The 259,308-nt window shown below is 46.7% G+C and overlaps 4 protein-coding genes across 4 annotated transcripts; 3 read left to right on the top strand and 1 right to left on the bottom strand.

Annotated features, from left to right (window-relative positions):
- Positions 1 to 17,394: 17,394 nt before the first annotated feature.
- On the top strand, positions 17,395 to 19,135 carry LOC142601239 (cygnin). The gene is made up of 2 exons (XM_075750030.1): positions 17,395 to 17,452; positions 18,718 to 19,135. The coding sequence occupies exons 1-2, from the start codon at positions 17,395 to 17,397 to the stop codon at positions 18,849 to 18,851; spliced, it is 192 nt and encodes a 63-aa protein (XP_075606145.1). The 3' UTR covers positions 18,852 to 19,135.
- Positions 19,136 to 27,628: 8,493 nt separating this feature from the next.
- On the bottom strand, positions 27,629 to 28,312 carry LOC142601238 (small basic protein 1-like). Its single transcript, XM_075750029.1, has 2 exons — positions 28,255 to 28,312; positions 27,629 to 27,759 (listed from the first exon to the last, which is right to left on the bottom strand). Exons 1-2 carry the CDS (start codon positions 28,310 to 28,312, stop codon positions 27,629 to 27,631), a joined length of 189 nt encoding a protein of 62 aa, XP_075606144.1.
- Positions 28,313 to 32,541: 4,229 nt separating this feature from the next.
- Positions 32,542 to 33,846, top strand: LOC142601237 (cygnin-like). The gene is made up of 2 exons (XM_075750028.1): positions 32,542 to 32,599; positions 33,713 to 33,846. The coding sequence occupies exons 1-2, from the start codon at positions 32,542 to 32,544 to the stop codon at positions 33,844 to 33,846; spliced, it is 192 nt and encodes a 63-aa protein (XP_075606143.1).
- Positions 33,847 to 67,212: 33,366 nt separating this feature from the next.
- XKR6 (XK related 6) lies at positions 67,213 to 258,935 on the top strand. Its single transcript, XM_075750372.1, has 3 exons — positions 67,213 to 68,006; positions 235,401 to 235,597; positions 255,775 to 258,935. Exons 1-3 carry the CDS (start codon positions 67,267 to 67,269, stop codon positions 256,737 to 256,739), a joined length of 1,902 nt encoding a protein of 633 aa, XP_075606487.1. The 5' UTR covers positions 67,213 to 67,266; the 3' UTR covers positions 256,740 to 258,935.
- Positions 258,936 to 259,308: the final 373 nt, after the last annotated feature.

Genomic DNA, 259,308 nt, shown 5'->3' with positions numbered 1-259,308 from the left:
GAGATCCTGGCATAGGATGGTTCACTAGCAGTTGGGTTTCACCAAAGCCAGTAAGTTAGGAAGATTAAAAACCAAATTCAAGGTAGGTAATGCTGAAATCCAGCATTTACCCTGAGAGTGTTTGTGAACCTGAGAAGGGCTGTCTACAAACCCCTGTGCTTCCAAGCAAAACCAAACTTCTAAGCAGTGGTAAGAAGATGGAAGACTCTTCACACTGACAGCGAACACCAGACATCTCCCAAAGAAGGGGTCTGCTCGCTGCGTTGGCCATGGCTGCTCCCCAAAAGGGGACGCTGGACCAGGCAGGTGGATGCGGGCTCTGATGCAGAACCACAGGTCTCGCTCACCTGGAGAAACTCCAGTTCCTTAGCCTCCATCTTCTTTATCTCTGAAGAAGAACAAAGCATGAAAATCAGGTCATCGGACGTTTCTAGGACATTTTCTTGGAGGAGATGAATAGCTGTTTGGTACCATTCTGCACCATGATTACTTTGGTGGTGCAAGTTCAAGGTTGTTCAGTCCCTGCATTATGGAAACAGCCTGGAACTATCTGTGCAGATGCAAACAGGCAGCTTTTGATGACAGCCTGTTCTAGGCAATTGCACACGAGAAGGATTGCATAGGTGTTTAGATACAGTGACCTGAATTTTTTATACTCACCTCTGGTGGTGAGTTCATTCTGAGTTTGTCCAGGCTGTTACTTGTATGTCTTATTAATGCTGGCAGCTTAGGTGATTTCAATATCTGAGAATGATTTGAAAGTCTAATTAATGGCATTGTCTTCTCATAGATATATGCAAAGGTATTAAGGAAGATTAATTCTTCCCTTACAGCAGTTTTCACCGATCCACATCATCAACTCTTCCAAAAAAGAGGCAGGGGTGTCTCCTAGGTCTGGAGTCCCATGTGTAACTTAAAATAAAACCACGTCTACACTGCTGCTTTCAGTCCAGTGCTGAGATGGCCTGGACACAGCACAGGACTAATCCTCTCTGCATGTTACTGGGCAGACTGGGAGGTCTGTGGTATGAATCCAGAGCTAAAGACAAACTCCCACCTTCGGGGCATGAGCAGGACCGTTAAAGTGCTGTTCAGCTGTGCCGTTTATCCTGGCTGAAGAAGAAAAGCTGCTTCACTGTCCCTCACCATGCAAAGTGGTGCTGGACATCCCTCTGCCGTTGCATAGGGAGGGCTGGTGCTTTGGGGGTATCTTCAGCTTCAGGAGAGGAGCCTGGGGTCTCCATCCATCTCCCTTGCAATCAACTTACGGGTATTAACCATCCTGGGCCTCCTAGGAGACACTGCCTGGGTTCTTACATGTTCACCCCCTCCACCACCGTGGCCCCCAAAATCCCCATCCTCATGAAGCACCACCAGACCCCACAGACTGAGGGACAACTGCTTTCTCTGTGGGGTGGCCTCCATCTCGCTGACGGTGCTGACGTATTAAGAACATCCTCAATAGAATCACAGAATGGTTTGGGTGGGAAGGGACCTTAAAGATCATCTAGTCCAACCCCCCTGCCATGGGCAGGGACATCTTCAACTAGGTCAGGTTGCTCAGAGCCCCGTCCATCCTGACCTTGAATGTTTCCAGGGATGGGGCATACTCAGCTGAAGAGGGGCTGCAAAGGAAAGCAAAGGCTTCAGCCCCACGGGCAGCAGGGAAACAGCACTGTCACCCCAGTGAAGGAGGGAAAAGGAAAATTTGGGCAGTGGCTGCACACCCCGGGACTAATTATAAACCCAGCGCTTCCCCCGCGTTAGTCCTGATGACTCTGCAATCCCCAGGCGATGCGTGGAAGTGGATCGTCTCTCTCCCAGCTCAGAGGAAAAAAAAACTTTAAATATAGTCCCCAAATTGAGGGCATGTCAGGTATTACACTGACAAAAAGGAGCAAGAGGTGCTTTAGAAATGCACGTAAGAAGAGGAGCGACTGGCACTCAGACGCGTTTCACTGCCTGCCTTTTTCTGACTTCTTGCCATGTGCTTTAGGGAAAATGAACTGTCATGTGGCAAAGCTGAAAGACTCGTACTCAAAAAAAAATTTGGCTCAAATCTCATCTCTTCTAGAGGAACTTCTGAATATTGCACTGAGAGTCATCCTGCTCTTTTGGACTCATTTCTCCTCCTGTAAAATAAGGATCAGTAACGTTTGGAGCAGGCTCCTTGCCTTCCTGTATTTCGACACTGCCTGGTGCAATACAGCCCTGCTACCGGTCAGTAAACATTACTGCAATCTTCTGAAGAACGGAAGATGTAAAGGACATCATGCAGAGTACAACACATCTCTTGCACAATAAAAACCCCACCAGCCTGACAACTTTTTCTGTTGGTCCTGCACAAATTATTCTGTCTTACGTTCCCAAACCCACAGCTGCTTCTCCCCACTCAAGGAGAAATAACCCAGAGAGAACTTGTACAGGTATTTGTGAGGATGCATTTGGTTCATAATAACAGATAATGGGTTAATCAGGGCTCACCAGCTGCCGTGCACCATAACCTCTTACTTGTTCTGATAAAGTCTACTAAGAAACAGCATCCCTATCAAGCAGGAGTAGCATGCACGTCTAGAAGGTGTCCAAGGAGAAGGAAATGCAGCTAAATCAAGACTGTTTGCCCAATGTCCAGAGATTCCTCCTGCCAGACCCCTAAATGACAGGCCATCTACTTCCCACCACCCCATAACGTGTCTCGAAGAGGTTCGCCAAGAGGCTTGTCTGGCCTCGGCAGGAGAAGGGGCTCTTCCCACATCTTCCTTTCCCGGCTGGGGAGCAGGATCAGGAACCGTCCGGGTCTCTGGCCGCTCATCCCACAGCTCCCTGAAGGACCCCGGGGCACGGGGCAGACCTGGGGGAGCAGAGGTTCCTCTCCCTGGTTGCATGTAGTTGGTCTGGATTCACCAGTGAGACCACATCTCCCGGATCAGAGGCAATTATCATGATTTTAGGCTTTTCAGCGAGCGAGCTCTCCTCCATTACGTGTGCTGGTACCAGCAGGGTTTCGCCTGTGAAATCCAAGAAGTAATTGGCTGCAGAATAGCAGAGAAACACCCTCCATATGCTGCAGTCCCATGACCTCTTGCCTCTTGGATGAGCACTAGTATTTTTTAGGGCTATTTGCCTGTTTTCATTCCTGAAACAGACTGTGATCTTATTATCCAAACACCCAGCCGCTTTACCCTCCGATGTTTTCCTGGGAATGGGAGTGAAGGAGCAGCAAGCGCAAGGTAAAGGATGTTTGTGGCTGAAAATCATCTGTGCTTGCAGTGACCACATCCGCAGTGGTAAATCCAAAGCGGCCATGCCACATACAAGATATTAAGGTCTCCTGGCTTCCCAAAAAGGGATCCACAGCATTAGTCCCTGGGTGTTCGTCCCTCTCCTAACTCTTGAGCTCTGCCTAGGAGCCAGTTTGCCCAGACCAAAAGTGTTCCAGGGGCTGTGCTAAATTTTATGTCTTAGCCTGGTCCTGGCACTGCTTCATTTGCTGGTGTGGATGTAGCCAGGGGGTCTGGAAAAGAAAGAGGTGGACAGCAAACCCCTCCCATAAAGAAGCAGATAAATTATTCTATTTATACAAAATCTGCTACAATAGAGAGAAACGGCTGAAGCTGATTTATATGTTGTTTTCCACTTAACATCCATCAGTATGTCAGAGCACACAGCACTTCCTAAGAGCTGCCACGCACAATTCTTCACTAAACCCTGTCTGAAATACATGTTTTCCCAATAACCGGGTCCATCCTCTTGACAGCTGGGAGGAGGGAGCCTGCAGGTGTGGGAGAGCTTCCCAGTAAGGTCTCCTGAAACCACAGCAACGTCAGACTGGGGATTTGGCAACCGGAGAGTGAGTGGGCAAGTCTGAAGTCAGACCGCAGGAGGAAGGAGGCTGGCAGGATGCGATAGAGCAGACATATGTACTCGACAAGTGTTCCTCGGGTCTAAATTTCCATAATAAATTATTTTTAGCAGATTTTTTTTTTTTTTTTTTTTTTTTTACAGGGAATAGCTAGTTTCTTCTGAAGCTTTTCCATTTTGTCATAAAGAATCACAGGACACTGCATAGTGTCCTGAAATTTAACATTTTTTTGCAAGGCTTTTTGTCTTTTCCATCTCAAGTTTAGTTTTGGGTTTGTTTGTTTGTTTTAGTTTTTGTTTTTTGTTGTTGGGGGTTTTTTTTAGTTTTCGTTTGTCAACCTGGGAAATGTCTGGGCAATGAAAAGGGAACTCTGGGTTTGTTTTCTCCTCACTTTGGGAAAATCCCTTCTGGTTGTGGAATTAGCCAGGCACCCACCAAGGACAAACCTGCAGGTCTTTGCGCTCTCAGAGTATCTTTAGGGCTGGCCATCCGAAACACACAGACAGCTTGATGCCAAAGCTGTAAGCAATTATTCTGAGTGAATGAGAACAATTGCTCGGGTACAAATTGTCTCCAAAACTTTCTCCAGCACTAATTACTACCTGTGTGGGAAAGGTAGGATGTCTGATTTCATCTGCATTTGGCTTTTTTTTAGAAATCATTGGGGGGGAAACCCCAACCTTTTTCATAGACTGAAAAAATATTGAATTCTGGAGAAAATATCAGCTTAGGCCACTGCGTGGGGGTCTGATAAATATTTCATGTGTTGATGTGCCATGACCTGATTTTTTTTGGATGTTTTTGAGAGTTCAGCTCTGGGAATGATTTAACATTTGGAGGGCCCCAAGAACTCTTGGTGTGGAGGGAGAAAAAAAAAGAAAGAGAATTTGGTGTCAGAGAAGAGAAACCCCTGTGGTTAATAAAGGTTTTCCATTAGACAGCAGCATGAAAAAAGGGGCATTAGTGAAATGATCTTGACCTGCACATGGTTGTAAGTGGAAAGATAATTAAACAGGCATTTATACAGTGACTGCAGTTTGTAATAGACACAGCTATGGTTTCTCTGGAGCCCCCAAGAAAGCACTATGTCATTCAAGTGAACAGGGCTCTCCTTCCACCGGTTTCTGAAAGGGCAAATGAGGATAATGTGAGGTGATAAACCGAGCTGTTTATGAACTGTTTTTTTATTATTACTATTTGAAACCTGTGATGCTTTGAAAACATAGTTCTGAGTACTCTTCCATAGGTTATGGGTTGGGCTCTCTGTGTCCTAGGAGGTGCGTACTTTTGGGTAATTCTTTTGGGAATGGCCTGAAGCTGCAGGAGGGAAGATTGAGATGGGATGGGAGGCAGAAATCCTTCCCTGTGAGGGTGGTGAGGCCCTGGCACAGGGTGCCCAGAGAAGCTGTGGCTGCCCCTGGCTCCCTGGCAGTGCTCAAGGCCAGGTTGGATGGGGCTTTGGGCAACCTGGGCTAGTGGAGGGTGTCCCTGCCCATGGCAGGGGGGTTGGAACTGGATGGACTTTGAGGTCCCTTCCAACCCAAACCATTCTATGATTCTATGAACTCCAGGATGCCCTTTTGATGCTCAAACTCACCAGCATGGAAGTCTGACTCAGAGTTTTGCTTGCATAAGCAGGGGGACTTGAGGAGCTACCTGTTTCATAGACCCATTATGAGCCTCCCCAAAGAGAGAGGACAGAGACAGCAAAGCCAGCTGATATCTAATTCAGAAAGAACAGTGAACAACCTGTTTTGGAAAACAGGATAGGAGCAGCAGCCAACCACCTTCTTCCTCTGTGGACCCTTCTTGGCCACCAAGTCAGCCTGAGGCAACATCTCTATGCATCAGCCATACTTCCCACAGCTGCATTTTCCTACAAATATCCATAGATTTGTGCACATTGGGTTACAGTAGGCACACATTTCACTGTGTGTCTACAGGTCCCATGAACCTCACAACCAGGGAAAATAGTTTTAAATGTCAGTAGCTGGAACAGCACGCCGGTGTTGTCAGTTCAGCAGTGACTGCTTAGGTTGTGCTGAGTATTTCAGATCAGATATGAATAGGCTGAATTAGGGTTTGCTAGGCTGAGTGTCTAGAGTAGCTTCGGGCTATGTCTGAAGCATTGCTTGTCAGGGAAAAAAGGATGCTCAGCGTGGGAGTAAATGTTCTCTCTGTTGGATGTTCAGAAGTGAAAATCTTTTCCTTCAGAATCCAATTAATGGTTCCAGTTAATAAAGAACAAATGGCCAGAGTACCCATGCTTATATGTGACAAAAAGATTAGAGATAGGGTAGCCCAGTAGGGTCAGACATGGTCCCACTAGCTGAAATGCCTTTTATTCCACTCCCTGTTGTAGAGAGTGGGATAAAATTAGAGCAATGACTTGTCGTTTCAGAAATCAAAAAGGACACAGAGAAAGAGAGCACTGGAAAAAACTCAAGCTGTGCTATAACTTGCCAGCAGTGCTGAAGCAGAGTAAAATGCTCTTTAGCCCTAAGATCAGAGACAAAGTGGAGCTGCTGTTGTGGCACAATGGCTTTGCGGAGAGCATCGGCACAGCTGACAGATGAATATCTTGCTGTGGTGTTCAGGAAGAAATAGGACCAGAAAACTGAAAATAACTGGGAATGGCCTCACTGGTGGTCAGTCCCACAGAAGGGAAGATGCTGCTTCAACACCATCCTTCCCCAAATTCAGAAAAGAGGCACATAAAACCGGGGTGAGATAACAAGAACTTCTCAGGAGTCTTTTCAGTCTGTGACTCCACTGTAAAATTTGAGAACAGCAAACACAGTATTACAGTTCAGAGCAAGATGGAAAAAAAAAAAAAATCATCCAGGTGAGTTTGATCTGATCTCAGTATTATGCAAGGCTTTGAGAACAAACAGGCGAGCAAGAATACAAATGAAAGTGCATCATGGGTTCTCTGCTGAATAGATTTCAACAGGCCGACCTGATGAAGTAGGGTTTCTTAGTAAAGAGAAGGCATCAGATCTCATCAAATGCACTTTAGTGAAGAGCATTAGTAAAATGTTCACGAAAAACTACTTTAGGTGAAGTGGAGGGGATTAATAAAGGCACTGTAAATTGGCTGAAGTATAACCTTGAAAGGGAAAGTGTCAGGCAGGAGGGAGGTTACTGAGAAATTTTCTCAAGGGTCATTCTTAGAACAAAAACACAAGTGTGAAAAAATAATGTGCTGGACCCAAAGCTAGTGTGTGCCATTGATACAGGAAAAGATTAAGGAAACACATAGAAAGAACTGGGTATTCATAATGACGGGAGTTACAGAAATGAGAGTCACAGTGTAAAAAATCATGAGATTCATAGTACAAAGTTGTTCTAGGTGTGAAATTGTTTCTCATGTGCCAGAACACTAAAACCAAGATTCTACTCTTGCAAATACCTTGTCACAGGTAAAAAGAAGAGCTGTGTTAGTCTGAGCATAGCAGAGCTCTGGGCCAATAATTTGATGTAGCTATGGAGAAGGCAAATGGAACGGAGATGTCAAACTCTGGATAGAAACAGCAGAACTCATGCCTTTACTGATATCTTTCTTGTACTGAGAAGCCCAAAACTGGACACAGGACCCCAGATGCAGTTCTGTACGTGCCAAGCAGAGGGAAATAATCACTTCCCTTGACCTGCTGTCCATGGTTTTGCTGATACAGTTCAGTACAATTGGCCTTCACTGCTGCAAGGCTACCCTGCTGACTCACATTGAACTGAATGTTTGTGGTTGGTGATGCTACTGGAAGGAACATGTTTTGGGAAAAGGATGTTGATTTCATGTAGTGAAATGGAGGAAATGTCACCTTGAGGGAAGATAAGGAGGCGAAGCAGTGTGGCTTATCAAAGCTTTGCGTTGGGGAGTGATTCAGTCCAGGGTACAAGTATCTTCACAGGGAGAATGTACCACAAAATAAATACAGCTGTTTAACTGAACAGAGGAAGGCATAACCTCCTGATGCTGCTTCTTTTTTTAAACAGATTAAACTTAAAAAGAAAGCTTAGTTCTTAAGAGTGAGCGTAATAAATAAAAGAAGTGGTGGTGTCTTCATTTCCTGGAGATCTTCAACTCGTGACTGGATACTCTTCGCCAGAGAAAATTTTCAGCAAGAATGCAGCTCCATGGCTTATGAAGGCCAGAAGATCTGATTGTATTTAGTCCTTCTTTCTTTAATACTTAGAGATGTTGTGATCCTGAGCTACCCTAGGGTGCGCCCACACTCTAATTTAAACGGTCCTGTACTCCTAAATGGTTGGCACAGTCCCGGGAGCTGATGTGTCCCAGCACAACTAGGTTCACAAAATCCCAAGTGCAAGTTCAGGAGTTACCACGGACCAAGGACCATGCCCAATAGGCATTTTGGATAGAACCACACTGTTCTGGTAGCTGATAGAGTTTAGTATCATGGCAATGGCCAAACCAGGCCTGCTGGTCTATGGCCCAGGAGACCTAGGAGACCTAATGGTCCATGGACCAGGAGACCTAATGCTGTTTAGTTCATAGCAAATGAAAATGTTTGAGCAGTTCAGCAAAAAAGCAGACAGCAGGATGAACCAAGGCTGCAAACATCCTTGTCTCCACAGCTGAGCTGTTATCCTTTTGACATCTCCTTGCCACACAGCATAAGGTTCAGCTGATTAGACATACCAAGGGCTTGGCTTCAAATTTTCAACTGCAAAGAACCAGAGGAGAGGAGTCAAGAGAACCCAGTTCCCTTTGCTGCCTCACTACCTGGGCCATTCACCCTCTTGTCTTTCCCACTTCTGGATTGAATGAACCAAGACCAGTGGGAAAGGGAGGTCCTCTGGGCACCACGAGCCACAGAAACAAATCACATCTTGTTGGAAGAACTAGTTGAGGACTTTTATCTGCTTGTGTGAAAATTTACAATGGAAGGGTTTCATGGATAACTCATAGGTGTACAAACTTATAGGTATTCCAGGATACCCTGGGAAGGCGATAAGATACGACAGGATAGGACAAGGCAGTTTTCTTACTGCCCTCCTTCCTCCTTGAAAATGTGCCTGACATAATTTAATACAGGTGAAAAACAAGGGATCTAGTTTAAAACCAGCAAGGACCATCATTATTTATTTTGCTCGATAATTTATCTCTAGTTTTAAAGAGCTGTTGAGGTACTCACCTTCTACAACTGCATCCATTGCATCTACCTTTCCTGGAGTACTTTGTTAGCAGCATCATATGAGTCTAATTAATCTGGCAATTACTATTGCTGCACAGTAGAAATCCTCCATACCTAATACTCTGAAGTAGGCTACACCAAGTTTATGTTCACTGCTAAGCATTTTGGGAAAGATTTACAAAACCTGGTAATTGCAAGGTAACAAACAAGGGAAAATAAGCCCAGATTTATATCATGATGATAGACTATACATTTCTTATTACCACCCTTGAAAATATTCAATTTACTGGTACAGAGGCAGCCTGTGTAAACAATACAAGGATCACAGAGGTCACTACGCTTACCAGGAAAAAGCTGGAAAGAAATAAGCCCCGTGAAAGTATCTGTGCAAGGTGACAGATTTGCCTGGAGAAAAATGGTTCTAGAATTTCTGAGGGAAAAAAAATTCATTAGATTGAGGCTAGATCATATCCAATTCAAAAATACAGTGAAAAATATGTTTTGTAAAGAAACATAAAAGATCATTCCCCTCCTCTGCTGGCTTTTCCCCAGCTCTGCTGTTTCTCCTGTGGTGCAGAGTGCTTCAGCATCTCCCAGCAGTGGTTTCTTTCGTGTATCTGTAGACTCCTCCAGACTCATCCTTTCTGGTCTTTGTGCCTTAACTCAAAGGAGGAAATTACAGCTGTTGGTTTTGCATCCAGAAAAGATGAATCCACACAAACACTGCAGCACTGCGTGCTGAGCCGACATTAGCAATGAGTGGTGGTTGTTTGAATTCAAATGTGAATAGCTTGAATGAGGGATTCCCTGTTGAACATTTATAGGAACATACACATTCAATATCCATAAAATAAATTCTGCATCTGGAAAAAAACCCAGTTACCTGTCAAGAAAAAAAAGAAGCTGCTTGGCATAAAAGTAATGATTGCTCTTCCTTCAAAATTCCAGTAAATAGAATTATTCATTTTAAAAGCTTATGAATGGTCAGTTGCAGAAATGAGCAGAGTTATTTCCCTGTAGTGGTCATGGGAAACAAGAAAAAGATAGAGTGAAGAGCAAAGGGGAAAAGCAAAGAATGAAGGAAGGGGCTAGGAGGGTATGAACATGTAGTGGCAAATAGCTGGGGCGAGGCATAAAAAAGAGAGAAGGCATGGAGAAATCTAGAAAGGGGGTAAACAAGTGACAGATGAGAAACTGGGAAGACTTTTTCTCCAGTTTATTCTTCAACAATCTGAGCATACAAAATTTAAGGCCATTGGAGACTTTATTCAAAATTGTCCCACCACAGGTTACCCAGACAAGAAGACTCTGAAGGTGATAATTCCTAATTTTGACCTTTCAGCTCTCTCTCTGTCCTCTCTAGCTTCCTAGCTGCTGTGTTACCTGGGTGGGCATGGAGAAAAACAAGAGAAAAGCAAAACAGTGTAGAAAATGCTCATGCCTGGAGACGAGGGAAGATCCTGGTGTGCCAGGAGCAAAGAACAATACTAATCAAAAACAAAGATAGAGACACTGGTGCTTAGAGATAGACTCCTGCCACGAGCAGCACGGCAGGAGGAGAAACTTGAGCAAACCCATCTCCAAAGAGGCGTTGTTTGCTTGCCGGCGTGTGCAATGTCACCCCGACCCGCTGGTGCCACTCACAAAGGCACCTGGCAGCCAGGTCCATGCTCCAGTGGGCTTCTCCTCACCACTCGCTGGCCACTTTCACCAACCCGGACACGCGGGGGCAATTCTCCCTCCCCCAGATCCGGCTGCACACGCGGAGCCGCCGGGCACAGCTCTGCTTGACCCAGCGCCAGCCGGGGCTGCCGACAGCGGAGCGGCTCCCCAGAGGAGCAGGAATTAAGTCTGGGTGCCGTTCTGATAAGCTCTGGACACTGTCTGCAAGGCACGGACACAATGGACAATACTGGGGCATCAGATCCCTCATGGGGAATAGTTTTCAGGGTGCATCCATCCCTGAGCAGTGCACCGGCTGTGGGGTTCCTCAAGGGTCTCCCCCAAACGTGCACACTCTACAACACTTTCATCACCTTCATTTGGCTGGGTATTTTGTCTCAATTTTGGGTTTCGGTTTTTTTTCAGTATTGATCATGACCTAAAGGAAATGAAGGAAAAAATGTTTTATGAACAGGAGTTAATAAATTTCCAGTTACCATGGTGATGGTAGAAGGACATCAGAGAAAGCTGTTCTGAGTCCTGAACTATCCAGGGTCTTCATTAACAAATTGCATAATGGAACAGAGATTGTGCTTACTGAATTTGCAAATAGCAGGCTGAAAGCGACTGCAGTATGTTGGAGGACATGGGAGACTGACATTTTTTTTCGAAAGATGGGAACAATTGGTGGAGAAGGTGGAATAAGTAATATCTGGCAATGCAGCGATTCTGCAGGAGAGGTGTGGGGCTGCAGTGGGCAACAAGGTACACATGATGGTACAATGTCATCCTGTTATGGAAAAGGCAGAAATCATTCTTTCTAAAAAAACCCCAACAGGGTTATCACTTGTCAGGTGCTTAAACTGATCCATTTATTACTCCAAACTGTTAGACTTTCAGGTAGTGTGCTGTTTACTGCTTGGACCACCATACTTCAACATGAAGTGGAATAGTTGGAGAGAGCCTAGAGCTGAGATTGTTAAGGGACCACTATAACAAAATCTGGAATAACTGAGATCATGATGATGGGAAAAAAAAATGTGGGAGCCATGATGCCTCACAAATCTGGCAAAAAGAGTACATAGGAAGGGAATAATATGTTCCCCATCACTAGGGTGGTCCAGATGCAACTGCAGTGATGACAGTTCAGTGTTGCGTATGGGACAGTGTTTCTAGTGGGATGAAGAACAGTGTCCTGAGGGAGGGGAAATGATGTGAGGGAGGCCAGTTATTGGTAGTATTCCCAAAGAGGCTTGACACCCTTCTGAGAGGGATGATTTAGGGTTGTAAGGAGCTCTGCCTTGGGGATATGGAGCAGTGACTCTAAGGACAGAGTGCTATGATCTCGTTAACATCATGGAGATGTGGTGGGATGGCTTCTATGACTGGAGTGTGAATGGAAGGATACAGGGTCTTTAGGAACGACAGGCAGGGGAGATGAGGAGGGGGTGTCACCTCTATGTCAGTGACCAGCTGGAGTGCATGGAGCTCCTCCTGGGGATAGATGAGGAGCTAATGGGTCAGGTTTACAAGGAGGGCAGGAACTGGTGACACTATAGTGGGGGTCTGCTACAGGCCACCTGACCAGGGAGACGGAGCAGATAAAGCCCTCTATAGACAGAGAAGAGTAACCTCACTTTCACAAGTCCTGGTCTGCTCATGGGGGACTTCAGCCACCCCAATATCTGTGGCAGGGACAACACAGCAGGCCATAAGCAATCCAGGAGGTCCATGGAATGTGTTGATGATAACTTCCTTCTCCAAGTGATAGAGGAGCTAAGGAGGAGAGGTGCCATGCTGGACCTTGTTCTCACCAACAAGGAGGGGCTGGTGGGGAATGTGAAGCTCAAGGGCAGCCTTGGCTGCAGTGACCATGAAATGGTGGAGCTGAAGATCCTCAGGGCAGTGAGGAGGGTGCACAGCAAGCTCACTCTCCTAGACTTCAGGAGAGAAAACTTTGGCCTCCTCAGGGATCTGCTTGGTGGAGTACCATGGGACAAAGCCCTGGAGGGAAGAGGGGCCCAAGACAGCTGGCTAATACTCAAGGATTATCTCCTCCAAGCTCAGGAGCAATGCATCCCAACAAAGAGAAAGTCAGGCAGTAACGCCCGGAGGCCTGCATGGACGAACAAGAAGCTCCTGGGCAAAGTCAAACACAAGAAGGAAGCTGAGACAGAGTGAAAGCAAGGGCAGGTAGCCTGGGAGGAATACAGAGAAATTGTCCGAGCAGCCAGGGATCAGGTTAGGAAAGCTAAAGTCGTGATAGAATTAAATCTGGCCAGGGATGTCAAGGGCAACAAGAAAAGTTTTTATAGCTACGTTGGTGATAAAAGGAAGACCAGGGAAAATGTGGGTCCCCTCTGGAAGGAAACAGGAGACCTGGTTATCCAGGATATGGAGAAGGCTGAGGTGCTCAATGACTTTTTTTGTCTCTGTCTTCACCGGAAAGTGCTCTAGTCACACCAACAAAGTCACAGAAGGCAAAGGCAGGGACTGGGAGGATGAAGAATCACCCACTGTAGGAGAAGATGAGGTTCAAGACCATCTAAGGCAACTGAAGGTGCACAAGTCCATGGGACCTGATGAGGTGCATCCGTGAGTCCTGAGGGAACTGGCGGAAGAAGTTGCTAAGCCACTATCCACCATATTTGAGAAGTCCTGGCAGTCTGGCGAAGTTCCCGCCGACTGGAAGAGGGGGAACATAACCCCCATTTTTAAAAAGGGAGAAAAGGAAGACCCAGGGAACTACAGGGCGGTTAGTCTCACCTCCATGCCTGGCAAGATCATGGAGCAGACCCTCCTGGAGACTATGCTCAGGCACATGGAAAACAAGGAGGTCATTGGTGACAGCCAACATGGCTTCACAAGGGGAAAATCATGCCTGACAAACTTGGTGGCCTTCTGTGATGGGGTTACAGTGTTGGTGGGTAAGGGAAGAGCAACTGACAGCATCCACCTCGACTTGTGCAAGGCATCTGACACTGTCCCGCACGACATCCTTGTCTCTAAATTGCAGAGAAGTGGATTTGACAGATGAACCACTCGATGGACAAGGAATTGTCTGGATGGTCGCACTCAAAGAGTTGTGGTCAACGGCTCAATGTCCAAGTGGAGAACAGTGACAAGTGGCGTTCCTCAGGGGCTGGTACTGGGACCTGCACTGTTCAACGTCTTTGTTGGTGACATGAACAGTTGGACTGAGTGCACCCTCAGCAAGTTTGCCAAAACAGCAAGCTCTGTGGTGTGGTTGACATGCTGGAGGGAAGGGATGCCATCCAGAGGGACCTGGACAGGCTGGAGAGGTGGGCCCGTGCAAACTGCATGAAGTTCAACAAGGCCAAGGGCAAGGTCCTGCACATGGGTCAGGGCAATCCCAAGCAGAACTACAGGCTGGGAGGGGAATGGATTGAGAGCAGCCCTGAGAAGAACTTGAGGGTGTTGGGGGACAAGAAGCTCACCATGAGCTGGCAATGTGCGCTGGCAGCCCAGAAAGCCACCCGTGTCCTGGGCTGTGTGTCCAGCAGCGTGAGCAGCAGGTCAAGGGACGGGATTCTGCCCCTCTGCTCCGCTGTGCTGAGACGCCACCTGGAGTACTGCGTCCAGCTCTGGGGTTCGCAGGACAAGAAGGACATGGAGCTGTTGGAGCCAGGCCAGAGGAGGCCACGAAGCTGATCCGAGGGCTGGAGCACCTCTGCTATGAGGACAGGCTGAGAGACTTGGGCTTGTTCAGCCTGGAGAAGAGAAGGCTCCAGGGAGACGTTAGAGCCCCTTCCAGTCCCTGAATGGGCTACAGGAAAGCTGGAGAGGGACTGTTTATCAGGGAGTGTAGTGACAGGACAAGGGGTAATGGGTTTAAACTGAAGGAGAGTCGATTTAGGTTAGATGTTAGAAAGAAATTCTTCCCTGTGAGAGTGCTGAGGCCCTGGCACAGGTTGCCCAGAGAAGCTGTGGCTGCCCCTGGCTCCCTGGCAGTGTTCAAGGCCAGGTTGGATGGGGCTTTGGGCAACCTGGGCTAGTGGAGGGTGTCCCTGCCCATGGCAGGGGGTTGGAACTGGACAATCTTTGAGGTCCCTTCCAACCCAAACCATTCTGTGATTCTGTGATTCTATGACATCTACGGTTTCATGCATTTTGTGTAGCAATATACAATAAATCATCATGGTTACATCTTTGTTGGTAAACTGAACAGTACCAAGGCCCACTCTGTGATCCTGAGGCCAGTGGGCATACCCTGGCCACATCCATAGTATTAAACTCTCTTCCACTCAAAGCAGGATGACCACATCCCAGTCATGTTGGAAATCATACTTGTCCCACGGAGACACATGAAGTGCGGTGGGAAATGTATTTGCAAAAGTGCCAAGTAGCCTTGGAAGAAAGCATGGCCAGGGCTATGCTAAAAATTTACCAGTGGGACAGCCAGCTTGCTGCATCAGGCTTCAGCACAGTTTGTTTACTAGTATGTCAGCCATAGAAGAGTAAACCATATTATAGAATCATAGACTCATAGAATCATTTAGATTGGAAAAGACCTTTAAGATCATTGAGTCCAACCATAAACCTACCACTGCCAAGGCCACCACTAATCCATGTCCCTAAGCACCACATCTATGCATCTTTTAAATACCTATAGGGATGGTGACTCCACCACTTCCCTGGGCAGCCTGTTCCAGTGATTGACAACCCTTTGGGGGAAGACATTTTCCCTAATATCCAATCTAAACCTCCCCTGGCACAACTTGAGGCCATTTCCTCTTGTCCTATCACTTGTTACTTGGGAGAAGAGACTGACCCCCACCTGGCTACAACCTCCTTTCAGGGAGTTGTAGAGAGTGATAAGGTCTCCCCTCAGCCTCCTGTTCTCCAGCCTAAACAACCCCAGTTCCCTCAGCCCCTCCTCATCAGACTTGTTCTCTAGACCCTTCACCAGCTTCGTTGCTTCCTGCATAGCAGGGACCCAACTAGCCGAGTGTCTCCAGTCTCACAGTGGTGAATAGCTGATGCTTAGAAGAGTGGAAGAACATGGCAAACATACAGTAGCATGTTTGGAAACCCATCCAATTCCAGCAGTCTGAGGTTTGGGGGTTGTTGAGTTGGATATGGATCCATATCATTGTGCTGAATGCCCCTCAATGCATTTTACGGATTTCATGGAAGTATAGAATAATGCAGGGTGGAAGGGAGCTCTGGAGGTCATCTGGTCCAGCCAGCTGCTCAGAGCAGAGCAAACTTCAAACTTAGATTGACTGCCCTACTTGCTTTCTGAACACCTTTACAATTTCTTCCTCCACAATATCTATGGCAATGAGTTGCACCATCCCATTGTGTGCAGTGTGAAAGAAGAATTTCTTTGTGCAGTGCATTATACTTTTGACGTCATCTCCTACTTCTCTGGTTATGAGAAAAGAAAAACCATAGTTCTCTCTTTGTTAGGACACTTAAAGTGTTGACACTGCTGTCACATATCCTCACATACTCATCTCCTCCTATAGTGGAAGAGTCCCAGTATAATTACTATCTGACTGTCTGAAAACAAGTCCCCAGCTTTCACCATCCTTGTTACCATTCTTTGTACCTCTTCTTGTTCTACTCTATGTGTACAGAGACAGGGACACCAGCAGCGTGCACAGTATGCAGCATGAAATACCCTCAAAATTGTTACAGGGACACACTGATTTTTGTCAGTGCCCATTCTAGCAAATCCTAACACTGAGTTTTCCTTTCTGACTGCCTCCAAACACTGAGGTGACTTTTTTTCTGGCGTGCTCTTTAGGAGCACCTCTTTCCTGGAAGGTGAAATTAAGTTTGTCATCACTGAGTCTCGTTTGCCATCTGTTTATGCTGCCACTCAGTGCTGGGATCCTTCTGCCTTGCAGACTCCTTGCAGTCAGCTTTCATTTCACTGCTCTGAGTAACCTTCTGTTGGCATCAGAGCTCCCCTGGCAGCAGGGATCAGTTTGAGAACCCAGAGCTGTCTTTGGGGGGAAGACGTGATGATCGAAGGGTCTGCAAGTGGTCAGCTCATCCAGGCTCCTGGGAAATGTCTGTTAGCTCCAGCACCCCTGCCCGTCAGGGTGAGAGGGGACAAGAGAACAGGCTACACTGAACATGGTGTTTGCTAAATTGATCAGAGGGATTTTGCAGTCGTGGTTCCAAAGAGGGTGATACATGGACATTGGGTCCTTCCTGAGGCGAGCCTGCTCACACCAGGGTCCCTCTCAGTTTGTCCAGCCCCTCATGGTGACATCTCTAGACAATGCAGGGAGAGCTATCGGTGCATCCTGGCCATGGCTCAACCCTATTGCATGCAGCTGCATCATTGCCAAACATTGAGAAAGACCTGAAGCCCTTTGATATTGATCTTGTTCCCTATGAGGTCCCTCTGCCCCAGCAGATCTGTTCTATCTACTCACCGTTCGCTCCTGTCACACTCAATGGTTTTCATTTGCATTGGGTATTGATACTAGATCTGGGGAGAGCAGAGCTTTGCCAACATACCCAGGTGCAGGGTGGAGGGGCCGGCAGTTGTGCTGTGCGATGAACCATGAGAGGTCCCGTGAGCAACAGGACCTCCCCCAGAACCCTCCTCTCTGCTCAGAAACGCACTATAAATATGAGGATCCCCAGCCTTGCCACTCAGCAGCGTCCAGCTCAGGCTCTCTCCAACCATCCTCTCTCCAGCCTTGCTGAGATCCCAGCTCATCTTCAGCCATGAGGTTCCTCTACCTTGTCTTCGCTGTCTTCCTGCTGGTCTCCTTGGCTGTCCCAGGTAAGAGGGTGAATTGTATTGGAAGGTGAGCTGGACAACATGGGAGAACCAGAGTGATGAGGGTCAGAGTGGGCCATGCTTGATAGGTAGCTTGAGCAAACATGGTCTTTATTGGCTTTAAAAGCTGTGATTTTGTTGCCCAGATATATGTGTCTGGTCCTTCGGGTATGCAGATGGGTGCTGGTCTTCTGCAAATGCACAGATGACTTGGTTGCCCCAGGTTGTCTTAAATGGTACTCTACGTTCATGTGCAGACAAATGAGTCTTTAAAGAAAAAATTACTTTAAAGTACTATAAGAGGCACATTGAAGATGGTTTAGACATTTTTGACACCTTCTAGGTCAAGGTGAGCTGGGCCCTGGTGTAATCATTTTAGCCATGGAGTACCAAGTGAGTGCTGGATGTCTCTTACAGACATCAGCCTCCTGGGTGTTTCCTTTGCTCAGATGATGCCACCTTTTGTGTCAAACCAGTTCTGGGTATATCTTCAGGGTCCAGTTCCCTCACCTGTTTAATGTGCAGTGCTTACAGATATCCCTCCAGTTCTGGTTGTCGCCTCCCTCTTCAATAAATGAAAGGGAGATTTGGGGCTCAAAAGAATTCCCAGTCCAATATCCATTCACTCTGCACATCATTTCCCAGATATTTTAGGCCAACAGTCTCCCACCCTGGTGCTTAGTATTTGGCACTTGAATCTCTTTGAACACATGCAGGTCAGATTTCTGGTTACCACAGGAACTGACACCTGTGAAACCCTCCATATTTTTTTGGAACACCAACTCAATTATTCGAAACTAGTTTGGTGTTGCTTTTGCTGTTTTGCTCTGAGAACACTGATCCTGTCCCTTAAACAGAGGCGCAGGACGTCTGTGCAGTCTTGCACAGATGAGCGTCTTTATGAGCTTGCACAGAAAAGCATCTTTGTGAACTTTGCTTTTGGGTTGTCTCTCCTAAAGGGGATGAATGTGCTCTCCTCAAAGTGCACCTGTGGCATCAGCTGGCCCTGTAGTCACCAGCCAGGGGGGAGAAGGATGCACAAGAAGTTTCTCAGGCTTGTGCTCTTCAAGGTCCCTTCCTGCTTTGGGGCTGGGCTTGGGCAGGAGTGGTGGACACGTGGGAGACTGGAGCAGGACGTCCCCAGGAGCAGGGTCTCGTCCTCCTGACCGCTGCCACACGTAGACCTGGGGGTGATGGGAGGGCATGGCAATGGGGCACAGAGGCTCCTCTCCTGACCCAGCCGCTCTCCCCCTGTCTCCCCCTTGCAGGCTACGGGCAGATAAGGAAGCACTGCCCCAAGGTGGGGTACTGCTCCAGCAAGTGCACCAAGGCGGACGTGTGGTCCTTCTCCTCCGACTGCAAGTACTACTGCTGCATCCCGCCCGGCTGGAAGGGGAAATAGGAGCTGAAGCACCTGGGGAAGAGGAGGCACCGTGGTGGCTTTGGGAGCAGCTTCTCAGCTGTCTATCCCAATTGTCATCTCCTCCTATCAATAATTAAAAAGAGAAAAAATTTTAAAAAAAGTCACCCTCCTCCTCTAAATAATTAAAAAGAGAAAAATAAAAAAAATTGTCATCCCCTCCTCTAACTAATTAAAAAGAGAAAAAAAAAGGAGATGTAACTCTGGTGTGTGTGGTGTGGTTACTTGTGTTCACATGATCCCACATAAAGCATTAAAACAGGTTCTCCAAGCCCAGCCCAAAAGGCCCATTAGCAGCACATCTCTTTTTTGCACAAAATTTGTAACAAAAATGCTAAATATATGGAGTTCTCCTCTCTGTTTCCAACAGTAAATTCAGTCAATGGTGGATGAAAAAGGTCTAGTTGGAATAACACACTCCTGGATATCCCTTTCCCCACTGAGCCTCATAGCAAAATCCATGGGTCTTATGTGTAGGAGGGAGCCTGGTCCAGCCCTGGGGCTCAAAAAATCTGTATCCATCTGAGATCCTGGCAAGACTGTTGTTACCATGATTGGGTAACGAGCAGGAATGGATGGGTGCAGTATTTCACACCCCCTTCAGCATCTTCGAAAGACCTCTAGAAGGATCTTTGGGAGAACATTGTTCCTGCCCTCTAGTTCCCAAAGGCTTCTCTGCTCAGACCACCTACAAGAGCATCTGTTGGAGTCCTTCACAGGTGCCTGCTGTGGGCATACAGCAGCCCTAGCAGGGTCTGTAAAGGGGCAGCAGCCTTTTCTGCTACAATGATGATGTCCATCCTCATCTGTCTTGGCCTGTGGAGTCAACATAGGTACCTTCCATATAGAAAACTGTGTCATTGTCTTTTTAATGATGTCCTGTTTCATGTTGCTGTGTCATAGCTGTGGTTTTTTGAGTGCTGGTAATGATCAGGTCTACTGAAATCTTGTAGCATCTGAAAGGCTTCCTTGGATTGTGGGGAGAAAGTGCCACAGGGTTGGAGAATCCCAAGAATCGTAAGGCAACACAATGAAACAAAGCAGGGGTTGGTGAAATTGAAAAATGTAGATAGAGGGACCTAAAAGGGAGCACTGAGAGACCACCCAGTAACAACCAGCAGTTGCTGAAGGCATTCAAGGAGCTACCTGCAACCATGATAAACCCACATTGGCCTGTGGCAAGCATCCACCTCCTTCTCTTCCAGTAAACACACAGCCAGCCTGAATAAAGCCTATACCATTTCTGATCACCTCTGTGGACCTTGGATGGGGAATGGATAAATAGAAAGGTGAAGAGAAACGTGTAACCAAAATCTCTGCAGCAGATTAGAAAAGGGGCTGCAAGCCACGTGTTTTGTTCCCCCACTCAGTCGTTCCTGGAAGAGGAACAATTTGGGGAACCTAGCACATCTCTGACAGCATCAGCTCTGACCTCACAGTGAGATTTGGTGTTGTCAAAATACCTTCTCACCAACTCTGGAGAAACTGTAGTTCTCTATGTTGTAAAATTAGGCCACTGTTAATAATCTCCTAGGGCGTTCTCTGTGCCACTGATGCAGGACTTGATTTGGTGTATGTGAGCCCAAGTGTTTTACAAGTGTTGAATCACTCATGTGTCTTGGTACCCTGAAGTCATTGCGGAAATTCTCACTATTTCAGCGGAGGATCCTTCTTCAGTCATCATCTGTAATTTCCCTTCTAATACATTTTCTTTGACCAGTGAATTTAGTAAGAAAAGCAAAAAAAAAAAAAAAAAGTTAAGGGCCTTAAGGCTTGGGGTTCACAGGGGTCCAGACAAATGTGGAAAAGAAACTTTATTTTTCAGTGAGAAAGCAGACATACCCTATTATTTGTAGACTACAATAGAACATGTGCAGGAGTGAAATAACAATCATGAATTGCCGTTGGTTTTAATCTAAAACCACATCACTTTAATGCAGTTATTTATTCACCTCTCTCATGTGAAGGTTTCCTGGTGCCCCACACTTTGAAAGGACAGGTATTGGGGGAAAAAAACCCTCTTTGTCTTTTGTATCTGGCAGCTAGAGTAACTTGAGAAATTATGGTAAGTACCAATTAAAACAGCACCATAAATTGCAGCTCCAAAAGAAAGGGTGCTTTTCTGAGCCCTGCTTCTGGGAAGCTGCAGGGTGAGAATAGATTGGATCCTGGGTGTTAGATTTATTTTTTTTTCCCCCCACTGATTTCCTCTATATCTTATTTTCAGTGAAATATGATGACTTCTGCAGAAACATTTTAAAGGAAACAAGCTACACACAACAGCAAAAAACCTCACTTTCCACACAAATCTGGAGTTACCATATTGTCTGCTGCTATACATTTTAAAGATCTGTCTTTTCTCGTAGTGACAGTCAGTACATCTGCCCTGGAAGAAGGAGGAATGCCAGGCATAATGAAAACGTCTGGTCCAATGATTCGTGTTAATATGCCCATCTGCTTCTCTGTCTCTCGTACCTACGTATAATCGCAGACTGCAATCGGGGCAGAGTCTGCACTGGCTTTTTTTGCATCGGGACGTGGACCTTTCTAGTTGAGTGCAGTTTGTATAAACAGCAAAGCAATGGCCCGTCAGAGCTTTTTCTAGTTGATGCTTCCACGATAAGAGGGAGGCTGAAGGCTCACCAGATCGTGGATTTCACTCTCCAAATGGCACATACGAGTCTCGGTGCCTCTAACTCTTCCCTCTTCTTGCACGGGGATATTAGCTGTCATTAAAAGGAGGCAAACGCTTTCTCCCTGAAATGGGAAAAATAAAAAAGCAAAGAAAGGGTGTCAAAATTTCTGGCTAAAATTCCCAAGATTTATCAAGCAATACAGTGTAATGATGCTGTTGCCTGTTCTCTCTTCCTCCCCTGATTACTTGCATTCCCGGTCTCTACTGGGCAATGAAATAACCAACATAGAGCCATTAATTTGACGTATAAAATTAGTTTGATTTTTCCTATGTGCATCACTCTACATCAATCTGCACTGAATTTCATCAGCCAGTTTACGAGCCAGCCACTCAAACCAGCGAGGTCCTTCCGCAGCCATCACCTTTATTACCCTGAACAACGCAGTCACAGTAGCAAATTTTGCCATTTTTCCATTCAACCCCTGTTCCAGATCTTTTTATGATCAAATTTACCACTGTAGCCCCAACAGTGACTCCCCCGCAGAGCTCCCCACGACCTCCCTCTCCTGCAACTAGAGCCCTGTCGTGCTGGTCCCTGCCTCCCACATCCCAACCTCTCGAGTCCTCAAGCCTGTTACCTCCTTCAGGGAGCTCTGGCAGGTTCTTAGGACAGGATTTTCCTCTCTTTTTTTTCTCTGTTATTACATTTATAGCTGGTACAATCCTGGCTTACAATCCTGTTATTTTTTTGCGCTTTTTTTTCATAACACTAGCATCTCCCCATTTTCTCACAGTAAACCTTTGTTAAGCACACGCTGCAGTCAGGAGGGCAGCTATTTTATCCTTGAATTCCTTTAGGAATTTTTGGGGAAAAAGATCTAGGTGCTGGTGATTTGTTGCTGCTTATTTCCTCTCTTTCACCTCCTTTATATTTAAGACAAGTCCTTTGATGAGTCCCCACAAAGGAAAGTTCAGCATGAAGATCTCCCTTCTTTCTTGCAAGGTGAACACAGCTGCAAATATTTAATTTGGCTCCCATGGAGTGGCCTTAGCTTTTATTAGCTTTACTGCTCTGACCATCTCCTGCCCTACGCTCTCTTTCATCAGGCTTCCTGTTCCTGATGTGTTTGGAAAAAAACCCACTTATTTTAAGAGGTTTCTTTGCCTTTTGCAAGTTCTTCCTGCAATTCTCTGCTGAGTTGCCATATTGTGTTTTACACTTTGTCAGGCACAGTTTATTATCTTTTCTGTTTTCTGTGTTTGGACACAATTTCAGCTGCTTCTTTCTAACAACTTCCCTCATCCCACTGTTCTGCTATGACCTTTTCCTTTTGCTCTTTCTCAGGGCTTTTTTTAATAGGTGTCATACATTTTGTCTGAGTCTCCAATATAGTGGCCTTAAACAGTTCCCACGGTGCTTGCAAAGAATCTATTTGCAAGGATTTAACTCTCTTAGCTGTCCCTTTTGTCTTCTTTTTAACAATTTCCCCGTTTTTATGTAGCTCCCTTATTGAAATTAAGCACAAAAGTAGTGGCCTTTTCATCCCTTGTTGCTCCTGAAAAGATGTGGAGTGTAAGTACCGTATGATCTGTGCTGCAGAGTAGCTCTCCTGGGGTAAAACTTTGAACCAAGCTCAGTACGTTAGTCAGAACCGAGTGCTGTTTCTCTGTTATTTAGCATGCCAAAGGCAGTGCTGAGAAATCACTTGTTATGTCTTTGTCTCCTACTGCTAGGTCAGTGAGCCTGTAGCTGGTGTTTTCTCCCTGTAAATATATGAAAACCCTGCAATCCAGTAATTTATCAGGACTGGCTTCATAAGGTATAAATATTCAACTACTTCTCCAATAAAAGGTGTTTTCCAGGACATAAATCTGCTTCTTGGCATAGCTAGACTTTATAACATGAACAGATTGAAATTAGAAAGAGGTTATATTTTTAGCAGTAGTGGTGACTGACCACACTAGGGAAGGTATGTTTTCTCTTTTTTTTTTTCGGTTGTCTGTTCACACTTGGATACCTTTGTCCAAGAAATACCCAAGTCAACCAGAAGAGATTGAATTAAATACAGGTTTAAGCAGTATTATCGTGTGTGTGCTATACGGGAGGTCTGATTATACATTTTAAGGGGGTTTTCAAACTTCAACCATTGTGGTCCTGCAATTACGCTGCACTCACAGTTTCAATTTGGATTGCCCTGTCTTTAACCTGTGCACACTTCTGGTCAACTAATCCCCTCCAAGATGAGATCTGGGCATAATTTCTGAGATCCTCTGTACCAGAGCTCTACTCTGGAAAGATGGGACTGTACCTTCCAACCCTATCTGGCACCTTCACACCCAAAGCACCATCGAACGTGCAACAGGTAACACACTTTCAGTGTGGTGCTGTAAAATGAGTGATGCTGGGGGTTACTGTTTTAGACTCTGTGCTTTTGCTCAGTCTTCTTCTGAAAGCCTGGGACTGCCACAAGCAGCTTCCATGTATGCAATATCATTTGATTGCATGTCTTTTTTGGATCCTCAGCTTAGGATCATAGACTCATAGAATCATTTAGTTTGGAAAGAACCTTTAAGATCATCGAGTCCAACCATTAACCTAGCACTGCCAAGTCCAACCACTAAACCATGTCCCCAAGCACCACATCTCCACGTCTTTTAAATCCCTCCAGGGATGGTGACTCCACCACTTCCCTGGGCAGCCTGTCCCAGTGATTGACAACCCTTTGGGGGAAGACATTTTCCCTAATATCCGAGAAGAATGTTTAGCCCTGGAAAGCACCTCTTGTTGGTGTAATAACTCAATATTTTTCTCTCATAATGCCAGTCTGTTATCACTGATTTCTCAGACACCAGAGCACAATCCCTGCCATTTTCGCTTTTTTTCTTTTGAACATGTCATCACCAGTACCTCTCCCCTCCCTGCTTTCAGCATGTGTGTAAGTAACGCTGGTTGAAGTGCTATCTGCAAGCTTATCATTCCTATCTGGTCCCTTACCCTGCAGAAAAACACACCTTGTGTAGCTGGAATAACAGCCTTTGTGATCAAAAAGTCTTCTTCCAGAATTAGCTTACTCTTGACCATCTTTACAAGAGATGGGTCAAATTTTTGTTCCTGTCAGCTCCTCTCTTGCCTCCAAAGGCAGCCAGGGAGAATCTCTTGGGCGCCGTTCACAGAGGGGCCTTTTGCTTTCCTTTGGTGAAGACAACTCAGACAAAATAGCATGTCCTTACAATGGAGACAACGCTTTTGCAGGCAAAACATTCGTCATAAACAGCCAGTGTCCCTTGCTTCCTGCTCCTCACTTGTTTCTTCTGAAGATGAATCCATGGCATCTGCAGGGTGCTCTACCATTGCAAGAGGAGATGAATGGTCCAGCGAGGTTTTGGACATACATTTCCTGGCTGTCAGGACAGGGCAAACACAGCTTCCTTTCCCTTCGAGTGCCTTTCACTATGGAAGTGTTAGGTGGCTGCACCGCTCTTCTGAAAGAGGTGAAAAAGCAGAAACCACATTTAACATAAGCACAAAGTGCATGTGTGTGAAACGCCAACTGTGTAACAGAGCTGCATCCCTCCTGCCTTCCCTGCTTTGCCATCAGCGGAGAGAAGAGCCAGTTGCAGTGAATGAACACCCGAATTGCAACTTCTGTGGCTGGGAAACACAGGGTTAGCATTCAGGGGACAGGACAGGCAATTTTCTTCTGCCTTTTTTTTTTAGAAGAAAACCACATGCCATGTCTTTGAGAGCTTCTCTACTGCAGGGAGCGCTGGGTTCCTCTTGGGGATCCCAGGTCCAACCTTCTGCCGATAAAAGAGGTGGGATCTGAAGATGAAGGAAGCATGTCTCCCTCCTTCCATTACATCCATGTCAAATTCCAGGCTGAAATCCCCAAAACAGGACCCATGCCTTCCCTCCTGTTGTTTAGTGCAGTTGGAGGGTCCCTCTGCTCCCCAAGAGGCTGCAACGAGGTGCCCCAGGAGGTTATACAGCTGCAGGTGATAAGGGCAGTAACGGGGGGGGGGGGGGAACAGTCATTCTCCTACAACAGAAATTAGAAGTAAACTAATGGTGTCGGAAACTTTCCTTAGCTGCAGAAAAAATTTTGAAAGCCGGAGATGCAGCAAAGCGAGAGATACCACTTCAAAAACCCATTTTGCAGTTCATTCACTTTCAAGTGGCCTTTCTTTTCACTCCCCTCACACCATTCTTATTTTTTTCTTGGAGAAAATTGTAAAAGAAACAGCAAAGGGGTTTGGTTGGGGTTTGGGTTTTTTTACTGTTCAATGTTTCTTCTTGCAATTTTTATTATTTTGTCAAACTTTCAACCCTGTGTGTCTGTGAAGTCTTCTCACCAGGACATGGTTGGTTTAGGTGAATTTTTCCTCTTTCATACCCTGTTGTCTGGAGTCAGGTGAAGCTTGACAAATTACCGCTTCGAAAACAACAATCTGTGGCTCTTGGTGGGTCATCCTGTATCAAGCATGACATTTACCTGCTGCCTATCCCTGCCTGATCCGAGCCTCTGTAGACTAGACATTAACCCCCTCTACACTCAGTATACACCTAGTTTGGAAAGAGACTCATTCCTCTGATCAAGAAGAATATCATAAGAAATCCCACAGCTTTATCAGGATTCCTGTATCCCTGGTCAGTCTTTAAACTGATAAGGTTCATGAAATTAACAGATTTCACATTTATCCTATGTCCAAAGGATAAAATAAAGGATCATAAAGCTGCTCACTAGGGTTTTTTCTGTTTGCCCCCGAAATTGCCTGGTACTCAGTCATTTGGACCACGGTGGTTTGTAGGGAGCCCCTTGGAGCAGCTTACACTGCACATACAGACACGAAGGGTGGATTCACCTCTCCGGTCGGCAGCAGAGATACGTCTGCAGGCACCGTGTGTTCAGACTTCTCTGGCAGTTGGGAGGAGTTTTGGAAAAATGCAGAAATTAGCCTTAGGAAGAAATTACTCTCCTCCCAACTCCATGTACTTCTTGTAGTGCCAAGATCTCTGCTGACCACAGAGGATGCTGTGGAAGAGAGGACACACAGACCTTCCCCTTGCAGAAATCAAGCAATGTCTGTGTAAGGGAGAGGTCTACATCTCCTCTCTTCTCTTGCAGCATCCTTCAGTCTCACAAATATCTGTGCAGTAGCCTTTTTCTGGGTTTGAAAGGCCCCATGGATAGAAACTTATTCTTTTTCTTAGAGGATTTCAGAGAAAGAGGATTGTTTTCTGTCCCATGAGCCAGTCAAGGAGTCGATCCTTTTTGACACAGGCATTTCACCCTCCAATATTGCTCCTGAGCCTTGTCTGGCTGCCCTTTGCCAGGATGCTCTGAGACCCCCAACACCAGATCACTCCCTGTCCCCCTGCAGAAAGCCTGGGGTGAATGATTTATCATGGAGGGGGCAGGGAAGGGGACACTGAAGAATCCACCTTGTCTTTTCTTTCATTAACGGTGACCCCCCCGCAAGGGAATAATCTGGTCATAGGCTACATTGAGAAGCCACCTGCTTTGTGCTGAAGTATCCAGGACAGCCATGGGACCACGAAACCTGAGTGGCTGCACTGGGATGAGGATGCTCTAGAGGCACCCTGGCAGTGGGATTTTTGGGGGCATAAGGGGAAGGTGGTGGCTGTTTGCCTCCGGTCTCTGCCCCCGTCAATGGGAGTGAGGTCCCCAGTGTAGGGGCTGAATGGCACTAATGGGGCACTGGGGGCTGTTGTGTCCCTTAAAACTAAACCGGGATTCAACTTGTGGAGGAGGGAGACACAATATTGGGCAATCAGCCTTTGCCACCACCCTGCTTGGAAGCAATGGGAAAATCCCAAAGCCTCTTCTCTTCTAGTGTGTCACTTTGGTGTCACGGGTCTGGGGCTGTCAGAAGTGTTTGAGGCTGTCGGAGGTGTGTTATGATCACAGCCCAGGGAGGTCTGGCTGCAGAACCTCTCCTGGCACTGCCCTCCCGGGAGCTGAATGAACCACACAGCACACAGAAATCATATCTGCCCATCTTTACTTCAAACAGTGAACACCATCTCTGTCACCCCATGAATACAGCGCTGGGAGCCTCACTGCGAGTGCTGCTCTTCCTCCACGGCTGGACTCTTTCACAATCATTTTCCCTTTTTGGGTGGGGGGATGCAGCAGTACATCTTCCCGCAGGACTGGCTGAAAGTCCACTCGTCCCTTTTGGCACACAGGTGGGAACAGTACCCACCACAAGTGCCCTTAGGCTGCCCGTACCCTGCGATGGGAGGGAGAAAGAGGCAGGTTATAAGAGAAAATGTCAGACACCATAGGAGAGCAGGGCCCGAAAAGTTATCTCCTTGCTAGCTCCAGCGTGGTATTGATGCATAGAGCACCTTTGCGTTTAAACCCACCTCGGATGGGACCCATGCTTTCTGTCCCCATTGAGCTGGAGGAACGCTGGACTTTTAAAGACCATCTCTCCACATTTGTCAGTACTGCACCTTGCTGGCAAGATCCCTTTGCATGAGCATGAGGGAGCGGCATTTGCAGTGCAGCATTCATATCATCCCGGATCAGTTGTGTGAACTAGGTTGGGTAAATCATCAGCCAGAGCCAGCTGCGGGTAGCTTATCTCCACTGCCAAAGCTGGGTGAGATGAACCACCTCCCTCCACCCCAAGGCACAAAGGCTGGGGAAGGGAAAGGCACCTGTACTCCCAGTCTCTGGGATCAGCCCTGCTTTCTGCCCCCTCCATGTGTTGCTGTCTTACCTGGGGTGGCCAAGGAGAAAAGCAGGAGCACAGCAAAGACTGCACAGAGCACCCTCATGCCTGGAGGTCAGCGGAAATCTCAGCACACCGGGAGCAAAGTAGGTCTGAGATGGCCACAGTGGAGGACTGTGGAGGTCCTGGGTTTTATAGAGGGACTCCTGCCACGAGCAGCACGGCAGGAGGAGAAACTTGAGCAAACCCATCTCCAAAGAGGCATTGTTTGCTTGCCGGCGTGTGCAATGTCACCCCGACCCGCTGGTGCCACTCACAAAGGCACCTGGCAGCCAGGTCCATGCTCCAGTGGGCTTCTCCTCACCACTCGCTGGCCACTTTCACCAACCCGGACACGCGGGGGCAATTCTCCCTCCCCCAGATCCGGCTGCACACGCGGAGCCGCCGGGCACGGCTCTGCTTGACCCAGCGCCAGCCGGGGCTGCCGACAGCGGAGCGGCTCCCCAGAGGAGCAGGAATTAAGTCTGGGTGCCGTTCTGATAAGCTCTGGACACTGTCTGCAAGGCACGGACACAATGGACAATACTGGGGCATCAGATCCCTCATGGGGAATAGTTTTCAGGGTGCATCCATCCCTGAGCAGTGCACCGGCTGTGAGGTTCCTCAAGGGTCTCCCCCAAACGTGCACACTCTACAACATTTTCATAGAACCACAGAATCACAGAATGGTTTGGGTTGGAAGAGACCTTTAAAGCTCATCTAGTCCAAACCCCAGCAATGAGCAGGGACAACTTCAGCTACATCAGGCTGCTCAGAGCCCCATCCAACCTGACCTTGAATGTTTCCAGGGATGGGGCATCCACCACCTCTCTGGGCAACCTGTGCCAGTGTTTCACCACCATCATTGTAAAAAAATGTCCTCCTTACATCTACTCTGAATCTCCCCTCCTTTGGTCTAAAACCATTACCCCTTGTCCTATCACTACAGGCCCTACTAATAAGTCTGTCCTCATCTTTCTTATAAGCCTTTTTTAAGTACTGAAAAGCTGCAATAAGGTCTCGCTGCAGCCTTCTCTCTCTCTCTCCAGGCTGAACCAGCCCAACTCTCTCAGCCTGAGGTCTCCAGAGCAGAGGTGCTCCAGCCCTCGCAGCATCTCCGTGGCCTCCTCTGGCCTGGCTCCAACAGCTCCATGTCCTTCTTGTGCTGGGGACCCCCGAGCTGGACGCAGCACTGCAGGGGGGTCTCAGCAGAGCGGAGCAGAGGGGCAGGATCCCCTCCCTCGACCTGCTGCTCACGCTGCTGGACACACAGCCCAGGACACGGGTGGCTTTCTGGGCTGCCAGCACACATTGCCGGCTCATGGTGAGCTTCTCGTCCCCCAACAGCCCAAGTCCTTCTCCTCAGGGCTGCTCTTCATCCATTCCCCTCCCAGCCTGGAGCTGTGCTTGGGATTGCCCTGACCCATGTGCAGGACCTTGCACTTGGCCTGATTTTCATCACATTCATTTGGCCTGAGATTTATTTGGGTATTTTGCCTGAAATCTTTCAAAAAGGACTATGATACTGATTAAAAAGGATGTAGGCGAATATGTAAGTGAAGCTAAGGTAATGAATTGCCACACCACATCTGATCAGAAATCTGTTGTGAGTCCAGGGCTTTCCTGCCTAATAGTTTTCATGGCTGTCTAGAGAGTGGGCTTACTAAATTCACAAATAATAGTTGAAATGGACTTCAAAGCATTAGAGGACAGGATTAGCATTCCAGTGAATCTTCTCATGCTGAAAAGATAATGAAAAAAATATAATTAAGTAATAGGGAAAGCTACCTTGTCTATACAGACAAGAATAATTAGCTGGAGAATACAGAACAAGGAGTTTCTGGCTGTATGGCAGTTCTGCAGGGACAATTTGGATTGCAGTAGATCATAGGTAGGCACCAATGAGCAATGTCATGGTGTTGGGAAGCCAGCACCAATTGTCCTACAAGTATAAACAAAAGCTAAGTTTGTAAAACACAGCACGTACCCACTGTACTGCACACCCCTTGGAAAGTGCATCCATCCAGTTACGTACACTGTGCTTCAGGAAAGCAGTGAAAGGGCTGAAGGGAGCTTAGAAAATGACAGGAGGTCAAGAAGATATGACCTGCAAGAAAAGACTGAAGCAAGTGGGATAGTGGATAATGACGATCAGGAAAGAGAAGACATGGAAAATGTGACAGTCCTCAAATCCAGAAAAGGTAATACACTGGAAAAGTATGGTCTGGTCTTGGTGGCCAGGATGAGAAGTCAGTGGCTCCAGGCGCAGCAAGAGGTCCTCACCTGAGATATAGGAAAGCGTTTGTAACAACAGGGCTGTACAGCAGAAAGGATTGAATAGGGGGAGTGTCGAAACACCACCGCTGAAGGTCTTAAAGGAAAAATGGGCAAAGTTCTGAGAATGACAGTTAGAAACAGTGGTGCTGACGTGATGAGGTGTGCCATCCCCTCACCCTTTTACTCAGTTTCTGTACTCAAATAAGATCACAGAGAGGAACGTAAGGCTGAGCTGAGTCAGAGACGAGAGCCTGATTCGGGCAGAAGCAAGTTCCTGGGAAGGAGTCCAAGAACATGTGTTTTCACTCAGTAAAACTCCCCACCCTCCAGCAACAGGAAGTTTAGTGACTTCCTCAAGAAGGTTCTATATCAATTTTTTTCATTTTTACCTGCTTTATTAATTTATAAATTGCTTTTTCAATACATTTGTCCTTTCAACATATTTTGACTTCTTGAACTTCTTGAACAAGTTCCACCTTTCAGCTATGCTCATTGTGAAAGAGGACTTTTTTGGTTACTTTTTTGATAAATGCATGACTTACCATTGCATCCCACTTATTTCTTGGGTTATGAAAATTGAATAACCATCGTTCTGTCTTCCTTCGGCCTCCAAAATTTTTACAGCTGTGTGATACACCTCCAATAATTGTTTCTTCCCTCAGCTGATGAGTGCCAGTATACTTAATTTTATGAAAATGAGTCCCTGGTTCTGCACACCTTTCTTTTAACCTCTTTTTGCCCTACTGTAGGCCATCAGGGATGGGGAGATAAGCAGTGCACACACCACAGTGTGCTACCCCACAGACCCCACAGGGAAGCAATGTTTTCTTTTATCTTAGTAACTTTCTTAAATTTTCTTAATGTACAATTTTCCAGTTTTTGGTCCTTATCTGCTGTTTTCAGAGCACTCTCTTCAAGGACTCCCAAACCTCCTTCCTAACCAGCTTTAGGTAATTCAGACCCATCATTTGTACACAGATGATATATTTTTTTCAAATTCATAACCTTAAACTAACTGACACTGATTCAGCATTTGACATTTTGCTACCCTGCTATTCAGTGTTGTAAGATCTGTCTGCTGCCCTTTGCAGGGTTAGGTTTGATGGTATTCAGTGATTTTGCAGCAGCAGCAGCTTCTGTCCCTTCACCAGTCACCTCTTTTTTTCTGGCTGTTTATAAAGCTATTAAACAGCCCTGTGAACCGGGGTTGGAAAAGCTCCTTTGCAGAGCTCTGCTCGTGTTTGAAACCCCAGGTATGTCTGGAGGGTTTGTGAGGAAGAGGTGATGATCAAAGTGTCTGCAAGTGGTTGGCTCATCCAGGTTCCTGGGAGCTCTCAGCCCCAGTGCTCCTGCCCATCCATCAGAGGGTGGGAGAGGACAACAAAAGAGACTACATTGAACATGATGTTCGCTATATTTATCAGATTTTGCAGACATGGTTCCCTTCACAAGTGGAGATGGGGTCCTTTCCAAGCCAACAGCCCCACATGATGATTAATCTGGACGATGGAGGGAGATTTATCAGTGTGTTGTGGCCACAATTGAGCCCTACTGCATGCAGTTGCATCTCTGCCAGAGGTTGGGAAAGGCCTGTAACCGTGTGATACTGATCTTGTTCTCCCCTCATCATTATACCTGCAGATCTCCACCAGGTCCCTCTGACCCACCACCCCAGTCCTAACAACTCTGCTATTGACGGCCCCTATTCATTTGTGCTCTCATCAAAGCCAGTGTGCTGATATCGTATCTGATATTGGGTAACCACATCTGGGGGAAGGAGGTTGCTGCTGGCACACTTGGGTGCACATGGGAAGTTCTGGTGCTCGTGCCACAGCTGCACATCAAGCAATAGACAGCATGACTTGGATGAATTCCCGTGTCTCCCCAGCATCCCCTGCTCTGCAGGGAAACACTCTATAAAAACCAGCAGCCGCAGCATCCCTGTACACCACCTCCTCCCTTCGAGCTCTCTCCAGCTCTCCTCTTCAGCCTTGCTGAGATCCCAGCTCAACTCCAGCCATGAGGTTCCTCTACCTTGTCTTTGCTGTCTTCCTGCTGTTCTCCCTGGCCACCCCAGGTAAGACAGAGAGAGATGAACTGATACTAGCTGAATCTACTTGGAATTCTTTTAAAGTAACATTAGCTCTTGAAAAGAAAGTTTTTACCATCCGAGGTGACTGCTATAACCTGGCCAGGTATCTCCCTGGCTTTTTTTCAAGGGACAATGAAATAAGGATTACCTCGGGGAGATTTGTGTAGGAATAACTGAGGTGAAAGCTCCAGTATCCAGTTTGGGAGCGAGCCCAGGCCAGACAATTGCCGAACAAGAGTCTGGATGTGGTTACCTCTCTTGGGGACTCCGAGAGTTTCATAGTACCAGAGGTGACTCTTCTGTGCAACTCAATTTCGCTGTCAAGGCTCAGTCATGGGTACATTTGGTTTAGTGATATGACGTAGCTATTGCTGCTAATGCCTGTTTCTGAGACTCTAAGGCTTTCTGGTCCCTCTACAGGAGTCAAAAGGGGATTCTGGGTCAAGATCTCCCAAACAGGCATTAGAAACCCCCTTCAATTCTCACTCACCTGGGCCAAGTCTTCCACTTGGCACACTTTTAACCACCATGGTGAATATTTAGTTCAAGCCTGCTGTGGGGCCAGTTTCAAGACATTTGCAGCATCCTTTCAGCCATTTCTAAGAGGGTGATTTGTAAAAACATGATAGAAGTACAGAGGCCTGAGTGGACAGCTAAGTTTTTGAAATAAGCTTGATGTGGCTTTTGTTGTTTTGCTCTCAGGACACATCTTTATGAGCTTGCACAGATGAGCATCTTTGTGAACTTTGCTTTTGGGCTGTCTCTCCTAAAGGGGATGAATGTGCTCTCCTTGGGAGCACCTCTTTCTCAAAGTGCACCTGTGGCATCAGCTGGCCCTGTAGTCACCAGCCAGGGGGGAGAAGGATGCACAAGAAGTTTCTCAGGCTTGTGCTCTTCAAGGTCCCTTCCTGCTTTGGGGCTGGGCTTGGGCAGGAGTGGTGGACACGTGGGAGACTGGAGCAGGACGTCCCCAGGAGCAGGGTCTCGTCCTCCTGACCGCTGCCACACGTAGACCTGGGGGTGATGGGAGGGCATGGCAATGGGGCACAGAGGCTCCTCTCCTGACCCAGCCGCTCTCCCCCTGTCTCCCCCTTGCAGGCTACGGGCAGATAAGGAAGCACTGCCCCAAGGTGGGGTACTGCTCCAGCAAGTGCACCAAGGCGGACGTGTGGTCCTTCTCCTCCGACTGCAAGTACTACTGCTGCATCCCGCCCGGCTGGAAGGGGAAATAGGAGCTGAAGCACCTGGGGAAGAGGAGGCACCGTGGTGGCTTTGGGAGCAGCTTCTCAGCTGTCTATCCCAATTGTCGTCTCCTCCTATCAATAATTAAAAAGAGAAAAAATTTTAAAAAAAGTCACCCTCCTCCTCTAAATAATTAAAAAGAGAAAAATAAAAAAAATTGTCATCCCCTCCTCTAACTAATTAAAAAGAGAAAAAAAAAGGAGATGTAACTCTGGTGTGTGTGGTGTGATTACTCGTGTCCCCATGATCCCACATAAAACATTAAAACAGGTTCTCCAAGCCCAGCCCAAAGGCTCATCAGCACCAAAAAAAGCCTGAACATCCACTGACAACAAGCTGCAAAGCAACCAGTGGTCTTATGGGGTAGGGGTTTGGGAAGAAGGTATCATTTTCCCTGTCACCTTCTCTATGGCCCTGAACACACCCTTCTGGAGACAAGAGAGAATCTTTCAGTTCCTTACTGCCTTTTCAGGCTACAGGTTACCTGCAGATGTCTTAAAAAATGTGAGTAGCTGAGCAATGTCTCTTCTAAGCATGACAGCCCTCTTTCCATGAAAATTTCAGCAAATCCCCAGAGGTGGGCAACAGAGAAGCCCATAGGTCCTCACAGACCTCATGCAATGGATTTTATGTCCTCTTTATGCCAAAGTCCCAAGACTGCTCAGTCAGTGCATCTCTCTCATCTGCAGGTCAATACTGTACTTAGGGTTTGGTTTCTGCTCTCCCTGGCTCAAACCGGGTGTGATGGAGCAGACAAACATATGGAGAAGAGCCATGAAGGTGATCAAAGGTGTGTGGAAGCTCTGTAGCAGGAGCAGTCATGTACCTCTGCATAGACAAACTGTTTAGAGGCTCTCACCATTGGAGTAGCAGTTTCCTACTTTCACACCAGTCTAGGAGAAACAACGCAGTTTTGAGGCTTCTCAGTAAGAAAACTAATTCTTTCTACCACACAGCTTTAGGTGTGAAGGTACAGGTATAGCATGGGTATGTAGACATAAGCAGAGAATAAGAGTCTGTGGTGGGTTGACCTTGGCTGGACTCCAGGTGCCCCCCAAAGCCACTCTGTCACTCCCCTCCTCAACCGGGCAGGGGGAGAAAATATGATGACAGGCTTGTGGGTCAAGATAAGGACAGGGAGATCACTCACCAAGTATCGTCATGGGCAAAACAGACTGTCTTGGGGAAATCAGTTTGATTTATTACTAATCAAAGTCAGGGTAGGATAGTGAGAAGGGAAATAAAATCTTAAAATACCTCCCTCCCTCCTGCTTCCTTCTTCCTGGGCTTATCTCCACTCCCAAATTCTCTCCCTCCTCCACCCAGCAGCACAGGGGGACGGGAAATGGGGGTTGTGGTCAGTTCATCACACGGTGTCTCTGCCGCTCCTTCCTCCTCAGGGGAGGACTCCTCACACTCCTCCCCTGCTCCAGCCTGGGGTCCCTCCCACAGCAGACAGGGGAGGGACCATTCCCTTCATGACCTTCTCCAACGTGAGTCCTTCCCACGGGCTGCAGTTCTTCACCAACTGCTCCAGCGTGGGTCCCTCCTATGGGGTGCAGACCTTCAGGAGCAAACTGCTCCAGCGTGGGTCCCCCACGGGGTCACAAGTCCTGCCAGCAAACCTGCTCTGGCGTGGGCTCCTCTCTCCACGGGGCCACAGGTCCTGCCAGGAGCTTGCTCCAGCACAGGCTTCCCACGGGGTCGCAGCTTCCTTCAGATCTGAGTGATCCTTGTCCTTCTAGAGAGAGGACAGCTAGAGGAGTGCACTGGGAAAATTTGGGGCAGTTTAATCCTTCTGTGCTATCCTCTTCTTCTGCTTGTCCCCTGCTTTCTTACCTTGCAATGCAATGGACACACTCAGTACAGAAAGAGAGAACAACTGCAAATCCGCAGGGACTGTGATCTGCTCAGCATCTTAGAGCTGTGCTGTCCAAGTTGGGTGTGAAGGATGGAGTGGAAGGGACCCCCTTGTTCCCAGTCACTTCATGTCTTTGTCCACCTGGCACTCTCTGGGTGAGATTAAAATGGAGATTAGGAAGAGCTAAACTGAAGCATTTACATAGAAGGATCTACAAACATGCTAGTGGTTGATTGAGTTACGTAAATAAAGATGTCTAGTGCCATCTGAGGCACCAATGAGTGCCTGGGACATCTCTGTGTGGCTGGCAGGTATAACATGGGAGCTACAGGAGACCATTACTCTCTTAGGGACACAGCTGGAGACCAAGTGGGACATCTCAAATATGCATCTAGATGTCTAAGTCAATGGGAATAGTCAGTCCAGTCAATAATGTTGAGAAAGTCAGAGCAGGTTCAACTCACCCTAAATAAAAACCTCCAGGCCAGTAAGCTGAGTGACTCTCCCAGCTCCGTGGATTATATTGAGTAGATCTCCATTGACTATCAAAGGAGTGTAGACATCCAGAACAAAAGGAGACACCCACATGAGAAATCAATATATAGGTGTATTCATCTCTGAATTGATCTCACTCAGAGTGGATAGACTTGGAGCGAGTGCTTCTGCAATTTTTGCTCTCCAGGGCAGATAGCCCCAGCCTGCTCTCAGGCAGTTCTGGAGGAAATAGTATAATGCAGTGCCAATCTTGTTCAGTCTCAAACATTCACTCATTGCCAAGGAACACAACCTACAGTGTCTCTGCTTGGGTTCGGTCTCTGCTTGGACTGGATGTACTTCTCCACAAAGGAGAAGGAAATAAGGGAAGAAACACATCAATCACAATCTGATATAAATATAAATGCTAGGACTTCTTCCCATCTTGTGGTGAAGGATACTTCAGGTGGTCAATAGAGGCATAAGCTACTTGACACTCTGCTTTGGTAATCTCTGTACTTAGCATTTTGCTATATTCTATTCATTTATGTTTACAAAGTCCAACACTCAGAGACTAGAAATGAGTTGCTATTTATGCTATCTGCAGAAAGTGGCTTTCAAATCTCTTGGACATGGTTAATGTAGGAGAGTAGGAGAAACTTGGGAAATTTCAGGAGGTCTCAAAAGGTGTTGTCTGTGTTCAGGCAACTGAATTGAGCCCCAGTGATTAGCTTAGACTGGTGACCTCACCTTCAGACAGCCAGAGGGTCTTTTTTGCAGGAAAGTCATTTCAACTTTATGACAACTTGCATGTCCACTGCTACAGCACTTTGGATTCTTGTAGAGAGTCTAGGTCTTGACACAAAGCTGGGAATGCATACAATGGCATTGGCCAGTGTAGTACCAGTCCTCTTAGGTCTCTGTTTTGCAAGGGAAGAAGAAGGGGTCTCAGACTTGTTGCTGTAACACTGCCCACCACAACCATTCCTACAAACCAACACCAAGCCCCCTGACCGGGGACTGATAGTCCCAATTGACTGTGCTAAAAACTTTGGCAGCCAGATTGAGAGGATGTCAGCTCCCAAGGGAGACATGACTGTACAGGCCACATGAGATGCCTTCAAACAGCCAGTGATGAACGGGCACAGAGTGGACGTCTCATTGTCAGATGGCCACTGGGTTGGAGTGACATAATATCCCGCTAAGCAGCAAACAATGTGTCCTTGAACAACAACGAAGTCACGTTCCTCCTTAACACTGTCCTGTCTGTCAAGAAATGTCTATAAATACCAGGATCTCCAGCCTTATTCGTAGCAACTGATTCAAGTTCCCTCTGCAAGGCTGCATCCCAGACCTGCTGTGATCCTGGTGGATATTCAGTCATGAGGATCATCTATGTTGTGTTTGCTGTTTTTCTAATGGCCTTGATGGCCACCCCAGGTAAGGCAGAAAATTATGTGAGAGATAATAGTGAACCATAAAGGAATTAAGGTTAAAAAAAGACTTTTCCAGGAAAGTAGGTGTGGGTGGTAAGTCTTGTATAGAGATTTTGGTTGGGTTTGGCTCACGAGACTTTTGGAGTGGAGTTCAGCTCCAGAATCACACCGTCCTAGATGTAGACAACCACCATCTGGAGGTCTCCATGTGAACTGGGTCCCGTCACGGTCATTGGACACTAGTCGATAAAGCCAGAGCAGTTCAGCTCATCTGAAGCTAAATAACCAGGATATGACTATACTGATAAATTCAGCAGTGCCAGGACTGAGGTCTCAGCTTGACGTTTGAACTAAGTTTCCACACCATTTAATTGCCAGCACTGGCTCAGTTTTGCTCTTGGTCACATAACATGGTCTCAAACCATTCCTGAGACAGGGGCTGACAGTGGCCAGGGTCCATGCCCAAGTATCAGTGTGGATGTGGACACTTTATTTTAAGGAGAGAGTTTATTGTGTGGTGCTGGGATTTCTGTGTTGTTGACCATGATGAATTAGCCAATGCAGATGTCGGGTTCTTTCTTTCTTTCCTTTCTTTCTTTCTTTCTTTAGGCAAAAGTCAGTCAAAAAAGAGCTGCAGTGGGTATTGTTCCAGGACATGTGCTAAAGGAGAGAAGGAGGAGCGTACTGAAGACTGCAGGAGGATGCACTGCTGCCTGACACACAGGAAAAAGAAGTAAAGCAGAGACTTGCAGTGCTGAGAGGAGGAAGGAAACAATGATGTTTGCATTAGTTTCTTCTGGTTTGATGGAAATGGCATTTGCTCCTCATTAAAAAAGACCAGTTCTCACCCTGAAGTTTGCTGTCTGGTTCATTGTCTTCCAAAAGGTCATTTGCAGAGGATCAGGAAAGATCTGGTAAATATTGCCAAATAAGTCCATGTTTATAGAGATGACAAGGTCAAATGCAGATACTGCACTTTCTCATACCAGCCTCATTACAACAGGAGTCACAAGTGAGTTTCTTACTAGTCTGTTCATGTGAAGTTGCACCTTTGTGTGGTTCAAATCCTGCAGTGATGTGCAGGAGCAGAGGTGGTGGGGTGGTATCAGAGAAAAATCCACTGTATGCCCCGTCACTGTCCTCCAGAGACCCCACACTTGGACTGAGATGATCTATCATCAATGACCATCAGCAAGGCTTTGCATGTTCATTACATCCACCACCAAACATGTCCACATGGATAGCTCTGAGTTGTGTCCTCTAATCTTGGACTCATGCACTGCTCGATTTGTGGTACCAGCCAGCAGATCCCAGCAGGTCCCACAAAACCATGGAGCCTTATTCTCTGAGAAGTTAGCCAGCACCAGCTGAAAGCTATGATCACCAAGTTGTGCAGCACACTGCAAACACTGTCTTTGCCTTGTAGGATCAGAGACCCCTACACAGGTTTTCATTATCTCTTCTTCTGGTCTGGACAATCTGAACCAGCAGCCCAGACATAATCCTATGAAGGTGATGGTTTCTGTTCCCAAAGCCCTTTCAGACTTCTTCAGAAGATGTCTTCAACATGTGAGTAACTTTACAGGTATCTGGGATGACCTAGCTCCAACCCTCACCTCCCTGCACTGCCAATGCATTAAGAACCAATACTCTAAAGCATTTGTGTCCCATGATGTTGATGTTTCCTCCCATTCTTCCGCCACTGCTTGTCTGTAGCCTACTTGCTCAAAACAAGAGCAGCAAATTCTTGCTAAAGTCTTCGGTTTGGACTGTAATAGGTCCTTGATCCTGGAGTCAATATTTCATGAGCAAAGCTCTCACTGACTTAAATGTTGCAAGATCAGGACAGGAATGAGAAGGCGAATACATTGCTTTGTGAGCAGCTCTGTGCTGTGCTGCAAAGGCACTTTGTAAACACAGCTCCTGAGTAGCTGGAGAATTAAGCAGGAGAAGAAAGACACAATCTGTCACATCTCAGAGATAACAGATTGGACCTAGATAGGGCTAGTGCAGCCTAAAAATTGTGCTGCAGCTTCTGAATCTGCAAATTGCCACCGGTAATTACATGTTGTCCCCAAATGGACTTTGTTTTTTTCCTTCAGCAGTCTTGTGTCATTAGCCCCTCTTTTCTCCAAAACATGGTAACTCTCTCAACGAGTTTGCACGATGGGGTAAGTAGCCCATAGCATCCATGCTGAGTCACGAGGAGACTCTTCCTAAGGAGCGAGCACAGGGAACTTGCCCTCCAACTGCTCATTCTTGGCCAAGGCAGCATCTGTTAGCATCACTGGGTCCACATGAAGGAGAAAAATCTGGTGAATGTGAAAGCGATCCATAACCCGCTGGTGAGAGCAGAGCTGCAGCCACAGATAGCAGCGAAGATCCCAATGCTGTGTAGTGCAGAGCTTAGAAAATAAAAGGAATAGTCAGGGGAATACATCCTAAACCCCAGAAGTTGTCCATTTGGAAAATAACAACCCTGAGGCACTTCCTGACACTCATTTATATCTCACCCTGCTGAAGAAATCCAACAGGAATGTCCAGGGAATGCAACAGCTCGAACCTGCCTCCCGCAAGGCACATCCGTGGTTGTTTCTGCACAACCTGGGCATCCTCTGCAGAGTTTTTCAGCTTCTCCCTCCCACATCAAAGCAGCAGGGCTTCCTCCCACATTCCCCATGAATTATCCACCCTCACTGCTGTGGGACTGTGCTGGATGAAGTCCTCCTCACAACCTCTTGCCTTCCCCTTTTTGTCCTGTGCTTTTATTTAAACAAGAATTTAAAATGCCCAGACATGAAAGGAAAACATTTTGCCTGATCTCAAAGGACTCATTTCTTCTTTCTTTTTTTTGGACAAACCGAAAAGGCAAAAACTTCATTTCTTTTTAGATCAAAGTCAATTTTCTTTCAGTTCTTGGGTTTTGCTAGTGAACCAGAAAATCTGTAGCGTGCCATGTTCTGGTTTGGAGACCAGGTGCACCACCGCTGCAGTGGGAAGCAGAGCACACAAGGGAGATGAGAAGGAAATATCCAGGCTGCTGCTTTGCTCACCATTTTCTTGGAAGACAAAGTGTAAAGCAATGCAAATCAGCTTCATGCATTGCTGACCCTAGCTCCCCTTCGTCACCGTGATTTTCTCTCCTTTGCTAGTAAAGGCTCCAGGAGGGGCACTTAGAAATGCCTGCTGCGAGGTGCCGTGGATGCTGAGACTTCACCTGAGTTCAAAGGGAGATTGGGTGGGTTTCCTGGAAAGGAATTCACTGTGGCTCAGGGTATTGCCTTCTGCAGATGTGTGAGGTCAATTTTTCCCTTCACTCCCATCAATGTCCTCAGCTGTGGACTCTGGTGTCACCTCCTATAAGGCACAGGTGAGTTATCTTAAGTGCAGGGGAAAAGGGCTCCCACATCTCTCTTCGAGGGGAAGTAAGTTATGGTTTTACTCAGTTTTAATGCACAGCAAAGGGAAAGAATTTAAAAGCTCAAAATATGTGAGAAAAACACTTCAGCCGAACCCAAATCTTTTCCCTTCTGCAGCTGTCCTCCATCAATACAAATTTCACCTTGTGGGATATATATTTCAAGAAATTATTTTCTTTCTATGGAAAAATATCCATGGAAAAATATCAGTAATACTGCCATCACCTTGCCATTTCGCTCGTGCCCTCATTTCTTCCCCGTCTGCATTCCTGGGGCTGTAGCGAGACACTTCAGGAGGGGCAGGAAGATCTGCTTAGAGCACTGGAAGTGGGAGCGATGCCTGCTGCTTGTGTATTGCCCAGCTTGCTGGTTCCTGCTTCCAACATGCCTTGAGGAAACACAAAATACGCTGCAGATAATGACAATTTCATCTTTCAGTGAGGTTGGAATCGACAGGGCTCAACAGAGCCTGTTACAGGTCTAACTTGGATGCAGGTATTAGTGATGCATTTTCCTCCTTGTCTGAGATGTGCCCATTCACTCTGCTGTTTGGAAATACCTAAGGATGCTCATAAAGGCAATTTCCAGCCCACCCAGCGTTGCTGCAAAGCACCCTGGCAGGATTCCCCACATGTCCTGACCACCACACAGGCCGAGTCCTGCAGCCAGCCACAGTCAGTCCTTATTTCTAGGGTTTTCATTATTATCGTTGCTGCAGTTATTGCTTTTATCACTGTGGGAGCTCCTTGAAATGGTCCCCATCCCTGTGCCCTCGTTACACTGGGTGCTGGACAATCAGGGAGCAGAAGACAGCAGAAGTCACAAAGAGCTGAAGATTTACAATCTTCATCACCAAAGCCAGCTCAGCAGAAAGCCAATGATTTTATTTCCAAAAGTTATCCTTACCTCCAAAAGTTTAAGCCCACCACAGCTGCCTGTCTGCAGGAGAGAAAGGCTCCCTGGTTGCTCAGCAGAGACATCTCCTGTCTGGCAGGGGGGCTGCAAGGACAGGGGAGGACAACAGCAGAGCTGCCCACCAGTGAGGGGCAGGGATGGCGGAGGGGTGGGGGATTGCTCACACACCAGACATAGTCTGGACATGGCCAGGTAGCGCCAGTTGGCCTCAGGGCTAGAAAACAAACCCTGGTGATATCCATAAAGTAGAATTTTCCACTTTACATGGATGGAAATGTGTTTGAGTTAGTGCTTAGACACTGTTTGATTCAGGGTTCAATGCACCGCCTTGCTTTGCTAACGGCTATACCTCTGAAGAAGAGCCGAAGGGCTGATCAAAAGCATGTTTTGCTAAAGAGTATCCTTGAAGAAAAACTGATAAAAAGAAAACATCCTGCCCCAGAAGGTGCCCAGAGCTGGGTGATTGCCAGAGAGGCCCCAAGTCAACAAAAATCGTTGGGAACTGGGGAAGGAAAAGGTGGCTGGGGGGGTTTGTGACTGACCACCCACCCAATTAAAGGGGTATGCAAATTACCCCCCCACACACCCTCAAGGAGCATGCGTGCTAATTTAAATATGCTTGACCAGTAGTAGAAGATGTGGTAATTGCTAACCAATTAGCATAAATTTAGGCGGGTTTTTCTAATCCTGTAACAAGATCAATATGTTGTAGATTCTGTGCATAGGATGCTAGTGTGGTGGAATTACCACCTCACAGCCATCTCTGCGCAGACATTAAATAAATAAAATACCTCTGCTCTGTGTGTGTATCGGCGTGTTGCACACCGGGTAAAGGATCCCACTTTTGGGACAACACTGGAACTGATTAATTGACTGGAAGAGCCATCTCCAGTGTGTCCAAGGCCACAGGAGCAGAGCCAGGAATATGCTGCATGACTTATTTCTCTTGGATTGGTGAACTCAAAGAGACAGAGGTGGGGGAAATGGAGCTGAGGATGTTGTTTTGTATTTGGGTCTGTCTGTAGATTTCCATAGGTTGCAAATATAATGTGGAGGAAAGGGTGACCTGATAAAAGGGATGCTTGGCAATAAAGGATTTTATGTTTGTGTTCCCAGTCTTCTACTTCCAAAGACAAAGCCTGGAGAACAGAGATGCAGTGGATGGGGACATGTGAGAGACCTTGTTTCCAGTCCTGAGGAGCTCCTGCAATGGAAACTGAGGCAGAAGAAAGCTCTGGAAAGGGAGGTGGGGATTTGGTGAGTGGACACACTGGTATTTTGTGACTGGTAGCATGGTGTGCTCTGCCACACAATGAAGGCACCAGGTGGTAGAGCTCATCCTACCATCTTATTGTGTCGTTCTGTGGGGAAGAACAATTTGGGAACAGAGAACACAGAGAGCTGAGAATGCAAGTCAGTGTATTCCTGGCTCCTACAGCCTCTTCCTCCTTGGGTTCCCAATCCAACCTTCCCCTCCCAGAGGACCTGCTCCAGGCACCATGGATGGTGAGGAAACGCTACAGGAGCAACCCAAGCTTCTGGGTCTGCCAGTATAAAGGCAACTTGGCTCTTGTACAACCAAGAGGAAATCGAAATCCCTCTTCCAGGATGAGGTAGGCATGAGCACTTTTCCAAGCACTAGCAAAATACCAAAAGCACGGCTATAGACATGGCTTTTAACAGCTCTCTGCAGCTTTCCAGCTCGTCTCCCATGGGCCGTGCTGGCTGCAGTGTCAGTTGCCAAGGTGAGACACGTTATCTCCTGGTGAGCATCCAGCCAGCTGGGGAGGAAGAAGATTTGGGGAAGGCTGCCATCTTTTGGATGACTGCAAAATAACGGCACCTGCTTAGGAAATGCTGCTCGCAAATTTGAGAGATGTCAGCTCAAGCCTTTTTCTCGGAGGACGCGTTGCAGCCATGAACGACTGAAGTTATTCCTGCTCTGCTCTTGCCTCCCACAGACGGATCCAGATCTTTATTTAGGGCAAACTAGGATCAGATCTGGAAATGATCTAGCAGCTTTTCTGCTGGCCCTTCATGCCCTTCAGCAGTGGCTGCATCTGCAAGGACGGAGGTGCACATCTGGAGAGCAATATTCAAGCTACCTTCCACCTGGCTGGCTCAGGTCCTGCAAGCAACACAGAGGATGCAGGTGGAAGAGGTGCAACTTGGCTTGGTACATTAGTTTTGGGGCTCTCTCTGCCTGTCCCTGCTGCTGTTAGGTGATTTTAGGGTCTCCTTTTTACCTTTCCACAGCAACTTTTTTGGCATTTGCAATTGCTACATCTGCCCTCTCAACCCCTGAGGTGTAAGGTCCAACACTGGCAATCTCAGTCCTACACTCCTCTGATAACCCGTCCTATGGGTCCCCTCCACCGTTCTCTCTCACAGGCCCAGCTGCTCCATGGTCTTAAATGTGTCGGAGCACCTGCCTGCGTGGTGGCCCACTTTCCTGCAGATTAAATGTTCGTCTAATGGCCATAAGCTGCTTAAATATGTCTTGGGCAAAGCCCCTTTGTGAGCTCCCTGAGAATAAATGGTTCCCTGCTGGGACCACTGCTATGGCCCCCCCGCAAAGCATTTCTTACGGCTGCGTCATCTGTTTTCTTTCCCTTTTGGGTATCCAGTCTGCTCAGCTCCTTTCCACGGGCATGAAGGAGTGAAGAATTTGCCCCATCATGGACAAAGGGAGATGGCCTGCTTCACAGAATCATAGAATCATAGAATGGTTTGGGTTGGAAGGGACCTTAAAGCCCATCTAGTTCCAACCCCCCTGCCATGGGCAGGGACACCCTCCACTAGACCACGTTGCCCAAAGCCTCATCCAACCTGGTCTTAAACACTTCCACTTTGACACGGCCAAAGAAATTCTGCAAGCCTGCATCCCATTTCCACCCTGTCCCATCTCTCTGGGATATCCCATTGCAAGCCTCTTCCCCCAGGATTCCGTGCGGTCTTTTTCTAGCAAGCCAAAACTACAATGTTTAACATCTGTCAATGCATGAGTGTACAGCACTATCTAATCAGCCTGACAAAACTCGAATCAAATCAGAGTCAAAATATCCATTGCTTCCAAGATTTTCCACCCCAAGCCTGGCAGCTCTACATCTCCATTGCTCGGCCTCCCCTGTCATCTCTGGCCAAGTTGAAACTTTTAGCCTAGCCCCCAAAAGCTTCAAATGCAAATAAAGTGAGAGTGCCCCAAAGGTAGTTAGTTAAAGCAGCGTGTTTGACAGTTCATGGCATGGGAGGATGATCAAGCTGACCGATGCTGGGAATATCTGGCCCAGGTAGTCATAGCTGGGACTTTCTTCTAAGGGAACTTTTCATCTTGATGACTTTAACCTGTTACCCAAATTTTGCCTCCAGAGGATGCATGATATAGAACACTGCCCCTCTGCTGCATCCCTGCTTTGTTATCTCATATTGAAAGCAAATACTGCCTCTAAAATCTAAACAATAATACATCTTACCATGCTCTAAATATCCAGCAAATAATAACAGAAAAGGCCCAATACAGAACTGAAAGCACTAGAAACAAAGCAGGGAATTCCAGCAACACTCTGTGCCCTAAAATCAAGGGGATTCATGCAGGGCTTATGCTATTAGAGGGGGACAATGGGACGTGTGCATCATGCGATGCTAAGCAAGGGCTCCTAAGCCGTTTCTCCTTGAGGATTAGAGAAGAAAAGCGTGTGGGGGAGGTGGCTGGAATGGAGGAACGGGGAACGGCTTAGCATTGCCAGGTTTTAGAGTATCAGGGGGGTTGGTGGCTGTGATCCCCTTCCGGAGAGAGTGGTCTGGTAGGAGGGAAGGACTCATGGGCTGCATGGGAAGATGAAAAAGAGGTAAGGTGATGCTGTTGCCCAGAAATAGGGAAGGGAAGTAGTATGGCCAGCAAGGGCAGGGAGGGATGCAGGCAGGAGGGGTTCCAGATGCAGAACATCACCAGAGACCAGAAAAGGGAAGATTGCATTAACCAAGGTGATGTGATGGCTTTATAAGTATCTCAGGACTTGGCACAGGGAAAGGTTGAGTAGGTGCTGGACCCTATGTCTTGAAGAGGGGAAAAAATGGAGGGAGGAATGGTCAGGGAATGAAGTCAATTCATCCAATGCCTGTATGACCAAGAGGATTTAAAGGTGGTCCTGGGGGGCTGGTCTCATCTGGTGTTTTGCTGGAAGGGAAGAGTTGGGTGCTCAGAGTCATAGTGGTGGGTAATTGCCTAGAAAAGACAAAAAAAACAAAAAAAAAAAGATATGAAGTGCATCCAAAGTTGCTCAGAAAGGCAGATGTACCCTGGGTAAGAAAGGGTCTGCTCTCACCAGCTCCAAGGCTCAGCCTGATAGAAGACATGGCCCAGCACAGACATGTTGAGTCTTCCCTGAGGACCTCTCTGTGGTGGGAGTCCCAGGCCCACTTGGACAGACCTGTTCACAGCTGTATTGCAGGCATTACTGGTGTCTGGTCATGTCTCCAGCATGCTTTTGTCACACATCACATGCCTTGGGGCATCTTCCAGCCCAATACACAGCCAAACATCCTTCTATCATCCTTGGAAAGGCTCTTACAGCATTTGCATTGAGCTTGACTTGGACAACCTGCCACTGGGTTCACCAGTCAGACCTCCATGTTCTCTTATACCCTTGGAGGGGGGAGTCAGGTCTCCAGTCCCTATCCTGGAGATGGATCTACCTTTGGAGGCATTTGTTGACTACAGAGGGAGTGCAGGATGATGAGATCCAAGGGAGGTTCTCCCATACTTATGGGCCCTGCTGTGCAAGCCACCTTGGGGGAACAATGGCCTGAGCTACACCAATATCTCATGGCAAGGGGTGGTGAACAGGGATAAAGGGCTAAACCTCAGGGCTACTTGCTTTCCTCTCTGCTCCTCCTGGACCAGAACAATCTCTATTTGGTCCATTTGTCCCAGGTTTCTTCTTGCCCACAGGCATAGTTGCCTCTTCAGAGGTGACCCAGCTGGGAAGATAGACAGGACCAAGCAGGCTGTAGGGCAGCAACCCCAGGAGCAGTATGGTGGTATCAAGGATGTGTGCTGTCTGTCTCATGGCCTGCGCTCTTGTGCAGCTCATTGCTAGGTGGATCTGGGTCACTTGGCTCTCCAAGTGTCCTGGGCTCTTGCACAAAGTGCAGAGGTAGGGACCAGACATGTGGATGCTGTGGCTGTGCCAGTACACAGAGACCTCTCCAGAAAGGCTGAGGTGAGCAATGACCCCAGTCGTAGCCATGTATACAGGGCAAGAGCACCTCACCAGACTCTCTTCAGATATTTAGAAATCTCTTCAGAGAGTTATAATTTAAAAATGCTTTCATGCATGCACCAAAGCCAAGACCGAGTGGGCAGTTGGGCTGTATCTATGTCAGTCAAAAAAACCAGGGCCGAGCCAGCTCTCTAGTCCTGAGACCCTTTGGCACAGTCTGGCCACATCTATACTATTAAACTCTCTCAGTCTTCAAAACAGGGTAGTGCCTCCAGATGGTCTATTGGGAATGGTCCCTGACCTATGCTAACTCCTGAGCTTCCCAGGGTTGTCTGGGTCAGCGCTTGTTCACCTGGGCTGAAACTGCCAATTTAGCAGTATGGGTGACTGTCCGTGCCCCAAATTGTTTAATTTCCAGTTGTAGATGTAGCCCCAAGGAGTTTACCTTCATTTACAGTAGAGTAGGACAGTGGCCTTTTTGATCAGGCCAGGAGCAAACCAGAAGGACCATATAGCAAAGACCTTCACCAACAGTGTCAGCTCAAAAAAATATGAGGCAAAATTGTAACTCATGCGAAGAAAAGAAGCCGCCTTTTCACTGTAAAAGTGAAAACGCTGCAACCGAGTAATTACTCCAACCCTGGCTATCCAGTCAGAAAGCATCAGGCATTTCTGAGCAGCGCTGAATGAAGGACCGACGGGGCTGGCTGGCATTTCATTCCAGCTTCCTTTCACTTGAGCAATCCGCTCTTGAGACTCTTGCTTTAGTCACTTTTACGGCTCCTTGCACTCAAGGCTGCAGTAGCATGTGCTTGAAGAGATGCTAAACGTTTTTTGTGGCATTGTTTTGCTTAAAACTAACATTTTTTTCCTTCTCCCTGAATAGCTGTTCCTCCTGTTGCTTGTGATACCTGGTATACTTTCATTGTGAAATGTGATCTCTGGCCAAATTATTCTTTGAATCACTGAGTTTCTTTTTGTATATAAATTCCCCCCAAAAGTTTAACTGGGCCTACTCATTATCTGAAAGGAGGTTGTAGCCAGGTGGGTGTTGGTCTCTTCTCCCAAGTAACAAGTGATAGGACAAGAGGAAATGGCCTCAAGTTGTGCCAGGGGAGGTTTAGGTTGGATATTAGGAAAAATTTCTTTACCCAAAGGGTTGTCAGGCACTGGAACAGGCTGCCCAGGGAAGTGGTGGAGCCACCATCCCTGGAGGTATTTAAAAGATGCGTAGATGTGGTGCTTGGGGACATGGATTAGTGGTGGCCTTGGCAGTGCTACGTTAACACTTGGACTCCATGATCTCAAAGGTCTTTTCCAACCTAAATGATTCTATGAGTCTATCTTCCCTCTTCTTCTGGGTCTTTGGTGGTGTCAACCCTTGAAATGATCTTCCTTCTTGCATTTGTATAATATCCATGCTCTTTTCACAGAAATACCTGAGAACTTTACCCAGAGAAGCCAAAGGATATTTTGGGCATTTCACACGTGATATTCACCTTTGCTCCAGGGTGTTGGAAAAGCTTGAAGAGCAGCGCAAGTATATTCTTGTTTGAGGAAAGAAAATGGTCAAAAAACAAGAAATGTTTTGTAAAGACAAAAGAAGAGTTTCAGGATATTAAAAATAAAAAAAGCAAACAACAGGTCTAAAACTCTTTTTCCATTTTACCCTGCCACCTATAATATAAGTCCTGGATGTCACTCGTTGAAGGTAAAGTTCAATGGAGGTGCAGCAAATCAGAGATCCCACTGCTGTATATAGCCAATTTATGGACTTCACTGCCAAAGAAGGTCACTGAGTCAACTGCTGTGACTGGATAATTGCATGACCATGAACATTTGTAGCTCTGCATGCAAAGAGCCTGTAATAAAGGTAATCAAATCTCATGCTTCAGCGCATAAGTGGATCTTCTGCGGAGCCAGGAAAGAGGTTTTCCACACGCACACCCAGAACTGTGCAGTTAGTTTGGTGTGTTATGGAGGTAACCTCTGAAGCCTCGGGTTTTGGCCATCGCTGGAGGCAGGAAGCAGGATTTGATGAGCCAGTGGTCTAACCAGGTATGGCAATGCCTATGCAAGAGCTGGGGAGATTGCGAAAGGGGAAGTGTGCGATTAATGTGCTACAGTGAGCCATTTTGCTGCCACATTTGGAAATATATGCGGTTCAGGAGATAGCCTCAATAGCAAACCGTAGTCTGAAACATCGAGAAAGGACCAGAGGGCATTTATGCAGTGGAGTCTGAAATATCCTCGGAGACTGCAGGTGGCACTTTGCCCAGTCCAAGAACGAGGACCGATGAAGAAGCCCTCAGTCCTGAATGAGCACTAAAACACTGAACCTCCCTCCTATGACAAGCTGTTTGTATTCATGTTAATGAAAAGACCAGCCACAGTGTTAACACTACCGTAAACCAGAGAAGAAACATAACACCCCTGTGGGTATCATGCTGGGGGTCAAAGATTGGGGTCTGAATTCATTTATATGGATAAATCTTGGAAATCACAATCTGTGCAGGCCTACCCCAACTAAAATTTCCACCATATGCAAGAGAAAAAAGGCAATATGACAATAAGACAACTCTTTGACATCGCAACGTGAACAAGGCACTGCAGAGCTGGGATGTTTGGAGGTAAGAAGACAGTATGGACAAGCAGCATCTTGGAGAAAATGGCATCATCCAGTAGTGTGAACACTGGCCAGACACAAATGCCTGCTGTGGCTGGTACAGGGGATGAGGAATTAGTGCTCTTCAAACCTAAATGTCTGAGTGGCTGCACCTTTGATTACAAGGACTCAAGCTCTGCATCAGGAGGCTGTGAAAGCCTGTGACTTCTGCGGGTCAGCACAGACTGGAGCAGAAATGGATGTTTCCCAGCAAGGAGAGAGCTGTGAAATATTCTATTGAAAACTAGTGCCAGGAAACTGTTCCCATCTGATACACCGTAATTTTGCACAGTAGTGAAGGTTTTCACACATGGCAATAAAGAGTGATTTTGGAAGGCAAATAGCTGAAAGAGCAGTTGCACCTGAAAATGAAGGTATCACCTCTGGTCATGATTGCAGCTCCCTGACGTAGCAAGCCAACACGAGCCAGGCACAGGATTTCCCACTGGGGTACGAGTCGCCAGACTGTTACACTGCCTTCACACTGTCAAATGCACTCGGCTTTGCAATTTGCTGAGCACTGGGTTAAAGTACACACGGCTGTAAAGAAAGCAAGCTTTGCTGCAGCACTGGCAGTCAGCTGTGATGTTCACCAATCATTTCTGTTCATAGAGCCCATACAGCCTACTCAGTCCAGCATCCTTCACCAGTGCAAGTGTTTTGTTGACACATCCAAGCTCTTCTGAAGAAAAAAAGATAGGTTCTGGAAAATGGTTGGGAAGCCACAGATTATTCAATAATGTTTTCTGAATGTTGAACAACAAATTGAACTTGATCAAAGAGGCATTAGATGGATCCATCTTGTCCCACTGAAGGGGAGATATGGACATTGTCAAGCCTCAAAACTCTCCCACTGATGTTTTCTTACTTTCAACTGGTCTACTGACCAGTTTGAACTGATCAACTGTACCTGTTGCTGTGAAAAAGCTGCAAGCACCTACACCAAGGTCTCTGCTTATTTAAAGCCTTGCCACAGCAGAGCTCTGCACTCTTCTACTCTTTAGGAGGTCATTCCTCAGCAGATGCCAGTAATGGGCTGGATGGGAGAACGCTCATCCCTATTTCCAGCGGTGATACACCCAAGGGAGTGTGTGGCAGAGTCTCCACACTCAGCTGTTGAGACCCAAGCTCTGGTTCATGTGCTTTGGATGGAAAGTCAGAGACAAACACAGCCCCATCTGTCAGGAAGAATCCAAAGAGGGGATGCACTGAGGCCAACGCACAGCCTGGCTGGGTGAACATCAGGGATGGAAAATATATGTGTCCCAGGGCTGAAAGCACTGAGATCTCTCCTAAAGTTGAGTGTATACATGGCTTTGACTCTCAGTGAGGCCCAACTACCAAGTCACCCTTTACCATAACCTCTATTAACCAATTCAAGATAGACTTGAAGGCTTAGGAGGAACCTGCAAGGTCCTTCCACCCACATTTGCTCCTGCAAAGACAGTGTTAGCTTGCGTCTCCTGCAACAAATGGGACATCTTCTTGCACTGCATTTCTCTGTATCTAGATGGTTGTCCTTTGCAGTGGAAAAGGCAGGGTCCTGATGCAGCAAAGCGTTATGCCCAAAATTAATCTGAAGCCTGTCTGTGCTCCTTGAAGTGGTTCTGAAAGCTAGTGCTTAAATATTCTGCCACACAGGCATGTCTTAGGCACGTGCTTAAATAAGAATAATGATTTAAATGCTTTGTTTAATTAAGACCTGATAAAAGAGCTGTTGACAAAGAGGTGGAAACAGTGGTGTGCATTTATGTACTGAAAGCATACGTGAGCAATGCGATGGTGTTGCATTCCCTGTGAGAAACCTGAGGCAAAGAACAGGGGTGGTGTGTGTGCTACTGTGTCATGGCACTACCATGGCTCCTGAAAATAAGATTTTGCTGTCTTGCATCCTGCCGGCCCAGCCCAGCTGCCATCTTGCCCCGAATCCTCCTGGCAGCCCTGAGCTGCAGCACACCGTGCAGAGAGCAACTTGCTCGCGCAAGTGGAACCGGTGGCTTCTCTCTTGAATGTTAATTAATTAATAGCCAGCACAACAGACACGCTGCATCTCCACAGCACCTTGCAAAGCAGTTAAGCGGTGGTTACTTGAAAGCACAATGAATGCCATTGCTCATGAAGAACGTGTTTTCTCTACTGTAGAGATTTCTGGGTGGGATTTTCTGACCTGTCTTATGCAGGATCAGCAGAACTACTCTTAGTGTTCAGGTCTATGAATTAAGTCTCTCTTTATGTCTCAGAGGAACAGGAATTCTTTCCTCTCCTCCAGGTGAAATACCAGAGGAGCTGAGGAGTGACTAGTCAAGGCTAAACAATCTCCACTGTAGCTAGAAAGGCAATTAAGAACTTTTTGGGTCAAGGTAGGTCTCATCCAACAGCCCAGTTTTGCAGTCCTTACCTGGACTGTTGCCCTATTGGATTCACTGCAAGTACAGTGATCTGTAAGATTTAGATCAGGAGTTATTGTTTGCTGCTGTTTCAGCTTCTTCTTCTTTTTTTTTTTTTTTTTTTTTTCTTTTTTCATTCTGCCCTAAAAATGCCAGAGCTTGTTATCCTCTCAGAGATCCAACCTGAGCATTTGTGCTGCAGAATCCCCCGTGCCCCTTTGTATCAGCCTAACTATCAGACGACTGAGTTCCTCACACTTCTCTTTGAGGAGTCCTTGCTATCCTCCAGCTTTGCTTGACCTCCCCGGGTTTCCCTCTGCATTGACCATCACCTGAGCAGAGCAGGAGGTAGGTTTCTCTGGTACTGACTGGATTTCCCATGGGAGATGCTGCAAGGAGCACTTCGTGACACTCACCCAAAGACCAAGCACACCAGTCATGGCTCTCAGGCTCCAGCAACCCAAGGGACAAGACTCAAAGTGTCACCAAATCAAAGCATTCAGAGTTATTGGGGGACAGCTCTATCTCTGGACATGGCTTTGCTCACTCTGCCTAGTCTGGGTTCCTCTTGCCTAACTTCAGCCCTCTAGGAGTTGGATTTCTCATGCAGTGCTCTGCGTTCTCTCCACAGTCAGCAGAAAGACGACAGGCATCTCCAGAGCATGGTTCGTCCTGTCCCAAAGTGCATGCCTAAAACAAGGAGAGGAATTGCCTTCTAGATGTGCTGGCACCCTCTCCAGGTCCTGTGGAGAAACTTTGAAGGACCAGCTTGAACAAGATATCCAACTTTTAGATGCTAAAACAAGGTGAGACAAATTTCCAAGCCTGGCTTAGTATTTAGGAACCTTATAGGGAAGAACAATTGATACAAGAGCCTGTATGCTTCTTCCATTGCTTTATTAAGCAATCTTCAAGTTTATTTATCTCTTCCTTCCAGTCTCTTTAAATGCCACTGAAGTTGCTGTCATCGTAAATCAGAGTCACCAGAACTACCTTTCGAGGCAAAACTTCTAACCCAGAAGAAAAGACATCACTGTGAAGCAAACATCAATAGATTATACATTGCAGAGACAGTAGCATGGGGTCTACTCCAACCTCATCTCACAGTGGGCCAAACTGATGGACTTGTGGCATGCATCCTCCCAGGGAGCTGTCTGCCCTGAGAGCACGACAACAGCTGGACTGGTTCAAAACAAGGATTCACCCACTATTTTCTCCCAAGTGTTGGCCACTATAGCAGGATTCTATAAGAAAAGTAAGAACAAGGCAAGCACACATGATACATACCTCTACTAATTTCCCACTTTCTGATCATTTTCAGCTCAGAAGATTCCTTGAATCTGTTGATATTTGCCTGCAATGGGCTTTTCTTCCTAGTTTTCGTTCTGGCTGAGACAGTGAACAGTTGGTCCCTATTCACGGTTCTGAAGTCCTTCAGGATTTTGCAGTCTCTACTGCACAAAGCTCTGGGACAGTCCATGCAGAACATGTCAGGAGTCTCACTGGAGAGGTTCGTCACTGTCCAGCCTCGGTGGCTGGGTGTCCCAGAGGTTCTCACGCACCAGCAGTTTTACATGCAGTGACTTGTTTCCAAGCACTGGCATGACCGGTGATCAACTGGTGGTCCCCAGTGATGGCTGATCAGCTGACAAATGAAGCTTTTCTCTGAAAGAAATGTGCATCAGCCCCGAGGTGAATCTGCAGGCTGTGTTGACTTTGAGTCCCAAGTGAGCCCAAGCTGGACAGTGAGACTTGGGGATGGTGATTTATAAAAGAGATTGAAGCAGTTAAGCAGAAAAGAGCAAAAGGAATAAAGGCTTTGTTTATGTCTTTCTGGTTTCTTGAGGAAACCAGGCTTGGGAGATTGCATCCTCAGAGTGCCCATCTCTGGTTTTCCATGTCCTTATTGTTCCTACCCCCTCCAATAACTCTTTCATCCCTTGACCAGTTCCTACGAGATCCCAAGGAGAGGAGAGACGTCCTGTTCATGTCTTCTCCCAGTCAAGGCTGCAGATGACAGGTGGAGCTCCAAAGAAAGGGTCCCCACTGGTTCCTCTGCAGGGCTATGACACAGTGAGGCCAACTCTGTGCACGAGCATGCCTCCTGCGTTGTCCCTCTGCCACGGCGCTCATTTATTCCTAAACCAGTGTTTTCCAATGGAAGGGTAATCCTGGGGAAAACAGACTCCTATGTTATAAGAGTCACTGGTTATGTGGTCTTCAATTAAAAAACTAAAGATTTCCACACCAGAATGTAACACATTATGATGTAGGACTATTTTACTCTTATAATGAATTTCTCCCTTTTCCTCACACACAACTGTTTCACAATTCTTAAACCCACTCCTTGTTCAAAGATGGTTGATTTCATTTTGTTTGGATTTCTTTGCAATCAGTAATTTTGTTAGATTTAAAACAAAACAAAACAAAAAAAACAACAACCAGCATCATTGATATACATATGTACATTTTAATTATCATCATATAGTATTGTTCTGCTCATGGGTTTGATGCAACTAAATTTATTACATTCCCAAGTATTTGCCATGTGTTGATTAACTACCATACCTAACCACTCGGGGAAGAGGACATTGGAACAGGTTGGAGAAAGGACACATTCATACATGAAAATGCTATCTGAAAATTAGCTTCAATGGCTGTTCAGGTATTTGAGCAAAACCCCTCACTCTATAAATTCCAGAGCTGAACACGATGAAATTGAAAATCTCTTTCAGCATCAAAGAAACATTACTATAAATCCTACCATGAACTCAAAAGTAGCAATACCTCATGTCTGTGTAGCATGCATCCTCGGAGGGCTTTCTAGACGTTAACTCATGTATATCACGAACAACCCATGAAATAACTTTGTTGGCCCTTGCTGGGACTCTCTAGGTTTGGTCTTTTCTGCTTTACTATGGAATCAGAGTAGGGGTTTTATTATTATTATTATTATTATTTCCTAAGACCAACAGAAGATGCTTCTCTCAAGGGCATGAAACAAAATCCACTTTACTTCTTGCAGCAGAATTTCACTCACCACTGGTACTTCAGAGAGAGGTCTATAAACACAGCAACTAACTCTGCTTGGCAAGGGTAAATTTCCCCCACCAGTGCATTACCGCTGTGTGAGGGTAGCCTGACAAATCCATTGACATGACATAAGGAAAGATTTAGGAGTGGTTTGGGAGCATAATAAATGAATCCCCCATTGAGTCGACTATACGTTCCTTGGATCTATCAAGCAATCAAAATAAGCCCTTTGGATTACTTGAGACAAATGCCTGTCTGCACAACAAATCACCGCAGATTGCTTATGACAGCCAAATGAGACGTCCTTTCAGAACATCACCCAGCAACTCTCACACAGCTCTGGACCACATTATAAAGCAGGAGTTAAGAAATTTTAAAACCACATCACCTCTTTTGGGTCTTCTTTCATAGGATAAGGACAAGCGACTTCAAATGTGCGTGGGAAAGCCTGCTCTTACAGGGCAGTTTGGCCAAATGTTTGCTGCAAGGCATTAGAGCTTTTCCATTGTCTTTGACATTTCAGGTTACTAAAGGATTATATCTACAGACTGTGGTAATCCCTGAATATTTAGAAAATACATGCACGGCTCTCCAAACATCAGACATCTGCCCCATGGTGCTGCACATCTGCCATTCCTGTGGATTTTTGAACAATTTCCTTTGATGAGCAGGTTTATTTCAATGGAAATCTACAAATGAGAAAAGCTCCCATTCCCTCCATGGCTGTGTCGAGTCTGCAGTTTTATAGCTTAACATTTTTATCCAAGACAAAATACGCAGTCAGTCTCTTTGGACATCACAAAAACATGCATAAAAGCACAAAGATAAATAAGTTGAACACACACACACATGCACACACTCTGAAATCTACTTTGCTAAAAAATCTGGCTCTGAAACAAGTATCTATTTTTTTAAATTAACATTTTTTAGAGACACTAACTGCATCTTGAGTGCAGAGAACACATTATTTTGTAGGCGTTTTCAGTAGCACAATACCAACCCCTATTTTTAACTATTGACTAATTACCAGTAGATCTTAATTACATGGTGTGTGGAGGCACTAATAAGTTTACAAATCTGCCAACAACACTAAACACATATGTCTTTTCAAGCATTAGCCTCTCTCTTTTTTAAAAAACCCTTTCTCTTCTTTTCCCCTCCAATTTGGCAGCAGAAGATACTGGGAAAGGCTGTAATTGAGGCTGATTAGAAGGAGAGCATCTAAACACCCATCCTTGCAGAGAAAAGAATGGCTCAAAGCACAAGGAGAAATCAAAAGAGAAGCCAGCAGAGCCTGGACAACTTATATTTTCAGCAGGGTGAGAGAAGGGTTGCCTTTGGAGTAGTTTACTTTTGTTTGCTGTGCAAGCTTCGTGGAGCCGTGTGCAGGCTTTATTTATTAGCTCTGTTTAGGCAATAGTGGCACAATATGTCCCATATTTTAGGACAGGACAGAAGATCTGTATGAAGGGGAGCAGTGCAGGAGGAGCTGCTGGTTCTGCCCATGCTGCCCATCCATGGCAGCCCCTGGGAGCCTCCCAGACCTGGTGCACACAACAGCTCTACTGCAAACCCAACAGTGCCAGGATCTTCCTCTGGCCCCAGATGGCCTGCTGTGGTCATGTCCACAAAATCAGACAGTCCAGAAACTCAAAAAACCCCAAAACTTGCAAAAAAGACCCTCAACCTCCAAAATAAGGTAACTATTTGCTATACCAAGATGGATATAAACCCTGAGAAGAAGCATGGTGTTATTTTATGCAGTTACTTTTGAGCTTCTTATGCACAAAGCTTTTGGCCCTTCCAAAAGTGAGTAACTTTCTAGTTCTGTTTTGCTGGGTTATGGCACAATGCAGCCAAATCCATCCCAGGGTAGTTTTCTGGCAGTGTTTTCCCATCTTGTTTGAGGATCTCGACAAAGTTTTTGCACTTTAGACTCCCCACAGATGTTTTACACAGCGGCTGGACCCTCAGGTCTGCCAAAATACCTTTCAGACCCAGGTTTCACAGAGATGCCCACTCGTGCTGAGTGGGGCTGAGTGAAGCTGTGAGCAGTGGGGATGCTCCTCTTGTGCAGAGCAGGTCTGCGAGGGAGGGGAAGGGGGCTGTGGGACCTGCAGCACTCCTGTTAAATCCACACTGGCTTTGTCTTTTTTGGGGAGGTTTGCTCAATCTGTGAGAGGATTCACGGGGATCTAGGAGGCCAAGAGGTCATTGCAGTTAGCTGATCCTCTGGAAGTCACAGAATTTCACAATCCCCTTCAAAACTTGGTCTACCTCCAGCTGAAGCCAGGTGGATGGTCATGCACATGATTAAAGAAATGTGCATTTGATAATTGGAGATATATCCCTTCTAATATACCTAATAATCACACCACTTTTTATCATGCAGAATTCCAAGTTCTTCACAAACTTTCATCCTTTTGAAAACCCTCATGTTGGTGACCACACTGTCGCATACAAACCTCTGCTCCCTGAAGACACCCATTTGCTATTCTGGCTAAAGACTGCAGAGTCTAGCACCAGTCAGGATTTAAGATCTTGAAAGTCGTTTTCCATGGCAGATCAGGGATTTATTTTTAATCAAATGTAAGATAAAAAACTCCCTTTTGTGTTCCTAAGAGTGAATGCTCCCATGTTCTGCAGAAGGCACCCATGCACTTGTACACGGTCCTTCCATTTCAAATCACAAAGGGGATCGCTGTGGTCCGCGTTAGCATATGAAGGTGCTCTTCAAGGAAAAGAGCACTAGGAGGAGATGCATTTTTGGCATCAGGCACAGAGGATATCCCAGAGCCATCGAAAAAGCCTTCAAGTAAGTGTTTCCAAAGAGACACCTCAAGTACTGATGAGTACTTACTGTGCTGAACTGCACATCTGGAAGTGTAATGGCAAAGGTTTCCATGAGCGCTTCCCAGCAGCTGAGTGTCCAACAAAAGGACCATCACTCTGAACCCACCCTCACCACAAGTCGCTGCACACCCAACAGTGCTTATTACAAGAGGTGATCACTTGTGGGAGGTTTCATGTTGCTTTAGAAGCCATACAGAGGCTGGTAATAATATCAGAGAGCTATCTAAAGAAGGAATTTATAGAGGAGTTGCTGTATGGGATGACTTTTAGTATAAATAATTTCAATAATTTAACGGGAACAAAAATTAATCTTCCATTTTCAAGTGCAAGTATAACCAAAGAGTGAGGAACGTGCATATTCTTGGGAAAAATGCTGGGGACACTTTCAGTCTGAGTCCGCACTACTGTTGATCTTCTGAAGTGTTTGCCATGGAATCACTAGATAAACTTGAGTTTTATGACTACATAAAAGAGAGCAGGTGTCGCCTTTCCATATCCATATTTCTAAATGCAGAAGGGTATTTCTGTCTGGGATGATTCAATGTTTATTTTTACAAGGTGGAGGAGAGGAGATTATTGTCATTTGCATTGATGAAGGAGGTAGTTGTCACCTTCCCATTTTTCCATATTGAATCTTTGTTAGCAAATAACATATCTTGAGTAAAATGAGAGTAGGAGATAATTTAAATGGGTTCCACATGTAGCCTTGGCAATGAAATTACAAAACTGAATCAACATGAAAGCAGAATCATTTTTCTCAACAATTTAGGTAATTATGGACAAGGCAAGCATTAGTTTTTGCTGCAAAGAAACTGAACCAGTTACTCTGGTATCTTAGGGCAAAACTTCAGTTCCTTAATTAACAGATTCAGAAATATTGTGTGCGCTGGCAGATGGAAGAAATGATAAGAGCACTTGCCAAAGCTGGATACGCTGGTGATGTGCACATATCAGAAGGCACACTGTGTGCCTGAACCAAGACTTCAGAATAGCAATACTTAATTTTTAGATGTTGCCTGAAATAGCCACATGATCTTTTTTGCCATACAGATGAGACCTTAAGCGTCCATTTCAAGATGGGCAAATCTCATCCGTCCCCTGAGATATTAAATGACCTGTGCAAAGCCAAATTAATTAAAAGCATTTAAAAATAGAGGAAGGGAAATGGTGATGCTTTTAATACGGTGAGAGAATAAAAGGAAGTAAGAAATGAAGTGTTTCTCTTATCCTACAAAAGAGATCGTTGCTCAGTTATAGAATAAACAGTATTTATGCCTCATCTCCTTACGTCACTTAATGCCAAGTGGCAAAGCCAGAGGAACAGTTCTCTTCAAAACAGGTAAAAAGTCCATGTTGCTGCCTGAAGCTAGAACCTTCTCCTGCCAAGAGCTGATGAGTCAGGAGAGGACAGGGGCATGGGGTAGGAAGATCCCTGGAGAAGCAAGCATGTTACTTCTGCTGCTGTTGAGAAGAAGCACTAAGGGAGAACAGATCTTGTCCAACATCAGGAACAGGCACATGTGGGTGTGCACTTGGAGTCCTAACCTTGCACCTACCAAGACAAATGGCAGAGTACTCTGGGCTAGATGAAGTGTCTCAATGTCTACTGCCACCTGAGATGCCCCAAGGTGGCTGGGACAATCTGCTCCAGGACTGATGCAGGAGGTACGGGAGACCCAAGCCCTTTTGGAGCATCACCTGGAGGCCAGGTGAGATTCCCTGGGGCCATTCAAATGCCACTAGATGTCTGCATGTAGGCAACTGAACAGAGCCACTGGTGAGCTCCTTCTTAACTATGATAGGAATTTGGACACCTAACTCACACACGGATGCAGATGCCCAGATGTCTCAGTTTAGAGCTGAATCCATCTCCCACTGACTTAAATAGGGGCTCTACCAGATCAAGGCATTTTATTCAAGACCCAGGTTGTAGAAATGGTGGTTGTAATGGAGCCAAGGCAGAGGGCAAATGATTTTTTTAAGTGCAAAAGGACATGTAAATGAGAACTTCCACATGGTTCCTTGTGAGAAGGGCTGCAAAGATGTAACCAACATAAATAATAGGAATAACATAGGAATGGAAATTCTGTCCTTGGGAGGAAAAAGGAGAGAAAACCAAGGAGATCTGGGATGGACAGAGCTTTAGGAAAATGGTCCATGGAGGATGTCAGAAGACCAGTGGGGAATCGGGGGAAGACGATTTCTCTGCAGTACCTTGACTAGAGGAAGGACCGCCAAGAGAGGAAGTAGAGACACTAAGGTAAAGTAGTCCACATCATTAGAAACAGGCAATGCTTGGGCTGATATTTCAGCTAAAGGGAAATGGAAGAAGCTACAGGCACCAGAGCAGCTACCAGCAGCAGCCTTTTCCTTGTGGTGTTCCAAAGGGAAACCCGGACAGTTTGGGATTAATGCAACATTGTGTCTTTATTTGGTTTGATAGAAAAGGTCATGCATTTAATTAACAACTCTGTAGTGACAACATTAATTACAGGAAAACAATTTATTCTGTTACATGCATGGGTTTGGATGAGGTTTACCTCATTATCAGGTATTAAACTGAGCATCGGGGAGGGGTGTGGAAAGGGGGGTCATGTGGAAGGGAATATACTTCACCTTAGTTAAGGTGTGAATTCCAGCTCCACTTCCTCCCATGGTCCATGGCTATAAATTGGCTTTCCTGATAACCTAGAAGAACAGAAAAGCTATATGCTACGTGGAGTTCGTATTGGCACAGTGGCCAACGTTCACATGCACCCAGTTCAGAAGGAGAAGCATCACCTGAAAACTTTATTTTTCACTGATCTCCGAAGAGCAGTGCAGCATGCTGACAATAGCAGCCAGCTACTCTATGAGATACGTCCCTGCCCTTCATAGCCAATTAAATCATTGGAGCCCCATGGGGGGAAGTAGGAAATGCTGTGTAGTTGCTTTTCCTAAATCCCAGCTTGGAAAAGCACCAAGCAAGTCCACCAAACTGGAGGTCTTAGCTGTTAATGCTTTTCCAAGGAGAGAAACATTCAGTTCCCTGCACCGCTCACCACCTTTTTCAGCTGATGAAGTCATGTTGCTTCTTCCTGCCGGGTAACCGGTACCTTAAAGAGCACAATCGAGGGGATTAACTTAACTCGGTTTAAAAGGAAAGCTCCAAGTACTGCCAGGCTTTGCAAAGGAAAGGCAGGCAGGTCGGAAAGCTTCTTGCAGTCACCCTCTTCTGCACAGGCCAGTCCTCAGGTGGCCCTACGATCACACATCTGATGTCACTGGTCCAGCTGATTGCATCTAAAAGGTGTCCCACAAAGGCATGTTTCTGAAAGCAGAGAGACAGGTTCTTTTTGATGTGCAGTAATAAATGAAAACAGTTGCAGCTCTCAGGAGATTAAAGGAAGCCTGAGGAGAGCTGAATAAACCATGTCACCGCGAGTAAGATCTAGATAATAGGAACTATGAAGTTTTGCTAATGCACGCTTCCCAAGACCATACTAATTCTTAAATTTGTCAGGAGATGTAAAGGGATTTAAATGTAGTATTACTGCCTAATAGAGAAAAGTTTGGGTTTCGTGTAATTACATATTTAGTAGAGAATTGTTATCCAGCTTTTATCATGTAACATCTGAGGACCTGAACATGTTTTAGGGAATGTTAATCAAGCTTCACAACCTCTCTACGTTATATCAGTGACTCCAGTTTGCCAAAAACACAGCCAGAAAGAGGAGGGTTTTTTTAAGGAGTAGCCTTTTGTTTAAGATGCCCTCTTCTATGAGAGCCCCATCCTGCCAAAACTTCAGCGTGTGAAACCAGGGTGGCTCGCAGGGATATTTACTCTGGACGCGGACCTGGCTCTGCTTGGACTACTGGAACCTAAACATATTCTTTAATTTTAATGTATTTCCTGGAAAGTGTAAGCCATTCAAAACTACTCAGCTGCATATGAAATTACAGAGTTGTAAGAAACTGGGATTGGAAGTCAAGGACCTGGTCCGGCTGAGAGAACACACAGTTGTTTCAGGGTATCAGGAAGGACTGACTGACACATGAATATTGATAATCACCGATAACACTCATCAGTCGATTGCATTGCTAAACTGAAAGTTCAAAACCCAAGCCCTCAAATAAAAAAGAACTGCTAGAACATTTCTCAGGGTCTCTTAGATGCAGTTCTTAGGATGACTGAGCTGGCTTTTCAACCCATAACATTTGGCACCTTCTGCACCTTTCCTAGAGAGCAAATGTCACAAAGTGCTGTCACAGGGAGATAAATAACAGCAGAAGCAGCATCATGTTAATCCTCCCCAATATATACACGTAGCATTCAAAAAGTCTAATAGAAAGTACAGAAGTTAATCAACAGAAGGACTAAGTGTGTCTCCTAAGTCAAGCTCACACAGTAACTATGAAGTTTACCAACTTGTCCAACTTTCAATACTGCGGAGACTTTAACGCCGTGGCAAAGGAAGCTGGCGTTTTTTCTGCCTCATGCATGAATAACAAAGCTACCTGCTATATTCCAGCGGTGGATGCTTTATTGTTAGTGATGATGCATGAGGCAGAAATAATGCAGTTTGATTTTTAGAGACAATACCAAGTTGAGCTTGAGAGGCTGTCAGCCCACTCGTTTGACTTGGGAACTGAGCAAACAACATGGAAGTAATTGATGGAAACTAATGACACAATAAGATGTCATTTTTCTGACCTACTTTGCTTAAAGTAAATCCCCATTAATTGTAATTATCTGTGCTGGTAGCAGAGTATTCCACATACACCGAACATTCAGCTGGATCCATCCCCCAGTTATTTAAATGAGGTAGTTCCAGATTTACTCGACTCTGATTCTGGCTTACATACCTCTCTATATATAGTGTTTGTTCCCCTGATCTGAATAAATGCCTGGAAGATGGAAGACCACACAGCTCAATTAGTGTATTGATCAGGATGAAAAAAGCCTTTAACCAACCAGCACGAGAAGGTTATGATCCCATGCCTTGGTTTGCTGGGTGCTGCTGGAGTACCAAACACGCCTTCCCTTCCTGGTATCTCGCTGGTGCTTCTGAAGAACAGAAAAGACATGAAATGCAAGGCATAGACAGATCAGCTCCAAGTGCTGCAAGGGAAAACCCCTTGCTAAACATGTTTTATAAATACTTGCAGATATAAGGGTCACCCAGAGTTTACCCGGACCTCCGGTCACAAGTGCCTCCAACGTGATGGAAGTATGAGTTGCTGCTTAGCACAGAGAAAAGCTTTCTCCTCTCAAACATATGATGGGTGTGATTGACACTCACAACTTCCAAAAAAACCCTTAAAAATACGTAGTGTTGGCTAATAAAAGAAACGGGCTCTGACTAATGACCCTTCTAGCTCTCTGTAAGGCTCAGTTCTACAACAAAGCAGGACTCCAGCTCTTCTTCATTGAAGGGGCAAAGCATCTTTCCCAAGTCCTCAGCTGAAGCGACCACGCAGCGATGGCTGTGGGTACCAGGGAAATGAGGGGTTTGTGGGGTGCTTTGAACACAGCCACTCTGCTGTGTGACGAGTGAGTGAGCAGGAGCTGGAGAACATCATGGGATAATCAGGAATTAAGATGTAAGCGGTGGAGATATCACTTCTGGCCACCCACGGAGTCATGTATCCGTGACTCATCGCCTGATGCAGGAAGGAACGTAGCATACCACGCATCAAAATGGACAAGATCTTTCCAAAGGGAGATGATCTGGGCTGGAAAACCTTTCAGGGGCTTTCATCCCAACTGCTTATTGTTTCACATTGGTATGCAATTTCCTTTATAACATTATGAAGCTATGTGTTAAAACTAGTTACTTGTTCTTTTTTAGTCTCTGCTACTCCTACTGGAAGGATCTTCCAATTCTAGACTAAATATATTCATGGCCAGTTCCTACTCATTTACTCTTCTGCTGCTGCCCTTCAGTGTCACGCTTTTCTCTGCTTGAATTTACTTTCCAGGATGTATTTATAGGCAGAAAACACATTCCCTCCCCATTCTCATTTTGCTAAACTAAACAAAGCCAAATTCTTTCAGTCCACAGTAGAAAGAGAGATTATCCTGACCTCTGATCAATGCCTGGCTCTTCCCTGCACGTATTCCAGCCTGAATTCATCCTTCTTGGTCACGGGTGGTCACAACTGCACCGAGAAATTCAGAGGCAGTCTCAACAGTATGTTGTATCATGTCATATATTGCCCAAGCAACTGTTTTTCTCATTTAGTGTGCCAACGCTAAAATCCTTAACTACTGTCTTCTCCCACCCGTATGTCTCATCGCACAAGTTTGGGTTGTTTTTGTATCAAAACAGATGACTCTTCTGCCCCTTATTGGTTCATGAAATGCAATGTGCACCCACACTTCTATGTAAATAATAAGACCAAATAGTTTTATTACTTCTGTGCTGGTTTGTTTTTTGTTTTCCTTTCAAATCATATGTAGCAAATTGGCTACATCACAGAAAAGTTTAAAGGAATGAGGAATGCTTCCATTTATATCTCATCGTACTGCAAAACAAAAGTTTAAGCTTTATACGGGCACCTCTCACTTGAGAATATGAGTCCTGGAGTCCTTATTTCACAGCTCTGTGAGAATTAACACATATTTACTGCTTAGACTTTAAAGTGTCAAACAGGAGAGTGATTTTATATTACATATATATTATTATATATGCCTTATGCATGTGCACTCATTTTGGTCAAGTTGAGGGCTGGCGTTCATCTCATTTCTTTCCATATTCATATTTCTTGCCAGCTTCACGCCACAGCTTAAGTCAGCAGAAAATAAGGGACTATTCGCAACATTTGAATTCAGCATGGTGGGGACCTGCGGGATCATGTCCTCTCCGATCCCGTTATTTCTATCATACCAGTTTTCTCCTTTTGAAGAACTTTGTGCCGGAGTTTCACGCACTACAAATGACTTTTAGATTTGGCCACATACAGGCGTGCATCAGAGTGCCTTCATCTGGACAATGCACAAAGCTTTGCTTTCTGTTTCTTTTCTTCCGTTTCTCTGCTATAGGAGGATCCAACTGTTTGGAAACCAGGGGCATCTTTCAGACTTTGCAAAACTTTTGAACTTCTTCAACATCACTTGGAAAAGCCAAATACAAGCTTTCCAGACAGCTGATTTAATATATGCAAGTCCTCCCATTCTTCTCAAGACTAAATTAATTTCTCCTCCCTGGAAAAAGCATTTTATCTGCACTTATGCACCATTCCACCTGCTTGGGGTTTGGTTTGGGTTTTTTTTCCCCTGTTGAAATTTAGTTGCTGGAAAGCAGCAATTTTAGCAGCCAGTTCTGGAACCCTGAATCTATCAGCCCTGATGTTTTGCCACAATTAAAGAAAAGAAAAGAAAAGAAAAGAAAAGAAAAGAAAAGAAAAGAAAAGAAAAGAAAAGAAAAGAAAAGAGAAAAGGACAGAATTCAAAGTCCTAGAGAAAGAGGCAGAAGCAAGAGCCCATGGAGTAAAAGAGCTGGAGAGGGGAGCATCTGGAAGGAGCACACTTATCGAATGGGGAAAAAAAACAACAGAGAAGAGGGGAGATAGTAACCTACAGAGGACAGCACAAGACAGCACAGAAAAGATGGATACGATGAATGAACAAACGTGAACGGGTAGAAAGGGAACTGGGGATGAGGAAAGAGCTTGAATTTAGCTTCCCCAGCCTGTCAGTGGGTCCTTCGGTGAAACACCTGCCTGGGGTGCAGCTCAGCCCCAGGCAGATCCCAAAATCGGAGCTGGGAGCTGTTTCCTCAGCTTGCCAGAGGTTTGTGTCCTCCAGCAAGGAGCTGGGCCCATGGAGAGGAGCTGGCTGGTTTGCCTGACCCCGTAAGAACAGGGTGGGTGGAGCAGGGTCCCCCAAAGCAGGAGAGGAGGGAAAAGCACAGCAGAGGACCCGAGTGTTTAGGAGAGGGACAGGAGGACACTGCGGTGGGGAATTTGAGGGAGGGCCATGTGAGGTCAGGGTGCTGAGGTGTGCTGGGATACTGCTTCTGTGCAATGGGGAACCTATGGGATGGGGGTGGGACAGGAACCCCCCTTCCCCAGCACAGCCGCAGGAAGGGAAAAGGTGAAGAGAAACCCAGAGGAGGGCTTGGACCTGGCAGGTATCAGGGAGCTGCTGGAGGTGGGAAGGAGAGAGGCAGTCTGGCTGAGGGTGGGCTGAGGACAACCTGGGTGGCAGTGGTGGTCCTGGGATTTGAGGGTGAGCAGGTGACTGGGAGATTGCGCTGCAGGACCGGGATCTGAGGGCCAAGATACCGGGCTAAGGAGCTGATTTGGGAGTGGGATGGGGTCAGCACAAGGGTCCCCAGCTGAGGATGGCCTGGGGGATGCTGGTGTCAGTGCTCGGGGGTTGCGGGAAGAGGCACGGTGGATTCTGTCACGCTAACGCAGAGGGGACCTGGAGAAGAGCAGTGGGTGCTGGTGCAATGGGGATGCGCCAGAGGGCAGCGCTGGGTGCCGGGGGAACGTGGGAACTGGTGCAGCGGAGATGGGGCAGCGGGCAGCAGTGGGTGCTGGGGCAATGGGAACCTGGGGAACTGGTGCAATAGGAACGGGGCAGCGGGCAGCAGTGGGTGCTGGTGCAATGGGTGCTGGTGCAATGAGAACGGGGCAGAGGGCAGCAGTGGGTGCTGGTGCAGTGGGTGCTGGTGCAATGAGAACGGGGCAGCGGGCAGCAGCGGGTGCCGGTGCAATGGGTGCTGTTGCAATGGGAACGGGGCAGCGGGCAGCAGTGGGTGCCGGTGCAAAGGGAGCAGGGCAGCATGCGGCGCTGGGTGCCGGTGCAATGGGAACTGGTGCAACGGCAGCAGGGCGGAGGGCAGCGCCGGGTGCCGCCGCGCAGGGGTGCCGGCAGAGAGCAGCACCGAGGGCGGGGGCAGCGGGTGACGGGGGCCGCTCCGTTGCGGCGGCCCGGCCCGGCCCGGCCCGTGCGGTCCGCCCGCCGCGCTGCCCCGCTCGGTCGCTAGGCGGCCCGGCCCGTCCTGCGCGGGCGCGGAAGCGCCGCCCCCGGAAGCGGCGGGCGGGCAGGCGGGCGGGCGGCGGGTGGGGGGGTGCCGGGAGCGGGGACGGGGGGGGCAGAGCGAGCGAGCGCGCCCGGCGAAGGGGCCGGAGACGCGGCGGCGGCGGCAGCAAGATGGCGGCCAAGTCGGATGGCGGCGGCGGCGGCGTGGGCTTCGCCCAGCTGCACAACCTGGACGAGGCGGCGGCGGCGGCGGCGGCGGCGGCGGGCGTCTGCGGCGCCGGTGCCGGCGGCGTCGGGGCAGCGGCGGCCGAGGGCGCGGAGGAGCCGGGCGGCAGCAGCTCCTTGCACATCTGCCACTGCTGCAACACGTCGTCGTGCTACTGGGGCTGCCGGAGCGCCTGCCTGCGGAGCCTCTTCGGGCGGGCGGCCGCCGCCGCCGCCGCCGAGCCGCTGGCCCCGCGCCCCGCCGCCGAGGGGCCGCCGCGGGCGCCGGAGGGCGTCGAGGTGGCAGAGCGGCCGTGGCTGGACTGCCTGTGGATCGTGCTGGCGCTGCTGGTGCTGCTGGGGGACGTGGGCACGGACCTGTGGCTGGCGCTGCACCACTACGGCCGGCGGGACTACGTCTGGTGCGGCCTGACGCTGGCCTTCGTGCTGCTGCCCTCGGTGCTGGTGCAGATCCTCAGCTTCCGCTGGTTCGTGCAGGACTACACGGGCGGCGGGCTGGGCGCCGTGCAGGGCCTCAGCAGCCGCGGGCCGCCCATGATGGGGGCCGTCGGCCGCCGGGGGGGACCCGCCGGCGGGGTAGGAGGAGCCGGCGGCACCGTCACCCCCGGGGCGCAGCGCCTCTGCAGGATCTCCGTCTGGGTCTGGCAGACCGTCATCCACCTGCTGCAGATGGGGCAGGTCTGGAGGTAAGGGGGCGGCCGGGTCCCCCGGGTCGCGGGGGGGAGCAGGGGTGGCCCGACATGGCGGTGGGTCGGCGCGCCCTGGGCGCGGGTCGTTGTCCCCTGGCTGGCGTGGGGCTGACGGGCGTCACTGCCCCATGGTCTGAGGTGGGTCGGTGTCCCCTGGTTGAGGTGGGGTGGACGTGGGTCACTGTCACCTCATGGTGTGAGGCGGACGGGGGTCAGTGTCCCCTGGCCAAGGTGGTGCAGATGGGAGTCGCTGTCACCTCATGGTCTGAGGTGGTTCAGTGTCCCCTGGCTGAGGTGGGACAGATGGGCATCACTGTCACCTTGTGGTCTGAGGTGGGTTGCTGTCCCCTGGCTGAGGTGCGGTAGACGTGGGTCCGTGTCACCTCATGGTTTGAGGTGGGTCACTGTCCTCTGGCTGAGGTGGAGTAGATGGGCATTGCTGTCACCTCATGGTCCAAGGTGGATGTGGGTCTGTGTCACCAAATGGTTTGAGGTGGGTTGCTGTCCCCTGGCTGAGGTGGTGCGGATGGGGGCCGCTGTCACCTCGTGGTCTGTGATGGGCATGGGTCAGTGTCACCTCGTGGTCTGAGGTGGTCGTGGTCAGTACAGTGTCCTCCACATGGAGAAGAAGGGGAGATTTGAGGTTACTCCCACTTTGGGAGAGGAGAGACCCAAAGGGAGGAGAGATTCCCACAAAAAGAGCTTGGGGGGCTGAGGTGGGTGACATGGGGGTTGCTGTTACCCCACGGTCTGAGGTGGATGTGGGTCAGTGCTCCCCCAGGTAGAGGAGGTATGAGGGCCACCCTTGTGCTGAGGGAATGTCCAATGGGAAGAGAAATTCCCCAAAAATGTGTCTGTGGGGCTAAGGTGGGAGGAGTGGCGTTCATTGGTCCAAGCAGGATGTGGGTCGGTGCCCTCCATGTTGAGATTTGGGCTGACACCAGCTTCACTGAGGAGAGCCCCGAAGGGAGGAGAGATGCCCCCCAAATGAGTGTGTGGGGCTGGGGAGAGAGGAATAGGGGCTGCTGTCACCTCATGGCATGGGGGCGACATGGGCTGCTGCCTCCCACAGGCATGGTGGGTAGAAGGGGTTCTCGCTCCATGGGGCTGTAGATGGTGCCTCAAGGGATGGGTGGGCTCTTGCTGCCCCACAGACAGGAGGCAGGATGGGGAGGGGGGACAGAGCTGCTCATCCCAACACGAGCTGGTGGGGGGGGAGGACACCCCACAGGTGACAGTGTGGAGGCAGGCCCAGAGTTGGGGGTGACCCCCGTGTCAGCAGTGCTGCAGAGTGAGGTCCTGTGGCCCTGGGGAGGGCTTTGACAACCACTCCCCTTCTGGAGCTGGGGCGGGGAGCAAGGGAAAGGCCCCACCGAAAATGGAGGGCTGCTCCAGAGAGGGTGGCAGACAGCAGACCCATGGCTACCGAGCGCTGGGATGTGCTGTTTCCAGAGGTCTGGTGTCCTCCTGACGTGGATCGAACCCCCCGTAGATCACGAGGGAGTGGGGGTCACATCTGTCCCCGAGAGCCTCTCCCCAGCCAGCGGAGGGGGAGCCCCCCAGCTCGCTGAGCCCCCTGCGCTTAAGGAGCCGGTTGTGGGAGTGGAAAAACGCAGCGTGATGCCTGGGCTGTGGCTTTGGCGAAAGAAGAAACCTTCCCCTCGGGGGAGTGGGGACGGCGTTGGGGTTGCTGGTGTGAGACTGAAGGTCAGGGACAGGGGCTGTTCCCCTCCTGGGGTAGAGGAGACGCTGGCCAGAGGAAGGGTCCGTGAAGTGACCCTGGGCTCAGTGGGAATAAAAAAAGCATCCTCTAGAGTGAGCTGGAAATTGCATTATCCTCCCCAAAAAGAGATGTGGGAGGAGGCAGGGAGGGATTCTCCAGGATGAAAGCCTGTAGATGCAAACAGAACCACAGAGATGTCGGTCTTACCGAAAGGGGTGTTGTAAGGACAACTGCAAAGACCCGGCTGTGGCCCAGCGTCCTCTGAGATGGGACGCGGGTTAATAAGATGGAAAGGGTGCGAGATGTGGGTGATGGAGGGTGGAGGGAAGTCTCCGCGTTGTGTCACGGGGTGGTGGATGCACCCCTCCACCCCACGGATGGGTTAGGCTGTAGGGAAGAGGCTGCAGATGGGGGTTGGTTGGTTGGGTTTTCTAGCTTTTAAAATAATCTTTAGGGAGAAGACGCTGATTTTTTTTTAAGGGGGAGAAGATGGCACATCATGGTGAAGAAGTGGGAAGCCGTGGAGGGGCTTGCTGGAAGGGTTAATATCCCTGCATGGGTATTTCCCAGATGAGTTAATGGGGCGAAAATAGCCCCACTGGTGGATTTTAGGAATTTTTTGCTGGGGTACGGATGGAAAAAAAGATGAAGGGGAAGGCAGAAAGTGGTGATTGATGGGGAGGTCCTTTTTTCCCCCTACATCTGGGTAGCTGAAGGGGTTAACTCTGCTGCCTAATGAAACCAGTGAAGAAGTGGCTGGAGTTAAGATGGAGACAGCATGGTTGAGCCTGGGGGAGGGGTGCGTGGGTGGAGGCAGGGGAGGGCCTTGACACCTCTTCTGAGGACACCGCACTCTCCAGATAAAATGAATATACACATCAAAGATATTTTTTTTTAAAAAAATTTTTAATTTTTTTTTTTTTAAAGGAGCTGAGGGGGTGGAGGGGAGGGGATCTGTGTGGGAAGGGTGTGTGAAATGTATACCTAGGAAATAAGCCCATGAAATTGTGCTACGCAACAGCAAATACATATTTCTTCTGCATCTTCAATGTCATTTGTGTAACGTTGAAAGCACATTTGTTCTCAACTTCTACTTGAGGGCTTATCCTGGGGTTTTTTGGGGGATTTTTTTGCAGCTGAAATTTGGGCTGGGGTATGGCGGGAGGGGGATGTCTGTGCGTGATGCATGCGAGGATGATGAATTGGTACACGACCCTTTCTCCTGCTTTCCCTAGTACTCCCGAGTGCTGATCCCATCAGCAAAAGCAGTTCTCGATGCAGATGCTCCTCTGGCAAGTTGGATTTTTTCCCCTCTTGGAGCCAGGCAAAAGAAATGATTGTGTATTAGCCATGGTGAAAGCCGGCGTTTGCAGAAACACCCCATGCCATGGCACGCTTGAGTGAACAAGGTGGGGAGGGGGACACTGAAGTGATGCCAACAGAGACAGGGGCTGCATGTGGAGGGGTGATTTTATTTTTTTTTTTGGTTACATGAAGAAGCAAGGCTCAAGTTGCTCAGACTTTGTTAATGCAGAGAAAAATGTTGGATTCTGAGGTTGTGCAGGGCTGGGACTGCCAAAAGGGACTGAAAAGGAGCTCTGCAGCCTGGATCACGTTAGGTGAAATAGGGGAGTTTTCTCTCCTGTTGATTGCTAATCCCACTAGCACACGGCTCCTGCTTTTTAAGGCACGCTGAACAGCGTGGTCGGCGTGGAGCTGACTCCCAATATCTGACCAGAGCAAGAATTAACTTCATGGGATCTGTGGGCTAACCTCCACGAGGGTGTCTTTCTGCATTCCCACTGTAGCTGTTGCAAACGCCATTAAAATTAATCTTCAATGCGGTGATGGGACTAATACTGGAAAGCGCTGTTTTAGCAGTGTTTGCCTGCAGCTAAATCGCTTTGTGCTAGGAAGAAGTTTATATGTGGGGACGGAGGGGGAAGACCTAGGACGATGTAAGTTCGGTGCATAATGCACGGAGCCTGGTTTCCTGCATGATCACAGATACGCGCTGCGACTGCATGTAGCGTAAGCGGGGTTGTACATTATCTAGAGGCTGTCGTGGCTGTTGCTCGGCAGCTGGAAGCGAAGTCGTAGAGCATAGAGGGGGCAGGTTGGAGTTGTACAGAAATCCTCGTCCTGAATATATTAGGTAATCTGGGTTTTGATTTGGGGGATAACACAATTCCTGTAGGGATTTCTCTTCCTGAATGTTAGGAAGACTTGCCAATAAGATGATGAATAAATAACATTTTAGGGCAGAAATACAAATGTACATCGGGTTCCTATTTTAGCAAGATTGTCTCTTTGTTTTGTCAGGATTGTGGGAGCAGTAGTTTGTTGGTTTTGAGCAGTCTGGGTGGGGGCTTTGTCTTCTCTTCTTGTCCTCTGTTGTCCTATTCAGCGAGTGAATCATGACCAGGCAGGAGTGCTGGGGGGGGGGGGGGCAGCAGTGCAAGTGCTGAGCGGGGACTTAGTGATATTCCCCTTTTTTTTTGTGGCTGTCTTTTGCTCAGCTGAGAACCGAAGGCTGTATTAATACTGCCTGCCTTCAGTGGCTGCTCAAAAGAAAGTATACATATACATTGTAAAAACGTGTGTGTGTGTACATATATATGTATATATAGATTTTTGATTGTTACTTGAAGTAGTATGATCTCAAATGGCATTCCCACCAATAAAGTTCAGGTCCTGGGTTTTTTACCTTTGTAAATCTACAATTTTCACCTTTCATCTCAGATCTCCTAGATTATCTTGAGGACTGGAACAATTCAGCCAGACTATCCAGAAGGTAAAGGCTGCCAGTTGAGGCACGTTACACTCGCTATTGAGCTGCTGCACTGCAAGCTGCAGAAGGGTTTTTCATTGAGGAGGGATGTTGCAGTGCTGTGGTTTTGCTGGAAATAGGCTGAAGGCAGGTCAGCCGTCAGAGCTTGCCAGGGCTGTCGCTTTCGCTGAAGTCATTCAGCTGTGTAAATTCAGGAGAAATAGTTTTGACTTGAAGTTTTCGTATCTTGGATAGTTGCACAAGTGGTATTAATGACAAGAGTATAGCTTCTATGTCTGATGTACCTTTCTTTAACCTCTGTTATAAATGGGTTAGTGGGTCATGACTGCTGTCCTGGAGTACGCGGTTTAGAGTATAAAGTATGATCTTTCGTACTGCAAAGTGCTATTAAAGAAAATGTTATTGGATTCCATTGGATTAACAGTATGTGGAGTTTGAGCTAAAATGAATGCTGATCAGCTGGAAGTCACTCTGTGTCTGTTAAACTGCCAGTAACGGTAAGTTTCGTGACTTGAATATAATGTTTGTGGGTTTTGTTTTCAAAACTGATTTGAATATATATATAGAAGAAAAACATTCTGTAAAAAACCAACTAAACAAACCAGAACAACCCTTGTCACAGTTTTGACATTAAAAACACCTTGTGTATTTGTGTGATTAAAAGAAAAATTCCTAAAATTCAGGAGAAGACTTGACATCTTGTTTATTAGTGGAAAGACCAAATCTATGAGTTGTTCATCTTTCGGCATGCCCGGAGGTGGAAGGATGAATCAATGGGTTTAAATGGAGTATCTGGTATTTAATGACTACAAGATGAGTGGGTTTAGGCTCTACTAAAATACTTTGTTCTGGGACGAAGTGTGAGTTAGATACATGCTACTTAGGATAGTTTAGAAATGCAGGAGCTACAACTCTTAAGATATGTGCCCGAGTCCCTTGGAGTGAGAGACATCTACTTGTCAAATGACAGATGAACGAGAAGCTGCTGACCCAATACTGCCCCGTTGTCTTGGTTTGGGATGTTCAGCTCTGTAGAGCCATTCTGTAAATTTACTGCCTTCCCTGGCACACTCAAATATTTTTTTCAGCTTTTTCTGGTTAGCTTGTCTGGCAGCTAAGTTTTTCCCTTTAGCCAAGTTTTAACAGCTTGTTTTATAGTATGGAGTTTTGTCAGCTTTTGACAAGTTGGCAGAGGGAAGACATTCTGGGATAGATGATAAATATGTTCTCCCTACAAAATCAGGTCTGGGGTATAACTTTTTTTTTTTTTCCCAGCGAGGTGGTTCTCCCTTCCAAAAACCTTAACCCGCTCTGCCCTCATTTCTAAGAATTTTCTATAGGATGTCTCTAAGTGCTGGACTGCAGGTGTAGAAGTCCAAAGACATTGAATCTGAAGTGCAAGGCAGGTAGGTTGTGTTTGTGTGAAAATAATAATTGTCATAATAGTCATGAAAAAAGGCTTTATCACTTGAGTAGGGTCTCCATTGGTTGCGGGGTGGTGGCGAAGCTCCGTGTCTTGTTGAGTGCTACCCACTAGAGGGGGTCAAACCACAGATCTTGAAGCAGATCTGCTGTGCCAGCCTTGGGAGGGCAGAGTTTTCTCCAAACCTTCTCTTGGGAGAAATAACGTGCTGCCCTGACCTGGTGGGAACTCGCCTTCCCATGCGATTCAGTGTTTCGGCAGCGAGAGCATGGCTTGAGTAGGTGGATGAGTGGGATTTGGAGGAGAAACTGGAGTTTTGGTTTGCTCTTGGATGTGGGGACGCTCTTGAGGAAGAGCCACGTGGGCATGAGGTGCCTGGTGAGTGAGTTCGTCCTGCGGTGACACAGCTTGTCACCTCTCCACCATGGTATTTGGGGATGAGGAAAGGGAAGCAGAAATGCTTTGGTGACCTGACTTTGTTCTTACTGGAACCAGCATAAAGTTTCCATGGCTTTCAAGGTGAGGACGTGGTGCTAGGTATTTTCGAGAGACCATCTCCAGGAGCCTGAAAACTATCAGGGAAGAGGGCTGGTTTGAACTTGGATTGCAGGCTGCTCTCCTAAATGCTGCTACCTGCGTAGTCTTTGACCAGAACGTCCCTTTTCAGTTGCTCAGGCTTCACGCTGAGCTCTAGGAAAGACAGGCGTGCCTTTTTTTTCCAGGTGCCCTATGGCTTTATCTCTAATGCCGGTGGCAACCTGAAATTGTTCTTCCTGGTGGAGGGGATGCAGGGTGCCAAGGGAAGGGGAAAAAATGGCTCACCGTTTTTGTGTGTTAAAATTGTAAGCTCTCTTTTTTTTCCACCTTTCTAGACACTTCCATTTTGCTTTTAGCTGCATTGAGCTAGCTTTATTCCTTGCAGTGGTTCTCCTCTCAGTACAAATGTAGGTTATTCAGGGAGCATTTCCTTTAATGAAAAGGATGGAGGTAGAACTGATGGTGATAAAGCATCTCTTTGGAGAAGAGCTGCTTTCACTGTCTTGAGACTGCAAGGAACAGAAATTGGACGTTAAACGTGTAATTTTCCTTGGGGAATGAAGGTAAGCCTATGGAGAAGTCTGGATCCCTCACAGAACTTCTCCCTGTGCTTTCATTTTGCTTTATTTTCCTTGAATCCTGACTTGATTTTTAGCACCTCACTATCATGAAAATCAGTGGTAGTGTAAGCCAATGCTTTTACACCTGAAAGCTTTTAGGCAGGTGGAACTATGAATCAGATTATTGCTTTGCTATAGCTAGAGATAAATTGTAATTAAAGGTACAAGCAAAGAACACGTGCCATATATTGTTACTTCATTGACCCACCTTCCTCTGATGTGCTGGGACACGCTTGCTGCGACTACTTTAGGGCACTGAGATGCTTTCCAAACCACATCCCAAGAAAATGGGGAAAAGTCTTTCCTGGGGAGAAGGATCTTTAGAAAATCCTCAAACTTAGCAGCAGTCTGGCGGTGGGAGGAATAGCGCACGTTTCTAACCCCGTCGAGCAGAACAGCATGACCTTTGCAGGCAGATCAACAGGCACATCCCGTGCCCTTGGGGACTGGCAGCGTTAAGGATGCTCCAAAAATCTCTTGGGTTGTGGGACTGAGCATTTGGCCGTGTCCCAGGGTGGCTGGTAGCAACCCACTGTAGCTCCCTGTAACTGGATTTTTATTTTTATATTTTTTGCAACTCCCCCCACTCTGGGAATTTGTGGTGGTGGGCAATACGAATCTTCCAGTTTCAGGCTATGTTTGGTTATATGTAACTGCTGTAGCATAGGAGCCACATTTACGTTGCTCAGGAGTTCTCAGGAGTTGCTATTTTTCTGCCCTTGGGCAAATCTGACCCATGGACTGAGTACTCCATTTAAAGTACGCACATGCTTGGATGGCTAAGCTATATGTCTGTGTCTGCTTTCGTTATTTCAGTATAAATGGGTGTGTTATTCCTTCCATCAGTGTCTCGAAGCCCTAGCTGAACCAGCAGCCCCGTTAGAGCGAAATTGGATCTTGGCCAAGAGACAAAAAATGGAGCAAAAGGCAATCTTAAATGTGTCCCCAAAACTATAATGGGACCTGAAGACTGTGCTTCTCCTCACGTCTTCTTTCTTCTGAAATCTGTGAGAGCTCAGGTTTACCTATGAAATATTCACAGTCTGTCCTTAAGTGACTTTGGCTGCACAGATGATCTTTTGCAGAATTGGCAGCTTTGCTGAAACCTGTATTCAACCCAGAGCCTTTATTGCAAGGACCTCTTCCTCTGCTCTGCTCTGCTCTGCCTGCGCGGTTGCACATTATGATGATTTGGTTTACCTGCTGCAGAGGCTGTTGAGGATTTTTGCATCCCAAATAAATATCTGTGTATTGTATCCCCTTTTGCAGAGGATGGGCTGAGGGAATAGGCATGTTCTCGCTTGTCCCAAAACCCCATTGGAAATACAACTAAATAAATGCTGCCTTAGTGTTCTGCCGTAGATGGTCTGTGAATGGGGACTAAGAAAAACAAGCCTGTTGTGAACAGGCTTAAATTAACACTGCGGAGGTCTGCACTTGTGCTGGAAAAGCTCAGTAGGCAGTTGAGCTATATCACCCTTTCCACCTTTGCAGGTCATCTTGATGCAGGAAAAATTTGCTGTAAAACCCCTGCCAATTTGGCAGAACTCTTATTAAAAACTCTTCAGGAGCCACAATGCAAAAGGCTCTGGCACCTGGAGCTGCCTTTATCACCTTTATAATTAAACCTGTGGAAAAAGCAAATCAAATCTAAGTGACAGAGAAGCATGGCCAGCTGCCGGATCCTCCCTCAGTTTGCCAGTCTCACTCGATGGGGCAGTGGGGCAGGGGCGATGGGCCGTGCTTCTGCTTGCACGATGGGCACTGGACTTCGTAGCTCTCTACAAAAATAAAGGAGTGATAGGCTCCTGGGTGGCTCAGGCTTGTCTGCTGAAGCAGAGGGGCTACAAGCATCCCTGTGAGTTTGCAGAGAGTTCCAGTGTCTGGGAAAATCATCATTTCCCTGGTTTATATTGTGAAAGAACAACAGTTTAACTCTTTGTGCTTGGTTCCCCCACGCAGGCAGTCCTGGATGATAGGACTGGCAGTAATGTATTGCCTGGTGTACCAAACACAGAAGACAGCAGTAAAGCACCAGGAGTGGTTTTGAGTTTGGGATTGGAATTCATCCCAGTTATGTCTAAGCAAGGGAAAAAAGAGCAACGGAGGCCGATGTTGTTGAAGTAAAAATTGTGAAGAGTGGTATAAGCAGAAGGCATTTAAATAATGTAAACAGTCTGGCATGGGAGGAAGGATGGGAGGCATTCCAGAAACAAAGGGAAAATAGTTTTAAAACATGGCTAAAAATATACCAACTCTTGAATTCCAGAGATTATCTCAATTAGTGCTTTTTCAATATATCTTTACAACAGAATTGTAGGAGTTCACAAAAGATAATAGAGGCTATGAGATACGGAGAAGTGATATTAATTTGTTTAATTAAAAGGATGAAGGGCTCCCTAAAATAAGATTCACTTATCTTCCGTTGCAGGGAGGAACGAGGTTATATTCAGAAAACCATGGCTTATAGCGTTCTAGTGTGGAGAAAGCGTGGCGAGAGCCAGGGCTGGGAATAAGAGCCCCCTTCTTCAGCCTCGGCAGTTGCTTGCTCAGTGACTTTCAATAGCAAATCCCTTCCCATGGGATTAATATGCTATTAGAGCAAAGTGGTATGATTTCACATTTCCAAGAGGATTTTGTTTGATGTTCAGGGAACAGAAATTGGGCATTTTCCTCAAAAAAAAAAAAAAAAAATTTAAAACATCAGAGCTTTCAGGTGCAGGCAAACATATTTTTAACTGGGAGTCTGTATGTGTGGAGCTGTGCATATATGTGCTTGATGTTCTCTTTGGCTTTGGAAGCGTGCTAGCATGTGTCAGAATTTATGTCCAGCCTCAGATCTGTGTATATGTCCTTTGGCGTGGGGGAGAAGCGTGCATTTATATCCAGCCATATTTTAAGAAATGGAGGAGGAGGCAGTAGGGGCCAGGGAGGAGAGAAGACCCTTATGCAAATCTAAATTAAATTAACCCCCCCTGGATGTATATTAAAATGTTAAGTAGCACTAAGCTCTGTATCCCAGCTCAGCAATATTTCGAGGCACTTTATTGCTTTAATGGAGGGATAAAATAGAACCTGCAATTATAGTAATTTTTTCTAATTGAATATTTTGCTTTATTCTTTCACTTTCAAAGCATGACTGTAAGTACTAGCCTTCATAAAGCTCTGGAAATATTTATACGTTCCCTTTCTGGCAACGGGTGTAAATACGCTTTTTCTTGGGCAGACCGTTTCAGTCCCTCGTGGCTGGGGAGCAGAACAGCTCTGGAAAGCGGTGGGCAATAAATATTTCTCTGCTGGTTTTCACCATGTTGCCATTATCCCTGGGAAATACCGGTTTCCCATCTGGTGGAGAGGGGAATGCAGTGTTACGGATTAAATGCTTTCTGTCACTGTACGTGGGCTTGATGTGATTTGGTCAGGTGTCTTTTTAATTAATTTATTGTTCACACAGGGCTAGTGCTCGACAGCTGCATCCGGTCTTTTATCCCCAGGCCATGTTCTGTGCGGGCAGATGAGATCCTAGATTTCTGCCACCTAGGCTGAATTTGGGGAGGAGAAGAAAAAGCACTTTCTAGATCTTGCTTGAGCAAGACATAAATGTCAGGTAAAAGCAAAAGCTGAAGGGCAAAGTCCTCACCCAAAACCGTTTGAGACTGGTAGGGCAGCGATGCTGACAATAGGGACAAGGAATTAAACTTGAATCGCTGAAGGTATAATTGGGTGCTGATTGAGGTTTTTGAGGTAGCCATTTTTGGTGACACAAAATGCCAGCTTTTCAAACATAAGTTCCTACCTTCAGCTCAAGCCTCAAGCAGGCAGAAAAATGCAAATGAATTAACATAATAATTGCATTGTGCATTCTCTGTGCTGAATCTCTGGTTTAAAGAGGGAGATTTTCTGATACTTCCTCCACGCATACACCCGTGATGGGATGCTATCAGTTTTACGCTGTTGCAATAGCTGTCTTCTCGTCTAAAGGGGACTTTTGATCCAATAAACTGCTTATCTCGTGTAGTTGTCCTTTCATCTAGCGTGGGTGGTGTGTGATGGCTGATTGAAGGTGCAGTATTGTGGTTCATTTATGAATATTAATTAGGAATGGAAATAATTTGGAACAGTGTGCACCGACGACTCTGGAAGCGCTGACTGCAGAAATGCATCTGTTCCTCCCTCGTGGGAGACTTACAGCTACGAGTCCAGGGAAGATGCGAACTCACGTTGGGGTGTGAAGTCACCATATAGAGGCTGTCACGCTGACACGTTGACTTGGTGATACAGCGAGAGGTTGCTGTAATGCTTTGTTTCCCAGCGTTTGTTACAATTGGGCTGGGGAAGAAATGGTTTCTTTGGGGAAAGCTGCAGCAGCGCCTTGCCAAGTCATGTGCATCAGACCCAGAGCTGGAGGTTCAGGCTTTTGCATTGGCACCTGGCTGTGTCGAAAGGCAGCGATAGACCTTCGTGCCCTTGTTTTTGTGAAGGACATGCTTTTCTCCTGAACACTTAATCTTACCTTAGTCCTTCCTACCCGTCAGTCCAGTTCTGTTGTCACACGTTGACGTAAATGCATCATACCACCGATGTCAGGAAAAGTGCCAGCCCTAAATCTGGTGCAGCCTGCTTTTGGACGATACGGGAGCCCCTCCATGGGTCCATCTCATTGCTTTCCTCTGTTTCAAGTTGCTCCCTTGAATAAAAGACCTACAAAATCCTACCACGTGCACTCATCAAGTGTAGAGCCTTCCTCATCTTGCCTGCTGGGATGAGGCTTTGGGCAACGTGGTGTAGTGGAGGCTGTCCCTGCCCATGGCAGGGGGTTGGAACTAGATGATCTTTAAGGTCCCTTCCAACCCAAACCATTCTGTGATTCTAGGAACTCACCCTCAATGGCCACGTCTCTGCTTGTGAGCTGAGTAATGGCAGGATTTGTCCTCTGTCCCTGAGATGGGCTGGCGTAGCGTGGCCGTTTCTATCGTGTTAAGCTGTCTTGGCTTTCAGGAGGGGGTGGCTGCCTCCAGGTTGCCAGCTGGGAATGGTTTATGGGCCGTGCCAACTGCAGAGCAGTGCTGAGGAGCTGCTGGGGTGAGGGCTGGTAGGTCCCGGCCAAAATTGTGCCAGGGACGGTCCTGTAGCAATTGAGCTGTGGAGGCTGCAGTGTCCTAAGGTACAAGAAGGAGCCCAGAAAGATGCAGTGCTTTTGGAAGGAAAATATTCCCCTTAGTTAGGGTTAATTTTTTTTTTTTAAATGACAATATGTGTTTTTTCTCCCAGCTGATGAAGGTGTATCCAACCTATCAGAGTCTCTTGCAAAATCCACTTCTAGGTTTCGGATGCGGCCACACGGTTTACCCATTTGGGTCTAAATTTATTTTATGGCCCATGTGTGTGCTCCAGTAGTGGAGCCCAGATCTCTTCATTGCATTAGATTGTAAATCTCACCTTTGGGAGATTTATATTCAGTGGGTCATTTTAGAATTAATGCCTCAGGGTGAAATCCAGGTGGAGAAAAGAGAATTGCCTAGGCATGTCCATCTAGCTGAGACCCAAATGCTCGTGTCCTTGCGATCCCCTCCAGCACAGATGCTGATGGGGGAGGATGTGGTTCGTGACTCTTGCAGCTTTTGTCAGCATGCTTTGCTCTGCAGTGAGGACCCGGTGGGGTTAAGCCGGGACCATCCTGGGAGCACAGGACAGGCGGCGAGCCAGAAACGTGCACTTCTGGGGTCACTTGTCTTCACCCAAAACCAGCTGAACCTCATCTGTGCATCAAATGTTTCTTTTTAAGCAAGCTGAGTAATTAGCTGATTTACTTTAAAACTCCTCAGAGCCCTTAAAAACAGTGGTTTAAAAATGGGTTGATTATTACACTTTCTTCAAAGCGGGCTATTAGGAAGAGCCGTCTCCTGCAGGCATGTTCCTCTTGCAGCCCACAGGCACTCCAGGGGTGCCACGATGTGTCACACGCGCTCAGTGTCACAAATCACTCTCGTGTGCATGCCACTTGCTTTGAGCAGGGCACGATGGCTGTCAGAGGGCAATCATCTTGATCTGCGGGTTCAGTTTGGCGTTTGCTTCGTTCCCTGTGTGGCTGGGTTAGGTCTTTGAACCAGCACACGCTTTGCTTTCCAGTTGTGCGCTTTAGATCTGGGATAATAAAACATCAAAGTAAACTATACTGTTGTGGATACAGAAAAAATCAGGACACTCAGTAGGACTTCAGGGAGTAATAAATTTGTTCTATATTTAATCTCATATTTATCGCAGTGTCAGTATGAGACCACTTCATTTTACTACTTTAACTGTATCTAAGAATAACTGAATACTTGAAATATTGAGAAAGTGGCTAATACCTGGTGGTAGCTGATGGGATCCAGCTTTAATAGTTATTGATTGATTTCAGAAAGCTCCCAGTAATATCACATCTTAGCTACTGTATGTTGGGAATTAAAATTCTATCAGTTATTTAAGATTAGAAGTAATTGTAGATTTTCAACTTAATCATCCTTCACTAGAGGAATACAGCTAGGACTTCAGGTGTTATTTACAATTTTGCAAAAAAATTGTGGTTGATCTGCTACAGTTTTATTGTGTGAAAACCTTGGCATCTCCAAGTTCAAATGTTCTCAAGCATTTCCTCAGCTGCTCTAAAATTGGTGTGGCTTCCCTGATCGGGATGCAAACACCAGTTTGAAATTTGCTTGTCGGACAATAAACATAAGAGACAAATGAACCCTGTAGGGATGGTCTTGTTGCTTGGTCCTTTCTGATAGTGCCCTGTATCTCAAAATGTGGAGGAGAGTCTGCAGAGATGGACTGAAAAGACCCACATATTCTCATAAGACAATAAAGATTGACCCTGAGTAAGGGGAATTTTCCTTCCAAAAATTCAGGACAGCAAAAAGTGAGATTTAAATGCTGCTTTTTAGTACTAAAACTCTGGCTGGGTAACCTAGCATTTACCTGAATAATCCCTCCACCGGTATGCTTCAAAATGCCACCTTAATTGATGCTTATTACCGTTTGTGCAGAGCCTGTTTTCAGTCTTTGTTTTACTGCTCTGGAGTTTAATAATTCCATTTATAAAAATGTGGGTTTTTTTCTGGTATGGTTTGTTGCACAATTAGAGCTTCGTTAAAGGCTCTCATTATTTTTCCTTGTTGTGATCAAGCTCTGCTTGGAATGAATCACTGAATTTTCTGTTTGAACACACGGGTCTCACTGTAATTCCCTGCTGCTCCTTTAACCAGGAACCAACTCTTTGTGGTTCCTGGGAAGTGACCAATTTTTTAGCAGTGAGGGCAAATTATTTCTGAACCTTATAGTTTTCTTGTTGGTATTTAACTGTGTCCTCTGAGCAAAAGAAGCTACTACAATTATCTGGAGCTGCGTAACTGCAGCATGGAGTTTGAATGCAGGGTTTAGGTTTAATTTCCGATGGCTTTGCTGACTTCTTTGCATGGGACTGGATTATTTTCCCCTTTCTTTCAGGGGATTAGGGGATTTGTAAACCAGCACTCCTAACAAAGGTGTCTAAAAAGCTGGGAAGGTCACATCCCTTCCGTTTGCTTTCAATGAATTGCTTTTACGGTCCTGAAAGCGCATTTTCGGGACAATGGAGAGGAAAGGCGAAATCATACTTTTGTTTTGGGGAGGAGCTGCTGAAGTATTTCACATAGGAATTGATGAACGAGGATGTACCAACTGAAAATTCGTTAGTTAGGGCCATTTCCCACACTGAGAATTGGGCTCACTTGAAAAGAAAGCTGCTTACGCCTCCTGACTGCTCGAGGCGCTGGACCGGGATGGGACCAGCATTTCTGGTTGGGATCCGGTGCTGGGTTCTTGTGCGCTGCTATGAAGTTACTGCTCGTAAAGGACCGCAGCCCTCTAACAGCATACTTACTCTTCCCTAATAAAGAATTAAAATTCATGTGTTTAGACTGGATATTTTGCCTAGCATCGACCCTTACGGTCACCGAAAGTGTTCTTGCCTTGGTAATGCTTTCCACTGAGTATAGTATTAATTGGTTGTGTGAATTAACTGAAGACTAAACTTCATTAGGCTGCCATTATCGTTGCATTTGTATGCTCCCCTGTCCTAAATCCTCAGTGAAAACATCTGTTAGTGACTCAAAATAGAAGTCTGAGTTCTTAGGAGCAATTTCACTGTCATAAAAACGCAGATTTTTACTGATGAGTCTTAAAGAACAGACACCTTTAAAGAAACTTATTTTTCTTCCAATCCCTTTTCCAAGAGGAGACCTTTCAGTAGGATGCTTCATCTGCATTAACTGTAAGTGTGCGTTCGTGTTTGGGCAGCCAGCACAGTTCTACGATATCGAGCTCCGAGATGAGCAATGCCCTCCTCCCTGGTATTGCTCATCATCTGTTTTCTGCTGTTTACCCATTTTCCTTCTGTGGGAGCGAGTTCACCTTTTGGCTTGGAAGGGATCATTGTTTTCTTCAGTAGTACTGCTAAGGTAGGTCAAAGTGTTAATTTGGACTCTTACCTGTTCCCAAACTTGGGCTTTCTGTGTAATCAATGGATTGAATTGCTGTGGTAATTTTTTTTTTTTTAAACCGAGTGTCTCCAGGGTTGGTCTACTTGCAGTATTTATGGAACTGAGTGTCAGAAGCCACCCAACAGCAACATATATATTTTTTCTTTAAAATTTCAGTATTTTCTTCGTTCTATGCAGGCTTTGTTGGGTCACCTAAGAAGTTTTCTAGGGGAGCTTCTAGCTGGCCCAGGCTGACTTTGCCTGATCTTTGAGCATCATCTGCGGGGGTGACATCCAGCCATTGACCCTCATGAAATTTCAAGGTTTTTGAGCTTGGGGGCCTTCTCCTTATTTGCCTCAAATGTAGAAGCAGTGCCTGGCAGCTGCCCATATCCCTGTAGCCCATTTTAGCCCAGCCAGCTCCTCCAGCAGACAGCCAGGCGTAATGGGTGAGAACTAGTGATAATCGAAGGAAGAGAAAACTATCAGTGGATTTCTCAGCCAAAGAGTCTTCAAACTCTCGAACAGAGGCTTCAACACCAGCAGGCTGTGATGTAGCCTTGCCAGCCTGACTTTTCCACCCTAGCTAGTCCCAGCTTGGGTCTTCAGCAGGCAGCTTTCCTGCTCAGGGGTCTTAGTATTAACCCAAAATTGGAGGAGTGTAACTCTACAGGTGATAAGTTTTGAAAAGTGTCAGAAGCTGAGCAGCTGATAGTGATTTAAGGTAAAGAGGCATTCATTGCAGGAGTCATTTAGGGTCATCTTCCTACCAATAATGAAGAACCAGCTGAGAAGAGAAGGTTCATAATAGAAATGCAACTTGAAAGCCTGACAAATTAAGGCTGGTTTTACTGAAAGTGCTGTTACGCACTATATTAGATTTCAGAAAAGCACATTCGTAGGAGCAGGGAATGACCATGAAAATTTACCATCCCAAACATAAAATTTGCCCATGCGTCCTTTGCTCGATGATTCTAATGATAATGCTGAAATGACTTTATTTGCCCATTAAAGGATATACATTACTCTTCCTAATCATATGAGTAGAATTATAAAAAGAAATTTCTGCTTTAAATTAGGCTGTTTACCCAGCTCTGTGGAGTAGCTATTATTTTCCTCTAGACACTGTTTCCCACTCTGCATTTCTCCGCAGCTACACAGACCACAGTAATGGGGCTGATGTGCAGACGTGAAGAGTTAGCTACATCTAAAACCTTGGGATTCAGTCAGCAAAGACAGCTTTTGTCAGTTTATGTTCTCATGCTTTTTTTTTTCCTCCCCGCAGGAGTTCTGTTATCTGATAAGATTGTATCGCCTTGGGTCAAGCCAGCCGGATTATCTAAACAAGGCTGTTTGCTACCCTGTCCTTCCTGACTTGGCCCTGGGTTTTCTTGCTCCGCGTTGGCTTTGATGGGGGACTTTCCTGGGGTATCTTGCAGTCGTTCGATCGTGTCTTTGGTGAATTAATGAAATAACTCTGTGTCCTGAATGGGTCAGGGCCCTGGGTGACAGGTATAACTAGCTGTTGTGTAGAGCTCCCTGTGATCTGTGATGACTGCCTGAGTTAAAGGAAGAAACCACAAAGAAGCATCAATGGTTGGTGTTTTTAATGGAGTTCTGATTTGAACAGAAAATACCTTTTTTTTTTTTTTCTTTTTTGAACCCTACCAGTTATGAAAACAGTTCACAATGCTTGAAAGAGCTTTTCTGGGAGTATAGGAAAGTGCAACTGAAGCATTTGTATCTTCAGAGATTTCAGGCCAAAATGCCGTGCAGCTCATTATCGTACTTCTGATGGCAAACAGAAAAGAGCACAGGTGGCCTAGGAAAAGGCGTTGGATCTGGGCAGGCGCGTCATCATTTTCCTCCAGGTTATTGTGCTGTCATCTAGCATTTGTGGCTTAGAAAGTTCCCGAGCAGGAGGCAGTGTGTGTTTAATAACCCGTGATGAATACTTTAGTACTTTGAGGGCTTTTGAAGTTTGGCAAAATTCTTTTCCGTGCTGTTCAGAAAATTTTTCTTCACTTGGCATCTCCTTGCTGTTTCGAGTAGGGAGATTCCCACGTAAGGGCGTGAATTCTGAGGGTTTGAAACTGTTTTCCTGCAAAAATCAAGAATGGGATGTTTACAACTGGGCCTTTTTTCATGCAAATTCATGTGTGCAGTGGGGATCTCATTCAATCACTTGAGCTTTAGACATATTAAGTTATACTGGAAGAGCTGAAACCAGCGGGCTGAGTTTCTACCCCTCGCAGAGGCAGAAAATACCCATGCAAGTACCTTTTCATAGACCAACTGTGGAGACTCTTATATTTTAAGTGGGGCAAGGTATTGAATGCTGCAAAGTCAGTTTTCCAGCTTCTCTGTGGTGTAGATGTGGAGGGGCTAGTTCTTCCCTGGTGACGTATCAACAGAGAAATGTTAGTTGAGAATTTGTCATATACTGAGAAGACTTGAAGATCCTTGTGGTTTCTAGGGCTTTTACGTGCAATATCTTCTGGCTAGAGTTAGTGCCAGGACTACAGTCAGATGAGAAGCTGGGTTGAATAGCACAGTGAAGAAGATTTTGAAAACTTGTCTTTGTTCTTGATATTTTTATTAGGTGATTATGTTTTGTGTGTATTGGATTTTAGGAATATGTATAGAGAAAGTGCTCTTTCACTGTTGGAGTTTTTAGCATGAATGCATTACTTACTTTGCAGTCAAAGTGTGTTTTGGTGTGAAGGATTTCACAGGTGAGATTGCCTTAAAAAATACCTGTGCTCTCTACGACTGCTGCAAAGAGAGCTGAGCACCTTTCAGGAGGTGGGAAACCCAGCTCTGTAAAAAGGGCACGGTCCTTGTAAAACCCCCTCAGGATCAGATACCATCTCCCACCTGGGATGCACATGCTAATGAACAGGATACCTGGGGTGATTTTACACAGAGATGCCTTGGCGTGAAACCAGGAATAACTTCAGCAGCAAAGATGTGTTCTCAGCCGAGTCATTAAGCTGTGGTTTCTCTCGGTTTTTTTCTTTTTTCTTTTTTTTTTTTTTTTTTCCTTTTGGAGTACTTGCCGCAGGGTCTAGCGAGAATTGGGTCCCCACTGATTTTGCTGCAGCAGGTTATGATCCCAGCTGCAAGATGTACGACTTGATTTGAAGAAGAATCCTGGAAGCAACGAGAAGAGAGTGTGAGCATTGCAAGAAGATACGTTGACTAAATACTTTCTGGGAGGCTACCAAGTGGTGTAGCAACTAATCTCAAAGGTGATAGCTGTTTTAAAAAGCAAAGCTTGTTTCTGATTTCAGCTTCTGGATAACGTGGTTTGACTCATGCCTTAGAGCTATCAGTGCAGGAGAGGGTCAGGAAGAAGGTGAAGGGCTGGTGGGTGAACTGAGGAATATCATTGCTTCAACAAGTGGCAGTGTGAAACCTTGTGTGGTGTTCTTCTGAATTCGTAAGAGCAGGAAACAAAGTGAAAAAGTAGTTAAATTCAGTATCTTGAGAGAATTCTGTGATCCTGCCTTACAGGAAGGAAAATTCCAAGTAGCTCCAGCCTGTTCATATCGCACAGTTAATAGTACTTTCCCATTAAAATAACTTATTTTCTGAAAACAGAAATGAATCTGTAGGGCTCTTTGCTGAGGTTTACTCGGTGCATAAACTTTCGATGTCTCTTTCCCGCCCTTATTCTTTGTTTTTATCATATTTTACATTTCCAAGCGACATCCTCTTGCATTTCCCATGGGGCACTGACAATGTTACTGCTGCTTTCGAGGTTCGCTTGCAGTGAGCGCAAGTGGGCAGATGCCTGTGCTTCATATCTCGTCTGAAACATGAAGTCATCAACTGCATGATCCCTTCCCGGCCCTTAAGAGACCACAGTTGTCCCCTGGTACCCCAGCCCACCACTGGTAATTCACCCACTCTGTCTGAGCACTAAGCAGGTCTGGATCCCACAGAGACCCTTCATCTCCAGCAGGATTGCAGGTCACAGACCTTGTGTTCTCCGGGATGTGAGCAGAGTGTAATATTGATTATAATGCTTACTGTAGTTATTTATTACATTCATTAGTGGGGAAGAGATGAGAGACAATCTTACTGTATTAAGTTGTCCCAGAGACACCTAGATAGTAAATAATAAATAAACAATCAATGATGGAGTAGAACTGGTGGAAAGCTGGGACAGTCAATGTAAGGATCTACCAGCCAGCCTTTTTAAATTAATAATGTGCAGATTCAGTGTGGTTATTACTTTCTGTGGCTGGTAATGCTGTATTAAGGGACCTAAGTGACTGGAGACGTATCTAGACTGAGCTAATTGAGGTCCATCTTGAGATGGCCATCTTCCTCTCTATTGCACAGCACTGTGACTTTGGATGCGTGTCTCCACAGGATTTCACCCAGAGATAAAAAACCTCAAAACTGCTATTTTTCTGTAAACATACGCTGCTTCTAACGAAGCAAAGATAGAGCTAAAATGGTTAATGTCCCTGAAGTGGTGATTTGTGGAAAAAGGGAGGTAAAAACCAGAGCAGAGCAAGGGTATTTCCTTGTGCTGCTCATTTAATTTCCTTCTAGTTTACCACCAAATAGACCTTTTGTTATCGCAAGAGAGAGATGAATGTCTGTGTGCGGGCATGGGATTGTAGCATTTTCTAACTTTACTGGTTATCATGGACATTTACCCAACATTCAGTTTTTACTGGAGGCTTTTGAACCCAGAACCAGCCCAGAGCCCAGTACTGCAGCTATGGTGCCCTATTTCATAAGAAAAATAAAATTTACCATTTGGCCAAAGGGGCCTCAGAAAGAGGTCAGTGACAGAAGTGGCAGGAGGACTAGTTGAAGGTAGCTGAATTGAGAGCATGGAAGAGTGGCCAAACTTTATTGGCTGCTTTTAGTTGTATTAACTATTGAAAAAAACCCAACCAAACCTACATTTATGCTTTCCTTTAAGCAGCTGTGACTTGTAAATTAAGCCATTCAGCTCTTTGTTCACAGTGTGCAAACCACTGGAGATGTATTTAAAGCAATAAACCGTGTAGTTGCACTTGTATTTTTGTTTTAATTCCTGTTTGTGTAAGGCTGTTAATTTACACAGGGCTTTACAAACACAGATAAGACGTGCTTTCCCTGCCCAGGTAACTCATTTTTAGAGGCTCAGGCTTTCCAAATTAGTTCTTTGTCCAGGTATTAGGGCATCCCCTCGTTTCCTTGTGTACCCTCTGCCTGGCATCTGTGAGCGGTCCTTGAGCCAGAGCCTGGTTTTTGTGTACGGACATTGCTTCACCCAGGGGGTCTCTGATTCCCGGCTGGGCGCTGGGCTCTGTTTTGATGCTGGCAATAATTTTGGGGGTGGTGAGTACTGCACCCAGGAGGTGAGCTGCCAGCTAACAGTGGCTGTAGGAGCAAGCCCAGGCTTATGTTGCTACCAAACTCCATATGTGTGTGTATAAATAATACTCCTGTTGTGACAAACACTACTTAGGACATCACGCATCTGATAATGACAGTTCTCGGCATTTCTTGTTCTTGTAAATCTGTTCTACTCCTCAACTCCGGAAGAATCCTCTTTACGTTGGAGGTACGGTGAGTTAGGCACATTGTAGTGCAGGTTACGTCTCCTGCACAACGTCGTGCTCTGATGCGGAGTGTGCTTGTTCTCATGAGTTTTTTCTCTTTCTCGTGGTGTCAAGCACTTCAGACAGGCTGAAAAGCTGAGTGTTTCCTGCAGGAGCATGTTGTATTCTCCTGGTGCCAAATGGGTCAAAACCCCTGATGTGGTTGTGGCAAACTGCAGAGCTGGCAGAAGAAGGAATAAATCAGAAACCCTATGAACGTTATGGGGAGATGATCGTTAACCAGCATTCATGTGTAAAAAGCAGCGTCTAGACATTCAAACACTGCTAATAGCCTTTGATTAACCATTTTTGTTTTGTTCTTGCTCAGTGTGTTAATCACTGTGATTAAAATGCTTAGCCACCATGGAGCTAGACGTTGTATAAATTAGTAAGTAAGCAAATCCAAACAGATGGGGCAGGGAAAATTAGTGTCTTTGGCAGGGCCAGCATTAGACAAGGCAGGGCCAAGGAAGATTTAGAGGGAGACCCTAAATAATCTAAGAAAAGCAAATTTGCCTGTCCAGTGGACCTGCCAGACCTCCCCACCCTCCTGCTCCTATAAAGCTTCGCCTCCTCAAGCCTTTTTTCTCTGCCTCTCAAGCCCACTGCTGTCCTCACCTGGTCCCCCAGGTCCCAGGATGAGCTGGGTTTCTGCCCAGGATGCTACAAACAGGTCTGGAAACCGCTCTTCCCTTTGCCCTAGAGAAGTTACTAACATGCCAGCTTCTCCGTGGTGTGGATGCTGTTCCCCATGCTGCAAAGCCATACAGACAGAGGACCTGGGAAGAAGAGTCAGCCACTCAGGCTGTTCTGGCTCAAGACCAGTCCAGCTTTCTAGTTATTTGGGTTTTTTTCTTTTTCCTAGCAATAGCAAAGGAGTACTACTGATGTTCAACCCCTCCATCACCAAATGTGTGTGGATACCATCCTTCACTGGGAGGACTGGCTAATTTAAGCTGTTGGGCTTAGAGCTAAGTCCATGTCTGATTCAGTTTTTCAAGGAAGAAGCAGAGCTGGAACGGGTGGGAGAGGCACCTTGCACTACTTGAAAGATCAGGAGCCTTGATAGGTGTTGAAATGCATCAAAATCAGAACCCAGTCATGTCATCTCTACAGAGAAATCACAGTTAAAATAGGTAAGAGCGGCGGTTTCTCTGTGGTAGGTTTAGACAAAGACAGAATTACCTGAAGCAGGGAGCGTCCATGGAAGTGATAGTGAGACCACGCTAATAGCCCTTTCTGTTCTTCCTTCTCCTTAATCTGGTTTTCTGTGTAACTCATTTTCTGGTAGAGCTGTGAAAAAAAAATTAAATGGGTAGTTTTGGTGACAGCAGGTTTTTGCCTATTATGTGCTAGGATCTGTAGCTAGGATTTCCAATTTCCCTTCTAATCAAAAGGCTTCCTAAACCTTTCAGAAGTGCTCTCCTGGGATGACTGCACTCACAGAAACACAAGTGCTTTGTTACTGCTGGCGTCCATCTCTACAAAGGTAGCTGAAACACGGCGCAGCCACCAACCCAGTCCTGCTCTTGTCGGTGCTGCTGGGAGTGAGCATCACAGGGCTGGGTGTACCCAGTACATGGCTCTTTTTTTTTTTTTCCAGTTGCTTCAGCCCAGCCTTGTGTAACATGACAGTCCTAGGATATCATGGTGTGAAAAGTTGGAAATTCTTGCAGTTTGCCCACTTAAAAGAAATGGTGAATTTAATCTGAACTGGTGCAGAATCAGCGCAGTGTGCCTCTGTGGTCCTTTTCAGGTTAAGGTGAATTTTGTTCTTGGTTTTTTTGCTCCGCCCAAGGGGATTTTACTGATAAAATCAGCAGTCAGGTGTCAGCACCTCCGTGGGGTTCAGGATGAGCCAGTCCAGCTCAGACCCTTTAGTGGCAGGAGGTGAAATCCTACCCCCACTGGAGTCCATGGAAGCGCTGGTGGTAACTGGAATTTGTCCCATAGGGTCGGGTCATGAGAAGTCACAGGAGGCCGCCTCTGTTGGTCGGTGCTTGGGTTAAGTTGGAGAGTTTCTCCATCCACCTAAGTGCTGACAGCAGCTTCTGTTTTGGTGAAAGCGTGCTGCAGAGATGTGTTGCTGATGGTTGCATGGGCTGGGCAGTCAGCAGCGGATAGATTCAAAAAAGCCTTGTGACAGACAGCAACAAGAGCTCCAACTGAACAGATTTCCAGGCAGAAATCACATGCTTGATGAACTCTTGAGGGTACGTTCCTGGCTCCTGGTACTCTTCTCTGACCCGGGGCAATACTATATCTCATTTAAAAGTCACTCCTCCTCTGCTTACTTGCTTGCTTGTTTGGGTTTTTTTATTTCACTGTCCCCTTGCTATAGTGTTTTCCCTCCTGTCCTTAAATGAACCATCCATCTTTTTCTTAATCTTTCTGATTTCTTTCTTATCTTGACTAATCACAGCAATTTTCAAGCCTCATAAAAAACTTTGTTGCTTGTGTCTCCTTCCATACGCTGGCCCTCCTTCCTTGCTTTCGTCTCTTGATTTTTTTCCAAGGGGCATGTGCCTATATACAGGAATGCATAGATATAGCAAAATAGAAACATGTTTCTTTTCTACCCGAAATATATAAGATCTAAGACTCAGCACTGTGTATGTACCTTAAAAAGGTGGGCTTATTCAGAGCTCTTCTCAGGCGATTGAGACGTGAGAATATAGCTGAGTGTGTTAAGCTGCACAGTGACCACAATTCCAAGTGCATTGCAAATATTTTATTTGCAGCGTGTTAAGGTTTTCAGAAACTGCCGTATTGTTATTGCCAGGAAAATGCTGACATATATTTTATGTAACACATCAGATGTGATACAGACTCACTTTGCAGAACTGAGTAGCATTGCTACGGCCAATTGTTCAACACAGCATTTTGCTACGTTTTCTGACATGCTTAATAAAGATATTTTCATGATTCTAGATTCAGTCTGAATGCCATTAACTGCTGGCGTTCTGAGAAAGCAGAAACACAGCTCATGATGCCAGACTCTGCAGGTTTTGCTCAGCAGCCATTAGGTATGACTTCAGAGCATCTAAACCCTGGAAATAAAAAGCACCTGCGCTGGTTGGTGTAACCTGCTGCTTTCTGTCGATCGCTGTTCTGCAAATTGAGTTCGCCCATCAATTAGGGTAAGACAGAACTGGGGGGGTGTTTTCTTGGGGATGGGGATAGAGATGGTTGAATATTCTGGCACACAGAAGACCTGGCAGCGAATATAAGGAAAGCGTCTGCTGTCAGCCTTTGTTAGGGTCCCCGTGGTATCCATGTGTTGCCTTGGCAGAGTCCGGAGCCCGTAGACTTGCGTACCTTGAAGCCAGAACATGAAATCGTTATGTCAGTAGAATGAGAGCTGGGTCTCGTTGTAATTGGTTTAGCCTGGATTTAGTATTTTTTCACTTAGAATCTCCTGCAGTGGATACGTGGGGTGGGAGGAAAGCGGGAAACCTGCAGTACTGTTTTGGAATTGTACCTGGTTTTGCGTGTGGTTTTGATGTGCCCAGAGAAAATAGTCTGCTCGTTGTGTTTCAGAGGATGGTGTTGACTGACGTAGGATTACTTGGGGCGTCTCTGTCCGTGCTGCATGTGAACTTTGGTTGCTCTAAGGAGGGTACCGCATCGCTGAACATCCCTGTGGAGAGGGAATCAGGCTCGTATCACATGCCTTCCCAAAGAGGGTATACCTGCTTCTCAGGCACAACCAGTTTTCTCCAACTTTTATGTTTTTGTTATTAGTGCGTAAAGCAGAGGAATTTTCACCAGAAAGAAACAGAAATGTGCAGGTCTAATTTTGCCACCGTGAAGACTGCAGGAGAGGAAAGAAGACTATGCTGTCATGATACAGATGTCCTCTTTGACCATGCGAGCTTTTCAGGAAGCTGGCGGTGCAAGAGAAGGGTGGAAGCCAGCAAGAGTGTTAAGGAGGGGGTGGGATCTTCAATGCTTCTTTCACAAATCCCAGGGTTGCCCCAGTTTGGTGCAGAAGCTAAAGCAGAGAGTGGCAGAGAGTTGGGTTGCTGTTTTGCATAGATCTGCACAGCTTTTGAGTTGCTTAAAATAAACACTTTGAAGATATCATGTTCCCAAGGAGGTAAATGGTAAAGCATGCACAAGTTGAAACTCTGGGAAAGGATACACCGCAGAGCTGAGACCACGATGTGGGGCACTGGGGGAGCTGGACTGGAAAGTCCAGAAAGTGTCTGTAATGATGAGTGTGGCAGAGAGGCCAGAAGAAGAATGTGTAGTGGTCAAGTGAATTAAAAAGATGTATAAAGGGGAATAGGATAGGATAGACTAGACTAGACTGTTTCGGTTGGAAGGGACCTACAATGATCGTCTAGTCCAACAGCATGACCGATTCAGGGCTGACCAAAAGTTAAAGCATATTATTAAGGGCATTGTCCAAATGTCTCTTAAACACTGACAGGCTTGGGGCATCAACCACCTCTCTAGGAAGCCTGTTCCAGTGTTTGACCACCCTCTCAGTAAAGAAATGCTTCCTAATGTCCAGTCTAAACCTCCCTTGGCACAGCTTTGAACCATTTCTGTGCATCCTGTCCCTGGATCCCAGAGCAACGAGGTTGCCCCTCGGCATCCTTTTCTCCAAACTAGACAACCCCGAAGTCCTTAGCTGCTCCACACAGGACATTCCTTCCAGCCCTTTCACCAGCTTTGTTGCCCTCCTCTGGATGCATTCAAGGACCTTCACATCCTTCTTAAATGATGGGGCCCAGAACTGCCCACAGTAGTCCAGGTGAGGCTGCACCAGTGCTGAATACAGCAGGACAATCTCCTCTCTTGACCGTCCGGTTATGCTGTGTTTGCCATACCCCAGGATGCGATTTGCCCTCTTGGCTGCCAGGACACGGTGCTGACTCACACTGAGCCTGCTGTTGACCAGTATAAAGTTAGCTGTAGCGTGAAATGAACCCAGCACGCTGGTGAGAGCTGGTAGGAGCTTTGTCACTGCTGTGATAGTGTCACCCAGCTGTCATCAAAGCTTTAGTACACCCATATTTTCTTCCAGTACAAGGAGAGAAGTATGGCTAGTCCTTGCCAATTTTATTTAGTTTTCTTCAAATGTCTGCAGAACAGAGTGACTAATATTTAGAAGAAATAGTGGTTGCATTTATGTTGCTTCTTAAAAAATAGGAGAAAACCTGATTAGCATTTTCCATAGCAATCTTTAGCTTTTCTTGATGTGCTACTACATTTTTTTTTTCCAAGGAAAATGCATCTGAATCGTGAAAAAGCACAGCATAAAGTGTTTGATCTTTAGTCTTTATTGAAATTAATTGATGCTTATTGTGATAATCGACAGGTGTGCAGAAGACACAGAGGCAGTCCCTGTAGTAACTTTTGAATTTGACCAATTTCAGCCAAATTTTTCAGCGTAGATTTTGAAGATACCAAATTGTTGCAAAGTCCATGAAAGCAGAGGGAAGACAAAAACCTGTTACGGTCCCCACGGAGTAAAAGCTGCCACGTGTTGTGTCAGAGAGTCCATGAGTGAGTGAGTTCACCAGGAGATACCAATCCATGATGCACTGGGCTTCATTACCCCCTCTGCTCATAGATCTGGCCATCTCAGAGGAGTGTTATGTCAGGGGTTTTGTGAGCAGCTTTTGCACGTCACAGTAAATAGACCTAGAAAAAAGGCGCTTGTTCACTGTTTTGAAAATCTCTAGTCTCTTTCCATACTAACTTTTAGTTTAGGCTTTGGGCAACCTGATCTAGTGGAAGGTGTCCCTGCCCATGGCAGGGGGGTTGGAACTAGATGGTCTTTGAGGTCCCTTCCAACCCAAACCATTCTGTGATTCTATGATTGCTCTTTTACAAGTCAGTCTTTGGCAGAAGTGATGCCGCAGTCTGAGTCCAGGCCTCTGGTTTTCCTCCTGCAGCTGCTGCCAATCCCTGCTCAGACGTGCAGCATCCAAAGCATCGCAGAGCACGGCACTATGGCAGGGTGTGTGATAGATCTCGATGTGCTTTGTAGATATATGCGAGCTCCGTATGTTGGCCTGGTTACTGAGATTTTGTTCGATTGTGTTGGTTTAACTCCGTGGGAGGTTATTTGAGAAGGAAATGAAAGGCTCAATGAACAGTGAATGTTTGAAGAGGTGTTAAGAGGAAATACCAGACATATAAGCTTTAGGTTCTTTGTTTTAAAATTTTTTGCTGTCTCTTCAGCCAGCCTGGTTTTGAGCAGCACAGAAGTGAGCCTGCAAGCACAGAGGAATGTATAACTCCTGTAGGAGTAAGAGAGTCCCTGTTCAAGGGAAGAGGGGTTGTACGGAGAGGACCTGGGAGCCAAAAGAGCTAAGGATATAAGGAGAGTAGATATAACGAAAAAATGTTTTACAATGGTGGTGGTGAAATACTGGCGTAGGTTGCCCAGAGAGGTGGTGGATGCCCCATCCGTTGAAATATTCAAGGTCAGGTTGGATGGGACTTTGAGCAACCTGATCTAGTTGAAGATGTCGTGGCCCATGGCAAGGGGGTTGGACCAGATGAACTTTACAGGTCCCTTCCAACCCAAACCATTCTATGATTCTATGAAAAGTTTTATCTGCCTCAGTTGCTGGCAGAGGATGATAAGGCCTTATGCCAGACTTGTTTGTTAGCGGGACAGGATTTTATAACAAGCAGCCTTGCTCTCACCACTGGGAGAAATAGTTCTATAAAAGTAGTTTTGTCACAGAGAAATGTTTCTGGAGGTCAGACTTCAGTCTGACTGGCAGGATGGGTCACAGCCCGGGCTGTCGTGTCCCTGACCCGTGCTCGAGACGGGAGAGCCGCAGGATTTCCCTGCAGGGTGGTAGGGACAGCGAGGTGTGAAAGGGGGTGCTCAGAGGGGCTCTAGGTCACTGTCCTGGCAACAAGCTCTTCTGCACATGGAAGTAATCAGGAAGGCTGATTCTCTTAGGTGAAAATACAAGTGTTTTTGTCCTTTCAGAAACTGTTTTTGAGAATTACAACCTATACGCTTAATTACTGGGAAATCTGAACTATTTTGAATCTATTTTCCTAGAAAGGAGTATCTGTATGGAAAAAAACCTGATTGTATAAATGGATGAGTCTGAAGTACTACAGAAAAAGAGGGCAAAATTGGGTGTTCTAAAATCAAAACTTTCCTAACCGTTACAAGTGATCATGTCAATTATATCAGAAGCCTAGTAGCAGTGAGGTAATGAGAGGGAGATTTGATTGCTGAAGCAAATGTAATTTCCACAGCATTAAGATCTGGCCAAAACTGCACTCTGAGGCAGTGGATTGCATTCTTATTAGACGACTGTGGTTTTCCCCATTTTGCTATAGACACACACAGACTTATTACTATTTAGGCCAAGTAGTCAGGGGTACAGTATCTCACCTACTGCTCACTGACGTGTAATTTCTGTCCAAGTTACAACAAAATGTCTGCTTCCGAAACCCGTAATAATTATGGCTGCTGATTTTTTGCGTACTTGGGATCGATATACTGGAAATAGGGTGAGCCTGGAGAGCTCTGCTTTGCTTTAAAGGATTTGAGAACTTGATCTATGCTTGGGAGGAAAGCACCGTGTCCAAGTAGTCTGCTGTCCCCGCGGACTGAACTTTAGTGCCAAAGGAGTTTCTTTCCCAATATTCTTAATTTTTCCTTCTTTCTGAAAAACCTACTAGCAAACCTAAGGCCTCTAGGTCCAGGATTGAAAGGCTATTTGTCTTTGCATTTAGGTTACATCACTGGTGATTCTTTACTATTGGCTGAGCATGAGTGCAGTTCTGTGAGCAGCAGTGGGGGAAGTGCTGGCATGCACAGGCAAGAAGAGCTCTTCCATGTTTTTACAGTTGTTTCAAGCAAAGCTTCCAGTGCTGCCGGGTGAAAGGTAGCAACAGTGTGGCAGCGTCTGGAAGTGGAAGTCTCTGTTGAAGGAGATGTCAAGACTAAGTGTTGACTTCTTTCTCCAGAATTTATGCAGTTGGATTATCAGTCACTTTTCAAAAATGTGACTTATTAATTTTCTTAATTATTCCTTTGATTTATTTATCTTTCCCAAAGTTTTTTCGCGTGATTAGTGAAAGATGGTGGCATATGCCTATCTTCTGTTCTGAACAAGATGCTGTAATGCTCTTAAACCTAGCATCCATCTTTATCCATCGTAGTTACCTGCACATCATTCTCCACTTCTTGAGCATTCTCTGTTTAACATTTCTGTCTGAGTGTATGTGAATTTGTACTGTTAATATTATAGCTGAAGTATACTGTGAGATCAGGTGATTTATAAAAAGGAGGATAAAAATCTCATTTCTTGAAAATAAATCTGGTGAAACCACATCTAACCTTTAAAGTGAGCAAGAGTACTTCTGGAGAGATGTATTCTGTGAAATTACACTGTTAAGAGACAGAGGGTACTCTCTGTCTTGGCTCTAGGGCATTAAAACTCAGCCCCTGATCTTGATACCGTCTAAGAGATGATCTGATGGGTCAAGAGCTGCCACGTAATTTCAAGCCCACGGTGTGTGCAGTGACAGCCTTGCGCTGGATTTAATGTAGGTTTGGTTTGCCAGGGACTGAACTGGTGCACTTCGATGGAGCCTGAGGGTGGGCATCAGGCCAGCATCTAGGGACGATCCCTGAAGTGGTGACATATGACTTATAAACCAAGAAAACCAGCTAGGCCATCTCAAAAGGAGAAAATCTACCCTGGTTCAGCTCTTTCCATGCTGTTAATGCTGCAGACGGTCTCCAGAGTGATTTTGGCAGAGTGAGGTTTGGCATCGTTGCAGCATCACCTGGTTGTACCCTTCCTTGATTAAACGTTGGCACGGCCCATCTGTGCTAGCTGCTGACTTAGATCCTGCCCCCAAAGGTCCTAATCCAGGACAAGCGGCAGTGAATGAGGCTGTAGTACAATGGCGCTGCTTTGTCAGCAGCAGCAAATTTGGGTGAAGTTTAGCCACAGAAGCTTTTCCAAGACAGAGCAAGTGGAAAATGCAAAACCTTGCATTGCTGGAGAAAGGATGTTCTTGCTTGGCTCACTGAGGAGCATTGCTTGAGAAAGGATATTGTTCTGCTCACCAAGGAGTATATGAAGTAGTTGCAGAGGAGAAGTCTTTATGTGATTTCATGGATCTAAATGGGTTAAAAAGGCTTTATGCCTTTGCTGTTAGCACGAGAGCAAGTCAGTAACGAATTCCTCCAGCTCCTTTTCCAGGCTGCAGGGCAGTTTCTAGTAATCCTCCTGCACAGAGGAAAGTGGAAGAGGTGGCTTGATGGACTGTTGCTTTGCCATCTCCTGAAGAGTTTTGGTCCCTTACAAAGGCAGGACATCAGCCAAGGTGGACCACCAGTCTGATATACTTCAATTTGAGTGTGTTGCCTGCAATTAATGTATTATGCCACTTGTTGAAGAGAGGTATAAAAAGGGATTGACCTGGCACCCTAATTAGGGTTAGGATTAGAGCCATTTGGGACTTAGAGTTCTCCAAGAGGAAGCAATGCAGGTTCTCTCAATCATTTTCTTCCTCCTTTAGTTCCGTTAAAGTCTTGAAGGTGAATATTGATGGTTTATGAGCAACTTAATGTTGAAATAGAAATAAAAAAGTCTTTGATACTGAAAAACTTCAGAGTTTAGGGATAGGTTTTATTCTTAGCATTTATTTATCTGACATGGATTAATGCACAAGAAAATGCAACAGCTACATTGAAAAGTCTGCCCTTACCACCTCGTCCCCCGTATCATTTAGGTGAAGTGTTGGGGTTAACAATAATAGGAGGAGGTTATAAGACCAAGCATTGAAAAACATTGTTTGGGATGGGGTCAGGAAAGAGTGTTGCAGGAACTTAAGTAAATGGCTTTATGAAGAAAAGGAATGACTAGTAGAGCTTTCTAGTCTCTTGTTTTGGTGGATTTTTTGGTATTCCGCTAAAGTTCACAGCTCAACCCGGCTCTCCAGCTGGCTGTCCAGTTTCTGCTTTTACTCTTTCAATTAGTCAGGGGGGGCATTCAGAGCTGCATTTCTGCCGAGGAGAGAAAACCAGAGCAAGGCAGCACTGTGATAGTAAGAATATGAATGTGCTCATTGAAAGCTTCATCTAATGTTTATAAAACATCGGGGATCACAGAAATGTTGTAACTTCAGGTTAGTGATTTTTTATTTTTTTTAAAAATACAGTTAATGCACTTTGAGGCTGCTGAAACAGTGAAGCAAACATTTGTAGGTTTGTAGGAAATCTGTGTCACGCTTCTAAAGTTTATAGCTGTGGGTAGGAGGAGAAGTGTCATCTTATCTCCAGGAACTAAAACATCCTGATTGTATCACATAGAATCAACCTCCAAAATTCATTGCTGCACAGAGAAACCCAGTCAAATAAAATTGCCCAGTTTTGAAGAAGGACTTTGAAGCTTTGTGACCACTGGCATTTGTGTCAAGCCAGGGTTATTTACAGGCTGCTGTGAAGGGGCTTAACTAATCACTAGCAGCGTTCACCAGTTTTTCATCTCTTGGAGAGAAAAACTATCAATTCCTTGAGTTTTGAGTGGGGTCGAAGAGGTTTTTCACTTTGAGGCATCATGTTATGGCCTCTGCCAGAGGCACAACAGGGCAGCATGGTTCATTTTGTTTTCAATATGTAAAAAAGCAGTACGCAGGAATCTGAACCAGAGCTGGCTGCAAGGGTGGAGGTTAGAAACATTGTCCAGGCACGTTTGTGTTAGGAAAGGTAGAGCTCATCTAGAGTTGAAGCTTGCAAGAGGATGTCAAGGGCAGCGAGATTTATTTAAAAGATGTGTAGATGTGTCATTTAGGGACGTGGTTTAGTGGTGGACTTGGTAGTGTTAGGTTTACAGTTGGACTCAATCTTAAAGGTCTTTTGCAACCTAAATGATTCTATGATTCTATGATCATCTACTCTGGTGTTGTGCCTGTTGCTGAGTGGGGCACATGGTTTAACACCAGTGGGCACAGACAAGGCTGAGATCCTCAGAGCCTTCTCTGCTTTGGTCTTCACCAGCAAGGTCCCCCAGGCTCTGTGATTAGTGAAGGGGTTGAGATGCAGAGGAACATCATCAGCAGGTAAGGATTGAGTCAAGGATTACTTGCAAGTCATAGAATCATAGAATGGTTTGGGTTGGAAGGGACCTCAAAGATTGTCCAGTTCCAACCCGCCTGCCACGGGCAGGGACACCCTCCACTAGACCACGTTGCCCAAAGCCTCATCCAACCTGGTCTTAAATACTTCCAGGGAGCCAGGGGCAGCCACAGCTTCTCTGGGCAACCTGTGCCAGGGCCTCAGCACCCTCACAGGGAAGAATTTCTTTCTAACATCTAATCTAAATCGACCCTCCTTCAGCTTAAACCCATGACCCCTTGTCCTGTCACTACACTCCCTGATAAACAGTCCCTCACCATCTTCCCTGTAGGCCCCTTCAGACACTGTAAAGCTGCAATTAGATCTCCCCGGAGCTTCCTTTTCTCCAGGCTGAACAAGCCCAACTCTCTCAGCCTGTCCTCATAGGAGAGGTGCTCCAGCCCTCTGATCAAGTTCGTGGCCCTCCATTGGACTCTCTCCAACAGCTCCATGTCTCCCCTGTACTGGGCACCCCAGAGCTGGACTCAGCACTCCAGGTGGGGTCTCACAAGAGAGAAGCAGAGGGGCAGGATCCCCTCCCTCGACCTGCTGGTCACGCCTCTTTTGATGCAGCCCCGGACATGGTTGGCTTTCTGGGCTGCAAGCGCACATTGCCGGCTCATGTTGGGCTTCTCATCAATCAATACCTCCAAGTCCTTCTCCTCAGGGATGCTTTCAATCCATTCCCCTACCAGCCTATAGTTGTGCTTGGGATTGCCCCGACCCATGTACAGGACCTTGCCCTTGGCCTTGTTGAACTTGATGTGGTTCACACAGTCCCACCTCTCCAGCCTGTCAGGGTCCCTCTGGATGGCATCCCTTCCCTCCAGCATGTCGACCACACCATACAGCTTGGTGTCATCGGCAAACTTGCTGAGGGTGCACTCGATCCAGCTGTCCATGTCGCCGACAAAGATGTTGAACAGTGCTGGTCCCAGTACCAGCCCCTGAGGAACGGCACTCATCACAGATCTCCACTTGGACATTGAACCGTTGACCACAACTCTTTCAGTGCGACCATCCAGCCAATTCCTTATCCACCGAGTGGTCCATCCATCAAATCCATGTCTCTCCAATTTAGAGACAAGAATGTTGTGCAGGATAGTGTCAGATACCTTGCACAAGTCCAGGTGGATGCTGTCAGTTGCTCTTCCCTTACCCACCAACACTGTAACCCCATCATAGAAGGCCACCAAGTTTGTCAGGCACGATTTGCCCTTAGTGAAGTGATGTTGGCTGTCACAAATCACCTCCTTGTTCTCCATGTGCCTGAGCATAGTCTCCAGGAGGGTCTGCTCCATAATTTTGCCAGGCACGGAGGTGAGACTGACCGGCCTGTAGTTCCCTGGGTCTTCCTCTTTTCCCTTCTTAAAAATGGGGGTTATGTTTCCCCTTTTCCAGTCAGTGGGAACTTTGCTGGACTGCCAGGACTTCTCAAATATGATTGAGAGTGGCCTTGCCACTTCATCCGCCAGTTCCCTCAGGACCAGCGGATGCATCTCATCAGGTCCCATGGACTTGTGCACCTTCAGGTTCCTTAGATATTCTCAAACCTGATCTTCTCCTACAGTGGGTGGTTCTTCATCCTCCCAGTCTCTGCCTTCTGTGACCTGGGCAGTGTGGCTCAAGCATTTACCAGTGAAGACTGAGGCAAAGAAGTCACTGAGTACCTCAGCCTTCTCCCTATCCTGGGTAACCAGGTCTCCTGTTTCCTTCCAGAGGGGACCCACATTTTCCCTCGTCCTCCTTTTATCACTAGCATACCTGTAGAAACTTTTCTTGTTGCCCTTGACATCCCTGGCCAGATTTAATTCTATCAGGACTTTAGCTGATCCCTGGCTGCTCGGACAGTTTCTCTGTATTCCTCCCAGGCTACCTGCCCTTGCTTCCACCCTCTGTAGGCTTCCTTTTTTTGTTTGACTTTGCCCAGGAGCTCCTTGTTCATCCATGGGGGCCTCTTGGTATTTTTGCTTGACTTCCTCTTGGTTGGGATGCATCGCTCCTGAGCTTGGAGGAGGTGATGCTTGAATACTAGCCAGCTGTCTTGGGCCCCTCTTCCCTCCAGGGCTTTGTCCCATGATACTTCACCAAGCAGATCCCTGAGGAGGCCAAAGTTTTCTCTCCTGAAGTCTAGGAGAGTGAGCTTGCTGTGCACCCTCCTCACTGCCCTCAGGATCAAGTCTGTAAGACCTGATGGGCTCCATCTGTGGGTGCTGAGAGAGGTGGATGAGGTTAAAGCAAGGCCACTCTCTGTTATCTCTGAAAATTCATGGAGAATGGGGGAGGCCCTCACTATTCAGGAGAAAGGCGAATATTGCACCCGTCTTCCTAAGATCACAACAATGACCCAAGGAGCTACAGGCCAGTCAGCTCCACTTCGGTCCCTGGGAAGATCATGGAGTGAGTGCTCTTGGAACAAATTTCTGGGCATTTGCAGGAGAAGAAAGAGTTTGGGAACAGTCAGCATGGATTTACCAAGGGTAAATCATGTCTGACCAACCTGATTGTCTTGTAGTTTAAAATGATTGGATTTGTGGGTGAGGGGAGAACAGTGGATGCCATTTACCTCGACTGTAGCTTTCAGCACTGTCTGCCACAGTATCCCCATATTCAGTCTGGGATGTTACAGTGAGGATGAGTGGACAACTAAATGGCAAGAAATTGGTTGGATGGTCTGGCTCAGAGGGTCATACTCTACCTGGAGGACAGTGTACAAGTGGAGCACCACAGTGTCTGTCTTGGGACCTGTCCTGTTACCCTCTGTAAACTCTCTGTAAACCTGATGGAATATACTCATCAGGTTTGGAGATGGCACAAATTATGTACGCTGGAGGGCAAGGCTGCTGTGCGGAGGGTCCTGGGCAGGCTGGGAGTATGGGCCAAGAGGAAGCTCATGATATTTGGAAAGGGCAATGCACAGCCCTGCACTTCGGATGGAGAACCTTTCGCAACAGTACAGGCTGGGGACAAGCTGGCTGAGGGGCATCTTGGTGAGAAGGACTTGGGGGTTGTGCCCTTGGACGCTGGCAGCAAGGGAAGCCACCAGCATCCTGGGCTCTTTAAGCAGGAGCACAACCAGTAGAGAGAGGGAAGTGACTTGACCCCCTTTGCTTGGCATACATGAAATCCTGTGTCCAGTTTTGTCCCCCACAATATGCAAAGAACTTCAAAAACCTGGAATGAGTTCATCAGCAGGCCACCAGCATGGTTTTCTTTTGAGACAAAAAGCATTTAGCTGTAATGCATGTGTATTTTCTGTAAGATCTTAGATGCTATGATAAAAAATGAGCTAGATAAGCTGTCTCTGTTAGTCTGTTGTTGTGAGTGGTGCATGTGGAGGTTGCAAAGCCAAACTAAGAATAAGAGCTAAGCAAGTAGACAACTAACTGTTCCCAGAATTATCGGAGGTTTTTTTCACTGTTGAGTTAAGGCTGAGAACAAGAAGCATGTGTTCTCCCTGAGCATAGCTGGGTCTGTTGGCAAAACTGTTACAAAACATCTAACAAAACTAAGAAGTGGGTTGAACTTCCCAGGTTTTACATTAGTAGGAGAGGCAGTCAAGATTTTTTTTTCCCCACCAGTAGCAGATTGCATTGAATCCGAATTAGGTGCCTACCATCTGCTTTCACACAGGCTTTGAAAACATGGGCCAACCCTCCACGGCATGGGTGAGGAAGACGGTGGAGAATGTTTACAACTCTATTTACGGGATTTGGGATTAATGTACTGTTTTCTTATTTTGAGTCAGAGTAAAATTTAATTAGGCTTTGACTGAAATGTTGAGTGCCGCTCACGTTCAGCACCACAGTGTAATTTAAAAGATGAGCTTCTAACATCTTTCTCTACCAAAATATTTTGATCCCACCCAATTGAGTTTGATAGTATAATCCTGGAACATGTATTTTGATGTTTTTCTGCTCTCAGTCCGCTATAACAGACTCAGATGCTATATTCTGGAGTCTCAGTGGTGAACTAGAATCCCTCAAAGTTTTTGGAGGAAAAGGAGAATAAGGTTTTACAGATCGTAGGATTGGGTCTAACGTATGGATAACTGTGATTTCTGGAGTAGGATGTCCTGACCCAGACAGAGGGGAGACATCCCAGAGTCAATTAATCACAAGGTGACTTGAACTTGCCACGCTGCTGTCGGGGCATGTCGTATTTGACGTGCACAGGTACGTCTTCTACTTTTAGTCTTATGTGTTTAGAAAAAAAAATCCACAAAATTGAAACACGGATGTTAGCACTGCAGTTAAGGTCAGCCAGGTGCTGGAGTGAGCACTGGTGGGATGACATCAGGGCAAGGTGCTTGTGTCAGGCTTCTCATCCTGCCCTGGTCTCCTGCATCCCCATCAGTCTGTCGTTGTAAGGTCACCTCTTGTTCAGGGCTTTTGAGGAGGACACGTTGCTACAAGGGATGAATTGTCAAGTGGTGACCCTGGTCAGTGCAAGCGACTGGAGGTATCACTCAATCTGCAGTGTCCCTTGTAAAGCCAAAGGAACAACGTGCCTGAAATCTAGTGGTGCGACCTGCGATGAATAAAGATAGACCGGTAAGGAGCAGGGTTCCTCACACATGATGCGAGGCCTGGTTATTTCACTTACCTTGGCCGATTTAGCTGATTTCACACGGAAGGGCTTGGCTTGAGCTTTTCTCGGCTGCGTGGGTAAATTGGAGAGCGTCACGGCAGCAAGTGGGCCGGGAGGGAGATTTTTGTGTCAGTGAAGGTACAGACACAGTAAAAGCAGGTTTTGGATGGTTCATTTATTGGGCATTTCCTTGCTTAGTTTTTACAGTGCCTCGCGTGACGCTGCAGTTCCCAGATGCTGTTCAAAGGAGAAGTGAACAACTCCATCGCACGTGGAAAGCAGCGCTTGCACAAAGCACAAGACAACGAAACATCTGGCCTCTGTGTTTCCTTTAATTCTTAACTTGAAATCTTCAGCTGGATCGTTGTTTACATTCCAGCTCATTTACACCGCTGTTAGAGGAGGTGTGGGTATAATTTATTCTCACATTTACACTGCCAGAGTGGTTTAAAGTGGTAAATGAGAATCAGACCTTCGGTTTTCTGGTGGTTTCTTTTTGTTCTAATGAAGGATGCACAGCTGGATGCAGTAGCCTTTAACCAAACCCTGGAGCATCTCTTTATTACTCTAATTCACAGTAGTGCCTGGGAGACCTGTTGCGAATAAGTGAATGGAGGATAAGAAAAGAAAGGCTCATTACGTCTCAGAGCTGCTTTGTTCTTTTACTTTGATAATTATAGTTTTGATTTAATTATTTAGGCTATTTTGTTACGTGTTATGTCATCCTGATTTTGTGTGCTGTTATCAGTGGGACAGCTCGGGCAGAGAGGAGGGGTTCCTGCTCAAACCGCTTGCTAGGAAGTGCGTTCAGATTTACTCGTGTGACCTTTCGACACAGGAGTGGGTTGATAAATCTTTGCTGACAAGCGAAGAGGCGTTACCGCTTGTAATTTGCAAATGCGAAACAGCGGCAATTAGGGAAGACCAACTTTGTAGCACTGGCTCTAGGAATTTATTTAAGGGAAGATGGACTTGGTGTGAGGTGTTGACAAAAAACGTTTTGGTTTTGCCAGGTTCCTGAAAAGCTCTTTTTAATAAATTGCTCATCTGTGGAGGCCTGTAAGAAATACCATGGATTGCCTTTTATCAGCCTATAATGTGCTTCCATTGCTCCAGAGAAGTATGTGATAGTGATACTGAGTTGGTCCCTGGACAAAGCCAAGGAGACATTGCTAATGGCTCCAGCATTACAGCTGCAGCAAGTCTGCGTTAAAATGGAGCTTACATTTCCTCGTTAGTACAAATATCTCTCTATCCTTATCACCAAAGTGCTGCCGCTTGTTTCTCACATGCCGAATTACTTTTCTGTAATGATACAAGTAATTTAGCTCAGTAATACTGGAGTCAAAACCAACTCCTTTTTGAAATGTTATAATTTATTGCTTCTTGAGGCTCTTAACATTGAAATGGTTTTCTAGTCTTGAAACTCTAAGACATCTAAGTATTACTCTGCATTTACTAAGAAGCAAAATCTACTTGGCGTTGATGGCATTGAGATAATAAAGATGGGATCCTGAATGGCTGTTTTGCAAACATTTTCTGAGAGCAGCACTGAAAAGTCACCAGGTTTTAAAATGTTGTAACCCTGCTGTATTTCTTTCAGTTTTCTTAGGAATTTGGGTTTTCAAACTCTCAACTCTGTATTCGTCGAATGCTGTGTAACATGCATCAGTGCTTGAGAAAAAAGAGTAGACAATGATTTCTTGGTTTAATCTTCCATTTGAAAAAAAAATAAAAATAATGGTAACACTAGAGTTCTTAAATTGTTCATCTGAGCCTAGCTAAGGATAGTGGTTTATCAGATTATAAATGTGCTTTCATTACCTGGAGGTATATAATATGTTGGTCTGTGAAATATACACTTGGGCAATGAGAAAATGAAGGTCACGGAACTATTGCTGGATCCCTGCCAGCAAGTGTATTAAAATTAAATAAATCCTTGATGCATTGTCGATGGCACACGTACAGATACTCTCTGCTTCAGAGCAGAACGAATGCAGCGTCTGCTTTGCATACCCGCTTCCCACTGACACTTTGCAGCCCTGTTGCAGATATGCATCATTACCTTAGGCTGGTCGAACATTTTCTATCTGAGTGCGCCGTCTTCGAAGAATTTTAACAATTGCATCCAGTTCCTGTGACACCTGCTGGTGTTTTTACAGGTGAGGATCTGCCAGGATCTCCAGAGGATCTCCAGAGCTAAGCTGTGAGCAAGGGTGCGTGTCTCAGCTCCTGGAGTCTCTCTGGGTCGGGCTTGCAGCTGGTTAAGGCGACTGCAGCTGATTTAGAGGTGGCATTGTGCCCTAGAATTAGCGGACACGTCCTCTTCTTCCCAGATGACAGAGGGTCGAAGCAGGCTTGTAACAGCTCCCGCTGTCCTTCCACGAAAACAACTGGAGACCCCCTATCTTGCTCAATTCGCTGTGTGCTAGCAAACCCTGTGCTTTGCCATCCTGTGACATGCCAACTCTCAGGTTTACCAATGCACACCTGTATTTTTTTTTAATATTTTAGTTTCTACAGCTAAGTGAAGCTGAACTGGAGTTTGCCTCCAAGGCGACTTGGTTCCCCTTCTCCTTCCAGTGTACTACTTAACGGGCTTTAAAAACTGCTGACAGTTGTTTTAAGAGCTGATTTTCAGGTCGGGCCTTTTGTAACACTGCAGCAGGAGGAAGATATTGTTAGAAACCAAAGGAACAGAAGCATTGCTGTTGCTTGAGGCAGGAGGAAAGGGTGCTTCGCTGCTGGAGAATAATACTTGCACTTTAAAGTGCTTCCCCTGCCCCTCCTGCTAAGGCACTCAAGAGTTTGCTTGGGCAGTGCTCCAGCTGTCAGGCTGAGATGTATTATCGGTAGCGCCGCAGCAAAACAGGAGGAGGCTTGAAACAAGGGCTGGGGTACAGAAGTGACTTGTTTAAATGGTCACTGAGAAACCAAAGATGCTGGGGGAGAAAATGAATTGCAGAGCTTTTGCCAGGGACTTGGGGAAAATTGAAGGGGGGACTGTAGAGGACAGTATTCCTGTGTGCAATGTGCTGCAGCGGTGACTTTTTTTTCCTTTTCTCAAGGTGTAAAAGCAGGTGGTGTGTAAGCGCTGATTACTTAGGTGAGTGCCTTTCAAACACTCCCCTAATTTGCAAATACTAAAATAGTGCTAAGTCTGTTAAATGTATGATGTTGCTTAGAGTCTTTATGTTGCAGCACATTGGAAAAGCAGTAGGTTCTCTTGTTCGTATGTACGCTGAAAAGCATGAAAAGTGGAGGGCAGTTATGTGCTCAGAGTTGCTCCAAGCAGTGAACAAAAATACTTTACAGTCCAGAAGAAGTAGCAATTAATGGTGTGCGTTGATGGAAAAAGAGGGCAAATGCTCTTGCTTTGTGGTCTGAAGCCCTGTCCTCACGAGGTCACGTCAGGCAAAAGCTGCTGGCGGATATAAGCACCTCAGGTGCAGCTTTTTAGAAGAGGATGCAGTGAAAAATAAGAAAGAAGTATGCTTAACCTGTCTCTCTGCCTGACAAGCAGTGGAGGAACGCAGCAGGACCAGAGCCCTCGCTGTGTGAGGACTGAGGCAGGCTTTGGTTTTGATCTTGGCAACCGCAGAAATGTGAAACAGCATCTGGCTGGCGGCTTCAGCACTTGCAGGTCAAACCCAGCGTGCTTGAGTGCAGAGCTTGCTCCTTATCCTACACCGTGCAGGCTCTGTGCATATGTTGTGATGGGGTCTTTCATGGCACCATGGACAAAACTTGGTTGAATATTCTGAGACCCTGGACTATTTTCATCCCTTGGCATCATAACATTTCAACAAGCAACGATTTTCTCTTTTTTTCCTGTGGAAATGGAGAGTCAAAATCTGTGGTGAATATATTAACATATATTGAATTATAGAGCAGATATTTAGCATTTTTCCTGAAGGATCCTAAAATGCTTTACAAACACTTTCATGTATCACTACACAAATGCAGCCACTTTTGCTTCATGCTTAGATTTAATTCACGATGGAGGGGAAGAATTTGCCCAGTGAGATCAGGTAAGCCAGTGTATGTCCCCAAATCGATTGCTATGGACAGGTCTTCGTTAGCTCAGGGTACGCCCTACCACCCTCTAGGGAGAGCTGACAGTAAAAGATCCAGATCAGTGGGTGTACAAAGGAGCATGCGGAGCCATTACTGCTACATCCTTCTGCAGAAAGAGGTGGATGCTCCATTGTACCACGAGCTTTCTTTAAAGGAGGACAGATAATGAGCAGAGAATTTTGTTGCATAAACCCAGGAGATGGCTACAACTGCACCCAATCCCCCTCTGTCCCATCCTCCCCAAAAGAAGGTATCTCAAAATTGCGGCTGACCTTATACTGCTGGTGACAGAGGATTGTCTCAGGCTGAGGGGTGATACTTCGTGTGGTTTACTGTGTCCATGGTCCAGCTACGTCATCATCGGGATTCGGAGGTGCAAGACCAGGACTATGACTCTTTTTGAACCAGCTGGATGCCCCACCGTGCCATTACTATGAATTTGCATCCTCCTTTTGTCCTGAAATGAAAAACCCTCCAAATATTCAGGGTGAAAACCGATAAAATATTCATCTATTCTTAAACTCATTAAGGCAGTGTAATTGAATGTAGGCGCTTCCTCCACTCTAACAGTGCTGTCTCACTCCTGAGCCAAGATTCATTTCCACGGGCAAGAGGATGCTCTGCGCTCTCTCCTTGCGGATAACGGATGTGTGAAGAGTCCCTGTAGCTCATCTCTCTTGGAAAGCAACAAACTGTCACAGCACCTACCTTGCTTCAACTCTTCCCAGGGATGGTTTTGCTCGCTGATGCTCCTTTCCCTCCAGTCCTGAGCAGGGATTGCTAATCAAGGCCATAATCAGCCTCTTGCAGGTCTTTTGTTTCCCAAATTGGTGTTCTGTGGTTTCCTCTTCCTGTGATTTTTTTTTTTTCCCCCTGCTTCTAACAAAGCTGCATCCATTTGAAGGCTCCTGCTCTATCTTCCCTTTTCTTTAAGATGTATTTGTGCATATTTTTCCCTTTTGTAATTGAAACAATCTTCAGCCCCTGCTAGGATCAGGATCTCCCTGGGTGCTTTCAAATGCACAGTGAGACAGATTTTGTCCTAAAGAGACCTGACTTGTAATTTGCACTCAGTGGAAGGCCTTCAAATGCAAAAGCTGCTTACAGTGCCTGTATTAGATGTTAAATAGCAGGCGTACCAGGCTGGAAATGGTGAAACACCATTTTTAGAGGCCGGGGGCAGCTGGAATTGCTCTCTGAGTTTACAGCCATCAGTGTCTTGAAAGCCTGCGGTGTGCGGTGCACATACAACTGTGCTGGGCATTGGCACCAGGCCCCCAACAAACTGAACACTTAAAAATAAGCTTATCATTGAAAAAGCCGTAAGTTGTTGCCACCACCAGCTCCTCTCACGTATTTGGTAGCAGAATGAACTCCTGGCTGCAGTGAAAGGTGGGTGAGCCTTAAAGATAACCTGGGACAGAGGGGCAGAAGGACAAGTTTGTGGTACCACAGTAGGTTTGAGATAACTCTGAAGTTTGCTGATGAATAATACCAGTTGCCTTCAGCCCACATGCTACAGGTGTGCTAATTACAGAGGTGTCAAGGAAGGAGGACGTGGAGGAGGATGCCAGCACCTTTGCCTCTGGAGGAGCCATCAGGCAAACAATTCATTAATTTTTAGTGTGTGTGTCAAATTTCACTTATTTTGCAGGCTGCTGTATTTAATGAAAGCTGCCATTGAGCAATTCCAGTTTTATTCACAGCTCCCAAATTTTGTAAACACTGTCACTATCAAATGCAGAGTTACTGGAAAGGTTTTCTATTCATGTCATCATGTAGGAGTTTATTAACATTTAAGGATTTGGGTTCATCTCATTTGTTTTAATCTTGTGCAAGTGTTAGACTTGCACACAGCGGGCCAGATCCTGATGGGATGGTGCTGATTTATCAGCTGAGGCTGTGGCATGTGAGAGGAGAAATATTGCTTAAATGTCGTGTCATGGTGACTTTCAAGAGGGTCTAGTGTTCATGGCCCTTACCGAGCTTTTTTGGGACAGTTTGGGTGCTTTCATGTCACCAGTTCATTTAAGGCATTAAATAGCATTGTAATTATTAACATCCAGTTACAACACCTTAAGGAAGTGTTGCCTTGAGGCTGAAATTTGTTTGTTGGAGACAGATGGGTGAAATGCTGAAGATAATCAGAGGTCAACTGGTTAAGCCTGTTTTTTTGAGTAGCCTTGTTGGGGTTAGAGGGTGCTTTCTTAAAGCATATTTACTGTATAATCTGTGGAGATGAGCGTAAAAGAGCCTTTGAAGGAATTAGTGAAATTCAGTTGAGATTACATTCAGGCAATAAAGAGCTGCTGAAGAACCCAACCCTGCCTGAACACGTAAGGGATCCTCTTCTGCTCTCCCAGCCATGTTGACCCTAACAACGTATTTAAAAACTGCTTTTCCACCTGCCAGATTGAGCTGCGACTTCACCACGGCCTGACAAAGTGGAGTTCTCATGAAATTTGCTCCTGTTTTTGGAAGTGGGGGAGTTAAGTAATCTACCAACTCCGTGCCTGGGGCGAAGGATGGGATTTCAGTTCGGTCCTGCATGGGCCGAACAAAACTGTCAGGCACATCTTGATTTTTTAAGCGTGCCGATAGCTGGGGCTGCTTCAGCACATGATGAAGTGTTTTGCTGGCATCTTCGGTCCTCAGTGGGGCAAAGGAGGTGAATTCTGCTGTCGAGATTTAAAGACAAACTATTGTATTTTTCACGAAAAGGCTTAAGTAGTAACACAGGAGGAAATTTCGGGTGCTTGGAGGATGTTGTCCTGGCTGTCAGAGCAGCTGCTGCATGGGATGGTTGTGCTGCGTGGTACCATCTCTTCATCTCAGGCACCAACAGATCACTTTTGCTCCAGAAGAGTGATACAAAAAGGCTGACACTCCTCATTTTTTGAAGGAGAAATCCATGTGTCACAGTCTTGTGTGAACAAATGTGGTGTCTGGGCCGGATGGACAAAGTTAGCTGGGCAGTGATGAGTTTGCTCACCATAAGAATCTGCATCAAAATGGGAAATGATAGGAGCTGGAGAAATCAGGCTTGACAAATAGCTATTTATCAGTAGTGCTCGCGCAGCTAATGCTGGGATCGCGATCCTCTTGATGTGCAGTTGACGTGGAGTGCAGCATCCCAGCAGGGCAGCACTCACAGTCTGTCTGTCTAGGAAATCTACGGCATCTGTCACAAAACTACAGAGGTACTGATTTGCTCCTTACCTCTGCTGGATGTCAGCAAATGGGAAATGAATAGGGGCTTGGTGGAGTAGCTTGTGCTCTGTCTGGCTGCATAGAGGAAAATCTTCCTTTAGGAAACAGTTTCGGAGTCAGATATTTAGGTATCAGCACAGGCTTAGGAGGAGTATCTTCAGCAGCTGCTGGAGCTCGTTAGATGCAGTGGCCTCTGGGGCTGTCTCTGCTCTGTAAGGTGATGTGGGTGAGGGCCTTTGCTGTCATGCTCACCCTTTTTCATTCTTCACCCCCTGAACACCCATAAAACTTAGTGCCCTAGGGTGCTGGGAGAGTGGTTTTAACTTAAAGGTAAACTGTTCTGATCCTAGTTGGGGTGGCCGTATGGATCTATCCAAGGGGATGAATCATCTCCTGATGAAAGGAGGGTGATTACATTGCTGTAGATCGGTAGGAATAATTTAACTTTGCTTTCCTTTGAAACTCTAAAAGTGATGCTGCCAGAGGCACTCAGAAGTGGTAGACGCAGGGAGAGGTGTCCGAAGCAGATAGATCTGCAGACCAGCCGTCCAAAGGCTCAGGTTGAAGCTGCACAATCATCCTCATCTCTGGCTCTACAGCAAATCTGACAGTCCTGGTGTGTTTTCTTTTCCCACCATAAAAATGGAGCCATCTCCACATATGACAGTGGTGTTGTGGTCATTGATTTATTAACATTTACATTTATTTTACCTTCTAAGTGCATTACCACAGCTAAGCACTAATACAAAGCTTGAGGCATTTTTTAAACATAAGCAGAAGTAGAGGCTTGCTGCTTATCCAGAGGAACTCTGAACAGTCTGCAGTCATCGTTTCTACACTTTGTGCACAGCTCAGGGATCCCAGGCTGCTTCTGACCCTCCTTGTTTTCCCCTGCTGCTAGATTTAATTTCTCTGCCTCCTCCGTCCAGAGCAGCCGGCCACTGGAGTGGTGGGTAACCCAGCTCACACACCGAGTTAACAAGAAATCAGAGATGTTGGCAAGATTTGACTAGATTTTAGCCCTATATAATGCGAGTTCTCCAACATCAGCGCGTTGCCCTGTTGCAGGAGGTGTGTGTTGCTGTTGGCCTTTACTGCTTGGCTCACTGCAGCGGCACAAACCAGATTGGGGGTGATGAGTTGGCGGCATTCACAGACAAGTTTGCGGAGGAGCCCTGTTTTAACAGGGCATCCAGAAATAGGTGTATTTCCGTGGAAGTTCTTGGGACAGATTTCCTTATTCCGAATCCTCGTAATATGAGTGACCAAAACCACCCAAGTGCTATTTTATTATTAGTGTTTGTTATCCTGAAATTCCTTGCTGGAGTGCTGGCTTGACCTTGGCAGCAAGGTGATGCCTGTGAACTGGAGAAAAATTTTGCTAAGAATCGAGGGGTTCAGCAACCAGCAATATCTGAAAGGCCCTTTTTCTCCTCTCAGGTTGCTTTTGTGTATCCAAATAACCTGATTTGAGACATGGATGTGATTTAGAAGATGCTAATATGCTGGAGGTCCTTTGCATTCCTATGCCTCTATTTCCCCACACCTTTCCACAAATGGCTTTCTCACACACTTGACCACCAGTCAGCACAAGGTAGTCCTGCTGCTGGATCACCCTCCAGAAGATGCTGTAATGCCAACAGTAACACTGAGCAGCTAATTTTGTCCTTTGTAAATTTAATTAAGACTTTCAAAGGGCTCTCCCTTGACCTCGCAAGTTTAGGGGAAGCTCTGTAGATGAATCTGTTTGCCTATTTTCCCTGACATGAATTTGTTTCTAACCCAGGTTTATCAGCAGTCTTTTCCAGATACTCATTAAAAGCACCAGTGCCTTAGTGTGTAATATTCTGGTTAAGTCCAGCTGTATTAACGTCTTACCGATTTCTCATGCAACATTTTTGCTACCCAGAAGAAAACAGGAGAATGGCCTCCCTCTAATGTGAGTATTCATACTGTGAGAAGAAAGAACAGTACGGATTACACTTCAAATCTTACTTTTGAAGTACCAATCTGGGTTGATGGAATTGGTCTGTTACTGCTCCCCAGGGCATACTATAAACTTGTAATGGAGGCACTGGACATAAATAAATGCTTTAAGCAGTTTAGCTCCAAGTCTGGATCTTCACCTTTCCCCCTTTCCCTCTTCAGTCTCCATTCCTCCCTCCTGCCTGGCACTGTAATGATTTGAAGGGGTTTGTATCTATTTTCACGTGGCTGCCTTGGAGATCTTTTCGGCCAGCTTCCCTCTGGACTATCTACGAACGTTAAAAGATGTTTGAAATTTCTCAACCTCAACGGTGCTTGAAATTGAGCCATGTTCTGTTGTGTCAACAGAGAGCTTCAAGTGGTGATTGTAGAGGCCAGAATAAAGGTTTCCAGCTCTGGTGCTGCCCACAAAACTGCCTTATTAAGTGATTTTCCCCTGCCTGGTAGCTTAGACGTGTTGCTCTGGTTGCTTATTTGTCCATCTTCCTTCCTCTATTTTATTTGGGTTCTATAATCAATGAACGGGTTGAAATGATCTTTTCAGGACCTGCTGCAAGACTTGTTCCTGCTTGTTTTCCTTTGCATGCTTGGATCTACTCAACAGTGATTTGGGGAAGAATCGGGGGCTTCATGGGTTATTGGAAATCTGTAGTATCACTTGGAGCCTGAAGAATTTCACAGTGCCCTAGTTGGCAGTGCTTTTCTTCCCTAGAGCAGACTGTTTCAGAGGCAGCTGAAGCTGCCACCTCTTCTTCACCCTTGTGTTACTCCTGACATACATGGAAGAAGAATGGTGAAGCGTAATTTGACTTATTTCAGACTCATACAGTATCTGTCCTGAGTAATTCTGCTGACCAATAGGCTGGTTGCTGTCTGGGTTATGAGGACAGTCAAATTTACGCTCTTTATTTTGGAAACAATGCCGTTCAGTGGGTGCTATACAGTATCTGAAATCCTGGCTCAGGATTTCTTTCCTGCAGCCACTTTGATATTTTGCAGTAAATATCTGGGAACAGGACACTATCATCTGGTGTCAGAAGGCATCCTTTACGTGAAAGATGAGGAATGAGTTTCTTTTTCACTTTAGAAAATGTATTGTGCGTTTTGTGAGTGGGGAGATCTGCTGAAGCTGCATCAGATGCTAAAGAAATCCCATTTCTGCTGGTCCCACCTCACAGTGAAACCGGCAGATCACCCTCTGTGTTTGAGTTCAAAATAAGCAAAATATTTGAAGGGCCAGGGGTTTCACAGTGGAATCCTATGATAGCATTGGAGCTGAGGATTTCAGAGGAGAGAGGTTGGTAAAGGCTTGTTTTCTTGTCTTCCAGTTTGGATGTCTCACAAGCAGTGCTGTGAGTGCCAGACCTAATGAAGCCTGGCGTCCCAGGGGCTTGTGTCTCACGGTCGGCTGCTCTGGACCCCAGGAGGGTATTGCTGACCCGTGGAAGGTTATTTACAGGGCTCTCTTCTGTGCAGATCCTTTGGTGCCCAAGAAAGGAGAGGTTCACACTACAGTCTTTCCCCGAGGATGAGAGCAGAGGAGGGCCCACCGCCCCCATTCAGCATCAGAGTGATCTTTGGTGGGCTCAAACTGATTTTAAGCCTGTATCTTCCATGGGAACTCAGCGTCTCTTCCCTCTATCTCTATAAAACCTCTAGAAACACAAATTATCGTGAAGATTGCTTCTGCTGTGTCATATGTGGCATACGTACGCTATGGTCAGGTGAGTTTTCTGTCCATAAGAAAGCAGCCAAAAAGGTTAAAACAACTTGTGTGACAACCAAAGCTTATAAATGCCAGCTTGTTCTTTTACTGTGTGGCTGCCTCCGAGCAGTAGTGTGGCAAACGCAACTGTTAGAGGAAAAACAAAGTTGACGTTGTGCACTTAAAACTGGAGTTGCGTTGTCAGATTAATCTTTATGTGAATAAATGTAAAATGGGAGAGATATAAATACATAGAGATAGATTTATAAAATATGTCTAAATATATACATCTATAATATATAAAAATAATATATAAATGTATGCATGCATAAAAATGGATATATATTGGGATTTTCAAAAGGGGATACCCACGTAGCAACCTTAGAAGTCATCTATGTTCATCATGCCCTTCCTTGAACAAGGGAAAAGAAAACAGTGCAGGTGACTATTGTGGAGGGTGGGATTGCTGATTCAGCAGCTGTACAGGAAGACAGAGCTACTAACTGTGAATGTTATTATTTGTGAGAGCATTTGTTCTTCCTTTTAGAGCTTCAGCTGCCAATATGTGGTGATCACCTGATGAAAAAAACCTTGGTTTGTACTTAAGAAATGTATACATGCATTCTTGACTCTAGTTGCAAAAAAAAGGTGTGGAGAGTACGAGTTGGAAATGCTGAAAATCAAGGAGTAAAAAGTACCACCCCCCATGTATGCTTATATATTTTTAAATCCTGTGATTAAGACATTTTTGTAACATTGTCAGTTCCGATTATAAAAAAGTTGCATTTCTGGAAGAGGTGAAGGAATCAGGCTGGCCGCTCATCTTGGTGGCAGGTGAAGGGGCCACCATCCACCTGGTGCAGAGCAGTAATGATTTTCTATTCCTGAAGTGCCTTTGAAATTGTGGAGGTATGAGAAGAAACGTGTTCCTGAGGGTCCATGTTTCTGATAAACTCAGAAAGAACTTTACAATGACAATTTGCCTGTTTGGCATATTTAAAGGCAAGTACATTTGGACCACTTCATGGGTAGAGTTGGAGGCAAGGGCAGGGAGAGGGGAACAGTGGAAACAAAATTAATAATAAGCACGTAAGAAAAGGGTGGTCTGACACTTGAAGATAAGTAGGAAGGGTCTCAGCTGTAAGGAGGACACAAAGTTGTATTGTCCATGGGTATCTGTAATACTTGAGGTTGAGCCTTGAATTGGGTGTTAGAGAGCAGAGGGAGGAGGCAGTCCGAAGGTCTGTGCTTCTCCTAAAGGTTTGTTGCAGGAGGAGACGGACTGGAAATTGGAGAGAACATGTGGATACGGGAAGCTGAACGAAACGGATGCCTAAGCAGGAATGAAAAATGTGGGTTTCAAGTGAGAACGTGGGAAGAGATGCTGCAAACAGGGGGTGGTTTTGCTTTGTGAGCAAGTGGCAAGTCTTAAGTCTTAAATATTTGAGTTCCCAGAAGATGTTTGAGGATAAAATAATCCAGGAAGGGAACAGCAATGCAAAAGCGTGGTAGCTCAAGGATGTTACAGTAATTGGTATCACCTGCTTCTGAGCATGCGCCCATTGTCCCAGAGGAGGTGATACCTGTGGAAAAGAGAGAGGTTTGCAAAAACTTGGGGGAGGGGGAAAAAAAGTGAATTTAAATGTTCATTGAAGGACAGCAAGACTCACTCTTCTAACAATTGCAGAGATTTGGGTGAAATTTCCAAATGCAAATTTGAAAAGTCACCGGAAGTGTTTAGGAGAACAAGTCCCAGACCAATGGAGGTTTGGGTATTTAAGATCCTTCGTATGCACCGAAAGCTGTGCTCCAGAGGCCAGATTTAGATCCCTAGAGGTGCCTGTGGATCCGTGCATATTTTTAAAATCACCGGCATTTTTAAGGTGGCTTTGACATGACGGTCACCCTTTAAAAACAAGACGTAAGGAGCTTGAAGACCTTAGGTATCTTCTGCTATGTGACAGCATTGTTTCAGGCAGGTGGGGATGGACGGATGCTCAGTGGTACCGGCAGTCGTAACCTCGTGGCTTCAAAAGAGCTTTGAAAACTCACAGCAGCCGAGCTGCCGTGTTTCCTCTTTCACTGCGAGCTTTCAGCATGCAATCTCCGTTTTGAACGTGGCATTCATCTGAAGTATTCATTAAGATGGGGAATTATTTGCATATTATTAGCATTATTACATGGAAATAAAGCTGCTGCTGGTTCTTCCCTCCCTCCATGTATCTTTCATCACCCGCCTTTGTAACTGCTCTGAATCCTGTTTGTTGTGTGACAAACTGGGCTGATAAATCTCGTTACTCACTTGAATGGCTGGGAGACTCATTGCACATTACTGAATTTTGTGAATTATGTAATAAATGCATAATTAAAATTAAACCCAGAGCCTCTCGTGGAACCTTATAAAATTCCGTTCATGATGAATTATAGAGAAATGTACATGGGTATTAAAATTTAAGCCCAATTATTTGGATTTATTTTTAATCAATATTTAATATGCTACCTATAAGTTCCTGTGTACCCACAGCATATCTGCTATTGCGGCTTTGCTGGAAAGCACAGAAGGGGGGTGTGTGTGTGGAGTAAGATGTTTGTTTTCATTGTGCTTCATATTTTAATATTTGATTACAGAAAGGAAAACTCCCCTGAGCACGATGTGCTCAAACATTTCTTCAGCCAAGGGAAGTGACTGCTTAGGAGGCTGTTTTGCCCAAGTCTTTTCCCACTTGGTCACCTTTGAATATTGCAGTTTATTGGAGGAGAATTGCAGTTGTAGGAGATAATTCACTCTAATGGAGCACCGCCTGGTTGTTCGCTACATCGAATGGTCATTAAAATAATTCTGAAAATCTTTTCCGCGATGTGTTTTTGCAGTCCTGATTCTTAAAGGCAGCTGCCCAAACTGCTGCCAGGTTTAAACTTTAGATGCGCTAAAAACTTATTTTCTACGTGCTAAAATGGGCTTTAGAGGTATTTTTCCAATGTCTTGGAAAGAGACGCGATGTTTTTAAGGCAAACGGTCTGCAAGCCCCCGTTTAATTTTGAAAGGTTTGTCTCTTAAATATGAAATTGAATAGAAGGGATTTTATTCCTCTAAATCCCTGATTCTAGAGAAAGCAGCTTGAGATCTCAGTAAGAGAATTAACACATGGGTTAAACTTACAATAAGAAGCAGTACTTGGAAAATGCCTATTCAGATGCCGTTAAGGAAATAATAGGATTAGTTCTTGTCGTGTCAGTGTGGATTCCTCAAACTGCCGGCTGCGTGCTGACATGCATACGTTATATGTTGCTGGCCTGGGCATGAAATTGAGGACAATGAAAATAAAGATGACTTTTCTAGGAGGCAATTTGTTTGAATGTTTAAGCTGGTGCTTCTGCACACACATACGACAGGTAATTCAGTATGACAAATAAACCACTAATAATCCTCCAGCCCCCCCGATGCTGTTGTTTGTGACTGAGATAATCTTAATTGCAACTGCTAAAATGCCTTTATCCTAAATCAGGAATACACCCTGGCAAACGTGTTTTCCAGTCCTGTAAGCAGATTTTTCTTCATTTTTATCATCTGTTAGAAACATAATCATTTTTTTAACCTGTTATTTTCATTGTGTGTTTTTGATGAGCCATTTATTGTTCCAATGTATATATATATTTTAATGTATATACATGATATCTGTCATTTAAGATAAAGCATTTTTGGTCTCTTGATTTTTTTTAATTTTTTTTTTTACAATTCATTGTAATCCAGAATTCTGAAACAAAGTATTATTTTCAGTTTCTTGTGTCTGCCATTTCATAATCATCCATGTGTATCTTTATTTTTAGCTTAAGCAAATGACATGAAGCGTTAAGGCTGAATTGAGGTTATTTTGACATCATCTGATTTCATCACAGAAGGTGCTGTAGGACATCGCGGTGCTGAAAAACTTCCAACAAAATGGTAATGAGAAAAAGAAAGGCTTCTGTTGTGCTGTCATTCTTCTGTTTCTTTGTCTTCGGACACAACTACGGCTTCTTTACACAGCTTCTCTTTACTTTTCTGCGAGGTTTGCTTTTGCATCTGGGTATCCCGTAACTCCCCCAAAAGCCGGTGCTTTGGGAGCAGAGGGGAGGTTAGGCAGCATTTCACCGAGCAAAAACCCGCATGACTAAGAACGATGTAAATTTTGTATAGGCAGATAATGGGCAAATGTAGCAAATTTGTCTGTAAATTAATCACAGTGGAGTAAACAACATAGGCGTGTGCTTAAGTCGATACTTCAGAGTTGAGTGCATGTCTGAGAGCGTACCCAAGTACTCCTTGAAGCTGGAATTTAAGAAGGACGCCAAAAAAAAAAATTGCCTTACAGAGAGTATATGCTGTGTTTTGGCACAAGATATATTTAGGGTGTGTGCCTGAAGCTTTTGAAAGAACTTTCTTCACATTTTGAAGTGATAGACGTGTGCAGCTAACGCTGTCTGGTTTCAGTTGCAGCTAAATAAGCGCTCGTTTCAGACAGATAGAGTGTGTGTTTTAGCATAGTGTTACTCGATACTTGCCAGAGTAATCTTTTCAAATTGAATAATCTTACAATTCTGGAGTACAGCAATATAACATATTAGGTAGCTTGCAATTCAGTATTAAAAAAAAAGAAGTCCGGTAAAAAGGAATTAATTCAGAAGAGCTACACTGAATGCATATAAGTACATGAGAATTGTATTGACCATACCAGAAAACTGTATGTATCAGGGTACTGTACCATATATATTTCTTATTCTTGGACTGCTCCTTGCATGAAATGCCTCATTCTGCTCTGCTTTCTAGCTGTTCCTTTCTTTCTAACAGGAGTTGCTCTCTTCTAACAAAAAATGTTTATCCGTATTATATGTATTTTTAAATGTGTCCATTTAAATAAATATTTAACATATCAAAGATACATGTATGATGATATGTATCCGCTTATGTCTAATTGTTATTTGATATGTGATCTAGCCTTTTTGTACTTAATTTTTTTTGTGCCTTTTATCCACCAGGGTATTTTTTAGATGACAGTGTAAGGGTTGATTTACACTTGAAAGTAGGCTATATGTTTTGGTGTACTTCTGGGTTTATTAGTTAGCGGTTTCTTTTTACCAGCACAACTAATGATTCATTTACAGCGTGGAAGGATGTCTCATCCCAAACTAGATATCCCCAGTCCCTTCCCAGTATAAGGTATAGTTACAATTTGCACCTGCCTGTACAATATTTTTTTAAAGGCTTTGAGGTGGTTACTTTACCCTGCTGGGATTTTTTTTTTTTTCCAGCTGACTTCATTTATTTAGAAGTTAGGTGTCCAGTCTGAGCTACTTGTCTTGGCTCCCCCTCAGTCGATGGTACTGACACCGCAATGTGTCCTCTCCTAGCGATCGTGTCCCTCCGTTGGCTCCAGCTTTGTCTGGATACTCACCTCTCTACAACTACCTGAGAGGAGGTTGTAGGCAGGTCGATGTTGGTCTCTTCTCCCAAGTAACAAGCGATAGGACAAGAGGAAATGGCCTCAAGTTGTGCCGGGGAGGTTTAGATTGGATATTAGGAAAAATGTCTTCCCCCAAAGGGTTGTCAATCACTGGAACAGGCTGCCCAGGGAAGTGGTGGAGTCACCATCCCTGGAGGGCTTTAAAAGACGTGGAGATGTGGTGCTTGGGGACATGGTTTAGTGGTGGCCTTGGCAGTGCTAGGTTAATGGTTGGACTTGATGATCTTAAAGGTCTTTTCCAACCGAAACGATTATATGATTCAAAATTTCTTTCCCTGGACATGTAAGCTGCCATATCCCGCTGAGAGCTGCAAAACTGCCCCTGCTAGAGCAGGAGGGTGTTGGCCACGCAGCAGGAAGTTGGTATGGTGATTCCCACGCAAGACCTGAGCCATGTGGCCACTAGTCCTAGCAGAGGGATGTGTGTCAGTATTTACTGTAATCAAAGCCATCAGCTGGCATCCTGCCTTTGCCTGTTAATTTTTTTCTTCTGTACAATGCCATCTCCACAGAAGTCAAGGTTGCAGACATCCTTAGGCAGCTTGGGCTTTCCAGGGTCAAGGAGCCATGTGGAAAGCTTTACGTGCTGAGAACTGGAGCACGCCACAGTCTGGGGTGGCAGTCCTGGGAGGACACGCTCATACCGTGTGGCATTGCTGCCATCAGCTTGAATGGCCACGAGTAGAGCATGCTTCAAACCAGCTGATGGTTCAAGATGCTGTTTCCAGTCATCCAGAAACTCCAGGAGAGCACTCTGTTGCAATAGCTATATGGGGTGAGAAGGAAAAAAAAAAAATAAATCCTTTTTTAGGGTAAAATCCTCTCTTCACTGAAATTACTGGAAGGACTTTTATCAGCAGCTTCTCTCCCTGTGGCTTATGGGTCTTCCTGATTAAATGCTGTATACTGTAGAGAGAGGAGGTCTCTATCACTGGGACGCCACACACGATGGGGTGTGGATTCCCCGAGGTGCCACTCACCAAACCCCAAAGAAAAGTCAGTTCTGGGTGCAAATAAGCTCCGTTTCCAGAGGGGATTGCCCCTTACAGTTGTGCTTCTTATTGACAGCTCTGAAGCTCATCTCTTCTTATTTATATTTCACTCAAAAATAGTGCATCTGAATATAGAGCTGAGCCCCTGCAGGTATTGTTGGGATGCCAGGAATTCCCCCAAGTTTTGTCAAGAAAATACTCTGTTCCTCCAGTTCTGCTTAATTTTTTCCTCCAACAAATGGGAACATGATAGTACACCAAGTGGAAAAAAATTCCTGTTGTACTTAGAAGCAGGTTTTCATAAAGTGGTTCAGTTCCTGTAGGTCTGAAGCATTATTTTAATTTTTATTTCACCATTCACCATGCGTAGATGTGTCACTTAGGGACGTGGTTTAGTGGTGGACTTGGCAGTGCTAGGTTAACGGTTGGACTTGATTTCCAACCAAAACGATGCTGTGATTCTGTTCTGTAATTCTATGATTTCAGCTTTAATTTATTGATAATGGATTAGTTAACCTTCGAGTATTGCTATTTATTTAATTCTTTTTTTCTTTTCTTTTTTTTTTTTTTAGGTCTGAAAGGTTTTTATGGGTGGTGAGATGTTCCAGTGCTTGGATCAATATGTTTCATTTAATGTTGGGAAGGAGTGGATTTTTTTTGTTGCTTGCTTGTTTTTTGTAAAGTTGCTGTAATTATAAGTCAGCATAGCAAATCCAGATGAAGTGTATCTATGTCTATAAAGACATACAACATTGTATGTACACAGAGCAAATGAAACCATCCCAGGGCAGAAAAAGACCCGGAGGAGCTGCCACAGAGAACAGTAGAGAGAAGGGGGAAGCTTTGACCGAGGAGTTGTTGAAACTTGATTGATATCAGAAGTGTGATGAAAACCATGATACACATGTGGACCAAATGCAGTTTCTTTTAGCAAAGAAGCCGACTTCCACCAAAGAAACTGGGATGTCGGGGATTTACTTTACCAGCAGTGCTGCGTCAGCTGGAGCTTGCCTTAGCCCGAGCTTGAGCAAGATTTCTGCTATGGTGTGAACAACACGGAAGAGGGAAATCTCTCTCCCATGCTTAGCAGGTGAGGCTGAAGCAGCATCTGCTGGAATGGCGCGATCTCACAACACTAAAAGTTGTGGAGCCTCTGGTGAGGTCCCCAACACCACGCAGCACAGCGGGGAGCTTTGCTGCTGGCTTCGGTATCGCCAGGATTTCACCCCTCGGCTGGAGAACTGAAGCGTGCTTTTAATTTCCTCCTGTGCTCAGGTCTGTCCCTGTTCAGCAGAGCACTAAATCCTCTGCATGAGCACTTGCAGTCCTCTACCAGGACAATGTGAGAGTTGTCATGAGCTGTGTTTCTGGGATTGCATGAGCCAGGTTAGGGGAAAAAACATTAAAATTTTAAAAAAATAATTATATATATGTAAACATAAAAGTATCCTGGGATTTCTGGACTGAGATCAGATGTGATTTAGATGATGGCATCCTGACAGTAACCAAGTGGACAAACCTATCTAATGATGCTTTTCCTTTGCTGCAGACCTGCTGTCCCAAGCCATAGGATTCCTTTGTAAAGAAGTCCTTTAAAAATAACTCTGTTCTCCAGGTTATTTAACTTTTAACTGCTCTGTTTTCAGTTAGACACTCCCGAACCTTATAAAAGAGAGAGGTTTTTAACTTACAGCCTGGTGTGTATCTAGAGTTCAGAAATCTCCACAGAAGATTAAGCAAGTTAGAGAGAGAAATTAGCTTTGATCCCTTTCTGCCAGCATAGGATTATTCCGCATCATACTGGTTTTGAAGTTCATGTCTAATCCAGTTTTACACGTCTTGGGGGACCGGGCTTCTTACAACTTCTTCTGCGAAACAGTTGTGTGGTGTAGCCTCTGATTTAGAGGTACTTACTTGATACTGAGATTCAATTTGCATTTCCATTACTGCATCCCATTTCATCCTGTGACGTATACATAATGTCACTACTTCGTGGTATATGGCTTTCAAAGACACATGGATCATTATCGTGCTCATGCTATTTTATATGCTCACTACATACTTAGTCAAACTATATAGATTTGAACCCTGGTCTTGCAAACAACTGTGCATGACTTGTGTGTAGGTCTTTGAACTGTTGGACGTATTTACATACAAAAAGGCTTGTAGACTGTGGATTATAGTGTGTGAAAACAACTGGTGCGAAGCAAGATTAAAAGAGCCATGTGTGCAGAAATACTGCTAATCAAAGCAAAGAGGAGGGTCATGTTACTGTTTTCGAGCAAAGTGGAAGGTTTAAATGGTCAGTCCTGAGTTGTTTTTTTTTTTAATACACTGCATTTTATGCATGATGAGTTTGTAAAATCATCTTTCTTTCTAATAAATGTGTATTTTCAGGCTTAAGAAATACTTGTCTGTGATCCTTTGAAGTGCCTTTTTACGGGCATTCAGCATTGACAGCACGCTCAGAATATGTTCTCCTTACACACACCGGGCATCGCGGTAGCAGACCAGCAGAGCATTTAAGCACATGATCTATTTTAAGTACGCAGGCGATGCATTTAAAAATGCCAGCGTGTTTTGCTGGACTGACAAAAGCTTGTTCAGAGCCGTGTTAGGTTAGCTCCCAGATCAGTCCCGGGGATGTTTCAGAAACTGCCCTCTGGAGTAGAAAGTACCGGAGAGGTCAGAAGTACAGTTTATACACCAAAAGTGTGTTTTATAAGTCAAGAGTTAAAATTTCAAGTTGCTAAGGGTATCTCTATCCGAGAGATCCCAGAATTGAACCCTCATCTCTGTTCCTGCCCTGTGCCTTCACCCTCTATTCACACCTTGTAGTATTGTTTTTCTTAAAGAGTGCAGACAGCACCTCAAGGAAAAAATCCTGCAGCATTTCTAGAAGGGAAGGAGTGCAGGTAGAAAGAGGATAAAGGATGAAAACAACAGATAACCTAAAGGTTACGCTGTGTACACTGAGATGGATTTTTTTTTTTTTTCCCCAGATCATCTACAGGAGTAACTGTATTACATAAAATTAATGTGTGTAGACACTTGGAAATATATGTGCATTTCAGACCGTTTTTAGCAGTGTGTGCACTCTTGCAGCCTGGATGGCAGAGAATATTCTTGTTTTTCCGAGTTGAGTTGCCTGGATAGCCCGTGCTACTGCCATTTTCTTCACTGGCAACACTGCAGTTGTGGGGTAGAACCCAAATCTGTCCCGATGACATTTAATGAACTGTCCTCCTCCCCCAAAGCTGTTCTTGGCAGAGAAGTGATGTTAATCCTGATGGCAATCGGTGTATTCAGGGATTTCACATAACCCATGCAGAAAAGGTGGGTTTGGAAGCGTCCTCTTCCATCTTAACATGGCTTTGACCAGACCATCACGTGCTCCTGCCACCATGTGAATACCTTCTTTAAAAAACTAAGATGGTTTTAAGTAAATCAGCGCTGGAAGGTTGCAAGGCTGTCAGAGTGACTTATCATTTCTCCCTTGGAAATGGCATTTCGAGAAGATCGCGGCGGATGCTGCTTGAGCACATCCCCGGCAAGCAGTCTGATCTGAATCCTGCAGAAGGTCTTGAAGAGATCTATCGGATGCCCTACTTAATTTAAAATGTTTGGGTTATATTTTTTTGTTTTGTTCTCATCACTATAGTAAAATTATTTTTACGACCCTTTGGGTATTACCTGCTTTTATAATCTTTCTATAATTAAATTTACAAATCCGCTTTTGAGCTGGTGATGTATAAAACCTTGCAAACGGGATCCTTTGTGCGTTAACCTATATTTATGTTACTTTTATTCCTTCTGGCAGTAATTATCCTGGCTCTAGGCCTAGGATTAATCCATAAGATGCTGAACATGCTTGAATTTCTTCCCTCCTTTCTCTGTGGCTGACTCTCTCATCTTATGCAGAGCAGAGCAGGGCATTTTTAAAACCACTTCCTATGAAGCAGTTTAACTATTACCCCTCTTAAATGATTCACAGGAGGAGGCATAGCAAAGGTTAATTGATCCTGTGCCATGGATACAGAAAGGAGAAATGATTCAGCATCCGTCATGGAGGTGCTTGGCTGTTTCCGAGCCTGATGACGCAGCTTTCGCTGCACGGCCAAGAGACCGTCATCCATCGCTGCCCTGTGGGAGTTTGGGATGTAAAAAGGTTGGGTATGTTGTAAGAGCAGTAGAAGGGCTCCGGTGCTGATCTGATGAGACTGATGTACCATCGTTTTGGAGCTGTTGGGCATGAGGCCATGCTGCCCTGTTCTCTAGCACATGCCATAGGTACTAACCTATGGGGCACTGGTGTCCTTGGAGGTTAGAACTGTGTACAGGGCATGCCAGGGCAGTGTCACGTCTCTCCATCCAAAAATGAAGACCTCGATGACCTCGGTAGAAGCAGGATTTCAACTGGAGTTGGGTGAAATCCTTGGTCTCTTCCCTGAGTGTCCTATGCAGCTGAATGTTTCAGATAAAACCTGCGGTGTCCCAAAGCTGCTCTGCTGCCAACCAAGAGTACTTTGGAGGTGGCTTGAAAGAGTGAGGGAACAAGTCTCATCACAAAGGTTCTTACTTCTCTGGTGCATCTCTGTGTCTTGCAGGTGAATGTGTGGTTGCTTCTCATATTCGCTACTTTTGCAAGTCCTTTCAGATTTGCTGAACTTAAATAAACTGGGTTTTGTTCTCATAATGAAACATGCTGAACCCTGACTCCTGTGTTATTGTGTGAAGGGAAAAGTAGCGTTTCTGGCATCTTCCAGAGAACATCAGAAACATTGGGTTTTTTTCCTTTATGACATTGAGCAGAAATTAGTCTTACAAGGATGGGAGTTCTGCATTTGACCTCAGCCACGCTGGAGGATGTATTGCTGTGTGAAGCTGAGGACACAGCACTGGAGGTTTGGGGGTTTTTTCCCCATGAAGCTGAATATAAGCTGTGATGCCTGGGCCAGCTAGCACTGACCCAAATGGTTCCTGGTTCTGGTTCAAGAGTTAGCCTGCTCCAGGGTTCATTCCCAACAGGCATTTTAGGTGCAACCACTTATTTTTTTGAGAGACAATGTTTTACAGTAGGATGTGGCTGTGCCTGCTAGCACCGTGACTGGAGAATGGATCCTGGTAATGTCTGTCCAACACTACCTATGTTGGCAGATTGGATCGTGGACCCACCTGCCTTCATGGCTACTGGTCCTCTTCAGACCTGGTAAGATCATTATGATGTGAAGTGTGGTTTTGCAGATGACTTGATTAAAATTGAATCGTAGAATCATAGAATGGTTTGGGTGGGAAGGGACCTCAAAGCCCATCTAGTTCCAACCCCCTGCCATGGGTACCCTCCACTAGCCCAGGTTGCCCAAAGCCCCATCCAGCCTGGCCTTGAACACTGCCAGGGAGCCAGGGGCAGCCACAGCTTCTCTGGGCACCCTGTGCCAGGGCCTCAGCACCCTCACAGGGAAGGATTTCTGCCTCCCATTTCTAAATCTCTCCTCCTGCAGCTTAAAACCATTCCCCCTTGTCCTGTCACTACAGTCCCTGTTAAAGAGTTCCTCTCCAACTTTCTTGTAGACCCCCTGCAGGGACTGGAAGGGGCTCTAAGGTCTCCCCGCAGCCTTCTCTTCTCCAGGCTGAACCAGCCCAACTCTCTCAGCCTGTCTCCATAGCAGAGGTGCTCCAGTGCTTTGATCATCTCCGTGGCCGCCTCTGGACTCGCTCCAACAGTTCCATGTCCTTCTTGTGCTGGGGACCCCCGAGCTGGATGCAGTACTCCAAGTGGGGTCTCAGCAGAGCGGAGTAGAGGTTCAGAATCCCCTCCCTCGACCTGCTGGTCATGCTGTTGGTGATGCATGTCTGAGAGAGAGAAGTCTTGGGTTGGTTTGTTGTGGGTTTGTTTGGGTAACTCTTCATACAGTAGGGAGGAACATTTAAGTATTTCTCAGGTGTTCGTATTAAAATCCACTATCTGCAGCATGCTCTGAAATCCTTAAATCATGGAAGGTACACACACACTGTAAAATACCTGGATGGAATACTTACTCATTGTCTTACTCTAGAAGATTTAGGGACCATCAAAGAGAGATCCCAACAGCCTTCTTGAAAGAGAAGTGGGTGTTGTGTGGAAAATGAGCACAGCCCTTGGCACAGGCAATCCACAAATTGCAAATAGCTGGGGAAGGGCAGTTCTAGAAGAGGTTGCCCAGAGAGGTTGTAGATGCCCCATCCCTGGAAACATTCAAGGTCAGGTCTTTGAGCAACCTGATCGAGTTGAAGATGTCCCTGCTCATTGCAGGGGGTTGGACTAGATGACCTTTAAAGGTCTCTTCCAACCCAAATCATTCTATGACTCTGATATGTGTCCTCTCCTCCTGGTCCTCTGATGCTGGCTGGGTAATTGATCAGACCTGCTCTAGCCCTTTTCTAACAGCACATCCACCTTCCCCTCTGTCGGTTGACTAGGAAGGAGGAGGCGTTGTGAAAGACTTGGTTGTTTCTGGGCTGCTGGTGGAGCTTCATCATTTGGAGGTGCTCCTCATGGCTGAGCTATCTTTGGATCCTGGCCCCTTGGATGACACGCAGCCATCTCCAAATAGTAGCCAAGGTGGCCTCAACAAGTTTGTAGCTTGAAACTTCAGCCTTCCTGGAGCCCCAGATCAATCCAGCAGCATGCTCTTTGCTGCTGTGTCGGGAGAGGTGTAACGTGCTGTAGCGAACGTTGCCTGTTGGGAATTTTTCCTTAGCAAACCTTTCTGGAGTCACTGATTTGCAGCGTGTCTGAGCCAAATTTAAGCATGGAGCCACACAGATCTGAATTTAGCCGTGCTGGCTGTTTTTCCTAGGAGGAGGGATCACGGGGATGGATTTGATTGCCTCGGAAAATTAGTGTTGATTTCAGTGAAGAATATTTTATTACAGTGTTTGCATTGGCATTCTCTTCATAGGATAATGGCTAAGAGTTTCCAGTGTTTCCTGTGCTTGTGTGTATTTAATGATTTAATCTATTCCTTCTGAATACTGGCTTGGAAAAAAAAGCAACAAAAAACAAGGACTGGCTGCCTACTCTTAATATCCCATCATAAAATAAAATCACTAATCCCAAAGGTGGAGTTGCAGTTGAAAGAAAGAAAACCAATCTTGGAAAGTATTAAAACTGAATAATATGCTTTAAAATAGACACTGACCAGGGTGTTTACTTCAGAAGAGAGTGAGGCCATAATGCTTTCAAAAATTGGGATGCTGTTATTTCCATCCCTTAGTGTGGATTTAGAAATCTGGGTTTAGGCTCACTAGTTTGAAGCTGGTTGCTGCTGAGGGGGGTTGCTCAGAGTTCCCTCTAGCACATTGAGTCCGTTGAGCAGCCACAGCCACCTGCCCACGGAAGAAAAGTTGAAACTTTTGCTTGCATACAGCCCTTTGTAAGCTGAGGCTTCTGCCATGATTTTTAGGTTACAGGCACTAACAGCCTTTGGCATTTGCTTGTCTAAGTATGGGGCAGAAAGTGTTTGTTCTCCAATATCTGCCCTAACAATATTCCCCAAAATGAGCCCTAGTAATAACTGATGCTCTCCAGAGAGGTGCTGAAGCCTTGTTCGGCACTGGTGGGTAACGAAGGATGTATCTGTTTTAAAAATGTAAAATAATGAGTTGACCAAGCTAGTTGCCTTTAAACCACGTTTTCCCCTGCGTGGGATCTTAACACTCCCCTTCAGACCCCCCGTCAGTCCCCTTAGGCACCGGCTCAGCACCACGAAGGTTTCCCTGCCCTGAAGACCGAACCATATGCTGCACACGTGGGGCACGTGTGAGCCGGGGAGGTCGTTTGACAGCATCAAGCAGTTCAATCCAGTTCAATTCGGGCTTTGACTTCCAAAGATCAAGGTGGGTAAGAGTTGCCACCGCAAGTTGCGTGCTCGGGAGTCTCCCGGATCCCTGCTGGCTGTTGCTAGCGAAGGGTGGCTTGCAGCAAAGGTAGTGACCTGCAGGACAGGGCAGGCATGCAGCAAGCTCATCAGCTGCGCATTTTAACCTGCCTGTGTTTACAACTCAGAGCCTGAAGATTTCCCTCATCTGCCTTCTCCGGCATCACTCCAGGGCACGGGAAATTTCAGATCACCAGGAAATATCTTCAGACAGCTCCAGCGAGTGAGACCGTAATGATAAAGGCTGCGTGGTGCTAAGGCTGGGGTTGGCTGCTCATAAATTCAGCACTGTACCTGTTAAACCAGGCTGCCACGTCTGGTGCCAGTGGGAACAAGTGTAATCAAATAAAGGTATTATTTCAGGCACACAAGTTTGGCCAATTAAAATAATGATACGCTGGAGCTAACGAGACTGAAGCTGTGTTTTATGGGGGCCAGGGCATCCGTCCAGGTCTGCTTGCAGAGCTTCTGGTCAAGGATGTTGCTCTTTCTGCTAAAGACTGTGAAGAGAAATAGAGGGACGATAGCAGGGGAGGGCTAAGCATCGCTTAAAGGTTATTGTGTGTTATGTGTAAAACCTGAGCCTCAATTCACGGCATCGCGGAGCTGGCAATCCTATCTGGGGTTTACAGCAGCATATTTCTGGATGAAGAGTACCAGCCAGGCTTTGTTCCCTCTGAGCATCTCCGCTTTATGAGAGGAGCAGGGTGGTCAAGAAGCAGAAGCAGAGGAGTCCAGATGACCGGTTGCTACCAGACTGACTTCAGAGTCTCTCCGTGGGCAGCAGAAGGGCTCTTTTATGGCATTATGTTTACCAGAGCTGCCTGGAGGAGGTTATTTAAACAGCATTAGTTTGAACCATGCTCTTGACATATTTTTTCTCCATCTGCAGCCTAAATATCAGCCTCTTCTCTGAACTGAATGACTCTCATGGTTAGTTGCCATGCTTTTAAGGTGCTGTTGTCCACTTTGTAAGCTCCTGTGCCATTTGCACCTGCCTAGCCTGATTTCTACAGCAAGCGTATGCCAGACCCTATATAAGAAACCCAGCATTTGTAGAAGCATATGTAGATATTGGGATTCAGGCTGGATCTGCATGAAATGAGGACACACAGAGCGGGACAGGGATGCTGGGAGATCGTGGTGCTGACATCAAGGTTGTTTCCCCATTGATTCTGCTGAAATACATGTATTTTCCTAATGTACAGTCTTGAGCCACGTGTGGGGCTCGGTGGAATGAAAATCTAACATGCAATAACAGTGGTAGCTTCCAGTACTGAACAAAATTTGGTTATTTGGGAAGTGTTCTTAAGAAGCAACTTAAACAGCCACGTGCCCGTTTCTTTGACTCTTGCGGGCAAGGGCTGGTGCATCCAGATGTGGTGGCTTAAGGTGTCACTGTCCCGGTGCTGTACCCTGTCCCTCTGCCAGAGGCAATGCCTCAACTCCTTGGCTGTAATGGGTGGAGAGACGGGTCTGCGAACATGCTGCAGGAGGAATCGTAGGAGCAGAGGCTGGAGCACGCTCATCACTGGAAGGTGCAAGTGCTTCAGAGGTTCAGTTCAGTGCGTGGCTTTTGGAGCCGTCCTGAGCACCTCCTGAGGTTGTGTCTCATCCAAAAACCTTCTTGTAGTTTGGTAGGAATCCGCTCAAAACGCATCATGTTACCTGCCCCTTGGGTCCTTGGAAACTGAGCTGGGAGCATCTCCCTGAAGGGGACAGAACTGACCTCACTTGGTCAGCTTGATATCTCTTGGCTTTCCTGCAAAGCTTTTGGGGGTCATTTGTGCCTGAGGTGCCATTCTCCGCTTGGCCAAGCTCAAGAGATGGTGGTCACTGTAAACATGTCCTGGTGCTGTCAGATTAGCCAAGCGTGCAGTAGTTTTGTCAACGTTGTGTGTGTCTGTGGGAGGACAGTGGACCTGACATGAAGCTATACTGGTTTTTAATAAATTCAAGCCATCAGGGTAAGTTTGTGCTGGGTCAGGGCTTTGAGTCAGGGAGCTGTGGAAATTTTGATCCAGTTTAAGGCAACCTGAAAGTGGATTTGTATGTTAAATAGAATAGTTCCAGTTGGAAGGGACCTACAACCATCATCTAGTCCAGCTGCAAGATCCTATGGCTCGAGCACTGCTGTCAGCTGGGGCACAGTGCAGGTGCTTGCGGGATGGACTCTGAATGGCCCTGTAGATGAACATTTTGCATTTCCACAGCCCACAAAGCAGAGCTTTTAGCAGCGATGGGCTGTTTTCCCCCAGTTCCTCTGCAAGCCTCAGCCCTGCCAGTCAAATCAGTTTAAAAACACTTTCACTTTTGACTAAAGAGATTGTTTGTGTGAAGAAGCACTTGAGTTAACAGCACCGGGAGCTCAACGTAAGTTTACCGCAAAAACTTGCACTTCAAAAAGGCGGTGCGTCTTTCTCAGCTAGACGAGTCTACTCTCACCTAATCCTTAACGGCAGGGAGTAATTGGTTCAAGAGACAAGTAGGTTTTGTGGCAGGAGAGACAACAAAAAGTTGCAGGGAAGGGTTTGAGCTGATTGTGCAGGGGGAGGACTGTAGGGCCTGTGGAGGGTGAGCAGTGGTGGTGGGAGTGGTTGCTCTCCTGTTGGGTGCACTTATGGTACACCATGATGGTGTTTGGTACGTGCGGGGCTGGAGTTTCTGCCTCACAACCTCTGTTTGTGGTTTTGTGAAAAGGAGAGGTGGGACAGCCCAGGTCATGTTAGAAGTCAGGGGTAGATGTCCGCCCATCCTCTGCTGCGTGAAGCTTGTTCTCCTGTGGATGTCTTCTGCTCTGTGTAAAGTGCTCATCCTTTCTTCACTATAAATGAGTTGCGTTGCAAACTGCAAATGTGATTGTTAAATGAACCTTCTTTTTTAAGTGAGTTTTGAAACCTTTTGATGTGTGAACAGTCCCGTCACGATTCCACGGCCACAAAAGTCTGCTTCTTATTTTCAAAAGGAAAAACTCAAACCTGGGGAGAAATTCCCAGGAGAGAAGTTTAACAGCTTTCAAAGCATTCTGCACACTTTTTCTTTGTGTGTGGGCAGGAAGATTTCTCTCCACTCAAAACAGGCAGGCTCCTCTCTGCAAAATCCCTCTAGGCTTTGAGATAGCCCCCAGACTTGTGGTCCCTTCTGATGGTGCCACGAAGTTATCTGGACCATGGGAAGCTACCAACGCTGTGATCCACTTTGACAAAGAAGCTTCATGTTGCCTCCTTAGCCGTGGTTATAGCTGGGATCTTCTCAGTGTTCAGGGATCCCAAACACACCATGCTCAGAGTCCACCTGGCTGTGCCGAGAGCTGCAAAGGGTGTAGAGCAGCTTGGGGAGCTGCTTGGCCCCCATCAAAGCATCTCTTGAGATGCATTCCACACCTTGGGGACTTCTAGAGCCTGGTCTAGACAGCCTTTCCCCACCGCTTGCCTTTCCATGTGCTGCCTTTTCAAATAAATAAACACACACATATTCCTGGTGTGAAACTCTCAAAGGCTTCTGGCATTTAAGAGAACTAACAGTAAGTACTGTCCAAGGTGGCGGAGGGGAAATATTCCCAGTTTCATCTTGTGCGGCTGCTTTGATTAGCAGTCCCATGGCTCTAGTCAAGCAGATTAAGACATGAGAGCATGCGGGACTTGGAACTGGTGAAAAAAACAATGTGATCTCGCTGCCAAGAGAAGAGACCTGACAGCTGTCCAGATGGTACCTCCAACCCAACCGTGCTGCCTGTGGTAAACATCGACCACTTCTCTGCGGAAGAGCAGGACAAGCCATGGCAGGCTGGCAGCCGTGAGCCGGGATGCTCAGCTTCTCAGAGGAGAGCAGTAGAAGCTCCGAAGTCCTCTTCACAGCTTGGAAACATCTCTTATTCCTTCGTTAGATGTTGGATTATGTTAGAACCTAGCGGTCTCCATCTGAGCTTGCCAGAGATAACAGTCTGTGCCCCTGTAAGAGCTTGCAGTTGAATGGGAGGCGGTGGGCAGACAAGGTGTCTTCAGATTTAGCCAGGAACCCGATGCGTGCACATTTTTGTCTTCTGGAGTGAGGGAACGGCACGGAGATTTTCATCGGTGTTGCCCAAGAAAGCCCGTGCTTCATCGCAACGCAGTTCAGAGCATTGACACAAGCAGGCACGTGTGGAGCCCAGGCTCCAGCAGCTCTTCCAGGAACGCGCGACAGCCAGAGCTGACGCCAGAGCAAGCCCAGCTGCCAGTGAGCTGCCAGGTGGATTTCGGTCCCTGTGGTCCCTTCAGTCCCAGAATTTCCTGATTCTGAGGCCTCTGGGGAGAATATCACTAGCTAATGCAATTTGAGACCCATCACTCACTGAAACTCCGTGGGAATTCAGCACCAACTCGCTCCCACCTTTGCTGAGCCCATTGCTTTTCCTGCAAGAAGAACTGCTGTGCTCAGGTGTTTATTCCCATCTTTCTCTTAACCAAAATGTTAATTTTCAGTGAAGAAATGCCATTACACGTGACGAAGCCACGGCTGCCCTCGCAACCGTCACACCGTGTGTTTGCTCTGCTGCAAACCCAGGTACCACCACAGCCCCGAAAGAGGCATCTCCATGACAGAGAAGGGACAGGCAGCCGAGGTGTGGATCAGCTGGGGAAACCTCCTGCACATCGAGCTCTGTGTGAATTTAGGGGTCGAGTAAGGATAGAAAAGAGATGCTTGGCCAGCCAGGCTGGGATTGTGTTTATCTCCTCCTACGCCTACACGTAGGAGTCTGCTCCAGGGAAGGAAGCCTCTGCAGCCTCCACTGGCTGCGTGCAGATATCTCCATTAGCTGCAGCAGGAGCCTGGAGAGGGGACTTGGACACGGACACTTGCAGTTCGGTGGGCTGCAACCCTTCCTGGGAATTACATCAGCTTGCTTTGGTGAAATCTCATCCACAAAGCATCTCTCATGGTGGATTTAGGTGTCAGGGTGATGTGCCACTGCTTGAAACGTGGGTTTTGGTGCTAAGCCAGGAGCATGCTGTGGGAACCATGCGTAACCCGTTATCTGTGTGCGGGGCAGACTCACCAGGGCCTCGGGAACCACCGCTGAGCCTCGGAAGGAAGCCAGCCCCGAGTGGGAGTCTGTTTTTCTACCAACTCTGAATTCAAAAGGAGCCGTGAGTGTAGAGACAGCTGAGCGACAGCACAGCCTCCGCTTTCCTTCTGCACCAGGAATTATTTCCGCTAAAAGGGCTGTTTTGCATTTTTTTTAATATTAATTTTCCATTTAACAGTGTCACTCATGAAGCTTGGGTACAGCGTGTGATTATTCACATCTGAATGCAAAAAGCCAGGCTGGGCATTACACTTTCCTGCACTAGAAGTTCCTGCCAGGTTAGTTTGTGGGCAGGAATATCTTTGTCCATGTTGCTGGGACAATTAGCACTGCACAGAGGATAAAATATTTCACTGGGTCCTGGGACATATGGATGTAGCATTCAGCTACCTGGTAACCTCCTGCTAAGTTTTTGGGGACAAGATCTGTTGCCTATTAGATGTTTGTGCTCTGTCTGGCTCAGCAGGGCAGTCTGGGTGTTATTTTTATAGCAGTGTTAAATAACTCTTGTCTACAGGATATTGGAGGTAGGAGGGAAATGACTAGCAGTTGGCCCTCATAAGTGTCACTTGGTGGATTATCTGTGTTCAGGGTTGTGTAATATAGGACATGTTGTGTGGTTCTGCAGCTTCATGTGTGGCTTCATCCACCCCCGGCACTGCCTCTCTCTGGTGTCCTGGCGTTGGGCAGATCTCTACAGATGTTTTCAGAGGTGGATGTCTTCACAGGAAGCATTCACATTTGGTTTAGAAGAATCCTACCCAAGAGCTGTCATAGCAACTGCTGCCTGTGCTTACAGGAGGGGTCTCAATGATGTAATGCTTTACCATATGAGCCTCTTCATGAGGCTCATCACTTACACTGTCTCCTAGAAGAAGGTCCTGCCTGGAGACACGGGAGAAGACTGCTCCGAACTTGCAGAATTGGGCATCTGAGCATGAAGGAGGACACATTTGGGCAGCCAGCTGTCTTTGAAAGTAGGCTCCTGAATAGCTTTGAGGACCCAAGCCAAAGTTCACATCAAGGATGCGATGGCCCAAGTATGGAGAGGGTCTTGTGTGACGTATTTTTGATGGGTGGCTTGCACATGCAATTCCCTGGCATCAGCAAAGCTGCTTCCCCGGGCCTGTCCCTACCAGTCCTCTTTTGCTTCCTTCCTACTCATTGCTCTGGTATCAAGCTTTCTTCCTCACATAAAATGAACTGTTTCCCATTGCAAGGGTATGTTGGCCTTGTCTTTAATAAAAAGATTTCTTTCAAATGGATGTGATCCCTGAAACTCGTGCTCCATCTCAGCATCACTTCCCCATTTTAAGTTATCACAAGTATTTGTTGAAGAACTCGTATTTGTTGACCTTGGCTGTGTTTTGTGCCACCCATTCCCTGCAGCCCTTCTCCATTTCAGGGATCGGAGGCTGTGGAGCTGCAAAGCACAGAGGTGGATATTGGGTAGCCACTGCCCTGCAGCCTATAGAATGTGTAATCTTGCTTTACTTTAAACCTGCAATCGAGTGCAATCCTAGAAGAAAACTGCATTAGGTTGTGCCTCTGCTAGTGAACACACCTATACGCGTATTTAGCAGAGAGAAAGTGACTTGCAGAGAGTTACTCATCCCATCTTGAGGCAGGTGTACCAGGCCACTTCCACCCACCGACCTTCCTCCTCTCCTGTCCTACTTCACAGCTTGTCTCAAAATGGAAATAACAATGCCTCCGGGCTCTCACGGCCCGTCATCGTCCCCCAACCTACGCATCATTTGAGAGTGGATGTCCAAAAGTGCTTGAAGTGCCAACTTTGTACCGGCTGCTGTTCTGTTTCTGCTGTCAGCTGTCCTGTCACACAGGCTTGGGAAACAAAGCAAGGACAGCCAGGTGGTGGAATGGCTCAAAAGCCTCTTTTGTTTGCTTTTTGCCCTTGAAAGGCAAAATGACGTCACAGAGGAAGGGTGAAGGCATGAGAAAGCTCCTTGTGACATTGACACCCGAGTTTAGGAAGTTAATTGCATAACCCGCCTTGCCACAATCCCAAATCCTGCGTCGTCATAGCATTGTATCAAAAAGGAGGACATGATGAGTCCAGAGCATCGTTCAGAGGTTTTCCAGCTCTACTCGATGGTGTCCCTGTTTGTGCATCACAGTGGTCTCTATCGTGCGGCATCCAGCACAGAGTTCACAACACTTGCACAGATGAATTATAATGATTTGAAAAATAAGATCTGCACAAGGAGTCTTGGGGCAAGTCTTGAGAGCAGGTCAGCAAGGAAGCGATTAGCTTACAGGCTTAATCAAAGAGAAAATTCTAATAAGATGTTGTGTTTTCTGGCTGCTAATAGCAATGGGGATGCAGTCACAAATTAAGAAATGCATCACGCATTTTAAACCTCCCATACAAGAATTTCCGCAGGGAGGATAATAGTGGCACAAGCACAGCGAAGTACAAGGAGGTACTCTGAGGCAAACGAACTCCCGCGGATAAGAGGGAACAAGGAAAGAAAAAGAAGGGGGAAAAAACCAGCTGGGTTGGAGCAGAACTGAATCCTGGAAATACTCCAGGCTTTGGAAATCAGTAGGCTTCTGGTTCTTGATGGATCCCTCATGGAGCTTAACAAAGACTGGAATATAAAGTTATGTTAATACCTTTTCTTTGGGAGTTGTTTGCCTCTGTTGTAGACTATGGGACTTTACCCTCAAGCCTAAAAATAGGGATAATTGATGTAATCCTAAACCAAGGGAACATACCATCTGACTGCACAGATTATAAGCCTGTCTCCTCAACACGTGGAGGTCGTGGGGTGACATGCAAAGAGGATATTCTTTGAATGCTGGCCCCCTGATCATCACGTGTGACGAAATAACAGTGGGTGATGTGAGCGAGGGATGGATGGACCGATTTGGAAACCCATTGGCCTTCATGAGATGCAGTCTGGGGATTAATTTCAGGAAGCTGATACCTTCTCTGGAGGTTAGCCCATAACTGTGGGCTGCTGTAGAAGATAGCCGTTCACAAGGGAAGAAGGTGACTTTTCTGTCTGAATTTAAGGTGTCTTAAACTACCTACTGCTGTCTTCTGCTACCAATGCAGACCCCTGTGCTCAAGGTGAAATTCCCTCTTAGTTTTAAAAATGAAGGCTGGCAGCATGATCTTCTAAGAGGTATCCAACTCTGAGGTGCACGTCCACATTAGTCTGAGAGGGGACATCTCCACCAATATCCTCACAGTAGCGGTGGCCTTTGTTGCATGCTGAGAGGCATTGGGATGGTCTTGAATCCTGTGTTCAGGCTTTTCCCCGTGATGATAGGATTATTTTTTCTCTTTAATCAGTGCCGGCGGGATCAGAACAAAGACTTTGTGATGTAGAAACAACTGTTTGCAAAGAGCCTTCATCAAGGAAGAGGAGCTCTGCAGGGTCCTGCTGGTCTCCAGTGCCTGGCTTCAATGGGGATCTTTAGATACCATCCAGGAGGTGTTGAGATCTGTCATGCAATCCAGCAGACGATATATCATTTCCTTTCCATGCCTACACTGGCACTGCCATCCCAACGAAATCCTAGGCACATCCAAACTGCCTGTTTTGATGCCCAGTGAGACCAGGGACCATTCCCAACAGGCAGTTTGGATGTGACTACCCTGTTCTGGATGCCAGGAGGGTTTAAGAACAGAGACATACAGCAGAGGCTGTAGAGAGGTCCTCGGCTCTAAATTTTCTTCTGGTGCTGCAACTGTCTTTATTCGTTAGTAACAAGAAGAATAAAAAATAAAACCATTTAGTCCAGCAGGATAGATGATGGCTGTCTGATTCATTCCATGTCCATGTCCTGGCAGGGACAGCCAGTTTGGGAACATGAAAATGAACAGCAGGAGGACTTGGGGCTGCAAAGGGGATACTGGTGTGTTCCCAGACCATCCTATGGTTGGGATGCAGATCAGCAGTGATCCTAACCAACCATAAGGCTGGAGATTTTAAAGCTCTTCTGGACGGAGTCCTCATCCATAGCATAACTGAGTCTTCATTAGGTCTGGTAGATGCTACTGAAAAATTAATAATGCACTTACGAGTCTTAGTTAAGAAGTCTGCTCTGGGCAGTGAGGGAACGTCCCTGCTGACAGGGCCTGAAAACCTGGAGAGCTAAGTGTTGGTTGCTATTTATTCCCTTTTATTTAGCATCTATATTTAATGCTTTGTCTCTTTCAATGGCTTTGCAAATATGAACGAATTAATTGGAAAGTTACTGCAGTGCACATAACAGGTAGAGCCCTGCTAATTAGTCAGGGTGGGGTGTTCACGTATCTCTGTTCAACAGGCTACCTCGAGTGTTCGTGTTTACTTTCTTCCTTCCACTCCAAGTGCTGCTTTCAGCTACACTTCACTGATGGGGGAAATCCAAGATTCAGCAAAACTGCTTTCTGAAGGGTTTTTCTTAGAAAGGAAAAGCAGAACCTCTGTGCTCTAGAAAGAGGAGTTACACTGATGCATTTAATTTCCTGATTTAAAATGAGTTAAACTTGTCCTTTTTTCTTCCTTTCTCTTTCTCTTTTTTGAAGAGTGATCAGATAGCATTAAAAAATATACCTGACCGTGAATGTATCTCTAATTAATTGCATTGCAGCAAATGGGACCATTTCAATAAATCCTCCATGCACATTTTTGATCTTAATCAAGTGGTAACCTATTTGACAGTGCATTGCAGTGAGCTGGGTAATTTCACCTCTGTTGGAATAAGGCTTATTCCATAGAAGTGATTAATTAATTAGGAGTTGTAGGTCATTCTGTTATTATAGTTGCTGTGAGGTGTGTTTCTTTTTTGCATCCATGCCCAAGAGATAGTTTTCTGTTTTCCTCTGCTGGATAACTTCTTGCCTCTCGACCTTTTTCATCCAAAATGTCCCTCTAATATTAATGGAATGTGGTGGAGCAGGGAATGAACGCAGGGAGAAATTAGGTTGGTTTCAGTGGGTTATCCTGAATTTGTGGCCGATAGCACCCTCCAGTCATACAAGAATTGATGGGAAATGAGCTTTCTCCATCATTGTGACTTCAGCTTGCACCCTGCTTCTGCACTGGTCACCTGTGGATAATTCAGTGGGTTAACCCTTGAAACAAATGGAGCCGCTCAGAATAGTCCGTATCTCTTTTACCTCTCTGAATGGACACCTCCAGCTTTCCCTAGTGACCTTGATGGGAAACCCTATAGTATCGTCCAAGGAGTCTTCAGAGACGTAGGGCTGAGAACAGCCTTGAGCTCTTCCTTGCTTTGTAACTCAGTAGGTCATCCACACTCACCATGGTGTGGTTTGAGGACAGCATTGTGTAAATTAGCGTTGGCGGTGTAGTCTTCAATATTATTTCATTGCTGTAAGAGTTTCAGAGTCCTCTAATCTCTCCTTGTACTGCTGAGTTTCCTGCAGCCCTTCAGTTTCATACGATATGTTGCCTTCAACTCCATGTAGCAGCACAAATAGGACTGAGGTGCAGAGTAGCAAAAATGAGCCAAACCAACCAAAAGTAGCCCAGATAAAAGGAAATGCAGAAGAGGTAAAAATGACGCAAGTTGTCATTGTCAGGGGTGGGGATTGAGTGTTGCGGGGGTGGTGTTGGTTGGTTGCTTGGTTGGTTGTATTTTGTTAAGATGGGGGAGAATTTCTCCATGAAGGTCTGGGGAGTGGCTATTTATTCCTTACATGCCCTGGTTTGCTCTTGCCTAGCAGAGAGGACAACTTTCCATGATCTTTCTATATAGTCACAGGTTCGATGTGCCGCTCCTACTCATTTGTGAACCTGCTTACAAGTCCAAGAGGCTGTAAGTCTTGTCCAGCAATACAGACATCGGTGTTTTTGCTGCTCTGCAGGGAGAGCCAGCCAACAGTCTGCCTAACTTGGGGTGTGTTGTTCATGCCCTAAATCCCAGCTGTGACCTCTAAGCCCAGGAAAAACAGATGTCTGGTCCCATCCTTCTCCTTTCTGCTTCATCTTTTCCTCTGCCATCCTGGCAGCAGGAATTCCTCTCTGATTCTGCCCTTTTTGCTGTACAGAGACCACCAACCTCCTTCCTAGGTGTTTCCCCTCTGAAACCATGCACCGACCCCTCAGATGCTCTTTTCCCAGCTCTCCTGGTCCTTCCATCCCCTCTGAGACGCTGCCTCAGCCCGCTGCCTCTAGGATGATGCTGATGCTTTTATAGCCTCCCGGGAACACCGTGGCGTTGGGTTCATCCCCGGCACCGAGACGTTTTGACACGGCTGTTACAGAGGCCGGGGAGATGCTCTGCTGGAGGGAAACGTGGCCAGCACACATCAGCTGCTACACAGCCGCTGCTTTATCCAGCATCAGGCTCGGATAATCCCCTGTGCCTTTAAACGTGATGCACATCAAAGCCAAACAGTGCAGAGGAATTCCCCCTTCCCGCTCCCGCCTCACAGCCCTCGCTCCCTCCTTTTCCGTTTAAATTTTAGGAACTGGAGAGCGGATTGCGGCTGACACAGATTTGTAGCCGTATCCATGGCTACAGAGACGGGTGAGTTGTATGTGGAGCGTGTTCATTGTTAAGTTTCTAATTTCAGCGAGGTCGCTGGATGGTTTTTCTCCTTTCTCCACGGCTCCGAGATACCCTGGAGAGGGATGAGAGCTGTCGGTGCCCCTGCCTCCCCTTGCTTCGCCAGGCGTGCGCCCTTGCTGCATCCCTGCTATCCTCAGAGAAAAACCACTGGGAACCAGCCTCCAGTTTTCGAAGCTTCACTGGTTTTTCCCCATCTGCCCATTCCTCTAGGTATTCGGCTCACGTCCGCCTTGCCAGTTCTCACCGCTCCCTGAATTTCCTTGGTGCTTTCTGAGATCTCATCTTCCCTCCCTGCTGCCTCCTTCTCTTGCTCTCAGCCTTGCAAGCACACACCTCCTGGGGTGCAGACCCATCTGGGTGCACAGACGGTGCGATGCTGTGCAAAGGTTAAGGTGCAACAGGCGTTGCTGGCCACCCGTACATGCACACCGTAAAGGACATCCCTTTTGTGGCTGTGCCGGCAAATTCTGGCTGAGGAGAAGGGGTACAGCATTACCCGTGTCTTGCATGGGGGGAGAAGTGGGACACAGCCACTGGTTTTACGGAGTCTGTGGTGTCACTGGTGTTTCAAAAGTTTTTGACCTTCCAGTTTGACCTTTTTTTCTCATCTTGAGAAAAAACACGCCTGCATGCAGACTTGGGAATTTTTAAAAATTTTGTTTAAAACAAGGTGGAATTTGATGTTCCAAAATTAGGATTAATGTTGTCTCCCACATCAAGTCATCCTCCAATGGGTTGTGTCCCTCGTGCAGATGCTCTGTTGCTCAAGTGACCTCGTTCATATTTCCCCCTGACTGTGGGGTCTGCCTCCCTCTTCCCAGAAGACATGCAGAAATTCAATGCGCAACCTTGGCCGCATCCACACAACACAGTGCTAGGCCCGAGGTCTCCTTGATGACAAAGTAGTAGCCATGATGTGCTGTAATCATCATCTTTGTGGTCTTTTTTTATTCAGTGTCTGGAGCGAGAGCTGTGTTGTATCCTGCCAGAGTGACGTATCTGTAGGGTGAAGCTGAAGGGCTGCGTTGCTTCTCCCAGGGACCATGAAGGTGGCTGGGCTGGTGGTGGAGACTGTGCTGGATTAGGGGAGGCAACCTGCTGCGATTTGTCTATGCCATCTATTGGGAAAGGAATTGTTTGGGTCAATGTGAGTTTCCATCAGCCAAAACTTTTTCATGAACCCTGCTAACCAGTAGCAGTGCAGATCATCAGTTTCCCAGAGGTGAAGCCTGTGCCCTGTTTTAGTCGGCTGTAGGGGTGCCTATGCAGTCAAGAAGAACTTGGGATAGCTGGTGGTGGAGCAGGGTGTCAAGATGCTGGCCACAGTTCTCCCAGTCCAGCCAAACTGCATGAGCAAGGTCAGGTCCTATCAGGGAGTGCTCAGGCTGTCCTCCTTAGTAGCTTGGGTTAAGCTGGTCTTGTGGCAGAGTTGAGGCATTGAGTTTTAGCTCAAGAATGGACAACTGGTATGGTCAAGGTCATGAGTGATTCCATGAACATTGTCCAACACTTCATGTTTGTCCAACACAAAGCCTTCCTCCCTCAAAGTGAAAAAAACCACCTGTGTTTGACCCATGTGAGAACGAGTCCTTGATGTCCTTTTTTTCTAGACTGCAAATGGAAAGCGAGGGAAGACGGTACGTTTGAACTCCAGTGTCCTGTGCTACCTTTAAATGTCCTACGTCAGCCGGGTCAGTTAGTAGCCTGGCTGAAAACCCCATGGGTGTGCTAATTGAATTAAACTCCTTCATATAAAGCATTGGACTCTTAAGGTCAAGTGCAATGAAACAGATAGCCATAATCGAGGTATTCGTTCACTCATGTGCATGCTGGAAGAAAGGCTTGTCTGATTGATGTACCTACTGATGCGCAACTTGAGTAAGGATTTGCCTGACATTTCAGGCCCAGCTGGTTTGCTTGGGAAGGTCTTCATGCTTCCTACACACCAAAAAAATTTTCCTTTATCTGACCCATTCCCTCTCCTTGTAGCTTCATTGAAAAAATATCTTATTCTTGCTTCTCAGATGTGTTTGGAAACCAAATGTAAGTTTTTTTCTCACTAGTAGCGTTAAAGGAGGAGCCAGTCCCACCACTGGAGCCCCACGTCACCTTAGCACTGTGTTTGGTGGTGGACCAGCCTGCGCTGACCTGCTCCGATTTACCCAAGGAAGCAATTATTTATCCTTCCTTTTTCAGTACATGACCATTTTCCTTTGCTTCTTCACCTTTTGAAACAGACAATGAGTAGTTCCCAGGGATTTTCTTAGGGGAGACGAAGGAGCAGTTGACTGGAGGAGAGATTAGATCTCATCAGGGGAGTGATCAAGAAAGCCGGCTGTTCTGGTCAGGGCTTTGCAGGAGATGAAAGACTTTGGGTGGATTAACCTGAGCAGTAACACTTGCATATTCCATCATGTCATGATTCCTTCTGCTTCTGGAGAAAAAAACCATCATGTTTCTGAGCAGTGTGGGTGTGATTACAGGAGAGGGAACGATGCAATCTTAAGTGTTCTCCTCACCAGGCGTGGGAATGGAGAGCTCACAAGAAGTGCAGGAGGTCCGTGGGCATCTGCAGGAATACCAGGCGGCTGCTGCAGTGGTCTAGCAAGGAAAAGGGCTGGTTTTGCTCCTGGAGAGTGAGGTGGGATTGCTCAACCGTTGCAAGAAAAGCAAAAAACACATCAGGGACTTGGCCTGGGTTCCCGGCAGGAGGTCTGGAAATGGCAGATCACAGCGGATAAATGGAGATCACCACGCTCTTGTCCCCGGAGCAGCTTGGAGCTGAGGCTGGATAAAACCTGACTTTTCACCAGCAGAAAGCCAGAGATCTTGTCCATTTGCTGCCAGAGTTTGTCCTTCTCCCACGACTTGTAGGCTACAAAAAGGTCATATTATAAGGACAAATCCAGTCCCCAGTCTTAGAGAAGGGCTGTTATTACTCTGAAGCAAAAACAATAAATCAAATAATGCCAGACTTTGCAGTAGTCCCTCGGCACGGAGAGCTCTGGAGGCTTTGCTGTCTCCCTAGGAAAGAAATTACAGTCTGGGGGTTAACTCTTCTGCTTTAGTAATTTTTCAGAGTTGATTTTGGCTTTGGTGTGGAATATCTCCTTAGATTTTTTGTTTGCTTGCTGACATTTTAATAAAAATGTTTTATTTCATGTTTATAGTGCTTAAAAAATAATTGGGAGGGAAAGTAAAGGTATAGCTTTTCATCAAGTATCTCATTTTCCTAAAGATCCTTACTTGGAAAATATATTTTTTCTGAGAAAGTCCGTGTGCTCCATGAGCTAAGGATGAACGCTGCTGCTTCACCAGGAGAGAGAAGTTGAAACGCAAGGTATCTGCACAAATTCAGACTCCCCAAAACAAAGAGCAGGAGGCTCCAGCTCTACCCTGCTGTGGAGGCACCGGCACATACCCCCATCCCAGGAGAGCTGCTGAAGCCGAGCACTCCCCGGAGAGGCTGCTGCCGCTCTTTTTGCTCTTTGGCATCTTCTCATGGATATTGGCACCGTCACCATGCTGTGCTGCAAAAAGCATTTGTGTTACAAGCTAAAAAGGATGCGCTGGCTAGAGAGGGCGATCCTCGCACAAAGGCAAATTGATGTATCGCAAATTTAGATTAATGAAATTATTTCTGTTAGCCCCGTGAACCTGAGGCTGGCCTCCAGACCTGGCCTCAGGGCTGCCATGACGTGGATGTAGGGAGAGGAGCAGAGGGCCATCAGGTGAGCCTAGCTGGCCTTGCGGAGTGATGCGTGGAACGGGCGGCGCTGGGCACACAGGCTTCATGGACCCGCACCCGGGGGCTCACTGCAGTAATCTCTGCCAAGATGCAGGGTCTGGGCTTAGAAAAGGCAGAAACAAAAAAACCCAAACAAATGTGAGCTGTTCACAGAGTAGAAAACGTAGTGTGGAAATGGAAGAAGGAGAGTGTGGTGGGTTGACCCTGGCTGGGGGCCAGGTGCCCACCAGAGCCGCTCTATCACTCCCCTCCTTCTCTAGACAGGGGAGGAAAAGTACAACGAAAAGCTTATGGGTTGAGATAAGGACAGGGAGAGATCATTCACTAATTATCATCACGAGCAAAACAGACCGAACTTGGAGAGGGAATTCATCTTATTTATTACTAAGCAAAACAGAGTAGAGGAATGAGAAATAAAACCAAATCTTAAAACACCTCCCCCCACCCCTCCCATCTTCCCGGGCTCAACTTCACTCCCGGCTTCAACCTCCTCCCCCTCAGCGGCACAGGGGGACGGGGAGTGGGGGTTACGGTCAGTTCACCACACGGTGTTTCTGCTGCTTCTTCATCCTCAGGGGGAGGACTCCTCTCATCGTTCCCCTGCTCCAGCCTGGGGTCCCTCCCACAGCAGACAGTCCTCGACCAACTTCTCCAACGTGAGTCCTTCCCACGGGCTGCAGTTCTTCACCAACTGCTCCAGCGTGGGTCCCTCCCACGGGGTGCAGACCTTCAGGAGCAAACTGCTCCAGCGTGGGTCCCCCACAGGGTCACAAGTCCTGCCAGCAAACCTGCTCTGGCGTGGGCTCCTCTCTCCACGGATCCACAGGTCCTGCCAGGAGCTTGCTCCAGCGCGGGCTTCCCACGGGGTCACAGCCTCCTTCAGGTGCCTCCACCTGCTCCGGCGTGGGGTCCTCCACGGGCTGCAGGTGGAATCTCTACACCCCCTCATCCTCCCTCCATGGGCTGCAGGGGGACAGCCTGCTTCACCATGGTCTTCACCACGGGCTGCAGGGGGATCTCTGCTCCGGCGCCTGGAGCACCTCCTGCCCCTCCTTCTGCACTGGCCTTGGTGTCTGCAGATGTTCTTACATCTTCTCACTTCTCTCTCTGGCTGAAAAAGCGCTCTCTAACTGTTTTTCTCTTTCTTAAATATGTTATCACAGAGGCGCTGATTGGCTTGGCCTTGGCCAGCGGCAGGTCTGTCTTGGAGCCGGCTGGCATTGGCTCTGTCAGACACAGGGGAAGCTTCTAGCAGCTTCTCACAGAAGCCACCCCTGTAAGCCCCCCGCTACCAAAACCTTGCCACGCAAACCCAACACAGAGAGGGAGACGGAAGTGTCCCTAGTAGAGACCCGCTTGATCCCATCATATCTCAGGGATCAAGCTGGAACATGGCACCTGGTCTCCCCAGTACATCAAGGGTGAGTCCAGGCTGGATTGGGGCAGGTCCAGAGGACAGAACAGGATGAGACAGGATGCGCAGATCATCCCAAATGCATGAGCTAGAGGGATAGTGGAAGGGGTTTACGGTACCAGCTGGAAGCACCCCATATTTCCCCATGGGTTTGGAGCCCCCAGCAAGGAGACCGCTGTGCCTTGGGGGCTGGGGTCTCCCTTTGCTGGGGCTTCACAAGGAGACCTGGGATAGGTTGAACCCAAGGGTTGAACTTGGTGCTCCCCTTGCTCCAGATCCAGCGCAGAGGCACCAGCCATGGCTCTGCCCTCCTGGCGATGGCTCTTTCATCGCAGCCTGCGATGGCTACCACACCAGGACAGCTACCACCTCCAAGCAGCTGAGAGAGAGGCAGGACTAATTAACCTCCCTTATTAGCAGCACACTAATAAAAATGTTAGCATCCCCGAAAGGTTTGCAGAATTAATCACAGCTGGAGCAACAACAACTGAAGAGTAAACCTGAACAACAAAAGGAAAGCGCATCCCACACATCATCTTGATTCCCCAGCACATGCACACCCACATTCATGTTTTTGCCTGCCCTCCCTCCCAAAAGTGGTGTTGCAATAGTATCCAGAGACCCCAGCTGAAATTACCCAGGTGCTGAAGGTGTTGCACATCCTTACAAGATGGTTGCTGCTCTGAAGGAATATTACAGCTGATAGAAGGATTGTTCTTCTATAGGAAGATGTACAGGACTGGCAAACATGACGCAGAGCCTGTGGGACTGCAGCGCTTCTCTGAAACAGCAGATGACAGTCAGGAGAAATACTTCGAGGCATCACAGTTGGTGCTAGATGTGTCCCTGTGGGCAAGAGACTCAAGCATAGAGGAGCTTGGAGAGAGCAATTCAGCTGTCCTAGAGGAGATATCTGCTTTAGGGAGGGCTGAACCGCTCTCCCAGCCTTGCCGACTGTATGGGCTAGGACTCCCATGGCTGTGGTGGAAATGGAGACACTAATAGATAGGCACCTGCGTTCAGATACCTTAACCTGGAGCTGAGTCTCAGGCTGTGGTCTTGAAGTGTGTATGAATAGTTCCTGTGAAACGTTTTGGGAACCGCACCAAAATAGATTTCAAAATTTAAAAAAAGCCTTTGGAAAGGGAGGGTTGTGGTCAAAGAGCTCAGACCCGAAAGCCAGAGCGTCGCACCCAAACACCTGAGCAGAGGGAATGGCTCTGTCGGCAGCGAGTGGTGGGTCTACCTAGGGAGGAGAACCTGAGAAGAAAACTATTGTATCGGGTGATATGAAGCAACCTCCCCCTCTCCCCTGCCGTATAACCCTCCTCTGTCACAGCCTAGCCATTGCCAGCTAGATTGGAGGAAAACACAAGAAATGTTACTGCAGGTTGTAAGGTAGCTTGGCTGGGGCTGTTTCTTCCCATCACTTAGATGTCCATCAGCTCGGATTGCTCACAAGGCAGTGCCCTCTGATTGAGAAATGCCTGGTGGAGTGCATTCAATTCCCTGCTCAGCGCCAGACCTCCTAGATGTCTTTGGGGAGACTTCTCACCTCCTTTTGCTATTTCCAACGCCGTAGGGTTTGATAGCACTTCCCTGCCAGAAAACGATCGCGTGCAAAAAGCACCCGTCGCCTTTCCGCATGGGCTGTTTGTCTGCCCCTGAGCTCCTTAAAGCAGATGCTATTGCAAGTCTGGATTGCGGACGTTTTGCCAGCATGCACTGGAGCTTTTCTAGCACCGCTGCTCATAATCGCTGCTAATGCGATTGTGCGATTGCACTCTTGTAGTGTGTGTGTTCACCTAACACAGGGGGTGGGCACGTGCTCCCAGCTCTTAAAAACATTCTCTGAAACCACAGCCTGCGAGGTGGTGGTACTGGAGGCTGAAATTTGATTTGGGAGGAGGATGCTGTTTGGCTTCTGTACAAGGAAATCCAAACCTTTCTAACCTGAGGATCAGATCAAACACTTGCCAGTCCACTAAATACACTAAGTGCTAATTTTGTGTTTTTTTCATCTGCTTCGTTCACTTAAAATAGTATCCCTGCTCCGGCTATCCTTGGGAACTCATCAAGGAGGTTAAAAATACAAACGTGAAAGCTGTAATAATAAATGTCCCCTCAGGATTGATTTGAAACCTTTCAGCTGTGTTGCGGAGCCAGGGCAGAAGACCGCAGAACTAAAGCTGTATCTCTCACGCAGCTGAAGCTCTTGTTGCAGAGCCACAGAGGATGCGAGCAAGAAGTTGGGTGATGAAGCATGCAGAATGATGCTTTGCTTCCTCATAGAACAAGGTGTGCATCTGCGTACACAGTGCGCAGTGTTATTCAGTGGGAAGGAAAGCACGTAAGGTTGACCCAGGCCGGGTAGCACAGTTCCCAGCCACATGCAGGGGGTTAGGAAGAGCTATGGGCCATTCCCAGGAGGTGGTTTGAGTGGACCTTCTTGCTCTTGGGCAAAAGGGTTTAGCTGCTGCAAGCTGTCAGGACCAAGGAATGGTGCATCTCCTAGTTCATGTACAATGGTACACATAGCCACCAAGAGGACAACCATCTGTTGGAGTGAGAGGGTTGTGTGGGTATTGCAATTCTTGTGATTGATTGATGATCAAGGAGGGAGTTGGCCATGGATGCCAGCATCCTCTGCGTATAAATGTTTTCCGTCTGGGTTGGCCAGCTGTGATTTTTGCTGTAATGAATGTGCCCAAGTCTGCTCCCCCTGGGGCTGGCCGCCAAACCTTTGAACCTTCTTGTCAAAGTGGTAGCATCCACTCTGGTGACAATCGCATCTGACACTTTCCTTCCCCACCTTGTCACTGTTTCTTATTCCAGTGGGTCACCTGGGCCCTTCAGGGGAGCACATGGGGCTGGCTGGACCATGTCATCCAGAGCCTTGCCACCCACCTCAGCTACCAGCACCTTCCCTGCCATTACCTCTTGACCATACCCCTGCATCCTTTGAACTCCCACCAGCGCTGCTCTGAGCTTTCTTTGGCCATCCTCCAGCACTCAGCTGAGCAAACCAGGTGAAACTGCACTGGTTGTTTCCTTAATGGCTTGAGTGCTGAAGTCTCTTCCTCACCCAGGGTCTCACTTTCATCCTTACTCTCTGCTGTCTTGAGGCTCTTTCTGCTCACTTCATGATGAGATGGTTGGTAACACCACACCAAGGAGGTCCTCCACCATCTCCTATCCCTCCCTTGAAGTGAATCCCCACTGACACAGTTTCCCTATGCTTTCATGCTGTCTCCATCAGCTAAGTTTACACAGAAGAGTTTCCCCTGAGCACCTTGTAGTCCCTCTTGAACTCGCTTCTCTTCATCAACACCAACAAAGCACAGATTTGTATTTCTCTTTCCCCTAGCTTCTGCCATTCAGACCATCTTCATCAGCTCCTCTGGTGTGGCCAGCAGCCAGCCAGCCTCCACTGTGGCCCTCAGAGAGCTTGGCTCTCTGCAAGCAAACCATTCATGACCATACAGAAGGTCTAAACCAGCTTAACACCTGTAAATTGTGTCCTCCAATTATGGTGAGTAGGACCATCCTCCGTTAGTTCATCACAACGTCTCCAGGCTGTGTCTTTAATGACCTGGGTATTGCAGTTGTATTCTTGGCCACTAACCAGGATCAGGACCTTCACCTGCAAAGTGCTCTACAAATGCACCATAGGAAGTAATACTTGCCATGGTCTTCCAAAAGGGGAGGAGAAAGAAGGAAAGGACAGGCATGAGGCAGTAGAAAGGAAGAGACAGAGATGTTTAGAAAATGCTCATGGGAATTTTTTCCTAAACCATATATGCCTATGTCTACATGTGTTTGGGCATTTTAATTACCTATTTAATATGTAGGTATTTTTATATATGTGTGTGTATATATATATATCTGTGGTCAGTCAGTTCTGAAGGTTTTAAGTCAAAAGTTGTGACTTTATCCCTGGCCAAGCCCAAGCTGGATGGTTTCAGAAGGACATCCAATCTTCATTTAAATACATCAGGAAACAAGGCATTTACCACGTTCCTGCGCAAATCATGCCAGTGGCTAATTCTTCTCTCTGTGGAAAATATGCATCCTTTTTCCGTATGAATTGGTGAAGTTTTTGATTTCTGGGCAGTGGTCAATGTTCCCCCTGGGTGCACTTGAGCTCAGAGCCCTCTGCTCGCCCTCCTCTGCTGGTCAGACCGGCATGGCTTCAGACCTCCAGGAACCCGAATCCTTGCTAAACCTCTAAATCCCTTGGCATTAAAGGCATTAATTATCATCAATTTGAAAGGACCTCAAGCAAAGTGGTCCCTTCTACAGATAAATTAACTTTTTTCCACTTGCATTTCTCTGGGATCTAATCACTTATTCCTGCAGGCACGTCTCCGTGGTGTAAGTCCAAGTCAGGTGAAGCCTGGTTCAATGCAGCTATGCTTGTAAAAGCCTTCAGCCAGCATGGTTAGAGCCAGGGAAGGTCTCACCACAGTACCACACCTTGCAACGCTCATCTTCTTCTTGAAATGACTGAAGCTAGCAGGGTTTTGCTTTGGAGGCTGGCAAGGTTTCTGTTTTGGCCAGGCGCGCTTATGTATAGGAGCTGTCAAAAGGCCATTTCTGAAGTCGATACATCAGGCTGATGCAGGCTGGTTTTTTTCCCCCCCAAAATTAAACTTTTCTCTCCAGAAATTTGGCTGTGCGGAGAGGCTACTACTGTCAAAACTATCAAAGGAGAAATCTGTTCTTGTGAGCTCGCTGCTCCCAATTCAAAAAATAATACAGCATTGTAGACAATGGTAAATAGCTTGATGGTCCAGGCTAAGACTCAGGCATATTTTGAACTGGTTTTGGCAACAGGAGAAGGAGGAATGTTGCTTGACTCACATGGAAGGCCACATTTCAGATCTCTCCTCTCTCCCTGCTCTTTAGTCTTTTGTGCCTATGAGATAATTGGGTTTTGTAACAGAGAGGCAGAGACTGGCTCTCCTCCTGCACTGGCATCCAGCTGTGGGAGCAGCTTAACAGAGCCAGTCTTTCAAATATGCTCCAGCTCTGCCATGGATTCAATCCTGGTGTATTCTCTCTGTTTTGCCATACTTGAGTCTGTCATTTCCTCAGGCCTAGGATAGCTTGGAGCATGAACAGCCCCTGCCCACGTGTGTGGATTACACGGCTACTTCTGCCTTCAGCATCTTGTAGGATGCAAGAGGAATCAGAGTTTGTCTGATTTTTTCTGGGAAACGGCGGGCAGGGAGGTGGGCACATGGAGGACGTGCACAGGTGGTGAGGGTATGTCTGTACTAGCAAATTAAACTGTAATGGTAAATTTTAGGTACCTCTGCTTTTTAACAGGCATAGACGTAGTGAGCCAGCCCAAGGCAATGGGTCCTTGCAGACATGGTCCATGTATGTGGTCTGAAAGCTCACCAGGGCCGTGTCTCTGTATTTGCACTAACAAACCAACTAGGGGCAGGGCACAAGGCTGAGTCCTGGTCCGGGATTATCCGTGACACTAAATTGTTACCACGGTCCCAAGTACGGTTTTGGCCCAGACCAACTATCCTTCTCCCAGACAATATCTGGCCATGCTTGAGGGTTTAGCATGGACGCTTTCCAACCGGCGCAATGCCAGCCTGTTTTGGAGGACGGGCGAGTTTAGCCATATGGATGCGAGCTGTGCCATGCTGCTTACCCTCAGAGAACTGGCCGTGACCCATTTTATTTCCTAGCAGGGACGTGGGATATGTGTCCTGGAGGCGCTGGTTTTGTGCACTGCCTTGTCAGACTGTGCAAGCAAAGCTGCCCTTTGCCAGGCGTCTGGAAGTTTTAGGGACTGTTAATGAGAAAACTAAACCCTGCTGGCTGCCACCCCTCCCTGGGAAACCCATGATATACTCCTCTGGTGTTTTCTGTGCATGCACCCCACATCTAGAGTATTTGCAGTCAAAACACAAGGGAAACCGAGGCACGTGGCTCCTTTGACCTACAGATCCACATACTCTAGAAACCACCACCAAAGAGGTGCTGTTTGGATGTGAGTGACCAGTTTCATAAAATCATAGAATCACAGACTGGTTGGGGTTGGAAGGGACCTCAAAGCCCATCCAGTCTCACCCCCTGCCATGGGCAGTGACACCCTCCACTAGCCCAGGTTGCCCAAAGCCCCATCCAACCTGCCCTTGAACACTGCCAGGGAGCCAGGGGCAGCCACAGCTTCTCTGGGCAACCTGTGCCAGGGCCTCAGCACCCTCACAGGGAAGAATTTTCTCCTAATATCTCAATCTCCCCTCCTTCAGCTTAAGGCCATTACACCTCATCCTATCACTCCATGCCCTTGTAAACATTCCCTCTTTGGGTTAGGTGAATCAAGGTAAAGCCAATGTCAGGAACCAGGCTGCTGCATAAATATGTCAAGGCTCAGAAGGGCTCATCTGAACCTGCTGGTTCCTCTCACGTAGGAACTTCAGAGAGTCCCCGGGGTGGATGGGGATCTGCCTGCCAGCGTTGAACTTACCAGATGCAAATCACCCCTGAGCTGGGAGCTGGTCAGCAGTATTAACATGACTGTATTTGAGCTCAGACACCTGCTCCGCACCACATTGTCCTCATGTGGCATGTAGGTTAAGCTATGGAACTCATTGCTGAAGATGGCTGTGTATGCTGGAGGTTTGCGTGGCTTGAAAAGTCCTTAGAATTAGAAAATCAGAAAAAAACCCCACCACCATCTCTATAGGTAGTACCTGATATGGAGATTGCTGGAGATTTGGAGTGTTGTGGGAAACTATCATCTTACTCAATTCTTATGGTCTCCTTGGGAATCTGTTATTGACTATTGCTGGAGACAGAAAATAGACAAGTCTGACCCAGCACAGCAGTTTCAATTATAGAATCGTTTAGGTTGGAAAAGACATTTAACATCATCAAGTCCAACTGCTTCTGAGATCTTGTGCAATTTGATCCAGCTTAGGCAATTCAAGAGAATTTGAATTTGTGACTCCACTTTGGATGTCTCTTGAATGTTTAAATTATATGATAGCATGGCAACTTAAAACGCCCAACGTACAAAAGGATATACGCAGCCCCGGGAGGAGAAGTGTTTGGGCTCCAAGGGGCTGATAATAGCTGATAATAGACAGTATCACGACTGCTCTGTGACTTCAGAGCCATGGTGGAAACTCCACCTCACCACCAAGGTGACAAGCTCCATCGCTAAGGACACATCCATATAAATGCAGCCCTCGCTGTAGGGAACCTGGCTCATACCTAATGTGTTCCAGACCACATAGCTCCTAAAATGACCCCTTCCTCCAGTCTTTTCAGCTTTCTGTGTTAACCAAAACTCATCTTTTAAGTGGGGGGACTGATTCCCAGTGCTGCTCACAGAATGTATTTGGTGTTGATCTGCATAAGGTGGATGAACAGCCCTGATGAATTAATAAATAACAGAGCTTTGCTGCTCTAAGTGGCATTGATGCTAATGTAAAATGGCACAAAGTGGAACGGGAGGAGTGCACCGGCTTTTCAGAGAAGCTTCACCTGGTGGGAGCAGAGGCAGGAACTGACCTTGAAGAAAACTCAGCTCAGGTTTGGCCATCTGTGAGCAACTTGAAACGGCTGCATTGCTGTTCAGCATCGGTAATGGGAGTGCATTCCGTGCTGGTATTGCAATGGTGTTACGTTGTGTGCACCTGTGCGCACAACCGGATGGTGCTGGTTCAGCCGCTGAACCGCTCTCTGAAGAGGCAGCTGCCACCGAGCAAAACAAGTCCCCTGCTAACATTTCCACTGATTTCTTCCTGCAGAGAGGGAGGCTGTGAGCACAGAGATTCACTGTAGTAGGAGACGTTGGACAATTTTTTTTATACATATATGCAGCTTCAGTTTGAGAAGACAAACCACAAGACCGTCTCTTCCCTCTGAGTGGAAGATGTTGTCATTTCTATGAGCCTTTGTTCCTATGAGCGTCCTCTCCTGTCCTGCACCAGCCTCACAGACCCTGTCTCTTGCCCAAATTATCTGAACCCGCACTGTGGGTAGCTCTGTTGTGCCGAGGACAGGGATAGCCAGCACAGGGATATTTTCTTCTTCTCTCCATCAGTCCAAGAGCGTGGTTCCCTCCAGCCATCAAAGGAGCATAGCCTATTCCCTTTCTCCCTGTAACTCCCGATCTGCTCCTGGCCAGACACTCGTTGCTTGAAGCAGTGTTTGATTTAACCAGAGGCAACTTAACACCGTAGTCATCAGTCAATTCTTGACACTATCAAGGCCTGGGAGATAAAGGAGCAAATTAAAAGGGACAGGAATAAAAAAAAAGAGAGAGAGAATAATAATAAAAAAAATCCTATCCCCTAAGATCTGATTTCATGTTAAACGTTTTCATCTTTAGAGTGAACATTAACAGCTGATCAGCAGTCTCTGTTCACTCCCTTGTAAAATGCAGTTGTTCAAAGAGATGGGGAATATTTTCTCCTGCAAGAAGATGAATGGCTGGTAGCTGCCTGGATGTGGCATGCATGCTTGCCAGGCTGCTGTGGGCTACAGGAGCGGGATGGCCTCCTCGCTCCCATCGTTGGAGCTTAAAAATCTGTGTGCCTCTGTGGGCTCCTCTTCCTTGGGCTCCTCAGCAAGAGAAAACTACTCTATAGGGGAGCGTAAGGGAGAAAAGTCAGGTAGGGCTTTCTTGAAGAGGTGTGATGGGGTACTGATGGGACTGTTTGCCAGGGAGAAGATCCCTGGCGAGTGGCCGGGATTTTATATGGTGTGAAAAGGGCAGTTGCTGCAGACACGTCAGCCAGAAGTTCAGAGGAGTTTGCCAGGGCTTTCTGCGGGCACGAGTTAAGATGGAGCTGTGCCATCTGCCTTAACGTTTCTAAGTATCCCTACCAATATTTTCATAGTCCCACTTTGACCGCTGCTTATGGCTAAGCTGGAGTACAAGCCAGATCTCCCATGGATGTAAAGAAATGCAAATTGACTAACCTTGATGGAGAAACTTTGATTTACAACAGTTGTGGTTGCCTTGGACATCAACGTCATAGCCACCGGTTGATCCACAATTGTGGAAATACTCAGACTGATACTGCATGTACAACCCCTTTGGTGAAAAGCTGGAGTCAGATTTCAACCAAGGGACTGTCTTGATGCCACTGCATAGGAGGCAAAGATGCCCATACCACTCAGACACCTCAGGAGAAGGCAAATGGCTCCTGTTTCATGAAATAAATGCTAGTTATACATCTCATTTCCACTTGTTGCCACGTGTGTCCAGCAGTGGCCAAGCTGTGAGTCAGAGGAAGACTTTTAAAGGTTCATTGAATGATATCCGGCACCTAAAACTTCTTTCTCCTGTGACTTTTTGACTATGTTGATTGTGTTTCCGTCATAGCAAGATCCTAACTTCCTATTTTATGGAATCCCAGAAACTGGAGTTGGGAGAGTTGAGTGCGGTTAGTCTTACGGCAACGGTACCTACGCTGTTCCCTGGGTTTTAAGTCCTGTCCCATGAATTCTGTAATCAGAGAAAAGCTTTGTTTCCTCCAGATGACTTCAGGGCATTATTGCTGGATTGCCCTAAAATTGCTGTTACCCTAAAACCCTTTTTAGGATGGAATGGGGAGATGGAACAGCTCCTGGAGACCCAACTTTTGATCTCTGAAGGGCGTCACCTGAGAAGTGGCCATGTCAGAAGTGCACAGCCCCTTATTTTCAAACCTGAGGCAGCCTCAGCTGTGTGTGCAAACTCCCCAAAATGCAGCTGTATCCTCCTGCACCTGTTTCTCAAGTGATGATGAAAATGGAAATATGAATCAGTTAGCAATACATCTTTAAAACTCTGTTTGCATCATTAGGCATTTATCAGTGATGACCTGACAGCTTAAGGGTCGGGATGCTTCATTATCCCTGTTGTGATTAAACACACCTCTAGAAGGTATTTGGGGGCTTTTTGTTTAATATTTCTGTATAAAATGGATGTGAAATTCCAAGCAATGCCATCTGATAGGCATTCAGGCTCCTCTGCAGTGAGCAAAGAGCAGTACCTGTCCAAAGGGGGAAGAACAGCAAAGCAGATGGTCTCATTGGGAAGTCAATCCTCTGGTCCTTCACCTGAGGGCTGCATTTGGCTGTGGTGCCACTAAGGGAGCAGTGTTTATCCACACACAGGCAACTAGTGCCACTGAAGGAACATCCTCACAAGGCCATTTTAGATATGCCAGCAGGCCGGCTGGAGCAACAGCTAGACGCAGGTGGGACAACCGGAGTCACTGAGCCCTCTTCCTTCACTGTGGTGAAGGCCTGGGCAGCCGGCTCACATGGAGACACCTACCACATGAATGTAGGTTTCTGAATCCAGACCTGACTCCCATCACTCTGGATTGGTTTGATTGCCCACCAGTATTTGGTGAGGTTTGAAATGCCACCAGGATCCATCTGGCCACTGGGTGTTGCTTCAGGAAGGCATGGCATTCGTGAGTGTGGGAGATGCCTTAGGACATCTCAAATGGCAAGAGGTGGCTATGCATGAGAAGGCGAACTGTGCTGCTAACATCCACATTTGTTTCCATCTGAGAGAACCTCTTTGGATAGTCTTCAGGCAAGATTTTTGCTCTGTAGGCAACAGGCATGAGTGGGTGCAGCATGACCTCAACTCTGACTTATTTTACATGTCTACGTTAGAGTGGGTGATCATGTGCCAACATCCGCGGGCTGTACTGATGGATCCCCATCGCGATGTGTCTTCCACCCATCTGTTCCCAGGTGCAGCCCCACATACATTATCTCATTTGCAGTTTTTCAGTGCTCCTAAAAGCAGAGGTTTAATTCCACATAAAGGTGGTGTGGGATGTTCAAAGCCACACTTTACCATTGGTCTCCACCGAAGTGTTTTGAAGTCAGGGCTTTTAATGGGAACTCCGTGGAATGGAGGGACGTGCTTTTCACTGGCATCTGTGGGGAAGGGATCCAGCATCCAAGTCAAATTAACTGCATGACGTGCTTCTACCTGCAGCTGCATGGGACTCAGCATTTGGGGCTGAAAGGATGTCAAACAGCTCAGCCCTGAACCCACCACCAGTTTTACAGCATTAACACAACAGTCTTCAGACCACCATCAAATCTTCTGTAGAAGGAGGAGAACAGGACCTTATTTCCTGGGCTGGTTAATCTGAGACCATTCAGGCTCGTGGTTTTGGAGACCTTTCTACCCACTTGCTGGAATTGAATCAAGACTGCCAGACTGGTTTGATACCATGAGGTATCAGACTGTATCTTATGGTAACAGTCACAAAATGTCACAAATAAATTAAAATAATAATTGTTCATAGGAGGTTTCATAAGATAAATGCTTGAATGGTACATAACCCATTCCTGAGGGATTGTGAGCACTCCAAGAATTCAGTGAGTAAAGAAATATTAAAATAACTGGGAACTTCAATTTTTTGAAGGAATAGTAGTTTTGCTAAAAATATGGTGAACCAGCCACAAGATGTCTGTGTGACAGTACAGCATTCCTGGACATGGTCCTTGGTAAACAAGAGAGACAAAGCTGGAGCTGGAGCTGAGTATTTATCTTTTTTTTTTTTTTTTTTTTTTTTTTTAAGATACACCTCATGTTTAAGAAAGCTTAGGATTCCTCTTGCAGTGGCAGCTGGCTCAGGGGTGGGTACTCTTTGCAGCTCCTTGGAAGCACTGTTTTTTTCTAACGTGTGCCTCTCAATATTTCCTTGTTAAGAACAGCTTTTGGTTTTATTCCTCCTACCACACGTTTTCACAGAGACCCAGTCTGCTACCTAATAAACTCAGCATGTTGGCAGCCAATCGTCTGATACTTCTGAAGCAAGTGCCTCTGTTTCTACTAACACAGGCAACTTGATTTGTAAACAGATACTTAAGTGGGTGTTTTTAGCAGTATAGCAGATGGTCAATACAGCTGCCTTCTCTCCCTTCTCTGCATTTGCTCCCCTCCTCTACAATTACAGTTTCTTGCCATTTTTCTCTGTAATGTGGATTTGGGGTTTTTGGTTTTTTTGGTTTTTGTTTTTTTGTTTTTTTTTAAAAAAAGCATTACAAGAGGGAGAAAATTGCTCAGTGAATTTCATGAGGAAAATTTGGATGGCAACCTCAAATGTTACCTTAAAAGCACTGTGAAAGCTACCCACACATCCTCACTTTGCTTGACTTTCCCTGCTTGAGTAACTCTGGATCTCAATGGGACTGCTTGTGTGGGTAGAGCACAACACAGGGATCGACTTTCCTCACACACAGAAACTCGTGACTAATGCTACAATGCGCAGCTAAAGTATTAATTTTCCTCTCTGCTTGATGTAGTTAGTCACTAGTACTTAGGCAGGTGCTTCCCTGAATTTGGCATCGAGGCTTGGAAGTAACGTGAGGATATGAGGGGATGGTGTAGATCACTCTCCAAGGTTTTGCTTGCTTTGGTCTAGTAGTGGGATGGGGGTCTCTGTAGGTGTTTTGCTCTTGCTGTTGCATGTCTGCCTTGTGTTACACTCAGGTTTTCTAAAGTTACCTTGCTTTCTCCTGTGGGATTGATGATTTGGCAAAATCAGCCCCAAATCGGTGGTGGGATTGAGTCCCTTTCCCTCCTGGGCACTGTACCCCAGACCAACATCTCTCTCTTCAGAAAGGTCTTCGTAAACACTTTCAATTTGCCTTTTGCTTGCTTTCAAGCTATCATTTCCACTTTCCCTACCGGCACAGCCACGTTGCATGGTTAACACCTTCAGGATTCAGCACTTAACCTTTACAGACACATTAAAGCAGTGGAGTGAGACTAATCCAACACTAATCTGGGAACTGGACTGACTTAAGCCACTGCTGCAGCTTTTAAAGGAAACCAGCCATCACCTCTCTCTTCCTTACAACAGCTTTGGCTAGGGATCAACGTCCATGTGGGGTCATATTGAATAGTCTGTTGTCCTTGACAGGTTGTCACTCTCTGCAGTTCATCCGTGAGACCTGGAGATGCTATCAGTGAAAACAGGTTGCGTTCAGCCTATCCAAGCCTGGGCCCTCCATGCGTTGCCTTCTAAGAGAGGATTGTGGTTCAGTTCTTATCCCCACAGCTTAAAATATTATAGGGTTGGCAGTCAGGTCTCCTGACCTGACACTTGAAAAGAAACCCATTGAGAAACGTCTGCGCTATCGGCATAAGATGGTACATATAGCCCCTGGAACATGACATGATCTCTTTCTGGTTGCACCTGAGATGTGAGAAAGGTTCCCCATGGCAAAGGTAGCCCAACCCTGCTTGAACTGATTGTTTCCTCAGGTCTGTGAGCATCGCTGTGTGCGATCGACCTCTTAGGCCAGTCCTGGGTTTAAAAGAAAAAACCCGCTGCTTTGCATATTGAGCTAAGCTGGCTTTTCCAACAGGTTGAAAGCAGCGGTGCAGGGAGATGCTTCTGTAGATGTCTGCCTGGAGCAGTAACACCTTAGCTCCCTGCTGATGGGCCCAGCACTGCCTGCGGCAACTGGGAGGGTTTCCTGCCTCTTCAGCCCTTTTCCAAGCAGATCGTGCTGAGGCACAAGTCATTCCTTCAGTGACCCAGTTCATGTTGTTTCATGAATCTCCTGAGAAAGCCAACCAGGCTTCTCAAGGCAAACTTTTACTTCCCTACTGGAAAACAACATTTCAGCCAAAAAAAAAAAAAAATCCCTTTTCTGGGAGGGTGCCTGTTTCAGTAAAGTCTCCAGCAGGAAGGACCCCTCTGAACTAATAGTCTGGTGGACTGGATACTTATCTAGAGGTTACTATTTACAGGTTTTCCCCTTGTGATGGGTGCGCCCATGGGTGAGACATGCTCCAGTAGCCCTGTTGTATAAACTTCCCAGCCCTGCAAGGACAGGGCTTGGGGGATTGAGTCGTAAGGGGTGCATGGGCCGGCTGCTCCAGGTGCCTCTTCCTCTCCAGCAGCAATTAGGAAAAGCTGCAAGGAACCATCACATGGAATTTCCAACGCTGGAGGCATCTAGGAGAGCTTGGGCACACACAGAGATGTGAATGCACGAGGGATTGCATGAAGGATATTTGCAGCCTGGGCACCCCACAACTGCCCCTTCCTTGTCCTTACCTCGCGGATGGGGTCTCGCTTGCTGCTGGCATGTAGGACTGGAGCTTGGCTCTAAATCCGACTGGGAAAACAGCACTGCTTGGGTTAACAGCACTATTGCAGGGATTTGCACAAGGGCAAAAGGACATGACCTTTCCTGGGGACAGAGCTTGCCGAAGGGTCTGCTCCTTTTCCCGCCCCTGAAGAGAATTTCTGGCCCCGGACGCTGCTGCCTTGCTGTTTCCTGGCTGGAGTCTCGTTGCGTGGGGATGGCTACGGCTCCCGGTTCCTGCCCGTGCCTCTGGCCTCCATCCATGGCTATCGGAGGACTCTCTGCAATAGCCAGAGCCGCTTGTGCTTCTGTTCCCTGGACCTGAGCCCAGCCGGTTTCCCTCCCCGGCCCTCTTTACCATGAATGAAGTGGAGGGATTTGGCTGGGTGCCTGAACCCTCCGGGCTTTTTATCAATGGGATCAACAGTTTGTCAGATCCGTGATGATGAGTCACAGCGAGATCCCGTTACTGTTTGTTAATACCTCGCGCGGTGCAGGTCAGCCTGCCCTGGCCGCGGCCGCAATTCAGCCCAGCTCTGCAGAGAGCCAGGGACCTGCCTGGAAGGGGTTTGCTTGGACCCCCGTGAACGCGCACGTGCACACAGCTGCGCATCCCCTTGCACTCGCATGTGGACACCACCGCATGCTCTGGAGGGCAAACAGACCCTTCATGCTCAGGGCACACGCACAAGGCTGCGTACACAAACACACCTCCCGTTTGTCCGCATGTGTGTGCACACACCATTGCGTGAGTGCGCTATGCACACACTTCCAAAAACCAGCTTGCACACACCCAGACACATACACATGGGTGCAAAAACGGGCATGCACACATCTGTGCATGTACACAAACATACGTGTATAAACACACTTAATGCAAGCATACACCCAAGCACGCATGCATATACGTGCAAGCTTATATAAGCATAAACATGTAAACACACACCCCAACATATGTACATGCTCGGACGAGGTGGCATCCTGCGTGTCCCCTCTTCCCAAGGGCAGCCATGCAGGGCTGTGGTCCCTTCCCGGAGGAGGACACGAGAAGGTGGGTCACGCTCTCAGAGAAGGTTCAAAAAGTGGATGCAGCCGAGAACTGCACGACGCTACAGCGCACATCAGCTTTTCCGTGGTGATCTCAGGGATGGGTTGGGGTGATGGGCACAGGAGGGAGAGGACTTGGTCACCACCGCCCAGAGATGAGTGCTGAGCCACCTGGCAGAGTCCCTGTCCCATCAGTATCTCACTGATGGTGTGATCAACCAGTTCTTTTCCCCACGTTTTGAAATTCAGCAGCTTCACCTGTGGTATCGCCAGTCTTGGGCCCTCTGAAACTAAACCAATGATCTTAAAGGTCTTTTCCAACCTAAGTGATTCTATGATTCTAAAAACAGGCGAGTAGAGAAAAAATCATCAGCATTCAATTTTTTTATTATTATTTCTTCCCTTGGGTGTTTGAGCCTGGAGGAAAAATTTCAAGTCAAATCTCACCTCAGAGACATTTTAAATGCTCATCTTCATGTAAGAGGTGCAAAAATCTGTTTCCAAAGCTTTCGCATTTGGTTTTGTGCAACGTCTTTCACCACAGCGCCTGTCACAGCTTTACTGTGATTTTGTAAGGAAACCAGACCTATGTAGTGATGAAGGGTGGCTGTCAGCAGCCGAGGACCCCTCACATCTTTTAATACTAACTTGTCAGAGCATAAATCCTACAAGTTTCACACAATCAGGCTTGTGGAAAGAGAAGAGGGACCAGTTAGTATCCTCAGTGAAGGAAAAAGCAGCCCAGGAGCATACCCCCTCTTAAATTCCAGCAAAACCACCCATTAGAGAGACCTTATGAATGTCACAGCCTTGGGTAAATCTTTCACTGGAGTTTGTGCTATATTGGACACTAGAGAATCCACCATCCCTTGGAAACCAACCTTGCTTTCCTCTTTTACTCACAGAGCAATTTGTTTTCTTAGCTGCATCATAGCGTAGGGAGATGCTTGGTAATGATTTCATGTTAGAGCATGTTAAGAAACACTTTGGGAGACAAATGAGAAAGACGGGGTTTTTTTGAACCCTGGGATACTGCAAGAGCATTGAAATTTCCTAACGGCCATAATAATAGTAAAGCTGATGTTGCCTTGATTGTTTATGGCTTTCATTTTCAATCACCTCTTGTGGATGGCAGAAAGTGTATGTATGCACAGTACCAAGAGTACGGTGATACAGATTGTAATGGAAGGGAAGTTCACAGGGAAGGATCATGGTTTTATTATGCTGGCTGATACGGCAAGAGAAAGACAGCAAGCTTACGGGCTGCAAGCCTGCACGTCTGGTCATCCTTTCTGAACTTTCTTAAGGTCAGGCAGCTTTGAGGGGACCAAGCTGGAGCTCTTCTAAACCTGATGCTCAGCACACGCCATGTACTGGAGATCTGCAAGCTCAGACCAAAAACCCGAATGTGAGGGACAAGCAACACCTGCAACACGGGTCTTAATCCTACATATCCTAACAAAAACACTTGCTCTCAGAATAAGCATTTCTGGGTCGGTTGGCAGAGACTGGGGAAGCTGAGGTAGAGCATTTTGGATCAGGAAGAGTTACGTCAGTTATCATGCTGCAGGGTTTTCAGGAGAGCTACAAGGACCATGGCCTAGTTGTAGAGCTCTTCAGTTGTGAGATGGCAGAGACCCCTGAGGGCTTGGAAAATGGCAGGTTGAACACTCCTCCACACAGGGCTTCCAGGTCTACCTGGAGAAAACGCGGCCGCTGAATATTGAATCATTGATGGTAAAAGGCAGGTGGACATTTCTGGATAAAATGACTCTTCTGTGAGAAGATTGTGATGCGTCAAAACCCAGAGGTGCTACTTCTTTCTGTCTGGGGCAAACTTTCTGGAAGGCCCTACCTAGCATGGTCATCCGTACCACAGAGAAGTAAATGTAGCAGGGATTTGAGCCTTGGTCTTCCACATCTGAGGCACATGTCTCACCCACCAGGCCCATCCTGGGCTGGCCTTAGCCCCCTCCTTTTTTATGGGAACTGAGGAGGTTGTTTTCCATGACCAGATCTCCACTTTGTCCCAGGAACATTTACACAGGACCGAGAAACCTTTTCCTCCTCCATAATTTTCCGTCATCCCTCAAATAGTCTCCATCAGTCAGTACCCCAGTCCCTGCCCCAACACCCATGTGGGGACCACAGCAAGGGGTGGGATGGTGGAGGACATGAACCTCCACCTTGTCTTGCACACAGCTCCCTCCAAACTTCCTCCGAGCTCTTGAGTGCGACCCAGCCCAGCGGCAGCTGCGTGTCGGGGAGAGTAATTGCATTTCCAGCTCCCTGAGCATCTGGTTCCCCTCCCCTGAGTGCAGTGGGATTGCTTGATCTTCCCACAGCCCTTTCCGCCCATCAGACAAAACCAGCCCCCCTCCCTCTCAGCCCCATTCCTTCCCACTCCTGCTTTCCCTCGGTGCCTGCTTAGACCCATTAAGATTTTAATCTGGCTCATGTTTACAATCTCCATTTACTGTTGCTCCATTCTTATTTCTTCTGTTTAATTCCTGCTGCCCGTATTGCTGGTAATTCAGCAGCAGGAAGGCAAAGAGTCCCACCGGGCTTTAGGGTTCTTGGTTGGGGTTTTTTTGAGCGTTTCCTGAAAGGTTCATCATGGTCGGGGTCTCATCTGTTACCTGTGGGGCTGGTGCTGTGTCGCTGCAGCTGAAATGGGCTGATGGATAGAGCATGAAACCTCTCCTGGGAAGGTCTCATTGCAGTCGTCCCACTGACATCTTCTCCTGCCTCTACATCCATGGCAGGAGCTTGGTTAAAGTTTCCATGAGCAGCACATTGAGACTGCCATCACCTGCAAACCCCTCTGCTAGGATGTCTCTTTTTGCCCAGGACCAAGGGGCTGATGCCAGGTCGGGGAGTGGGCAGAAGTATCCCATCTCCCGCAGGGGTGCAGGAGGCATCACAGGTGGTGCAGGAGCCTTGCACATACAGCTGGATCAAGACCTGGAAGAGTGTCTGCAGTTTGGGCAGTCCAAGCAGAAGACCTCAGGACAACAGAGAAGAGGCTCTGGTTAATTTGCATATGTGGATGTTGCCTTTGCATGGGGCTTTCACTAGTAATTCTCCTGTCAAACATAGGTGCCAAATGCCATCTGAGATACCCTCGAGCTACAGCCTAGCTGTCAATTCAGGAGGTTATGTGTTCTCAGTTCAGGGTTGAACCAAATAAAAATCTTCCCATGTGTTCATTTCAGCGAGAGAAATCTCTTCCATCCATCCCAAATTGCTTTGCTCTCTCCCCTCCTCCAGTTCAGCAGCCACACTGGAACGCCATGTGTCCCACCCCATTCCATCTACACAGACAGGACATCCAACAGACATGTTATCATCCCTGGCCAATGGAATGGGAAACCGAGGCACAGACAGTCACAGCAGAACCAGGATCCATCAGGCCTAGGGGACATCCTCAGGCACCAGCCCCTTCCCCGTGACCACTTGAGCTTCTCGCAAATAGGACCTGTGGTTCTTCCTGCAGGAATCCTGAATTGGCCCCTACATAGAGGCACCCATCATAGCAGAGTGGATGCATCCACACTGCCTGTGCTAACTCCCAGTCGTGCCCACCAGGACTACTTTGCTGAATTAAAACCGTGCAAGGGGCTGTGCTAACAGGTAGCAGCAGGGATGGTGCAATCCCTGTCCCCGTTTCGTTCACTGGTGCAGACAAAGCCTTTCTGTCCCAGCTCTACCTCCACTGCATCCTCTATCTTTCAGGCATCTTTCTCTCCAACAACTCCCAGCCCTGCCCAGGCATTTACCCAGCAGAAATATGACTTTTAATTACTATTTTTTATGACTTCCTTTTCGTAATTGCACTGGGGGCTCTCTGCTGTTCTGCTTTAATCTGCATCCTGAGAAATCACTTTCTCAGGCATGATCTACTGAATGGGAAAGGAAAAAAGAGCTTTCAAAATGCAGCAATGGGCTTGTTGGCAGCAGAGAAATGTGGGACCTGTTTTAGTGTTAACCCAGCTGATGTCCATGCAACTAATGTCCCTTCCCTGTTGATGTTGTCTCCCACCCATCAGGGTGGACAGATCCATTTTGCTTCTTGGCAATGAGCTCTGTCTTATCCTACCTCCTGAACTGGGCTTGGGCTTGCTCTACTGTCTTGCTCTAATGTCTCTACCAGCTGTATTGGGTTTGCGTGGCAACATTTTGGTAGTGGGGGGGGCTATAGGGGTGGCTTCTGCTAGAAGCTTCCCCCATGTCTGACAGAGCCAACACCAGCCGGCTTCAAGATGGACCCGCCACTGGCCAAGGCTGAGCTCATAAGCAACGGTGGTAGCAACTCTGGGATAACAGAGTTAAGAAGGGAAAAACCCACCAAGAGCAATTGCAGCCGGAGAGAGGAGTGAGAAGATGTAAGAAACTCTGCAGACACCAAGGTCAGTGCAGAAGGAGGGGCAGGAGGTGCTCCAGGCGCCGGAGCAGAGATCCCCCTGCAGCCCGTGGTGAAGACCATGGTGAAGCAGGCTGTCCCCCTGCAGCCCATGGAGGGAGGATGAGGGGGTGTAGAGATTCCACCTGCAGCCCGTGGAGGACCCCACGCCGGAGCAGGTGGAGGCACCTGAAGGAGGCTGTGGCCCCGTGGGAAGCCCACGCTGGAGCAGGCTCCTGGCAGGACCTGTGGCCTCGTGGAGAGAGGAGCCCACGCCAGAGCAGGTTTGCTGGCAGGACTTGTGACCCCGGGGGGGACCCACGCTGGAGCAGTTTGCTCCTGAAGGTCTGCACCCCATGGGAGGGACCCACGCTGGAGCAGTTGGTGAAGAACTGCAGCCTGTGGGAAGGACTCACGTTGGAGAAGGTCGTGAAGGACTGTCTGCTGTGGGAGGGACCCCAGGCTGGAGCAGGGGAGGAGTGTGAGGAGTCCTCCCCCTGAGGAGGAAGAAGGGGCAGAAACACCGTGTGATGAACTGACCGTAACCCCCACTCCCCGTCCCCCTGTGCCGCTGAGGGGGAGGAGGTGGAAGCCAGGAGTGAAGTTGAGCCCGGGAAGATGGGAGGGGTGGGGGGGAGGTGTTTTAAGAGTTGTTTTTTATTTCTCACTACTCTTATCTGATTTGATTAGTAATAAATCAAACTTATTTCCCCAAGTCAAGTCTGTTTTGCCCGTGACGGTACTGGCTGAGTGATCTCCTTGCCCTTACCTCTACCCACGAGCCTTTCGTTGTATTTTCTCTCCCCTGTCCAGCTGAGGAGGGCAGCGACAGAGCAGCTTTGGTGGGCACCTGGCCTCCAGCCATGGCCAGCCAACCCCACCAGCCTAGCAGTAACCCTCCAACTTGCCCTAAAACAAATAAAATATTTTTTTGACCTGCCAAGCCATGTTTTGTCAAACTCCTTTTCCCTGTGAACCACTGGACAAGGTCTAGCTGGTTTTGAAGTTTAATTTCCTTCTCCCTCAACCGATTTCCCTCAAAAGCATTGAGGGGGTGGACAAGGTCCTGCAGAGCCCCCCTCTCCTGGCTGTTACCCGTCCGGCTGCCTTTGCACTGAGGTTTCCACAAGAGCCGCTGCCTTTGTACACAGAGGGGCACTAATTGGATTAAAATATCAACGTTAAGACTTTAGCACGGCAGCCCCTCCCTCCGCCCCACTGCGGCTTAGCGTCCCTGTCATTATCTTTTATTAGACGTCATCTATCAGGATGCTGGGATTGTTCGCTGTCTGCCGTGCACAAAGGAGGATCCGCGAATCGTTTAACTGGAAAGCCTGCGGTCAATGCAAACATTTATTCCTTTTCAATAGGGCCAGGTCAGGGGCTGCTTGGGGCTGAATGGCTGGAGGCAGGAGCGGGGTCAGGAGCACACCAAGAACGGAGGAGGTTGTCTCTTTTGTTTTGGTTTTTAAAAGCCGCTCAGCTTTCAGGCTTGGTACGCTGAGGGAAAGAGGAGATTTGGGTGGCTGCAAACTTTGGAGGTGGGGCTGTCATCTCTTTTGGAGGGAAATGGGATGGGACAAATTCCGTCACGGACACACTGCGGCTCTGGGATGTGGGTTCTGTCTCGTGCTTAGATCAAAGTATCTAAAGGAGGAGATTATGGTCATCAAAGAGCCTTTTGTCAGCAGTGCAGACACATCCATTATCCCACTCACAAGAGGTGCCCAAGACACACAGGAATGGCCACCTCTGGAGGTGCCCCTGGCTGTAGATGGCATCTCAGGCCACCAAGTGACTCACATATGGGCCTCTGCTACCAGTACAGTGATCAACTGAGAGCAAGGCTGTCCGTGAAGGCCGGGTGCAAAAAGTGACCACGTGGAGGGAGCACTGAGGCTGGAGGCCCATGGCACAGTGGCCTTATCCAGACAGAGGAGTGAGACATTTGCAGATTAACCCCTCTGAAAGCCATCAGATCAAGTCCTCAGCCCCTGTCCCCACCTTGGCATCGCACAGAGGGATCCATAAGCCAGTGTGACCTGCATGGAACCAGGGGAAGCAGTCCATAAAGCACCTCCTGGGCTGGATATCTCCACCATACCGATACAGGGCTAGGTGGGTGATGGTGAGCAGATGTGTGGTGACTCACAAAGCTCCTCAACACGATCAGCTTCAAACCTTGTAAGCGATACTCCTCGCAGCAGAACCCCTGAGCCATTAGATTTCTTTTAGACTAAAGCAGTGTGTAATATATAATTGATAATGGTTATTCCTGGTACACTCCTTGTAATGAAATTTTAATGCTAGGGACAACTTTGTGTGTGTGTGTATGTATGTAATATATAGCTGTATCTTCACGCTGTTAAGTACAGGTGCTCAGTGTTTGTTCTGGCAACCAAGTGAATCTGAGCTTTTTTCTCAATGTCGATGAGGTCAACTCCATATTTTGCTGGTGCCAGTATTCCCACCGAGGCCAGGTCTTGAAGCGGACTCTGTTCCCAGCCCATATTAAAACATGGCTCCACGTGATACAGAAGAGTTACCCACGCCAGTCGCTTCCTTCATGCACTGGGAATTTGGCTGCCCATAAATAACATCTCCATCACCTTTGGGGCCCGTTAGGAACAACCTCAGCTGGTAGCAGCAAGCTCTCACCCCCTCAGCAAGATGCCTTTTACTAAGTTGAGCGATTTGGACCCCTGTGGTGTAAAACAGCCTGCTTTTCTCTTGACTCTGCTAAAGTGGTCTTGCAAACAAATTCCAGCTGGACACTGGGATGCTTTTTTTTTTTTTTCCTTTTTCCTTTCCCCCCTTTTGTCTTCCCATTGAATGGTTGACATTCTCCAAAGAGCACAAACCACTTGATGTCATGGCAATAATTAGCTGCAGGGGGGCTAATTCACTCCTTCTCCAATGGTCCAAGGTTCACACTGAGCTGTTTTCCCCTCCATTGATTTATTTCCATAGGCCAGAGCAGGCAGCAGTATAACTCCGTCATTGCAGGTGTCCAACACTGAGCCCTACCTGGAAAGCAGAGAGATCTTGCCTCCAGATCAGGTTTGCCCAAATTAATAGGAATGAGGAAAATGAGTCATCATACCCTCAGTCTTTATGCTGTTTACGGATGTCACCTCCCTTTCAACATGTTCTGCTCTTACCCTTCTCCTGTGTCTGTGTTTGCTATAGCAGAGTTCAAAACGTTGTCTCAGATTTCTGGCCAAGTGAAGTGAACCAGAAATTGTGGTTCCCCAGACTCACTGCGATGAGTTTTTCAAAAGATGCACGTTCCAACTCAAGCCTGGTTAGGGATGTCCATCCCACTTGGACTCACGGATGTCTTCTGCAGGAGTAAGATCGTGGGACAGTCTTTTCCTTGGGAAGAGGAGGATGAAACGCGTGCCCTCGCTTTGTCTGCTGCCCTTTCTCTTTTCTACCCAGGTGACTATTTTTGTGATGTTTGTGGGGATTTAAGATTGGGACCAAGTGGGACAACCTATCTGTGTTCACTCTGTGTAGCAGCTGGTCCTGGGTCCTATTTAGGACCCATATGGCGGGACATTTGGGGACAGCACTAGTTGGTCTAGGCCAAGACTGTGCCAAGGACTATGCTGGCAAAGTCCTCCCAACACCTTGCTGGTCATTGGTGCCAAGGACTGGGATGGGGAGAAGACCTGCAAGAGTTGGACATTTCCTCAACTGTTTTCTTGTGCTCCAGCTTACAGGGCTGCCACATTTCCCAATCATTAGCAAAACAACTAAATGAGTCGTGCTTATTTTGGGGTGCACATTCCTTGATTTCTCCTCCCTGCCATCACTCCTGGTTCACAACTGCTCAGCAGGGATGTGCAGAGCTGGTGATTGCTCCAGCCAACTTGCATGTCCCCTCTCTATCCCTGGGCCCTTCTTCATGGTCCTTTTTCCACCTACACTAACTCAAATCCTCCCTGCTCTTTGGTCCCACGGTCTGGCCACTCTCCTAGGCATAGCCCTTGCTTGCTGCAAACGTTCTTAGCAGTGTCCATAGAGGTGGCTTCATGTCGTTGGTGGCTGTTTAGCCAATGTAGCTGGCATTTGAATCTGTCCCCTGGAGCAGAGGGCAAGCAACTGAAAGGATGTTATGTGAGGCACCATCTAATTTAATTCATTGATGGAAGTCACTACTGCTGCTTTGGGCACCTACCCTGACATCAGATGGGCACTGATGAATTAAAAGCATTGCCAGCAACCAGGAGAAGTGCTCAGGTTTCCCCAGCCCCTGCCATGGCTGAGTGATTGACTATTGTAAGTTGTAAATGAAACAGAGCCAAGACACAAGGGTTGGGGCTCAATCTTCTCTACCCTTACACTCCCACCACCATGCCTAGCGCCGTTTCAGCCCTGGCCAACTCGCACTTCCCAAAACCATCCCTGGCACAACTCAGGAGTTGTCGTGGGCCAGGGACCATCCCCAGCAGGCGGTTGGGATGCAGCCACCCTGCTCAGGAGGGTGAGAAAGATTAATAGTGCAGGCACGGCCAGGCCTCAGGGCTGGAGACCAGGCTCCAGCATGGGTTTATTCTGTCATGGAGGTGTAACCTGAGCATCATCTCTGGCCCCAAGCACTGCGAGGGTTTGCCGCTTTGCCTTTCCCGCATCCCAACTGCTCTCAGCATCCATCTCTTCTGATAGCCTTTCCTAGGAGCTGGGTAAAAGAGATGACCCCCAACCTAGCAGGCTTCTTTCCTCTCCAGGATTCAACTGCAATTTGGAGCTTCCTCCAAGCACCCAGCCCAAGGGTGTTGGATTGATGGCAACCTCGCAAAATCCCATGTAGGATGCACACGCACCACGGGCTGTGCTTTGCGCTGGGGTGGGTGAGTGCTGCATCGCGGAGAGGCTCATGTGAGCCAACCGTTGTCACGGTAACGAGAGAGTTGGTGCGGAGGCAGAGAGGGGATGCCAGATTGCGGAGGATTCGGGGAGGCAGGGGGGCCAAGGGGCTCTCCTGTCATCCCTCAATGCTGAGATCCCCCCGAGGTAGAGACATCTCGCTGCTGCTTTCCACGCCGGGGCTCAGCAGCTTGCTGGCTCGGCTCCTCCCCACTGGCGGGGATGAAGTTGATGGATCTGTCTGCACTGTTCCTTCTCTGAGTCAACCCATTCCTCCCTGTAGCACCAAAAAGAAAAAGACAAAGAAAAAAAAAAAAGCACGGTCTTGGTGAGAAAAGAAATAGGATCCAGAGGTGTATGGAGGAATAACACCAAACTCCCACTGTCCCTGTCCCCAAGATCCCTGTGTTGCAGTGTGGCACAAGAAGGCACCAAAGTAACAGTGTCATCCGTCAACACCCGTGTGCTTCAAGGCAAGTGCCCCCTTCCTCTGCCTTCCCCAGAAAATAGCCTAGCCCCCACCATGCCCCTCGTCAGAGAGCTCTGAGAGGTGGCACACCATGGGGGTGATGCAGGACCACTGGCATGGCAGGCAGGACATGACCCTGGTGCCTCCATCACCTTAACTATCCTTCTCTGCAACCCTGTTGGCTATCCAAATGCTTGCCAGCTTCCCCCAGGGAGATTGTAGGGAGGTCACCAAAGGCCACGTCTGGCCTCTTGCTGCAGTTCAAGGGTGATGATGGTGAGAGCAGAGGTTTGCATGTGGACAGCGGGGCGTGCGGAGAGAATGTTGCAGTGCAGCCATGGGTGCGGCCGTGGGAGCAAGACTCTGGGGAGTCCTCTGGGCTGTGCTTATTCCCAGGTTGGGCTGTGGCTGGGTCTGGGCCACTATGAGTTGTGCCAAAGACCATTTTAGCAGTTTTGATGGAGATGGTCAAGTCCCAGTGGCATGGCAGTGTTTAACTCGTGATTCTAGATGAAGCCGTGGTGGCTGTGGCTCTTGCAACATGGCTGGGGTGGAGAAGCCACACTCCTCAGTGAGATCCCACCCCTTGGCCCAGCTTCTCCAGCTCTTCCCATACTTACGTTGTCTTGCTGAGGATGTTCCCGTTGCTTTCCATGAATTTCTGGAGGCAGGGTGCTGAAACCTGCAAGTGGGCCTTTGACAACCAAAAGGCAAAGTGAGGGCATTGCATTTATCACTGTGGGGTTGAAAGTCCTCACAGCAGGGGCTGGGTGGAGAAGAAGGTGCCTCAGCAGTGAGAGATTTACTGCTGTGGTTTCCTAGTTGCTCCATGAAGAGCAGCACAAGGTCTTATTTGTGGGCTCAACTCAAAATCTTGGCCAACTCAGCAAATGAATCCCCATCTGGGCTTGGGATGAGTATTTCACCAGCACCAGGATGAGCCCTGGTTTATCCTACTAAATATTAGGTGCTAACCCAAACCCTCGGTTGCATGCCTGTATTTAGGCAGGACAAATCCAAGCTGAGGCAACGGGGGTCACCAACACAGGATAGAGTAAGTCCTTAATTTTGTTAATGCATGAGACCATTGGCTTTGACCCTCTAGCTTGGTCTACAGCCCGTCACAACCCCAGCTACAGCTGAAGCACAACTCCAGTGAGAGGTGAGGAAGAGGAGTAAGGTCAGACACTGGGAGAGATGAGAGTGTGGCCAAGAGAGAGGTGCAGCAGCCCTGGCTCGGAGAAGCAGCTGAAATGTATCCGTGGCTGAAAACATGCCTCCGCTGGGATTTCCAATCAGTCTCTAAATGCAATGGAAATCACAGGCATATTTATTCACTTCCAGTTCTTAATCCTGCATTGAACTTGATGGTGGTGATGGATATTAGGGCTGATTGGACATGGCTTATTATTATTATTACTATTATTATTATTTTGCCAGCTGCAGGGTGTATAACTGGCTCTTGCAGCACTCTGCCTCTTCTCTGCTGCTCAAGTGACTCCTGGGGACCTGCTCCAATTTAGTCCTGGGGACCTGGAATGACTCTGTAGCAGGATCATATTTTGTTATTTTGTTAGAGGTTTGGTTTTGTTCTGCCTCCCCCCTCCCAGCCCCGCTTTTTAAAGGTGGGAAAAAGCCCTAAAAATTTCCAAGTTGGAGTGTTTATGGAGATATATATCTATACCCTATTGGGGCACCAAGATGCTGACTTGAGGGGTGAGGACCTGGCCCAGGCGGTTTGGCAGGAGGTAAGAGTTGAAGAATCTGGATACAGCCCATTGGGGCGAGGTGGGCTCAAGGAAGGGACCCTGGAGCTGATTTTACCAGTAGAGCTATAACCTCTGTGCATCTCCCACATGGGTGCAGCCCCTTGCAAACAGCCATCCTTGCCCATCTTCTCTTCCTCCTCCTCTTCCTCCTCACCTTCATTCACTCAAACTCACCTGCTGAGTGTATAAATAAATATATTAGAAATATATTTAAAGACTATTACCTGGATAAATGCTGTGATGAGCTGGAGACAAAAGGGGTGGAAAGGGGGAAAAGAGGTGCTAATGGGGAAATAAATGTAAAAACCAAATCTGAATCACCTGAGGGCTCCAAAGCTCTTGGTGAAGGAACTTGGTTAATGTCCCTATTTGAGCTTCTCCACAGCTTTGGGAGAAATTGTGAGATCATGTTTGTAAACTTTAGGTTTCTTGTGACTGGTTCCTGGCTGTTTTCTGGATCATGTTCCACCTGGAGAAGAGAAGGCTGCGGGGAGACCTTCGAGCCCCTTCCAGTCCCTAGAGGGGCTCCAGGAAAGCTGGAGAGGGGCTGGTGCCAAGGGCAGGGAGGGACAGGACAAGGGGAATGGCCTGAAGCTGCAGGAGGGGAGATGGAGATGGGATGGGAGGCAGCAATCCTTCCCTGTGAGGGTGCTGAGGCCCTGGCCCAGGGTGCCCAGAGAAGCTGTGGCTGCCCCTGGCTCCCTGGCAGTGTTCAAGGCCAGGTTGGATGGGGCTTTGGGCAACCTGGGCTAGTGGAGGGTGTCCCTGCCCATGGCAGGGGGTGGAACTGGATGATCTTTGAGGTCCCTTCCAACCCAAACCAGTCTGGGATTCTGTGAAAAAATACTGCAACCATCTCGCCCTGAGCATTTTCTCAGCTTTGATTTTTGATTTGCAGTTGATTCCTTTTAGCAGAAACATGTCTTGGACATGTCACAAACTTGTGGTGATGTCATCTGACTTCAATGCTGGTGCTAAGCCTGTGAGGCACCTGGGGAAACTGAGGCACAGAGAGAGGCACGTCTTGAAGCTCAGGGCTTTTGTGAACTCTGATGGAAAAAAATGGTGTTCAAATCCAAGTGTCTGGGAGCAAAATTGCCTGGGTGGATCAGGCTTTTCCATGTGGTATATTTTTTATTGCGATGATTACCATTTAGGTGTTGTTTGAGTAGATGGAAAGCACAGGGAAGGTTATGTCCCAAAGCATAAACAGAGGTTCATTTGTGTCTGGGAGGGTCCTTCTGAAAGCGTGTGTTTGCGTGGCAGCATGCTGCATCCATGTGTGTGTTTATACACCCTTATTTAAAGTCCAGATCCTTTTGTGGTCTGTATAAACATCATTTTTAGAAAAGTCAGCTGGGCTTTTAATCTCTTGCGTTTATGAAGAAACATTATATTTAGGAAGCAATACAAAAACCCCAAGCTCCTGACCACTTGTTAGTGCTAAGCAGAAGGAAACCTTGTGCCTCAGGGCTTTGGGGACTTGGGCTTTTGAAGGTGAAGTTTGCAGGGAAATCCTTGCAGCATGAAGTGCAGCTCCTGCCTGATTATACAGGCAGCGCACTCGCGCCACTAATAAAAAGAGAGAGGAAGAGCTTTTTGCGATGCTGTGATCTGGTTGGGGCTGGATGCCCTGGGCAGGGGGAGAGGGGTGGGATGTGGGGGACATGGTGCTCTTGAAGGGGGTGAAGGAAGTTTTGTGCCATGCACCTGGCTGCATGCTGAGCGGGCATTCGGGATGTGCACGTGCCTTTTGCACAACAGACCCGGCTCTTCACCCCCATGAGATGGGGGAGATGGCATGCAAATAGCCGGGCACCATGCTGGGGTGTCAGAGAGGAGGGATGCAGGAGCAGGCATAACTTGGGTGAAGCATCCTGGCATCTCCTTGGCTCCCCGTGGCCACCTGGTCCTGTCGCTCGGTGCTGCAGTGGGGGCAGGATTTTTATGCACGCAAACGTTCACCATTCCAGCAGCGACAGTTCCTGAAATGACCCCGTCGCCGCAGGACCGATCCCTTTATCTGTAGCAGTGGTGCGCTAGAGGAGGGGATGGAGGGAGGAGAGCGACGGAGGGGAGGAGGAGGAGGAGAGGGAGGCTGGGAACTGATTACGTGGGAGGCATTTTGTCCAGCAGCAGCAGCGAGGATGCAGATGAAAGAAGCATCCCGCCTGGGGGAAAGGCGATGGCGAGGATGGTCTGGTGTGCCCATGGGCGGGCTGGCACGGATGCGCCCGGCTTGGCAACCCCCACCCCGTCCCCAGGCACCCCTCCACCCTGGTGGGGCTGTGTGGCTGCCGGGGCTCGGATTAAGATGGATAGATTGGTGAGAAGCGTTTGGTGTGACTGGAATAGAAAACACGGTGGCTTCGTGCTGACTTGAGGGCACGGATCCAGAAAATAGCATTGCTTGGGAGATGATTACTTTACTATTGGAGCTTGTCCTTAAAATAGCAAGCTCACTCCTCACTGTCCCTCCTTCCCCTTCGCCTGGGCATATTCCCAGGGATGGCTGTGAGATTCCTGGGGTGTCCCACCCCCCAATTTATTCCTTATTGATTTCCTTTTTATCCATGTCTTGTCATACTTTGTGAAGATGTCCTTGAAGGCCTCCTGGTCGGCACTTCACTCGCAGGAGGGGCAGAGCTCAGCTCTGACCGTCGCGTTTGTAGCAGCGGAAGGATTGGGAGGAGCTGGTGCTCCCTGGGGAAAATCACAGTCAGGGCAGCCATGGGGTGATGGATGCAGCGTGGGAGTCCCCACGCCTGGGGTGATGCTGGGTTGTCACCCAGGGCCATAGCTGGGGAACACCAAAGTCCTTCCCTGGACATCTCTCCCCTCCTGGGTGGGTGCTGGCTGCGAGCCCTGGGGCAGGGTCCTGCAAGGACATGGTGCAAGCCTCGGTGGGTGATGCTGGGCAAAACCCCAGCGCCAAGCTCTCCACACAGTCTGGCTCCGACCACTGTTTGGTTTTTTCACGTGGGGAGCAGCAGAGAGAAAAACAAAGCCAAAACCAGAGCGGGAAGCAACCCAGGGCAGTCGCTGATCCCTTGGAGCTGAAGCTTTCATTACAAGCAGAGCCTTGTGCTGTCACCATGGGGTGACATGGAGTCCACACCACATCCCACGGGTGCATTTGCGTCTTCTGCTCTGGTGTGGAGAAAGCCACCCGTGGCAAAGGAGTCATCAGTGCCAAAGGCTGGAGGGGGAAGCAGCAAACCTCTTCCACTGGCTCAGCTAGGAGACCATGAGTCAGAGACCTCAGCAAGGGGTCTGAGCTCATTTCAGGGCTAAACTTAGTTCAGAGAGTCCCAGCAGCCACTCGGGAGCGTTGCCACGTTGGGATGGATGCCCTGTAGCAGCATTTTGTAGGCCAGGCCATCCGGTTATTATTGTTAATAAAAAAGTATTCTCTGCTGAGTTATAGAGTCTTTTGCTCCATGTGGATGTCTCATGTCTTCTCATGTCCTGGGTTTACATAAAATACTGAGTCCTTGCAAAGGGAAGGGGAATGAGATTTCTGGAACTGGGGATATCCTGGGAGAGAAAAACTGGGGTCACAAGGAGAGAGTGGAAGAGCAGTGGGTCATGAGAGGAAAGGGGGGAGAGCCATAGGGTCTCTGTACCAGTAAATGCAGCAGCGTCCGGACCCTGACGCAGGGTCTGCCATTTGACTATCTGCATTGCTCGTTTATTGTGGCACCAGTTGGCCAAGACCAATGAGCACTGACCCACATAATGCCCAGGCATGGGGCAGGGACCATGACCATTCCCATGAAGCGGTCAGGATACAGCCACCACCCTTCAGAGGAAACAAGAGTTTAGTAATATGGACCTGCCCCTAAAGGCTGAGCTTTCCTCTTCCATTTTCCCAGCCTTGGGGCTGCCTCAGTCTAACTGGGGCCATGCAATTCCAGGCATGTCATTTCCAACTCAGGAGACACCAACCAAGGAGTCATACCAGCCATTAACTGGGATCAAACTGCTTAGGTGTGGTTTTCACCATGACAACATGGGGCTATAGTGGACTGAAGCACTTCTGGCATCTCCTGCCCTACCTGAAAGAGGGAAATCAGATTTAGCCCCACCTATATAAGCAAATTAAAAGGTGCAAGGGAATTCAATCATCCACACTGCTAAAATGATGCCATGGTCACTAACACAGCTTTGACCCAGCTGAAGAGGACCAACCCAAGTGGTTGCTGTGTTAAGTTTAGGAGTTAGCCCAGCCCAGCCCAAGGACCATCCCCAACAGGCAGCTCAGGTGCAACCACCCTACTTTGTCGAGTGAGGATTTGGTGGTGTGGAAGTGGTTTTAGGGTCAGAGCTGGAAAAGGAGCTCTAAAATATACAAGTATATATATTTAAACTCATGCAAACAGCTGCATGGACATGGTCATGTTGGCTTCAGCTGGCCTTTTTCTGCTTAATTAATGATGACAACTCTTGCAGCGTGCTTGGTATTCACTTTAAAAAGTGTCGTAACGGAGCTGGTTATTTCTTCTGTTTATTCTTAGTTATGCAGTAAACCAATTTTGAACGAGCTTAAGACAAACTTAGAGGAGCCCTTTGGATACCAGTGTAAGATCTCTTGCAGATAATCATGCCAAGGGTTTATGTTTGGTTTGAAGGGTGACTTGAAAAATTTGTGGCCAACCCAACACAGAAACATCTCTGTTCTTCCTGAAAAATGAAAAGGAAAAAACAACAAAAAACCAGCTAAAAAATCTCTTTGTTGCTTAGTGAAATATTTTATTATCTGATATTCTGGCAGGGACAGACACTGAGAGGGGACAGGGCAGGTATGAGGAGAGAGCAAAAGGGCAGAGCCCATGCCAGGAGGAGAGCAGGTCCCACAACGTTGGGGATGGGGCTGGTTCAGAGTCTGGGGCCACATTTGTCACCTGAATGAAAACAGGATGAGGGACAGAAGAATGACCTTTTACAACAATGTGGAGATGTCCAGGGAAAAGAGAGGTGGTGGGAACATGGAAGAGAAAGCAACGAGAAGAAATACAAACCAGAATCAACATCTAACTAATCTCCTTAAAAGAGATTTCTGGGGCCTTTCTGGTAATTTGGGGATTTTATTTATTTATTTATTTATTTATGTATTAAGACTGTCCGTTCTGGGATTAGCTCTCAGGAGAGCAAGGACTGGAAATATTATTCAAGCTATTTGTGACTCAGCAGCTGGGAAGTGCTGATTACTGGCAGCAGCTGACGTCCGAAAAGCATCTAAGTCTTTATTATATTATCCAAAAAGGCCACAGTCGTTTTTTAATCACCCCAGCTTCAGAACAATGAGTACCCAAGCCTTCAAGCAAGGCTGGGAACACAGGGCAGAAGGCAGCGCTGTAGGAAAATTTTAATCTCTTTCCCAAAAGCTCTTCAAGTTTTCCTTTCCTAGGTGCATCCAACCAGTTGCTTTTCCTTGGGGTGGTCCCTTTGAATTTAGGCAAGACGATTACCCCAAACTCAGCCAGTCTGGTGTCTGGCTGACACCAGCCGCAGTTGGTAGATGAAGTTCATGGTATTTCTAGGGGCCATCGCTTCTGTGATTTCATGGGAGAGAACTGTCCTTTCTGTCATGGCCCCAAAAGACTGATTTCCTTGAGGGTAACATCATCCAGGCCAGAGGAGCACTGAGCAAGTTGGGTCACTGCTCTGTGGCTAAATTTCCCACAGAAATTTAGCTTGTAGACTCAGTAGACCACATCAACTCGAGAGTATCTCCTCTCTGTCCCAGTCTTGGTCAGCAGCCCTAAGCATTACGATAGCATTGCTTTAGTGATTATTTATCAACACCGCAACAATCTATCAGGGTGCTTTGGCCTTGGCAAGATCTTCTTCAATAACAGTTCGAGTCCAAGTCTGATTTGTGTGGCCAGGTCCGGCGAGTGGGTGGCCATGGCAAAGTGCTTTGGTGCTGCTGTGTCAGGTTAGGGGCAAGGAGGGACATCTACCTCCTCCTTCTTCAAGGTGCTTGGTTGTATCCCATGCAACGAAGCAGGTCAAGCCACGCTCACTACTGTTTATCCCTTTTCCCTCAGCCTCTTCTTGCTTTTACAGCTCCTGTTTGTCATTCAGAGACCAACTCCCCTGCAGCTTTCCCCTCTGTTGCAATTACAGACTTGCTTCCTCTGTCTCCTAACTCAGCCTGCCCAGTAAAGCTGATAGCCAGGAAGTTCCCAGGATGATGCAAGTCCAAGCAGCTGATCTGCATTAGCAAATGAGTGACGGGAGTGAGCCAGACGCACGGCCGGGTTTCCTCGGCCAAGCGGAGGCAGCAGCACGTCAGCAACGTGCACCCTCGGTGCAAATCTCCATATGGATGGCAAGGTCCCCCTGAGTCCCATCACAGGGGCTGAGCATCCCCGCTGCCTGCTGGAAAAGGGGCCCTGCCAAAGCCGTGGTGGGCAGCGATAGCGTCCCAGCTTTTGCATCCACAGCCACAGAAGAGGCACCGGTTTGGGACACGGGCTGTGGAGCACCTTTGTTCTTTTTTTTGTTGTCCCCAGCGATGAGCAGGAGTGGGGATAAAATGAGGGGAATGAAAGGGGAGAAGGTTTCAGAATGCAGGAGGGCACTTTGTACTTGAAAAGAGCTGGAGTGGAATGGCCCGGTTTGTCCCCAGGGTGCGTGGTGTCAGGCAGAGCTGGCTGAAGAGCGTGGGCAAGTCACCACGTGGGCTACTGAAACTGAGAAATGCTTGGTGAGGAAGATCAGGACTGAAGCTATAAATGGGGTCTGTGCCTGCATTAAAGAGGCTTCCCTAGGCACCTGCTAGTGGTCACCGCTAGAGAGAAGAGACCTCTAGATGAACATTTAGTTTGATGTCTATCTCTTCTACGAGTCTCTCTGAGGACAGTGGGAACAAGAAGATGCACATGAATTATGGTAACCTCCAACTTCCACGTGGGTTCTCCTGAATGCTCCTAACAGAATTTGTCCTGGAGCCTGTGGTGTGAATCAGGCCCTTGAACACCAACAAGAGCTTGCTATGGGCTCTTACCAAACCTGTTTTCACACACTTCTCTCCAGAGACACACTGTGTCTTAAACCTTCTCAGATCTTTCTTATGAAGAACCCAAGGACTCACTCAGAAAGCAGCTGTTGGGTGCAAATCCAGCTAGTTCTTCTTTGTGCCTTCCTAGGCATGCAAACTCATAGGGGAGGACCTTGAGGGACCACAGGCATGTCTGCTGGTGAATCTATGGGAAGATCCTGACCTACATTAGCACAATCACAATTTTTTGTGGGGCCTCTGCCCTGATTTTTGTGCCATTTTGATTCTGCCACGAGGTGATTATGACTAAGAAAAGACAACGCCAACCCTCCATCAAACCTACAGTGCCTGCACGTGCCCCTGTAATTACTTCTCCAGCCTCATCATCTAAGAGCAGCCAACGTGCACTGTGGCATGATATGCTGATTCCTCGTAGAGTGACCTTTGTGAAGTCAGGGACAGCATTTCAGTGACCATCCCCTGAGATTTATATATCCAATATGTTGTAGGAGTGGAATGAGCGATCTCGACTAGAAAGCTGGTGAGATGCACGGGAGAATCAATAACTCCCTGAACAAGCCAAAGCAAAGGCTCATTCCTCTCTCAAAACTCATTGGTTTTATGGTTTCTCTTGTCTTTCTTCTGACGTGAGCTCGGGAAGTTGTTTTAGGACAAATCCCAGCCTGTTTGTACGCGTGTCTCGCCCATGAGGATGAGTTATGTTCTCTTTCCTTCCCCTGCTGTGCTTTCAGCCCTGCCCCTGTCTCTCACTTTACTTTCCTCTGTGCAAAGACCTTCTCTGAAACTTGTAATTACTGAAGGTGTGTGTGAGGGGGAATTGGTATATCCAGACTTTGTGTTCGTACCAAATGGATGTAAGAAGTTGACCTTTAGGATATGCTCGTGGAATTGAATTTCTGAAATAGTTTGCTTCAGAAATAATACTAGCAAAATTTATATATTAGAGAGTGTGTCTGTGTATGCATAGTTGTGTGGATATGGATACAAATACAGTACAGATATAGATGCATATAGAGACATCATAGATGTATGTAGAGACATATAAGTACACGTATTTTAATTGATAATCAGGCCTCATTTTGCCAATATTGCTGCTATTACTGCAGCCTTCCAATTCCAAAATATCAAAACATCGTCCTGTAAAATAAAAACAATATTTTAGATGTTAATAGTCCTAATTCAGAAAAGGAAGCCTCCTGTTTTGATTACAGAAGATTTCAAGTATTTCTCAAGGTGGGAACATTCCAGTGAAATAGCTGATTTTAACAACATGATCCTTGCCTGTGAGCAGCCACCCGGTTGGAAAATGAAATCTCACCAGCCGTAGTGACCTTCGGAGCTTGGAGAGGAGTAGCAGTCTTGAGGCTGAGGCACAGCGCTGGGACATGGGAATTGGGATTTTCTTGTGGGGTCTGACACCATTTCACATGATTCATCGGTTCCCAGTCACTGCAGTGACTCCTGATCAGAGCTGGAAGGCATCCCTTTGTAGGAACTAGGCTGAGATCTCCGGTGCTTCTGTGCGACAGGAGGGTGTAAATGAAACTCTTCTGCTAATAACCATAAATCGTCTGGGGAGGACTGACTCCAGCTGTGTGTTATCCCTTTTCTAAGGAGGGGAATGCAAGCGCTATCATAATACAAATAATTACGTTCGCACTGGTAAATGAGACGTAAAGAGGCCATCTTCTGAATTAGTAAAATTTCCAGAAATGGCAGAAAAAATCAAACTCCATCCAAGAGTCAACGTTAATATCTCAGCTCTTATTTTCTTCTTGGACTGGAAGAAGGGAGTTGAGATCCTGTACCTATTTGTTCTGCAGAACAACCTTTCTTTTTGTGGAAAATCATTTTACAAGTGGGATTTTCACATTTTGGGTATTTTTTTTTTTGGATAGTCAAAATGTCCCAGGTCACTGTTAATTGGTGTCCGCTCCAGCCCCATGGCCTCCTAGGATGCAGTTTGACCGGTTCAGGTTTCTATCGCTTTCTTGGGGATGAACGCCCATTTTGGTCTGGTTTACCCCACCCACATTAAAAGGGGTGACCCCAAATTTTTCAAGAAGGGTGCTTGCCCAGCCTGTGAGTCCCCCACCCCTTATTGCATCAAGAGTTCTTCCACAGAATCGCTCAAAAAAATCAATCAAGTAACAATAAAATGCTGAAGTGATTTAATATGTCTATTTCCTGTTAAATCAAGACTTAATAAATTGTCTCTTCCCCCCCTTTTTTATTTCTTCCTTCTTTTCTTTCTTCCTTTCTCTTAAAATTGCATACATTATTGAATTTGTTTTAGATAGAGCTTGTTTCAGAAGCTGTATAAATCTGGAGGAATTCATTAAGCCCCACTGAATTTATTGAAAGTTATAAAGTTTTTAAATCTACAAATGTTTGACATCTTTAAAGAATTATTAATTAATGCATACAATTAAATAGTATTAAAACTCATGTCGCATTTATGAAGCATTTGAGCTTCATTGAATATGCAGATCAGGTAATTCATCTTTTTAAGCTCCAGCAATCTTTTGGTTCTTAAAAAAGACAGGGGGTTAATGGGAAGGAGGAGAAACCAAGGTTTGCAGAGTTCTTAGGGAAGGAGAATTCATGGCCAAAATCAGTATTTCTTTATTTCCAGGAATTTTCATCTAAGTCTGCTGTATGCCCTCCTGATTTCTGGTGTCTTCAGCTTTGAATTAGTGCAGTGCCTGGTGGTGTTGCTTTGGGTCATGGCCTTGTCCTGGGTCATTGTCTTTCAACCATTGGGAGCCAGAGGGTTGTGTTGAGGTGGGACGGTGACACAAGCTGAAGAGAAGAAAGGCCATCTGTGCTAGGCAGTCACCTGAAGGTGTGAAGTTTCTCAAGGAGACCAGGAGGTGTCTGGAGTCCCTGGGTGGAAAGTGACTGTAGGCTGCACAGATGGGTGACAATGTCTGCTCTGTATGGATGTTGAGAAGGTTGCTAGAGAAAATGAGGGGAAACTGAGTCACAGAGGGAGTGAGGCAACTTACCCTGGGTTCATTGCAGAGAAGCGTCCTCTGTCTGCTCATATCTGGCCTACATGAAAGGACTGAGGAAGCCAGGTGAGCTCAGCTCAGGGAGGAGAAGGTGATGGGTGACTGAATTGCTGTCTAATACCAAGTGGAGGGTATGAGAATATCAAAACACACTTTTGTTGACAGACAGGATGACAGACAGTGGGCATGGGCTGCAGTGAAGGAAATCCACAGTGAACTTCATCTAATGTCCAAGCTGGCCCTGCTCTGGGGCGGGGGGGATTTCACAGGAGACCTGTGGAAGTCCCTGGGTGGGTGTGTGTGCATGCTTGAGAGCTGCAGATGAAAAGCTGACATCACAGCCCCCTCCTGCCTGAAATGATGTCACTGAAACCCAGCCCTTGTGGAGAGCACACAGGGACCCTGGGGACAGGATCTGGGCACTCATGGGGATGTCCTGGCAGCCTTCCCACAGTGTAGGGGAGGTCAGGGGGTGCCGGTGGGGTTGGGTGCCAAGCAGACAGTCCTCCATGTACATTTGGGGTATGTCAGATCCAGGGTTGTATGTAGAGGGCCAGGTAGAAAATACAGGTTCTGTGCCTCAAGATGGCTTGATATTTGATAAGCCCCAGGGAAAGGAGTGATGTTTACTCTTGAAGAAATGGAAAATTCTCTTTTGAGATCTTCACACTGTCACCTACTGTCTGGGTTGTAAAATGGAGGTTTTCACTGGGCGAACACACTTCCCAAGAGGGTGCATAATCCCCAGGGTTAATCCCAAGGGCTCTGGCAGGCAAAGCTGTGGGTGAGATGCATCCCAGCCCTTCAGCCTGCACAAGATGATGGCTCCTGGAGGAGACCCTCTCCTTAGCCCCTTCCCATATAGGGATGGGTGGCACTTCCCCATGTTGGCGCAGCTCTGCAGTGACCACCACCAAGCCTGTTGTTGTTCGGTGCCAGGAGCTCTGAGCTCCATCACTAAGACGGTAGGGAGTCATCCCAGCCCCACTGAATTTGAGGCAAAGCTCTGGTTGATACTGTCCAGAGGTTTCCAGCTGTTCTCCAGAAAAGTGCGTCCACCTGAAATCTTCCCAATCTTCCCTATCACCTCCTGGCTCTTCCCACCTCAGGAGCGGATGCATCTCTTGAGCAAACACAGTCCAGGGAAGCTGGATGTCTGCTGCCTGAGTAGGACTTCCTGAGATATGAGCACTGCTACTGGCAGCCCGTTGCAGTAGAGCATCTCCCTCAGCCTCCCTAGCTCGTGACATGTCCATCATGACTGGGGGGCGGGGGGGGGGGGGGGTGGTGTGTCAAATATCTGGACAAGGGAGAAGAGAGAGGCAAACAAGCATCCTCTTTACATACACCCAGGCACAGCAATCACTATGTCCTGCCCTGTTGCACTTTGTAGCATCGTGACTAGCTGCGGAGATAGATGTTGGCCATCAGACCGCATTAAGGTCCAATTAACTGTTACTTTTGTTAGGTTTATTTCTGACTAATCACACCAGAAACATTAAAGGGACTCACAGGTTTACTCAAGCAGCAATCAAGACACAGAATTACCTTTCCTTACTTCTAAAATCAAAGCAATAATTCATTTTGTTGACTAGCAGACACTGCACAGTCTGACACAGAGGCCAGAAATCTCGCCTTACCTCTGGGAGATCTCCAAAGGATCTGCCCATTATGGTCCCCTTATTTTATCTACTCTCCACATGGATTTTTCTAAGGACATCTTTACTGCATTTGTATGTTACAGCATCATTATTGGTGACTCTACAAATCACTCCAGTCAAACTAAGTTTAGTATTTATCCTCACTTTGTCATGGTTATATTGCAATTAGGAATTGCCCATGCACTTCATCTCTAACTGAAAACAATTTGAGCAAGTAAATGACAAAATGAACAGAATTACCATGTCTCTATCATCACCTCTAACGAGGTTGCTGAAACTTTCCAGGATAAAAGGGTGGTTTCTGTAAGTCAGCATGCCCACAGTCCAATGTCCTGATGCCAAGAAAGCTTCTCAGGTTTAAATTTCACCTGTTTACACTGCTGCAAGGCTAAAACTCTTCAGTGGGACCAGCACAGAAGATTGCTGTAACAGGGCAGGGTTTGCACCCAGAGCCGAGCAAGGTTTATGGCTAATGAGGGGACCATCGGCTGCGTTGGAGATGGGTGAGGAGGGAAGGGGGCTCAGAAATTAGCCATGCTTTGAGATAAATGATTAGTTCACTGATCTCCTCAAGATGCTCTTGTCACCTGGGGACCTCTGGGTTTGTAACTCCCTTCCCCATCGTGGGAGGTCCCCATCCCTCCTGGTGGGGGTTGCTGAAGTTGGAGGCTACTGATGCTTCCCACCTTGGTGTAATCCCACTCGAGGGTTTTTGCAGGTGGAGAGTCTCCAAATTAAATTAAACCAGGGTAATTAAAGACAGTTGGGAGGCTTAAGAGGTTGAATTTACACAGGGATATGGCAGAAATCTGTCTGAATGTCTTCTAAGATACGCATATTCTGAACAAATGGTCCCTAATAGACTCAAAATGAAATTAAATAAACAAAAATAATACTGGGAGAGTGTGTATGCACAGGGGATTGAATACAGAATAATTCACTGGCTTTGAAAATAACACTTTCTATTGGTTCGGTTCAGTTCTTCAGGGTGCTCCTATACAGTCAGTCTTTAAGAAAGCTTGAGGAGCTCTGATTAGGCGGGAACTGTGATCCGAGTAACTTCTTTTAGACAAAATAAGCCTAGTGACTTAAAGGGCAGGATCAAGCCCTCAGTGTATGAAGGACTTTGCACACTGAGCATCCCGTTCACAGACCTGATCTTGAGGGATCAGAGGTTGAAATGAGGCAAAGGCAAAATATAAAATGTACATCTGTGTGAGTATTTCCTAATATACAGTTCAAGAGACAGCCTAAGGAAAAAAAAAATCTGCTTTTGAGAAAAATTAGAGATGGCCTTAAGCCTCATCTATCCAAGGAGTTATTCTGGACTACGTACTTGACATTAGTGCTTCGTAATTAATTCCCTGTGTTGATGCTCTTATTCCAGAATCAGACACGCCTTATTTCAAATTAGTTCAATCCACCCGGGACCCTGCCACAAAACCAGGTTAAGAAATTAGCACAAATCAGCTGAGCTCTGGCAACCAACTGGATAGGCAGGCAAGCCTGTAGAAAATGCGAAAGGAATTCAGCTTAATTTTACATATCAGAGAGGAGGATTACAATATAGCAATAGCAATACCTACCTCTGAATAAAAAACATGCACGTGAGCAATAACCAAGTCTCAGCTGATGCACGATAATATTTTAAGTTGCAGTGATGTGATATAGTGTAAAAGCCCCCAGCACTGCTGGGAAATAGCTCTTCTACTCTAAACTCTCTTTCTGCTGTAATCAGAGTGATTTTTTTCCACTGAAAATAAATCTGCAGCGAAAATTTCATAGATCGGTAGCCTGACTAGGAGAAGGGATTGGGAGAGCTCTGTTCTGGGCGTACTGCTGATTGTTTACCAATTCTTTTACCACTTGTTGTACAAATTAATGAATCACTAATTTAGTGTTTCTGTATTTTTACTGATTTTTTTTTTTTTTTTTCTGTAGCTGAAGAACTTTTAAATTTGAATCAAACATGAAATTTCATCCCAGGTGCTGTAAACAAATCTACTTATCCTAAGAACCAATGGGTGAAAAATGAAAAAAAAAAAAAAAAAAATAGGAGCCTATTTAGTAGCAATGTTGGGTGGCTGGTATAAGCTGCCTGAGCAGAGGACTTTGGGGTATCCAAGCTCTAATGAGGATGGTCCATATCTGAGGACTTGTTTGGGTCGGTGCTAATTCACCTACTGCGTGTAGACTTCATGCCAGAGAACCAAACCATCAAGTGCATATCCAACGGGTAACTGCAGATTTTCTGGGGAACGTTTAGCTTGCAGAACCAGAAGCAACAATGCTGAACCTTTCTTTTCTCTGACCCTGCATCAGATGTTGTGCTGGTGAGTGAGGCAACAGCTTGGAGTTTGGCAGGGAGACCCATCATCATCTACCGCAGGAGTGTGCCGAACCACCCTGGGGATTGGGTCTTCCCTTTCATGTTGCTTTCTTCAGCTTGATGGGATTGTTATATTGTTTGTTGGGAAAAGTCCCCGCTAGCATGAATTAAAGAAATTCCTGCCTGAGTGCAGGAAAGGGCCTTTTGAACAGTCCCAAAGGAGACTGCAAGAAGAGTCCTGATTTATTCATGGAGAAAGAAGAGGTCTGGTCAGTAATTAATCTGGAGTGAAGTGCTCGAGCACAGAACCCCTTGCTCTGCCACTGAGATTTCCAGCTCCAGAGCAGTGTAAAGGAAACCACTCTGCTATCAGAAAAAGGGGGAAAAGAGAGGTGAAAATTTCTCTGAGAGTGGGACTGTGGGGCATTGATGCTAGGAAAACAAGCACACACAAAGCAACCCATCTCAGGTTTTGAGCAAGTGATCTTCCTAAATTATTGGATTTTGCTTTTGCTTCCAAGAAACTCCTGCAAGCTTTCCAGATAGTGTAAAATGCGGTTTCTGTGTTGTAACCGCCTTTTGAGGTATTTCACTTTGCCACTCTGAGGTGCTCCATGAATCATAAGTTGTCTTCTAGTCCTGTGGTCTTTAGACCTCCTGGCTTAGACCTCCTTCAGACGTCCTGGCCTCCAGTGATCATACTATAAAACCAAAAAGAAGTCAAGAGTTGTACCCCAGCACTCATGTGGCCAGGATATATCGGACTTGAGTCTTAAAACTGCCTGAAAGTGGCTTGAGATATCAACTACTCCATCTTTTCAGTGAGCCACCTGCAGACCACAGCTGTGTGGATGAATTAGGCACTGCCAGGACAGGATTTGTGGCCAATAGTATTGGCCCAAGTGGTTCCTCGGTGCACTTTTGGAGTTGGCACAGGGCAAGGATAGTGCTGGGGTGGTCCTTTAAAGGTGGAAGATCAAAGAGGAAAGTGAGTCTTCATGGTTTGAAACCCCATCCAGATTTTTGCTCTGAACAAGTGGCAGGATCTGTGGTACACAAGGAGTTCTGGGGCAGTGGAAAGGCACCAGGATTAGTGACATACAAAATATATGAAGTCATGGAGGGGAAATTCTCTGTAAGATCAACTGTCTCCTGCCCTCATGAAGTGACCAACCAAGACAGGTCAGCTCCAGAGGGATACTGGCGCTAACAAAGCCTCGGGTAAAGTTCTCAAGTGCAGGATGGTCAGACCTTTTGCATACCTGCCCTTTGGCTGTGGGACTCAATCCTCAAGAGATTAGGATGGCCAGAGATCTTTGTCACTTTTGGAACAAATGATGGTGAGGCCCATCTCTTCACATTAGCTTCCTCTTGATGTGCTCCCTCAGGGAACAATTATGGTGATGATGCTAATGTGACAATACTAGCCAGGCTTTTTCAGCCAGGTCTGCAGGAAGAAGAGGAGCCATGCTTGCTGAGTGAAGAGGTGGTGGTTTGAGGATGGACCATGCCAAGACGGTTGGGAGGCCACAGCTCTTGTCCCAGGAGTCAAGCTGCAAATGTAGCTTGCTGCGATGGGAACCCACCTGTCATGGATGCTTTTCCTTGGAGACCTCTAGGCACTTCACAGCATGAGGTGCTTGTGGACAGGAGGGATGGTCTAACTGTGACCCCACTCAAAATGCAACACACTGGTGTTTCCTTGTGTTTCTCATTGTAGCTTGATTTGCTTGCTCAGATGATTTGGAGGTTTGAACTATGTGTTGGTGAGAAGGGGGGTAAAGTCACAAAGGTGGTGAACTAGTCTTGCCAAACTTGCTTTGGATCAAGCTTCAGACAGGACTCTGCATTTTAGCATCTCTTCATGTGAGCTCTCACAAGCAGAGTTGCATATTTTGGTCTCACTCCCAGTACTCTCTCTGCACTGAAGTTCTCAACCTCTGTAGCCCACAGCTTTTCTGCTGTCCCATGAGCTGGTGGTGGACTGGCCAAACTTCAGAGCTGGTGGCTTCTGTGTGGAGGAGAAGTTGTAGTGCATCTTGTGTTTGGGGAGGCTGATGCTGTGGTCCCTCTACCAGCACGTGTCTTGAAGTGCAGACACATCTGGCATGTGGCTTGACAAGACCTTGTCTTAGTGGGAAAAAAGTGGACAAAACTTGAACAGCATCTCCATTTCACCTTCCAAAGTCAGGGCAGCTTCCAGAAGCAGTGGCAGCTATGTTGAACATCAAGCACCAATCCCAAGTGCTTGAGTCTGTGGACGCTGCAACACACCAAAAGTTTAGTGCAAGGCCCAGGTTCAAACACTTAATGTGTCCCTTTGGTTCAGAGCACGTGCAGAAGTTTTGCTAGATCACAGTCAACAGGGTCATGAACAAACCACCTGTGAGGTGAGACTAACTTGAGCATCCTACATTACCTGGCCACCAGGTTCAGCAGAATACCAAGTGATCTGGGTGGTCTGTACTTCATGCTGGCCAGACCTGGCTTCCTGTACAGGCAGGGGCAAGATGCCACCACAGTGCCAGCAACAGCGTGCTGCAGGACATCACCCAACTGCAGGTCCTGGTGTTTCATGTTCGGAAGGTGGTGTTCACCGCTCAGATCCTGGATGACCAAGGAAGGGTTGCTCGCCCATTGTGAGAGATGCCCACTGCAGGTCAGTCTGCAGCATCTCACCATCTTTGGTCTCTTTGACTAGGGGAATAGGGACAGGAGAGGTGCCAGCGCTGGAGAGATGTTTTCAGCAATAGGATCCAAGACTACCTCTTGCTCCGATGGGGTCTACCCTCCTTTGCAGTCTGCTCAGCAATTTCTGTCCAAGTGTCCAGGGAAAACTCAACAGTGAAGAAGACATTGTGACACCCACTATTCACCCCGGGAGAAGGAAAATGTCACTGGCTGTCTAATTCGAGGTTTTGCTCCTTGTGTCTCCTCTCCTCTTCTTAGCAGCAGACCAGCAAACCAGCCAGAGCAGAGTTAGCCACATATAATGTGCGAAGTGGGATGGACAGGGCTGATTAAATGAGAGCACATTGGAGCTGTAAATAAAGGACCTTAAATGAAATCTGTCACAACTGTTAGGCTACAACCGCAAGTAACAGACAAAGAAATATCTACAAGAGCTCAATAACGCAGACAGTAGGTTCTTTATGACCGCCTCAAAAGATACAGTGAAAATGTCTTTGGCTTTGTGGGAGCTGTGCTGAAAGCCCGTGATAATGTGCACAGCAATAGTTTTTATAAAAATCTTTTAAAAAAAGATTAATGGAATTTATGCTTTTAGGGCTGGATTTACCAAAGCAGTTCAGTGCTGGGCTGTCTCAGGTCCCATTGAAGTCAACAGGGGTTATACCTCCGAAATCAATGAAGGAGCAGAGTGTTGCTGATTCTGAGAGCTTTTGAAAAGCTCATCCCTCATATTTTTGGCTAAGCAGACAAATAAATAAATACACCCATCAAAAAAAGAGCCCTTTTGCCAAAAGCCCAGCTCCTCCTCACGGGCAGAAAGAAAAGGATGATTTCAATAATCCTGCCCTACATCTGGAGGAACACTAATCATACCAATGGATTTACATGCATGATAAAGGGGGGCACCCGGCTCCTTATTTCACGGGGAGCTGATGGGCAGCTCAATGTCAAAGGATGCTTCTCCACCACATCTCCTCCCACAGCAAAACTGTGGCTCGTGAGTGGTCCAGGTGCTGCTGTCTGTTCCCATTGCATCTCTCATGGTGCCTTTGCAGCCGCCCTCCAAGCTCCAGGTGAGCCAAGGGGATGGGTATGAGACAGAAGGGGATGGAAGGGGGGTGCAACGCAATCCTTTTAGGCAGTGTAAATAGAACAGGAGCCTTGGGAAGAGCAGTGCTTGGAGATGCCTTGGCTGGAGCAAAAAGAGACAACGCAGGGTATGACACAAGTGGGTCGTTCTGCCTCCCACTCTTTACATCACGACAGGAAGCAGAGTGGAGAGGCAAGGAGTCATCCACCTTCTCCTGCCTGCAAGGCTTATGGAGATGCTGCCCTCACCTGCTTTTGCCAGCTTGCATAGACCAAGGGCCACCACCTGGTCTGCACTGAGCACCAGCGTGGCAAAAGGCTTAATGCTTCTAAGATGAAATGGTTCTATCTCTAAATGCATCCATTCCAGGATGGACAGGAGTTAACATGGCTTTCCAGCCTGGGGCAGGCAAACAGCCTTAGGACACCCTCCTCTTTCTACAACTTGACTTCCTCTGTGCTCCATATGGGCTGTTAAACCTTCTTTTTTCATATTTTTCATATTATTTTACATATTTTTGTCTTTCCATTTGTAAATGATTTCTAGCTTGCAGGGGCCAGATGTTACTAATGCAAACCTAGCTGGTTTGGCTTTCTCTTACCTGCCTCTGTGGACTGTCCATGCTGTGTGGCCACATTGCAAGGAACCAACCTCGATGGGAAGGAGAGTCTTGCTTTGTGGCCTGCCTTCATACTGACCTGTTGTCTAATTCCCTGTGGGAAGCAAGTTTGTGGAATTTTTCTGCACTCTTTGTTATCAGACTTCTGGCCATCTTTCCAAACAAGGCTGCCTGTCCATTGCTTTACAAGTGATTCCTCGAGCCCACATTTCTCTTTGGCTTTGAACTACATGTGTTTGACTGCAGTCCATGAACACAACCTTCTCCACTACAGGCATTTCCCAGAATCAGAGAGTATTTGAGGTTGTAAGGGAGCTCAGGTAATTGTCTAGTGAACTCCCCCTTTTCTTCTGCAGGTCCCAGAATAATCAAATAGCTATGTTCTGGGAAGTTGTCATTGGCACCACTCTCTTACTCACTTCTTGTATGATTATCATCCACGTTCACCTCTGCAGCTGGTCTCAGTTCCTCTTCCCATGCCTGTGTGGGGGCTCTTCTCCCTGGCAAGCCTGTGCTCCTGGCTGCCTTAATCTCTCCATGCTGCCTGTTCAGATTCACTTTCTGGATGCTGGGTTGTTTGCCTGTTAATTAGTCTTTCCCATGCGACAAGTCTGGCGATGCTGCCTCCTGCCACCATGTTTCATGTACCACCTGCTGGAGTACCATATGAAGCAACTCTATGTTTGCACAACTAAACGGCCTATTTATTAAATGTACCATTTATGGAAATGCCTGGGAGACAGCACCAAAGCTTGAGTATCCACTTAACCTTTGTGTCCTGCTTGACATGATGCCTGCTACAACCGTGGTATTTCCCCCTCCTGTAAGGTCAGCCTTGCACCACCACGTTTATTTTGTTAACATCTGAGCACTTTGCATCCTTAATGAATTTATCCTCTGGACACTTAGGGACTTACTGATGGTGGGACCTCAATGTTGCTGGCCATTACTATGTCTTCCCACCCAAGGGATGCCTTGGGACACAAACATCTTCAATTTGCAAATAGTTAATTCATTTTGTGTAGTGGTTAATTCAACCAAATGGGAAGTTACACAGAACCATATATTTTGTGATGGTTTAACCCATTCTTTCCCCATCACCCCCAAGTTCACATGCTTTTCTCTCTGGTGAAAAGGCAGACCTTACCTCTGACCAGGGGAATCCCAGGCAGGGCCGGCAAAAGTTTCCCTGTCACACTATCGGGCTGTGCTCCTGGCCTTCAATCACGCGTTTGTGCACAATGCTATGGATTGATTTAATCTGGCTCGCTAAATAAATTCCAGGGAGATCCCCTGTACTAAAAGGCTCCTTAATTTATCAAGTTAAATCACAACAAGATCCTAGCTACTGAATTGGCAAAATTCAGCTTGGAAGTCAATGCAAGACCAGATACTTGCAAGCAACAGAGTTAGAGTGGGAAGTTTGAGCTGATCTATGTGACTTTTCATTGCAATGGAGCAGGGGCACAAACATGACCAGTCATTTCTCTGCAGAAGGAACAAGACCTTTTTCAGTCTGTCTATAGAGGCAGCTGGAAATTTGCTCCCCAAGAGTGTAACTTGGACGCTGAAGGGAGTAGGTGGTCTGTGGGTTTGGAGTTACTGAAGGGAGAGGAAAGTGTTTTGAACCAGGGAATCATAGAATAGTTTTGGTTGGAAAAGACCTTTAAGATCATCAAGTCCAACCATTAACCTAACACTGCCAAGCCTACCACTAAACCATGTCCCCAAGCACCACATCTCCACGTTTTTTAAATACCCCCAGGTATGGTGACACCACCACTTCCCTGGGCAGCCTGTTCCAGTGATTGACAACTGGAAGACATTTGGGGGAAGACATTTTCCTTAATATCCAATCTAAACCTCCCCGGCACAACTTGAGGCCATTTCCTCTTGTCTTATCGCTTGTTACTTGGGGGAAGAGACCAACACCCACCTGGCTACAACCTCCTTTCAGGTAGCTGTAGAGAGCCATCAGGTCTCCCCTCAGCCTCCTGTTCTTCAAGCTAAACAACCCCAATTCCCTCAGCTGCTCTGCATAAGACCTGTTCTCCAGACCCTTCACCAGCTTTGCTGTCCTTCTCTGGACACTCTCCAGCACCAAAATGTCCTTCTTGTAGTGAAGGGTCCAAAACTGAACACAGAACTCGAGGTGCGGCCTCACCATTGCCAAGTACAGGGGGACGATCACTGGCCTGGTCCTGCTGGCCACACTATTTCTGATACAAGCCAGGATGCTGTTGGCCTTCTTGGCCACCTGGGCACACTGCTGGCTCATATTCCGCCAGCTATCCATCAGTATCCCCAGGTCCTTTTCTGCTGGGCAGCTTTCAAGGGAGTAGCAAAGAAGCAGATGGCACCTGGATGAGTGTGACTGTTCCTGGATATCATGTCAGAAGGTGGCTTTGGGGCTTTGCACAATGGTCTGATCATCCCTGGGATATCACTGCTGTCCTCCATGGAGCAGAACTGTGGCCATCCATGTCCTGAAACTTGTACCTGTGGCCAGGGTACCCAGGAAGGCTGATTTCAGGCTACTGTTTGTGGGATGGAAGAGATTTACCTTAGATATGAACAGTCGTGTGCTCAGTTACACTTCCCTTCCAATCAATGAAAATGGTACATATTTGTATTACTAGGGTAGATATCAATCAACCATTGGCCAGTTTCACTAACCAGTATCCTTTCAAAAGTCACTCTTTTGTTAAGTAATACATTAAATCTTTAGGAGACTGTCCAGACAATGCAAATGAGCTTTATTAACTGACTGCCAGTAATCTCATGCTTTTCATAGAAAGAGGGAGTCTAGGAAATCCAGGCAGGACTTTCTTGTTCTGTGACCCGTGTTTCCCGGGTCACAGCATTTGACCTACCCTGAAAATGTGATCCCAATTGGATGCTTACAGATTTCATTTCACTGTTGTTTTCCACTGGAGGAGCTACACCAGAGGATAAACCATCTCCTCCATGCTACCATCTGGGCTTAGTCCTACCTATGTCATCAGCTGTCCCAAAGAATTTGGCATCTGGCTTAGGCATCTCTTTGTAGATATCGTATTTCTGTGAAGTTATGGTCCAATAGCCAGGCATGACCTCGTTTATGAACCACTGACACCACTCACTGAGTATTTTTAGCAGGCACATTTTGTACACCATGGTGGTCAACAGTGATTGTTGGTGACTACTAGCCATGCTGTGTTTCCAGCCAGCTCTCCAAGACACTGCTGTGGCTCATCTTGTTGTGATCCTGTTGGCCTTTCTCAGACATCCCTTGGACATATCACTTATTGGCTCTCTTCTGAGCCTCAACTTGAATTAGTCGGGATGCCTAATCATGTGAACACCATAATTGCTGTGTACGTCAATCACATCGCATGCACAGTCAGCTGTCACAACTCTGCTCCTGCTTCCTAATGGCATCTGCTTTCAGCCCCATTAATGACCATAATTATTTTCCTAAGCATAAATTGTTCCTAATGACCGTAGTCATTTTTAGCATGATAGCACAGCAAATGATGCATCCATTGGACAGGATGAAGCCAAGGAACAGACCTTTCAAACCCTGTTAAATGTTAGGCACACATATTATTTACAGGGCGCTTTAGACTGTGCTGTGTTGTTCCCATTGTTGGTTTGGAAGTTCAAACAGTTTGTCACTTCCCTTTGGCCTTTTTTGGCTGTGATCAAGGGTGGTCTTGGTAGTGTGTTTCATTTGCTCACAGCTCAAAACTAGATATTTTGCTCAGGCAAAGGGAGACACTCAGTAGGTCTCTTTCAGTTGCTGGTCACTGAGTGCTTTGCAAATTTGCAAGATTATTAGATATTTCAAGGGAATCTGTCAAATCAGATTTGTCTCAAATAATTCAGCACTCCAAGCTGCAGATTATAGGTAGCCTTCTTTTTTGAACCCTATGCAGTTTTGTTTTTTCATACCCATCAATCCATCTAATCTTCAGTATTTTAGTCTCGGCTTTGGGGCTTTGTTAAAGTATCTGCAGCTCAGACAGAATGTAAGTCTTGGGTGTAATTTTCTTAGAAGACTTCATCACACATGATTAACTCATTTGTAGTCTTAATTAGATCTTGATCCTGGATGACTATTGAAAGATCTATAAGTTGATATTTGATTATTGGAGTAGTTAATTGTGCCCTGGGCACAGACACCAAGGATTGACTCTGCAGAGCTAGCACTGTAAGCAAACACCCAAGGTAATACTGCAGCATCTAGGTTAGGGACAGGGCTGAGTGGCAGCTGATGACTTCTGCTCTTCATCACCACTCAGGATTTGCAATGTTTTTCCTCAAGCTCCAGCATCCTAAAATCACACTGTTGTTGGCGAGTCTTTGCTTCCATTAAAGAGATGTTTCTGTCTGTCACACTTGTTAAGAACAGCAATTCAAGTGCTGCCCGTGAGCTCAAAATTTAAATAAAAAGTCTGTGCTATATTTTAAATAATTCTATCTATTTGGAGAGGGAAAGATACATATTTCTGAAGAGTTGGGGTTAACTGTATTTTCTCTGCAGGACTGAAAATCCCAAGGAAGCAGGAGGATGTGTGTAAGAGGACGTGTCTGGGTCTGAGTGATTTCCAGACAGCACAGCCAGCCCCGAGGCTCCCAGTGCTGTCAGAAGTGGTCTCAGCTGCCATTTGTGAAAGTAGGTTCGAGCACCACTGTTGATTGTGGATGTTGTGACCATGGTGACTCTCATCCACAAACTGAGCTCAGCCCAGCATGGGAGCAGGCAGAGGTGGTCGTGTGTGTGTGTGCACACGTAGACAGGTGCCCCGTGCCTGGGATGGCACTTACCAAGTGTTTGTGCACCTTAGGAATGGATTTCCAGATGTTTTTTTCTGGCCCAGAGGCCAATTGGTGCAATCTGGCCATGCTTTTACTATCATGGCTGCTGTCCCCATTGCCCTTGCATCCTTCTTGAAACAGAGTGTTTCCATCCACCCTGCCAACTGGGAACTGTCCCCCATCCAGGCCACCTCCCAAACCAACCTCGGGAACTGGTTTTGGTCTTTGCTTTTGCTGTGGCCCAAAACAGTGCTAGGAGCAGTTTGACAAGATAGCCCACCGAGCTGTAGTGCCAACATCTTGGCACTATTTCATGGGAATTTGTGCTGGCTGTGAAGCCCCACCTGCAGAACTAAGTGATGAACGGGCTGGAGAAGGTGTTTAAACTCAGCAAGGTGCTTAGGTGCTTAGGAAGGGCTTAGGAAGGGCAAAGTCTGCATGAAGGAGGGCAAGAGGCTGTTGACCTTATTCTCTCTCCTTCCTGGCACAGTTCTCTGGGGTTTTGGGTCAAAGAGCTTGTTTTGGGAAAACTTCAGTCATGACCGTGGGCTCAGACTAGCCCTCTGTTAGTTGACAACGTGCGTACACCCCAAAGCAGTGCAGAGGGTCTCCCAAATACCCCAAAATGGAGGACCCCTGCTCATCTGCTACAGGCCACCCAACCAGGAAGACCGAGTGTATGACACCCTCTGTAGACAGATAGGAGCAGCCCATGGAGAACCTCAACCACTCTGATATCTGTGCGACGGACAACACAGCAGGGCATAAGCAATCCAGGAGATTCCTGGAATGCATTGATGATAACTTCTTTCTCCAAGTGATAGAGGAGCCAACAAGGAGACGTGACATGCTGGACCTTGTTCTTACCAACAAGGAGGGGCTGGTGGGGAATGTGAAGTCTTGGCTACAGTGATTGTGAAATGGTGGAGTTCAAGATCCAAGGTAGCAAGGAGGGTGAACAGCCACACTGCCCAAGGGGCAGAAGGCAAAGGCAGGGACTGGGAGGGTGAAGAATCACCCGCTGTAGGAGAAGATCAGGTTCAAGACCTTCTAAGGAACCTGAAGGTGCACAAGTCCATGGCACCTGATGAGATGCATCCGTGAGTCCTGAGGGAACTGGTAGATGAAGTTGCTAAGCCATTATCCATCATATTTGAGAAGTCCTGGCAGTCCAGCAAAGTTCCCACTGACTGGAAAAGGGGAAACATAACCCCCATTTTTAAAAAGGCAGAAAACGAAGAGCTAGGGAACTATAGGCTGGTCAGTCTCACCTCCGTGCCTGGCAAGGTCATGGAGCCGATCCTCCTGGAAATTATGCTCAGGCACATGGAAAACAAGGAGGTCATTGGTGACAGCCAACATGGCTTCACTAAGGGCAAATCGTGCCTGACAAATTTGGTGGCCTTCTATGATGGGGTTACAGCGTTGGTGGATAAGGGAAAAGCAACTGATGTCATTTACCTGGACTTGTGCAAAGAATTTGACACTGTCCTGCATGACGTCCTTGTCTCTAAATTGGAGAGACGTGGATTTGATGGATGGACCACTCGGTGGATAAGGAGTTGTCTGGATGGTCGCACTCAAAGAGTTGTGGTCAGTGGCTTGATGTCCAAATGGAGATCAGTGACGAGTGGCGTTCCTCAAGGGTCAGTATTGAGACCTTTGTTAAGAAGGACTTGTGGGTGTTGGTTGATGAGAAGCTCAACATGAGCCAGCAATGTGCACTTGCAGTCCAGAAAACCAACTGTATCCTGCACAGCATCAAAAGAAGTGTGACCAGCAGGCTGAGGGAAGGGATTCTGAACCTCTACTCCACTCTGGTGAGAACCCACCTGGAGTGCTGTGTCCAGCTTTGAGGCTGCCAACATAAGGACATGGAGCTGTTGGAGCAAGTCCAGACGAGGCCACAAAGATGATCCGAGGGCTGGAGCACCTCTGCTATGGAGACAGGCTGAGAGAGTTGGGCTGGTTCAGCCTGGAGAAGAGAAGGCTGCGGGGAGACCTTCGAGCCCCTTCCAGTCCCTGCAGGGGCTCCAGGAAAGCTGGAGAGGGGCTGGTGACAAGGGCAGGGAGTGACAGGACAAGGGGAATGGCCTGAAGCTGCAGGAGGGGAGATGGAGATGGGATGGGAGGCAGAAATCCTTCCCTGTGAGGGTGCTGAGGCCCTGGCCCAGGGTGCCCAGAGAAGCTGTGGCTGCCCCTGGCTCCCTGGCAGTGTTCAAGGCCAGGTTGGATGGGGCTTTGGGCAACCTGGGCTAGTGGAGGGTGTCCCTGCCCATGGCAGGGGGTGGAACTGGGTGGGCTGTGAGGTCCCTTCCAACCTGAACCAGTCTGGGATTCTATGATTTTATGATCTTGCTTTACCCACGAATACCTATGTACGTTGGGACGTGCCCTGCATTGTTTCTGCCTGGAGGGAGCTCCAGCAGCTCAGCATTGCACCGCGATACAGCTAGGCAAGAAATCTGCAACCACCTGCACCACCTGTATTTCAAATAGGGCTCGTTTTGTGCGCTGATTCATTGCAGGCAGGGCTAAATCCGAATGTTGGGCAGGAGGTGGGACTGATCCTGTGGATTTCCTCAGCCAGATGAGTGTTAATTTGATCCCTGCTGCTGTGGCAGGGGGAAAACATGGGGGCGGCACGGCTGAACATTGAGATTCTGAAAAGGGTGATGGAGAATTTAATGGATCTTGGCAGCTTAATGCTCCATTTTTCTTGTGATTCCCCCTCGTTTCTTATCTCTCGTATTTACATAAATTATGTGGACTCCAGGGAAGCTGCTAGGCATAGAAATTTAATCAACCTGATTCTCAGGAGCCTGGTCACTGTGCAGCAAAGAAGAGAAAAGTGGAGTGGAAAATGTAAAAAAAAAAAAAAAAAAAGAAAAAAGAAATCATCAGGGCACAGGATGTGTCAAAAGGGACTGTTAATAACACCAGCGCCGAGCCTCGTTCAGCAAGGAGCTGGATTTCAGGAGCAGGGAAAGGATGACATCACCTTTTGCTGCACACGGGTTTTCCTGCAAGTGAGAGCAAGCTGGCTTTTACGCGCGGCAGGTGAACAGCAGCCGGGCAGGCAGTTTAACCGCTCTCAACCCTGCATCGCAGCACGTGTACTTTTGGGATGCTGATCGGGATATCCTGGCATGCAATCTCCTCTTGTAATACCCTTCCCCTGTGGCCAGGCTTCTTTTTTCCAGTTCTTCAGCAGTGCTGTTAGAGGAGGGATTGAATAAAAGAGCTAGGAAAGAAGTCATTGCAGAATTGCCCAGCTCCTCCTCGCAGGATGACATAATGCGTGGTGTGGTCTCTGAACTCATGGTTTGCAGAGGAGGGGTCTGCTGGGATGCAGCGTGGCTGGATGTACACCCACGTATTGGTTAAGGGTGCTGGGTGGATTCAAGCAGGGGTGGAAATTGAGGAGGAAAACTGAATGAAGGGGGATCCCCCCCTGATTTTACTGCCTGATTTTGGGCGCTCCGTGTTCAACAGACAGATCCTCCCCTTCCCAATGCAGCTCATTCTCTGCTTTTAGATATGGAAAAAAAAACTCCAAAAACCTTTGTTTCAGGGTCCTTTTTCCGTTTTATTTTGAGCTAACTGCTGACATAGGAGATTGAAACACTTGATTTTTAAAATGTCAGACTAGAATTCTTATACTTTCCTGCTCTTTCTTTGATGCCTTTTTACTTCTAATGCAAAACTTTTACCCAGATTCATACATCACTTCCCTTGGCTCCAGCCATTTTTCAGTTAAGTGATGTTGGGAGGTTCAGACTGAACTTCAGGAAAAGCTTTTTCACAGGAGACTGTACATCACTGCAACAGGTATTCAGGAAAGTGTGGGGGGGAATCTCCATCCTTGAAGGTTGTCAAGATCTGGTTAGCACACACCATGGCTGATCTGCTCAGGTGCTGGACGTGGTCCTGCTTTGAGCAGATGGTCAGACAGAGATCTCCAGGTTTCTCTTCCACCCAAAGTTTCTGTGATTCTCTGCATCCGCAGCCAGGCAGGAGATGTGTTAACCAGCCCATGCGAAGCCAGATAGTATGAATTGTGCTGATACGGCGTTGAGCTGGTTTTCCATCTGAATGTTGCGTGACACAAAGCCAAGTATTTGACAGAAGTCCTTTGCAGTTACCCTTATCAACCAAACCTGGTGTCTGAGGAAAGACAGATGGGAGGATTTTGTTGTGGGGATTTCAGGCTGCCGTTGCACACTGTACCCTGTTACTGATCCTGGTCTTTACCTGCCGATTTCCCCCCACTGGTGGCAGGATCAGAAAGCCCAAGAAATACTTTGGAAGAGTCCCATTAAATTTATTTCTATTCCTTTGCTGCTGACAGTCTGGGAAATTACACTAGCTGTCAGTGTTGAAGACAGCTTTATCAGATACTGGGCTTATCACAGCTCACCTTATGCATGGTGACAAGCTGCATTGACTGCATTATTAATCTGACAGGCAAATGCTCCTGCACAAGGGGGAGCAGGCCGGGATATGAACCATTAGATCCAAGGATCTTCCTTGCCAGGGTGTGGAGTGGGAGCATCCCTCCCTCTCTTGCCCATTAGCTGGACTGACTGCTGTCTAGGCTGCTGCTGCCAAACTGCTCAAAACTGGGTCTGATGACCAAAATGCTGCTCCAAAGTCCATGGAAGGATGACGAGACCCTCGGCACCGGTGAAGAAGTGTTTTGTCAGTTCATTGTGTTTGGTGGTGTTTAATGAGCCAGCTGAGGAGGGTTTGAGGAAGTCTATCATTAGTCTACTATTCGTCTAGAGCAGGGGGCTTTTTTCCCCATTTGTTTGTTTTCTCCTGAAATATCCCTCTTTGAGGTCTTTATAGCTCACCATCCCAGTCCTGGGGTAGTGTTGATTCAGCCCATACACAGTTGGCCCATCATTGACAGCAGAGCAGAAGTAGTACGAGCTCCAAAGTGACACTCACTATAGTGAGAGGTGTGATACAGAGTAAGGTACTATTAACAGCTCGTGCCTTCTTGTCTCTTCCACATTGGACAAGAACAAGGCTTCATTTTTCTGGGTGTTTAAAAAAAAATAATCAGGGCATTCATGGTTTTGATATGGGCAGTGGTGGCTACAACATACAGTAACTGGGATTCTTGGATAAACATCATGAACAGAGCAGAGGACCATCTAACTTTGGAAATAAAAAAAAAAAAAAGATATCAATAGTAGGAGTCATCTAACCAGAAGAAAACCTCCACAATGTAGACACTTATTTCTGAGCTGTTACCTCGACCCCCTTTACAGTTAATGGAGGGAAACATGTATCTAAAGTAGCACAAATGCATTTCTCTCAGTTGATTACAGAAAGGACCAGGGGCAACTAACTCAAAAGTAGACACTTATATTTTAGTCACCTAAGGTTCAGTTCAGCTTGGTGCATTATTCATTACTTACTGCTTTTTCAGCTTCAGCATTTTGCCTAAATACAGGTGTCTAACATCACTTGAGATACCCAGTGACATCCATGTGGGGATGGCGGTTTGGATATAGGACCTCTGGGAGCACCATGCCCTTCTGGACCGGCAAAAGGCTAGGTGGCATCCTCAAAGCTATCTCAAGGGCTACAGCACAGGCTACTCAGGGAGATGCCTCCTTGCAGGTGCGTAACAGGAGGGTGTTTTGGATCCTGTCATGGTTTAACCCCAGCCAGCAGCTAAGCACCACATGTCTGCTTGCTCGCTCCTCCCTCCCTGGTGGTATGGGGAGGGGAATCAGAAGAAAAGGATAAAACTGGTGCGTTTGGGTAAGGACAGTTTACTAGGACAGCAAATGAAGATGAAAATAACAATAAAGGAATATGCAAAGCAAGTGATACACAGTGCGATTTTCTCACTGCCTGGAACCCAATGCCAGGCCCATCCCTGAGAAGTGACTCCTCCCTGGCCAGCCCCCCCCTTTATACACTGAGCATGATGTCATATGGTATGGAATACCCCTTCGGCTAGTTTGAGTCAGCTATCCTGGTTGTGTCCCCTCCCAGCTTCTTGTGAAAATTGACTCTATCCCAGCAAAAAACCAGGATAGAACCCAACAAGAGGGCAAATTTCTGCAACGTTAGGCCAGTCAGACCTTCCTCCTCATTGTTGGTGTCTGGTGGTGTGGTTAAAGGTAGCCCAGCTCCAGCCCCACCGCAGCACCCTGCCTTCACACCTCCTCCCTGAGGGGTTTCTTGCAAGTTCCTTTCATTTTTCCTTTTTTTTCCCCCTTTGACTTTCATGTGGGTTCGTGCTTAGAGATGGACCATGGCCTATGTTCCATCTGCTTGCACGAAGAGCCACATGAAGGCCAGCGATTTACGCATGAGAGTTTCAGTCAGCTCCAATATGACGATCCTGGCAGTTGCTTCTGGAGGCACAAAGGCAGAGACAACAAATTCTGGGTGGCCCAGGAGCAGAAGCACATGCTAGGTGTCTCCATGTCTTCTTCATGAAAGGAGATTAGATTTCATCTCCATAATGTCACATACACAGGGAAGAAGGCTGGTACATCCTGGAAATGCAAGTCTGCTGAGAAACCTTTTCCTATTGAGACTGAAAATATGGAGTATGTGAATCACAGTTCCTAGGAAAAAAACCATCATGACATTTCTGTAACCCTGTGGGGTTTTAAGCTTTCTCTTATGAATAGTTGAATTTTCCTTTGAAAAATGTGTATCAGACCCCAAAACCTTCAGTAGTTTTAGTAACTGAAAGGTGTATCCCATTCTTGGTTCCTCTTATAGTCCAAATTTCTACCAGTTGCTATAGGAAGATATTTCCTAGGAGAAAGCCAGCCATGCTGAATTGCAGATCAGGAAATTCTGGCCATGTATATACTTAATAAATAAAACAGAGCCTTTTGGCTACATCTATTTTATGAAACTCTCTTATCCTCCAAAACAGAGTGGCCATATTGGGACTGCTGTCCCCGCCTATCTTAATTCCTGAAGCTTGCCAAGAATTTGTAAAAGAATGGGCAAAAAGTATAGCAAGAACCATCCTAAAGAAGTTCAGATGACAAAGTGTCAGTCTTAAGACCTTGATTTACTAACACAGATGTAATCTGTCTGTCCAGGAGATCTTGGGCCCAAACGCAGGATCTGTTGCATCAGGATAGGATGGTTGTAGCACGCCTGTTGGTTGCCAGAGGTGCCCAAGATGTGTCCAGCGTCACGTTGCCTTGGCTTGGATCCTTAGCCTGATAAGCAGGTAGTGACAGCTGAGTTCATCTGGTGGCACCCTTCAATCTGGAGCCAAACTTAGACCCCAGATCACTTCTGAGGTGTGATTGCACTGACACAATGCGTCAAAGACAGTAGGATAGGCAGGGCTCTTCGAAATGTTTGCAGTGATTTATCTCCTGCAATATAAAGAACAGCTTTGTACTATAGTTTTCTTCAAAAGTTTAATTAAAAAGTTCTCTTTCTTTCTTTCCTTTTGTCCTCTGAAAATATGAGGAGAAAGGAGATGGATAAAAATAAAATAGAAGTGAAGTTAAAGCATGCAAATGTTGATTAAAAAATATCAACCCACTCTACTGTGAAATGCTAACAATGGTTCCCATGGCTCCTGTCTCCAGAGTCAGAACAGCCTCAGTGGGTGAACTTTTGATTTCTAAAAGCACAGCCACTTCTGGAATGGGCACCATTAGTTACTCACTCTCAGAAAGGCAATATCTGCTGTAGGAGATACAATCACCTAGTGAGCTCCTATGTTTGGAAAATGATGTCAAATTCCAACTTGAAACAAATTTCATATCTTTGGACAGGTAGGTAGTAGTGGGAACAGGTCACCAATAGGTATCATGATTTTTTTCCGTTATTTCCAAACTTGGATAGTTTTCTGGAAACCAGAACACAAGACGGGCATCTGATGATGTTCTTAAGTGAAATTCCCTATCCCTGGTGCTAAGGGCAATTGCTCCAGAAGCTCATTACTGTCCTGTTATGCCACCTCCCAATCTGTGCATCTGTGAAGAAAAAAAAACCCCAAACAGTCATTTATTAAGTATTTAATTGTCACTTTCACTTTGCCCACTTCACAGTAATATTTAGCACTAACACAGCACTTCAGCCAAACTGTGGAAAATTCACAGTGTTTATTTTGTCTGATGACTGAAGAGTAGTAGTAACCTCAGTGTGTTTCTCCAGAGCTTGCTCTTTTACCTCCTCCTTCTTTCTTTCCAAGAGGTCAGCAGATTTCCACTCACAATCAATACAATCGCTAGAAAAACATTAGCCTCCGATAAAGATCCCCTAATCCATTCAGTAGCCAGTGTGGAAGGCAGGGAGAAAAGGTCAAGAAAGTGGAAAGTGTTGTAGGTTGTTTATAAGATCTTGGACCAGCTGCACCACTCTCTGCTGAAGAGATTGCAGTAGATGGCTTTGATGCTCCCAACCACCTTCGTCCCATGATGTGGCCCCAACGTGCAATGAATGTGTGATGACATTGGCAAGCAGAAGATGGGATTCACGGTTAAGCCCACACAGCTTCTCCCTGACCAACCAGGTCTTCAAGTGCTTCAACTGGAGCATCTTTTAAGGGAGCTCTGGGAAAAACAGGACAAAGCCGTCCCTGCCCCAGATTTCAATGTATTGGGTACTTTTGTTTCAGTCACAAGCGGCAGGCTCAGCAGAGGCTGGCCTGCAGATGCTAACTCAACTTTTGGGTGGAATTTGCTGAGAAACTTGAAATGAGCCAGGCTTGGCATTAAAAAAAAAATAACAGTTGTGCTGGCCCAGCCAGCTTTAAAGTCCACCAAGTGCAGGTTGAGCAACAGCAGGATGGTGTAAGAACAAGGCAAACACACAATGCTGCATCCCAGGATGCTCCTGAAGGGCCTTCCTGAGCTAGATGTGATGCTGTCCATTTAATAACAGAATTTTCCTCAGTGGTTGAATTTGTCTAAATGCTTGGCAGCATGAAAGGAGTCACCCAGTTTAACTGTGTTGTGTAGAAAAAAGAGAGCCTTCCTTTTGCTAGCTTTGAACTGTCACCTCACCATTTCATAAGGTGCTCCTAGCTCTTGCTAGGAAAATCTTTCATTGCAGGGCACTCATGATTTTACAGCTGTTTATCTTAGATCCCATCAGTTGTCCCTTTTCTGCACTGAAGACTCTTGGTCTCTGTGACAGCTTTTCATACAGAAACTGCTCTGATCGCCTTCACCACCCTTCTCTGAACCTTTTCTAGTTCTGCTACATCCTTTCGGAGGTGAGTGAGGACCACGAACACACAGCATCCTGGACAGCGAAGCAGTAGCATGATTTCTTCTTTCCTTTCTTCCTTTCTCAGTCCTCCCTTTTATCTGATTTCGCTCTTCTGACCCATTCCTGGGCTGTGCGGGTTGCATAAGCCGCGGTGGCTGCAGGGCTGGCAGAAGCACATTGCAGCCGTCTGGCTGGAGAGGACACGGTGCCGTGAGAAGGATTCCAGCCCGCAACGCTTTCCCCCCGTCTCTGCTCTGCCTAGTTGTGATTGCTTTGCCTTCTCCCGCTTTCTCTGCCTGGCACAGATGGTTGGAGGCTTTTCTGAAGCTGAAAACACAGTGTAAAACACTGAGGCCACCGTATGCCTGCGTGAGGCTCAGCCTTACGGAGAGAGCGGTTGGCCACTGCGGCCATCAGGCAGGGGCAGCTTCTCGTCCCCATCTCTTCCCGCTGACCTAGAGTGGTTTTCTTACAAACAGGTTGGTGGATTTAATTAGAAGCAGCAAAACATTTTGATTTATGATTGCTACCCACCTTACCTCCTCCCCTCCCTCTCCAGCTTCATGCTTGTCAGAGCAGATATTTTATATATATATATATATTTATCACAAGCCGCTCCTTTAGTGCTACAGGCAAAGCTTTTAGCAGGGGAGAAGATGCCCAGCTTACAAGTAGGTCTGCAATTACTATTGCTTGCTTTGGTGATTTTCCAGGAGAGGCAAAGGGCTGTATCCTGTCTGTTCCTCTTTCCTCCACAGCAAGATGTTCACCTCTTCTCATAGCATCACCCTCAGGCTCTGCTGGGTGGCACGTCCTTCCTTCACCATGGTGGAGAGCTGTTCCTCTTTGCTTCCACTTCGTTCAGAGTTGTGGTCTGTGACTGCTCCCACCCTTACCAGGCATCAAGGCATTAATAAATTAGCCCCTCTGGCCAGCTACCCTTGAGATTATCAAAAACTGAACTAAATCCCATGGCAGGGGCAGCAGGAGAGGAACGTCTCTGCAACCACTGAGTTTGCCAGATCCACATCTGAGCTTAGATTTGATTCATGAATTAATATGAAAGAGATTCCTTTATATAGACATTGGGCTAGGGGCGTGTGTGTATGTATATAATCAAATTAATCATTTCCACACTCATTTGTAGATCAAATATAAAGTCACACCTCCCAGAACAAAGACTGAGCGACGGTACTTGTGGTGAAGGGGATGCAGCTCGGGGATGCAGGGATGGGGCGGTTGAGCACCGGTCTCCATCGCACAGCCGTGGCAGGAGAGGCTCCTCCATCCCTCCTGAGCAGCCAGGAGCAGCGATATGATCTCTGCTGCCGATGATGCTGCAGTGGCTCCGGGGAGACTCTGTCCAGATCTGTCGTCTGCCGCTCAGGAGGGAAACCAGAGAAAGGCAGGGGAGTAAAGGAAGGGCTGAAAGAGGTGCCAGATGGTGAGCAAAGTTCAGCTCATGTAACGCGTCGCAGAGTGTGGGGACAGGGGGAGGACAGCGAGAGCTTGGCCATGGTGTCTTGATGTCTCCACGTGGAGCAGGAACATGATATAGGGACTTTTTTCCTTATCTTTAGCTACAACAAGGGGTACCAAAGCCTAGCTGCTTCCTTAGATCACCAGTGAGAAACCCTTTGCCTTTCCAAAGACAATGATTCAATCTGTATGAAGTTACAGCTCCCTTTTTAATTTAATTTAATTTAATTTAATTTTATTTTATTATTTTATTTTATTTTATTTTATTTTATTTTATTTTATTTTATTTTATTTTATTTTATTTTATTTTATTTTATTTTATTTTATATTTTAAAATAGCATTTTGCCATGATAATATGTTACACAGTAATGGGTCATCCCACCCACCACTACAGATAGCATACACTGAATATGAAGTTTAAAAAGTTAAATACAACCAGGAAGAACAATTTTGCCAAGAAGTGACATTTCCCAGGTTTCTAAAAAAGAGCTTTCCCAGATCATTCCAAATATCTTTTACACAAAATCTTAAGAATAATCATTTTTTTATTCCAGCTTGATCTGAAAGCTGATTTCCCATATTTACATCAGACAACAATTACTGGTATAACCTACTCCACCAGCAGGAGATTGTTTGTATAGATGTATAAATTAATAAATAAACCATGTATATGGTCATATATAATATATATACACACATATTATTTATTCATATAAATATATAGGTTATAAATAAGTTTTTTATTCATAGAATTATAGAATCATGGAATCATAGAATTCCTCACAAGGAAGGATTTCTGCCTCCCATCCCATCTCCATCTCCCCTCCTGCAGCTTCAGGCCATTCCCCTTGGCCTGTCCCTCCCTGCCCTTGGCACCAGCCCCTCTCCAGCTTTCCTGGAGCCCCTGCAGGGACTGGAAGGGGCTCGAAGGTCTCCCCGCAGCCTTCTCTTCTCCAGGCTGAACCAGCCCAACTCTCTCAGCCTGAGCTCTCCAGAGCAGAGGTGCTCCAGCCCTCGCAGCATCTCCGTGGCCTCCTCTGGCCTGGCTCCAACAGCTCCGTGTCCTTCTTGTGCTGGGGACCCCCGAGCTGGACGCAGCACTGCAGGGGGGTCTCAGCAGAGCGGAGCAGAGGGGCAGAATCCCCTCCCTCGACCTGCTGCTCACGCTGCTGGACACGCAGCCCAGGACACGGTTGGCTTTCTGGGCTGCAAGCGCACATTGCTGGGTGATGTTGAGCTTCTTGTTCCCCAACACCCCTAAGTTCTTCTCCTCAGGGCTGCTCTCAATCCATTCCCTTCCCAGCCTATAGTTCTGCTTGAGATTGCCCCAACCCGTGTGCAAGACCTTGCATTTGGCCGTGTTGAATTTCATGAGGTTCACCTCATTTCATGGGCCTGTCAAGCCTGCCGGGGTCCCTCTGGATGGCATCCCTTCCTCCCTCCAGTGTGTCAACCACACCACACAGCTTGGTGTCATCAGCAAACTTGCTGAGGGTGCAGTCGATCCCACTGTCCATGTCACCAACAAAGATGTTAAACAGCCACAGTCCCAGTACCGACCCCTGAGGAACTCCACTCATCACAGATCTCCACTTGGACATTGATCCATTGACCACAACTCTCTGAGTGCAACCGTCCACCCAATTCCTTGTCCACCGGGTGGCCCATCTGTCAAATCCTTATCTCTCCAATTTAGAGACAAGGATGTCATGCGGGACAGTGTCAGATGCCTTGCACAAGACCAGGTAGATGACATCAGTTGCTTTTCCCTTATCCACCAATGATGTAACCCCATCATAGAAGGCCACCAAATTTGTCAGGCACGATTTGCCCTTAGTGAAGCCATGTTGGCTGTCACCAATGACCTCCTTGTTTTCCATGTGCCTGAGCATAATTTCCAGGAGGATTGGCTCCATGACCTCGCCAGGCACGGAGGTGAGACTGACCAGCCTGTAGTGCCCTAGCTCTTCGTTTTCTGCCTTTTTAAAAATGGGGGTTATGTTTCCCCTTTTCCAGTCAGTGGGAACTTTGCTGGACTGCCAGGACTTCTCAAATATGATGGATAATGGCTTAGCAACTTCATCTGCCAGTTCCCTCAGCACCTTTGGGTGCATCTTATCAGGTCCCATGGACTTGTGCACCGTCAGGTTCCTTAGAAGGTCTTGAACCTGATCTTCTCCTACAGCGGGTGATTCTTCATCCTCCCAGTCCCTGCCTTTGCCTTCTGTGACTTTGTTGGTGTGGCTAGAGCACTTTCCGGTGAAGACTGAGGCAAAAAAGTCATTGAGCACCTCAGCCTTCTCCATATCCTGGATAACCAGGTCTCCTGTTTCCTTCCACAGGGGGCCCACATTTTCCCTAGTCTTCGTTTTACCGCTGATATACCTGTAGAAGCTTTTCTTGTTGCCCTTGATGTCCCTGGCCAGATTTAATTCTATCAGGACTTTAGCTTTCCTAACCTGATCCCTGGCTGCTCGGACAATTTCTCTGTATTCCTCCCAGGCTACCTGCCCTTGCTTCCACCCTCTGCAGGCTTCCTTTTTTTGTTTGACTTTGCCCAGGAGCTCCTTGTTCATCCATGGGGGCCTCTTGGTGTTTTTGCCTGACTTCCTCTTTGCTGGGATGCATCGCTCCTGAGCTTGGAGGAGGTGGTCCTTGAATACTAGCCAGCTGTCTTGGGCCCCTCTTCCCTCGAGGGCTTTGTCCCATGGTACTCCACCAAGCAGATCCCTGAGGAGGCCAAAGTTTTCTCTCCTGAAGTCCAGGGTAGTGAGCTTGCTGTGCACCCTCCTCACTGCCCTGAGGATCTTCAGCTCCACCATTTCATGGTCACTGCAGCCAAGGCTGCCCTTGAGCTTCACATTCCCCACCAGCCCCTCCTTGTTGGTGAGAACAAGGTCCAGCATGGCACCTCTCCTCCTTGGCTCCTCTGTCACTTGGAGAAAGAAGTTATCATCAACGCATTCCAGGAACCTCCTGGATTGCTTATGGCCTGCTGTGTTGTCCCTGCCACAGATATTGGGGTGGCTGAAGTCCCCCATGAGCAGACCAGGACTTGTGAACATGAGGCTGCTCCTATCTGTCTATAGAGGGCCTCATCTGCTTGGTCTTCCTGGGTGGGTGCCCTACAGCAGACCCCCACTATAACATCCCCTGCCCCAGTGCTCCCTTTAATCCTGACCCATAAGCTCTCGGTGGCTCCTCATCCATCCCCAGGTGGAGCTCCATGCACTCCAGCTGGTCATTGACATAGAGGGTGACACCCCCTCCTCATGTCCCCAGCCTGTTCTTCTCAAAGAGCTTATATCCTTCATGTATAAATATATGCCATATATTTATATATTCCATATACTTCTATGTATACATATATACATATACATACCTGTAATGAACAAATAAGCCATAGATATATATGCATGTAGGTTTGTACATATATATGAACCTATATCTATGTATGACGGTATGTATATGTGTATGTGGTTTATTTATTCATCATATATTTTTATTTGGGCTACATTGTCCTGTGTGGTAGTCATAAACTTAACAAAAAAATCAAAATCAAATCAAAACCATTTAAAAATTCATTCCAGAGTCATTACATAAAGAGACTTGTGAGCAAAATCCCAGGACAGATGAACATGGAGCAACAGTCTAGTGTCAGAAAGTGGATTTGGGTGAATATGTAGATAATTTCTAAATAGGAGAATGGGATTCACCTCACCTGACTTGCTACTTTGGCAATGGAGGTATTTCCAAATGAGGTATATAATTTATAATTAGACTCATAATTCATCTCAGCCTAAAGCAGGCCTCTGAAACACATCAGGTGGCTCTCGCTGTTAAAAAACATAACTTCTTCTTCCTGTTGAATATAAAGGGCACTGCGCGTTACCTGTGCGGATGGACGTGTGGGTAGTGGGTCCCTGACTGCCACCTGGAAGGAGCCCCATCCCCTGCAGCCATCGGAAGCACTGACAGCCATTGCTGCTCCTCTGCCCGTGAGTTTTGTGTACCACCTCATCCTCCCGCGCTCTGTCCAAGAGAGAGGTTTCTCCAGAGGATGACTCAGTGTGCAGGAGGCTGATTTCGTGGGATGAGTCACCCTCTGCAGTTACCCCTTGCTCTCCCTCGGCCGCAGAGGAAGCCTGGTTGACATCAGATGTCTGATGTTGGAGACACGAATAACCTGATGCCCTGAGCACGCACTGCACATCCGCTCACCACAAACCCCAAGGCACTGTCAATGTCTTGTGTTAAGCTGGTGACCTGCAGTACCCAAACCACTAGAAAAACATGGACCAGAAGGAGAAGTGAAGGACATCGCCCCTTCCCACCAGGGCTGGCTGCACTGCAGCATTGCCACCATCCACCTAATAAGACCTTTCCACGTAGACCTCCTCATCCTTGCCCATCCTACTGCCTCTTTGACCCAGCCCTCACCTTCAAGGATGGTGGTACCACCCTGCAGCAGTGTTGGGCTGTGGGAACCAGGGGTTAAGCTTCACCAACTGCAGGTTGCGCTCCCAGCATGTCTGCAAAGGGGCTCGTTCCCATGAAGTTGGTCACAAAATCTTTCTCTCACCGAATGGTGAGCCTAAAACTCTTTGACAGTGTCCCTCGAAGGCACTGTCAGCTGTGATTGTCTTGGACGTTGCACCTCAGGCGCAGGCAGCCTCTTGCTGATTTGGGATGATAGAGGATGGGGCAAGGAAGGGGTTCTTTTTACTGTCCTTCCTTCTCCACGTGCCTGCCCATGCAACTTCATGGTGGTGTGGCATTGCATGAGTAATCCCCCAGGATGTAGTGTATGCCAGGAAGCCTACGAGACACCCTGGCAGCTCCCAAGAGGCTTTTCAGAGCCCAGACCTCTCAGCATATAGTTGTACTTTCACCAACTGACGTGGCAGGGGTGGGGGTCCCTGCATGTCTGCGCCAGGGCAAAATACTCATTAACACAAACAAGGCATTTTACAGCGAAGCTGCTTGCTCTCCCCTGAAGGAAGATGCCCATTTGTCAAAAGCAACTGTTTTAGGTGGGAAAACACCGATCTGGGGAAAGCTTTCACGGGAAGGGCTTTATTTTGGGTCCAAGGTGGTCTTCTGGCTCCATATCCCATCTTCTAAAGTAACTAAGCATGTCCGTATGGGGATGGGGTGCATCTCCCGTACCCTGGCATGTATGGGGAAGAGGTTGAAGGCAGTTTTGCAGGTGTAAACGTAGCCTCTCTGTCCCACAATTTTACCATCTTGTCCTCATTTTAGAAACGTCGCCAAGCTAAGGAAAGCAAATCAGATCTCTTGTCCAGTGTGGATCCAGGATCTCCATACCATTGGGGACGTTTTTGTTAAGTCCACACTAAACATCCACCTTGGGTTGTCCGTTCAGTAATCGTGCCGTGCACCCTTGGCATTAATCCCAAAGTCACTTTGCTCTTAAAATTCGTGCCCCACTTGCAAAATGCTTCCGAGAAAATGAGGGGTGACACATGGGCTGATCAGAGGGGCTTTCTGGAACCGGGCTCTGCAGGATCTGTCCATCCCCAGCCCTTCTCCTCCTCCATCCTTTGGATCAGGCTGCGCCTGCCTGCACCTGCTGGTTTTGATGAGGTTTTCTTAGAGTTTGGGAGGGGACCGGTTTTCCTGTGAAAGCCACCGAACGGCAGGTTTCATCTCCCGAGCTGGCTCTCAAACACAGAGCAAAACCATCCCTCCACTCATTAACGCGCAACTGGGAGAGAGGCAGGAACTTCCTAATGACTCGTGGCTCAGGAGCGAGGAGCCAGAGCTTTTGTTATTTGTCATGTCGGAGCTGGTTTCACCTTTGATTCCTCTGATGGTAGGAGGGGACTGCTGACAGCAAGGGCTGAAAGCAGGCATCATCAGGAGAGGAGATGAAGGCCCAGCCTAATACTTTTTTTTTTTTCTTTTTTTTTTGTCCTGTGCATTTAAAGAGCTGGGCTGGGTAATCCGAAGGTTTGGACAGCATGAAACACCTCACTTTTGGATGGCTGTAGCAATTTAAATGGGGGAACTCAGACAGGTGATTTTTTTTCTTGTTCTTTTTAGCATGTTTTTTATTGAAGTGATGGTCATGGAAAGAGCTGGCGGTAACCGATACATTCTGCAATTTCCGCTCATCAGTGGGATAACAGGCAGAAAACCAGCCCCATAAGTCCAGGAGCAATTCATTTGCCATGGAATTTACAGCTCTGGCTTTCATGCCAGCATCATTAGAGGGTTTGAGCATCATTTCCCAAATGCAGGAGAACGAATAGAGTCCCCCACTGTACCTTGTGATCTGTTGGTGAAGTCAACTGACAGCCAGCAGAAGACCTGGGTTCAGATCATATCCAATGTGGTTTGCAGGGCAACAGGCTGAAGTGAGCTTCCACCACCACCCATTAACAATCCCTCCACAGCGCTGCTTATGGGGATGGTGACCATCATGCACACAGCAGAGCGATGCTTTGGCCATTCTGATTCCTCCAAAAGGTACCTCTGGAATCTTCAAAGGTGGCATCTGTCCTCCCACAGACCCATTGCCTGACCCACAGTTGCAGGCTGGGCACAGCCTTGTCTGGGACAACCTCAGATCCTCCCATTCTTCCCCCAGGCCTATGTCCACCCCTGCCACATCAATCTGATTTTTGAGCAGGGATCTGAACTCCAGCCCTTACCCACCATGGGCTACCCCATGAGGATCTGCTCGCACCCGCTGCCTCCAGCATCACCTCTCCTTTAGTTTCTTCTTTGGTTCCATTAGTGAACCAAAAAAAAAAAAAGTTATGTCACTAGACCTCTGTTTAGTAGAAAAAACACCACAGTGATTTTAGTGGGTTTTTCAAATCCATCTAGGTAGGCACAACATCATCTCTCACCACAGTCTCTGTTCACTTTATCATATAACCACCCAGAAGATTGAAAAAGAAGTTGATTTTCAACCCAAAGATATGCTTCCTTATGTATTTTCTTTGGTTTATGGAGAAAGGTCTTCTAGAGCCATCCATGGAGCTTCCTCATAATAAACCTCACACATTTTAAAAAGGAACTCTCTCTGTTGGCTTTCAAGTGAAAAATAGATAAAACATGGGACGCAAAGCCCAAATTTTGTGGCTATGTTTGACACCAACCTGCATGGTCTGCTTACATTTGCACAATCAAATCTCTCAGCCACCAAAATGATGTGGCAACAGCCCAGATGTTTTATTGTAAATGGTCCCTGGCTTTAGCTAATTCCTCATCCATAGCTGGGAATTTTCTGGAGAAGGCTAATTCTCCACAAAGCACAAAGCTATGCCAGGACCTCGCTAACAATTTAAGCGTGGAGAGTCAGGCTTCAGCCCTTTTCCACATTCCCACGCTCTGCTGAGTTTCCTAGCTTGCATGTAGTCATACTGTTCCTGAAAAACATTGAAGGAAAGTTACTAAAAGTGATAGCTGAGGTGTGACAAGTCCCAGTCGTACAATCACTTTATTTTGTACAATTCAAGAAGATACCTCAAAGGCTACCTTTTGTTCTTAAGTGGCTGGGCATGTTCCTGTCCATCACTGAGCAGATGTTGTGGTCCATGCGAGATTCACCTACTTTCCCAGTGTTTCTCATAGCTTGTGTGCTACAAAAGTACATATGTAAATTATAATACATATATCCGTTGTTTTTTTCATTGAAAATCAACCAAACCTTGCAGTACTACCATTTAATGTGCTTTGTTGTTTTTGCAGACATTATATGATTTACTAAAGCGTTAATTTCCTATAGCGAAAGTTATAATGGGATACGAAAGTAAAATTGATTTTAAAGTACCATGGCAAGCTTGCAGAAATACTCTCATTATTCAGTAGAATGGGTGAAGGCACTGCAGTTTTCATAGCTGTGAAAGAAAATACATTTTTTAAGATCACAGGCTCTTGAGTAGCATTGCCAGGCTTTGGTGGCACCATTATGGTGGAGTCCTATTATTAGAGAACGTGCTTTTAAGAAACCTTGATTGAGAGTAACCCAGTCCGTGAAGAAAAGCCATGTTACCGTAACTTGGTTTGCTTTGTGTTTTATTGAAATGGTGCTGGTGGGGATGTTGCAGTGGCAATCACCAAGATCTCTGACTTTGATCGGCGTAACAGCGGGAGGTAGACTTTCATATTCCTAAAAGCAGGGATTGCCCCTTCCTTGCGACCAACTCTGTGCATGGACAGCTGCCCTCAGTTTGGTGCTTCCCAAACGAACACCATTTTTCACTTGAAGGCTCGCATCCTAAATTAACTTCCACCGAGGGTGGCTGAAGCCAAGGGAGCGGGAGGGGGACAGATTGCAAAGCACAAGGGCTCTGGCTCAAACACAAAGTCTGCTTGAGCAAGGGTGATGTTTTTCGATGCTGGGATGCATCGGGAGCTCGATGCACAAAGAAGCAGTCTGTGTTGTGAAGAAAATTAGAGCCGAATACTGTCCTAAAGCCATAGTAATGAATGGTGAGGTCCCGTCCTGAAGGCTTTACCCTTCTTCAGGGGACTGTCCAGGAATAAGCAGGGTCTCAGTGCCCTGGGACAGGATCCTGTGCAAGACTAAGGCTTTGCAGAGGCAACAGCTATCTCTGACTTAAGCTCAGAGAGTCAGAGATGCTTTCCCATGGGAGACTGACAATATTAAATGTTTACAATAAATCGACATAAGGCGTTATTACATCCTGTCCTTCCTGGTTTATGAGAGCACACTGCACGGTTGCAGCTACAGCGTCGCTGCCCTGTTGTCTGTAGCCCCCTGCTCATCCCATTTCGCGCAGGCGCTGGATGTGTCCACCCTGGTTTGAAGGCTCAGAGGGTTCCATAGCACGAATGTGGCCAGATTCTGCCTGTTGGCCTCGGGGCAAGAGAAGGACCCTGGAATGTTTAGTTAATTACTTTATATGAGGCCCCAGAGACTGGAACAAAGCTCAGTGTAAAAAACAATTTCTTTTTCTTAGCCCAATAAATGACATGAGCCCTAAAACTGCTCGTTCCTCACCTAATGCTTCTGCTCCGTAAACATCGTGTAAGGAAAGTGCTTGTTTGCACTCAGGAGCACGCGGGGACTTTATGATTTGACACGAATAATTCATGGGAATGTTTGCTCCCGCGACGGCATGCTGCAAGGAGAAGATGAAATGAGACAGATCATTTGAATTCCCCGTTGCCGTGGCTGCGTACAAAGGCTTATGTGCAGATGTTGAGAGCACCCACAGCAGTAAGCTATTTATTGATATCATAACCATTTCTAATCCAATGTGGATTCTAGGGCAGCAAGGAAAGGAAAGCAGTTACACAATAGGATGAAGCTATGACCAAATGGAGGCAGGATGATCCCAGAAATATGGGGTTTGCTGTGTAAGACCATGGGCAAATTACCTTGATTTCCTACATTATCGTTATGCTTGTGTAAGGGCTAGACCCCTGATGGTTATGGCTCCGGAATAGAAACCAGTGTAGTGACCACAAAATGTCTAGTATGGTCCAAGGACGCTGGGGCCATAGCCATGGGGCATGCAGATACAGTCCTACGTATTTCTCTGTTTCCCTTCCTATTCAATATTGTGCAGCAATTGAAATTCTAAGTTGCCTTGGTAGGACTTGACATTCGTTTTTGTTAAAAAAACAGCTTTAACTGCTAAACCCACTATTTTTTGGTTGCCATTTTTATTGGTGTTTGTCCCTTCCAAAGAGTCCAAATCTCAACCCCACCATACTTCTTCCTTGCCTTTTTCTCCACTGCAGATCTGACCATTATGATTTCTGGATAGTTAGAAGGTTTGGGTCACTTTGAGGCCAAAACTGATCAGATTGACAATGAGTAGCTGAATGAGACACAGAGCTGGATGTGACAAGGCAAAAACCTAAATGTATTGATGTTTATCAATTGAAATCAAATCCTTCCATATCTAATCTTAATTTTTTTGGATTTGAGGGTTCCACTGAATAGTATAAAACATCTTTGCATCACTGCTATGGTTCAAATCTATCCCTGAGACTCAAGGAGCTTTGGTACGCTAATGGAAAAGGAATTGATGTCAAAGCCCAAATCTCCAAAAAGTAGTACCAGCCTCTGCTTAAGCAGGCAGAGTAAATTTATTTTTCTACATGTGCTTTCTCACACACATGTAGACATGAAGTGTTGTAGAGCATGTGTGCACAGGCAGGTGGGACAATCTCATCATGCTTTGAGATGTCCTGACAAGACTCAGAAATGATTGAGTCTTAGCATGGTGTTGTGCCCAACATAGCAAACTTGCTGAGGGTCACTCTTTCAGGCAGGTGTCCCCTAAGGAAAAGTGATTTCAGCTTCCCCTTCCTTTCTTGCCAGTCTGTAGAGTGGTTTATCTGTCTCAGCCCTGACCCCTCTAACAGAGCTTGGGTATCTTTGTCACCCTGTCTGGGTGACAAAACCAGTTGACAGGATGAACGATGGCACCAGGGGTGGTGGTATCAGAGGGGGCTTTTCTCCTGCCTCCTGGTCATGCACAAATAAGGATGGGGCAGGGGCAAGAATGCATTTGTTCTGGGCTATGTTTTTTGGCAGTGGTCTTACCTCACCTGAACCATCAGCAAAGCTCCTGACTCACCCAGATTCCTGGCGTGCACCTTCGCTGACAGCTGACACAAGACAGCGTTGGTGGGAAATCAAGGGTCAGGTTTTGGCTCTTCCACAAGCTCCTTCTGTGACCGCAGGCGACTTATTGCATCTCTCAATGCCTCGGTCCCCTGCTGTTAATAACACATCCTTTCCTTTGCTGTGTTTCTGTCCTTGTCAGTTTAGATTGAAAATCCTTTAGGGCAAGAACTGTCTCTCGCTATGTGTATACGCCAGACTCAGTACAATCAAACTCTGATCTCAGCAGAAGCCTTTTAACATTGCTATAATATAAATAACAGTGATACCTGGGAATCAGGACTCCTGGATTCTGTGCCCAGGTCTCTCAATGCTGCATTGCACCCAGGGACAAGTTACTTTACCCATTGCTTGAATAAAACATCTCTAAAACAGGGGTCAGAAGGACTGGCTGAATGGGAGAGGAAAACAGGATCTATCTATGAATAACTTTAATGTAAGCTTGATGCGGTGCAAGAGTTGAATAACCAGTTGTGAATAACTAACATGAATTAGATTTGGCTTCCTATGGAATTGATCACTATTCCTAAGGAAAAAAATGCAAGGGGTTGCACTTACTCATAGGGGTGATCCAATACTGGAGCAAAGGCTTTGTGGACAGTGTCTTGGCTCTTCTGCATGACTGCTATCCTGCTCCCTCTTGCTTCCCAGCCTTCTCTGTTTGTTGCCTTAATAAACAAAGCTGTTCAGAGAGATGCGTTCTGCCTATGTACCACTCTCTGCTGCCTACAAACCTACCAAGTGAGCTCCCAAACCTCCTTTATATGCTGCTTCTCTTTTCTGAGCACTGAACAGTGACATCTTTGTCAAAGGGCATAGCTGGTGACAGGAGGAATAGCAGCCCTGGAGGTTGCAAGGACAGAGGGTCCCGATAGTTGTGGCTTGCAGGGATGTGCAGACTATGCTGTGAGTCTTACAGCAAGGGATTTTTCCAGCATGCAGTAGGCAGCAGGGGCCAGGGAAGGGCAAGATCTCCAGGCATGAGGTGAATAAACTGGATAGCTCCCCACGGGCAATGTGTAGGTGGAGAAACGAATAGCATGGGGAGGAGGAGAGCCTGCTTTCTTGTCTGTGTCAGGGTGGAGTTGGCCTGCCTGGCTTGGTGCCCTGTTGTAGAGATTCCCCCTCTGGGCTGAGACCCAGGAGCTCTGTTCAGTTGTCCAAGCCAGGCACCCAACACCATTCAAGATGCTGTGGGTGTCCCAGTGCAGTGCCAGCTGTGAGTCTAGAAGGACACAGATCTTCTGCATGCCTTGTATCCTACCTGCCAGCAGTCCACGGATATCTTTGATACCCTCTGAAACAGTCCCAGATGCCTATGAGTCTTGCCCCTGGTCTCCAGCTTCTTCAGGGATGCCTTGGAGAAGTCAGCTGGGGGATTGTGCACAGGATTGTCCTCCATATGGACTTCCATTGAAAGGCAAGACTACTCCTCTGGGTGGGAAATGACATGGAAGCTATGGGACACGATCTATTCTAGACAAAAGCTATTCATGGTATGTGTCATCTTCCCAAGGCTGTGTATTTGCTCCACAAAGAAAAAGAAGGCCAAGTTAAGAGATGGCTGGAACAAAAAATATCCCAGCCAGCTCTGGGAGCTCCTTCTCCAGCTGTCAGATGGCAATGCATTCAATTTTAGCGTGAACTTTACTTCCCACAGGAAAAATCCTTTCCTACTTCTTAGCATGCTTCCTGGCACTGCCCTAGTCTCCATGTCCTCCAAGTCTTTTCCATGGGGAAGTATGTGCATCCAGCACAAGTGAGTCCTCAAAATGACATATCAAAATGATGGCAAGGAGGTGAGAAGCATCTGATAGGATAGTGATGCCAAGGAGATGGGAGACATTTAGTATCAGCCATCAGATCTCAGCTAGTTGTCTGGACCCTTCCGTAGTCAGGGAAAAGAGACAGGAAATCTGTAGGAGGTGGTGTAGACACTTATCTTGGGATGGGATGAATGGCTTTCTGGAAATATATCTCTCTCTCTCCATTGATAAAAGATGGAACCGAGATGATGAGTTTAAATTAGCTTTCCCACTTTTGGGCAGCTGAAGTAAGAAAGGAAATACCATTCAAGGACACTTGGGTCTACTTCTGTGGCTCCAGAAAAGATTTTTAGACACAGGAACTTGACCTTCAACAAAAAGCTGCAAACAACTGGAGCAAACTCCTACTGCATCTAGGGCCACCCAAGAGGCTTAGAGGTATTGGAGGGGGAAACATTTAACACAAAATATTCCTTACAACCCAGAGAAAAAGGTTGTGTGGGGAAAGCAAGGGAAAATGAATTCATTCACAAAGCTATCTTTGAAGGCATAGTGTCCTGCTTTTAGCTGTCACCTCAAGAGACAGAGCATGCAGGCAGAGGGTAGAAGCTGGAGGCTTAGTTCCCTCCATAGCATGGAGATGACTCAAGCCTGCAGCATCCTCTTTCTAACACGGTGTCCACATGAGACCGTGTTTGTACCCTAGCCCGCTGGAACCCAGCCACCCCATGCGGCTGAGGAAGCATTTCTGGCTGCAGGGAATTGAACCTTGGCGTTATCCTCTCTGGGCCACCCTTCGAGCCAGGAGACGAGATCTTTCTGACATGCTGCCGTGTCTCAGGAGATGTTTAAGTGTTAGGTATCCTGCACAGCAGCCCTGACACAAGAATCTGAGAGCTTTGTCTCTTTAGTTGGCTCGAGGTTGTTAATGGGTTTGCCTGTGATGTTCAATGGCCAAGGTGAAGCCCTTCCTTCATATCTAGCAAAGAAGGGATTCGAACCCACAAGAAGGGGTTTGAACCTACAAGAAGGGATCTGAACCTCTAAGAAGGTGTCTGAACCTACAAGAAGGTGTCTGAACCCACCTGGGCACTCTCCTGGGTGGCAGGAGAGGGCACAGGGACTGTTCCTAGTTGGGTGTTGAGATCTGGGGATTGTGGGATGGTGTGTTGGAGACAGGAGAGGATGGAAGAGGAAATTATGAATCTTTTGGTGGCCTAGACCTGTCACTGGCATTGGATGGGCCCTCCTGTGGCTGCCTGCTGTAGCTTATCTGCTTAGGGAACTCAAATGCCTGAAATTTTAGACTAGGATGAGGGGTTTACATCCTGGACTGAGAGGCTTAGAGTTGGCTGCATCTTTTTAACCAGCCAGGGCATAACTTTGGAGGCAAAGGGCAACCTGAGTCGGATTCAGAGCTTGTAATGGCGGGGTTATGTCAAATCCCAGCTCCCTAAGACGGCAGGTGGGACACTGAGCTCTGCGATCTCAGTTTTATGGGCAGGGTATCTCTCAGAGCCGGTTCAAACTGGTTGCTAATGGCAGGTCTCCAACATCTTCTCGGCAAATGTAGAAGGTGACAAATGCTATATCCCATGATGTCTGAGATCCTAACTCCTGTGAAGGGCAGGGCAGGCGGGCTAACAGTGTCAGGCTGCACCTGGGGACTGTGCCTGCAAAAGGGCTCTTTCGAACACGTGCAGAGATAGCTGGCACGTCCCTTAGCTACAGAGCAATGCCCCTAAGCCATGGCCAACAGCAGCTGGGCAGCTGGTTGCAGGGAGGACAGGTCACCTGAACATGGGGCGATGTGAAGAGCAGGGTCTCAAAAGCAGGAGACCAGCTGTTGCACTTCAGACAAGCTACGGAGACCTGGCTGGGGAGCAGCAGACAGTGGGAGAGGGTTGCCTATGGAGGAGCCAGGGGAGGCAGGGATAAAGGATATTTTGAGCTAGCAGTGAGACTCCTTGTAGCCAAAAGAGGACATCCCTTTGCTTCTCAGCTGACCCCAGTGTACACCACAGTTTTTTTTGCTTCAACCCATAACTGCAAATCCCTCAACTGTATTTCCACCAGCTCTTCAACAACCACAACATTTGCTCTGCTCCTGTTTAAGAGGAGATCCCTAGAGTGTAGGAAACGTCCAGGCCCTTCCCAACAGGCAGCTGCACCACCTTTCCCAGCCAGTTCTGCAGCATCTGACACACAGCTGGAGCTTACCCAACTGCTCCGGTCACACACCTTCCTTCTTGGGAGGAAAACCTGCACATTCTCCATTGCCTGAGATCCTTGCCTCACTGCAAAAGGTTAAATCCTTCCTCCAGGAGACAACACTCTGCAAGATCAGAGAAGGCAGGAGAAAACAGAGGAGCCAAGGCCAGGGCTTTGGAGACAGCATGCAATGCCAGCAGGGAAAGGTTGCATGTTTGCACTTCAGAGAGGCATTTGGGCAGTAAATGACAGAGGAGCTGAATTATTCCACAGGAGAGGGAGGGAGGTGTGAGCACAGAAGGGGAAAATCCATTCATTCATTACAGAAATCAATAGCCCCCACGTGTCATTTAAGCTGGCCTTCCCCTGGAGAAGCGCGAGATGGAAGAGACCTCTACTGCTTTGCTGATGAGAGCAGAAACTATGCCTGGGCTCAGCCAGAGGAAGGTGCCTAAAGAGATTATTCAGTGGTGACTCCTGAGTCATGTCTAGATCAATGCGTTCAGCAATTTATTGGTGCTTCTGGGATATATCTCGTCTAAGCATTTACAATAGTCAATGTTAATGCAAACATCCTCCACGCAGTGCAGGGCAGCTGCGTTGGCTGTATCAGGCATGCAAGAGGAGTTTGATTGGGCTGGGGAAGCATTTTGAGCAGCAGGAGGTCGAAAGGACGTGTGTAAAAACAAAAGTCTTTATTTTCTTTTGTATTAGGCACACACCTTGCACTTCCAAAAGCAGACAAGGAGCCCATCCAGCAGGCAGAGGGAGACAAGCACCTCCCAAACTGGCAGTTGGACTAGATGATCGCTGTAGGTCCCTTCCAACTGAAATTTCTATTCTATTCTATTCTATTCTATTCTATTCTATTCTATTCTATTCTATTCTAATTAAAAACCACCAACCCCCACACCAATTTCCCCCACTAGCTTGGGGACAGTCACTTAACCTCTCTGCCTCCATTTCTGCACCTAACTGTGCATGAACATCAGTCCCTTGGGCAGGACCGCAGGATCCCATACCTCGCAGCCCAGATGCTGTTCACTGGTAGAAAGCTCCTGGGACCGCATTTGTGTCACTTGGATAAATCTCTGCTGGCACGAGAAGACTCAGCTGTACCCGGAGGGTGGTGGAGCGAGGATGTGGTCAGGTGGCTTCACTTTTATTAAGCTCCAAGCAGAAAGCTCCTTTTAAATTAGTATGAGAAGAGGAAAAAAGAAAAATTGCTGTACTACTGGGTAATACTGTACCTGGGCTGTTTCTTCTCCTGAACACAACCACTAGAAAGTAGTCCTCTTTGTCAGTCTTAATTAGGAGTTACCTATTAAATGAACCAGCTGCAAGTGCAGCCACCCATAGGCTCCTGCGTAGCTTGACTGGCTTCGTTGTATTCTACCCTTACTGGGAGCCCCCGAGCCCCCAGTAGCTGGAAGAAGTATTGCAAGTAGGCAAAGCTGCTGGCAGGCTCGTGGTTAATCACAGGGCTGGGAGGAGACTTATAAAATAACTGCAAGTAGAGCAGGGAAGGATGCTCATGTGGACTTCCTAAGCATGCTGAGGGGGGAAGGAGTGTTTCTGCAGGGGTCAACACAAATACGCTGAGGTAAGGGCTCCTATACCTTCCAAAAGTGCTGTGACTGAGATGGCCTTTGAAAAGCCACTGTGAGGGGATGGTTGGGCTCGATTCTCTTGTACCCGATGCCTCAAAAGCCCCAGGAGACTGCGATGCCCAAATGCAGTGCAGTGCGTGCGTGTTTGCAAGACTGCTGTTGTACTTATAGCCCCCTTAAAGAACAGAGTACGTACACGCTTCAGAACCCGCCAGTACATTTCCTCTGGCCAGGAATAGCTGATGAGTAATACAAAGTGGCAGAGGTAATAAATATTAAAAAGCTGGAAAATGTTAAAGTGCATGGGCAGTGGTGCTGACATGCACTGTGGGTGTGAAGTGCAGAGATCGTCTGCGTGCACCTCGCGCAGGCATTGCTTTTCGTCTTTTCATGAAGGAAGCAGCGTAGAAATAAACGTTGCGATTATTTTCTGTTAATAGTGTGTTGAAAGGCATCGTGCATTTCAGCAGGCTTGTGATGTCATGCCCCATCCCTGGCCTTATCCTTTTTATGGGTCCAAGCAACGGTTTTCCTGGTATGATGTGTCTGGACCAGTGGAGACACAGCCAGTGGGAGGGAGGAGATGTGACACCAAGCACCTGAGAGCCTGTGTGGTGATGTCATGTTTCCCAGGAGACTGCACAGCTAGAGGATAGCAGATTAGGATTAAGCACCTCATGGTGGGTGCATTGAAGGTGGCATGTGGCAGTTCATGAATGGCATCCAGCCTGGCTATCGTGACAGGTCATTGGAGTTGAGGCTGTTTCCCAGCAAGAGCTGATGGTGATGGGAGTCAGATGCAATTTCTGTGCTGGAGTTTCCTTCCACTCCCCAGCTGATACCAAAGACCCCTGCTCCTCCAACCAGACATGATGATATAAGGGCCATGGGGCAAAGACACCTCAATTCTTCCTCCACCAGGCTAGAGCCAAAATGCCCATGAAGACCTTTCTACCCCCTTTTCTGGTCCCCATCAGTGTCCATATCAAGGTGCAGCTGGATAGGGCTGACTGTGGCAAGATGACAAGGGTTAAACTCTTTCTTGGCAGGCTGGGAGGATGCCGTGTGATTTCTCAAAGCCTTGTGCACCCGGAGAGGAAGGCAGGCCCTTGCTAATGTATGCGCAGCTTCAGTGAAACTAAAAATAGCCGGGATCTGAGACCGTTCTTCCAGGATTTCACAGGCGCTCACCCAATTTTTAGTTCCTTCTTCTCAAACGGATGGCAAAACGAAGGCGACAGTCTCAACCCTTGTGCAAAGCCGCCACGTCGGGAGCCTTGCTCCAGGGATGCCTTTGACCCTGCGGCACAGACGAGCCGGGGACGTGCTGCTGAATGTATAGTCCCAGGTCCGTGACTGTCCCTTGCAAGGCTGAGCAGCACCCAGAGGATTTGGTGGCTGTGGGGAGCCCTGGTGCTTTGCTCTGCAGCGGTGTGTGCCAGGAAGGGGATGCAAGCAGTGGGCAGAGCGTGTTGCAGCTGGAACAAGCTCCGACCCTGGCAGCCCTGCAGCAGTCAGGGGCTTTTTTTCAGCCCCATCAGGTCCTTAAGAATCAGCCCCCCTTTTCCTAGGCAGGGTCCTCTCTCCCTAAACTGCTCCTGGCTGGTGTTTTTCTGGTGTGCTGTTAAAAAAATCCCCTTTCACTGGAACATCTACCTCCTCAGCTCTACAAAGCCACTGTCCATGGGGATTAGAAGCTTTGCTGTATGGAAAAGTCTTGTCTAGTGATTTCAGGTCCTGCTTCAGCATCAGTGACCTTGTTGGCCAGAGAGATGATAAATACTCTAAATTAAGTGAATACTATCCTAGAATCGTATCAGTTCTTGTTTCAGTTCCCTGATCTCCCAGCTGAAGATGTGACTGCCTTGTCTTCCCCAGCAGCCAGAGCCTGGGAAGAGGAAATGTTTCCATCTGAGCAAGGGGACCAGCTCCCAGTCATGTTCCTCTTTGGCTCTGGGGTCCGCATCACTTTTTGAGGCTTTAGACCACAGGCATCCTGCTGTCTCTGTTCAGATCTTTGGACCTGCTACCCCAAAGTAGTTTGTTAAATCACTCAGGAAGTGGAAAACCCTTGGAAGAGAAACGTAGCACATTATGTCTCCATCTCCAGGGGACTCACAGCTAGTTAAAGCCATTTCTTTCCCCTCTGCTGCTCTGCATCCTCCACCAAGAGATCTTGGGGGCTTGCAAACAAACGTGAGGCGATGAAGATGTGTCCCTGTCTTTGGCTGGCCTCCCAGACCAATGCAAACTTCTCTTCTCTTGACATACCCTGCGGTGAGTCCAGGTGATGCCAAATCACCTCTCGAGACCATCTGGGTTAGGTACTGCAATGTGGCCCATCCTATAGAAAGGGCAATGTGACTATTCCCATGTGTCCCTGTAGCATCATGCCCTTGAATATTCTTATTTTGGGAGCCCTCAGGCATTTCTCTGGAATTGCCCTGAAACTTCCCTTGCTTGGAGCCAAGGCAAGTCAATCAAAAGACCTCCGCTTACTTTCAAGGCCTTCCGCTGCATCTGTTCCTGTAGGGCTTACTGGACTGGGACCAGTTTTATTTCCAAAAGGAGAGCCCTGACATTAAACCCTATTAGCTCAAACATACTTGAAGTGAAAATTCACTCTGAGATCAACTTCTTTCTTTCTGTGTAAAGCTATTTAACAGCTTTGATTTAAAACAGAAGGCTTTGCCGGAGGCGATAGCACTAGGTGTTGACGCACACTATAAGTAAATAAGTATGTGTAAAATAGGAAAGGGACTGGGGCTTAAGTATTCATAACTAATTTTGGGGGGAAATCTGTAATAAAAGAGAGCATTTAGTTCAATGCTGGGATGCAAGATCATCCCACATGTGATAGATACTGTGACATGTCTCTGCAGCACCCATCACTTTGATACCCTCTCCATCAGCCCCTGCTACCCTGCCCGCTCCTTCACACAACACAGAGATGCTTCCCACATTAAAATCAAAAAAGTGCATTCATACCCTGGTGCTGAAGAGGTCTTTGGGGTTTTTTTTTCTGTTTTAGGACTCTACACCTCACAAAATAATTGACAAGTAAAAACATAAACATGATTTCTGCGAGCCTGGCTCAAAACTGTAGTAGCTCCCGCTACAAAGCTATTCTCTGATGCTGTATTGATTTACCAAGCAAAGATCTGGAAATAGGGATTCTGCAACCTGGATATCAAGGGGAGTCCTGCAGCCCATGGGACACAGGCAAGGAGAGGCTGCCTGGGGACAGCTGCTTGCAAAATTGGGTTGTAATGAATATACCAATGACACATTTGTAACTGTTTTTTGCAAATAAAGAAATACTGGCTCTGGCTAAACATGGATATTTCAGTAAGAGTCCAGATCTGGGAAAGTTTGACAAATTAGTGCCAGAAAGTAGGGCTGCTTAGGGCTAGCACTTTGTTATGATTTGTTTCTGTTCTTCTGGTTGTGATCTTTCAGTCTGTGAGTCAGAGAAAACTACTCTGCAGCTAGGCAAGCAGAATAGTCACAAAGATGAATCCCAGAAACATCCTCCGGCTTGAGCAACACGGGTACGGGCAGCTCACGCATTTTTGGTCTCTGGAGCTGTAGCTGCAGTGATGCCCTTGCCCCAGTTTTCTGCCCCATGCACCTGCTGGAGGTTATGACCCTGGTATCTGTCAGCAGGATGAAATGCACACCTGCAGCTCTGCCATGTGGTCTCACAGTCCCAAATATCTGCTTAAACCATCAGTAAAAAAGGGAATTGAACAAAGACCATGGACGATATCCCCGAGGAGGCGATACAGGTAGATGTCCCATTCGGCTGGCATTGCAACCAAAGCAATCGTTTCTGGGAACATTACTCTGAAATTATCAATCAGAGCTCCCTGATTTGTGTATCAGAGTCCCCAAATTATCAGCCACAAGTTAAATCATCCTGCAGACATCAAAGCTGCAGGAATTGGATCCCAAAAATCCTGCAGTATCACTATTTTATTGTCACTCTCCAACTATTTGATGGAATTGAGTCTTTTCAAGGAGGTTTGATTTGTAGACTTTCTTTAAATAGTGAAAATTATCTTAGGCTGAAAATAATTTCTGCAATGATTGTGGTTAAGTGCTGGAACAGGTTGCCCAGAGAGGTTGTGGAGTCTCCATCCTTGGAGATTTTCAAAACTCACCTGTACAAGGCCATGACCAGCCTTCTCTAACTTCGAAGTTAGAGGGGTGGCTTTCTCCAGAGACCTCTAGAGGTCCTTTCCAATGTAAATTATTCTATCACTCTATGATATGATCCTCCCCAAAGTATGGTTTACAAAATAAATCAGATGTCTCTTTCGTGGTCGGTGTATAGTAAAGCCATCTGTGCTTTCAAAAGCTTTAAACTGGCTTAGAATACAAAATGATTACAGTTTCTCCTGTGCAGCAAAAGACTGGCACTATCAGTCTTTCTAGTAGATACTTTAGTTGCAAATAGTATTTCACAAAAAGCAAGACTTTCTAATATAAATGGATGTTCAAGTATCATCCCCTCTCAAATACATGCATTTACAGAATAAGGTTTTGAATTCACATATAGACCAGTATTTTCCCTGAAGTGATGGTTATCATGTCTGTGAAGTAGGGGTATTCAGAAAGTTTGACTTGGCTTGACCCTTCGGCTTTAAAGGGAACAGATCTTGGCTAATGCTTTTGAGAATCTCACCCACAGAGAAGTTTTCGAGCAGGGATAAGGAAATAACAAGCCAAGAGGAGTGTCTGGATACTAGAAAACATGAAAAGACATTGAAGCAGGCACTGGTACAGTTTAGCTCAAAAATGTTAATATAGGCCAAGTAATCCAATTTTCTCACCTTGGTGAAATTACTGTTTTGTGATCTTGTTGTGAGTGACTCCTAAGCCTGATCCTGGATTGCAGTGATGTTGTGATAAGTTAGAAGGTGGATAAAGTCTCGTATTGGAGTTCCAGGTTCAGCACCGAGATGACAATAAACTCTGTGTCTGAAGAAAGAGAGTGTCCTCCATGACCTACTAGTCTACAGAACTCATTAATGATGTCATGCCGCACATTTGAGCTTTTTAAGTGTCTCTAAGGCATGGAATAAGCTTGTTTTGTGTTCAGCAACATTCTCCTCCGATAAGCAAGACAAGGCAGGCAATGGAGATTATTAATTGCTTAATAGAAGCTGAGAGAAGCAATTGACTAAATAAGGGGTAGTTGTACACTGAAGCATGTTTACCAGACAGGAGAGGGCAGAAACTGCAACACATGATGAACATGCTTCTTGCTCCATTTTATTCATTCTTAGGTATAAACCATATCAGGAAATGCCAAAAGTGGCAAGATTTCAGAAAGTTTGATTCTGAAAATCAAGGCGCATCAAAATGATGAGAGATTTAGTCATATGCGGTTGGGATGACGTCTGAGGATGCTGGATTAAAGGCAGGGTTTGTGCACTGCTTGCTTAGTTCCCTGAGAAGGTTGAAGGTGCCCTTTCTTGCTTTTGAGATGGCAGGTGATCTTTCCGAGTTGAGCAGTGGTCCCCAGCATGGTTTTGGCCCAAGACAACCAGCAGTGGTGTAAATAAGTCCTGCACACCCTTTGAGGATTAGTCCAGGCCAGGAACCATTCCCCAGGGGTGGTTTGGATGCAGCCCCTTGTTCTGGAGGAATTTGATGCCATGGATGCAGCCAGACGAAGCTGTGGTACATTGACACCTGGATGGGGCCCACAGTTGCTACTTTGATACTCGAACTAGGAACAATAATTATCCATCTGTGAATCCTTATTGCTAACTTGCAACATTACAGCAAAGAAAAAAATCGCTAACAAATGTTGATATTGAGCACGTTAATTGTGATGGTAACTGTAAGTTTGATTTTGATTTTTTTTAATAGCATTTTACTTTCATGCTCCCCTGTTGCTTGAACGCTGCATCTTATACTCCTTTTATATCGGTTAGAATGAAAATAATTCATTAAAATTAAAAAAGCGGGCCAAAGCCGCAGCTGGTGTAAATTGCTAGAGCCCTGTGGATGCCAGCTTGCTCCAGCTGAGATCTGGCCTTACATAACCTCATTTTAAGGGTACGTTCAGGCAGCCTCTGCTGCAAGCCTTCCAGCTGAGCAGTTACACATGTCCTGATTTCCTCCCTTCCAAGGACTGGGCTTTTAATCTGTAAACACCCTCTAGTGCATAAGGATAATGGCCCCTTGCAAGAGTTAGCAGGAGTGCCTGCGGAGGAGATGGCAGGAGGATGAGCCATCAGCTGAATAACTCACCCCATCCCACCCCTCTTCTTCCAGGAGTGAGCACCAGGGAGATGCGAGGGTGAGGTGAGATGCGAGGTGAGGAAGACAGTGTCCATCCATATGGTGTGCATTGCTACCATGACACCTAGGACACAACCGCACTCCTGTAGTGCCATGGCAAAGTAGGGTTGTCCAGAGAGAAGTGGAGGAGGTCAGTGAGATGCTGGGAAGGGTGTTGTATCTGTTGCCCTCCTCCCTGTCTTGATAAAGCCTACTCATCCAAAGGGGCACGTAAGCTGCTGCAGGTGTAAGTCGCAACCTGCTCAGCAGAGTTAATTTTCTGAGCTCCTCCTTTCCCTAGAGGTCTGTTTCTGGCTTCTCAAGCGTGCTCTCCCTTTTTTCAAGCCAGGGTTTGCTTTTCTGAAAGCAGTAGTAGGCTTGGCTGTGCTTGGCCAAGAAGAGTTTCCCAACCTGGAGTTGTTGGGATTGGTCTGAGTACCCCAGATCCTATTCCTTTCCATTTTTCCATATACCTATGCTAACAAACTAGGCAATCTCAAGGCCTGCTTATGGGCACTGGGCATCATGCTGCTAAATGTTTAGTATAATCACTAGATTGGTCAAGGCTTACTAGCACTCTCTTAAGTAATCATAACCTGACCAGGGTTCAGGACTCCATAGGGACCAAGATCATTCCCAGTACTGAGTCTGAAGGCAGCTACCTGGTTTTGGAGGATGACAGACTTCATTTCTGTGGTCAGTCCTGCCCCATTGGCCTCAGGAAAAGTGATCAGGCCCCTGTCCTTTGTTGACTGTTGTAGATATAGTCTGAGATTCCTGACCTAGGTCAGCTTGTGGACGTGTGGGACAAGCCATCAGGACTCCTTTTCCCTCAAAAAATAGCCCAGAGCCTGTGCTGATGTGCCTTGCCATGTTCCTGCAACTCTTTTACACATCAGCATCCTCTTAATTCCAAGCCCATCTGTTGCCTGAGGCATCCTCCTACACTTTCTGCTGGTGATATTCAGAGCCACCTCTGCAAATCAAACAGTGCCAAGGCACGGGCACAATCCTGTAATAGTTCACCCCGTTAAATTGTCAGCACAGTCTCTGGCAATTTTGGCCACGGCCAACTAGCATGGAAGTAGCCACGTGAAGTCGAGTCATGCCAGCTGGCCAAGGACAAAGGCTGGTGTTTGGTCTGCTTTGTTTAATGGTATAGACAGAGCCTCTGACTCCATAATCCTATATCTGGACATTTCTGCTACCGTCCTTGCTGAGCAGCCTCTGTCATCCACATGAAGCATCTTTTTCCATAGCACTTGGGGTGTTTGGGGTTTTTTTACAGTGGGAACATCTCCTCTTCTCCTTCCTGGTGGCATCCTGGGACACTCTCCAGAGATTATTTGACTACATTTCTGGAGCCAATGGCTTTGGCTCCTTAAAACCAGGCTTTGGCTCCTTAAAAATGTGCTTTGGCGCAGGGACAGCAGTGACTGCCCCACGCAGTTTGTGTGCTACTGCAACATACATAGTAAATAAGCGTGAGGGTAATTATACCAAGAGGAATTCTGGGAACCCTGCCAGAATGGAGGGGACATCCAATCCTTTGTGTATTTAAAGAAAAACTCGCCGAATCCCCCTCCCAACCCCAAATTAGTTCTATCTCTTGAAGCCACGATGCGACTTTTAGAACTAAAAATACATGCATGCACACAAATACACACACTTGTATATAAAAATAGCCAGTGTTCAAAAAATAAAAAGCCCAAAGTTAGGCTCCTGTATCCAAAATTAAGCTCTTAAATAAATAAATTAGGCTGATTTTCAAAAGCACAGAGCGGTGAATGGCTTTCACTGACATAAGAGGAAGCATCGTGTTGCTAAAGATTGAAGATCAGGCCTGAGTATGGATTTGAAAGTCTAATTATAGAATCCTGTTTGCTACCAGCTTGACCGAGAACAACAAATTTCAGGTGAAATGACATTGATTTTTTTTTTTCTTCAGAGTTTGTCTACACTTAACCACTAGTAAAGGTAGGAAAAAGCCCTCAAACAAGTAAATAAAATACCACAAAGAAGAAACAGATATACTGGAATAAAACTGCTTACACTGGTGCTGCACATTTATGTTCAGAAATAGAGTTAAGCATTACCAATGTTGCAGCTGGGTGAAATTTTATATTGATTAATTAGACAGGTATTTATTAGTTGTCAAAATCCTACCAGGTAGAAATACTGCTTTTCCCAGTTACTCTCACACATTCTCTGCTGAAAACCCCCCCAGTCGACTGGCATCAAGGACGAATGGGTTTTACACCTCCCTTTCCTCTCTGTGTCAGACCTGGGTCTGAAGGATGCTAAAGAGAGAGTGCCGTATTTTTGCATGGGCCGAAAAGAGAGCACAAAGGGAAGTTCATTTCCCTTCAGCTGCAAATGGTCCTTGGAGCTGTTTTGCTCAGGCACTGTTCATTCTGAAAGCTGTGACCTTTTGCTGGCCAAAATTATGGCAAAGGATTCCCAAGGTTACAATCCCATGTGGCAGTTGGATAGGGATGGATTTGTCCTGCTGGGTCTTCCAGCACAGATCAGATTGGGCAGGGCTGGACTTTACGGTGTCAAGGAAGTATGTCCACCCTGGATGGAGGACCATCAGCAGGCAGAGCGGTACTCCACTCACGTGTTTGTGTTGTGGTGCTTAGAGGCTCGGGACGGCACTAAAAGATCTGGGTTCTGATGCCAGAAGACTTTGGGAGAGCCCTTTTGGTGCTCTGTGACTCAGTTTCCCCATCTGTGGAAGGAGCACAGTACAGTTGACCTTTGCAAAAGGCTGTGGATTCAACAACCAAGAGAATGTGGTGTTACTGTCATTGTCATTGTTCTGTCCATTGATGGAGACAGGACCAGGGCATTACATTTATCCAATGCATTTCTGCTTCCTTGTATGCATGCTGCCTCCATAAATAGGTGGCATGTCCTCTCACTGTGGCCAGTTAGAAACATTCATGCTTAAACTATGTGGATGGTGATGAATCCCTAGAGATCAAGGAGAAATCATTGCAGGACATGGTGTCCCTTCTGTTAGTTTCTTCTTAATCTTTTTTGAGGGACTCAGTGCCATTGTTATAGTTTGGTTCTGCCAACCCAGAGTGCTCAGAAAAGTAAAGACAGTCTTAAAAATAACCAAAAACTGGAGACAGTTGGTGGGGATAGCAATGTGGCAGAGTAGAAATCTAGCAAACGTGAGCCGTGAGAAGGGACTGGAAGAAATTGGGGGGTTTTAGTCTGGAGAAAAGACAACAGAGGGTTTACACGGCAGGTAGGTGCAAACAGGTAAATGACTGCTGCAGGGTGAAAACGTATAAATTCTTGTCCTTGTCCATGGCTGGGATGATGAGAAACTAGTGGCTTAACCTTCAGAAGAGGAGTTTAGTTTTCCTGTACTAGCAGGAGCTCTAGGAAGGGGAGGCCATGCAAGACTACAGGGCGGTTTCAGTGAATATCTCTCTGGAAAGACTTCAGCAGAGCTGATGCTGTCTTTGCCCAAATGCACTTGGGCAGCACGTTATGGGCACCATCACCTTGGTTTTTGGTGGCCCTGTGTTGCTGATATTATAAAATCCAGTTGCATGCTCCTTTTTTCTGCTTTCTCCTCGAGCCATTACATCTCACTCTCCCCAACTTTGGCTTTCCAGCTAAACTACATTTATTTAATTTCTTGCAAGCCTGAAGGGAAGGCAGGATTCCCGTGTCATCCTGCAGTTTCTGGGGTTGGGTGCTTCCAGAGAAATGCTGAGTACAGGCAGTGGCCTTGGGCATGTTGGGAAGTGGGAGGAGGACTGGTGTCCATGAGAGAGCAGGTGGTTCCAGGAGCATTTCCACCCCGTTTGGGCTCTGCTGGGGATGTCACACCAGTGTCACCAGTGTCGTATATGACTGGCATAGCATTTTATCGAGTGTCGAGCCCCATCTGGTGGCTTTTCTGCATCACTTTTCGTGTCCTTGTGTCTTCTTTCGGGATTTTTCAATTTCTGTGCTTGTGAACTGCAAACGGGAAGGACAAGGTGCTTGAGAAAGGGCAGGGCTTGCAGACCTACCTCTGCTTCTCTCTCAGCTCCCTGTCCCTGGGGGTAATTTGGAGATACAGAGGCTGTCAAGGCTTATGTCCTTTCCTCCTGGTCTTCCTTGCTGTGCAATCTCTCCCTAAGTGGCAAGGAATGATCTAATCATTTTGGCGAAACCCCAGTTTGTGCTGTGAGCCCCTCCCAGAGCCTCCAGAAGGCACTTCATCCCACTGTCATGCTGGCATCCGAGGTGGGACAGATGAACAGTCCCGGGAGGGGACATTTCTCTCCATTGACTAGTTCAGATGACCAACTTTAGGGTCAGCGTTAGGTGGAACAATTCCCATCCCAAATTTCAGAGCACAAGGTTACAGCCACCACTCAGGATGAGAAGGAAAAAGACCCAATATTAGATCATTAATATCAGCAAGTGTTAGAAAGAACCCTGTTAGGAGGTGCTTCCTTTCTTAAATGGCATGAGTCCCATGACATCTGGGCACCTTGTGCTACCCTGACTGGAACACTTCTGTTCACAAAGTTTGGCCAAAGGTTCCCTGAAGGCAAGTTGTGTGCCCAGGGTGAGGTTTGCAGATCTCCTTGCACAACTGATATGGAAACAGATGATAGAGCAGTACCTGTCCATGCATGAGGCACCTCCTCCTAGTCCAATGTTGCCCAAAGTCTCAATAGCTGACCAGTGGCAAGCTGTGGCCTTTTGCATTTGTGGGTCACACGTATGCTGAAGGTGACGCTGGCGTTTCATTGCTCCACCTGTGATGAAATGGGGTCAAATCTCTGGGGTCTGTGAGGGAAGCTCCTTACTCGAGTGCTGAAGGGGTTTAGACAATCTGTCAAGTCACCGCCAAGTGTCACGACCAGCATTTGTCAAGTAGCTTCTCTTCTCCTCATGAGAACAAAGCAAGGGAGTTGTTTTCTTGTACAAAAGTTTCATGAGCATTTCAAACCCCCCCATGCTTCACAACTGGGTGGTGCAAATGAAAGGTTTCCCACTCCTACAATACAAAATATTGAGAGATGATGTTAGAGCCGTGTAGACACTCCAGACTCTCCATTTCAGCCAGACAACCTTCCTCTGCCCATACAGCTGGCCCACAGCCCTGTCCCCCTCGGGTTTTGATGTATGCCAAAGTCTCATGCTCAGTTTTTCCTCCTGTTTCCTGCAGGTATATCCGAACTATGTACCTGGGGATCCAGAGCCAGAGGCGGAAGGAACACCAGCGGCGTTTCTACTGGGCTATGATGTATGAATATGCAGACGTAAATATGTTGCGCCTCCTGGAAACTTTCCTCGAGAGCGCCCCTCAACTGGTGCTACAGCTCTGCATAATGATCCAAAAGAACCGTGCAGAAACATTACCATGTAAGTGGCCCCCTCGTCCCTCCCTCCCCATCCTCCCAGCCTCCCCCCTCTGATCCCATGCTCAGCTGCCAATGGATGTTTTGCTAACTGTCCGTCCTACGCAACCCGGCGGGTAAGGAGCTGCCACTTTGGACAAATCTCATTCCAGCTCCGCGCTGCATTCGCTGAGTAAAATTTCTGTTCATTCCACTGAGAAAAAAACCCAATATCAATCAAAAAATGAGATTCAGCTCTTCCACATCCAATCCAGTCTAAAGAAATGATGGTGTTATCAGGAGGAGGCTGGCAGTCTCTGCTGCTATGGCAAGTGTCATCATTCGTTTGCCACCTGGCACTGGGCAAATGCAATCCTTCTCTGCCTCAGTTTCCCTCCTTACTTAAGTAGGATGATAAAACTGGCCAAATTTGAATTTGTGTTGCAAGGACAAACACTTCAATGCCTGTGCAATGCTCTGATGGTGTGAAGTGTAGTGTAAGGTGCTTGGTTTTATAGATAAAGGTTGCAGGACCTTTTCTGGGGAGTGCCAAGAATTAAGGCTTGGTCATTGGTACTGTGGTTCTCAGCAAGTCCAAGAAAAGAGGAGGGGGGAAGGCAGTGGAGGGGATTGTATAGAGACAGAGATATTGTAGTGAAGGTATCACTGCAAAGGTAGGTAGATGAGCAGAGGCTGGGAAGAAACCACAGAGAAGAGTTTGCCAATTCTGATGTCCTTTGCTGCAGTGATGTCCTGAGCTTGGGGCATTTACCCCAGTCAAGAGGCATATGCCTCTGTCCCAGCCCTGGGATGAGCAGCTCTACCAGCCCATGTCCATGGGAATGCTGGCTGCCTAAGGGTCACCAGCTTGAGGGAGAACTGTCCTTTCCAAAGACCAACAGTGGTATCAGCTGATGAGCTGCTGGGTTATTCAGCCCCTGCTCAGTTCACACACAAGGGATGACACTCAGCTTCCCAAGACAGACTGTTTGTGGCATGCCATTTCTGGCAGACCTGAGATGTTTCTTGGAGCTAGGATTGGAACTGGGCAGTTCTTTAGGGTTAAATTTTGCTGGTTGGACCAACCAAAGTCACCACTATTTAAAGCACTGGTAAGTTGGATTGCTCTCCCCTTCCTCCGTACTTTAAGCATGTCCATCACAGTTGCTTATAGATGCCTGCCTCCCTTCTCATATTTATGCAGTCTTTTTCTGAAATCTCTCACCACAAGCTCTCCAGGCCTCCAAAGTGCTGACATGATGAACATGCCTTTCTACAACTCCTCCTAGATCTGCTCACATTTGCCAGCACCTTTTTCCTGCTTCTTCCAACATTATTAACCCTACTAAAAAGTATAAATCATAACCTAAGAGGCTTGCCAGGGCGTTATGCAGATTGTTGGACTCGCTACAGAAAGCGCTGGGTGAAGTTTGCTGTCCTCTGTTGTGCTGGAAGCCAGACGACACGGCTGAATAATCCCTCTAGGCTTTCAAATCTGCTGCTCGTTCAGTTTGCCACTTCCAGGCATGGCTGCCTAATCCACCGAACAAGCTGCATCATTTTCCAACCCCCCCTTCTTCAGCTATGCAGTTCCTCCGTTCCTCCACCACACCGAGCAAGCTGCGCTGTCTTCCAAGGCAATGCACGTCCCCACCTGCCTCCCCGAGCCCTGGAGAGCTCTTTGCCTGCCACGCTCCAGCAGCCAAGCTCTGAGGGTCCCCAGTACACCCTCTCCCTGCCTCCCTCCCTATCTGTGCCAGAGATACGGTCGTGCATCTCAGGGCTGCGTGCTGAGCGGTGGGCACTGCTGATGGATACGAGCAGCAGAGCTTGCTCAGCGCTCCTCACTCAGGTGCAAGGTTTCCTAGAGCTCCTCCATGCCTGTTCGGTGCTTCTGTCTTCCTCCTCCTCCCGGCCAGTACCTAATTATATAAAAGGAAATTAAATGCTGAGAGGAGCCGTTGTGAAAGGGAACATCAAAGATTTCCCTTAAAGCAAGCAGAAACCAAAGAAGATGGATATTGTTAGGAAAGCAGTGTGTTTAAAAATCAAATCAAGTCTCTCCTGGCTCATCATGTCTATGTGAGCGTGGCTTGTCACAGGAAGAGGCCAGTTCTGTCTCTGAACAGGGACGGTATCAGCTGTGTCACTGATGGATGCACACTGGCAAAATGTCCCAAAGCAGGGCGTATAAACCCAAGTACAGCCCGTGCTAATGTGTCCAGACTCCAGCTATTTCTATATGGTTCACACAGTCTCTTATGTGTTCATTCAGTGCTAGAACAAGGTCAGTTTATTATTTTATATGGTATACATCCCTCCTCCAAGCCCCAGTCCTCCCTGCTCTTAAGATTGCAATGCCAAGCCCAGTGCAGGAAGCCAAGCCAGGCTCCAGTCTTCTGCAAATGGGTCAGCTAATGTGTCCTCCTGTTTAAGGAGCTTTAGAAAGGGAGTTACTGGAATGGCTATCAGGAAGTTTTGCTTTTTTTCTCCTAGTTCCCATGTTAAGATAACTGTTGAGGTAAGACGAGTGAATACACTGGAGGTCTTTACTCGTACCCGGAGCATCTCCTCCAGAGATGTTTAGTTGACATGGTGACAGAAAAGGCTGATCTTGCCTATTGTGGTTGCAGTGAGTAGGGGAGGACTGTGAGGACTAGTCGAAGGGGATGCAATCAGGATAACGCTTAATTTCCTGGTTTCCATATCTATTGGATGGGTGGAAGAAAGAAAAGCCTCACCATGCCTCGCAAAAACCACTTTACCTTGAGAGGTACATGTTTGAACGGGTTGGGTGGATCCTGTGTTTGTTGCTCCTTCAGTGCTCAAAGAACAGACCAGTTTCACTAACGGGCCTCTGCTCACCCAAGAGTTAGCATCTCCTGTATCTTCCGGCAGCAGAAGTGCTGGAGCTGGAGTTTGAGGTCAAGTCCCAACCTCTGCAAAGCGTGGGACAACACCCCTGAAGTCTTATGAAGGTCAGGATTCGTTCCTTCATCATATCCGTAGCACAAAGCAGACCAGATCTCAGCTTAGCTGATGTTGCCTGATGACTCGGGAAGAGCAGAAAATAGCACAGAGAGAAGAGAGGTAAGAACTCCGTGTACGCCATCAGGTGAGAAGGTCTGACCTGGAAGGTGCACGCTGAGAGCCTGGGCTGGAGTACTTTGTGCTGTGGCTGCTGGGACAAATGGGTCAACATCAGCTCCTGAACATGTGGAAGGAGCTTGTGATGGTATGCAGGGCCTTTGTGAGCGATTCATCTGCTACACCCACAGCTGTTTGGCTCCAAAACAGAGTCAATGGAAGGTGAGGGAGGAAGGATGCCTCCAAAAGATGGATCAGCCCATGTCCAAAGCGGTTGAAGGAGGTGAGATGAAATGCTCGCCTTTCTTCAAGCTAGGTGATGCATTTAGACCTACCCTTAAGATTAGGCAAAAGGAAGTGATGGGACTTTGAAGAGGACACAGCCTTGTCCCTCAGTCACTGTAACCGTCCTCGAGATTTTGGAGAGGATGGTATGAAAGGGTGGCCATCTCCATCACGTTTCTGGACAGCACTGGCCGGAGGACTTCCTTGATTTAAATAACATGGTGTATTTGTGGGGGGAAACATAATATTAACAACAACAACAAAAGCCCAGCAGCCAATATCTTTATTTCATAATCACTCCTAGCAGATAATCCACCTCACTTCTTGCAGAATAAACCATCCTTAACCCACTTCACCCTTCAGAGGTGCCTGTTCCTCAGCACTAAATGGAAAGGAGTATATATATAACCAGCTTAAAGGAGACACCCAACTTCTAGGCAGTTGGAGGTGAGAGGGATTCCAGTTTTTCAGTATAAATCTCCTCTTAAACAGGTTTCCTTTTACTTAATTTTGTCATATGGCTATTTTAAGACTTAATGACATTTAGCCAAACCTCTAACAACCTTCCACTCATCTCATGAGTGCTTTACGCAATGCTTTTGCTGGGAATTTGCCTTGCGAGCCTGCAGTATTCAGCGCAGGGATTCCCCCCAAAAAGGGCTGTCTATCCACCAATGCTGTGCCGATCTCCTCTATAACCCTGCTGTTGAACTGAAAGAGATTTGCAGTGTAAGCCTTCATTATGCAAAGTCCTGTTGAAATCTCTGTGATTTTGCAAAGTGTCTACATTCCCTGCAGCCCATAATAACTAGTCCGAAGCTGCTCATATATTTAAGAAAAGCAACATTAGCTTCAATTTTTCTGGGAGGTTGCTCTTTTAAACAGAGTGATACAAGTTAGGCACTAAAAAGGATTTTAGACATCCCAGCTACAGATGTGTTGTCTGCAGAGTTATCCTGGTGGCATTTGCAAATTACGTAGCCAAATCTGCTTGTCCCTCCCAAAGCAAAGTCCCATTTTATCATGTCCTTACTCTTTCTGTACCATGTCTGGTACCATTTATGATCAGGGCTTGTCCTTTTTTGCAGGGGCGCTCTTAAAATGCTGTTCCCTGTTCCTTAGTTTAGAAAACTTAACTGGTCTTTGTAGGCTATTGGAGGAGGAGCAACAGGGGTGGGTTAGCCATTGTCCTCACTGCCCAGAGAAGGCATTCCCTATTGAGCTGAGTGGGTTCAGGATGAGCCAACCTCAAGCTAAACACTCCTGCACCTGAGTGAGAGGTTTCTTGTGTGGGTGATAATGAGTTAAGTCTAATGTGGAGATAATTTTTTCAGTTAATTTTCCCCTGATGACAGGTTGATAGTTAACCAAAAATATGCTGTGAATAATGGATACTCTGAGAACTACATGCTGTCTGAAAAGTCCTCTTAGATGTATTCATAGGGTAGGCACTAACCCAAGATACCATGAGTTGAAGAATAGTTTGAGATCTAAAACCAAGGCCATATCTAAAGGACAGTAAATGGATGGATTACTTCTTACTCAGTGCCCTTCCCACTCAGGCCTCAAAGATCAAAGTAACCTTCTTAGCTGGGGCAACCAAGTTAGAAAGGGAGCCTTCAGCCTTTAGTTGCTCAACAGTGTGATTTTCAAATGTGATCAACAGTGGCCTGAATGTAACTGAAGAGACTAAAACTCCCATGGCTCCACTGAAATTGGAGAAAAGACTCATTAGATTTGAAATCTCACCCTACAAGTAGCACTGCTAACCTTGAAGGAGCACTGGAAGTTACTGCAAGATCCTTCGTGCTGGCCTGGGCCAAGCAGGTACATCCATTGGAGAGCCCAGCAGAAGTGGCACCAGCAATGGACATCCATCATCACCACTGTTGCCCTGTTAGCATGGGCCTGATGTGGTTTTGGCTTGGACCAACTAACTCTGAGCCAAACAATCCCCAAGGACTGCTTGGGAGTGAGCACACACCCGGGACCATTGCCAGCAGGCAGCTGGACATGGCCACCTTTGGATGGCAAGAGATGGGGTGTGGATGAGGCCTGCTGGCTACAGGGCTGGAGAACAATCCTTGCAAGTACTTGGTTCTTGGTAGAGATGCAGCCACAGAGGACCATGGATGGGACATGCCATGCTGGGTGGAAAAGTATGAGGAGGGGAAAGTGCTTGATGGGTGGTCTTGCTGCCTGTTTTCCAAAAGTGATTTTCCATTTGGGTGTACCTAAATAAACATTCCAACAGTGCTCAAACATGAATCTAGAACCCAAAATTCAAATCTCTGTGACTTCACTCCACAAAAATGTCCCTGTTTGTGCAGAGTCTCATAACCAGAGTTACCCATTATAAATAAGTCATGGTTCACCCTTTCTACACTGGCATCAGATTCCACAGGGCTCAGTACAAAAGAGACTGACATGTCATCTACAGACTCTGTGAGGCATTGAGGCAGACCCAAGCCAAGTCCTTTTCCTCCAGAAGCAGAAATCTTCTTCTCTTTTCTGACCAGTGTATATTTCCTGAGATTCAGCAAGATAACTGCGACGTATGCCTAAAAAAGTCGTCTCCCCATGGAGTCATCAGCAAGAGGAGATGGGGAGGGGGTAAGGTCTACCAGAGTCACACACTGGGCTTTAACTTGGGTTGTCATCAGATCATAAGGAAAAAAGACCCTAAAACTTTGCCCATGGAGTTGAAGGTGTGTTCTTTCTCCTTCTGTCTCATGCCGGTCCTTGGGGAATAAAAGAAATGGGAGACATCCATCACCCAGCCCTGCTTCCCTGTGACAGAACAGGCATGAGCAGAAAAGCGGTTGCTCATTGCCATGTGGGCAAAGGAAAAGGACTCCACCAGTTGTGTGCTTGCTGAAAGGGCTTGGCAGGGAGGAAGCGGGGTAATCTGCATTGAAAGTTTGTCCTGATTCAACCACAGTTTCCCTTTAAATGTTCATCAGCAGACCAAGGAGGAACCTCATAACATGCCCAGATAGCTCCAAATGCATAAGCAGCTCCCCTGGGAAGCCACTCATATGACTCAAGTGCTTTGCCAGACTGGGGCATATGGCTCTGTTCCTGCCGTCCCCTCCTTCTCACCAAAGCCGGATGACAGATAGCAATTTGGTGCCCTGCTTGAAATGAATCGCTGGTCCCGGGCCAATTCCCAGCAGCATCAAAAAGCCATCTCCACAGTTGGCAGTGGGCACTGAGGACGTCTTGCTCTGGCATGCTGAGAGCAGGCCAAGCCCCAGGCACGCTGGCAGTGAGCGGCATGGGGAAAGCTTGCCCTACCATCAGCCGTATTGTCCCAGCACAGCAGGGAAGGACTGGGTCCAGGAGCATTTGAAGCCAGTGACAGCTTTTTTTTTTTTTTTTTTCTTTTTTTTTTTTTTTCCCAATGGGTTTTGGAGCAAGCCCAAAGAGAGATGTCATCCCTTAGCCCGTCCCCACCTGCAGCTTCTCCGTCCACCACTTTGCCATAGCTCTCGGTCTGTTATTTTGGAGTGCTGATAAAAAAACCTTCTGTTCCGTACCACGTGCCACCATCACGCATATGACACGCCACAGCCAATAAAGATGAGTCACCATTCACGGGACAGCACTGGCAGCTAGCCAGTGCTGCCAATTTTAGGCTTTGTAAGACTGTGGTAATCATTGGGAGGGGGTTACATCATCAGAGCACTACACAAGCATTAGCCCATGCTGTTCCCAGGAGCTGCGGGCCAGCTGGGAAACTGAGGCACGGAAAGGTTTGAGTAGCCTAAGGTCTTGGGAAGGATTTCTATGCTGCAGGCTCCTGGGGAGCAAGTTCATTCCAAACAGATTCCAGGCAGGAAATTGAGGCTTTTTCAAGTTATTTTATGCTGCAGACTTTCTTGGAGACATACCTCTCATGGCAGATTCGTGATGAGAGCATAGAAAAAGGTGGCTGCACACTGCTGTGTAATTGGCTGGTGAAATGCATGGAAATTCAACTCTTTTTGGTTTTAGGTTGCTCTAGTGTGCAACTCTGGGGTTCACTTCAAGCATCCGGGAGAGCATACCAACTCTGGATAAACAGAGAGCACATAGCCACTGTGCAAAAAACCTGGGGAAGATACAGGGCAGGTGCTGGGCAGGGCCTTCTCTGTGTTTCCACTCCAACGTAGATGGAGCAGTTCAAGTTGATGCAAGTGGCTCAAAATCACTGAGTAATGAAGGGAAGAGCTTTGTTGTTTCAGAAACTACCAATTGTTTTATATGATTAGCTTGGGGTGACAGTCCTGAGTCTGGGAGTGCAGCAGATTTACTGAGTCAGTAGAAAACTCCTGAAATGACTTTTGTCCTAAGTGGTATTTGACCAACCTCATGCTCTCAGTGCCCTCAGTACATTCACGTCTTCACACGGCCGATCACTGACGAGGGACATCCACCAGGCATGGCCGTTTCCCTATCACAGGAGCCCATATCTGATATACCCTAAGATGCAAACAGACGTTTGCAGTAGGGGAACGGATACACGGTTTGATCTCAGCCTGTCCTTGGGGAAGGTGATGTTCATTAATCTGTTGAAGAGGCAGTCTCAACCCCATCTTGTACACATATGGACTTCTAAGAAGGCAAAAAGACCCAGGAGAGACAAGCCAACATGAGCACGACTTAATGGATGGATGCTGGCATGTCATTGAGTTCTGGCCTGCTACACATCACTTAGACCTTTGCAGAGCGTACAAAGCATGGGAAGCAGAGGAAGAAACAAGTTCCTGCTGTTATCCTTGGAAATCAGTGTCCCTGGTGCCTTCAGCTACCCCACTGCAAGACAGCACCAGCTGCACCACATCCATTTTTGTCACTTTGTCACTCCCCTTCAAAGAAATGCTCTGCCAGACTCACTCGAATGATGCCAGCCCTGTGTACCCTCCAGAAGTGTTGAGATGCTCCTTCTTTTCAGGAGACCAGTCCCCCTCACCTACAATTATTTCAAGACAATTCCACCAATGGCCCCCTACACAATAACAAAGATTTACAAACCATAAGGTTAGCAAAGTGTGCACTGCTGATACATCTCCTCTAAACACACTGAATGAAGACCTCTTACATTGGCCAGTGAGTGTGAACCAAGTTGTGTTCCCTTCCTCTTCCCCATCCAGTCGAAAGCATTTCCAGAACTGGGATGAAGTTATTTCTCTAATGGCCTGTGAACTTTCTGTGTCCAGGCCAAACTATTAACCAGAGGTGGTTTGTGGGATCCATGTTTGGTACTGTCACAGACTGTTTGAAACATTGCCTTGATGTTGCCTCATCTCCAAGGAACTGGCTGTGGGAGCTGTATTTATAGCAGGAAGTTCCTTCACTAAGTCCTGGCAGAAGATGTTGCTTCCTCAGTCTGGTGACGAGTCTGTTGGGTTTCATCTATGCTAATAAACGGAAACACATCAGAACATGAGCACAGCCACCAGATCTCAGTCATCCACGTGGTTCAGTTATCATCACAGTCCTTGGCACATTTTTAGCCCACAGCAGCTAGCACCAACCCAAACAATTGCCAAGCTTGGCTCAGGTGTTAGCATGGGCCAAGGACAATTCCTAACAAGCAGTCTGGATTGGGCCACCCTGTTTTGGAGGCTGAGACAGAATAATGACATGGATATAGCATTCAACAGAATAAGGCTTTGCTTAGTTAATGATCTCTAGGCACAGGTTCCCAGGTTCAAAAGCTGCCCTAGACCTGTGCTAGGGAAAAGAAATTCTCATGGTTATGTTCAGAAGCGGACAGCAGAACTCCTAGGGCTTTCCTTTCCAGTGCTGATGTGCTCCCCTATTTTTCAGAGTATTTTAGTCCCACCTGCAAGATTACAACATCCTTTCAACTTGTGCTAGGCAGATTGAAATTCTTCTCGGTGGCTGCGGTTCTAATCTGAATTTAAAAAAGAATGCCAGGATAAAGATGCTGTAACAAATATCAAACGTAAGGTGTTAAAATGCAAGTATATTGTATGTGTTTGTGGAGTCGTGATGTTTCATTCCAACTATTCCTGTTCAGAACATAAAAATGGGTGAGGAAAGATTTTATTCTAAATCAAGCCATGTGTTGTTTTCCTGAGCAAGTTTTTTCCCCATTTCAGTTCATTCGAGTAGTATTATAAGGTGTGTTTCTCTTCTAAAGGTTCCTAGCAGTAGAGTTCAACTCATCACTAGGTCTGAAAAATCTCAATATAGGAGGTTCGTTTTGATCTTTGCAGAGTGTAAATTGGGAGCAACTCTGATGGAGTCTGTGAAGATATTCAATATCCTGAAGAACCTGAGCAAAGAATTGGCCGCTAAAAGTTGTGTCTAAAGTGTCTTTCACAAAGAACCAGCTGTTGAATGTGAAATATGATTTTTCCTCCAAGAGTAACTCATCTTGGATTTTGTTAGATTTTGCCACCTTATTTTTCCCAGCTAATCACATGTTCGGGTTTTTTCTCTCCTGTTGCTCTGGGAAAGTCTATTTTAAATAGCAGAGGGGAAAAAATCCTAGATATCAGCAATCTACAACCACACAACACTGCACATCTAACCAAGAGGCTAAAAGAGCAGCACAGTCATACTTGGGTGTCTTTAGTCTCTAGAGATCCATGCTAATGGTGGTGCTTAGCTCTCCATATTAATTATAAAGGTAGCTTAGGTTGACTTTTTTTCTATCATCTCAGGTGCCCGGTAAGATTTGGGATGCCTCTGGGCCATGCTGATGGCCATGTATGTACAAGGCTTTGCTCAGGCTACTCTGAGTTCTGAACTGAGGTCAGAAGCAAGTGAGCACAAGAGGAACCAGAAGGTACACCAAGAAAAAGCAATGGAAGTCTATAGAAATGACTTGTATGCTTCTTTGCTGGTCATGTTCCCTTCAGGTTGAACCACGTTTCTGTGATAGACTCTACTGCCCTGTAACATTGCCTGCAAAGAGGGATTTTGCTCTGCATACATAGATTTAAATCCTGTCCTTGCTGGAGATGTTGTCAGGACATCCTGATGGAGCGTTTCAATTGAAATCTCTTGGTGTCTGTCAAGGAGCTTCAAATCCTGTTGTCTGTGGCTGTTCACTTTTGGGGGTTCAGGTGGGGGTTTTTTTCCGTGCGATTCTGAGACGGCGGTTAAAGGCATTCAGATTATCAGGAATTTAACTAAAGTCTTTATAATCACAGTGATGACTGTGCAGAGGGTATCTCGCTCTGAATAGGGTGGCAATTCATAGAGCCTTTGACAAAAATAGACACATATAAGAGTTCTCATGCTCTATTTCCAAACAACCTAAACTGCGCCCAGGAAATCCTGGCTGCTGCTCTCCCAGCACATTTCCACTGCAGAATTAGCCCAGGTGATTGGTACCTGGATAAATTTAGACCAGGCTCAGATCAGACCATCTCTCATTCCTGTCCGTGCGGCATTAGAAGACAGAGATGCGCATAATTGTTGGTGCTGAGCGTCTCTATGAACCTCGATGCAGCCCTGCTCACACTCTTTGGAGGATGCACTGGGGAAGGATGCCCCGGGGCATGGTGGGAAGATCCTGGAGAGATATTGGCACTTGTGTAAGTTAGCCTGAGTCCTCACTGCAGGGGGTGTGGGTTGCCAGGCTATGCAAACCCCAATTTAAGTAATAACAGCAGCTGTTCTGTTGGAAACACCATCAAATGTAGGCCCACATCAACATCAAAACCACCATCAGTACAATTAATGAGATTTCTGGTTAACTGGCCAAAAATTACAATGAAAAGAACTTTTCTATATTAACACCCCAAAAATAGCATCCACTGAAGTAGAACTGTTTGCTTTTGGTCAGAGGGGGACAGTGAATTATTTTCTTTATATTTTCTTAACATTTAGGGGAAGTTTCAAAATGGAGGAGTGATTTCAAAATAAATAGCTACACATCATAAATAATCTCCTAATAATGTCACATCAAAAGGGATTCCAAAGGAAAGATTATCCTTGTTGTGTGCCCCCTCTCTCCTCTACTCCATGACTGCCTCCAGCTTCTTTAGGACTGAAACTATTCACCAAACTCACTTCAGATTCCTGAGTGGTCTTAGACTCCTGTGATACATTGCTCCCCCTGAAAAGTGTGATTTTTGAAGTTAGTTTCATCTAACTCCACCATTAGACTCCCATCAGAGGCTCTGGGAGATGGTTGGACCTTCAGAAGAGGGCTTTTCTCCATAAGGCAGGGTTTGCCCATCTAGTTATAGCAACAGTCATGCTGGCATTTTCCTCAGACATAGCTTTGAGAGCATAGCTGAGACCAGATTCTAGAAGGGTTAACCTATACTGCCAAAATAACATTTTGCTGGCATAAAGCTGTCTGCATGTCTGTATTGCACCTTAGCTCTAGCTGCCATACCTGGGCCCCCAAGAGCTGTCTGGACACAGCAGCCACCGGGGTTTTTACTCTGCCAAAAAGTCCAGCCTGGAAAAATCTGATAATATCAGAACCTCCATCTCCAGGAGCTGAACCACAGGTCTTCCACATTATTTTTAAAGCAATGAAGGGGATTATATGCCCATGTTTGTGATAGGCAGAGGACTGTGCATGGATTATGTCTATATGTGTAATGCAAACAGTGTTGGACCCCAGTCACTGGCACTCATGTGGTTCTGTTAACATGGTACAGTTTTGGCCATCTAGCCCTTTCCCAAAGCTTTCCCAGGCACGGGAAAATGACTTCACATAGGCTAAGGACGATTCCCAAAAGGCAGATTGGATACAACTACTCATTTTTGGAGTGTGAGAGAGTTTAATAGTGTAGACATGGCAGACTAAGCCAGCTGGGCTAAGGGTCAAGGAATAGTCCTGGCTCTGTTTCTCATTTGCTAGTTTAGATGTCACCACAGTGACCCAGGCTCTCTCAAGGTCTGGGTTCCCATGTGCCCTTCTCCTCTCTGCTGTTTTTTTATGAGCCATTATCTGGTGGCAAGCCACTGTGCAAGATCAAAGATCCCAGTTAGGTGAGGAGAGGCTTGTTTGAAGATCTGTGCATATGTAAGGACTGAGATTTCAGCTTCAGCTAAGTGCTGCCAGAAATGTTTCAGGTGTGGAGTGGATGTCAGCAGCTTTTTTGCCTACATAAATAGGTAAAAACTGAGATACCTGTGGTCAGAATCCTAGGAAAGGGACAAGGCTATTCTGGAAAACAAATAGTGGACTTCCGTGCCTATGAGGACTGTGTACATATGGGACATTGTCTTTCTGCTACCACTTTATTGAGGGTGGTGATAATTCTGTCTGGCTGTTCAGGGAATACAACTTGAATATGTTCTCTGACTGATCACGGCATCCTTCTCTCGTCAGGAGGGTGCTGGGGGTTGTTTTGCCTGCTTGGCCTTCAGTGGTATAAAATCATTGTGTTGTGTCACTTGAATTTGCCCACGTTATATTGGGTCTGTCAACTTCAGCTCTGCACAAGCCAATGCTAGCTATTCTGCTCATCTTGGAGCCAGGACAGGTTTCCCCAAGCCTCCTTTCTGCTCTCCTCACCTTGCTGGGACTCAGGGCTCTTCTCTGAGCTCTTGTGGGGATTTGGTTGATGCCAAACCATTGCTATCTAGGGTGCTTTTCATCTTACCCACTTCTTGTTTGGTCATTTCAGTTTGATCATCCAAATCACAGGTAGAGTCAATGGAGACACAGAGAGGCATCTCCAGAGGGTAACTCATCCAATGTCTCAGACAGCTGTCCTTGGGTGGGATAAATACTTAGGCACATGATGCAAGGAAGAGCATTTTAAAACAGGGGGAAGCTTTGCCAATCCTTATGTGGTGGGTAATAGCCAACATTTTCAACAGGAGATTTGACACTTCGCTGAGGGTATTCAAGGACAATCCAAAACAGAGGGCAGATTATCCCATTTCTGCTTGGCCTAGGGTGCTTGTGCCTCCTGCAGAAGGATCAGTCGCTGGCTTGTGTCCGGGAGAAGATACAAGACTGGATGGCCCCAGGGCCTGAGCCAGTTTGGCAGCTCCTGAGTTCACAGAGGAGATGAATAGGAGGAGACATGACAGAATCAGCCGAGATAATGAGAGCACAGATCAGATGAATGTGGCCGGTCACCTCTTCTAGCAGCAGAGAAAAAGGGGCATTCTAGAGAACTGAAAGGCATCAGGATGAAAAGGGAGACAAGCAAGTCCTTTTGAAACACAATCCGTAGTGAACCTGTGGACCTCAGTTCCTCAAGGCAGCACTGAGGCGAAGGCTAGAGGGGAACTAAAAAGAGATCCAACGTTTCTGGGGTCAGTGAGGACATCTTAATTGAGCAAAAAGAAAAGGTTCTAGGAAGCATTCACATTTCAGGACATGAGCCAGCCTTTAACTGTCAAGGGGTGGGAGGGCAACTCTCCATGTGAGCAAGCTGTTTGGAAGTTGCTTTGCTATGGACTTTCACAATCTGACAACAAAAGGTTTGTGAACGTGGATGTGCCTCTGGGCTAATGTGGAAGAGACCCCCTTGTGCTAATTTGAAGATGGACTGTCCAGTATAGAAACTCAAAGCAAGCAAGGCCCAGTGGGACTCAGTGGTAGAAGATCCTCTTCTTGTTCCCCAGGCTTACTTGGAGATTGGTTCCTGAACTGAGTTACCTACCTTTCCTCACCAGCAGTTTTCTATTTCTTATGGACTGGTGAGTCTGTGTCCTGTGGGAGTCAGATCTTGGGGAGAATGGGGCTGTGATGCTCCTTAGAGGAAGATCTCAGAAGAGCTCCCTAGCAAGGGAGCAGATGATGAGGATTTGAAACTCATCCTTTGACCAACAAAACCAAAACATTTTGCATGAAAAAACAGCGAAGGACAGGACACTGGTGTAACCAGTAGAAAACCCAATGTTTGAGACACATCTCTGTTTTTTCATCGCTGGTCACTGCAGCTCTGAGTAGCGTAAAGAGGTGTCACACAGATGTGAGCAGGCAATTCCTGGGTCAGACTTACAAATGATGTTCACCAAAGGTGGAATAGTGCTCATCTGCCATAGTGGGCGGGTGGCACACTGGAGAAAGTGGTTAAGGAATCGTCCTGAAGTCCTATGAGAAAAATGAAGGTCAAAACAGTCTGTGCAGCCCTGTGTTATTTATATACTGGTAATGATCCATATTTTTCCATGTTCAAAGTGAAAAACAAAGAGGGAGAATGAAGGAAAGAAGACAAGTCATTCCCATCTCTGAAAGGAAAGAAAAAAGGAAGATCAAGCATCAAACTCCAGGAGGAACACATGAAATCAGACCTGGGGTCTGATTCTGATCCCTTTTACTCTGATGCAAATAAATAAAAACAGATTAAAAAGTAAGGGGGAGCCTCTTTCAGGCAATGCTGTTACAAAACCAGAATCTCGCTCGATTTCTTTTGTATATAAATGCATTTTCACTCTGAGTGCATCAAAACGAAAGCCTGTTCCTAGATTCATACTGAGATTCAGGGAGGAACATGCCACCCGAAGGGAAAAACACAATAAAAGGGTTCACAGTGCAGAGGCCTGAGCAGCCAGCGAGTGATGGGGAGGAACCGAGATACGGCACTTGGCATTAAGCAAGCGCTGCCTTCGCATAGGGGTTGATGGGAGGTTTCATGTCGCCCTGAATAAATATTTGCTGTCCAGCTCACCCCGGAGAAATGTTGGTATCTTCCCATTTTGTTTTAGTAGAGTTTTCAGGAGAATTAATATAAAAAAAGAAATAGAGCACCATTTAGGCATCATTTTCAGGTTTAAAGGGACAGGCACCACAGTAAATACTTAGGGAATATGCTACAGTGAGTGCATTCAAAGTACTTACAGCCAATGACCTGCAGCTGGATTTGTGATGAAAAGTGTACACACCCCTAGTGAAGAACCTCCCTCCTCAGCTGAACAACACTGTGAGTAAGGGAAAAATGGATATATTGTTCATTTTAAATATTCTTTTTGTGTGTGTGTGTGTCTGATTTGTCTACAGCTTTTATTAGACTAGTTGTAAAATCATGTGTAACTGCACAGCATGAATAGGTCAGATAGACTGGAGTGGTTCTCCATGTGCTGTTTTTATTCCTGCACGTATATGGGCTTTAAAAACAGCAGTGGCAATTTAAGGGGAGTCATTGGTGTGAGTCTGTCTTGTGGATGTGGATTTTTTCAAAGACCCTCATTATATTTCTGAGCAGGCCTTTTCTTTTTCTGGCCCATCAGTAAAAACTAGAGGATGAAAAACAACACAGGCTAAAATTCAGCCTGCCCCTGCGAGCTTCAGCAAGGCTCCAGGACTTTCCCTTGAACTCCGAGTAGTTCATGCTCCTCTCCTCTGGTATCAGATTGCTACCTTCGTTATACTCTAGTCCACTCGTGTTTTCATGAGCCAAGCAATGGCTCTTGTTGCACCTTCTCAGAGACTCTATTCCTTGGTCCAACACTCTTCTCAGAAAGTTTAGCCTTTTATATAGATGCCTTATTTCCCATTGCTTTCTCATTTCTCGTCACCATTTACTGTTGCTTAGTCTCCGTGCCACGTGTGTTTACTACTGAGGACTGGTCATCTGAGAAAGGCAGAATTAGGGCTCCGCTAGCTGTAATGACTCAGGAAACGATTTGGTTGACTTTTGCCTAGTGTCATCTGAGATGTCCTGAGTACCCTGTCTCACTTCAGCTCCCAGCTCAAAAATGTTCTTGTCTTCTGTATACAAGTTTGTCACATCTGCCAGCTCCACATGGAGGTCTGGAATATCTTAGAGCATCTCAAAGGTTGCTGGATTCACATCTGTGATGGTTGCACTAAGCCTTAATTATCCACTAAGTAAAAGACATTGGTCACCCATCGACACCCTGAGGTGAGTCTCTTTAGCATGGATTTTACATGAAACCTTGGATAAATCCTTCAAATCTTAGTGCTTCTTCTGTGAAACTATAAAGCTCTACCTCACTCTACTGAATGTAAGTTAGGAGGTATCTCACCGTAAGGACTTCAGGGCACTTTACTAAAGGGATCTGGGGGACTAATTCTTGTGATGTGTCATTCAAGACACATGAGCTTGACTCCTCAATGGTGCTGACTATGGCCTGTGAGTCACTCATTGCTTCTAGCAAGTGATAGGAGGAGTTCAAGGACTGTTGCAGAGACAGACCAGTGCAGAGAGTTTGAAGATAACCCCAGTCTATGCCAGTCTGACTTGTTATGGGCAGGTGGGATCCTACAGATCCTACAGATGCAGCCACAGGGCTTCCAGCCCCATGGTGGCTGATGTCCTCCTGGCTTGAGAATGCCCACAGAGATGTGGCAGTGCATGGTGAGTATTTTCCACTCCCAACACTAAGCATAGAGTGGGAGGAGTGGGAGTGGGTTTTTTGAAATGACTTCAGTTTTAAACCAACCCCAACCCTTTGATAAACAAACCCTGGAAGGGAGTTGAAACCCACTCATGGTAGAAGAAGGTGCGTCAGTCACCATGTGCAAAAGTCAAAATCAAAATAAAAACATATTTCCCATGTGATCCAACTTGCCAGGACTTTTTGTTCTAATTGTAATAGGAGAGATCTCTCTAGTTGCTTAGAAATAAGGCCTGGAGAAGTGGAAAAGAAAGGAACACTTTATCCCACAGTCTGAGAAATGTACAATGTATGATGTCACAGGCTAGAAGTAACAAGGAAAGATGGGAATGAGAAACTCATGCTCAAGATGACAAAAGCCAAGATGAGCTTTGTAATTTAGGTCTATATGAAATAGCCAGGCAATAATTTCTGTGGCAACAGAGCAAGAAGTACTGGAGAAGTCTTTGTATCGCTCCATGGTTCCTGTTGACATCCACCTGCTGATCGCACCCCCCTTACACCCAGGTCCAGATCCTGCTCATCACTAGGATGCCAAAATTTGCATTCGGCACAGGGTCATGAATTTTTAAACAACAGCAGGAATATGTCAAAGTGTCTAGAGATACTTCATTCCCCCCCCTCAGATCTCGGTGCAGAGGATGAGGCAATGAACAGTTTGGTAAGGGTAGGACTCATCCCGCCTGACTGCTGGTGTTTGCAAGTCCCCGCACTCCCCTGTCAAGGGATGGAGACAGACACTTTGGGAGCATGAGTCAACCCCCCTTGTCCCACACATGGATCTTAGGACAGGGTGAATCACTTTCTGGGGGTGTCTGCCTCTCTCTGTTGACTCGAGGAGACGTTCAGATGACTATCAGCAGGCATGGTACCGTGCAATACGAGTGACTCAACACACACGCTCTCAGCCAGCTCTGTGCAATTTACAGCAAAGATTGTGATTAGTGTAGGTTTCTCCACTGAAAACGTTACAGTGGGAAAAGCCTTTATGTATATATACTGGGGTTTTGTTTCTGGTGTATTTTATTCCTCTCTCTATTCTAGAATAAATGAAGCCAACAGAAACATTTTTAAGCCAGTGTGACACATCTGTCTCTTGTGGGTTGGCGCTGCTTGAGTTTCAGTATACAGGTACATCTAATGCTGTACAAGTTTCTAGTATAGCAGCACTAAAATAATACAATACATTACTTTTTTTTTTTTTTTTTTTCTGCTAATCATGGAAAGTTTTTAAACCAAATAGCTAGAAGATACTGCAACAAGCCGTGCTTATACACAGCAGCACTTACCTTTGGAAGGCATTGCTCAGCCTTCCAAAACTGTTAATTATGTCTACCAAAAGTGTAACACATCTAGTAGGTTAAAAATAAATCTAATCTACATCTGTTTGGGGCTGAGGCTGTTCACTTTCAGAAATTTCCATCCATTAGAGTCCCCAAGTCTTATATGCAAGTGTTTCTTATCAACTATTGAGGACTAAGAATTTGGGTAAAATTGTGGTTTTCTTAAAGACGGTGGCCTAAAGCTCTGATAAGGCCACTGATCATACTGGTTTGTGGTTTGTTTGTTGTTTGGTGGGTTTTTTTTTAAATTCAGTCTGAAATGCTAATGCATATGTGAACCCAAAGCCAAGGTATTCAGAGAGACACTTGAGAGCTGGTGGGACACTTGAGAGCTGGTATAGTTTTGGTGGACCTACAGGCTGATAGAATTTCAGTGAGGGGCAGAGATGGAGGTGTGCCATCCTTCCTGGACACTTTCTCCATCACCTCTCCACCAGACACCACAGGCTAGGCTGGAAGGGGGCAAATCTAACCCCACCACACTGTGGGGTAGGCTCCTCAAAGAGCAGATAAAGTCTCTAGAATGAGGTCTGAAGAGCCAGTGAATCTTTCTCCTGTTCCTGTGGGAGCCAGGTCCTTGTGGGCAGAGGGAAAAGTGAGAAAAAAACAGGAGAAGAAGAAATTTAGGGTTTTCAGGCTTTTTAACCCTGAGCAGCTGCAGCAAGCTTCTGCTTGGGTTTTCTTAGAGTAGTAAAAGCAATCAGGAGCTGGACCTATTTTCCAGTACGTTACACATCGGAGATGGAGAGGCGTTTGTTACTGTTTGTTTTGCTTGAAATCATTAGCATTTTTCGTTTAGATTTTATAGGTGATGCTCCCAGAGAAGTCTTTGGCAAAGGCCCAATCACAGTCTAGCTACCAAATTATTTAGCTTCCCGTCATGGATCTTACTCCATCATCTGTTCCCTTACCTGCAGAGCAGTTGTCCACTGAGCAGCAGTGGGAGCAAAGGAAAGAGATGCCAGTGGCCTTTTATTTTCCCAGGAATCTGTCAATTAATTTTTATTATGATGCTTTGCTCAATGAGTTGTTTAATTTACCCTTGAGATAATCAATCGCATGGTATTTTAAAAAGTTCCTGAAGCGTGATGGGCCACTATTTTATCCATTGGAGCAAACAGTTTAAGTGTTGGTTGTAATAAGGAATAAAATCAAGCCCCTTTGGAATATCATGGGGTGCCTGCCCCATGCCAGGGCACAGGGGGATGAGCTAGAAAACAAGGGTGACCCCAGGGCGGGCAATGCCCCCACTGATGGGAGCAGCACCACAGGGTCTGAGTGCAGTGAGCAGAGCTGTGTGCTGGTAGCGCCTCCCTCCGCAGTCCCAGACAAGGCAAGGGGATGGATCAGATCCGAGATCCCTCCAGAGGGTCCCACCAGGAGCAGAATGAGACAGGGCTGGAGACACAACTGTGACTTGGATCTGTGGTCCCTCCAGGAGACAAGGTTGGAGATAAGCTACCTCCAATATAGGTCTTCAGTCCACCCTGGAAACAGGGCAGGGGAGTTGCTGGAGTGATCAGATTTTTTTTGTTTTGGGACCATTTGGAGGGAATTACTGAGTCTTGATATTCCCTGTATTTATTTATTCATCTCCATGGGACCACAAGGTGACAAAAAAAATGACCAACTGCCTATTTATCCCAAAGGTGAATGCAAACAGGGATTCCTGATTAGGGCAGAATCGAGTACAAGTCAATGTCAATGTTCCTTGTATGAAAGTACCTTAGAATAAAAAAGATCCATGCAGTTACAAGGAATATAGACGTCCTGCTCTTGCAATGGTGCACTGCAAGATGGACCCCTTGCTACAGAAAGTAACCTTCATTCTTGGGCTGCAGTGTTTAGATGGGATCTGGATTTCAAATTCTCAAATGTGGATCTAATCAGGATGAGGACAGAGGCTGTTCCCTGTAAGAAGAGAAGAGCTGGGGTGGGGTGGCAGAGCCAACAGCTCAGGAATATAAGCATAATGTGCTGTGACAGAGAACTCCTGAATATGGCATCATTTCCAATTCCCCCGCTGACATTTCTGTATTTCTCTCCTCTAGACTGTAAGGACAACTTGACGTGAGTTGAACCTTTGGGCTACTGAGCCTGCCCCAGATGCAATAATTTAGTGAGCAGATGATGTTTTCAACAAAACCTCCTGTCTAACTCAGTGGATCTGTGTGTCTTCCGGCAGGTGTGTCCTCTGTGGCCTCCCTGATGTCCCTGGCTTGGGTGCTAGCCTCCTATCACAAGCTTCTTCGGGACTCTAGGGACGACAAGAAGAGTATGAGCTACAGAGGGGCCCTCATCCATGTCTTCTGGCGCTTCTTCACCATCTCATCCCGAGTTATTTCTTTTGCTCTCTTTGCTTCCATCTTCCAGCTCTACTTTGGGATCTTTGTAGTGGTCCATTGGTGTGCCATGGCTTTCTGGATCATCCATGGTGGGACAGATTTCTGCATGTCTAAGTGGGAGGAGATCCTCTTCAACATGGTGGTAGGGATTGTGTACATTTTCTGCTGGTTTAATGTCAAGGAAGGGCGGACTCGATACAGAATGTTTGCGTATTACACGGTAGTCCTGACGGAGAACGCTGCCTTGACGCTCCTTTGGTATTTTTACAGAGATCCTGACACTACTGACTCATATGCCGTGCCAGCACTGTGTTGTGTCTTTCTTAGCTTTGCTGCTGGGATAGCTTTGATGCTGTTATATTATGGTGTGCTGCATCCCATGGGGCCAAGAGCTAAGATCTTTGCCAGCTCCTGTTGCGCCGAGCTGCTCTGGGGCATTCCTTTGCCCCCCGATGTTGAGCCCATGGCACCCCAAACCCCTGGGTACCGGGGGGCCCAGGCTACGCCCACCAGAGCGGTCACGGAGCAACAGGAGGAACTCACAGCTGACACTTGCTTGCCCGTTTTCCAGGTGAGAGCAATGGTACCATCTACTCCATCTGGGCGACCCTACCCCCCCGAGGGGCCTCTCATTAAGATTGACATCCCAAGAAAAAGATATCCTGCATGGGATGCTCATTTTGTAGACAGGAGGTTAAGAAGAACTATCAACATCCTCCAGTATGTCACCCCCACAGCTGTAGGTATTAGGTATAGAGATGGACCTCTCTTATATGAGTTGCTACAATATGAATCTTCACTTTAAAGCTCCTTAAAGCAAAAGTAAAAGAGGGGACCTTATTTTTGTTTACGGTAAACACAGATCATGAAACAAACACAAACCTTCAAATAAGCTTTCTTTCTGGTTGCTGTATGTATAAAAAAAAAAAAGATATTCTCTATGTTTTGTAAGTAAAAACAAAAAGAAAAACTTTTCTTTTGTTTTTTACACACAAGAAACAGTATTTCAACTTCCACACCTAGGATTCACAGGTGGAGAAGGAGGCATCTCCACATCAGTTTTATACCGTACACCAAGTGTAGAACATTATTTATGGGATTGGTGCTGATTGAAAAATAAAAAAACAAACAAACAAACCTACAACTGCCTTATGCCCTTAGGTGCTGAGTTTCATTAAGTACTGTCACCTTTCTCATGCAAAACTCTTTGATGATTATATGCCAGGATAAAAACAACCAACTGAAATACAAACCTTAAAATTAAAAAAAAAAAAGAAAAAAAAGAACAACAACATCAAAAAGAGAGAAATGTATACAAAAAATAATCTTGTTGCTCTTATTGGATTTAGCAGAAAAAAACGACAAATGTCTAAAGATAAGAAAGCAAAGCCAAGACACCCCCAATGGAGTTTGATTTTTTCCAACAGCTGAAAGACAAAATCAGGTCTGTAACTCAATTTGGCAACGCATTTATAACACCATTTGGCCAAGCCTGCGAGCCTTGACCGAGTCATGTTATAAACGCCATCCCACCATGTAACCGTTTTCCTCGTGTAAATGGGCCATGCGTAATGGTCGGTTTGCACCAGATTAATATGGTAATACAGTATCTGATCTTGTTTCAAACAATTGCACACGCTAAAGCACCACTGTCTTCAGTGGAGTAAATAACAACCGTCTGAGCCCAGAATAAGGCCTGCCACCTTGATTTCTGGAAAATAAGGAATCTGCAAACATTGAAATTATATACCAAAAACATTATACTAAAGTACATTTACACATATCTAATAACTATTTCAGTAATAATAAAACTCAGCATAGTAGCAAAAAGCGAGTCAATTTAAAGGCACAATACTTGATCAGTGACTGGCAAAATAATTTGACCTACTGTATCATTTTAAGGCTGTGAAAGGCATACATGTATTATTTGTAATCTCGTGTAAGACCTGTCATGTCTCATTCAGTGCGAGCCTTAAAGTGATTGTAAAGCATCCTTCGTTCCATTTCGGGGTTTTTGGGTTTTGATTTTTGTTTTGTTTTGTTTTTAAGGAAAACAAAACATGAAAAATCGGGATAAAAACAAACAAACAAACAAACAACAACAAAACAACCAACAAACTTCTTCAAACGGTAATAACCTGTAAACTGACTCACGTCTCGAGATGATTTGGTGCTTTGTATTTTCGTTGATGTTGTTGTTGTGATTTAGCTGAGAATTCTTCAACTCGGTACATGTGGGGAACTGCTGATAAAAACTGTCTCGTGTCACCCTCTACTGTAAGTACATGGCGAGAAACAACACCAGAGGAAATTCAAGAGCGTAGCGAGAGCATCGTGGTTTAGCTTAGCCTTCTCACCGCAAGGAGATGCTGCCACCTCCGATGATGGCAAAGCCTAGACGGTCACCTGCCGAGGGTTGCGTGGTTGTCTTGACATTTCCAAATAACCCGCTCGGTGTCTGAACATTCACATCTCTCGAATTCTATTTCTGTGCTGGAATCTCTTGTTTCGAGTTAAATCACGGGTTTGCGTCTATCCAACACCCTTTTCCATTTTGAGAGTATTGCTCCTTTAAAGGAATATTCCCGTTTCAGGGCATCTTTTCAATCCCACCGTCCCTCTACTTGGGAGGGGAAAAACAACAACAACAAAATGAGGTATTTTTAAGTGAATGCTGTAGTATTTTCTGTGTGTAATTGTAATTTTTTATTCCAGAAATACTGTAACTGTCTAGGGTGCAAAACTCCCATGCTGACCTATTCTGAAGAGAAGATCAGCATGGGGTAAATATTTTTTAATTATGATTATGATTTTTTTTAATTTGAGGAATCAGTTAGTTTTTTTAATTATAATAGTATTTAAAAAAACTAGTACCAATTTTATATAACAGTTTAAAAAAGCTGAATGCTTTCTTCGCCTGAATATACCTGAAGAGAAACATTTTTTCCAATCAGTGATCCTTTGCAGTGTTCTGAGAAAACATTGGGGTTTCTTCAGTTCTTTCATTTTGTTTTGTAAAGAAAACTTTTAACTGGTGTCTGTCCCTTTTACGGAGGGCAGGACTCATTCACGCCAAACTATAGACACATGGCAAAGTTTATAAGAAGCCAAATTGTCACTGGTACTGTAATTCCCAGTCAAACTCCATTTCAGGCAAATGTTTCTGGGCTCTGATTACAACCAATATGATGGTCACATTTTCATGCAAAGGGAGGGATTTTGTCTTGCCATCCCCTATCTAAATTCCCAGTCCCCTGTTTACTGTGCATCTAAATATATATATATATACACACACATATATATTTGTGAAAAGCTTTCATTTCCCTTCTCCATTGTCTGTGTCCCATAACCAGTCCCTTCTGAAGTGTCCTACT

This window comes from Balearica regulorum, chromosome 3 (assembly GCF_011004875.1).
Source record: "Balearica regulorum gibbericeps isolate bBalReg1 chromosome 3, bBalReg1.pri, whole genome shotgun sequence".
Classification (NCBI taxonomy): domain Eukaryota; kingdom Metazoa; phylum Chordata; class Aves; order Gruiformes; family Gruidae; genus Balearica; species Balearica regulorum.
Note: the sequence above shows the minus strand (reverse complement) of the source record. Positions and strands in the feature narration are given on the sequence as shown.

Bases quoted from the DNA above. Each gene is read 5' to 3' on its own strand.
- LOC142601239 (XM_075750030.1), top strand. From the start codon at position 17,395: ATGAGGTTCCTCTACCTTGTCTTCGCTGTCTTCCTGCTGGTCTCCTTG. The intron at 17,453-18,717 runs GTAAGAGGGTGA...TCCCCCTTGCAG, and splicing joins GGTCTCCTTGGCTGTCCCAG to GCTACGGGCAGATAAGGAAG.
- LOC142601238 (XM_075750029.1), bottom strand. From the start codon at position 28,312: ATGAGGGTGCTCTGTGCAGTCTTTGCTGTGCTCCTGCTTTTCTCCTTG. The intron at 27,760-28,254 runs GTAAGACAGCAA...CTCCCATCGCAG, and splicing joins TTTCTCCTTGGCCACCCCAG to GGTACGGGCAGCCTAAGGGC.
- LOC142601237 (XM_075750028.1), top strand. From the start codon at position 32,542: ATGAGGTTCCTCTACCTTGTCTTTGCTGTCTTCCTGCTGTTCTCCCTG. The intron at 32,600-33,712 runs GTAAGACAGAGA...TCCCCCTTGCAG, and splicing joins GTTCTCCCTGGCCACCCCAG to GCTACGGGCAGATAAGGAAG.
- XKR6 (XM_075750372.1), top strand. From the start codon at position 67,267: ATGGCGGCCAAGTCGGATGGCGGCGGCGGCGGCGTGGGCTTCGCCCAG. The intron at 68,007-235,400 runs GTAAGGGGGCGG...TGTTTCCTGCAG, and splicing joins CAGATGGGGCAGGTCTGGAG to GTATATCCGAACTATGTACC. The intron at 235,598-255,774 runs GTAAGTGGCCCC...GTCTTCCGGCAG, and splicing joins CCGTGCAGAAACATTACCAT to GTGTGTCCTCTGTGGCCTCC.